The sequence below is a fragment of the Ambystoma mexicanum genome, chromosome 4q, assembly GCF_040938575.1.
Source record: "Ambystoma mexicanum isolate Mex_15411 chromosome 4q, UKY_AmexF1_1, whole genome shotgun sequence".
NCBI lineage: Eukaryota > Metazoa > Chordata > Amphibia > Caudata > Ambystomatidae > Ambystoma > Ambystoma mexicanum.
This window is the reverse complement of record NC_090928.1, coordinates 432,313,088-432,601,445: the sequence shown is the minus strand read 5'-3', so window position 1 is coordinate 432,601,445 and position 288,358 is coordinate 432,313,088.

The window sequence follows — 288,358 nt, the reverse complement described above, 5'->3', positions numbered from 1 at the left end:
CTGGTGCCCTCAAGAGGTTGGTGGTACCCCAGGTTTACAGGCCCTTCCTACTGCAGTTGGCGCATGAGGTGCCCTTGGCTGGTCATCTTGGGACCAAGAAGACTAAGCAGAGGCTCTCTGCCCATTTCTACTGGCCACGAATGGGAGTAGAGGTGGAGTCCCACTGCAGGACCTGCCCAACTTGTCAGTTGTCTGGCAAGACTGGAGGCAGGGTCATTGCCCCACTGCAGCCATTGCCAGTGGTTGGCACGCCATTTGAGAGGGTGGGCATCGACATCGTCGGTCTCCTTGACCCTCCCACTTCAGGTGGACATCGGTTCATCCTGGTCTTGGTAGATCATGCCACCAGGTACCCTGAGGCAATACCCCTTCGGACTGGTACTGCCAAGGTGGTTGCCAGGGCTCTCCTGGGCATTTTCACCCGTGTTGGATTCCCCAAGGAGGTTGTCTCTGACAGAGGATCCAACTTCATGTCTAGTTACATGAAAACCATGTGGAAGGAGTGTGGGGTAACCTACAAGTTCTCCACCTCTTACCACCCCCAGACCAATGGTCTGGTTGAGAGATTTAATAAAACTCTCAAGGGCATGCTAGGGGCTTTGGAGGAACCCCTAAGGAGGAAATGGGATCTCCTCCTGCCATGCCTGCTGTTTGCTTACAGAGAGGTACCTCAAGAGGGTGTTGGTTTCAGCCCCTTTGAATTACTCTTTGGACATCCCGTGAGGGGGCCACTCGCCTTGATCCGAGAAGGCTTGGAAGCCACCCCTCCAGGTCCCGCCAAGCAAGTGGGAGACTATGTGTTAGGCCTCAGACGGAGGATGACACAGATGATGGGTCAGGCAACAGCAAATCTCAAGGCCAGGAATTGAATAAGTACTGGCATGACCTTAAAGCCTCGCAAGTAGATTGGACTCCGGGACAGGAAATCCTTGTGATGGAGCCTACCAAGCCTAGAGCTTTGGCAGACAAGTGGACTGGACCCTTCAGGATCATCTCCATGATGGGCGAAGTCAATTATCTGGTTGACATGGGAGCCTCTGGGGTAGCCCCGCAGATATTCCATGTCAACCGGCTCAAGCCTTTCCACCGGCGAGCAGAAGTCTCATGTCTCTTGCTAGCTTCAGGGCAAGAAGAGGATGAGAGTGAGCCCCTTCCTGATTTGCTGCATAGCAACCCTCAGGATGGCTCAGTGGAGGGAGTACATCTCTCTCCGGATTTGACAACAGAGCAACAGAGGGCCTGCAGGGCTTTGCTCCAACAGTATGCCTCTCTGTTTTCACTGAGGCCAGGCCTTACACCGTGGTGTAGGCATGAAATTGACACTGGTGACAGTGTGCCTGTCAAAAGCAGGTGCTACCGTATTTCAGATACTGTCAAGAACCACATCCAGGCTGAGGTCGCCACGATGTTGGATCTGGGTGTTATTGAACCCTCAACCAGCCCCTGGTCCAGTCCAGTAGTCCTTGTCCCCAAGGCAAGTTCCCAGGCGGGTACCAAGGATTGGAGGTTCTGTGTGGACTACCGAGGAGTCAATGCCGTCACCAAAACTGACGCGCACCCATTGCCCAGGGCTCATGAGCTCGTGGACACCATAGGTGCTGCCAAATTTGTGAGCACCTTTGACCTTACCTCAGGCTATTGGCAAATAGCTCTGACGGACCATGCCAAGGAAAAGACGGCCTTCTCAACACCTGAGGGACTCTACCAGTTTAGGGTCATGCCTTTTGGGTTGAAGAATGCCCCTGCCACCTTCCAGAGATTGGTCAACCATGCGCTCAGTGGGCTGGAAGCCTTTTGTGTGGCTTACTTAGACGACATTGCCGTCTACAGTTCCACCTGGGAAGAGCATTTGACACATCTGGATAAGGTGTTGCAGGCCTTGAAAAGGGCTAACCTCACTATCAAGGCCACCAAGTGCCAGATAGCTCAGGGGAAAGTTACCTATCTTGGTCATGAGGTAGGAGGGGGTCAAATCCAACCTCTCTCCAGTAAAGTACAGGATGTACAGAACTGGGAGACTCCCACTACTCAAACCCAGGTGAGAGCCTTTTTGGGCCTCACTGGGTACTATCGCAATTTCATGGCAGACTATGGAACCATAGCTGCACCCCTGACAGCTCTAACTTCACCCAAACAGCCTAGGAAGGTTAATTGGACCGAAGACTGTCAGAGGGCCTTTGATGGCTTGAAAGAAGGTCTGTGTAGGGCACCAGTGTTGTGTGCGCCTGACTACAGCCGACCCTTTATCGTCCAGACGGATGCCTGCGACACCGGAATTGGAGATGTCTTGTCTCAGTTAGATGACAAAGGGAGAGAACATCCTATCATATTCATCAGTAGACAACTCAAGGGTAGAGAACTTAGGTGGGCTACGGTTGAAAAGGAGTGTTTTAGCATAGTTTGGAGCCTTAGGCGTTTTAGGCCCTACCTTACGGGGGTCTACCTTCAAGGTCCAAACAGATCATAAGCCCCTGAAGTGGCTTATGCAGATGAAGGGTGAGAATCCGAAATTGCTCAGGTGGTCCATTAGCCTGCAAGGGCTAGACTTCACCATAGAGCACAGACCAGGGAAGAGTCACGATAATGCAGATGGCCTTTCCAGAAGGTATGTTGACCGTCTGGATGAGGGTGTCTATCCCGTGGGAGATTAGGCACCCTCCACCTCAGTCTGGGGGGGGCGACTGTGATGCTGGAAATGCATCAGAGGGACAGGGCCTCTGAATCCTTGTCCTTTACTGCTTTTTATCGTGTGTTCTGTCATGTTTTCTGCCCAGGAGTCCATGTGGGACTCCTGGCAGGGCAGCTCTCTCTTTTGGTTTGGTGAACAGACCCATGGGATACCCTTATGGCACCCATGGGTAGGGGTTCAACCCTGTACCCCTAGTGTATGTTTATGGGCTCCTGTGGGTGGCCCACAGAGCAGGGTATGGGCTGGTGGCAGCTCCATGCTGAATTTGACAGGTGCTCTGGGTGTCCTCCATTTTGGGATACCCAGGCCCTGCCATTGGGATCAGTTGATTCCTGCTAGGAAACAAGAAGGCCCCTGTGGCCTCTTGCTTTCTATGGGCTGATACCTTGTTTCCCAAAGTCCTGGGAAGCCCTGACTCTGTCCCTTCCCCCTGACTGGCTGTTGGGTGGAAGTTCCATATATGGTGTTGTTGTGAAGGCCCAGCTAGACTGGCTGGAGCCTTCCCAGTGACTGTATGTTGTGGGTACCTCCTGTGGGTGGGACCTGGGTGAATGGAGTGGGTGACCAATATACACTCCTTGTTGTGGTTGTCTGGTTTCTGGCATGAGAGACAAAGACTGAGACAGCCCTGCCCGAAACTGGCCTGAATGCAGTGTGTAGTGCTGAATGGCTGGGTACTTGTCCCAATCCACATTCCTTGTTGTGAGTGTCTGAAAGGGAGGAGTATGGCCTGAATGCACTGTGTGCCTGATTTGCTGACTGACTGCATGAATGCCCTTCTGTATGATTGGCTGCTGAGTGTGTGCCAGCAGTGTGGATGAGAGACAGAATAGTATATCTGGGGACCTCTCACCACTGTTCAGAAGGTTCAGGGAACGTTCAGATGCGTTCAGAAGCGTTCTGGAGTTGAGTCTCCACTCTAAAGAGTAACTGGAACTGCTGATCCTCGACGTCCAGCTGGAAGAAGAAGACTTGCTGTTGCATTTGCTTCGACCGATCTGAAGGCTGCCGAAATCATCGAAGACTAACCCGAGAGAGGACCTGGTAAGGCGCCCTCTTCCCGTGCTCCGAGGGACCATCGAGCACCGCTCCATCTCCGCCGAAGCGCCCTGGAAGACAGACCCTCGAAAGGCTGCCGACCCGAGACGGGACCGCCGAGGAGATCGAAGTGAAGCACCCGGACATCGATGCCGTCGAAGTCCATTGTCGTCGACCAGGGTTCGCAGGTTTGTGTAACCGCTGGAGGCTCGTCGAAGTTGGGGTGCCCAGCCGTGGGAACCACTTGACGCCTTGCCGCCGACGACCGGAGCCGTCCGCTCCTTTGCCTAAGAACATTCGAATCGAAGGACTCCGTCGTCCGCACCGTCGACCGCTTTATCCTGCCGGAGAAAGTCGAGGACGACCAACGCGCCGAGGAGAAACCTGTCGGTGGGTTTCCCGCCACCAGAAAACCACAAAGACGCGAACGACTCGACGCCCTTGCTGGGCCTCCGTCTCCACAATCTTTGCGGTCCAGAACTATTGTCACCGAGGTGCCCCGCACGCCTCTGCCTTGCAAGACGCCGATGCTCCGACGCCGACGAGCACCGCTCGGACGGAGCTGCCGCCTCATCGACGCCGTTCTACCCTGTTTGTCGACGGACGTTCGACGCCCCGTGTCTCCCGCTTGAAAGGGAAGGCATTCAAGAAGGGCCGTCGATTCCCCGTCGCCGAACGCCGAGTTCCTCGACGCTTCTCGACGCCTCTCGACGATCCGTGACTCCCGCTTGAAAGGGGGTCGCTCAAGAAGGATCTGTCGACGCCGCTTCGAAGAACTCGACTCCACCAGGTACATTGGGGGGGTAAAAACATTATAGGAGGGAATAAGACTTGCAGAACAATATATGGACTGGGCTTGTGCTATATCTTTATTTTACAGGTTGCCCAGGTGGGGGGATCTCCACACAGAACTGTGTCTAGTGATAGGGGCCAGTATTCTGCCTATTGCTCAACCATCTTATTTTCTCCCCTCTCTCTATTGCTGGTTTCCCTCTATTGATCTGTGTGACATTGTTACAGTATTGTTGATGCACTTGAATGAGATCTAATACAAAGGGTGGTACCACTTTAGAATTGTATATATTTGTCATTGTTGATTTTCCTAAGTACAAAGTGAGTTATTGTGATAAGTGTACATAACCTTGAATATTGATTATATAAAGACTGTGTTCTAACCAATACAGTGTGTGGACATTCCTTTGTGGGGGCTTGGGGACTACACTGTACTTAAGAACCAGCCTGCATCACCTCCTGAGAAGCTAGGCCTTGATTGCTCGTCCATTGCTACCGTACTAGAGAATCTTGGCTGGGGTCCTCTGTGCCTCTCTTCTACCATATAGAGAGCAGAAGTACAGGCACCCCCCACCGGTCCTTTACATCACCCCAGAATGTATTACCCAGCACCCCCGCAAAGTCCGAAATGTGGGAAAAAAACGCATTTTCCTCACATTTCGCTCAGCTCACCCATCGAAGCACGCACCCAACAACACATGGCCTATGGTCCCGCGTTCCCACAGGTGTCCCGATGAAAACGGTACCTCACATGTGTGGGTGCACCTACCTGGCCGCCAAGGGGAAAGCCTAAAACACAAGTATGTATGTATGTATGTATTTCTTTTTTGTATAGCGCCGATAGCCCGTGGGCATCAGGGCTCTTAGGCAAACAACGAAAAACAAAACAATACAATAGGAACGTCTGCGCTAAGCCATGAGGTGGTCATAATCCCCCGTATCCCAGTTCATCATCTGAAAAGATGAGTCTTCAACCCTTTCCTAAAAACAGTAAGGTTGGTAACGGTTCTGAGTGTTTCTGGAACACTGTTCCACAAGCTGGGGGCCTGCACCAAAAAGGAACTGCCCAGCCCAGATTTCAATTTAAACTTGGGGACGATCAACAGACATTTACACTTTGAACGAAGATTCCTACTAGGGGTGTGAAGCACTAAGCCCTTTTTCAGATACTCAGGAGCAGAGCCGTACAGGCATTTATGCACCAGGCAGAGAGCTTTGAATTTAATACGCTCCTCCACTCTGAGCCAATGCAAGGCTATTCTCTCTGCAGTAACATGATCTCTTTTCTTCAGATTTTTTACCAGCCTAACCGCGTTGTTCTGAAGCACCTGACAACTAGAAACATCCTTAGAGGAGGCCCCTAATAACAGGGCATTGCCATAGTCAAGCCTTGATAGTATAATGGCCCTGGCTACGGTGGCCATATTACCCTCATTAAGAAACGGCCTAATGGCTTTCATGAGCCTTAAGTAATATGCCGTATTTTTTTGTAGGTAGCTAGTCTGGGCATGAGAATCCACCTGTGAGTTGACCATTATTCCCAGGGTCTTCACTTTCTGGACCACCTGGATAGTGGCATTCTTGATTTTAAACGATTTATACTCAGCCCCCAAGTTCGCTAGCTGATGGCTTGATCCAAACAGCATCAGCTCGGTTTTAGAGTCGTTCAGACACATCCAGTTTGTCTGCATCCAATCGTCGATTATCTTATAAACCCTGGCTATTATTTCACTGTCTGAATCATAGTGGCTGCCACCCAGTTCCAGAATGAGTTGGGTGTCGTCTGCGTAATTAGTAAACGACACCCCCGCATTCACCAGTAGACTGCACAATATGTGCATGTATATGTTAAACAACATGGGGGACAGACTGGCCCCTTGTGGGACTCCGAATAAGATGTCACACGGATCGGAAAAACAACTGCCCCAATGTACTCTTGCTTGGCGATCCGAGAGGAAAGACAACCCCAAGTCTGTTTTCTGACCGGAATTTGAGACGCTTTGCCGACCGGTACAACATACAGATATGGGCCTCGGGTGTCCAAGCCACCGGGGAAAACAGGGAACCCCATGCATTTCTGAAAAGAGGACACATGTGGGAATCCGCAGAGGTATGATATGTCCAAATCGCCCCAGGATTTATTACCCAGACACCCCTGCAAAGTTCGAAATGTGGGGAAAAAAACTCATTTTCCGCACATTTTGCTCGCCTCACCCATCGAAACACACCCCCAACAACACATGGCCTACCGTCCCGCGTTCCCACAGGTGTCCCAATGAAAACGGTACCTCACATGTGTGGGTGCACCTATCTGGCCGCCAAGGGGAAAGCCTAAAACACAAGTAATGTCAAGTCTGTTTTCTGACCGGAATTTGAGATGCACTGCCGACCGGCACAACATCCAGATATGGGCCTCTGGTTTCCAAGCTACTGGGGAAAACAGGGAACCCCATGGAGTTACGAAAAGAGGACTCCCGTGGGAATCAGCAGAGGTATGATATGACCAAATCGCCCCAGAATTTATTACCCAGACACCCCCGCAAAGTCCGAAATGTGGGGAAAAAAACGCATTTTCCGCACATGTCGCTCGGCTCACCCATCGAAACACGCCACCAACAGCACATGGCCTACCGTCCCGCGTTCCCACAGGTGTCCCAATGAAAACGGTACATCACATGTGTGGGTGCACCTACCTGGCCGCCAAGGGGAAAGCCTAAAACACAAGTAACCCCAAGTCTGTTTTCTGACCGGAATTTGAGACGCCCTGCCAACCGGCACAACATACAGATATGGGCCTCAGGTGTCCAAGCTACCGGGGAAAACAGAGACCCCATGCATTTCCGAAAAGAGGACACCTGTGGAAATCCGCAGAGGTATGATATGCCCAAATTGCCCCAGAATGTATTACTCAGACACCCCCGCAAAGTCTGAAATGTGGGAAAACAAAAACATTTTCCGCACATTACGCTCGGCTCACCCATTGAAACACGCCCCCAACACCACACAGCTTACCGTTCCGTGTTCCCAAGGTGTGCCGATGAAAACGGTACCTCACATGAGTGGGTGCACCTACCTGGCCGCCAAGGGGAAAGCCTAAAACACAAGTAACCCCAAGTCTGTTTTCTGACCGGAATTTGAGACGCTCTGCCGACCAGCACAACATACAGATATGGGCCTCAGGTGTCCAAGCCACCGGGGAAAACAGGGAACCCCATGCATTTCTGAAAAGCGGACACCCGTGGGAGTCTGCAGAGGTATGATATCCCCAAATCGCCCCAGATTTTATTACCCAGACACCCCCGCAAAGTCTGAAATGTGGGAAAAAAATGCATTTTCTGCACATTTCGCTCGGCTCACCCATGGAAACACGCACCCAAAAACACATGGCCTACTGTCCCGCGTTCCCACAGGTGTCCCGATGAAAATGGTACCTCACATGTGTGGGTGCACCTACCTGGGCGCCCAGGGGAAAACCTAAAACAGAAGTAACCCCAACTCTGCTTTCTGACCGGAATGTGAGACGCTCTGCCGACCAGCACAACATACAGATATGGGCCTCGGGTGTCCAAGCCACCAGGGAAAACAGGGAACCCCATGCATTCCCGAAAAGAGGACACCCGTGGGAATCCGCAGAGGTATGATATGCCCAAATCGCCCCAGAATTTATTACCCAGACACCCCCATAAAGTCCGAAATGTGGGGGAAAAAAACGCATTTTCCGCACAAATGTCGCTCGGCTCACCCATCGAAACATGCCCCTAACAACACATGGCCTACCGTCCCGCGTTCCTACACGTGTCCCGATGAAAACGGTACCTCACATGTGTGGGTGCACCTATCTGGCCGCCAAGGGGAAAGCCTAAAACACAAGTAATGTCAAGTCTGTTTTCTGACCGGAATTTGAGATGCACTGCCGACCGGCACAACATCCAGATATGGGCCTCTGGTTTCCAAGCTACTGGGGAAAACAGGGAACCCCATGGAGTTACGAAAAGAGGACTCCCGTGGGAATCAGCAGAGGTATGATATGACCAAATCGCCCCAGAATTTATTACCCAGACACCCCCGCAAAGTCCGAAATGTGGGGAAAAAAACTCATTTTCCGCACATTTTGCTCGCCTCACCCATCGAAACACACCCCCAACAACACATGGCCTACCGTCCCGCGTTCCCACAGGTGTCCCAATGAAAACGGTACCTCACATGTGTGGGTGCACCTATCTGGCCGCCAAGGGGAAAGCCTAAAACACAAGTAATGTCAAGTCTGTTTTCTGACCGGAATTTGAGATGCACTGCCGACCGGCACAACATCCAGATATGGGCCTCTGGTTTCCAAGCTACTGGGGAAAACAGGGAACCCCATGGAGTTACGAAAAGAGGACTCCCGTGGGAATCAGCAGAGGTATGATATGACCAAATCGCCCCAGAATTTATTACCCAGACACCCCCGCAAAGTCCGAAATGTGGGGAAAAAAACGCATTTTCCGCACATGTCGCTCGGCTCACCCATCGAAACACGCCACCAACAGCACATGGCCTACCGTCCCGCGTTCCCACAGGTGTCCCAATGAAAACGGTACATCACATGTGTGGGTGCACCTACCTGGCCGCCAAGGGGAAAGCCTAAAACACAAGTAACCCCAAGTCTGTTTTCTGACCGGAATTTGAGACGCCCTGCCAACCGGCACAACATACAGATATGGGCCTCAGGTGTCCAAGCTACCGGGGAAAACAGAGACCCCATGCATTTCCGAAAAGAGGACACCTGTGGAAATCCGCAGAGGTATGATATGCCCAAATTGCCCCAGAATGTATTACTCAGACACCCCCGCAAAGTCTGAAATGTGGGAAAACAAAAACATTTTCCGCACATTACGCTCGGCTCACCCATTGAAACACGCCCCCAACACCACACAGCTTACCGTTCCGTGTTCCCAAGGTGTGCCGATGAAAACGGTACCTCACATGAGTGGGTGCACCTACCTGGCCGCCAAGGGGAAAGCCTAAAACACAAGTAACCCCAAGTCTGTTTTCTGACCGGAATTTGAGACGCTCTGCCGACCAGCACAACATACAGATATGGGCCTCAGGTGTCCAAGCCACCGGGGAAAACAGGGAACCCCATGCATTTCTGAAAAGCGGACACCCGTGGGAGTCTGCAGAGGTATGATATCCCCAAATCGCCCCAGATTTTATTACCCAGACACCCCCGCAAAGTCTGAAATGTGGGAAAAAAATGCATTTTCTGCACATTTCGCTCGGCTCACCCATGGAAACACGCACCCAAAAACACATGGCCTACTGTCCCGCGTTCCCACAGGTGTCCCGATGAAAATGGTACCTCACATGTGTGGGTGCACCTACCTGGGCGCCCAGGGGAAAACCTAAAACAGAAGTAACCCCAACTCTGCTTTCTGACCGGAATGTGAGACGCTCTGCCGACCAGCACAACATACAGATATGGGCCTCGGGTGTCCAAGCCACCAGGGAAAACAGGGAACCCCATGCATTCCCGAAAAGAGGACACCCGTGGGAATCCGCAGAGGTATGATATGCCCAAATCGCCCCAGAATTTATTACCCAGACACCCCCATAAAGTCCGAAATGTGGGGGAAAAAAACGCATTTTCCGCACAAATGTCGCTCGGCTCACCCATCGAAACATGCCCCTAACAACACATGGCCTACCGTCCCGCGTTCCTACACGTGTCCCGATGAAAACGGTACCTCACATGTGTGGGTGTACCTACCTGGTCGCCAACGGGAAAGCCTAAAACACAAGTAACCCCAAGTCTGTTTTCTGACTGGAATTTGAGACGCTCTGCCGACCGGCGCAACATACAGATATGGGCCTCGGGTGTCCAAGCCACTGGGGAAAACAGGGAACCCCATGCATTTCTGAAACGAGGACACCCGTGGGAATCCGCAGAGGAATGATATGCCCAAATCGCCCCATAATTTATTACCCAGACACCCCCGCAAAGTCTGAAATGTGGGAAAAAAAATGCATTTTCTGCACATTTCGCTCGGCTCACCCATGGAAACACGCACCCAACAACACATGGCCTACTGTCCCGCGTTCCCACAGGTGTCCCGATAAAAACGGTACCTCACATGTGTGGGTGCACCTATCTGGCCGCCAAGGGGAAAGCCTAAAACACAAGTAACCCCAAGTCTGTTTTCTGACTGGAACTTGAGATGCACTGCCGACCGGCACAACATCCAGATATGGGCCTCGGTGTCCAAGCTACTGGGGAAAACAGGGAACCCCATGCATTTACAAAATGAGGACACCCGTGGGAATCAGCAGAGGTATGATTTGCCCAAATCGCCCCAGAATTTATTACCCAGACACCCCCACAAAGTCCGAAATGTGGGGAAAAAAAAGCATTTTCCGCACACGTGTCGCTCGGCTCACCCATCGAAACACGCCCCCAACAGCACATGGCCTACCGTCCCGCGTTCCCAAAGGTGTCCCGATGAAAACGGTACCTCACATGTGTGGGTGCACCTACCTGGCCGCCAAGGGGAAAGCCTAAAACACAAGTAACCCCAAGTCTGTTTTCTGACCGGAATTTGAGACGCTCTGCCGACCGGCACAACATACAGATATGGGCCTCGGGTGTCCAAGCCACCGGGGAAAACAGGGAACCCCATGCATTTCCGAAAAGAGGACACCCGTGGAAATCCGCAGAGGTATGATATGCCCAAATTGCCCCAGAATGTATTACTCAGACACCCCCGCAAAGTCTGAAATGTGGGAAAAAAAATGCATTTTACGAACATTATGCTCGGCTCACCCATTGCAACACGCACCAACAACACATGGCCTACCGTCCCGTGTTCCCAAGGTGTGCCGATGAAAACGGTACCTCACATGAGTGGGTGCACCTACCTGGCCGCCAAGGGGAAAGCCTAAAACACAAGTAACCCCAAGTCTGTTTTCTGACCGGAATTTGAGACGCTCTGCCGACCGGCACAACATACAGATATGGGCCTCGGGTGTCCAAGCCACCGGGGAAAACAGGGAACCCCATGCATTTCCGAAAAGCGGACACCCGTGGGAGTCTGCAGAGGTATGATATCCCCAAATCGCCCCAGAATTTATTACCCAGACACCCCCGCAAAGTCTGAAATGTGGGAAAAAAACTCATTTTCTGCACATTTCGCTCGGCTCACCCATCGAAACACGCACCCAACGACACATGGCCTACCGTCCCGCGTTCCCACAGGTGTCCCGATGAAAACGGTACCTCACATGTGTGGGTGCACCTACCTGGCCGCCAAGGGGAAAGCCTAAAACACAAGTAACCCCAAGTCTGTTTTCTGACCGGAATTTGAGACGCTCTGCCGACCGGCACAACATACAGATATGGGCCTCGGGTGTCCAAGCCACCGGGGAATACAGGGAACCCCATGCATTTCCGAAAAGAGGACACACGTTGGAATCCGCAGAGGTATGATATGCCCAAATCACCCCAGAATGTATTACCCAGACACCCCTGCAAAGTCCAAAATGAGGGAAAAAAACACATTTTACTCACATTTGGCTCGGCTCACCCATCGAAGCACGCCCCCAACAACACATGGCCTACCGTCCCGAGTTCCCAAGGTGTCCCCATGAAATCGGTACCTCACATGTGTGGGTGCACCTACCTGGCCGCCAAGGGGAAAGCCTAAAACACAAGTAACCCCAAGTCTGTTTCCTGATCGGAATTTGAGACGCTCTGCCGACCGGCACAACATACAGACATGGGCCTCGGGTGTCTAAGCCACCGGGGAAAACAGGGAACCCCACGCATTTCCGAAAAGAGGACACCCGTGGAATCCGCAGAGGTATGATATCTCCAAATCGCCCCAGAATTTATTACCCAGACACCCCCGCAAAGTCTGAAATGTGGGAAAAAAACGCATTTTCTGCACATGTCGCTTGGCTCACCCATCGAAACACGCCCCCAACAACACATGGCCTACGGTCCCGCGTTCCCACAGGTGTCCCGATGAAACCGGTACCTCACATGTGTGGGTGCACCTACCTGGCCGCCAAGGGGAAAGCCTAAAACACAAGTAACCCCAAGTCTGTTTTCTGACCGGAATTTGAGACGCTCTGCCGACCGGCACAACATACAGATATGGGCCTCGGGTGTCCAAGCCACCGGGGAATACAGGGAACCCCATGCATTTCCGAAAAGAGGACACCCGTTGGAATCCGCAGAGGTATGATATGCCCAAATCACCCCAGAATGTATTACCCAGACACCCCTGCAAAGTCCGAAATGTGGGGAAAAAACACATTTTACTCACATTTGGCTCGGCTCACCCATCGAAGCACGCCCCCAACAACACATGGCCTACCGTCCCGCGTTCCCAAGGTGTCCCGATGAAAACGGTACCTCACATGTGTGGGTGCACCTACCTGGCCGCCAAGGGGAAAGCCTAAAACACAAGTAACCCCAAGTCTGTTTCCTGACCGGAATTTGAGACGCTCTGCCGACCGGCACAACATACAGACATGGGCCTCGGGTGTCCAAGCCACCGGGGAAAACAGGGAACCCCATGCATTTCCGAAAAGAGGACACCCGTGGAATCCGCAGAGGTATGATATCTCCAAATCGCCCCAGAATTTATCACCCAGACACCCCCGCAAAGTCTGAAATGTGGGAAAAAAACGCATTTTCTGCACATGTCGCTTGGCTCACCCATCGAAACACGCCCCCAACAACACATGGCCTACGGTCCCACTTTCCCACAGGTGTCCCGATGAAACCGGTACCTCACATGTGTGGGTGCACCTACCTGGCCGCCAAGGGGAAATCCTAAAACACAAGTAACCCCAAGTCTGTTTTCTGACCGGAATTTGAGACGCTTTGCCCACCGGCACAACATACAGATATGGGCCTCGGGTGTCCAAGCCACCGGGGAAAACAGGGAACCCCATGCATTTCTGAAAAGAGGACATGTGTGGGAATCCGCAGAGGTATGATATGCCCAAAATCGCCCCAGGATTTATTACCCAGACACCCCCGCAAAGTTTGAAATGTGGGGAAAAAAATGCATTTTCCGCACATTTTGCTCGCCTCACCCATCTAAACACACCCCCAACAACACATGGCCTACCGTTCCGCGTTCCCACAGGTGTCCCAATGAAAACGGTACCTCACATGTGTGGGTGCACCTATCTGGCCGCCAAGGGGAAAGCCTAAAACACAAGTAACGCCAAGTCTGTTTTCTGACCGGAATTTGAGATGCTTTGCCGACCAGCACAACATACAGATATGGGCCTCGGATGTCCAAGCCACCGGGGAAAACAGGGAACCCCATGCATTTCCGAAAAGAGGACACGCGTGGGAATCCGCAGAGGTATGATATGCCCAAATTGCCCCAGGATTTATTACCCAAACACCCCCGCAAATTTCGAAATGTGGGGAAAAAAACGCATTTTCCGCACATTTTGCTCGGCTCACCCATCGAAACACCCCCCCAACAACACATGGCCTACCGTCCCACGTTCCCACAGGTGTCCCAATGAAAAGGGTACCTCACATGTGTGGGTGCACCTATCTGCCGCCAAGGGGAAAGCCTAAAACACAAGTAACAGCAAGTCTGTTTTCTGACTGGAATTTGAGATGCACTGCCGACCGGCTCAACATCCAGATATGGGCCTTGGGTGTCCAAGCCACTGGGGAAAACAGGGAACCCCATGCATTTACTAAAAGAGGACTCCCGTGGGAATCAGCAGAGGTATGATATGCCCAATTCGCCCCAGAATTTATTACCCAGACACCCCCGCAAAGTCCGAAATGTGGGGAAAAAAACGCATTTTCCGCACATGTCGCTCGGCTCACCCATCGAAACACGCCCCCAACAGCACATGGCCTACCGTCCCGCGTTCCCACAGGTGTCCCGATGAAAACGGTACATCACATGTGTGGGTGCACCTACCTGGCCGCCAAGGGGAAAGCCTAAAACACAAGTAACCCCAAGTCTGTTTTCTGACCGGAATTTGAGACGCCCTGCCAACCGGCACAACATACAGATATGGGCCTCAGGTGTCCAAGCTACCGGGGAAAACAGAGACCCCATGCATTTCCGAAAAGAGGACACCTGTGGAAATCCGCAGAGGTATGATATGCCCAAATTGCCCCAGAATGTATTACTCAGACACCCCCGCAAAGTCTGAAATGTGGGAAAACAAAAACATTTTCCGCACATTACGCTCGGCTCACCCATTGAAACACGCCCCCAACAGCACATGGCCTACCGTCCCGCGTTCCCACAGGTGTCCCGATGAAAACGGTACATCACATGTGTGGGTGCACCTACCTGGCCGCCAAGGGGAAAGCCTAAAACACAAGTAACCCCAAGTCTGTTTTCTGACCGGAATTTGAGACGCTCTGCCGACCAGCACAACATACAGATATGGGCCTCAGGTGTCCAAGCCACCAGGGAAAACAGGGAACCCCATGCATTTCTGAAAAGCGGACACCCGTGGGACTCTGCAGAGGTATGATATCCCCAAATCGCCCCAGATTTTATTACCCAGACACCCCCGCAAAGTCTGAAATGTGGGAAAAATATGCATTTTCTGCACATTTCGCTCAGCTCACCCATCGAAACACGCACCCAACAACACATAGCCTACTGTCCCGCGTTCCCACAGGTGTCCCGATGAAAACGTTACCTCACATGTGTGGGTGCACCTACCTGGAAGCCCAGGGGAAAACCTAAAACAGAAGTAACCCCAACTCTCCTTTCTGACCGGAATTTGAGACGCTCTGCCGACCAGCACAACATACAGATATGGGCCTCGGGTGTCCAAGCCACCAGGGAAAACAGGGAACCCCATGGATTTCCGAAAAGAGGACACCCGTGGGAATCGGCAGAGGTATGATATGCCCAAATCGCCCCAGAATTTATTACCCAGCACCCCCATAAAGTCTGAAATGTGGGGAAAAAAAACGCATTTTCCGCACAAATGTCGCTCGGCTCACCCATCGAAACACGCCCCTAACAACACATGGCCTACCGTCCGGCGTTCCCACAGGTGTCCCAATGAAAACGGTACCTCACATGTGTGGGTGTACCTACCTGGCCACCAACGGGAAAGCCTAAAACACAAGTAACCCCAAGTCTGTTTTCTGACTGGAATTTGAGACGCTCTGCTGACCGGCGCAACATACAGATATGGGCCTCGGGTGTCCAAGCCACTGGGGAAAACAGGGAACCCCATGCATTTCTGAAACGAGGACACCCGTGGGAATCCGCAGAGGTATGATATGCCCAAATCGCCCCATCATTTATTACACAGACACCCCCGCAAAGTCTGAAATGTGGGAAAAAAATGCATTTTCTGCACATTTCGCTCGGCTCACCCATAGAAACACGCACCCAACAACACATGGCCTACTGTCCCGCGTTCCCACAGGTGTCCCGATGAAAATGGTACCTCACATGTGTGGGTGCACCTACCTGGGCGCCCAGGGGAAAACCTACAACACAAGTTACCCCAAGTCTGTTTTCTGACCGGAATTTGAGACGCTCTGCCGACCGGCACAACATACAGATATGGGCCTCGGGTGTCCAAGCCACCGGGGAAATCAGGGAACCCCATGCGTTTCCGAAAGGAGGACACCCGTGGGAATCCGCAGAGGTATGATATGCCAAATCGCCCAGAATTTATTAGCCAGACACCCCGCAAAGTCTGAAATGTGGGGGAAAAAAATCCATTTTCTGCACATTTCGCTCAGCTCACCCATCGAAACACGCCCCCAACAACACATGGCCTACCGTCCGGCGTTCCCACAGGTGTCCCAATGAAAACGGTACCTCACATGTGTGGGTGCACCTACCTGGCCGCCAAGGGGAAAGCCTAAAACACAAGTAACCCCAAGTCTGTTTTCTGACTGGAACTTGAGATGCACTGCCGACCGGCACAACATCCAGATATGGGCCTCGGTGTCCAAGCTACTGGGGAAAACAGGGAACCCCATGCATTTACAAAATGAGGACACCCGTGGGAATCAGCAGAGGTATGATTTGCCCAAATCGCCCCAGAATTTATTACCCAGACACCCCCGCAAAGTCTGAAATGTGGGAAAAAAACTCATTTTCTGCACATTTCGCTCGGCTCACCCATCGAAACACGCACCCAACGACACATGGCCGACCTTCCCGCGTTCCCACAGGTGTCCCGATGAAAAGGGAACCTCACATGTGTGGGTGAACCTAACTGGCCACCAAGGCGAAAGCCTAAAACACAAGTAACCCCAAGTCTGTTTTCTGTCCGGAATTTGAGACGCTCTGCCGACCGGCACAACATACAGATATGAGCCACGGGTGTCCAAGCCACCGGGGAAAACAGGGAACCCCATGCATTTCCAAAAAGAGGACACCCGTGGGAATCCGCAGAGGTATGATATGCCAAAATCGCTCCAGAATTTATTACGCAGACACCCCCGCAAATGCAGAAAGGTGGGAAAAAAAACAGTTTTCCGCACATGTCGCTCGTCTCACATATCGAAACACGCCCCCAACAACACATGGCCATCGTCCCGCATTCCCACAGGTGTCCCGATGAAAACGGTACCTCACATGTGTGGGTGCACCTACCTGGCCGCCAAGGGGAAAGCCTAAAACACAAGTAACCCCAAGTCTGTTTTCTGACCGGAATTTGAGACGCTCTGCCGACCGGCACAACATACAGATATGGGCCTCGGGTATCCAAGCCACCGGGGAATACAGGGAACCCCATGCATTTCCGAAAAGAGGACACCCGTTGGAATCCGCAGAGGTATGATATGCCCAAATCACCCCAGAATGTATTACCCAGACACCCCTGCAAAGTCCGAAATGTGGGAAAAAAACACATTTTACTCACATTTGGCTCGGCTCACCCATCGAAGCTTGCCCCCAACAACACATGGCCTACCGTCCCGCGTTCCCAAGGTGTCCCGATGAAAACGGTACCTCACATGTGTGGGTGCACCTACCTGGCAGCCAAGGGGAAAGCCTAAAACACAAGTAACCCCAAGTCTGTTTCCTGACCGGAATTTGAGACGCTCTGCCGACCGGCACAACATACAGACATGGGCCTCGGGTGTCCAAGCCACCGGGGAAAACAGGGAACCCCATGCATTTCCGAAAAGAGGACACCCGTGGAATCCGCAGAGGTATGATATCTCCAAATCTCCCCAGAATTTATCACCCAGACACCCCCGCAAAGTCTGAAATGTGGGAAAAAAACGCATTTTCTGCACATGTCGCTTGGCTCACCCATCGAAACACGCCCCCAACAACACATGGCCTACGGTCCCACTTTCCCACAGGTGTCCCGATGAAACCGGTACCTCACATGTGTGGGTGCACCTACCTGGCCGCCAAGGGGAAATCCTAAAACACAAGTAACCCCAAGTCTGTTTTCTGACCGGAATTTGAGACGCTTTGCCCACCGGCACAACATACAGATATGGGCCTCGGGTGTCCAAGCCACCGGGGAAAACAGGGAACCCCATGCATTTCTGAAAAGAGGACATGTGTGGGAATCCGCAGAGGTATGATATGCCCAAAATCGCCCCAGGATTTATTACCCAGACACCCCCGCAAAGTTCGAAATGTGGGGAAAAAAATGCATTTTCCGCACATTTTGCTCGCCTCACCCATCTAAACACACCCCCAACAACACATGGCCTACCGTTCCGCGTTCCCACAGGTGTCCCAATGAAAACGGTACCTCACATGTGTGGGTGCACCTATCTGGCCGCCAAGGGGAAAGCCTAAAACACAAGTAACGCCAAGTCTGTTTTCTGACCGGAATTTGAGATGCTTTGCCGACCAGCACAACATACAGATATGGGCCTCGGATGTCCAAGCCACCGGGGAAAACAGGGAACCCCATGCATTTCCGAAAAGAGGACACGCGTGGGAATCCGCAGAGGTATGATATGCCCAAATTGCCCCAGGATTTATTACCCAAACACCCCCGCAAATTTCGAAATGTGGGGAAAAAAACGCATTTTCCGTACATTTTGCTCGGCTCACCCATCGAAACACCCCCCCAACAACACATGGCCTACCGTCCCGCGTTCCCACAGGTGTCCCAATGAAAAGGGTACCTCACATGTGTGGGTGCACCTATCTGCCGCCAAGGGGAAAGCCTAAAACACAAGTAACAGCAAGTCTGTTTTCTGACTGGAATTTGAGATGCACTGCCGACCGGCTCAACATCCAGATATGGGCCTTGGGTGTCCAAGCCACTGGGGAAAACAGGGAACCCCATGCATTTACTAAAAGAGGACTCCCGTGGGAATCAGCAGAGGTATGATATGCCCAAATCGCCCCAGAATTTATTACCCAGACACCCCCGCAAAGTCCGAAATGTGGGGAAAAAAACGCATTTTCCGCACATGTCGCTCAGCTCACCCATCGAAACACGCCCCCAACAGCACATGGCCTACCGTCCCGCGTTCCCACAGGTGTCCCGATGAAAACGGTACATCACATGTGTGGGTGCACCTACCTGGCCGCCAAGGGGAAAGCCTAAAACACAAGTAACCCCAAGTCTGTTTTCTGACCGGAATTTGAGACGCCCTGCCAACCGGCACAACATACAGATATGGGCCTCAGGTGTCCAAGCTACCGGGGAAAATAGAGACCCCATGCATTTCCGAAAAGAGGACACCTGTGGAAATCCGCAGAGGTATGATATGCCCAAATTGCCCCAGAATGTATTACTCAGACACCCCCGCAAAGTCTGAAATGTGGGAAAACAAAAACATTTTCCGCACATTACGCTCGGCTCACCCATTGAAACACGCCCCCACCTACCGTTCCGTGTTCCCAAGTTGTGCCGATGAAAACTGTACCTCACATGAGTGGGTGCACCTACCTGGCCGCCAAGGGGAAAGCCTAAAACACAAGTAACCCCAAGTCTGTTTTCTGACCGGAATTTGAGACGCTCTGCCGACCAACACAACATACAGATATGGGCCTCAGGTGTCCAAGCCACCGGGGAAAACAGGGAACCCCATGCATTTCTGAAAAGCGGACACCCGTGGGAGTCTGCAGAGGTATGATATCCCCAAATCGCCCCAGATTTTATTACCCAGACACCCCCGCAAATTCTGAAATTTGGGAAAAAATGCATTTTCTGCACATTTCGCTCAGCTCACCCATCGAAACACGCACCCAACAACACATAGCCTACTGTCCCGCGTTCCCACAGGTGTCCCGATGAAAACGTTACCTCACATGTGTGGGTGCACCTACCTGGGGGCCCAGGGGAAAACCTAAAACAGAAGTAACCCCAAGTCTGTTTTCTGACTGGAACTTGAGATGCACTGCCGACCGGCACAACATCCAGATATGGGCCTCGGTGTCCAAGCTACTGGGGAAAACTGGGAACCCCATGCATTTACAAAATAAGGACACCCGTGGGAATCAGCAGAGGTATGATTTGCCCAAATCGCCCCAGAATTTATTACCCAGACACCCCCACAAAGTCCGAAATGTGGGGAAAAAAACGCATTTTCCGCACACGTGTCGTTCGGCTCACCCATCGAATCACGCCCCCAACAGCACATGGCCTACCGTCCCGCGTTCCCAAAGGTGTCCCGATGAAACCGGTACCTCACATGTGTGGGTGCACCTACCTGGCCGCCAAGGGGAAATCCTAAAACACAAGTAACCCCAAGTCTGTTTTCTGACCGGAATTTGAGACGCTTTGCCCACCGGCACAACATACAGATATGGGCCTCGGGTGTCCAAGCCACCGGGGAAAACAGGGAACCCCATGCATTTCTGAAAAGAGGACATGTGTGGGAATCCGCAGAGGTATGATATGCCCAAAATCGCCCCAGGATTTATTACCCAGACACCCCCGCAAAGTTCGAAATGTGGGGAAAAAAATGCATTTTCCGCACATTTTGCTCGCCTCACCCATCTAAACACACCCCCAACAACACATGGCCTACCGTTCCGCGTTCCCACAGGTGTCCCAATGAAAACGGTACCTCACATGTGTGGGTGCACCTATCTGGCCGCCAAGGGGAAAGCCTAAAACACAAGTAACGCCAAGTCTGTTTTCTGACCGGAATTTGAGATGCTTTGCCGACCAGCACAACATACAGATATGGGCCTCGGATGTCCAAGCCACCGGGGAAAACAGGGAACCCCATGCATTTCCGAAAAGAGGACACGCGTGGGAATCCGCAGAGGTATGATATGCCCAAATTGCCCCAGGATTTATTACCCAAACACCCCCGCAAATTTCGAAATGTGGGGAAAAAAACGCATTTTCCGCACATTTTGCTCGGCTCACCCATCGAAACACCCCCCCAACAACACATGGCCTACCGTCCCGCGTTCCCACAGGTGTCCCAATGAAAAGGGTACCTCACATGTGTGGGTGCACCTATCTGCCGCCAAGGGGAAAGCCTAAAACACAAGTAACAGCAAGTCTGTTTTCTGACTGGAATTTGAGATGCACTGCCGACCGGCTCAACATCCAGATATGGGCCTTGGGTGTCCAAGCCACTGGGGAAAACAGGGAACCCCATGCATTTACTAAAAGAGGACTCCCGTGGGAATCAGCAGAGGTATGATATGCCCAAATCGCCCCAGAATTTATTACCCAGACACCCCCGCAAAGTCCGAAATGTGGGGAAAAAAACGCATTTTCCGCACATGTCGCTCAGCTCACCCATCGAAACACGCCCCCAACAGCACATGGCCTACCGTCCCGCGTTCCCACAGGTGTCCCGATGAAAACGGTACATCACATGTGTGGGTGCACCTACCTGGCCGCCAAGGGGAAAGCCTAAAACACAAGTAACCCCAAGTCTGTTTTCTGACCGGAATTTGAGACGCCCTGCCAACCGGCACAACATACAGATATGGGCCTCAGGTGTCCAAGCTACCGGGGAAAATAGAGACCCCATGCATTTCCGAAAAGAGGACACCTGTGGAAATCCGCAGAGGTATGATATGCCCAAATTGCCCCAGAATGTATTACTCAGACACCCCCGCAAAGTCTGAAATGTGGGAAAACAAAAACATTTTCCGCACATTACGCTCGGCTCACCCATTGAAACACGCCCCCACCTACCGTTCCGTGTTCCCAAGTTGTGCCGATGAAAACTGTACCTCACATGAGTGGGTGCACCTACCTGGCCGCCAAGGGGAAAGCCTAAAACACAAGTAACCCCAAGTCTGTTTTCTGACCGGAATTTGAGACGCTCTGCCGGCCAACACAACATACAGATATGGGCCTCAGGTGTCCAAGCCACCGGGGAAAACAGGGAACCCCATGCATTTCTGAAAAGCGGACACCCGTGGGAGTCTGCAGAGGTATGATATCCCCAAATCGCCCCAGATTTTATTACCCAGACACCCCCGCAAATTCTGAAATTTGGGAAAAAATGCATTTTCTGCACATTTCGCTCAGCTCACCCATCGAAACACGCACCCAACAACACATAGCCTACTGTCCCGCGTTCCCACAGGTGTCCCGATGAAAACGTTACCTCACATGTGTGGGTGCACCTACCTGGGGGCCCAGGGGAAAACCTAAAACAGAAGTAACCCCAACTCTGCTTTCTGACCGGAATTTGAGACGCTCTGCCGACCAGCACAACATACAGATATGGGCCTCGGGTGTCCAAGCCACCAGGGAAAACAGGGAACCCCATGCATTTCCGAAAAGAGGACACCCGTAGGAATCCGCAGAGGTATGATATGCCCAAATCGCCCCAGAATTTATTACCCAGACACCCCCATAAAGTCCGAAATGTGGGAAAAACTGCATTTTCTGCACATTTCGCTCAGCTCACCCATCGAAACACGCCCCTAACAACACATGGCCTACCGTCCCGCGTTCCTACAGGTGTCCCGATGAAAACGGTACCTCACATATGTGGGTGTACCTACCTGGCCGCCAACGGTAAAGCCTAAAACACAAGTAACCCCAAGTCTGTTTTCTGACTGGAATTTGAGACGCTCTGCCGACCGGCGCAACATACAGATATGGGCCTCGGGTGTCCAAGCCACTGGGGAAAACAGGGAACCCCATGCATTTCTGAAACGAGGACACCCGTGGGAATCCGCAGAGGTATGATATGCCCAAATCGCCCCATAATTTATTACCCAGACACCCCCGCAAAGTCTGAAATGTGGGAAAAAATGCATTTTCTGCACATTTCGCTCGGCTCACCCATTGAAACACGCACCCAACAACACATGGCCTTCTGTCCCGCGTTCCCACAGGTGTCCCGATGAAAATGGTACCTCACATGTGTGGGTGCACCTATCTGGCCGCCAAGGGGAAAGCCTAAAACACAAGTAACCCCAAGTCTGTTTTCTGACTGGAACTTGAGATGCACTGCCGACCGGCACAACATCCAGATATGGGCCTCGGTGTCCAAGCTACTGGGGAAAACTGGGAACCCCATGCATTTACAAAATAAGGACACCCGTGGGAATCAGCAGAGGTATGATTTGCCCAAATCGCCCCAGAATTTATTACCCAGACACCCCCACAAAGTCCGAAATGTGGGGAAAAAAACGCATTTTCCGCACACGTGTCGTTCGGCTCACCCATCGAATCACGCCCCCAACAGCACATGGCCTACCGTCCCGCGTTCCCAAAGGTGTCCCGATAAAAACGGTACCTCACATGTGTGGGTGCACCTACCTGGCCGCCAAGGGGAAAGCCTAAAACACAAGTAACCCCAAGTCTGTTTTCTGACCGGAATTTGAGACGCTCTGCCGACCGGCACAACATACAGATATGGGCCTCGGGTGTCCAAGCCACCGGGGAAAACAGGGAACCCCATGCATTTCCGAAAAGAGGACACCCGTGGAAATCCGCAGAGGTATGATATGCCCAAATTGCCCCAGAATGTATTACTCAGACACACCCGCAAAGTCTGAAATGTGGGAAAAAAATGCATTTTACGCTCATTATGCTCGGCTCACCCATTGAAACACGCCCCCAACAACACATGGCCTACCGTCCCGTGTTCCCAAGGTGTGCCGATGAAAACGGTACCTCACATGAGTGGGTGCACCTACGTGGCCGCCAAGGGGAAAGCCTAAAACACAAGTAACCCCAAGTCTGTTTTCTGACCGGAATTTGAGACGCTCCGCCGACCGGCACAACATACAGATATGGGCCTCGGGTGTCCAAGCCACCGGGGAAAACAGGGAACCCTATGCATTTCCGAAAAACGGACACCCGTGGGAGTCTGCAGAGGTATGATATCCCCAAATCGCCCCAGAATTTATTACCCAGACACCCCCGCAAAGTATGAAATGTGGGAAAAAAACTCATTTTCTGCACATTTCGCTCGGCTCACCCATCGAAACACGCACCCAACGACACATGGCCTACCGTCCCGCGTTCCCACAGGTGTCCCGATGAAAATGGAACCTCACATGTGTGGGTGAACCTAACTGGCCGCCAAGGCGAAAGCCTAAAACACAAGTAACCCAAAGTCCGTTTTCTAACTGGAATTTGAGACACTCTGCCAACTGGCACAACATACAGATATGAGCCACGGGTGTCCAAGCCACCGGGGAAAACAGGGAACCCCATGCATTTCCGAAAAGAGGACACCCGTGGGAATCCGCAGAGGTATGATCTGCCAAAATCGCTCCAGAATTTATTACCCAGACACCCCGGCAAATTCAGAAAGGTTGGAAAAAAAACGCTTTTTCCGCACATGTCGCTCGTCTCACCCATCGAAACACGCCCCCAACAACACATGGCCATCGTCCCGCGTTCCCACAGGTGTCCCGATAAAAACGGTACCTCACATGTGTGGGTGCACCTACCTGGCCGCCAAGGGGAAAGCCTAAAACACAAGTAACCCCAAGTCTGTTTTCTGACCGGAATTTGAGACGCTCTGCCGACCGGCACAACATACAGATATGGGCCTCGGGTGTCCAAGCCACAGGGGAATACAGGGAACCCCATGCATTTCAGAAAAGAGGGCACCCGTTGGAATCCGCAGAGGTATGATATGCCCAAATCACCCCAGAATGTATTACCCAGACACCCCCGCAAAGTCCGAAATGTGGGAAAAAAACACATTTTACTCACATTTGACTCGGCTCACCCATATAAGCACGCCCCCAACAACACGTGGCCTACCGTCCCACGTTCCCAAGGTGTCCCGATGAAAACGGTACCTTACATGTGTGGGTTCACCTACCTGGCCGCCAAGGGGAAAGCCTAAAACACAAGTAACCCCAAGTCTGTTTCCTGACCGGAATTTGAGACGCTCTGCCGACCGGCACAACATACAGACATGGGCCTCGGGTGTCCAAGCCACCGGGGAAAACAGGGAACCCCATGCATTTCCGAAAAGAGGACACGCGTGGGAATCCGCAGAGGAATGATATGCCCAAATTGCCCCAGGATTTATTACCCAAACACCCCCGCAAAGTTCGAAATGTGGGGAAAAAAACGCATTTTCCGCACATTTTGCTCGGCTCACCCATCGAAACACCCCCCCAACAACACATGGCCTACCGTCCTGCGTTCCCACAGGTGTCCCAATGAAAAGGGTACCTCACATGTGTGGGTGCACCTATCTGCCGCCAAGGGGAAAGCCTAAAACACAAGTAACAGCAAGTCTGTTTTCTGACTGGAATTTGAGATGCACTGCCGACCGGCTCAACATCCAGATATGGGCCTCGGGTGTCCAAGCCACTGGGGAAAACAGGGAACCACATGCATTTACGAAAAGAGGACTCCCGTGGGAATCAGCAGAGGTATGATATGCCCAAATCGCCCCAGAATGTATTACCCAGACACCCCCGCAAAGTCCGAAATGTGGGGAAAAAAACGCATTTTCCGCACATGTCGCTCGGCTCACCCATCGAAACACGCCCCAAACAGCACATGGCCTACCGTCCCGCGTTCCCACAGGTGTCCCGATGAAAACGGTACATCACAAGTGTGGGTGCACCTACCTGGCCGCCAAGGGGAAAGCCTTCAACACAGGTAACCCCAAGTCTGTTTTCTGACTGGAATTTGAGACGCCCTGCCAACCGGCACAACATACAGATATGGGCCTCAGGTGTCCAAGCTACCGGGGAAAACAGAGACCCCATGCATTTCCGAAAAGAGGACACCTGTGGAAATCCGCAGAGGTATGATATGCCCAAATTGCCCCAGAATGTATTACTCAGACACCCCCGCAAAGTCTGAAATGTGGGAAAAAAATCCATTTTCCGCACATTTCGCTCAGCTCACCCATCGAAACACGCCCCCAACACCACACGGCCTACCGTCCCGTGTTCCCAAGGTGTGCCGATGAAAACGGTACCTCACATGAGTGGGTGCACCTACCTGGCCGCCAAGGGGAAAGCCTAAAACACAAGTAACCCCAAGTCTGTTTTCTGACCGGAATTTGAGACGCTCTGCCGACCGGCACAACATACAGATATGGGCCTCAGGTGTCCAAGCCACCGGGGAAAACAGGGAACCCCATGCATTTCTGAAAAGCGGACAACCGTGGGAGTCTGCAGAGGTATGATATCCACAAATCGCCCCAGAATTTATTACCCAGACACCCCCGCAAAGTCTGAAATGTGGGAAAAAAATCCATTTTCCGCACATTTCGCTCAGCTCACCCATCAAAACACGCCTCCAACAGCACATGGCCTACCATCCCGCGTTCCCACAGGTGTCCCGATGAAAACGGTACCTCACATGTGTGGGTGCACCTACCTGGCCGCCAAGGGGAAAGCCTAAAACACAAGTAACCCCAAGTCTGTTTTCTGAATGGAATTTGAGACGCTCTGCGGACCGGCACAACATTCAGATATGGGCCTCGGTGTCCAAGCTACTGGGGAAAACAGGGAACCCCATGCATTTCCGAAAGGAGGACACCCGTGGGAATCCGCAGAGGTATGATATGCCAAATCGCCCAGAATTTATTACCCAGACACCCCGCAAAGTCCAAAATGTGGGGGAAAAAAATCCATTTTCCGCACATTTCGCTCAGCTCACCTATCGAAACACACCTCCAACAGCACATGGCCTACCATCCCGCGTTCCCACAGGTGTCCCGATGAAAACGGTACCTCACATGTGTGGGTGCACCTACCTGGCCGCCAAGGGGAAAGCCTAAAACACAAGTAACCCCAAGTCTGTTTTCTGACTGGAATTTGAGACGCTCTGCCGACCGGCACAACATTCAGATATGGGCCTCGGGTGTCCAAGCTACTGGGGAAAACAGGGAACCCCATGCATTTACGAAAAGAGGACACCCGTGGGAATCAGCAGAGGTATGATTTGTCCAAATCGCCCCAGAATGTATTACCCAGACACCCCCAAAAAGTCTGAAATGTGGGGGAAAAAACGCATTTTCCGCACACGTGTCGCTCGGCTCACCCATCGAAACACGCCCCCAACAGCACATGGCCTACCGTCCCACATTCCCACAGGTGTCCCGATGAAAACGGTACCTCACATGTGTCGGTGCACCTACCTGGCCGCCAAGGGGAAAGCCTAAAATACAAGTAACCCCAAGTCTGTTTTCTGACCGGAATTTGAGACGCTCTGCCGACCGGCACAACATCCAGATATGGGCCTCGGGTGTCCAAGCTACTGGGGAAAACAGGGAACCCCATGCATTTACGAAAAGAGGACACCCCTGGGAATCAGCAGAGGTATGATTTGCCCAAATCGCCCCAGAATTTATTACCCAGACACCCCTACAAAGTCCGAAATGTGGGGAAAAAAATGCATTTTCCGCACACGTGTCGCTGGGCTCACCCATCGAAGCACACCCCCAACAGCACATGGCCTACGGTCCCACGTTCCCACAGGTGTCCCAATGAAAATGGTACCTCACATGTGTGGGTGCACCTACCTGGCCGCCAACGGGAAAGCCTAAAACACAAGTAACCCCAAGTCTGTTTTCTGACTGGAATTTGAGACGCTCTGCCAACCGGCGCAACATACAGATATGGGCCTCGGGTGTCCAAGCCACAGGGGAAAACAGGGAACCCCATGCATTTCTGAAACGAGGACACCCGTGGGAATCCGCAGAGGTATGATATCTCCAAATCGCCCCAGAATTTATCACCCAGACACCCCTGCAAAGTCTGAAATGTGGGAAAAAAACGCATTTTCTGCACATGTCGCTGGGCTCACCCATCGAAACACGCCCCCAACAACACATGGCCTACGGTCCCGCGTTCCCACAGGTGTCCCGATGAAACGGTACCTCATATGTGTGGGTGCACCTACCTGGCCGCCAAGGGGAAAGCCTAAAACACAAGTAACCCCAAGTCTGTTTTCTGACCGGAATTTGAGACGCTTTGCCGACCGGCACAACATACAGATATGGGCCTCGGGTGTCCAAGCCACCGGGGAAAACAGGGAACCCCATGCATTTCTGAAAAGAGGACACGTGTGGGAATCTGCAGAGGTATGATATGTCCAAATCGCCCCAGGATTTATTACCCAGACACCCCCGCAAAGTTCGAAAGATGGGGGAAAAAAACGCATTTTCTGCACATTTTGCTCGCCTCACCCATCGAAACACACCCCCAACAACACATGGCCTACCGTCCCGCGTTCCCACAGGTGTCCCAATGAAAATGGTACCTCACATGTGTGGGTGCACCTATCTGGCCGCCAAGGGGAAAGCCTAAAACACAAGTAACACCAAGTCTGTTTTCTGACTGGAATTTGAGATGCACTGCCGACCGGCACAACATCCAGATATGGGCCTCGGGTTTCCAAGCTACTGGGGAAAACAGGGAACCCCATGGATTTACGAAAAGAGGACTCCCGTGGGAATCAGCAGAGGTATGATCTGCCCAATTCGCCCCAGAATTTATTACCCAGACACCCCCGCAAAGTCCGAAATGTGGGGAAAAAAATGCATTTTCCGCACATGTCGGTCGGCTCACCCATTGAAACACGCCCCCAACAACACATCGCCTACCGTCCCGTGTTCCCAAGGTGTGCCGATGAAAACGGTACCTCACATGAGTGGGTGCACCTACCTGGCCGACAAGGGGAAAGCCTAAAACACAAGTAACCCCAAGTCTGTTTTCTGACCGGAATTTGAGACGCTTTGCCGACCGGCACAACATACAGATATGGGCCTCGGGTGTCCAAGCCACCGGGGAAAACAGGGAACCCCATGCATTTCTGAAAAGCGGACAACCGTGGGAGTCTGCAGAGGTATGACATCCCCAAATCGCCCCAGAATTTATTACCTAGACACCCCCGCAAAGTCTGAAATGTGGGAAAACAAAAACATTTTCTGCACATTACGCTCGGCTCACCCATCGAAGCACGCCCCCAACAACACATGGCCTACCGTGCCGCGTTCCCAAGGTGTCCCGATGAAAATACCTCACATGTGTGGGTGCACCTACCTGGCCGCCAAGGGGAAAGCCTAAAACACAAGTAACCCCAAGTCTGTTTTCTGACCGGAATTTGAGACGCTTTGCTGACCAGAAAACATACAGATATGGGCCTCGGATGTCCAAGCCACCGGGGAAAACAGGGAACCCCATGCATTTCCGACAAGAGGGCACGCGTGGGAATCCGCAGAGGTATGATATGCCCAAATTGCCCCAGGATTTATTACCCAGACACCCCCGCAAAGTCTGAAATGTGGGAAAACAAAAACATTTTCTGCACATTACGCTCGGCTCACCCATCGAAGCACGCCCCCAACAACACATGGCCTACCGTGCCGCGTTCCCAAGGTGTCCCGATGAAAATACCTCACATGTGTGGGTGCACCTACCTGGCCGCCAAGGGGAAAGCCTAAAACACAAGTAACCCCAAGTCTGTTTTCTGACCGGAATTTGAGACGCCCTGCCAACCCGCACAACATACAGATATGGGCCTCAGGTGTCCAAGCCACCGGGGAAAACAGAGACCCCATGCATTTCCGAAAAGAGGACACCTGTGGAAATCCGCAGAGGTATGATATGCCCAAATTGCCCCAGAATGTATTACTCAGACACCCCCGCAAAGTCTGAAATGTGGGAAAACAAAAACATTTTCTGCACATTACGCTCGGCTCACCCATTGAAACACGCCCCCAACACCACACGGCCTACCGTCCCGTGTTCCCAAGGTGTGCCGATGAAAACGGTACCTCACATGAGTGGGTGCACCTACCTGGCCGCCAAGGGGAAAGCCTAAAACACAAGTAACCCCAAGTCTGTTTTCTGACCGGAATTTGAGACGCTCTGCCGACCGGCACAACATACAGATATGGGCCTCAGGTGTCCAAGCCACCGGGGAAAACAGGGAACCCCATGCATTTCTGAAAAGCGGACAACCGTGGGAGTCTGCAGAGGTATGATATCCACAAATCGCCCCAGAATTTATTACCCAGACACCCCCGCAAAGTCTGAAATGTGGGAAAAAAATCCATTTTCCGCACATTTCGCTCAGCTCACCCATCGAAACACGCCTCCAACAGCACATGGCCTACCATCCCGCGTTCCCACAGGTGTCCCGATGAAAATGGTACCTCACATGTGTGGGTGCACCTACCTGGCCGCCAAGGGGAAAGCCTAAAACACAAGTAACCCCAAGTCTGTTTTCTGAATGGAATTTGAGACGCTCTGCGGACCGGCACAACATTCAGATATGGGCCTCGGTGTCCAAGCTACTGGGGAAAACAGGGAACCCCATGCATTTCCGAAAGGAGGACACCCGTGGGAATCCGCAGAGGTATGATATGCCAAATCGCCCAGAATTTATTACCCAGACACCCCGCAAAGTCCAAAATGTGGGGGAAAAAAATCCATTTTCCGCACATTTCGCTCAGCTCACCTATTGAAACACACCTCCAACAGCACATGGCCTACCATCCCGCGTTCCCACAGGTGTCCCGATGAAAACGGTACCTCACATGTGTGGGTGCACCTACCTGGCCGCCAAGGGGAAAGCCTAAAACACAAGTAACCCCAAGTCTGTTTTCTGACTGGAATTTGAGACGCTCTGCCGACCGGCACAACATTCAGATATGGGCCTCGGGTGTCCAAGCTACTGGGGAAAACAGGGAACCCCATGCATTTACGAAAAGAGGACACCCGTGGGAATCAGCAGAGGTATGATTTGCCCAAATCGCCCCAGAATGTATTACCCAGACACCCCCAAAAAGTCTGAAATGTGGGGGAAAAAACGCATTTTCCGCACACGTGTCGCTCGGCTCACCCATCGAAACACGCCCCCAACAGCACATGGCCTACCGTCCCACATTCCCACAGGTGTCCCGATGAAAACGGTACCTCACATGTGTCGGTGCACCTACCTGGCCGCCAAGGGGAAAGCCTAAAATACAAGTAACCCCAAGTCTGTTTTCTGACCGGAATTTGAGACGCTCTGCCGACCGGCACAACATCCAGATATGGGCCTCGGGTGTCCAAGCTACTGGGGAAAACAGGGAACCCCATGCATTTACGAAAAGAGGACACCCCTGGGAATCAGCAGAGGTATGATTTGCCCAAATCGCCCCAGAATTTATTACCCAGACACCCCTACAAAGTCCGAAATGTGGGGAAAAAAATGCATTTTCCGCACACGTGTCGCTGGGATCACCCATCGAAGCACACCCCCAACAGCACATGGCCTACGGTCCCACGTTCCCACAGGTGTCCCAATGAAAATGGTACCTCACATGTGTGGGTGCACCTACCTGGCCGCCAACGGGAAAGCCTAAAACACAAGTAACCCCAAGTCTGTTTTCTGACTGGAATTTGAGACGCTCTGCCAACCGGCGCAACATACAGATATGGGCCTCGGGTGTCCAAGCCACAGGGGAAAACAGGGAACCCCATGCATTTCTGAAACGAGGACACCCGTGGGAATCCGCAGAGGTATGATATCTCCAAATCGCCCCAGAATTTATCACCCAGACACCCCTGCAAAGTCTGAAATGTGGGAAAAAAACGCATTTTCTGCACATGTCGCTTGGCTCACCCATCGAAACACGCCCCCAACAACACATGGCCTACGGTCCCGCGTTCCCACAGGTGTCCCGATGAAACGGTACCTCATATGTGTGGGTGCACATACCTGGCCGCCAAGGGGAAAGCCTAAAACACAAGTAACCCCAAGTCTGTTTTCTGACCGGAATTTGAGACGCTTTGCCGACCGGCACAACATACAGATATGGGCCTCGGGTGTCCAAGCCACCGGGGAAAACAGGGAACCCCATGCATTTCTGAAAAGAGGACACGTGTGGGAATCTGCAGAGGTATGATATGTCCAAATCGCCCCAGGATTTATTACCCAGACACCCCCGCAAAGTTCGAAAGATGGGGGAAAAAAACGCATTTTCTGCACATTTTGCTCGCCTCACCCATCGAAACACACCCCCAACAACACATGGCCTACCGTCCCGCGTTCCCACAGGTGTCCCAATGAAAATGGTACCTCACATGTGTGGGTGCACCTATCTGGCCGCCAAGGGGAAAGCCTAAAACACAAGTAACACCAAGTCTGTTTTCTGACTGGAATTTGAGATGCACTGCCGACCGGCACAACATCCAGATATGGGCCTCGGGTTTCCAAGCTACTGGGGAAAACAGGGAACCCCATGGATTTACGAAAAGAGGACTCCCGTGGGAATCAGCAGAGGTATGATCTGCCCAAATCGCCCCAGAATTTATTACCCAGACACCCCCGCAAAGTCCGAAATGTGGGGAAAAAAATGCATTTTCCGCACATGTCGGTCGGCTCACCCATTGAAACACGCCCCCAACAACACATCGCCTACCGTCCCGTGTTCCCAAGGTGTGCCGATGAAAACGGTACCTCACATGAGTGGGTGCACCTACCTGGCCGACAAGGGGAAAGCCTAAAACACAAGTAACCCCAAGTCTGTTTTCTGACCGGAATTTGAGACGCTCTGCCGACCGGCACAACATACAGATATGGGCCTCGGGTGTCCAAGCCACCGGGGAAAACAGGGAACCCCATGCATTTCTGAAAAGCAGACAACCGTGGGAGTCTGCAGAGGTATGACATCCCCAAATCGCCCCAGAATTTATTACCTAGACACCCCCGCAAAGTCTGAAATGTGGGAAAACAAAAACATTTTCTGCACATTACGCTCGGCTCACCCATCGAAGCACGCCCCCAACAACACATGGCCTACCGTGCCGCGTTCCCAAGGTGTCCCGATGAAAATACATCAAATGTGTGGGTGCACCTACCTGGCCGCCAAGGGGAAAGCCTAAAACACAAGTAACCCCAAGTCTGTTTTCTGACCGGAATTTGAGACGCTTTGCCGACCAGAAAACATACAGATATGGGCCTCGGATGTCCAAGCCACCGGGGAAAACAGGGAACCCCATGCATTTCCGACAAGAGGGCACGCGTGGGAATCCGCAGAGGTATGATATGCCCAAATTGCCCCAGGATTTATTACCCAGACACCCCCGCAAAGTCCGAAATGTGGGGGAAAAAATGCATTTTCCGCACATGTCGCTCGGCTCACCCATCGAAACACGCCCCCAACAGCACATGGCCTACCGTCCCGCGTTCCCACAGGTGTCCCGATGAAAACGGTACCTCACATGTGTGGGTGCACCTATCTGCCGCCAAGGGGAAAGCCTAAAACACAAGTAACCCCAAGTCTGTTTTCTGACTGGAATTTGAGATGCACTGCCGACCGGCTCAACATCCAGATATGGGCCTCGGGTGTCCAAGCCACTGGGGAAAACAGGGAACCCCATGCATTTACGAAAAGAGGACACCCGTGGGAATCAGCAGAGGTATGATATGCCCAAATCGCCCCAGAATTTACTACCCAGACACCCCCGCAAAGTCCGAAATGTGGGGAAAAAAACACATTTTCCGCACATGTCGCTCGGCTCACCCATCGAAACACGCCCCCAACAGCACATGGCCTACCGTCCCGCGTTCCCACAGGTGTCCCGATGAAAACGGTACATCACATGTGTGGGTGCACCTACCTGGCCGCCAAGGGGAAAGCCTAAAACACAAGTAACCCCAAGTCTGTTTTCTGACCGGAATTTGAGACGCCCTGCCAACCGGCACAACATACAGATATGGGCCTCAGGTGTCCAAGCCACCGGGGAAAACAGAGACCCCATGCATTTCCGAAAAGAGGACACCTGTGGAAATCCGCAGAGGTATGATATGCCCAAATTGCCCCAGAATGTATTACTCAGACACCCCCGCAAAGTCTGAAATGTGGGAAAACATTTTCCGCACATTACGCTCGGCTCACCCATTGAAACACGCCCCCAACACCACACGGCCTACCGTCCCGTGTTCCCAAGGTGTGCCGATGAAAACGGTACCTCACATGAGTGGGTGCACCTACCTGGCCGCCAAGGGGAAAGCCTAAAACACAAGTAACCCCAAGTCTGTTTTCTGACCGGAATTTGAGACGCTCTGCCGACCGGCACAACATACAGATATGAGCCTCAGGTGTCCAAGGCACTGGGGAAAACAGGGAACCCCATGCATTTCTGAAAAGCGGACACCCGTGGGAGTCTGCAGAGGTACGATATCCCCAAATCGCCCCAGAATTTATTACCCAGACACCCCCGCAAAGTCCGAAATGTGGGGAAAAAAACGCATTTACCGCACATGTCGCTCGGCTCACCCATCGAAACACGCCCCCAACAGCACATGGCCTACCGTCCTGCGTTCCCACAGGTGTCCCGATGAAAACGGTACATCACATGTGTGGGTGCACCTACCTGGCCGCCAAGGGGAAAGCCTAAAACACAAGTAACCCCAAGTCTGTTTTCTGACCGGAATTTGAGACGCCCTGCCAACCGGCACAACATACAGATATGGGCCTCAGGTGTCCAAGCCACCGGGGAAAACAGAGACCCCATGCATTTCCAAAAAGAGGACAGAGGACACCTGTGGAAATCCGCAGAGGTATGATATGCCCAAATTGCCCCATAATGTATTTTCAGACACCCCAGCAAAGTCTGAAATATGGGAAAACAAAAACATTTTCCGTACATTACGCTCAGCTCACCCATTGAAACACGCCCCCAACACCACACGGCCTACCGCCCCGTGTTCCCAAGGTGTGCCGATGAAAACGGTACCTCACATGAGTGGGTGCACCTACCTGGCCACCAAGGGGAAAGCCTAAAACACAAGTAACCCCAAGTCTGTTTTCTGACCGGAATTTGAGACGCTCTGCCGACCGGCACAACATACAGATATGGGCCTCAGGTGTCCAAGCCACCAGAGAAAACAGGGAACCCCATGCATTTCCGAAAAGAGGACACCCGTGGGAATCCGTAGAGGTATGATATGCCCAAATCGCCCCAGAATTTATTACCCAGACACCCCCATAAAGTCCGAAATGTGGGGGAAAAAAACGCATTTTCCGCACAAATGTCGCTCGGCTCACCCATCGAAACACGCCCCTAACAACACATGGCCTACCGTTCCGCATTCCTACAGGTGTCCCGATGAAAACGGTACCTCACATGTGTGGGTGCACCTACCTGGCCGCCAACGGGAAAGCCTAAAACACAAGTAACCCCAAGTCTGTTTTCTGACTGGAATTTGAGACGTTCTGCCGACCGGCGCAACATACAGATATGGGCCTCGGGTGTCCAAGCCACTGGGGAAAACAGGGAACCCCATGCATTTCTGAAACGAGGACACCCGTGGGAATCCGCAGAGGTATGATATGCCCAAATCGCCCCATAATTTATTACCCAGACACCCCCGCAAAGTCTGAAATGTGGGAATAAAATGCATTTTCTGCACATTTCGCTCGGCTCACCCATCGAAACACGCACCCAACAACACATGGCCTACTGTCCCGCGTTCCCACAGGTGTCCCGATGAAAATGGTACCTCAAATGTGTGGGTGCACCTACCTGGGCGCCCAGGGGAAAACCTAAAACACAAGTAACCCCAAGTCTGTTTTCTGACTGGAATTTGAGACGCTCTGCCGACCGGCACAACATACAGATATGGGCCTCGGGTATCCAAGCCACTGGGGAAATAGGGAAACCCATGCATTTCTGAAAGGAGGACACCCGTGGGAATCTGCAGAGGTATGATATGCCAAATCGCCCAGAATTTATTAGCCAAACACCCCGCAAAGTCCGAAATGTGGGGGGAAAAAATCCATTTTCAGCACATTTCGCTCAGCTCACCCATCGAAACACGCCTCCAACAGCACATGGCCTACCATCCCGCGTTCCCACAGGTGTCCCGATGAAAACGGTACCTCACATGTGTGGGTGCACCTACCTGGCCGCCAAGGGGAAAGCCTAAAACACAAGTAACCCCAAGTCTGTTTTCTGAATGGAATTTGAGACGCTCTGCGGACCGGCACAACATTCAGATATGGGCCTCGGTGTCCAAGCTACTGGGGAAAACAGGGAACCCCATGCATTTCCGAAAGGAGGACACCCGTGGGAATCCGCAGAGGTATGATATGCCAAATCGCCAAGAATTTATTACCCAGAAACCCCGCAAAGTCCGAAATGTGGGGGAAAAAAATCCATTTTCCGCACATTTCGCTCAGCTCACCTATCGAAACACACCTCCAACAGCACATGGCCTACCATCCCGCGTTCCCACAGGTGTCCCAATGAAAACGGTACCTCACATGTGTCGGTGCACCTACCTGGCCGCCAAGGGGAAAGCCTAAAACACAAGTAACCCCAAGTCTGTTTTCTGACTGGAATTTGAGACGCTCTGCCGACCGGCACAACATTCAGATATGGGCCTCGGGTGTCCAAGCTACTGGGGAAAACAGGGAACCCCATGCATTTACGAAAATAGGACACCCGTGGGAATCAGCAGAGGTATGATTTGCCCAAATCTCCCCAGAATGTATTACCCAGACACCCCCAAAAAGTCTGAAATGTGGGGAAAAAAATATCATTTTCCGCACACGTGTCGCTCGGCTCACCCATCGAAACACGCCCCCAACAGCACATGGCCTACCGTCCCACATTCCCACAGGTGTCCCGATGAAAACGGTACCTCACATGTGTCGGTGCACCTACCTGGCCGCCAAGGAGAAATCCTAAAATACAAGTAACCCCAAGTCTGTTTTCTGACCGGAATTTGAGACGCTCTGCCGACCGGCACAACATCCAGATATGGGCCTCGGGTGTCCAAGCTACTGGGGAAAACAGGGAACCCCATGCATTTACGAAAAGAGGACACCCCTGGGAATAACAGAGGTATGATTTGCCCAAATCGCCCCAGAATTTATTACCCAGACCCCCCCACAAAGTCCGAAATGTGGGGAAAAAAACGCATTTTCCGCACACGTGTCGCTGGGCTCACCCATCTAAGCACACCCCCAACAGCACATGGCCTACGGTCACGCGTTCCCACAGGTGTCCCGATGAAAACGGTACCTCACATGTGTGGGTGCACCTACCTGGCCGCCAACGGGAAAGCCTAAAACACAAGTAACCCCAAGTCTGTTTTCTGACTGGAATTTGAGACGCTCTGCCAACCGGCGCAACATACAGATATGGGCCTCGGGTGTCCAAGCCACCAGGGAAAACAGGGAACCCCATGCATTTCTGAAACGAGGACACCCGTGGGAATCCACAGAGGTATGATATCTCCAAATCGCCCCAGAATTTATCACCCAGACACCCCTGCAAAGTCTGAAATGTGGGAAAAAAACACATTTTCTGCACATGTCGCTTGGCTCACCCATCGAAACACGCCCCCAACAACACATGGCCTACGGTCCCGCGTTCCCACAGGTGTCCCGATGAAACAGTACCTCATATGTGTGGGTGCACCTACCTGGCCGCCAAGGGGAAAGCCTAAAACACAAGTAACCCCAAGTCTGTTTTCTGACCGGAATTTGAGACGCTTTGCCGACCGGCACAACATACAGATATGGGCCTCGGGTGTCCAAGCCACCGGGGAAAACAGGGAACCCCATGCATTTCTGAAAAGAGGACACGTGTGGGAATCCGCAGAGGTATGATATGTCCAAATCGCCCCAGGATTTATTACCCAGACACCCATGCAAAGTTCGAAAGATGGGGGAAAAAACGCATTTTCTGCACATTTTGCTCGCCTCACCCATCGAAACACACCCCCAACAACACATGGCCTACTATCCCACGTTCCCACAGGTGTCCCAATGAAAATGGTACCTCACATGTGTGGGTGCACCTATCTGGCCGCCAAGGGGAAAGCCTAAAACACAAGTAACCCCAAGTCTGTTTTCTGACTGGAATTTGAGACGCTCTGCCGACCGGCACAACATTCAGATATGGGCCTCGGGTGTCCAAGCTACTGGGGAAAACAGGGAACCCCATGCATTTACGAAAATAGGACACCCGTGGGAATCAGCAGAGGTATGATTTGCCCAAATCTCCCCAGAATGTATTACCCAGACACCCCCAAAAAGTCTGAAATGTGGGGAAAAAAATATCATTTTCCGCACACGTGTCGCTCGGCTCACCCATCGAAACACGCCCCCAACAGCACATGGCCTACCGTCCCACATTCCCACAGGTGTCCCGATGAAAACGGTACCTCACATGTGTCGGTGCACCTACCTGGCCGCCAAGGAGAAATCCTAAAATACAAGTAACCCCAAGTCTGTTTTCTGACCGGAATTTGAGACGCTCTGCCGACCGGCACAACATCCAGATATGGGCCTCGGGTGTCCAAGCTACTGGGGAAAACAGGGAACCCCATGCATTTACGAAAAGAGGACACCCCTGGGAATAACAGAGGTATGATTTGCCCAAATCGCCCCAGAATTTATTACCCAGACCCCCCCACAAAGTCCGAAATGTGGGGAAAAAAACGCATTTTCCGCACACGTGTCGCTGGGCTCACCCATCTAAGCACACCCCCAACAGCACATGGCCTACGGTCACGCGTTCCCACAGGTGTCCCGATGAAAACGGTACCTCACATGTGTGGGTGCACCTACCTGGCCGCCAACGGGAAAGCCTAAAACACAAGTAACCCCAAGTCTGTTTTCTGACTGGAATTTGAGACGCTCTGCCAACCGGCGCAACATACAGATATGGGCCTCGGGTGTCCAAGCCACCAGGGAAAACAGGGAACCCCATGCATTTCTGAAACGAGGACACCCGTGGGAATCCACAGAGGTATGATATCTCCAAATCGCCCCAGAATTTATCACCCAGACACCCCTGCAAAGTCTGAAATGTGGGAAAAAAACACATTTTCTGCACATGTCGCTTGGCTCACCCATCGAAACACGCCCCCAACAACACATGGCCTACGGTCCCGCGTTCCCACAGGTGTCCCGATGAAACAGTACCTCATATGTGTGGGTGCACCTACCTGGCCGCCAAGGGGAAAGCCTAAAACACAAGTAACCCCAAGTCTGTTTTCTGACCGGAATTTGAGACGCTTTGCCGACCGGCACAACATACAGATATGGGCCTCGGGTGTCCAAGCCACCGGGGAAAACAGGGAACCCCATGCATTTCTGAAAAGAGGACACGTGTGGGAATCCGCAGAGGTATGATATGTCCAAATCGCCCCAGGATTTATTACCCAGACACCCATGCAAAGTTCGAAAGATGGGGGAAAAAACGCATTTTCTGCACATTTTGCTCGCCTCACCCATCGAAACACACCCCCAACAACACATGGCCTACTGTCCCACGTTCCCACAGGTGTCCCAATGAAAATGGTACCTCACATGTGTGGGTGCACCTATCTGGCCGCCAAGGGGAAAGCCTAAAACACAAGTAACACCAAGTCTGTTTTCTGACTGGAATTTGAGATGCACTGCCGACCGGCACAACATCCAGATATGGGCCTCGGGTTTCCAAGCTACTGGGGAAAACAGGGAACCCCATGGATTTACGAAAAGAGGACTCCCGTGGGAATCAGCAGAGGTATGATCTGCCCAAATCGCCCCAGAATTTATTACCCAGACACCCCCGCAAAGTCCGAAATGTGGGGAAAAAAATGCATTTTCCGCACATGTCGCTCGGCTCACCCATTGAAACACGCCCCCAACAACACATCGCCTACCGTCCCGTGTTCCCAAGGTGTGCCGATGAAAACGGTACCTCACATGAGTGGGTGCACCTACCTGGCCGACAAGGGGAAAGCCTAAAACACAAGTAACCCCAAGTCTGTTTTCTGACCGGAATTTGAGACGCTCTACCGACAGGCACAACATAAAGATATGGGCCTCGGGTGTCCAAGCCACCGGGGAAAACAGGGAACCCCATGCATTTCTGAAAAGCAGACAACCGTGGGAGTCTGCAGAGGTATGACATCCCCAAATCGCCCCAGAATTTATTACCCAGACACCCCCGCAAAGTCTGAAATGTGGGAAAACAAAAACATTTTCTGCACATTACGCTCGGCTCACCCATCGAAGCAAGCCCCCAACAACACATGGCCTACCGTGCCGCGTTCCCAAGGTGTCCCGATGAAAATGGTACCTCACATGTGTGGGTGCACCTACATGGCCGCCAAGGGGAAAGCCTAAAACACAAGTAACCCCAAGTCTGTTTTCTGACCGGAATTTGAGACGCTTTGCCGACCAGAAAACATACAGATATGGGCCTCGGATGTCCAAGCCACCGGGGAAAACAGGGAACCCCATGCATTTCCGAAAAGAGGGCACGCGTGGGAATCCGCAGAGGTATGATATGCCCAAATTGCCCCAGGATTTATTACCCAGACACCCCCGCAAAGTTCGAAATGTGGGGAAAAAAACGCATTTTCCGCACATTTTGCTCGGCTCACCCATCGAAACACCCCCCCAACAACACATGGCCTACCGTCCCGCGTTCCCACAGGTGTCCCAATGAAAAGGGTACCTCACATGTGTGGGTGCACCTATCTGCCGCCAAGGGGAAAGCCTAAAACACAAGTAACCCCAAGTCTGTTTTCTGACTGGAATTTGAGATGCACTGCCGACCGGCTCAACATCCAGATATGGGCCTCGGGTGTCCAAGCAACTGGGGAAAACAGGGAACCCCATGCATTTCTGAAAAGCGGACACCCTTGGGAGTCTGCAGAGGTATGATATCCCCAAATCGCCCCAGAATTTATTACCCAGACACCCCCGCAAAGTCCGAAATGTGGGGAAAAAAACGCATTTACCGCACATGTCGCTCGGCTCACCCATCGAAACACGCCCCCAAGAGCACATGGCCTACCGTTCCGCGTTCCCACAGGTGTCCCGATGAAAACGGTACATCACATGTGTGGGTGCACCTACCTGGCCGCCAAGGGGCAAGCCTAAAACACAAGTAACCCCAAGTCTGTTTTCTGACCGGAATTTGAGACGCCCTGCCAACCGGCACAACATACAGATATGGGCCTCAGGTGTCCAAGCCACCGGGGAAAACAGAGACCCCATGCATTTCCGAAAAGAGGACACCTGTGGAAATCCGCAGAGGTATGATATGCCCAAATTGCCCCATAATGTATTACTCAGACACCCCAGCAAAGTCTGAAATATGGGAAAACAAAAACATTTTCCGCACATTACGCTCGGCTCACCCATTGAAACACGCCCCCAACACCACACGGCCTACCGTCCCGTGTTCCCAAGGTGTGCCGATGAAAACGGTACCTCACATGAGTGGGTGCACCTACCTGGCCACCAAGGGGAAAGCATAAAACACAAGTAACCCCAAATCTGTTTTCTGACCGGAATTTGAGACGCTCTGCCGACCGGCACAACATACAGATATGGGCCTCAGGTGTCCAAGCCACCGGGGAAAACAGGGAACCCCATGCATTTCTGAAAAGCGGACACCCGCGGGAGTCTGCAGAGGTATGATATCCCCAAATCGCCCCAGAATTTATTACCCAGACACCCCCGCAAAGTCTGAAATGTGGGAAAAAAATGCATTTTCTGCACATTTCGCTCACTCACCCATCGAAACACGCACCCAACAACACATGGCCTACTGTCCGGGTTTCCCACAGGTGTCCCGATGAAAACGTTACCTCACATGTGTGGGTGCACCTACCTGGGCGCCCAGGGGAAAACCTAAAACAGAAGTAACCCCAACTCTGCTTTCTGACCGGAATTTGAGACGCTCTGCCGACCAGCACAACATACAGATATGGGCCTCGGGTGTCCAAGCCACCAGGGAAAACAGGGAACCCCATGCATTTCCGAAAAGAGGACACCCGTGGGAATCCGTAGAGGTATGATATGCCCAAATCGCCCCAGAATTTATTACCCAGACACCCCCATAAAGTCCGAAATGTGGGGAAAAAAAACGCATATTCCGCACAAATGTCGCTCGGCTCACCCATCGAAACACGCCCCTAACAACACATGGCCTACCGTTCCGCATTCCTACAGGTGTCCCGATGAAAACGGTACCTCACATGTGTGGGTGCACCTACCTGGCCGCCAACGGGAAAGCCTAAAACACAAGTAACCCCAAGTCTGTTTTCTAACTGGAATTTGAGACGCTCTGCCGACCGGCGCAACATACAGATATGGGCCTCGGGTGTCCAAGCCACTGGGGAAAACAGGGAACCCCATGCATTTCTGAAACGAGGACACCCGTGGGAATCCGCAGAGGTATGATATGCCCAAATCGCCCCATAATTTATTACCCAGACACCCCCGCAAAGTCTGAAATGTGGGAAAAAAATGCATTTTCTGCACATTTCGCTCGGCTCACCCATCGAAACACGCACCCAACAACACAGGGCCTACTGTCCCGCGTTCCCACAGGTGTCCCGATGAAAATGGTACCTCAAATGTGTGGGTGCACCTACCTGGGCGCCCAGGGGAAAACCTAAAACACAAGTAACCCCAAGTCTGTTTTCTGACTGGAATTTGAGACGCTCTGCCGACCGGCACAACATACAGATATGGGCCTCGGGTATCCAAGCCACCGGGGAAACAGGGAAACCCATGCATTTCCGAAAGGAGGACACCCGTGGGAATCTGCAGAGGTATGATATGCCAAATCGCCCAGAATTTATTAGCCAAACACCCCGCAAAGTCCGAAATGTGGGGGGAAAAAATCCATTTTCCGCACATTTCGCTCAGCTCACCCATCGAAACACGCCTCCAACAGCACATGGCCTACCATCCCGCGTTCCCACAGGTGTCCCGATGAAAACGGTACCTCACATGTGTGGGTGCACCTACCTGGCCGCCAAGGGGAAAGCCTAAAACACAAGTAACCCCAAGTCTGTTTTCTGAATGGAATTTGAGACGCTCTGCGGACCGGCACAACATTCAGATATGGGCCTCGGTGTCCAAGCTACTGGGGAAAACAGGGAACCCCATGCATTTCCGAAAGGAGGACACCCGTGGGAATCCGCAGAGGTATGATATGCCAAATCGCCCAGAATTTATTACCCAGACACCCCGCAAAGTCCGAAATGTGGGGGAAAAAAATCCATTTTCCGCACATTTCGCTCAGCTCACCTATCGAAACACACCTCCAACAGCACATGGCCTACCGTCCTGCGTTCCCACAGGTGTCCCGATGAAAACGGTACATCATATGTGTGGGTGCACCTACCTGGCCGCCAAGGGGAAAGCCTAAAACACAAGTAACCCCAAGTCTGTTTTCTGACCGGAATTTGAGACGCCCTGCCAACCGGCACAACATACAGATATGGGCCTCAGGTGTCCAAGCCACCGGGGAAAACAGGGAACCCCATGCATTTCTGAAAAGCGGACACCCGTGAGAGTCTTCAGAGGTATGATATCGCCAAATCGCCCCAGAATTTATTACCCAGACACCCCCGCAAAGTCTGAAATGTGGGAAAAAAATGCATTTTCTGCACATTTCGCTCAGCTCACCCATCGAAACACGCACCCAACAACACATGGCCTACTGTCCGGCGTTCCCACAGGTGTCCCGATGAAAACGTTACCTCACATGTGTGGGTGCACCTACCTGGGCGCCCAGGGGAAAACCTAAAACAGAAGTAACCCCAACTCTGCTTTCTGACCGGAATTTGAGACGCTCTGCCGACCAGCACAACATACAGATATGGGCCTCGGGTGTCCAAGCCACCAGAGAAAACAGGGAACCCCATGCATTTCCGAAAAGAGGACACCCGTGGGAATCCGTAGAGGTATGATATGCCCAAATCGCCCCAGAATTTATTACCCAGACACCCCCATAAAGTCCGAAATGTGGGGGAAAAAAACGCATTTTCCGCACAAATGTCGCTCGGCTCACCCATCGAAACACGCCCCTAACAACACATGGCCTACCGTTCCGCATTCCTACAGGTGTCCCGATGAAAACGGTACCTCACATGTGTGGGTGCACCTACCTGGCCGCCAACGGGAAAGCCTAAAACACAAGTAACCCCAAGTCTGTTTTCTGACTGGAATTTGAGACGCTCTGCCGACCGGCGCAACATACAGATATGGGCCTCGGGTGTCCAAGCCACTGGGGAAAACAGGGAACCCCATGCATTTCTGAAACGAGGACACCCGTGGGAATCCGCAGAGGTATGATATGCCCAAATCGCCCCATAATTTATTACCCAGACACCCCCGCAAAGTCTGAAATGTGGGAAAAAAATGCATTTTCTGCACATTTCGCTCGGCTCACCCATCGAAACACGCACCCAACAACACATGGCCTACTGTCCCGCGTTCCCACAGGTGTCCCGATGAAAATGGTACCTCAAATGTGTGGGTGCACCTACCTGGGCGCCCAGGGGAAAACCTAAAACACAAGTAACCCCAAGTCTGTTTTCTGACTGGAATTTGAGACGCTCTGCCGACCGGCACAACATACAGATATGGGCCTCGGGTATCCAAGCCACCGGGGAAATAGGGAAACCCATGCATTTCTGAAAGGAGGACACCCGTGGGAATCTGCAGAGGTATGATATGCCAAATCGCCCAGAATTTATTAGCCAAACACCCCGCAAAGTCCGAAATGTGGGGGGAAAAAATCCATTTTCAGCACATTTCGCTCAGCTCACCCATCGAAACACGCCTCCAACAGCACATGGCCTACCATCCCGCGTTCCCACAGGTGTCCCGATGAAAACGGTACCTCACATGTGTGGGTGCACCTACCTGGCCGCCAAGGGGAAAGCCTAAAACACAAATAACCCCAAGTCTGTTTTCTGAATGGAATTTGAGACGCTCTGCGGACCGGCACAACAATCAGATATGGGCCTCGGTGTCCAAGCTACTGGGGAAAACAGGGAACCCCATGCATTTCCGAAAGGAGGACACCCGTGGGAATCCGCAGAGGTATGATATGCCAAATCGCCAAGAATTTATTACCCAGAAACCCCGCAAAGTCCGAAATGTGGGGGAAAAAAATCCATTTTCCGCACATTTCGCTCAGCTCACCTATCGAAACACACCTCCAACAGCACATGGCCTACCATCCCGCGTTCCCACAGGTGTCCCGATGAAAACGGTACCTCACATGTGTCGGTGCACCTACCTGGCCGCCAAGGGGAAAGCCTAAAACACAAGTAACCCCAAGTCTGTTTTCTGACTGGAATTTGAGACGCTCTGCCGACCGGCACAACATTCAGATATGGGCCTCGGGTGTCCAAGCTACTGGGGAAAACAGGGAACCCCATGCATTTGCGAAAAGAGGACACCCGTGGGAATCAGCAGAGGTATGATTTGCCCAAATCGCCCCAGAATGTATTACCCAGACACCCCCAAAAAGTCTGAAATGTGGGGAAAAAAACGCATTTTCCGCACACGTGTCGCTCGGCTCACCCATCGAAACACGCCCCCAACAGCACATGGCCTACCGTCCCACATTCCCACAGGTGTCCCGATGAAAACGGTACCTCACATGTGTCGGTGCACCTACCTGGCCGCCAAGGAGAAATCCTAAAATACAAGTAACCCCAAGTCTGTTTTCTGACCGGAATTTGAGACGCTCTGCCGACCGGCACAACATCCAGATATGGGCCTCGGGTGTCCAAGCTACTGGGGAAAACAGGGAACCCCATGCATTTACAAAAAGAGGACACCCCTGGGAATAACAGAGGTATGATTTGCCCAAATCGCCCCAGAATTTATTACCCAGACCCCCCCACAAAGTCCGAAATGTGGGGAAAAAAACGCATTTTCCGCACACGTGTCGCTGGGCTCACCCATCTAAGCACACCCCCAACAGCACATGGCCTACGGTCACGCGTTCCCACTGGTGTCCCGATGAAAACGGTACCTCACATGTGTGGGTGCACCTACCTGGCCGCCAACGGGAAAGCCTAAAACACAAGTAACCCCAAGTCTGTTTTCTGACTGGAATTTGAGACGCTCTGCCAACCGGCGCAACATACAGATATGGGCCTCGGGTGTCCAAGCCACCAGGGAAAACAGGGAACCCCATGCATTTCTGAAACGAGGACACCCGTGGGAATCCACAGAGGTATGATATCTCCAAATCGCCCCAGAATTTATCACCCAGACACCCCTGCAAAGTCTGAAATGTGGGAAAAAAACGCATTTTCTGCACATGTCGCTTGGCTCACCCATCGAAACACGCCCCCAACAACACATGGCCTACGGTCCCGCGTTCCCACAGGTGTCCCGATGAAACAGTACCTCATATGTGTGGGTGCACCTACCTGGCCGCCAAGGGGAAAGCCTAAAACACAAGTAACCCCAAGTCTGTTTTCTGACCGGAATTTGAGACGCTTTGCCGACCGGCACAACATACAGATATGGGCCTCGGGTGTCCAAGCCACCGGGGAAAACAGGGAACCCCATGCATTTCTGAAAAGAGGACACGTGTGGGAATCCGCAGAGGTATGATATGTCCAAATCGCCCCAGGATTTATTACCCAGACACCCATGCAAAGTTCGAAAGATGGGGGAAAAAACGCATTTTCTGCACATTTTGCTCGCCTCACCCATCGAAACACACCCCCAACAACACATGGCCTACGGTCCCACGTTCCCACAGGTGTCCCAATGAAAATGGTACCTCACATGTGTGGGTGCACCTATCTGGCCGCCAAGGGGAAAGCCTAAAACACAAGTAACACCAAGTCTGTTTTGTGACTGGAATTTGAGATGCACTGCCGACCGGCACAACATCCAGATATGGGCCTCGGGTTTCCAAGCTACTGGGGAAAACAGGGAACCCCATGGATTTACGAAAAGAGGACTCCCGTGGGAATCAGCAGAGGTGTGATCTGCCCAAATCGCCCCAGAATTTATTACCCAGACACCCCCGCAAAGTCCGAAATGTGGGGAAAAAAATGCATTTTCCGCACATGTCGCTCGGCTCACCCATTGAAACACGCCCCCAACAACACATCGCCTACCGTCCCGTGTTCCCAAGGTGTGCCGATGAAAACGGTACCTCACATGAGTGGGTGCACCTACCTGGCCGACAAGGGGAAAGCCTAAAACACAAGTAACCCCAAGTCTGTTTTCTGACCGGAATTTGAGACGCTCTACCGACAGGCACAACATACAGATATGGGCCTCGGTTGTCCAAGCCACCGGGGAAAACAGGGAACCCCATGCATTTCTGAAAAGCAGACAACCGTGGGAGTCTGCAGAGGTATGACATCCCCAAATCGCCCCAGAATTTATTACCCAGACACCCCCGCAAAGTCTGAAATGTGGGAAAACAAAAACATTTTCTGCACATTACGCTCGGCTCACCCATCGAAGCAAGCCCCCAACAACACATGGCCTACCGTGCCGCGTTCCCAAGGTGTCCCGATGAAAATGGTACCTCACATGTGTGGGTGCACCTACCTGGCCGCCAAGGGGAAAGCCTAAGACACAAGTAACCCCAAGTCTGTTTTCTGACCGGAATTTGAGACGCTTTGCCGACCAGAAAACATACAGATATGGGCCTCGGATGTCCAAGCCACCGGGGAAAACAGGGAACCCCATGCATTTCCGAAAAGAGGGCACGCGTGGGAATCCGCAGAGGTATGATATGCCCAAATTGCCCCAGGATTTATTACCCAGACACCCCCGCAAAGTTCGAAATGTGGGGAAAAAAACGCATTTTCCGCACATTTTGCTCGGCTCACCCATCGAAACACCCCCCCAACAACACATGGCCTACCGTCCCGCGTTCCCACAGGTGTCCCAATGAAAAGGGTACCTCACATGTGGGGGTGCACCTATCTGCCGCCAAGGGGAAAGCCTAAAACACAAGTAACCCCAAGTCTGTTTTCTGACTGGAATTTGAGATGCACTGCCGACCGGCTCAACATCCAGATATGGGCCTCGGGTGTCCAAGCAACTGGGGAAAACAGGGAACCCCATGCATTTCTGAAACGAGGACACCCGTGGGAATCCGCAGAGGAATGATATGCCCAAATCGCCCCATAATTTATTACCCAGACACCCCCGCAAAGTCTGAAATGTGGGAAAAAAAATGCATTTTCTGCACATTTCGCTCGGCTCACCCATGGAAACACGCACCCAACAACACATGGCCTACTGTCCCGCGTTCCCACAGGTGTCCCGATAAAAACGGTACCTCACATGTGTGGGTGCACCTACCTGGCCGCCAAGGGGAAAGCCTAAGACACAAGTAACCCCAAGTCTGTTTTCTGACCGGAATTTGAGACGCTTTGCCGACCAGAAAACATACAGATATGGGCCTCGGATGTCCAAGCCACCGGGGAAAACAGGGAACCCCATGCATTTCCGAAAAGAGGGCACGCGTGGGAATCCGCAGAGGTATGATATGCCCAAATTGCCCCAGGATTTATTACCCAGACACCCCCGCAAAGTTCGAAATGTGGGGAAAAAAACGCATTTTCCGCACATTTTGCTCGGCTCACCCATCGAAACACCCCCCCAACAACACATGGCCTACCGTCCCGCGTTCCCACAGGTGTCCCAATGAAAAGGGTACCTCACATGTGGGGGTGCACCTATCTGCCGCCAAGGGGAAAGCCTAAAACACAAGTAACCCCAAGTCTGTTTTCTGACTGGAATTTGAGATGCACTGCCGACCGGCTCAACATCCAGATATGGGCCTCGGGTGTCCAAGCAACTGGGGAAAACAGGGAACCCCATGCATTTCTGAAAAGCGGACACCCTTGGGAGTCTGCAGAGGTATGATATCCCCAAATCGCCCCAGAATTTATTACCCAGACACCCCCGCAAAGTCCGAAATGTGGGGAAAAAAACGCATTTACCGCACATGTCGCTCGGCTCACCCATCGAAACACGCCCCCAACAGCACATGGCCTACCGTTCCGCGTTCCCACAGGTGTCCCGATGAAAACGGTACATCACATGTGTGGGTGCACCTACCTGGCCGCCAAGGGGCAAGCCTAAAACACAAGTAACCCCAAGTCTGTTTTCTGACCGGAATTTGAGACGCCCTGCCAACCGGCACAACATACAGATATGGGCCTCAGGTGTCCAAGCCACCGGGGAAAACAGAGACCCCATGCATTTCCGAAAAGAGGACACCTGTGGAAATCCGCAGAGGTATGATATGCCCAAATTGCCCCATAATGTATTACTCAGACACCCCAGCAAAGTCTGAAATATGGGAAAACAAAAACATTTTCCGCACATTACGCTCGGCTCACCCATTGAAACACGCCCCCAACACCACACGGCCTACCGTCCCGTGTTCCCAAGGTGTGCCGATGAAAACGGTACCTCACATGAGTGGGTGCACCTACCTGGCCACCAAGGGGAAAGCATAAAACACAAGTAACCCCAAGTCTGTTTTCTGACCGGAATTTGAGACGCTCTGCCGACCGGCACAACATACAGATATGGGCCTCAGGTGTCCAAGCCACCGGGGAAAACAGGGAACCCCATGCATTTCTGAAAAGCGGACACCCGTGGGAGTCTGCAGAGGTATGATATCCCCAAATCGCCCCAGAATTTATTACCCAGACACCCCCGCAAAGTCTGAAATGTGGGAAAAAAATGCATTTTCTGCACATTTCGCTCACTCACCCATCGAAACACGGACCCAACAACACATGGCCTACTGTCCGGGTTTCCCACAGGTGTCCCGATGAAAACGTTACTTCACATGTGTGGGTGCACCTACCTGGGCGCCCAGGGGAAAACCTGAAACAGAAGTAACCCCAACTCTGCTTTCTGACCGGAATTTGAGACGCTCTGCCGACCAGCACAACATACAGATATGGGCCTCGGGTGTCCAAGCCACCAGGGAAAACAGGGAACCCCATGCATTTCCGAAAAGAGGACACCCGTGGGAATCCGTAGAGGTATGATATGCCCAAATCGCCCCAGAATTTATTACCCAGACACCCCCATAAAGTCCGAAATGTGGGGAAAAAAAACGCATATTCCGCACAAATGTCGCTCGGCTCACCCATCGAAACACGCCCCTAACAACACATGGCCTACCGTTCCGCATTCCTACAGGTGTCCCGATGAAAACGGTACCTCACATGTGTGGGTGCACCTACCTGGCCGCCAACGGGAAAGCCTAAAACACAAGTAACCCCAAGTCTGTTTTCTGACTGGAATTTGAGACGCTCTGCCGACCGGCGCAACATACAGATATGGGCCTCGGGTGTCCAGGCCACTGGGGAAAACAGGGAACCCCATGCATTTCTGAAACGAGGACACCCGTGGGAATCCGCAGAGGTATGATATGCCCAAATCGCCCCATAATTTATTACCCAGACACCCCCGCAAAATCTGAAATGTGGGAAAAAAATGCATTTTCTGCACATTTCGCTCGGCTCACCCATCGAAACACGCACCCAACAACACATGGCCTACTGTCCCGCGTTCCCACAGGTGTCCCGATGAAAATGGTACCTCAAATGTGTGGGTGCACCTACCTGGGCGCCCAGGGGAAAACCTAAAACACAAGTAACCCCAAGTCTGTTTTCTGACTGGAATTTGAGACGCTCTGCCGACCGGCACAACATACAGATATGGGCCTCGGGTATCCAAGCCACCGGGGAAATAGGGAAACCCATGCATTTCCGAAAGGAGGACACCCGTGGGAATCTGCAGAGGTATGATATGCCAAATCGCCCAGAATTTATTAGCCAAACACCCCGCAAAGTCCGAAATGTGGGGGGAAAAAATCCATTTTCCGCACATTTCGCTCAGCTCACCCATCGAAACACGCCTCCAACAGCACATGGCCTACCATCCCGCGTTCCCACAGGTGTCCCGATGAAAACGGTACCTCACATGTGTGGGTGCACCTACCTGGCCGCCAAGGGGAAAGCCTAAAACACAAGTAACCCCAAGTCTGTTTTCTGAATGGAATTTGAGACGCTCTGCGGACCGGCACAACATTCAGATATGGGCCTCGGTGTCCAAGCTACTGGGGAAAACAGGGAACCCCATGCATTTCCGAAAGGAGGACACCCGTGGGAATCCGCAGAGGTATGATATGCCAAATCGCCCAGAATTTATTACCCAGACACCCCGCAAAGTCCGAAATGTGGGGGAAAAAAATCCATTTTCCGCACATTTCGCTCAGCTCACCTATCGAAACACACCTCCAACAGCACATGGCCTACCATCCCGCGTTCCCACAGGTGTCCCGATGAAAACGGTACCTCACATGTGTGGGTGCACCTACCTGGCCGCCAAGGGGAAAGCCTAAAACACAAGTAACCCCAAGTCTGTTTTCTGACTGGAATTTGAGACGCTCTGCCGACCGGCACAACATTCAGATATGGGCCTCGGGTGTCCAAGCTACTGGGGAAAACAGGGAACCCCATGCATTTACGAAAAGAGGACACCCCTGGGAATCAGCAGAGGTATGATTTGCCCAAATCGCCCCAGAATTTATTACCCAGACCCCCCCACAAAGTCCGAAATGTGGGGAAAAAAACGCATTTTCCGCACACGTGTCGCTGGGCTCACCCATCGAAGCACACCCCCAACAGCACATGGCCTACGGTCCCGCGTTCCCACAGGTGTCCCGATGAAAACGGTACCTCACATGTGTGGGTGCACCTACCTGGCCGCCAACGGGAAAGCCTAAAACACAAGTAACCCCAAGTCTGTTTTCTGACTGGAATTTGAGACGCTCTGCCAACCGGCGCAACATACAGATATGGGCCTCGGGTGTCCAAGCCACCGGGGAAAACAGGGAACCCCATGCATTTCTGAAAAGAGGACACGTGTGGGAATCCGCAGAGGTATGATATGTCCAAATCGCCCCAGGATTTATTACCCAGACACCCCCGCAAAGTTCGAAAGATGGGGGAAAAAACGCATTTTCTGCACATTTTGCTCGCCTCACCCATCGAAACACACCCCCAACAACACATGGCCTACCGTCCCGCGTTCCCACAGGTGTCCCAATGAAAATGGTACCTCACATGTGTGGGTGCACCTATCTGGCCGCCAAGGGGAAAGCCTAAAACACAAGTAACACCAAGTCTGTTTTCTGACTGGAATTTGAGATGCACTGCCGACCGGCACAACATCCTGATATGGGCCTCGGGTTTCCAAGCTACTGGGGAAAACAGGGAACCCCATGGATTTACGAAAAGAGGACTCCCGTGGGAATCAGCAGAGGTATGATCTGCCCAAATCGCCCCAGAATTTATTTCCCAGACACCCCCGCAAAGTCCGAAATGTGGGGAAAAAAATGCATTTTCCGCACATGTCGCTCGGCTCACCCATTGAAACACACCCCCAACAACACATCGCCTACCGTCCCGTGTTCCCAAGATGTGCCGATGAAAATGGTACCTCACATGAGTGGGTGCACCTACCTGGCCGACAAGGGGAAAGCCTAAAACACAAGTAACCCCAAGTCTGTTTTCTGACCGGAATTTGAGACGCTCTGCCGACAGGCACAACATACAGATATGGGCCTCGGGTGTCCAAGCCACTGGGGAAAACAGGGAACCCCATGCATTTCTGAAAAGCGGACAACCGTGGGAGTCTGCAGAGGTATGACATCCCCAAATCGCCCCAGAATTTATTACCCAGACACCCCCGCAAAATCTGAAATGTGGGAAAACAAAAACATTTTCTGCACATTACGCTCGGCTCAACCATCGAAGCACGCCCCCAACAACACATGGCCTACCGTGCCGCGTTCCCAAGGTGTCCCGATGAAAATGGTACCTCACATGTGTGGGTGCACCTACCTGGCCGCCAAGGGGAAAGCCTAAAACACAAGTAACCCCAAGTCTGTTTTCTGACCGGAATTTGAGACGCTTTGCCGACCAGAAAACATACAGATATGGGCCTCGGATGTCCAAGCCACCGGGGAAAACAGGGAACCCCATGCATTTCCGAAAAGAGGGCACGCGTGGGAATCCGCAGAGGTATGATATGCCCAAATTGCCCCAGGATTTATTACCCAGACACCCCCGCAAAGTTCGAAATGTGGGGAAAAAAACGCATTTTCCGCACATTTTGCTCGGCTCACCCATCGAAACACCCCCCCAACAACACATGGCCTACCGTCCCGCGTTCCCACAGGTGTCCCAATGAAAATGGTACCTCACATGTGTGGGTGCACCTATCTGGCCGCCAAGGGGAAAGCCTAAAACACAAGTAACCCCAAGTCTGTTTTCTGACTGGAATTTGAGACGCTCTGCCGACCGGCACAACATTCAGATATGGGCCTCGGGTGTCCAAGCTACTGGGGAAAACAGGGAACCCCATGCATTTACGAAAATAGGACACCCGTGGGAATCAGCAGAGGTATGATTTGCCCAAATCTCCCCAGAATGTATTACCCAGACACCCCCAAAAAGTCTGAAATGTGGGGAAAAAAATATCATTTTCCGCACACGTGTCGCTCGGCTCACCCATCGAAACACGCCCCCAACAGCACATGGCCTACCGTCCCACATTCCCACAGGTGTCCCGATGAAAACGGTACCTCACATGTGTCGGTGCACCTACCTGGCCGCCAAGGAGAAATCCTAAAATACAAGTAACCCCAAGTCTGTTTTCTGACCGGAATTTGAGACGCTCTGCCGACCGGCACAACATCCAGATATGGGCCTCGGGTGTCCAAGCTACTGGGGAAAACAGGGAACCCCATGCATTTACGAAAAGAGGACACCCCTGGGAATAACAGAGGTATGATTTGCCCAAATCGCCCCAGAATTTATTACCCAGACCCCCCCACAAAGTCCGAAATGTGGGGAAAAAAACGCATTTTCCGCACACGTGTCGCTGGGCTCACCCATCTAAGCACACCCCCAACAGCACATGGCCTACGGTCACGCGTTCCCACAGGTGTCCCGATGAAAACGGTACCTCACATGTGTGGGTGCACCTACCTGGCCGCCAACGGGAAAGCCTAAAACACAAGTAACCCCAAGTCTGTTTTCTGACTGGAATTTGAGACGCTCTGCCAACCGGCGCAACATACAGATATGGGCCTCGGGTGTCCAAGCCACCAGGGAAAACAGGGAACCCCATGCATTTCTGAAACGAGGACACCCGTGGGAATCCACAGAGGTATGATATCTCCAAATCGCCCCAGAATTTATCACCCAGACACCCCTGCAAAGTCTGAAATGTGGGAAAAAAACACATTTTCTGCACATGTCGCTTGGCTCACCCATCGAAACACGCCCCCAACAACACATGGCCTACGGTCCCGCGTTCCCACAGGTGTCCCGATGAAACAGTACCTCATATGTGTGGGTGCACCTACCTGGCCGCCAAGGGGAAAGCCTAAAACACAAGTAACCCCAAGTCTGTTTTCTGACCGGAATTTGAGACGCTTTGCCGACCGGCACAACATACAGATATGGGCCTCGGGTGTCCAAGCCACCGGGGAAAACAGGGAACCCCATGCATTTCTGAAAAGAGGACACGTGTGGGAATCCGCAGAGGTATGATATGTCCAAATCGCCCCAGGATTTATTACCCAGACACCCATGCAAAGTTCGAAAGATGGGGGAAAAAACGCATTTTCTGCACATTTTGCTCGCCTCACCCATCGAAACACACCCCCAACAACACATGGCCTACTGTCCCACGTTCCCACAGGTGTCCCAATGAAAATGGTACCTCACATGTGTGGGTGCACCTATCTGGCCGCCAAGGGGAAAGCCTAAAACACAAGTAACACCAAGTCTGTTTTCTGACTGGAATTTGAGATGCACTGCCGACCGGCACAACATCCAGATATGGGCCTCGGGTTTCCAAGCTACTGGGGAAAACAGGGAACCCCATGGATTTACGAAAAGAGGACTCCCGTGGGAATCAGCAGAGGTATGATCTGCCCAAATCGCCCCAGAATTTATTACCCAGACACCCCCGCAAAGTCCGAAATGTGGGGAAAAAAATGCATTTTCCGCACATGTCGCTCGGCTCACCCATTGAAACACGCCCCCAACAACACATCGCCTACCGTCCCGTGTTCCCAAGGTGTGCCGATGAAAACGGTACCTCACATGAGTGGGTGCACCTACCTGGCCGACAAGGGGAAAGCCTAAAACACAAGTAACCCCAAGTCTGTTTTCTGACCGGAATTTGAGACGCTCTACCGACAGGCACAACATAAAGATATGGGCCTCGGGTGTCCAAGCCACCGGGGAAAACAGGGAACCCCATGCATTTCTGAAAAGCAGACAACCGTGGGAGTCTGCAGAGGTATGACATCCCCAAATCGCCCCAGAATTTATTACCCAGACACCCCCGCAAAGTCTGAAATGTGGGAAAACAAAAACATTTTCTGCACATTACGCTCGGCTCACCCATCGAAGCAAGCCCCCAACAACACATGGCCTACCGTGCCGCGTTCCCAAGGTGTCCCGATGAAAATGGTACCTCACATGTGTGGGTGCACCTACATGGCCGCCAAGGGGAAAGCCTAAAACACAAGTAACCCCAAGTCTGTTTTCTGACCGGAATTTGAGACGCTTTGCCGACCAGAAAACATACAGATATGGGCCTCGGATGTCCAAGCCACCGGGGAAAACAGGGAACCCCATGCATTTCCGAAAAGAGGGCACGCGTGGGAATCCGCAGAGGTATGATATGCCCAAATTGCCCCAGGATTTATTACCCAGACACCCCCGCAAAGTTCGAAATGTGGGGAAAAAAACGCATTTTCCGCACATTTTGCTCGGCTCACCCATCGAAACACCCCCCCAACAACACATGGCCTACCGTCCCGCGTTCCCACAGGTGTCCCAATGAAAAGGGTACCTCACATGTGGGGGTGCACCTATCTGCCGCCAAGGGGAAAGCCTAAAACACAAGTAACCCCAAGTCTGTTTTCTGACTGGAATTTGAGATGCACTGCCGACCGGCTCAACATCCAGATATGGGCCTCGGGTGTCCAAGCAACTGGGGAAAACAGGGAACCCCATGCATTTCTGAAAAGCGGACACCCTTGGGAGTCTGCAGAGGTATGATATCCCCAAATCGCCCCAGAATTTATTACCCAGACACCCCCGCAAAGTCCGAAATGTGGGGAAAAAAACGCATTTACCGCACATGTCGCTCGGCTCACCCATCGAAACACGCCCCCAACAGCACATGGCCTACCGTCCCGCGTTCCCACAGGTGTCCCGATGAAAACGGTACATCACATGTGTGGGTGCACCTACCTGGCCGCCAAGGGGCAAGCCTAAAACACAAGTAACCCCAAGTCTGTTTTCTGACCGGAATTTGAGACGCCCTGCCAACCGGCACAACATACAGATATGGGCCTCAGGTGTCCAAGCCACCGGGGAAAACAGAGACCCCATGCATTTCCGAAAAGAGGACACCTGTGGAAATCCGCAGAGGTATGATATGCCCAAATTGCCCCATAATGTATTACTCAGACACCCCAGCAAAGTCTGAAATATGGGAAAACAAAAACATTTTCCGCACATTACGCTCGGCTCACCCATTGAAACACGCCCCCAACACCACACGGCCTACCGTCCCGTGTTCCCAAGGTGTGCCGATGAAAACGGTACCTCACATGAGTGGGTGCACCTACCTGGCCACCAAGGGGAAAGCATAAAACACAAGTAACCCCAAATCTGTTTTCTGACCGGAATTTGAGACGCTCTGCCGACCGGCACAACATACAGATATGGGCCTCAGGTGTCCAAGCCACCGGGGAAAACAGGGAACCCCATGCATTTCTGAAAAGCGGACACCCGCGGGAGTCTGCAGAGGTATGATATCCCCAAATCGCCCCAGAATTTATTACCCAGACACCCCCGCAAAGTCTGAAATGTGGGAAAAAAATGCATTTTCTGCACATTTCGCTCACTCACCCATCGAAACACGCACCCAACAACACATGGCCTACTGTCCGGGTTTCCCACAGGTGTCCCGATGAAAACGTTACCTCACATGTGTGGGTGCACCTACCTGGGCGCCCAGGGGAAAACCTAAAACAGAAGTAACCCCAACTCTGCTTTCTGACCGGAATTTGAGACGCTCTGCCGACCAGCACAACATACAGATATGGGCCTCGGGTGTCCAAGCCACCAGGGAAAACAGGGAACCCCATGCATTTCCGAAAAGAGGACACCCGTGGGAATCCGTAGAGGTATGATATGCCCAAATCGCCCCAGAATTTATTACCCAGACACCCCCATAAAGTCCGAAATGTGGGGAAAAAAAACGCATATTCCGCACAAATGTCGCTCGGCTCACCCATCGAAACACGCCCCTAACAACACATGGCCTACCGTTCCGCATTCCTACAGGTGTCCCGATGAAAACGGTACCTCACATGTGTGGGTGCACCTACCTGGCCGCCAACGGGAAAGCCTAAAACACAAGTAACCCCAAGTCTGTTTTCTAACTGGAATTTGAGACGCTCTGCCGACCGGCGCAACATACAGATATGGGCCTCGGGTGTCCAAGCCACTGGGGAAAACAGGGAACCCCATGCATTTCTGAAACGAGGACACCCGTGGGAATCCGCAGAGGTATGATATGCCCAAATCGCCCCATAATTTATTACCCAGACACCCCCGCAAAGTCTGAAATGTGGGAAAAAAATGCATTTTCTGCACATTTTGCTCGGCTCACCCATCGAAACACGCACCCAACAACACATGGCCTACTGTCCCGCGTTCCCACAGGTGTCCCGATGAAAATGGTACCTCAAATGTGTGGGTGCACCTACCTGGGCGCCCAGGGGAAAACCTAAAACACAAGTAACCCCAAGTCTGTTTTCTGACTGGAATTTGAGACGCTCTGCCGACCGGCACAACATACAGATATGGGCCTCGGGTATCCAAGCCACCGGGGAAACAGGGAAACCCATGCATTTCCGAAAGGAGGACACCCGTGGGAATCTGCAGAGGTATGATATGCCAAATCGCCCAGAATTTATTAGCCAAACACCCCGCAAAGTCCGAAATGTGGGGGGAAAAAATCCATTTTCCGCACATTTCGCTCAGCTCACCCATCGAAACACGCCTCCAACAGCACATGGCCTACCATCCCGCGTTCCCACAGGTGTCCCGATGAAAACGGTACCTCACATGTGTGGGTGCACCTACCTGGCCGCCAAGGGGAAAGCCTAAAACACAAGTAACCCCAAGTCTGTTTTCTGAATGGAATTTGAGACGCTCTGCGGACCGGCACAACATTCAGATATGGGCCTCGGTGTCCAAGCTACTGGGGAAAACAGGGAACCCCATGCATTTCCGAAAGGAGGACACCCGTGGGAATCCGCAGAGGTATGATATGCCAAATCGCCCAGAATTTATTACCCAGACACCCCGCAAAGTCCGAAATGTGGGGGAAAAAAATCCATTTTCCGCACATTTCGCTCAGCTCACCTATCGAAACACACCTCCAACAGCACATGGCCTACCGTCCTGCGTTCCCACAGGTGTCCCGATGAAAACGGTACATCATATGTGTGGGTGCACCTACCTGGCCGCCAAGGGGAAAGCCTAAAACACAAGTAACCCCAAGTCTGTTTTCTGACCGGAATTTGAGACGCCCTGCCAACCGGCACAACATACAGATATGGGCCTCAGGTGTCCAAGCCACCGGGGAAAACAGGGAACCCCATGCATTTCTGAAAAGCGGACACCCGTGAGAGTCTTCAGAGGTATGATATCGCCAAATCGCCCCAGAATTTATTACCCAGACACCCCCGCAAAGTCTGAAATGTGGGAAAAAAATGCATTTTCTGCACATTTCGCTCAGCTCACCCATCGAAACACGCACCCAACAACACATGGCCTACTGTCCGGCGTTCCCACAGGTGTCCCGATGAAAACGTTACCTCACATGTGTGGGTGCACCTACCTGGGCGCCCAGGGGAAAACCTAAAACAGAAGTAACCCCAACTCTGCTTTCTGACCGGAATTTGAGACGCTCTGCCGACCAGCACAACATACAGATATGGGCCTCGGGTGTCCAAGCCACCAGAGAAAACAGGGAACCCCATGCATTTCCGAAAAGAGGACACCCGTGGGAATCCGTAGAGGTATGATATGCCCAAATCGCCCCAGAATTTATTACCCAGACACCCCCATAAAGTCCGAAATGTGGGGGAAAAAAACGCATTTTCCGCACAAATGTCGCTCGGCTCACCCATCGAAACACGCCCCTAACAACACATGGCCTACCGTTCCGCATTCCTACAGGTGTCCCGATGAAAACGGTACCTCACATGTGTGGGTGCACCTACCTGGCCGCCAACGGGAAAGCCTAAAACACAAGTAACCCCAAGTCTGTTTTCTGACTGGAATTTGAGACGCTCTGCCGACCGGCGCAACATACAGATATGGGCCTCGGGTATCCAAGCCACTGGGGAAAACAGGGAACCCCATGCATTTCTGAAACGAGGACACCCGTGGGAATCCGCAGAGGTATGATATGCCCAAATCGCCCCATAATTTATTACCCAGACACCCCCGCAAAGTCTGAAATGTGGGAAAAAAATGCATTTTCTGCACATTTCGCTCGGCTCACCCATCGAAACACGCACCCAACAACACATGGCCTACTGTCCCGCGTTCCCACAGGTGTCCCGATGAAAATGGTACCTCAAATGTGTGGGTGCACCTACCTGGGCGCCCAGGGGAAAACCTAAAACACAAGTAACCCCAAGTCTGTTTTCTGACTGGAATTTGAGACGCTCTGCCGACCGGCACAACATACAGATATGGGCCTCGGGTATCCAAGCCACCGGGGAAATAGGGAAACCCATGCATTTCTGAAAGGAGGACACCCGTGGGAATCTGCAGAGGTATGATATGCCAAATCGCCCAGAATTTATTAGCCAAACACCCCGCAAAGTCCGAAATGTGGGGGGAAAAAATCCATTTTCAGCACATTTCGCTCAGCTCACCCATCGAAACACGCCTCCAACAGCACATGGCCTACCATCCCGCGTTCCCACAGGTGTCCCGATGAAAACGGTACCTCACATGTGTGGGTGCACCTACCTGGCCGCCAAGGGGAAAGCCTAAAACACAAATAACCCCAAGTCTGTTTTCTGAATGGAATTTGAGACGCTCTGCGGACCGGCACAACAATCAGATATGGGCCTCGGTGTCCAAGCTACTGGGGAAAACAGGGAACCCCATGCATTTCCGAAAGGAGGACACCCGTGGGAATCCGCAGAGGTATGATATGCCAAATCGCCAAGAATTTATTACCCAGAAACCCCGCAAAGTCCGAAATGTGGGGGAAAAAAATCCATTTTCCGCACATTTCGCTCAGCTCACCTATCGAAACACACCTCCAACAGCACATGACCTACCATCCCGCGTTCCCACAGGTGTCCCGATGAAAACGGTACCTCACATGTGTCGGTGCACCTACCTGGCCGCCAAGGGGAAAGCCTAAAACACAAGTAACCCCAAGTCTGTTTTCTGACTGGAATTTGAGACGCTCTGCCGACCGGCACAACATTCAGATATGGGCCTCGGGTGTCCAAGCTACTGGGGAAAACAGGGAACCCCATGCATTTGCGAAAAGAGGACACCCGTGGGAATCAGCAGAGGTATGATTTGCCCAAATCGCCCCAGAATGTATTACCCAGACACCCCCAAAAAGTCTGAAATGTGGGGAAAAAAACGCATTTTCCGCACACGTGTCGCTCGGCTCACCCATCGAAACACGCCCCCAACAGCACATGGCCTACCGTCCCACATTCCCACAGGTGTCCCGATGAAAACGGTACCTCACATGTGTCGGTGCACCTACCTGGCCGCCAAGGAGAAATCCTAAAATACAAGTAACCCCAAGTCTGTTTTCTGACCGGAATTTGAGACGCTCTGCCGACCGGCACAACATCCAGATATGGGCCTCGGGTGTCCAAGCTACTGGGGAAAACAGGGAACCCCATGCATTTACGAAAAGAGGACACCCCTGGGAATAACAGAGGTATGATTTGCCCAAATCGCCCCAGAATTTATTACCCAGACCCCCCCACAAAGTCCGAAATGTGGGGAAAAAAACGCATTTTCCGCACACGTGTCGCTGGGCTCACCCATCTAAGCACACCCCCAACAGCACATGGCCTACGGTCACGCGTTCCCACTGGTGTCCCGATGAAAACGGTACCTCACATGTGTGGGTGCACCTACCTGGCCGCCAACGGGAAAGCCTAAAACACAAGTAACCCCAAGTCTGTTTTCTGACTGGAATTTGAGACGCTCTGCCAACCGGCGCAACATACAGATATGGGCCTCGGGTGTCCAAGCCACCAGGGAAAACAGGGAACCCCATGCATTTCTGAAACGAGGACACCCGTGGGAATCCACAGAGGTATGATATCTCCAAATCGCCCCAGAATTTATCACCCAGACACCCCTGCAAAGTCTGAAATGTGGGAAAAAAACGCATTTTCTGCACATGTCGCTTGGCTCACCCATCGAAACACGCCCCCAACAACACATGGCCTACGGTCCCGCGTTCCCACAGGTGTCCCGATGAAACAGTACCTCATATGTGTGGGTGCACCTACCTGGCCGCCAAGGGGAAAGCCTAAAACACAAGTAACCCCAAGTCTGTTTTCTGACCGGAATTTGAGACGCTTTGCCGACCGGCACAACATACAGATATGGGCCTCGGGTGTCCAAGCCACCGGGGAAAACAGGGAACCCCATGCATTTCTGAAAAGAGGACACGTGTGGGAATCCGCAGAGGTATGATATGTCCAAATCGCCCCAGGATTTATTACCCAGACACCCATGCAAAGTTCGAAAGATGGGGGAAAAAACGCATTTTCTGCACATTTTGCTCGCCTCACCCATCGAAACACACCCCCAACAACACATGGCCTACGGTCCCACGTTCCCACAGGTGTCCCAATGAAAATGGTACCTCACATGTGTGGGTGCACCTATCTGGCCGCCAAGGGGAAAGCCTAAAACACAAGTAACACCAAGTCTGTTTTGTGACTGGAATTTGAGATGCACTGCCGACCGGCACAACATCCAGATATGGGCCTCGGGTTTCCAAGCTACTGGGGAAAACAGGGAACCCCATGGATTTACGAAAAGAGGACTCCCGTGGGAATCAGCAGAGGTATGATCTGCCCAAATCGCCCCAGAATTTATTACCCAGACACCCCCGCAAAGTCCGAAATGTGGGGAAAAAAATGCATTTTCCGCACATGTCGCTCGGCTCACCCATTGAAACACGCCCCCAACAACACATCGCCTACCGTCCCGTGTTCCCAAGGTGTGCCGATGAAAACGGTACCTCACATGAGTGGGTGCACCTACCTGGCCGACAAGGGGAAAGCCTAAAACACAAGTAACCCCAAGTCTGTTTTCTGACCGGAATTTGAGACGCTCTACCGACAGGCACAACATACAGATATGGGCCTCGGTTGTCCAAGCCACCGGGGAAAACAGGGAACCCCATGCATTTCTGAAAAGCAGACAACCGTGGGAGTCTGCAGAGGTATGACATCCCCAAATCGCCCCAGAATTTATTACCCAGACACCCCTGCAAAGTCTGAAATGTGGGAAAACAAAAACATTTTCTGCACATTACGCTCGGCTCACCCATCAAAGCAAGCCCCCAACAACACATGGCCTACCGTGCCGCGTTCCCAAGGTGTCCCGATGAAAATGGTACCTCACATGTGTGGGTGCACCTACCTGGCCGCCAAGGGGAAAGCCTAAGACACAAGTAACCCCAAGTCTGTTTTCTGACCGGAATTTGAGACACTTTGCCGACCAGAAAACATACAGATATGGGCCTCGGATGTCCAAGCCACCGGGGAAAACAGGGAACCCCATGCATTTCCGAAAAGAGGGCACGCGTGGGAATCCGCAGAGGTATGATATGCCCAAATTGCCCCAGGATTTATTACCCAGACACCCCCGCAAAGTTCGAAATGTGGGGAAAAAAACGCATTTTCCGCACATTTTGCTCGGCTCACCCATCGAAACACCCCCCCAACAACACATGGCCTACCGTCCCGCGTTCCCACAGGTGTCCCAATGAAAAGGGTACCTCACATGTGGGGGTGCACCTATCTGCCGCCAAGGGGAAAGCCTAAAACACAAGTAACCCCAAGTCTGTTTTCTGACTGGAATTTGAGATGCACTGCCGACCGGCTCAACATCCAGATATGGGCCTCGGGTGTCCAAGCAACTGGGGAAAACAGGGAACCCCATGCATTTCTGAAAAGCGGACACCCTTGGGAGTCTGCAGAGGTATGATATCCCCAAATCGCCCCAGAATTTATTACCCAGACACCCCCGCAAAGTCCGAAATGTGGGGAAAAAAACGCATTTACCGCACATGTCGCTCGGCTCACCCATCGAAACACGCCCCCAACAGCACATGGCCTACCGTTCCGCGTTCCCACAGGTGTCCCGATGAAAACGGTACATCACATGTGTGGGTGCACCTACCTGGCCGCCAAGGGGCAAGCCTAAAACACAAGTAACCCCAAGTCTGTTTTCTGACCGGAATTTGAGACGCCCTGCCAACCGGCACAACATACAGATATGGGCCTCAGGTGTCCAAGCCACCGGGGAAAACAGAGACCCCATGCATTTCCGAAAAGAGGACACCTGTGGAAATCCGCAGAGGTATGATATGCCCAAATTGCCCCATAATGTATTACTCAGACACCCCAGCAAAGTCTGAAATATGGGAAAACAAAAACATTTTCCGCACATTACGCTCGGCTCACCCATTGAAACACGCCCCCAACACCACACGGCCTACCGTCCCGTGTTCCCAAGGTGTGCCGATGAAAACGGTACCTCACATGAGTGGGTGCACCTACCTGGCCACCAAGGGGAAAGCATAAAACACAAGTAACCCCAAGTCTGTTTTCTGACCGGAATTTGAGACGCTCTGCCGACCGGCACAACATACAGATATGGGCCTCAGGTGTCCAAGCCACCGGGGAAAACAGGGAACCCCATGCATTTCTGAAAAGCGGACACCCGTGGGAGTCTGCAGAGGTATGATATCCCCAAATCGCCCCAGAATTTATTACCCAGACACCCCCGCAAAGTCTGAAATGTGGGAAAAAAATGCATTTTCTGCACATTTCGCTCACTCACCCATCGAAACACGCACCCAACAACACATGGCCTACTGTCCGGGTTTCCCACAGGTGTCCCGATGAAAACGTTACCTCACATGTGTGGGTGCACCTACCTGGGCGCCCAGGGGAAAACCTGAAACAGAAGTAACCCCAACTCTGCTTTCTGACCGGAATTTGAGACGCTCTGCCGACCAGCACAACATACAGATATGGGCCTCGGGTGTCCAAGCCACCAGGGAAAACAGGGAACCCCATGCATTTCCGAAAAGAGGACACCCGTGGGAATCCGTAGAGGTATGATATGCCCAAATCGCCCCAGAATTTATTACCCAGACACCCCCATAAAGTCCGAAATGTGGGGAAAAAAAACGCATATTCCGCACAAATGTCGCTCGGCTCACCCATCGAAACACGCCCCTAACAACACATGGCCTACCGTTCCGCATTCCTACAGGTGTCCCGATGAAAACGGTACCTCACATGTGTGGGTGCACCTACCTGGCCGCCAACGGGAAAGCCTAAAACACAAGTAACCCCAAGTCTGTTTTCTGACTGGAATTTGAGACGCTCTGCCGACCGGCGCAACATACAGATATGGGCCTCGGGTGTCCAAGCCACTGGGGAAAACAGGGAACCCCATGCATTTCTGAAACGAGGACACCCGTGGGAATCCGCAGAGGTATGATATGCCCAAATCGCCCCATAATTTATTACCCAGACACCCCCGCAAAGTCTGAAATGTGGGAAAAAAATGCATTTTCTGCACATTTCGCTCGGCTCACCCATCGAAACACGCACCCAACAACACATGGCCTACTGTCCCGCGTTCCCACAGGTGTCCCGATGAAAATGGTACCTCAAATGTGTGGGTGCACCTACCTGGGCGCCCAGGGGAAAACCTAAAACACAAGTAACCCCAAGTCTGTTTTCTGACTGGAATTTGAGACGCTCTGCCGACCGGCACAACATACAGATATGGGCCTCGGGTATCCAAGCCACCGGGGAAATAGGGAAACCCATGCATTTCCGAAAGGAGGACACCCGTGGGAATCTGCAGAGGTATGATATGCCAAATCGCCCAGAATTTATTAGCCAAACACCCCGCAAAGTCCGAAATGTGGGGGGAAAAAATCCATTTTCCGCACATTTCGCTCAGCTCACCCATCGAAACACGCCTCCAACAGCACATGGCCTACCATCCCGCGTTCCCACAGGTGTCCCGATGAAAACGGTACCTCACATGTGTGGGTGCACCTACCTGGCCGCCAAGGGGAAAGCCTAAAACACAAGTAACCCCAAGTCTGTTTTCTGAATGGAATTTGAGACGCTCTGCGGACCGGCACAACATTCAGATATGGGCCTCGGTGTCCAAGCTACTGGGGAAAACAGGGAACCCCATGCATTTCCGAAAGGAGGACACCCGTGGGAATCCGCAGAGGTATGATATGCCAAATCGCCCAGAATTTATTACCCAGACACCCCGCAAAGTCCGAAATGTGGGGGAAAAAAATCCATTTTCCGCACATTTCGCTCAGCTTACCTATCGAAACACACCTCCAACAGCACATGGCCTACCATCCCGCGTTCCCACAGGTGTCCCGATGAAAACGGTACCTCACATGTGTGGGTGCACCTACCTGGCCGCCAAGGGGAAAGCCTAAAACACAAGTAACCCCAAGTCTGTTTTCTGACTGGAATTTGAGACGCTCTGCCGACCGGCACAACATTCAGATATGGGCCTCGGGTGTCCAAGCTACTGGGGAAAACAGGGAACCCCATGCATTTACGAAAAGAGGACACCCCTGGGAATCAGCAGAGGTATGATTTGCCCAAATCGCCCCAGAATTTATTACCCAGACCCCCCCACAAAGTCCGAAATGTGGGGAAAAAAACGCATTTTCCGCACACGTGTCGCTGGGCTCACCCATCGAAGCACACCCCCAACAGCACATGGCCTACGGTCCCGCGTTCCCACAGGTGTCCCGATGAAAACGGTACCTCACATGTGTGGGTGCACCTACCTGGCCGCCAACGGGAAAGCCTAAAACACAAGTAACCCCAAGTCTGTTTTCTGACTGGAATTTGAGACGCTCTGCCAACCGGCGCAACATACAGATATGGGCCTCGGGTGTCCAAGCCACCGGGGAAAACAGGGAACCCCATGCATTTCTGAAAAGAGGACACGTGTGGGAATCCGCAGAGGTATGATATGTCCAAATCGCCCCAGGATTTATTACCCAGACACCCCCGCAAAGTTCGAAAGATGGGGGAAAAAACGCATTTTCTGCACATTTTGCTCGCCTCACCCATCGAAACACACCCCCAACAACACATGGCCTACCGTCCCGCGTTCCCACAGGTGTCCCAATGAAAATGGTACCTCACATGTGTGGGTGCACCTATCTGGCCGCCAAGGGGAAAGCCTAAAACACAAGTAACACCAAGTCTGTTTTCTGACTGGAATTTGAGATGCACTGCCGACCGGCACAACATCCAGATATGGGCCTCGGGTTTCCAAGCTACTGGGGAAAACAGGGAACCCCATGGATTTACGAAAAGAGGACTCCCGTGGGAATCAGCAGAGGTATGATCTGCCCAAATCGCCCCAGAATTTATTTCCCAGACACCAGCGCAAAGTCCGAAATGTGGGGAAAAAAATGCATTTTCCGCACATGTCGCTCGGCTCACCCATTGAAACACACCCCCAACAACACATCGCCTACCGTCCCGTGTTCCCAAGATGTGCCGATGAAAATGGTACCTCACATGAGTGGGTGCACCTACCTGGCCGACAAGGGGAAAGCCTAAAACACAAGTAACCCCAAGTCTGTTTTCTGACCGGAATTTGAGACGCTCTGCCGACAGGCACAACATACAGATATGGGCCTCGGGTGTCCAAGCCACTGGGGAAAACAGGGAACCCCATGCATTTCTGAAAAGCGGACAACCGTGGGAGTCTGCAGAGGTATGACATCCCCAAATCGCCCCAGAATTTATTACCCAGACACCCCCGCAAAATCTGAAATGTGGGAAAACAAAAACATTTTCTGCACATTACGCTCGGCTCAACCATCGAAGCACGCCCCCAACAACACATGGCCTACCGTGCCGCGTTCCCAAGGTGTCCCGATGAAAATGGTACCTCACATGTGTGGGTGCACCTACCTGGCCGCCAAGGGGAAAGCCTAAAACACAAGTAACCCCAAGTCTGTTTTCTGACCGGAATTTGAGACGCTTTGCCGACCAGAAAACATACAGATATGGGCCTCGGATGTCCAAGCCACCGGGGAAAACAGGGAACCCCATGCATTTCCGAAAAGAGGGCACGCGTGGGAATCCGCAGAGGTATGATATGCCCAAATTGCCCCAGGATTTATTACCCAGACACCCCCGCAAAGTTCGAAATGTGGGGAAAAAAACGCATTTTCCGCACATTTTGCTCGGCTCACCCATCGAAACACCCCCCCAACAACACATGGCCTACCGTCCCGCGTTCCCACAGGTGTCCCAATGAAAAGGGTACCTCACATGTGTGGGTGCACCTATCTGCCGCCAAGGGGAAAGCCTAAAACACAAGTAACCCCAAGTCTGTTTTCTGACTGGAATTTGAGATGCACTGCCCACCGGCTCAACATCCAGATATGGGCCTCGGGTGTCCAAGCAACTGGGGAAAACAGGGAACCCCATGCATTTCTGAAAAGCGGACACCCTTGGGAGTCTGCAGAGGTATGATATCCCCAAATCGCCCCAGAATTTATTACCCAGACACCCCCGCAAAGTCCGAAATGTGGGGAAAAAAACGCATTTACCGCACATGTCGCTCGGCTCACCCATCGAAACACGCCCCCAACAGCACATGGCCTACCGTCCCGCGTTCCCACAGGTGTCCCGATGAAAACGGTACATCACATGTGTGGGTGCACCTACCTGGCCGCCAAGGGGCAAGCCTAAAACACAAGTAACCCCAAGTCTGTTTTCTGACCGGAATTTGAGACGCCCTGCCAACCGGCACAACATACAGATATGGGCCTCAGGTGTCCAAGCCACCGGGGAAAACAGAGACCCCATGCATTTCCGAAAAGAGGACACCTGTGGAAATCCGCAGAGGTATGATATGCCCAAATTGCCCCATAATGTATTACTCAGACACCCCAGCAAAGTCTGAAATATGGGAAAACAAAAACATTTTCCGCACATTACGCTCGGCTCACCCATTGAAACACGCCCCCAACACCACACGGCCTACCGTCCCGTGTTCCCAAGGTGTGCCGATGAAAACGGTACCTCACATGAGTGGGTGCACCTACCTGGCCACCAAGGGGAAAGCATAAAACACAAGTAACCCCAAGTCTGTTTTCTGACCGGAATTTGAGACGCTCTGCCGACCGGCACAACATACAGATATGGGCCTCAGGTGTCCAAGCCACCGGGGAAAACAGGGAACCCCATGCATTTCTGAAAAGCGGACACCCGTGGGAGTCTGCAGAGGTATGATATCCCCAAATCGCCCCAGAATTTATTACCCAGACACCCCCGCAAAGTCTGAAATGTGGGAAAAAAATGCATTTTCTGCACATTTCGCTCACTCACCCATCGAAACACACACCCAACAACACATGGCCTACTGTCCGGGTTTCCCACAGGTGTCCCGATGAAAACGTTACCTCACATGTGTGGGTGCACCTACCTGGGCGCCCAGGGGAAAACCTAAAACAGAAGTAACCCCAACTCTGCTTTCTGACCGGAATTTGAGACGCTCTGCCGACCAGCACAACATACAGATATGGGCCTCGGGTGTCCAAGCCACCAGGGAAAACAGGGAACCCCATGCATTTCTGAAAAGAGGACACCCGTGGGAATCCGTAGAGGTATGATATGCCCATATCGCCCCAGAATTTATTACCCAGACACCCCCATAAAGTCCGAAATGTGGGGAAAAAAAACGCATATTCCGCACAAATGTCGCTCGGCTCACCCATCGAAACACGCCCCTAACAACACATGGCCTACCGTTCCGCATTCCTACAGGTGTCCCGATGAAAACGGTACCTCACATGCGTGGTTGCACCTACCTGGCCGCCAACGGGAAAGCCTAAAACACAAGTAACCCCAAGTCTGTTTTCTGACTGGAATTTGAGACGCTCTGCCGAACGGCGCAACATACAGATATGGGCCTCGGGTGTCCAAGCCACTGGGGAAAACAGGGAACCCCATGCATTTCTGAAACGAGGACACCCGTGGGAATCCGCAGAGGTATGATATGCCCAAATCGCCCCATAATTTATTACCCAGACACCCCTGCAAAGTCTGAAATGTGGGAAAAAAATGCATTTTCTGCACATTTCGCTCGGCTCACCCATCGAAACACGCACCCAACAACACATGGCCTACTGTCCTGCGTTCCCACAGGTGTCCCGATGAAAATGGTACCTCAAATGTGTGGGTGCACCTACCTGGGCGCCCAGGGGAAAACCTAAAACACAAGTAACCCCAAGTCTGTTTTCTGACTGGAATTTGAGACGCTCTGCCGACCGGCACAACATACAGATATGGGCCTCGGGTATCCAAGCCACCGGGGAAATAGGGAAACCCATGCATTTCCGAAAGGAGGACACCCGTGGGAATCTGCAGAGGTATGATATGCCAAATCGCCCAGAATTTATTAGCCAAACACCCCGCAAAGTCCGAAATGTGGGGGGAAAAAATCCATTTTCCGCACATTTCGCTCAGCTCACCCATCGAAACACGCCTCCAACAGCACATGGCCTACCATCCCGCGTTCCCACAGGTGTCCCGATGAAAACGGTACCTCACATGTGTGGGTGCACCTACCTGGCCGCCAAGGGGAAAGCCTAAAACACAAGTAACCCCAAGTCTGTTTTCTGAATGGAATTTGAGACGCTCTGCGGACCGGCACAACATTCAGATATGGGCCTCGGTGTCCAAGCTACTGGGGAAAACAGGGAACCCCATGCATTTCTGAAAGGAGGACACCCGTGGGAATCCGCAGAGGTATGATATGCCAAATCGCCCAGAATTTATTACCCAGACACCCCGCAAAGTTCGAAAGATGGGGGAAAAAACGCATTTTCTGCACATTTTGCTCGCCTCACCCATCGAAACACACCCCCAACAACACATGGCCTACCGTCCCGCGTTCCCACAGGTGTCCCAATGAAAATGGTACCTCACATGTGTGGGTGCACCTATCTGGCCGCCAAGGGGAAAGCCTAAAACACAAGTAACACCAAGTCTGTTTTCTGACTGGAATTTGAGATGCACTGCCGACCGGCACAACATCCAGATATGGGCCTCGGGTTTCCAAGCTACTGGGGAAAACAGGGAACCTAATGGATTTACGAAAAGAGGACTCCCGTGGGAATCAGCAGAGGTATGATCTGCCCAAATCGCCCCAGAATTTATTTCCCAGACACCCCCGCAAAGTCCGAAATGTGGGGAAAAAAATGCATTTTCCGCACATGTCGCTCGGCTCACCCATTGAAACACACCCCCAACAACACATCGCCTACCGTCCCGTGTTCCCAAGATGTGCCGATGAAAATGGTACCTCACATGAGTGGGTGCACCTACCTGGCCGACAAGGGGAAAGCCTAAAACACAAGTAACCCCAAGTCTGTTTTCTGACCGGAATTTGAGACGCTCTGCCGACAGGCACAACATACAGATATGGGCCTCGGGTGTCCAAGCCACTGGGGAAAACAGGGAACCCCATGCATTTCTGAAAAACGGACAACCGTGGGAGTCTGCAGAGGTATGACATCCCCAAATCGCCCCAGAATTTATTACCCAGACACCCCCGCAAAATCTGAAATGTGGGAAAACAAAAACATTTTCTGCACATTACGCTCGGCTCAACCATCGAAGCACGCCCCCAACAACACATGGTCTACCGTGCCGCGTTCCCAAGGTGTCCCGATGAAAATGGTACCTCACATGTGTGGGTGCACCTACCTGGCCGCCAAGGGGAAAGCCTAAAACACAAGTAACCCCAAGTCTGTTTTCTGACCGGAATTTGAGACGCTTTGCCGACCAGAAAACATACAGATATGGGCCTCGGATGTCCAAGCCACCGGGGAAAACAGGGAACCCCATGCATTTCCGAAAAGAGGGCACGCGTGGGAATCCGCAGAGGTATGATATGCCCAAATTGCCCCAGGATTTATTACCGAGACACCCCCGCAAAGTTCGAAATGTGGGGAAAAAAACGCATTTTCCGCACATTTTGCTCGGCTCACCCATCGAAACACCCCCCCAACAACACATGGCCTACCGTCCCGCGTTCCCACAGGTGTCCCAATGAAAAGGGTACCTCACATGTGTGGGTGCACCTATCTGCCGCCAAGGGGAAAGCCTAAAACACAAGTAACCCCAAGTCTGTTTTCTGACTGGAATTTGAGATGCACTGCCCACCGGCTCAACATCCAGATATGGGCCTCGGGTGTCCAAGCAACTGGGGAAAACAGGGAACCCCATGCATTTCTGAAAAGCGGACACCCTTGGGAGTCTGCAGAGGTATGATATCCCCAAATCGCCCCAGAATTTATTACCCAGACACCCCCGCAAAGTCCGAAATGTGGGGAAAAAAACGCATTTACCGCACATGTCGCTCGGCTCACCCATCGAAACACGCCCCCAACAGCACATGGCCTACCGTCCCGCGTTCCCACAGGTGTCCCGATGAAAACGGTACATCACATGTGTGGGTGCACCTACCTGGCCGCCAAGGGGCAAGCCTAAAACACAAGTAACCCCAAGTCTGTTTTCTGACCGGAATTTGAGACGCCCTGCCAACCGGCACAACATACAGATATGGGCCTCAGGTGTCCAAGCCACCGGGGAAAACAGAGACCCCATGCATTTCCGAAAAGAGGACACCTGTGGAAATCCGCAGAGGTATGATATGCCCAAATTGCCCCATAATGTATTACTCAGACACCCCAGCAAAGTCTGAAATATGGGAAAACAAAAACATTTTCCGCACATTACGCTCGGCTCACCCATTGAAACACGCCCCCAACACCACACGGCCTACCGTCCCGTTTTCCCAAGGTGTGCCGATGAAAACGGTACCTCACATGAGTGGGTGCACCTACCTGGCCACCAAGGGGAAAGCATAAAACACAAGTAACCCCAAGTCTGTTTTCTGACCGGAATTTGAGACGCTCTGCCGACCGGCACAACATACAGATATGGGCCTCAGGTGTCCAAGCCACCGGGGAAAACAGGGAACCCCATGCATTTCTGAAAAGCGGACACCCGTGGGAGTCTGCAGAGGTATGATATCCCCAAATCGCCCCAGAATTTATTACCCAGACACCCCCGCAAAGTCTGAAATGTGGGAAAAAAATGCATTTTCTGCACATTTCGCTCACTCACCCATCGAAACACGCACCCAACAACACATGGCCTACTGTCCGGGTTTCCCACAGGTGTCCCGATGAAAACGTTACCTCACATGTGTGGGTGCACCTACCTGGGCGCCCAGGGGAAAACCTAAAACAGAAGTAACCCCAACTCTGCTTTCTGACCGGAATTTGAGACGCTCTGCCGACCAGCACAACATACAGATATGGGCCTCGGGTGTCCAAGCCACCAGGGAAAACAGGGAACCCCATGCATTTCCGAAAAGAGGACACCCGTGGGAATCCGTAGAGGTATGATATGCCCATATCGCCCCAGAATTTATTACCCAGACACCCCCATAAAGTCCGAAATGTGGGGAAAAAAAACGCATATTCCGCACAAATGTCGCTCGGCTCACCCATCGAAACACGCCCCTAACAACACATGGCCTACCGTTCCGCATTCCTACAGGTGTCCCGATGAAAACGGTACCTCACATGTGTGGTTGCACCTACCTGGCCGCCAACGGGAAAGCCTAAAACACAAGTAACCCCAAGTTTGTTTTCTGACTGGAATTTGAGACGCTCTGCCGACCGGCGCAACATACAGATATGGGCCTCGGGTGTCCAAGCCACTGGGGAAAACAGGGAACCCCATGCATTTCTGAAACGAGGACACCCGTGGGAATCCGCAGAGGTATGATATGCCCAAATCGCCCCATAATTTATTACCCAGACACCCCCGCAAAGTCTGAAATGTGGGAAAAAAATGCATTTTCTGCACATTTCGCTCGGCTCACCCATCGAAACACGCACCCAACAACACATGGCCTACTGTCCCGCGTTCCCACAGGTGTCCCGATGAAAATGGTACCTCAAATGTGTGGGTGCACCTACCTGGGCGCCCAGGGGAAAACCTAAAACACAAGTAACCCCAAGTCTGTTTTCTGACTGGAATTTGAGACGCTCTGCCGACCGGCACAACATACAGATATGGGCCTCGGGTATCCAAGCCACCGGGGAAATAGGGAAACCCATGCATTTCCGAAAGGAGGACACCCGTGGGAATCTGCAGAGGTATGATATGCCAAATCGCCCAGAATTTATTAGCCAAACACCCCGCAAAGTCCGAAATGTGGGGGGAAAAAATCCATTTTCCGCACATTTCGCTCAGCTCACCCATCGAAACACGCCTCCAACAGCACATGGCCTACCATCCCGCGCTCCCACAGGTGTCCCGATGAAAACGGTACCTCACATGTGTGGGTGCACCTACCTGGCCGCCAAGGGGAAAGCCTAAAACACAAGTAACCCCAAGTCTGTTTTCTGAATGGAATTTGAGACGCTCTGCGGACCGGCACAACATTCAGATATGGGCCTCGGTGTCCAAGCTACTGGGGAAAACAGGGAACCCCATGCATTTCTGAAAGGAGGACACCCGTGGGAATCCGCAGAGGTATGATATGCCAAATCGCCCAGAATTTATTACCCAGACACCCCGCAAAGTCCGAAATGTGGGGGAAAAAAATCCATTTTCCGCACATTTCGCTCAGCTCACCTATCGAAACACACCTCCAACAGCACATGGCCTACCATCCCGCGTTCCCACAGGTGTCCCGATGAAAACGGTACCTCACATGTGTGGGTGCACCTACCTGGCCGCCAAGGGGAAAGCCTAAAACACAAGTAACCCCAAGTCTGTTTTCTGACTGGAATTTGAGACGCTCTGCCGACCGGCACAACATTCAGATATGGGCCTCGGGTGTCCAAGCTACTGGGGAAAACAGGGAACCCCATGCATTTACGAAAAGAGGACACCCGTGGGAATCAGCAGAGGTATGATTTGCCCAAATCGCCCCAGAATGTATTACCCAGACACCCCCACAAAGTCTGAAATGTGGGGAAAAAAACGCATTTTCCGCACACGTGTCGCTCGGCTCACCCATCGAAACACGCCCCCAACAGCACATGGCCTACCGTCCCACATTCCCACAGGTGTCCCGATGAAAACGGTACCTCACATGTGTCGGTGCACCTACCTGGCCGCCAAGGGGAAAGCCTAAAATACAAGTAACCCCAAGTCTGTTTTCTGACCGGAATTTGAGACGCTCTGCCGACCGGCACAACATCCAGATATGGGCCTCGGGTGTCCAAGCTACTGGGGAAAACAGGGAACCCCATGCATTTACGAAAAGAGGACACCCCTGGGAATCAGCAGAGGTATGATTTGCCCAAATCGCCCCAGAATTTATTACCCAGACCCCCCCACAAAGTCCGAAATGTGGGGAAAAAAACGCATTTTCCGCACACGTGTCGCTGGGCTCACCCATCGAAGCACACCCCCAACAGCACATGGCCTACGGTCCCGCGTTCCCACAGGTGTCCCGATGAAAACGGTACCTCACATGTGTGGGTGCACCTACCTGGCCGCCAACGGGAAAGCCTAAAACACAAGTAACCCCAAGTCTGTTTTCTGACTGGAATTTGAGACGCTCTGCCAACCGGCGCAACATACAGATATGGGCCTCGGGTGTCCAAGCCACCGGGGAAAACAGGGAACCCCATGCATTTCTGAAAAGAGGACACGTGTGGGAATCAGCAGAGGTATGATATGTCCAAATCGCCCCAGGATTTATTACCCAGACACCCCCGCAAAGTTCGAAAGATGGGGGAAAAAACGCATTTTCTGCAGATTTTGCTCGCCTCACCCATCGAAACACACCCCCAACAACACATGGCCTACCGTCCCGCGTTCCCACAGGTGTCCCAATGAAAATGGTACCTCACATGTGTGGGTGCACCTATCTGGCCGCCAAGGGGAAAGCCTAAAACACAAGTAACACCAAGTCTGTTTTCTGACTGGAATTTGAGATGCACTGCCGACCGGCACAACATCCAGATATGGGCCTCGGGTTTCCAAGCTACTGGGGAAAACAGGGAACCCCATGGATTTACGAAAAGAGGACTCCCGTGGGAATCAGCAGAGGTATGATCTGCCCAAATCGCCCCAGAATTTATTACCCAGACACCCCCGCAAAATCCAAAATGTGGGGAAAAAAATGCATTTTCCGCACATGTCGCTCGGCTCACCCATTGAAACACACCCCCAACAACACATCGCCTACCGTCCCGTGTTCCCAAGATGTGCCGATGAAAACGGTACCTCACATGAGTGGGTGCACCTACCTGGCCGACAAGGGGAAAGCCTAAAACACAAGTAACCCCAAGTCTGTTTTCTGACCGGAATTTGAGACGCTCTGCCGACAGGCACAACATACAGATATGGGCCTCGGGTGTCCAAGCCACTGGGGAAAAGAGGGAACCCCATGCATTTCTGAAAAGCGGACAACCGTGGGAGTCTGCAGAGGTATGACATCCCCAAATCGCCCCAGAATTTATTACCCAGACACCCCCGCAAAGTCTGAAATGTGGGAAAACAAAAACATTTTCTGCACATTATGCTCGGCTCACCCATCGAAGCACGCCCCCAACAACACATGGCCTACCGTGCCGTGTTCCCAAGGTGTCCCGATGAAAACGGTACCTCACATGTGTGGGTGCACCTACCTGGCCGCCAACGGGAAAGCCTAAAACACAAGTAACCCCAAGTCTGTTTTCTGACCGGAATTTGAGACGCTCTGCCGACAGGCACAACATACAGATATGGGCCTCGGGTGTCCAAGCCACTGGGGAAAACAGGGAACCCCATGCATTTCTGAAAAGCGGACAACCGTGGGAGTCTGCAGAGGTATGACATCCCCAAATCGCCCCAGAATTTATTACCCAGACACCCCCGCAAAGTCTGAAATGTGGGAAAACAAAAACATTTTCTGCACATTACGCTCGGCTCACCCATCGAAGCACGCCCCCAACAACACATGGCCTACCGTGCCGTGTTCCCAAGGTGTCCCGATGAAAACGGTACCTCACATGTGTGGGTGCACCTACCTGGCCGCCAACGGGAAAGCCTAAAACACAAGTAACCCCAAGTCTGTTTTCTGACTGGAATTTGAGACGCTCTGCCAACCGGCGCAACATACAGATATGGGCCTCGGGTGTCCAAGCCACCGGGGAAAACAGGGAACCCCATGCATTTCTGAAAAGAGGACACGTGTGGGAATCCGCAGAGGTATGATATGTCCAAATCGCCCCAGGATTTATTACCCAGACACCCCCGCAAAGTTCGAAAGATGGGGGAAAAAACGCATTTTCTGCACATTTTGCTCGCCTCACCCATCGAAACACACCCCCAACAACACATGGCCTACCGTCCCGCGTTCCCACAGGTGTCCCAATGAAAATGGTACCTCACATGTGTGGGTGCACCTATCTGGCCGCCAAGGGGAAAGCCTAAAACACAAGTAACACCAAGTCTGTTTTCTGACTTGAATTTGAGATGCACTGCCGACCGGCACAACATCCAGATATGGGCCTCGGGTTTCCAAGCTACTGGGGAAAACAGGGAACCCCATGGATTTACGAAAAGAGGATCCCGTGGGAATCAGCAGAGGTATGATCTGCCCAAATCGCCCCAGAATTTATTACCCAGACACCCCCGCAAAGTCCGAAATGTGGGGAAAAAAATGCATTTTCCGCACATGTCGCTCGGCTCACCCATTGAAACACACCCCCAACAACACATCGCCTACCGTCCCGTGTTCCCAAGATGTGCCGATGAAAACGGTACCTCACATGAGTGGGTGCACCTACCTGGCCGACAAGGGGAAAGCCTAAAACACAAGTAACCCCAAGTCTGTTTTCTGACCGGAATTTGAGACGCTCTGCCGACAGGCACAACATACAGATATGGGCCTCGGGTGTCCAAGCCACTGGGGAAAACAGGGAACCCCATGCATTTCTGAAAAGCGGACAACCGTGGGAGTCTGCAGAGGTATGACATCCCCAAATCGCCCCAGAATTTATTACCCAGACACCCCCGCAAAGTCTGAAATGTAGGAAAACAAAAACATTTTCTGCACATTACGCTCGGCTCACCCATCGAAGCACGCCCCCAACAACACATGGCCTACCGTGCCGCGTTCCCAAGGTGTCCCGATGAAAATGGTACCTCACATGTGTGGGTGCACCTACCTGGCCGCCAAGGGGAAAGCCTAAAACACAAGTAACCCCAAGTCTGTTTTCTGACCGGAATTTGAGACGCTTTGCCGACCAGAAAACATACAGATATGGGCCTCGGATGTCCAAGCCACCGGGGAAAACAGGGAACCCCATGCATTTCCGAAAAGAGGGCACGCGTGGGAATCCGCAGAGGTATGATATGCCCAAATTGCCCCAGGATTTATTACCCAGACACCCCCGCAAAGTTCGAAATGTGGGGAAAAAAACGCATTTTCCGCACATTTTGCTCGGCTCACCCATCGAAACACCCCCCCAACAACACATGGCCTACCGTCCCGCGTTCCCACAGGTGTCCCAATGAAAAGGGTACCTCACATGTGTGGGTGCACCTATCTGCCGCCGAGGGGAAAGCCTAAAACACAAGTAACCCCAAGTCTGTTTTCTGACTGGAATTTGAGATGCACTGCCGACCGGCTCAACATCCAGATATGGGCCTCGGGTGTCCAAGCAACTGGGGAAAACAGGGAACCCCATGCATTTCTGAAAAGCGGACACCCTTGGGAGTCTGCAGAGGTATGATATCCCCAAATCGCCCCAGAATTTATTACCCAGACACCCCCGCAAAATCCAAAATGTGGGAGAAAAAACGCATTTTCTGCACATGTCGCTTGGCTCACCCATCGAAACACGCCCCCAACAACACATGGCCTACCGTCCCGCGTTCCCACAGGTGTCCCGATGAAAACAGTACCTCACATGTGTGGGTGCACCTACCTGGCCGCCATGGGGAAAGCCTAAAACACAAGTAACCCCAAGTCTGTTTTCTGACCGGAATTTGAGACGCTTTGCCGACCGGCACAACATACAGATATGGGCCTCGGGTGTCCAAGCCACCGGGCGAAAACAGGGAACCCCATGCATTTCTGAAAAGCGGACACCCTTGGGAGTCTGCAGAGGTATGATATCCCCAAATCGCCCCAGAATTTATTACCCAGACACTCCGCAAAGTCCGAAATGTGGGGGTACAAAATGCATTTTCCGCACATTTCGCTCGGCTCACCCATCGAAACACACCACCAACAGCACATGGCCTACCATCCCGCGTTCCCACAAGTGTCCTGATGAAAACGGAACCTCACATGTGTGGGTGCACCTACCTGGCCGCCAAGGGGAAAGCCTAAAACACAAGTAACCCCAAGTCTGTTTTCTGACTGGAATTTGAGACGCTCTGCCGACCGGCGCAACATACAGATATGGGCCTCGGGTGTCCAAGCCACTGGGGAAAACAGGGAACCCCATGCCTTTCTGAAAAGAGGACACCCGTGGGGATCCGCAGAGGTATGATATGCCCAAATCGCCCCAGAATGTATTACCCAGACACCCCCGCAAAGTCCGAAAGGTGGAGAAAAAAAACGCGTTTTCCGCACATGTCACTCGTCTCACCCATCGAAACACGCCCTTAACAACACATGGCCATCGTCCCACGTTCCCACAGGTGTCCCGATGAAAATGGTACCTCACATGTGTGGGTGCACCTACCTGGCCGCCAAGATGAAAGCCTAAAACACAAGTAACCCCAAGCCTGATTTCTGACTGGAATTTGAGACGCTCTGCCGAGCGGCACAACATACAGATATGGGCCTCGGGTGTCCAAGCCACCAGGGAAAATAGGGAACCCCATGCATTTCCGAAAAGGGGACACCTGTGGCAATCCGCAGAGGTATGATATGCCCAAATCGCCCCAGAATGTATTACCCAGACAACCCATGCAAAGTCTGAAATGTGGGAAAAAAATGCATTTTACGCACATTACGCTCGCCTCACCCATTGAAACACGCCCCCAACAACACATGGCCTACCGTCCCTTGTTCCCAAGGTGTGCCGATGAAAACGGTACCTCACATGACTGGGTGCAGCTACCTGGCCGCCAAGGGGAAAGCCTAAAACACAAGTAACCCCAAGTCTGTTTTCTGACCGGAATTTGAGACGCTCTGCCGACCGGCACAACATACAGATATGGGCCTCGGGTGTCCAAGCCACCGGGGAAAACAGGGAACCCCATGCATTTCCGAAAAGCAGACACCCGTGGGAGTCTGCAGAGGTATGATATCCCCAAATCGCCCCAGAATTTATTACCCAGACACCCCCGCAAAGTCTGAAATGTGGGAAAAAAACGCATTTTCTGCACATTTCGCTCGGCTCACCCATCGAAACACACACCCAACGACACATGGCCTACCGTCCCCCGTTCCCACAGGTGTCCCAATGAAAACGGCACCTCACATGTGTGGGTGCACCTATCTGCCGCCAAGGGGAAAGCCTAAAACACAAGTAACCCCAAGTCTGTTTTCTGACTGGAATTTGAGATGCTCTGCCAACCGGCACAACATCCAGATATGGGCCTCGGGTGTCCAAGCCAATGGGGAAAACAGGGAACCCCATGCATTTACGAACAGAGGACACCCGTGGGAATCAGCAGAGATATGATATGCCCAAATCGCCCCAGAATTTATTACCCAGACACCCCTGCAAAGTCCGAAATGTGGGGGAAAAAACGCATTTTCCGCACATGTCGCTCGGCTCACCCATCAAAACACGCCCCCAACAGCACATGGCCTACTGTCCCGCGTTCCCACAGGTGTCCCGATGAAAACGGTACATCACATGTGTGGGTGCACCTACCTGGCCGCCAAGGGGAAAGCCTAAAACACAAGTAATCCCAAGTCTGTTTTCTGACCGGAATTTGAGATGCTCTGCCAACCGGCACAACATACAGATATGGGCCTCGGGTGTCCAAGCCACCGGGGAAAACAGAGACCCCATGCATTTCCGAAAAGAGGACACCTGTGGAAATCCGCAGAGGTCTGATATGCCCAAATTGCCCCAGAATGTATTACTCAGACACCCCTGCAAAGTCTGAAATGTGGGAAAACAAAAACATTTTCCACACATTACGCTCGGCTCACCCATTTAAACACGCCCCCAACAACACACGGCCTACCGTCCCGTGTTCCCAAGGTGTGCCGATGAAAACGGTACCTCACATGAGTGGGTGCACCTACCTGGCCGCCAAGGGGAAAGCCTAAAACACAAGTAACCCCAAGTCTGTTTTCTGACCGGAATTTGAGACGCTCTGCCGACCGGCACAACATACAGATATGGGCCTCAGGTGTCCAAGCCACCGGGGAAAACAGGGAACCCCATGCATTTCTGAAAAGCGGACACCCGTGGGAGTCTGCAGAGGTATGATATCCCCAAATCGCCCCAGAATTTATTACCCAGACACCCTCGCAAAGTCTGAAATGTGGGAAAAAATGCATTTTCTGCACATTTTGCTCAGCTCACCCATCGAAACACGCACCCAACAACACATGGCCTACTGTCCCGCGTTCCCACAGGTGTCCCGATGAAAACGGTACCTCACATGTGTGGGTGCACCTACCTGGGCGCCCAGGGGAAAACCTAAAACAGAAGTAATCCCAACTCTGTTTTCTGACCGGAATTTGAGACGCTCTGCCGACCAGCACAACATACAGATATGGGCCTCGGGTGTCCAAGCCACCAGGGAAATCAGGGAACCCCATGCATTTCCGAAAATAGGACACCCGTGGGAATCCGCAGAGGTATGATATGCCCAAATCGCCCCAGAATTTATTACCCAGACACCCCAGCAAAGTCTGAAATGTGGGAAAAAAATGCATTTTCTGCACATTTCGCTCGGCTCACCCATCAAAACACGCACCCAACAACACATGGCCTACTGTCCCGCGTTCCCACAGGTGTCCCGATGAAAATGGTACCTCACATGTGTGGGTGCACCTACCTGGGCGCCCAGGGGAAAACCTAAAACACAAGTAACCCCAAATCTGTTTTCTGACCGGAATTTGAGACGCTCTGCCGACCGGCACAACATACAGATATGGGCCTCGGGTGTCCAAGCTACTTTGGAAAACAGGGAACCCCATGCATTTCCAAAAGGAGGACACCCGTGGGAATCCGCAGAGGTATGATATGTCAAATCGCCCAGAATTTATTACCCAGACACCCCGCAAAGTCCGAAATGTGGGGGAAAAAAATCCATTTTCCGCACATTTCGCTCAGCTCACCCATCGAAACATGCCTTGAACAGCACATGGCCTACCATCCCGCGTTCCCACAGGTGTCCCGATGAAAACCGTACCTCACATGTGTGGGTGCACCTACCTGGCCGGCAAGGGGAAAGCCTAAAACACAAGTAACCCCAAGTCTGTTTTCTGACTGGAATTTGAGACGCTCTGCCGACCGGCACAACATTCAGATATGGGCCTCGGGTGTCCAAGCTACTGGGGAAAACAGGGAACCCCATGCATTTACGAAAAGAGGACACCCGTGGGAATCAGCAGAGGTATGATTTGCCCAAATCGCCCCAGAATTTATTACCCAGACACCCCCAAAAAGTCTGAAATGTGGGGAAAAAAAGGCATTTTCCGCACACGTGTCGCTCGGCTCACCCATCGAAACACGGCCCCAACAGCACATGGCCTACCGTCCCGCATTCCAACAGGTGTCCCGATGAAAACGGTACCTCACATGTGTGGGTGCACCTACCTGGCCGCCAACGGGAAAGCCTAAAACAAAAGTAACCCCAAGTCTGTTTTCTGACCGGAATTTGAGACGCTCTGACGACCGGCACAACATACAGATATGGGCCTCGGGTGTCCAAACCACCGGGGAATACAGGGAACCCCATGCATTTCCGAAAAGAGGACACCCGTGGGAATACGCAGAGGTATGATATGCCAAATCGCCCAGAATTTATTACCCAGACACCCCGCAAAGTCCGAAATGTTGGGAAAAAAAACGCATTTTCCGCACAAATGTTGCTCGGCTCACCCATCGAAACACGCCCCTAACAACACATGGCCTACCATCCCGCGTTCCCACAGGTGTCCCGATGAAAACGGTACCTCACATGTGTGGGTGCACCTACCTGGCCGCCAAGAGGAAAGCCTAAAACACAAGTAACCCCAAGTCTGTTTTCTGACTGGAATTTGAGACGCTCTGCCGACCGGCACAACATCCAGATATGGGCCTCGGGTGTCCAAGCTACTGGGGAAAACAGGGAACCCCATGCATTTACGAAAAGAGGACACCCGTGGGAATCAGCAGAGGTATGATATGCCAAATCGCCCAGAATTTATTACCCAGACACCCCGCAAAGTCCGAAATGTGGGGGAAAAAATCCATTTTCCGCACATTTCGCTCAGCTCACCCATCGAAACATGCCTCCAACAGCACATGGCCTACCATCCCGCGTTCCCACAGGTGTCCCGATGAAAACGGTACCTCACATGTGTGGGTGCACCTACCTGGCCGCCAAGGGGAAAGCCTAAAACACAAGTAACCCCAAGTCTGTTTTCTGACTGGAATTTGAGACGCTCTGCCGACCGGCACAACATTCAGATATGGGCCTCGGGTGTCCAAGCTACTGGGGAAAACAGGGAACCCCATGCATTTACGAAAAGAGGACACCCGTGGGAATCAGCAGAGGTATGATTTGCCCAAATAGCCCCAGAATTTATTACCCAGACACCCCCAAAAAGTCTGAAATGTGGGGAAAAAAAGGCATTTTCCGCACACGTGTCGCTGGGCTCACCCATCGAAACACGCCCCCAACAGCACATGGCCTACCGTCCCGCGTTCCCACAGGTGTCCCGATGAAAACGGTACCTCACATGTGTGGGTGCACCTACCTGGCCGCCAACGGGAAAGCCTAAAACACAAGTAACCCCAAGTCTGTTTTCTGACCGGAATTTGAGACGCTCTGACGACCGGCACAACATACAGATATGGGCCTCGGGTGTCCAAGCCACCGGGGAATACAGGGAACCCCATGCATTTCCGAAAAGAGGACACCCGTGGGAATCCGCAGAGGTATGATATGCCCAAATCACCCCAGAATGTATTACCCAGACACCCCCGCAAAGTCCGAAATGTGGGAAAAAAACGCATTTTCCTCACATTTCGCTCGGCTCACCCATCGAAGCACGCCCCCAACAAAACATGGCCTACCGTCCCACGTTCCCAAGGTGTCCCGATGAAAACGGTACCTCACATGTGTGGATGCACCTACCTGGCCGCCAAGGGGAAAGCCTAAAACACAAGTAACGCCAAGTCTGTTTTCTGACTGGAATTTGAGATGCACTGCCGACCGGCACAACTTCCAGATATGGACCTCGGGTTTCCAAGCTACTGGCATAAACAGGGAACCCCATGGATTTACGAAAAGAGGACTCCCGTGGGAATCAGCAGAGGTATGATATGCCCAAATCGCCCCAGAATTTATTACCCAGACACCCCCGCAAAGTCCGAAATGTGGGGAAAAAAACGCATTTTCCGCACATGTCACTCGGCTCACCCATCGAAACACGCCCCCAACAGCACATGGCCTACCGTCCCGCGTTCCCACAGGTGTCCCGATGAAAACGGTACCTCACATGTGTGGGTGCACCTACCTGGCCGCCAAGGGAAAAGCTTAAAACACAAGTAACCCCAAGTCTGTTTCCTGACCGGAATTTGAGACGCTCTGCCAACCGGCACAACATACAGATATGGGCCTCGGGTGTCCAAGCCACCGGGGCAAACAGGGACCCCATGCATTTCTGAAAAGAGGACACCTGTGGAAATCCGCAGAGGTATGATATGCCCAAATTGCCCCAGAATGTATTACTCAGACACCCCCGCAAAGTCTGAAATGTGGGAAAACAAAAACATTTTCCGCACATTACGCTCAGCTCACTCATTGAAACACGCCCCCAACAACACATGGCCTACCGTCCCATGTTCCCAAGGTGTGCCGATGAAAACGGTACCTCACATGAGTGGGTGCACCTACCTGGCCGCCAAGGGGAAAGCCTAAAACACAAGTAACCCCAAGTCTGTTTTCTGACCGGAATTTGAGACGCTCTGCCGACCAGCACAACATACAGATATGGGCCTCAGGTGTCCAAGCCACCGGGGAAAACAGGGAACCCCATGCATTTCTGAAAAGTGGACAACCGTGGGAGTTTGCAGAGGTATGATATCCCCAAATCGCCCCAGAATTTATTACCCAGACACCCCCGCAAAGTCTGAAATGTTGGAAAACAAAAACATTTTCTGCACATTACGCTCGGCTCACCCATCGAAGCACGCCCCCAACAACACATGGCCTACCGTCCCGCGTTCCCAAGGTGTCCCGATGAAAACGGTACCTCACATATGTGGGTGCACCTACCTGGCCGCCAAGGGGAAAGCCTAAAACAAAAGTAACCCCAAGTCTGTTTTCTGACCGGAATTTGAGACGCTTTGCCAACCAGCACAACATACAGATATGGGCCTCAGATGTCCAAGCCACCGGGGAAAACAGGGAACCCCATGCATTTCCGAAAAGAGGACACGCGTGGGAATCCGCAGAGGTATGATATGCCCAAATTGCCCAAGGATTTATTACCCAGACACCCCCGCAAAGTTCAAAATGTGGGTTAAAAAACGCATTTTCCGCACATTTTGCTCGGCTCACCCATAGAAACACCCCCCCAACAACACATGGCCTACCGTCCCGCGTTCCCACAGGTGTCCCAATGAAAACGGTACCTCACATGTGTGGGTGCACCTATCTGCCGCCAAGGGGAAAGCCTAAAACACAAGTAACCCCAAGTCTGTTTTCTGACTGGAATTTGAGATGCACTGCCGACCGGCTCAACATCCAGATATGGGCCTCGGGTGTCCATGCCACTGGGGAAAACAGGGAACCCCATGCATTTACGAAAAGAGGACACCCGTGGGAATCAGCAGAGGTACGATATGCCCAAATCGCCCCAGAATTTTATTACCCAGACACCCCCGCAAAGTCCGAAATGTGGGGGAAAAAACACATTTTCCGCACATGTCGCTCGGCTCACCCATCGAAACACGCCCCCAACAGCACATGGCCTACCGTCCCGCGTTCCCACAGGTGTCCCGATGAAAACGGTACATCACATGTGTGGGTGCACCTACCTGGCCGCCAAGGGGAAAGCCTAAAACACAAGTAACCCCAAGTCTGTTTTCTGACCGGAATTTGAGATGCTCTGCCAACCGGCACAACATACAGATATGGGCCTCGGGTGTCCAAGCCACCGGGGAAAACAGAGACCCCATGCATTTCCGAAAAGAGGACACCTGTGGAAATCCGCATAGGTATGATATGCCCAAATTGCCCCAGAATGTATTACTCAGACACCCCCGCAAAGTCTGAAATGTGGGAAAACAAAAACATTTTCCACACATTACGCTCGGCTCACCCATTGAAACATGCCCCCAACAACACACGGCCTACCGTCCCGTGTTCCCAAGGTGTGCCGATGAAAACGGTACCTCACATGAGTGGGTGCACCTACCTGGCCGCCAAGGGGAAAGCCTAAAACACAAGTAACCCCAAGTCTGTTTTCTGACCGGAATTTGAGACGCTCTGCCGACCGGCACAACATACAGATATGGGCCTCAGGTGTCCAAGGCACCGGGGAAAACAGGGAACCCCATGCATTTCTGAAAAGCAGACACCCGTGGGAGTCTGCAGAGGTATGATATCCCCAAATCGCCCCAGAATTTATTACCCAGACACCCCCGCAAAGTCTGAAATGTGGGAAAAAAATGCATTTTCTGCACATTTCGCTCAGCTCACCCATCGAAACACGCACCCAACAACATATGGCCTACTGTCCCGCGTTCCCACAGGTTTCCCGATGAAAACGGTACCTCACATGTGTGGGTGCACCTACCTGGGCGCCCAGGGGAAAACCTAAAACAGAAGTAACCCCAACTCTGTTTTCTGACCGGTATTTGAGACGCTCTGCCGACCAGCACAACATACAGATATGGGCCTCGGGTGTCCAAGCCACAAGGGAAAACAGGGAACCCCATGCATTTCTGAAAATAGGACACCTGTGGGAATCCGCAGAGGTATGATATGCCCAAATCGCCCCAGAATTTATTACTCAGACACCCCCACAAAGTCCAAAATGTGGGGAAAAGAAACGCATTTTCCGCACAAATGTCGCTCAGCTCACCCATCGAAACACGCCCCTAACAACACATGGCCTACCGTCCTGCGTTCCCACAGGTGTCCCGATGAAAACGGTACCTCACATGTGTGGGTGCACCTACCTGGCCGCCAACGGGAAAGCCTAAAACACAAGTAACCCCAAGTCTGTTTTCTGACCGGAATTTGAGACGCTCTGCCAACCGGCACAACATACAGATATGGGCCTCGGGTGTCCAAGCCACTGGGGAAAACAGGGAACCCCATGCATTTCCGAAAGGAGGACACCCGTGAGAATCCGCAGAGGTATGATATGCCAAATCGCCCCAGAATTTTATTACCCAGACACCCCCGCAAAGTCCGAAATGTGGGGGAAAAAACATATTTTCCGCACATGTCGCTCGGCTCACCCATCGAAACACGCCCCAAATAGCACATGGCCTACCGTCCCGCGTTCCCACAGGTGTCCCGATGAAAACGGTACATCACATGTGTGGGTGCACCTACCTGGCCGCCAAGGGGAAAGCCTAAAACACAAGTAACCCCAAGTCTGTTTTCTGACCGGAATTTGAGATGCTCTGCCAACCGGCACAACATACAGATATGGGCCTCGGGTGTCCAAGCCACCGGGGAAAACAGAGACCCCATGCATTTCCGAAAAGAGGACACCTGTGGAAATCCGCATAGGTATGATATGCCCAAATTGCCCCAGAATGTATTACTCAGACACCCCCGCAAAGTCTGAAATGTGGGAAAACAAAAACATTTTCCACACATTACGCTCGGCTCACCCATTGAAACATGCCCCCAACAACACACGGCCTACCGTCCCGTGTTCCCAAGGTGTGCCGATGAAAACGGTACCTCACATGAGTGGGTGCACCTACCTGGCCGCCAAGGGGAAAGCCTAAAACACAAGTAACCCCAAGTCTGTTTTCTGACCGGAATTTGAGACGCTCTGCCGACCGGCACAACATACAGATATGGGCCTCAGGTGTCCAAGGCACCGGGGAAAACAGGGAACCCCATGCATTTCTGAAAAGCAGACACCCGTGGGAGTCTGCAGAGGTATGATATCCCCAAATCGCCCCAGAATTTATTACCCAGACACCCCCGCAAAGTCTGAAATGTGGGAAAAAAATGCATTTTCTGCACATTTCGCTCAGCTCACCCATCGAAACACGCACCCAACAACATATGGCCTACTGTCCCGCGTTCCCACAGGTTTCCCGATGAAAACGGTACCTCACATGTGTGGGTGCACCTACCTGGGCGCCCAGGGGTAAACCTAAAACAGAAGTAACCCCAACTCTGTTTTCTGACCGGTATTTGAGACGCTCTGCCGACCAGCACAACATACAGATATGGGCCTCGGGTGTCCAAGCCACAAGGGAAAACAGGGAACCCCATGCATTTCTGAAAATAGGACACCTGTGGGAATCCGCAGAGGTATGATATGCCCAAATCGCCCCAGAATTTATTACTCAGACACCCCCACAAAGTCCAAAATGTGGGGAAAAAAACGCATTTTCCGCACAAATGTCGCTCAGCTCACCCATCGAAACACGCCCCTAACAACACATGGCCTACCGTCCTGCGTTCCCACAGGTGTCCCGATGAAAACGGTACCTCACATGTGTGGGTGCACCTACCTGGCCGCCAACGGGAAAGCCTAAAACACAAGTAACCCCAAGTCTGTTTTCTGACCGGAATTTGAGACGCTCTGCCAACCGGCACAACATACAGATATGGGCCTCGGGTGTCCAAGCCACTGGGGAAAACAGGGAACCCCATGCATTTCCGAAAGGAGGACACCCGTGGGAATCCGCAGAGGTATGATATCCCCAAATCGCCCCAGAATTTATTACCCAGACACCCCCGCAAAGTCTGAAATGTGGGAAAAAAATGCATTTTCTGCACATTTCGCTCAGCTCACCCATCGAAACACGCACCCAACAACACACGGCCTACCGTCCCGTGTTCCCAAGGTGTGCCGATGAAAACGGTACCTCACATGAGTGGGTGCACCTACCTGGCCGCCAAGGGGAAAGCCTAAAACACAAGTAACCCCAAGTCTGTTTTCTGACCGGAATTTGAGACGCTCTGCCGACCGGCACAACATACAGATATGGGCCTCAGGTGTCCAAGGCACCGGGGAAAACAGGGAACCCCATGCATTTCTGAAAAGCAGACACCCGTGGGAGTCTGCAGAGGTATGATATCCCCAAATCGCCCCAGAATTTATTACCCAGACACCCCCGCAAAGTCTGAAATGTGGGAAAAAAATGCATTTTCTGCACATTTCGCTCAGCTCACCCATCGAAACACGCACCCAACAACATATGGCCTACTGTCCCGCGTTCCCACAGGTTTCCCGATGAAAACGGTACCTCACATGTGTGGGTGCACCTACCTGGGCGCCCAGGGGAAAACCTAAAACAGAAGTAACCCCAACTCTGTTTTCTGACCGGTATTTGAGACGCTCTGCCGACCAGCACAACATACAGATATGGGCCTCGGGTGTCCAAGCCACAAGGGAAAACAGGGAACCCCATGCATTTCTGAAAATAGGACACCTGTGGGAATCCGCAGAGGTATGATATGCCCAAATCGCCCCAGAATTTATTACTCAGACACCCCCACAAAGTCCAAAATGTGGGGAAAAGAAACGCATTTTCCGCACAAATGTCGCTCAGCTCACCCATCGAAACACGCCCCTAACAACACATGGCCTACCGTCCTGCGTTCCCACAGGTGTCCCGATGAAAACGGTACCTCACATGTGTGGGTGCACCTACCTGGCCGCCAACGGGAAAGCCTAAAACACAAGTAACCCCAAGTCTGTTTTCTGACCGGAATTTGAGACGCTCTGCCAACCGGCACAACATACAGATATGGGCCTCGGGTGTCCAAGCCACTGGGGAAAACAGGGAACCCCATGCATTTCCGAAAGGAGGACACCCGTGAGAATCCGCAGAGGTATGATATGCCAAATCGCCCCAGAATTTTATTACCCAGACACCCCCGCAAAGTCCGAAATGTGGGGGAAAAAACACATTTTCCGCACATGTCGCTCGGCTCACCCATCGAAACACGCCCCAAATAGCACATGGCCTACCGTCCCGCGTTCCCACAGGTGTCCCGATGAAAACGGTACATCACATGTGTGGGTGCACCTACCTGGCCGCCAAGGGGAAAGCCTAAAACACAAGTAACCCCAAGTCTGTTTTCTGACCGGAATTTGAGATGCTCTGCCAACCGGCACAACATACAGATATGGGCCTCGGGTGTCCAAGCCACCGGGGAAAACAGAGACCCCATGCATTTCCGAAAAGAGGACACCTGTGGAAATCCGCATAGGTATGATATGCCCAAATTGCCCCAGAATGTATTACTCAGACACCCCCGCAAAGTCTGAAATGTGGGAAAACAAAAACATTTTCCACACATTACGCTCGGCTCACCCATTGAAACATGCCCCCAACAACACACGGCCTACCGTCCCGTGTTCCCAAGGTGTGCCGATGAAAACGGTACCTCACATGAGTGGGTGCACCTACCTGGCCGCCAAGGGGAAAGCCTAAAACACAAGTAACCCCAAGTCTGTTTTCTGACCGGAATTTGAGACGCTCTGCCGACCGGCACAACATACAGATATGGGCCTCAGGTGTCCAAGGCACCGGGGAAAACAGGGAACCCCATGCATTTCTGAAAAGCAGACACCCGTGGGAGTCTGCAGAGGTATGATATCCCCAAATCGCCCCAGAATTTATTACCCAGACACCCCCGCAAAGTCTGAAATGTGGGAAAAAAATGCATTTTCTGCACATTTCGCTCAGCTCACCCATCGAAACACGCACCCAACAACATATGGCCTACTGTCCCGCGTTCCCACAGGTTTCCCGATGAAAACGGTACCTCACATGTGTGGGTGCACCTACCTGGGCGCCCAGGGGTAAACCTAAAACAGAAGTAACCCCAACTCTGTTTTCTGACCGGTATTTGAGACGCTCTGCCGACCAGCACAACATACAGATATGGGCCTCGGGTGTCCAAGCCACAAGGGAAAACAGGGAACCCCATGCATTTCTGAAAATAGGACACCTGTGGGAATCCGCAGAGGTATGATATGCCCAAATCGCCCCAGAATTTATTACTCAGACACCCCCACAAAGTCCAAAATGTGGGGAAAAAAACGCATTTTCCGCACAAATGTCGCTCAGCTCACCCATCGAAACACGCCCCTAACAACACATGGCCTACCGTCCTGCGTTCCCACAGGTGTCCCGATGAAAACGGTACCTCACATGTGTGGGTGCACCTACCTGGCCGCCAACGGGAAAGCCTAAAACACAAGTAACCCCAAGTCTGTTTTCTGACCGGAATTTGAGACGCTCTGCCAACCGGCACAACATACAGATATGGGCCTCGGGTGTCCAAGCCACTGGGGAAAACAGGGAACCCCATGCATTTCCGAAAGGAGGACACCCGTGGGAATCCGCAGAGGTATGATATGCCAAATCGCCCAGAATTTGTTACCCAGACACCCCGCAAAGTCCGAAATGTGGGGGAAAAAAATCCATTTTCCGCACATTTCGCTCAGCTCACCCATCGAAACACGCCTCCAACAGCACATGGCCTACCATCCCGCGTTCCCACAGGTGTCCTGATGAAAACGGTACCTCACATGTGTGGGTGCACCTACCTGGGCGCCAAGGGGAAAGCCTAAAACACAAGTAACCCCAAGTCTGTTTTCTGACTGGAATTTGAGAAGCTCTGCCGACCGGCACAACATTCAGATATGGGCCTCGGGTGTCCAAGCTACTGGGGAAAACAGGGAACCACATGCATTTCCGAAAGGAGGACACCCGTGGGAATCCGCAGAGGTATGATATGCCAAATCGCCCAGAATTTATTACCCAGACACCCCGCAAAGTCTGAAATGTGGGGGAAAAAAATTCATTTTCTGCACATTTCGCTCGGCTCACCCATCGAAACACACCACCAACAGCACATGGCCTACCATCCCGCATTCCCACAGGTGTCCTGATGAAAACGGTACCTCACATGTGTGGGTGCACCTACCTGGCTGCCAAGGGGAAAGCCTAAAACACAAGTAACCCCAAGTCTGTTTTCTGACTGGAATTTGAGAGGCTCTGCCGACCGGCGCAACATACAGATATGGGCCTCGGGTGTCCAAGCCACTGGGGAAAACAGGGAACCCCATGCATTTCCGAAAAGAGGACACCCGTGGGAATCCGCAGAGGTATGATATGCCCAAATCGCCCCAGAAATTATTACCCAGACACCCCCGCAAAGTCCGAAATGTGGGGAAAAAAACACATTTTCCGCACATGTCGCTCGGCTCACCCATCGAAACACGCCCCCAACAGCACATGGCCTACCGTCTCGCGTTCCCACAGGTGTCCCGATGAAAACGGTACATCACATGTGTGGGTGCACCTACCTGGCCGCCAAGGGGAAAGCCTAAAACACAAGTAACCCCAAGTCTGTTTTCTGACCGGAATTTGAGACGCTCTGCCAACCGGCACAACATACAGATATGGGCCTCGGGTGTCCAAGCCACCGTGGAAAACAGAGACCCCATGCATTTCCGAAAAGAGGACACCTGTGGAAATCCGCAGAGGTATGATATGCCCAAATTGCCCCAGAATGTATTACTCAGACACCCCCGCAAAGTCTGAAATGTGGGAAAACAAAAACATTTTCCGCACATTACGCTCGTCTCACCCATTGAAACACGCACCCAACGACACATGGCCTACCGTCCCGTGTTCCCAAGGTGTGCCGATGAAAACGGTACCTCACATGAGTGGGTGCACCTACCTGGCCGCCAAGGGGAAAGCCTAAAACACAAGTAACCCCAAGTCTGTTTCCTGAACGGAATTTGAGACGCTCTGCCGACCGGCACAACATACAGATATGGGCCTCGGGTGTCCAAGCCACCGTGGAAATCAGGGAACCCCATGCATTTCCGAAAAGAGGACATGCGTGGGAATCCGCAGAGGTATGATATGCCCAAATCGCCCCAGGATGTATTACCCAGACACCCCCGCAAAGTTCGAAATGTGGGGGAAAAAAAAGCATTTTCGGCACATTTTGCTCGGCTCACCCATCGAAACACACCGCCAACAACACATGGCCTACCGTCCGGCGTTCCCACAGGTGTCCCAATGAAAACGGTACCTCACATGTGTGGGTGCACCTATCTGGCCGCCAAGGGGAAAGCCTAAAACAGAAGTAACCCCAAGTCTGTTTTCTGACTGGAATTTGAGATGCACTGCTGACCGGCACAACATCCAGATATGGGCCTCGGTGTCCAAGCTACTGGGGAAAACAGGGAACCCCATGCATTTACAAAAAGAGGACACCCGTGGGAATCAGCAGAGGTATGATTTGCCCAAATCGCCCCAGAATTTATTTCCGAAATGTGCGGAAAAAAACGCATTTTCCGCACACATGTCGCTCGGCTAACCCATCGAAACACGCCCCCAACAGCACATGGCCTACCGTCCCGCATTCCCAAAGGTGTCCCAATGAAAACGGTACCTCACATGTGTGGGTGCACATACCTGGCCGCCAAGGGGAAAGCCTAAAACTCAAGTAACCCCAAGTCTGTTTTCTGACCGGAATTTGAGACGCTCTGCCAACCGGCACAACATACAGATATGGGCTTCGGGTGTCCAAGCCACCAGGGAAAACAGGGAACCCCATGCATTTCTGAAAAGAGGACACCCGTGGAAATCCGCAGAGGTATGATATGCCCAAATGGCCCCAGAATGTATTACTCAGACACCCCCGCAAAGTCTGAAATGTGGGAAAAAAAATGCATTTTACGCACATTATGCTCGGCTCACCCATTGAAACACGCCCCCAACAACACATGGCCTACCGTCCCGCGTTCCCACAGGTGCCCCGATGAAAAGGGAACCTCACATGTGTGGGTGAACCTACCTGGCCGCCAAGGCGAAAGCCTAAAACACAAGTAACCCCAAGTCTGTTTTCTGACTGGAATTTGAGACACTCTGCCGACTGGCACAACATACAGATATGAGCCACGGGTGTCCAAGCCACCGGGGAAAACAGGGAACCCCATGCATTTCCGAAAAGAGGACACCCGTGGGAATCCGCAGAGGTATTATATGCCAAAATCGCTCCAGAATTTATTACCCAGACACCCCCGCAAATTCAGAAAGGTGGGAAAAAAAACGCGTTTTCCGCACATGTCGCTCGTCTCACCCATCGAAACACGCCCCCAACAACACATGGCCATCGTCCCGCGTTCCCACAGGTGTCCCGATGAAAACGGTACCTCACATGTGTGGGTGCACCTACCTGGCTGCCAAGGGGAAAGCCTAAAACACAAGTAACCCCAAGTCTGTTTTCTGACCGGAATTTGAGACTCTCTGCCGACCGGCACAACATACAGATATGGGTCTCGGGTGTCCAAGCCACCGGGGAATACAGGGAACCCCATGCATTTCCAAAAAGAGGACACCCGTGGGAATCCGCAGAGGTATGATATGCCCAAATCACCCCAAAATGTATTACCCAGAAACCCCCGCAAAGTCCGAAATGTGGGAAAAAAACGCATTTTCCTCACATTTCGCTCGGCTCACCCATCGAAGTACGCCCCCAACAACACATGGCCTACCGTCCCGCGTTCCCACATGTGTCCCGATGAAAATGGTACCTCACATGTGTGGGTGCACCTACCTGGCCGCCAAGGTGAAAGCCTAAAACACAAGTAACCCCAAGTCTGTTTTCTGACCGGAATTTGAGACGCTCTGCCGACCTGCACAACATACAGATATGGGCCTCGGGTGTCCAAGCCACCAGGGAAAACAGGGAACCCCATGCATTTCCGAAAAGAGGACACCTGTGGCAATCCGCAGAGGTATGATATGCCCAAATCGCCCCAGAATGTATTACCCAGACACCCCCGCAAAGTCTGAAATGTGGGAATAAAATGCATTTTACGCACATTACGCTCGGCTCACCCATTGAAACACGCCCCCAACAACACATGGCCTACCGTCCCGCATTCCCACAGGTGTCTCGATGAAAACGGTACCTCAGATGTGCGGGTGCACCTACCTGGCCACCAAGGGGAAAGCCTAAAACACAAGTAACCCCAGGTCTGTTTTCTGAGCGGAATATGAGACGTTCTGCCGACCGGCACAAAATACAGATATGGGCCTCGGGGGTCCAAGCCACCAGGGAAAACAGGGAACCCCATGCATTTCCGAAAAGAGGACACCCGTCGGAATCCGCAGAGGTATGATATGCTCAAATCGCCCCAGAATGTATTAACCAGACACCCCCGCAAAGTCTGAAATGTGGGAAAAAAATGCATTTTCCTCAGGTTTCGCTCGGCTCACCCATCGAAGCACGCCCCCAACAACACATGGCCTACCGTCCCGCGTTCCCACAGGTGTCCCGATGAAAACGGTACCTCACATGTGTGGGTGCACCTACCTGGCCGCCAAGGGGAAAGCCTAAAACACAAGTAACCCCAAGTCTGTTTCCTGACCGGAATTTGAGACGCTCTGCCGACCGGCACAACATACAGATATGGGCCTCGGGTGTCCAAGCCACCGGGGATTCCAGGGAACCCCATGCATTTCCGAAAAGAGGACATGCGTGGGAATCCGCAGAGGTATGATATGCCGAATCGCCCCAGGATGTATTACCCAGACACCCCCGCAAAGTTCAAAATGTGGGGGGAAAAAAAGCATTTTCCGCACATTTTGCTCGGCTCACCCATCGAAACACACCCCCAACAACACATGGCCTACCGTCCGGCGTTCCCACAGGTGTCCCAATGAAAACGGTACCTCACATGTGTGGGTGCACCTATCTGGCCGCCAAGGGGAAAGCCTAAAACACAAGTAACCCCAAGTCTGTTTTCTGACTGGAATTTGAGATGCACTGCCGACCGGCACAACATCCAGATATGGGCCTCGGTGTCCAAGCTACTGGGGAAAACAGGGAACCCCATGCATTTACAAAAAGAGGACACCCGTGGGAATCAGTAGAGGTATGATTTGCCCAAATCGCCCCAGAATTTATTACCCAGACACCCCCACAAAGTCCGAAATGTGGGGAAAAAAAACGCATTTTCCGCACATTTTGCTCGGCTCACCCATCCAAACACACCCCCAACAGCACATGGCCTACCGTCCCGTGTTCCCAAAGGTGTCCCGATGAAAACGGTACCTCACATGTGTGGGTGCACATACCTGGCCGCCAAGGGGAAAGCCTAAAACACAAGTAACCCCAAGTCTGTTTTCTGACTGGAATTTGAGACGCTCTGCCAACCGGCACAACATACAGATATGGGCTTCGGGTGTCCAAGCCACCGGGGAAAACAGGGAACCCCATGCATTTCCGAAAAGAGGACACCTGTGGAAATCCGCAGAGGTATGATATGCCCAAATTGCCCCAGAATGTATTACTCAGACACCCCCGCAAAGTCTGAAATGTGGGAAAACAAAAACATTTTCCGCACATTACGCTCGTCTCACCCATTGAAACACGCACCCAACGACACATGGCCTACCGTCCCGTGTTCCCAAGGTGTGCCGATGAAAACGGTACCTCACATGAGTGGGTGCACCTACCTGGCCGCCAAGGGGAAAGCCTAAAACACAAGTAACCCCAAGTCTGTTTCCTGAACGGAATTTGAGACGCTCTGCCGACCGGCACAACATACAGATATGGGCCTCGGGTGTCCAAGCCACCGTGGAAATCAGGGAACCCCATGCATTTCCGAAAAGAGGACATGCGTGGGAATCCGCAGAGGTATGATATGCCCAAATCGCCCCAGGATGTATTACCCAGACACCCCCGCAAAGTTCGAAATGTGGGGGAAAAAAAAGCATTTTCGGCACATTTTGCTCGGCTCACCCATCGAAACACACTGCCAACAACACATGGCCTACCGTCCGGCGTTCCCACAGGTGTCCCAATGAAAACGGTACCTCACATGTGTGGGTGCACCTATCTGGCCGCCAAGGGGAAAGCCTAAAACAGAAGTAACCCCAAGTCTGTTTTCTGACTGGAATTTGAGATGCACTGCTGACCGGCACAACATCCAGATATGGGCCTCGGTGTCCAAGCTACTGGGGAAAACAGGGAACCCCATGCATTTACAAAAAGAGGACACCCGTGGGAATCAGCAGAGGTATGATTTGCCCAAATCGCCCCAGAATTTATTTCCGAAATGTGCGGAAAAAAACGCATTTTCCGCACACATGTCGCTCGGCTAACCCATCGAAACACGCCCCCAACAGCACATGGCCTACCGTCCCGCATTCCCAAAGGTGTCCCAATGAAAACGGTACCTCACATGTGTGGGTGCACATACCTGGCCGCCAAGGGGAAAGCCTAAAACTCAAGTAACCCCAAGTCTGTTTTCTGACCGGAATTTGAGACGCTCTGCCAACCGGCACAACATACAGATATGGGCTTCGGGTGTCCAAGCCACCGGGGAAAACAGGGAACCCCATGCATTTCTGAAAAGAGGACACCCGTGGAAATCCGCAGAGGTATGATATGCCCAAATGGCCCCAGAATGTATTACTCAGACACCCCCGCAAAGTCTGAAATGTGGGAAAAAAAATGCATTTTACGCACATTATGCTCGGCTCACCCATTGAAACACGCCCCCAACAACACATGGCCTACCGTCCCGCATTCCCACAGGTGCCCCGATGAAAAGGGAACCTCACATGTGTGGGTGAACCTACCTGGCCGCCAAGGCGAAAGCCTAAAACACAAGTAACCCCAAGTCTGTTTTCTGACTGGAATTTGAGACACTCTGCCGACTGGCACAACATACAGATATGAGCCACGGGTGTCCAAGCCACCGGGGAAAACAGGGAACCCCATGCATTTCCGAAAAGAGGACACCCGTGGGAATCCGCAGAGGTATTATATGCCAAAATCGCTCCAGAATTTATTACCCAGACACCCCCGCAAATTCAGAAAGGTGGGAAAAAAAACGCGTTTTCCGCACATGTCGCTCGTCTCACCCATCGAAACACGCCCCCAACAACACATGGCCATCGTCCCGCGTTCCCACAGGTGTCCCGATGAAAATGGTACCTCACATGTGTGGGTGCACCTACCTGGCTGCCAAGGGGAAAGCCTAAAACACAAGTAACCCCAAGTCTGTTTTCTGACCGGAATTTGAGACTCTCTGCCGACCGGCACAACATACAGATATGGGTCTCGGGTGTCCAAGCCACCGGGGAATACAGGGAACCCCATGCATTTCCAAAAAGAGGACACCCGTGGGAATCTGCAGAGGTATGATATGCCCAAATCACCCCAAAATGTATTACCCAGAAACCCCCGCAAAGTCCGAAATGTGGGAAAAAAACGCATTTTACGCACATTACGCTCGGCTCACCAATTGAAACACGCCCCCAACAACACATGGCCTACCGTCCCGCATTCCCACAGGTGTCTCGATGAAAACGGTACCTCAGATGTGCGGGTGCACCTACCTGGCCACCAAGGGGAAAGCCTAAAACACAAGTAACCCCAGGTCTGTTTTCTGAGCGGAATATGAGACGTTCTGCCGACCGGCACAAAATACAGATATGGGCCTCGGGGGTCCAAGCCACCAGGGAAAACAGGGAACCCCATGCATTTCCGAAAAGAGGACACCCGTCGGAATCCGCAGAGGTATGATATGCTCAAATCGCCCCAGAATGTATTAACCAGACACCCCCGCAAAGTCTGAAATGTGGGAAAAAAATGCATTTTCCTCACGTTTCGCTCAGCTCACCCATCGAAGCACGCCCCCAACAACACATGGCCTACCGTCCCGCGTTCCCACAGGTGTCCCGATGAAAACGGTACCTCACATGTGTGGGTGCACCTACCTGGCCGCCAAGGGGAAAGCCTAAAACACAAGTAACCCCAAGTCTGTTTCCTGACCGGAATTTGAGACGCTCTGCCGACCGGCACAACATACAGATATGGGCCTCGGGTGTCCAAGCCACCGGGGATTCCAGGGAACCCCATGCATTTCCGAAAAGAGGACATGCGTGGGAATCCGCAGAGGTATGATATGCCGAATCTCCCCAGGATGTATTACCCAGACACCCCCGCAAAGTTCAAAATGTGGGGGGAAAAAAAGCATTTTCCGCACATTTTGCTCGGCTCACCCATCGAAACACACCCCCAACAACACATGGCCTACCGTCCGGCGTTCCCACAGGTGTCCCAATGAAAACGGTACCTCACATGTGTGGGTGCACCTATCTGGCCGCCAAGGGGAAAGCCTAAAACACAAGTAACCCCAAGTCTGTTTTCTGACTGGAATTTGAGATGCACTGCCGACCGGCACAACATCCAGATATGGGCCTCGGTGTCCAAGCTACTGGGGAAAACAGGGAACCCCATGCATTTACAAAAAGAGGACACCCGTGGGAATCAGTAGAGGTATGATTTGCCCAAATCGCCCCAGAATTTATTACCCAGACACCCCCACAAAGTCCGAAATGTGGGGAAAAAAAACGCATTTTCCGCACATTTTGCTCGGCTCACCCATCCAAACACACCCCCAACAGCACATGGCCTACCGTCCCGCGTTCCCAAAGGTGTCCCGATGAAAACGGTACCTCACATGTGTGGGTGCACATACCTGGCCGCCAAGGGGAAAGCCTAAAACACAAGTAACCCCAAGTCTGTTTTCTGACTGGAATTTGAGACGCTCTGCCAATCGGCACAACATACAGATATGGGCTTCGGGTGTCCAAGCCACCGGGGAAAACAGGGGACCCCATGCATTTCTGAAAAGAGGACACCCGTGGAAATCCGCAGAGGCATGATATGCCCAAATTGCCCCTGAATGTATTACTCAGACACCCCCGCAAAGTCTGAAATGTGGGAAAAAAATGCATTTTACGCACATTATGCTCGGCTCACCCATTGAAACACGCCCCCAACAACACATGGCCTACCGTCCCGCGTTCCCACAGGTGTCCCGATGAAAAGGGAACCTCACATGTGTGGGTGAACCTACCTGGCCGCCAAGGCGAAAGCCTAAAACACAAGTAACCCCAAGTCTGTTTTCTGACTGGAATTTGAGACACTCTGCCGACCGGCACAACATACAGATATTAGCCACGGGTGTCCAAGCCACCGGGGAAAACAGGGAACCCCATTCATTTCCGAAAAGAGGGCACCCGTGGGAATCCGCAGAGGTATGATATGCCAAAATCGCTCCAGAATTTATTACACAGACACCCCCGCAAATTCAGAAAGGTGGGAAAAAAACACGTTTTCCGCACATGTCGCTCGTCTCACCCATCGAAACACGCCCCCAACAACACATGGCCATCGTCCCCCGTTCCCACAGGTGTCCCGATGAAAACGGTACCTCACATGTGTGGGTGCACCTACCTGGCCGCCAAGGGGAAAGCCTAAAACACAAGTAACCCCAAGTCTGTTTTCTGACCGGAATTTCAGACGCTCTGCCGACCGGCACAACATACAGATATGGGGCTCGGGTGTCCAAGCCACCAGGGAATACAGGGAACCCCATGAATTTCCGAAAAGAGGACACCCGTGGGAATCCGCAGAGGTATGATATGCCCAAATCACCCCAGAATGTATTACCCAGACACCCCCGCAAAGTCTGAAATGTGGGAAAAAAACGCATTTTCTGCACATGTCGCTTGGCTCACCCATCGAAGCACGCCCCCAACAACACATGGCCTACGGTCCCGCATTCTAACAGGTGTCCCGATGAAACCGGTACCTCACATGTGTGGGTGCGCCTACCTGGCCGCCAAGGGGAAAGCCTAAAACACAAGTAACCCCAACTCTGTTTTCTGACCGGAATTTGAGACGCTTTGCCGAACGGCACAACATACAGATATGGGCCTCGGGTGTCCAAGCCACAGGGGAAAACAGGGAACCCCATGCATTTCTGAAAAGAGGACACGTGTGGGAATCCGCAGAGGTATGATATGCCCAAATCGCCCCAGGATTTATTACCCAGACACCCCTGCAAAGTTCGAAATGTGGGGAAAAAAACGCATTTTCCGCACATTTTGCTCGCCTCACCCATCGAAACACACCCCCAACAACACATGGCCTACCGTCCCGCGTTCCCACAGGTGTCCCAATGAAAACGGTACCTCACATGTGTGGGTGCACCTATCTGGCCGCCAAGGGGAAAGCCTAAAACACAAGTAACACCAAGTCTGTTTTCTGACTGGAATTTGAGATGCACTGCCGACTGGCACAACATACAGATATTAGCCACGGGTGTCCAAGCCACCGGGGAAAACAGGGAACCCCATTCATTTCCGAAAAGAGGACACCCATGGGAATCCGCAGAGGTATGATATGCCAAAATCGCTCCAGAATTTATTACCCAGACACCGCCGCAAATTCAGAAAGGTGGGAAAAAAACACTTTTTCCGCACATGTCGCTCGTCTCACCCATCGAAACACGCCCCCAACAACACATGGCCATCGTCCCGCGTTCCCACAGGTGTCCCGATGAAAACGGTACCTCACATGTGTGGGTGCACCTACCTGGCCGCCAAGGGGAAAGCCTAAAACACAAGTAACCCCAAGTCTGTTTTCTGACCGGAATTTCAGACGCTCTGCCGACCGGCACAACATACAGATATGGGGCTCGGGTGTCCAAGCCACCAGGGAAAACAGGGAACCCCATGCATTTCTGAAAAGAGGACACGTGTGGGAATCCGCAGAGGTAAGATATGCCCAAATCGCCCCAGGATTTATTACCCAGACACCCCCGCAAAGTCTGAAATGTGGGAAAAAAACGCATTTTCTGCTCATGTCGCTTGGCTCACCCATCGAAGCACGCCCCCAACAACACATGGCCTACGGTCCCGCATTCCCACAGGTGTCCCGATGAAACCGGTACCTCACATGTGTGGGTGCACCTACCTGGCCGCCAAGGGGAAAGCCTAAAACACAAGTAACCCCAACTCTGTTTTCTGACCGGAATTTGAGACGCTTTGCCGAACGGCACAACATACAGATATGGGCCTCGGGTGTCCAAGCCACCGGGGAAAACAGGGAACCCCATGCATTTCTGAAAAGAGGACACGTGTGGGAATCCGCAGAGGTAAGATATGCCCAAATCGCCCCAGGATTTATTACCCAGACACCCCCGCAAAGTTCGAAATGTGGGGAAAAAAACGCATTTTCCGCACATTTTGCTCGCCTCACCCATCGAAACACACCCCCAACAACACATGGCCTACCATCCCGCGTTCCCACAGGTGTCCCAATGAAAACGGTACCTCACATGTGTGGGTGCACCTATCTGGCCGCCAAGGGGAAAGCCTAAAACACAAGTAACACCAAGTCTTTTTTCTGACTGGAATTTGAGATGCACTGCCGACCGGCACAACATCCAGATATGGGCCTCGGGTTTCCAAGCTACTGGGGAAAACAGGGAACCCCATGGATTTACGAAAAGAGGACTCCCGTGGGAATCAGCAGAGGTATGATATGCCCAAATCGCCCCAGCATTTATTACCCAGACACCCCCGCAAAGTCCGAAATGTGGGGAAAAAAACGCATTTTCCGCACATGTCGCTCGGCTCACCCATCGAAACACGCCCCCAACAGCACATGGCCTACCGTCCCGCGTTCCCACAGGTGTCCCGATGAAAACCGTACCTCACATGTGTGGGTGCACCTACCTGGCCGCCAAGGGAAAAGCCTAAAACACAAGTAACCCCAAGTCTGTTTTCTGACCGGAATTTGAGACGCTCTGCCGACCGGCACAACATACAGATATGGGCCTAGGGTGTCCCAGCCACCGGGGATTCCAGGGAACCCCATGCATTTCCGAAAAGAGGACATGCGTGGGAATCCGCAGAGGTATGATATGCCCGAATCGCCCCAGGATGTATTACCCAGACACCCCCGCAAAGTTCGAAATGTGGGGGAAAAAAAAGCATTTTCCACACATTTTGCTCGCCTCACCCATCGAAACACACCCCCAACAACACATGGCCTACCATCCCGCGTTCCCACAGGTGTCCCAATGAAAACGGTACCTCACATGTGTGGGTGCACCTATCTGGCCGCCAAGGGGAAAGCCTAAAACACAAGTAACCCCAAGTCTGTTTTCTCACCGGAATTTGAGACGCTCTGCCGACCGGCACAACATACAGATATGGGCCTCGGGTGTCCAAGCCACCGGGGAAAACAGGGACCCCACGCATTTCTGAAAAGAGGACACCTGTGGAAATCCACAGAGGTATGATATGCCCAAATTGCCCCAGAATGTATTACTCAGACACCCCCGCAAATTCAGAAAGGTGGGAAAAAAAGCGTTTTCCGCACATGTCGCTCGTCTCACCCATCGAAACACGCCCCCAACAACACATGGCCATCGTCCCACGTTCCCACAGGTGTCCCGATGAAAACGGTACCTCACATGTGTGGGTGCACCTACCTGGCCGCCAAGGGGAAAGCCTAAAACACAAGTAACCCCAAGTCTGTTTTCTGACCGGAATTTGAGACGCTCTGCCGACCGGCACAACATACAGATATGGGCCTCGGGTGTCCAAGCCAACGGGGAATACAGGGAACCCCATGCATTTCCGAAAAGAGGACACCCGTGGGAATCTGCAGAGGTATGATATGCCCAAATCACCCCAGAATGTATTACCCAGACACCCCCGCAAAGTCTGAAATGTTGGAAAAAAACGCATTTTCTGCACATGTCGCTTGGCTCACCCATCGAAACACGCCCCCAACAACACATGGCCTACGGTCCCGCGTTCCCACAGGTGTCCCGATGAAACCGGTACCTCACATGTGTGGGTGCACCTACCTGGCCGCCAAGGGGAAAGCCTAAAACACAAGTAACCCCAACTCTGTTTTCTGACCGGAATTTGAGACGCTTTGCCGACCGGCACAACATACAGATATGGGCCTCGGGTGTCCAAGCCACCGGGGAAAACAGGGAACCCCATGCATTTCTGAAAAGAGGACACGTGTGGGAATACGCAGAGGTATGATATGCCCAAATCGCCCCAGGATTTATTAACCAGACACCCCCGCAAAGTTGGAAATGTGGGGAAAAAAACGCATTTTCCGCACATTTTGCTCGCCTCACCCATCGAAACACACCCCCAACAACACATGGCCTACCGTCCCGCGTTCCCACAGGTGTCCCAATGAAAACAGTACCTCACATGTGTGGGTGCACCTATCTGGCCGCCAAGGGGAAAGCCTAAAACACAAGTAACGCCAAGACTGTTTTCTGACTGGAATTTGAGATCCACTGCCGACCGGCACAACATCCAGATATGGGCCTCGGGTTTCCAAGCTACTGGGGAAAACAGGGAACCCCATGGATTTACGAAAAGAGTACTCCCGTGGGAATCAGCAGAGGTATGATATGCCCAAATCACCCCAGAATTTATTACTCAGACACCCCTGCAAAGTCCGTAATAGGGGGAAAAAAACGCATTTTCCGCACATGTCGCTCGGCTCACCCATCGAAACACGCCCCCAACAGCACATGGCCTACCGTCCCGCGTTCCCACAGGTGTCCCGATGAAAACCGTACCTCACATGTGTGGGTGCACCTACCTGGCCGCCAAGGGAAAAGCCTAAAACACAAGTAACCCCAAGTCTGTTTTCTGACCGGAATTTGAGACGCTCTGCCGACCGGCACAACATACAGATATGGGCCTAGGGTGTCCAAGCCACCGGGGATTCCAGGGAACCCCATGCATTTCCGAAAAGAGGACATGCGTGGGAATCCGCAGAGGTATGATATGCCCGAATCGCCCCAGGATGTATTACCCAGACACCCCCGCAAAGTTCGAAATGTGGGGGAAAAAAAAGCATTTTCCGCACATTTTGCTCGCCTCACCCATCGAAACACACCCCCAACAACACATGGCCTACCATCCCGCGTTCCCACAGGTGTCCCAATGAAAACGGTACCTCACATGTGTGGGTGCACCTATCTGGCCGCCAAGGGGAAAGCCTAAAACACAAGTAACCCCAAGTCTGTTTTCTCACCGGAATTTGAGACGCTCTGCCGACCGGCACAACATACAGATATGGGCCTCGGGTGTCCAAGCCACCGGGGAAAACAGGGACCCCACGCATTTCTGAAAAGAGGACACCTGTGGAAATCCGCAGAGGTATGATATGCCCAAATTGCCCCAGAATGTATTACTCAGACACCCCCGCAAATTCAGAAAGGTGGGAAAAAAAGCGTTTTCCGCACATGTCGCTCGTCTCACCCATCGAAACACGCCCCCAACAACACATGGCCATCGTCCCACGTTCCCACAGGTGTCCCGATGAAAACGGTACCTCACATGTGTGGGTGCACCTACCTGGCCGCCAAGGGGAAAGCCTAAAACACAAGTAACCCCAAGTCTGTTTTCTGACCGGAATTTGAGACGCTCTGCCGACCGGCACAACATACAGATATGGGCCTCGGGTGTCCAAGCCACCGGGGAATACAGGGAACCCCATGCATTTCCGAAAAGAGGACACCCGTGGGAATCTGCAGAGGTATGATATGCCCAAATCACCCCAGAATGTATTACCCAGACACCCCCGCAAAGTCTGAAATGTTGGAAAAAAACGCATTTTCTGCACATGTCGCTTGGCTCACCCATCGAAACACGCCCCCAACAACACATGGCCTACGGTCCCGCGTTCCCACAGGTGTCCCGATGAAACCGGTACCTCACATGTGTGGGTGCACCTACCTGGCCGCCAAGGGGAAAGCCTAAAACACAAGTAACCCCAACTCTGTTTTCTGACCGGAATTTGAGACGCTTTGCCGACCGGCACAACATACAGATATGGGCCTCGGGTGTCCAAGCCACCGGGGAAAACAGGGAACCCCATGCATTTCTGAAAAGAGGACACGTGTGGGAATACGCAGAGGTATGATATGCCCAAATCGCCCCAGGATTTATTAACCAGACACCCCCGCAAAGTTGGAAATGTGGGGAAAAAAACGCATTTTCCGCACATTTTGCTCGCCTCACCCATCGAAACACACCCCCAACAACACATGGCCTACCGTCCCGCGTTCCCACAGGTGTCCCAATGAAAACAGTACCTCACATGTGTGGGTGCACCTATCTGGCCGCCAAGGGGAAAGCCTAAAACACAAGTAACGCCAAGACTGTTTTCTGACTGGAATTTGAGATCCACTGCCGACCGGCACAACATCCAGATATGGGCCTCGGGTTTCCAAGCTACTGGGGAAAACAGGGAACCCCATGGATTTACGAAAAGAGGACTCCCGTGGGAATCAGCAGAGGTATGATATGCCCAAATCACCCCAGAATTTATTACTCAGACACCCCTGCAAAGTCCGAAATAGGGGGAAAAAAACGCATTTTCCGCACATGTCGCTCGGCTCACCCATCGAAACACGCCCCCAACAGCACATGGCCTACCGTCCCGCGTTCCCACAGGTGTCCCGATGAAAACCGTACCTCACATGTGTGGGTGCACCTACCTGGCCGCCAAGGGAAAAGCCTAAAACACAAGTAACCCCAAGTCTGTTTTCTGACCGGAATTTGAGACGCTCTGACGACCGGCACAACATACAAATATGGGCCTCGGGTGTCCAAGCCACCGGGGAAAACAGGGACCCCATGCATTTCCGAAAAGAGGACACCCGTGGGAATCTGCAGAGGTATGATATGCCCAAATCACCCCAGAATGTATTACCCAGACACCCCCGCAAAGTCTGAAATGTTGGAAAAAAACGCATTTTCTGCACATGTCGCTTGGCTCACCCATCGAAACACGCCCACAACAACACATGGCCTACGGTCCCGCGTTCCCACAGGTGTCCCGATGAAACTGGTACCTCACATGTGTGGGTGCACCTACCTGGCCGCCAAGGGGAAAGCCTAAAACACAAGTAACCCCAACTCTGTTTTCTGACCGGAATTTGAGACGCTTTGCCGACCGGCACAACATACAGATATGGGCCTCGGGTGTCCAAGCCACCGGGGAAAACAGGGAACCCCATGCATTTCTGAAAAGAGGACACGTGTGGGAATACGCAGAGGTATGATATGCCCAAATCGCCCCAGGATTTATCACCCAGACACCCCCGCAAAGTTGGAAATGTGGGGAAAAAAACGCATTTTCCGCACATTTTGCTCGCCTCACCCATCGAAACACACCCCCAATAACACATGGCCTACCGTCCCGCGTTCCCACAGGTGCCCCAATGAAAACAGTACCTCACATGTGTGGGTGCACCTATCTGGCCGCCAAGGGTAAAGCCTAAAACACAAGTAACGCCAAGACTGTTTTCTGACTGGAATTTGAGATCCACTGCCGACCGGCACAACATCCAGATATGGGCCTCGGGTTTCCAAGCTACTGGGGAAAACAGGGAACCCCATGGATTTACGAAAAGAGGACTCCCGTGGGAATCAGCAGAGGTATGATATGCCCAAATCACCCCAGAATTTATTACTCAGACACGCAATTCAAAGTCCGAAATAGGGGGAAAAAAACGCATTTTCCGCACATGTCGCTCGGCTCACCCATCGAAACACGCCCCCAACAGCACATGGCCTACCGTTCCGCGTTCCCACAGGTGTCCCAATGAAAACAGTACCTCACATGTGTGGGTGCACCTATCTGGCCGCCAAGGGGAAAGCCTAAAACACAAGTAACGCCAAGACTGTTTTCTGACTGGAATTTGAGATCCACTGCCGACCGGCACAACATCCAGATATGTGCCTCGGGTTTCCAAGCTACTGGGGAAAACAGGGAACCCCATGGATTTACGAAAAGAGGACTCCCGTGGGAATCAGCAGAGGTATGATATGCCCAAATCACCCCAGAATTTATTACTCAGACACCCCTGCAAAGTCCGAAATAGTGGGAAAAAAACGCATTTTCCGCACATGTCGCTCGGCTCACCCATCGAAACACGCCCCCAACAGCACATGGCCTACCGTCCCGCGTTCCCACAGGTGTCCCGATGAAAACCGTACCTCACATGTGTGGGTGCACCTACCTGGCCGCCAAGGGAAAAGCCTAAAACACAAGTAACCCCAAGTCTGTTTTCTGACCGGAATTTGAGACGCTCTGACGACCGGCACAACATACAAATATGGGCCTCGGGTGTCCAAGCCACCGGGGAAAACAGGGACCCCATGCATTTCCGAAAAGAGGACACCCGTGGGAATCTGCAGAGGTATGATATGCCCAAATCACCCCAGAATGTATTACCCAGACACCCCCGCAAAGTCTGAAATGTTGGAAAAAAACGCATTTTCTGCACATGTCGCTTGGCTCACCCATCGAAACACGCCCACAACAACACATGGCCTACGGTCCCGCGTTCCCACAGGTGTCCCGATGAAACTGGTACCTCACATGTGTGGGTGCACCTACCTGGCCGCCAAGGGGAAAGCCTAAAACACAAGTAACCACAACTCTGTTTTCTGACCGGAATTTGAGACGCTTTGCCGACCGGCACAACATACAGATATGGGCCTCGGGTGTCCAAGCCACCGGGGAAAACAGGGAACCCCATGCATTTCTGAAAAGAGGACACGTGTGGGAATACGCAGAGGTATGATATGCCCAAATCGCCCCAGGATTTATCACCCAGACACCCCCGCAAAGTTGGAAATGTGGGGAAAAAAACGCATTTTCCGCACATTTTGCTCGCCTCACCCATCGAAACACACCCCCAACAACACATGGCCTACCGTCCCGCGTTCCCACAGGTGCCCCAATGAAAACAGTACCTCACATGTGTGGGTGCACCTATCTGGCCGCCAAGGGTAAAGCCTAAAACACAAGTAACGCCAAGACTGTTTTCTGACTGGAATTTGAGATCCACTGCCGACCGGCACAACATCCAGATATGGGCCTCGGGTTTCCAAGCTACTGGGGAAAACAGGGAACCCCATGGATTTACGAAAAGAGGACTCCCGTGGGAATCAGCAGAGGTATGATATGCCCAAATCACCCCAGAATTTATTACTCAGACACCCAATTCAAAGTCCGAAATAGGGGGAAAAAAACGCATTTTCCGCACATGTCGCTCGGCTCACCCATCGAAACACGCCCCCAACAGCACATGGCCTACCGTCCCGCGTTCCCACAGGTGTCCCGATGAAAACGGTACCTCACATGTGTGGGTGCACCTACCTGGCCGCCAAGGGAAAAGCCTAAAACACAAGTAACCCCAAGTCTGTTTTCTGACCGGAATTTGAGACGCTCTGACGACCGGCACAACATACAAATATGGGCCTCGGGTGTCCAAGCCACCGGGGAAAACAGGGACCCCATGCATTTCTGAAAAGAGGACACCTGTGGAAATCCGCAGAGGTATGATATGCCCAAATTGCCCCAGAATGTATTACCCAGACACCCCCGCAAAGTCCGAAATGTGGGGAAAAAAACGCATTTTCCGCACATGTCGCTCGGCTCACCCATCGAAACACGCCCCCAACAGCACATGGCCTACCGTCCCGCGTTCCCACAGGTGTCCCGATGAAAACGGTACCTCACATGTGTGGGTGCACCTACCTGGCCGCCAAGGGAAAAGCCAAAAACACAAGTAACCCCAAGTCTGTTTTCTGACCGGAATTTGAGACGCTCTGCCGACCGGCACAACATACAGATATGGGCCTCGGGTGTCCAAGCCACCGGGGAAAACAGGGACCCCATGCATTTCTGAAAAGAGGACACCTGTGGAAATCCGCAGAGGTATGATATGCCCAAATTGCCCCAGAATGTATTACTCAGACACCCCCGCAAAGTCTGAAATGTGGGAAAACAAAAACATTTTCCGCACATTACGCTCGGCTCACCCATTGAAACACGCCCCCAACAACACATGGCCTACCGTCCCGTGTTCCCAAGGTGTGCCGATGAAACCGTTACCTCACATGTGTGGGTGCACCTACCTGGCCACCAAGGGGAAAGCCTAAAACACAAGTAACCCCAACTCTGTTTTCTGACTGGAATTTGAGACGCTTTGCCGACCGGCACAACATCCAGATATGGGCCTCGGGTTTCCAAGCTACTGGGGAAAACAGGGAACCCCATGGATTTACGAAAAGAGGACTCCCGTGGGAATCAGCAGAGGTATGATATGCCCAAATCGCCCCAGGATTTATTACCCAGACATCCCTGCAAATTTCGAAATGTGGGGAAAAAAACGCATTTTCCGCACATTACGCTCGCCTCACCCATCGAAACACACCCCCAATAACACATGGCCTACCGTCCCGGGTTCCCACAGGTGTCCCAATGAAAACGGTACCTCACATGTGTGGGTGCACCTAGCTGGCCGCCAAGGGAAAAGCCTAAAACACAAGTAACGCCAAGTCTGTTTTCTGACTTGAATTTGAGATGCACTGCCGACCGGCACAACATCCAGATATGGGCCTCGGGTTTCCAAGCTACTGGGGAAAACAGGGAACCCCATGGATTTACGAAAAGAGGACTCCCGTGGGAATCAGCAGAGGTATGATATGCCCAAATCGCCCCAGAATTTATTACCCAGACAACCCCGCAAAGTCCGAAATGTGGGGAAAAAAACGCATTTTCCGCATATGTCGCTCGGCTCACCCATCGAAACACGCCCCTAACAGCAAATGGCCTACCGTCCCGCGTTCCCACAGGTGTCCCGATGAAAACGGTACCTCACATGTGTGGGTGCACCTACCTGGCCGCCAAGGGAAAAGCCTAAAACACAAGTAACCCCAAGTCTGTTTTCTGACCGGAATTTGAGACGCTCTGCCGACCGGCACAACATACAAATATGGGCCTCGGGTGTCCATGCCACCGGGGAAAACAGGGACCCCATGCATTTCTGAAAAGAGGACACCTGTGGAAATCCGCAGAGGTATGATATCCCCAAATCGCCCCAGAATTTATTACCCAGACACCCCCGCAAAGTCTGAAATGTGGGAAAACAAAAACATTTTCCGCACATTACGCTCGGCTCCCCCATCGAAGCACGCCCCCAACAACACATGGCCTACCGTCCCACGTTCCCAAGGTGTCCCGATGAAAATGGTACCTCACATGTGTGGGTGCACCTACCTGGCCGCCAAGGGTAAAGCCTAAAACACAAGTAACCCCAAGTCTGTTTTCTGACCGGAATTTGAGACGCTTTGCCGACCAGCACAACATACAGATATGGGCCTCGGATGTCCAAGCCAGCGGGGAAAACAGGGAATCCCATGCATTTCCGAAAAGAGGACACGCGTGGGAATCCGCAGAGGTATGATATGCCCAAATTGCCCCAGGATTTATTACCCAGACACCCCCGCAAAGTTCGAAATGTGGAAAAAAAATCATTTTCCGCACATTTTGCTCGGCTCACCCATCGAAACACCCCCCCAACAACACATGGCCTACTGTCCCGCGTTCCCACAGGTGTCCCAATGAAAACGGTACCTCACATGTGTGGGTGCACCTATCTGCCGCCAAGGGGAAAGCCTAAAACACAAGTAACCCCAAGTCTGTTTTCTGATTGGAATTTGAGACGCTTTGCCGACCGGCACAACATACAGATATGGGCCTCGGATGTCCAAGCCACCGGGGAAAACAGGGACCCCATGCATTTCCGAAAAGAGGACACCTGTGGAAATCTGCAGAGGTATGATATGCCCAAATTGCCCCAGAATGTATTACTCAGACACCCCCGCAAAGTCTGAAATGTGGGAAAACAAAAACATTTTCCGCACATTACGCTCGGCTCACCCATTGAAACACGCCCCCAACAACACATGGCCTACTGTCCCGCGTTCCCACAGGTGTCCCAATGAAAACGGTACCTCACATGTGTGGGTGCACCTATCTGCCGCCAAGGGGATAGCCTAAAACACAAGTAACCCCAAGTCTGTTTTCTGACTGGAATTTGAGACGCTCTGCCGACCGGCACAACATCCAGATATGGGCCTCGGGTGTCCAAGCTACTGGGGAAAACAGGGAACCCCATGCATTTATGAAAAGAGGACACCCGTGGGAATCAGCAGAGGTATGATTTGCCCAAACCGCCCCAGAATTTATTACCCAGACACCCCCACAAAGTCCGAAATGTGGGGATAAAAACGCCTTTTCCGCACACGTGTCGCTCGGCTCACCCATCGAAACACGCCCCCAACAGCACATGGCCTACCTTCCCGCGTTCCCATAGGTGTGTGGATGAAAACGGTACCTCACATGTGTGGGTGCACCTACCTGGCTGCCAAGGGGAAAGCCTAAAACACAAGTAACCCCAAGTCTGTTTTCTGACCGGAATTTGAGACGCTCTGCCAACCGGCACAACATACAGATATGGGCTTCGTGTGTCCAAGCCACCGGGGAAAACAGGGAACCCCATGCATTTCCGAAAAGCGGACACCCGTGGGAATCCGCAGAGGTATGATATGCCCAAATCGCCCAAGGATTTATTACCCAGACACCCTCGCAAATTTCGAAATGTGGGGAAAAAAATGCATTTTCCACACATTTTGCTCGGCTCACCCATCAAAACACGCCCCCAATACACATGGCCTACCGTCCCGCGTTCCCACAGGTGTCCCGATGAAAAGGGTACCTCACATGTGTGGGTGAACCTACCTGGCCGCCAAGGGGAAAGCCTAAAACACAAGTAACCCCAACTCTGTTTTCTGACCGGAATTTGAGATGCTTTGCCGACCGGCACAACATACAGATATAGGCCTCGGGTGTCCAAGCCACTGGGGAAAACAGGGAACCCCATACATTTCTGAAAAGAGGACACGTGCGGAAATCTGCAGAGGTATGATATGCCCAAATTGCCCCAGAATGTATTACTCAGACACCCCCGCAAAGTCTGAAATGTGGGGAAAAAAACGCGTTTTCCGCACATGTCGCTCGTCTCACCCATCGAAACACGCACCCAACGACACATGGCCTACCGTCCCGCGTTCCCACAGGTGTCCCGATGAAAAGGGTACCTCACATGTGTGGGTGAACCTACCTGGCCGCCAAGGGGAAAGCCTAAAACACAAGTCACGCTAAGTCTGTTTTCTGACTGGAATTTGAGACACTCTGCCGACTGGAACAACATACAGATATGAGCCACGGGTGGCCAAGCCACCAGGGAAAACAGGGAATCCCATGCATTTCCAAAAAGAGGACACCTGTGGGAATCCGCAGAGGTATGATATGCCCAAATCGCCCCAGAATTTATTACCCAGACACCCCTGCAAAGTCTGAAATGTGGGGAAAAAAAACGCGTTTTCCGCACATGTCGCTCGTCTCACCCATCGAAACACGCCCCCAACAACACATGGCCTACTGTCCCGTGTTCCCACAGGTGTCCCGATGAAAACGGTACCTCACATGTGCGGGTGCACCTACCTGGCCGCCAAGGGGAAAGCCTAAAACACAAGTAACCCCAAGTCTGTTTTCTGAGCGGAATATGAGACACTCTGCCGACCGGCACAACATCCAGATATGGGCCTCGGGTGTCCAAGCTACTGGGGAAAACAGGGAACCCCATGCATTTATGAAAAGAGGACACCCGTGGGAATCAGCAGAGGTATGATTTGCCCAAACCGCCCCAGAATTTATTACCCAGACACCCCCACAAAGTCCGAAATGTGGGGATAAAAACGCCTTTTCCGCACACGTGTCGCTCGGCTCACCCATCGAAACACGCCCCCAACAGCACATGGCCTATCTTCCCGCGTTCCCATAGGTGTGTGGATGAAAACGGTACCTCACATGTGTGGGTGCACCTACCTGGCTGCCAAGGGGAAAGCCTAAAACACAAGTAACCCCAAGTCTGTTTTCTGACCGGAATTTGAGACGCTCTGCCAACCGGCACAACATACAGATATGGGCTTCGTGTGTCCAAGCCACCGGGGAAAACAGGGAACCCCATGCATTTCCGAAAAGCGGACACCCGTGGGAATCCGCAGAGGTATGATATGCCCAAATTGCCCAAGGATTTATTACCCAGACACCCTCGCAAATTTCGAAATGTGGGGAAAAAAATGCATTTTCCACACATTTTGCTCGGCTCACCCATCAAAACACGCCCCCAATACACATGGCCTACCGTCCCGCGTTCCCACAGGTGTCCCGACGAAAAGGGTACCTCACATGTGTGGGTGAACCTACCTGGCCGCCAAGGGGAAAGCCTAAAACACAAGTAACCCCAACTCTGTTTTCTGACCGGAATTTGAGATGCTTTGCCGACCGGCACAACATACAGATATAGGCCTCGGGTGTCCAAGCCACTGGGGAAAACAGGGAACCCCATACATTTCTGAAAAGAGGACACGTGCGGAAATCTGCAGAGGTATGATATGCCCAAATTGCCCCAGAATGTATTACTCAGACACCCCCGCAAAGTCTGAAATGTGGGGAAAAAAACGCGTTTTCCGCACATGTCGCTCGTCTCACCCATCGAAACACGCACCCAACGACACATGGCCTACCGTCCCGCGTTCCCACAGGTGTCCCGATGAAAAGGGTACCTCACATGTGTGGGTGAACCTACCTGGCCGCCAAGGGGAAAGCCTAAAACACAAGTCACGCCAAGTCTGTTTTCTGACTGGAATTTGAGACACTCTGCCGACTGGAACAACATACAGATATGAGCCACGGGTGGCCAAGCCACCAGGGAAAACAGGGAATCCCATGCATTTCCAAAAAGAGGACACCTGTGGGAATCCGCAGAGGTATGATATGCCCAAATCGCCCCAGAATTTATTACCCAGACACCCCTGCAAAGTCTGAAATGTGGGGAAAAAAAACGCGTTTTCCGCACATGTCGCTCGTCTCACCCATCGAAACACGCCCCCAACAACACATGGCCTACTGTCCCGTGTTCCCACAGGTGTCCCGATGAAAACGGTACCTCACATGTGCGGGTGCACCTACCTGGCCGCCAAGGGGAAAGCCTAAAACACAAGTAACCCCAAGTCTGTTTTCTGAGCGGAATATGAGACACTCTGCCGACCGGCACAACATACAGATATGGGACTCGGGTGTCCAAGCCACTGGGGAAAACAGGGAACCCCATGCATTTCCGAAAAGAGGACACCCGTGGGAATCCACAGAGGTATGATATGCCCAAATCACCCCAGAATGTATTACCCAGACACCCCCGCAAAGTCCAAAATGTGGGAAAAAAATGCATTTTCCTCACATTTCTCTCGGCTCCCCCATCGAAGCACGCCCCCAACAACACATGGCCTACCGTCCCGCGTTCCCAAGGTGTCCCGATGAAAACGGTACCTCACATGTGTGGGTGCACCTAACTGGCCGCCAAGGGGAAAGCCTAAAATACAAGTAACCCCAAGTCTGTTTCCTGACCGGAATTTGAGACGCTCTGCCGACCGGCACAACATACAGATATGGGCCTCGGGTGTCCAAGCCACCGGGGAAAACAGGGAACCCAATGCATTTCCGAAAAGAGGACACCCGTGGGAATCCGCAGAGGTATGATATCTCCAAATCGCCCCAGAATTTATCACCCAGACACCCCCGAAATGTCTGAAATGTGGGAAAAAAACGCATTTTCTGCACATGTCTCTTGGCTCACCCATCGAAACACGCCCCCAACAACACATGGCCTATGGTCCCGCATTCCCCCAGGTGTCCCGATTAAACCAGTACCTCACATGTGTGGGTGCACCTACCTGGCCGCCAAGGGGAAAGCCTAAAACACAAGTAACCCCAAGTCTGTTTTCTGACCGCAATTTGAGACGCTTTGCCGACCAGCACAACATACAGATATGGGCCTCGGGTGTCCAAGCCACCGGGGAAAACAGGGAACCCCATGCATTTCTGAAAAGAGGACACACGTGGGAATCCGCAGAGTTATGATATGCCCAAATCGCCCCAGGATTTATTACCCAGACACCCACACAAAGTTTGAAATGTGGGGAAAAAAACGCATTTTCCGCACATTTTGCTTGCCTCACCTATCAAAACACACCCCCAACAACACATGGCCTACCGTCCCGCGTTCCCACTGCTGTCCCAATGAAAACGGTACCTCACATGAGTGGGTGCACCTATCTGGCTGCCAAGCGGAAAGCCTAAAACACAAGTAACCCCAAGTCTGTTTTCTGACTGGAATTTGAGATGCACTGCCGACCGGAACAACATCCAGATATGGGCCTCGGGTTTCCAAGCTAGTGGGGAAAACAGGGAACCCCATGCATTTACGAAAAGAGGACACCTGTGGAAATCCGCAGTGGTATGATATGCCCAAATTGCCCCAGAATGTATTACTCAGACACCCCCGCAAAGTCTGAATTGTGGGAAAACAAAAACATTTTCCGCACATTACGCTCGGCTCACCCATTGAAACACGCCCCCAACAACACATGGCCTACCGTCCCGTGTTCCCAAGGTGTGCCGATGAAAACGGTACCTCACATGAGTGGGTGCACCTACCTGGCCGCCAAGGGGAAAGCCTAAAACACAAGTAACCCCAAGTCTGTTTTCTGACCGGAATTTGAGACGCTCTGCCGACCGGCACAACATACAGATATGGGCCTCGGGTGTCCAAGCCACTGGGGAAAACAGGGAACCCCATGCATTTCTGAAAAGCGGACACCCGTGGGAGTCTGCAGAGGTATGATATCCCCAAATCGCCCCAGAATATTTTACCCAGACACCCCCGCAAAGTCTGAAATGTGGGAAAACAAAAACATTTTCCGCACATTACGCTCGGCTCACCCATCGAAACACGCCCCCAACAACACATGGCCTACCGTCTCGCGTTCCCAAAGTGTCCCGATGAAAACGGTACCTCACATGTGTGGGTGCACCTACCTGGCCGCCAAGGGGAAAGCCTAAAACACAAGTAACCCCAAGTCTGTTTCCTGACCGGAATTTGAGACGCTCTGCCGACCGGCACAACATACAGATATGGGCCTCGGGTGTCCAAGCCACCGGGGAAAACAGTTAACCCCATGCATTTCCGAAAAGAGGACACCCGTGGGAATCTGCAGAGGTCTGATATCCCCAAATCGCCCTAGAATTTATCACCCAGACTCCCCGCAAAGTCTGAAATGTGGGAAAAAAATGCATTTTCTGTACATGTCGCTTGGCTCACCCATCGAAACACGCCCCACAACAACACATGGCCTACCGTCCCGCGTTCCCATAGGTGTCCCGATGAAAATGGTACCTCACATGTGTGGGTGCACCTATCTGGCCGCCAAGGGGAAAGCCTAAAACACAAGTAACCCCAAGTCTGTTATCTGACCGGAATTTGAGACGCTCTGCCGACTGGCACAACATACAGATATGGGCCTTGGGTGTCCAAGCCACCGGGGAAAACAGAGAAGCCCATGTCTTTACTAAAATAGGACACCCGTGGGAATCTGCAGAGGTATGATATGCCCAAATCGCCCCAGAATTTATTACCCAGACACCCTTGCAAATTCTGAAATGTGGGAAAAAACGCATTTTCTGCACATTTCGCTCGGCTCACCCATCGAAACACGCCCCCAACAACACATGGCCTACTGTTCCGCATTCCCACAGGTGTCCCGATGAAAACAGTACCTCACATGTGTGGGTGCACCTACCTGGCCGCCAAGGGGAAAGCCTAAAACACAAGTAACCCCAAGTCTGTTTTCTGACTGGAATTTGAGAGGCTCTGCCGACCGGCACAACATACAGATATGGGCCTCGGGTGTCCAAGCTACTGGGGAAAACAGGGAACCCCATGCATTTACAAAAAGAGGACACCCGTGGGAATCCGCAGAGGTATGATATGCCCAAATCGCCCCACAATGTATTACCCAGACACCCCGCAAAGTACGAAATGTGGGGAAAAAAAAGCATTTTCCGCACATTTCGCTCGGCTCACCCATCGAAACACGGCCCCAACAGCACATGACCTACTGTCCCGCATTCCCACAGGTGTCCTGATGAAAACGGTACCTCAAATGTGTGGGTGCACCTACCTGGCCGCCAAGGGGATAGCCTAAAACACAAGTATCCCCAAGTCTGTTTTCTGACTGGAATTTGAGACGCTCTGCCGACTGGCACAATATACAGATATGAGCCACGGGTGTCCAAGCCACCGGGGAAAACAGGGAACCTTATGCATTTCTGAAAGGTGGACACCCGTGGGAATCCGCAGAGGTATGATATGCCCAAATCACCCCAGAATTTATTACGCAGACACCCCCGCAAAGTCCGAAATATGGGAGAAAAAAGCATTTTCTGCACATGTCGCTTGGCTCACCCATCGAAACACGCCCCCAACAACACATGGCCTACTGGCCCGCGTTCCCACAGGTGTCCCGATATAAACGGTACCTCACATGTGTGGGTGCACCTACCTGGCCGCCAAGGGGAAAGCCTAAAACACAAGTAACCCCAAGTCTGTTTTCTCACCGGAATTTGAGACGCTCTGCTGACCGGCACAACATACAGATATGGGCCTCGGGTGTCCAAGCCACCGGGGAAAACAGGGAACCCCATGCATTTCCGAAAAAGGACACCCTTGGGAATCCGCAGAGGTATGATATGCCCAAATCACCCCAGGATTTATTACCCAGACACCGCCGCAAATTCTGAAATGTGGGGATAAAAACGCATTTTCCGCACATTTCGCTAAGCTCACCCATTGAAAACACGCTCCCAACAGCACATGGCCTACCGTCCCGCATTCCCAGAGGTGTCCCGATGAAAACGGTACCTCACATGTGCGGGTGCACCTACCTGGCCGCCAAGGGGAAAGCCTAAAACACAAGTAACCCCAAGTCTGTTTTCTGACTGGAATTTGAGACGCTCTGCCGACCGGCACAACATCCAGATATGGGCCTCGGGTGTCCAAGCTACTGGGGAAAACAGGGAACCCCATGCATTTATGAAAAGAGGACACCCGTGGGAATCAGCAGAGGTATGATTTGCCCAAATCGCCCCAGAATTTATTACCCATACACCCCCACAAAGTCCGAAATGTGGGGATAAAAACGCCTTTTCCGCACACGTGTCGCTCGGCTCACCCATCGAAACACGCCCCCAACAGCACATGGCCTACCTTCCCGCGTTCCCATAGGTGTCCCGATGAAAACGGTACCTCACATGTGTGGGTGCACCTACCTGGCTGCCAAGGGGAAAGCCTAAAACACAAGTAACCCCAAGTCTGTTTTCTGACCGGAATTTGAGACGCTCTGCCAACCGGCACAACATACAGATATGGGCTTCGTGTGTCCAAGCCACCGGGGAAAACAGGGAACCCCATGCAATTCCGAAAAGCGGACACCCGGGGGAGTCTGCAGAGGTATTATATCCCCAAATCGCCCCAGAATTTATTACCCAGACACCCCCGCAAAGACTGAAATGTGGGAAAAAAACGCATTTTCTGCACATTTTGCTCGACTCACCCATCGAAACACGCACCCAACGACACATGGCCTACCGTCCCGCGTTCCCACAGGTGTCCCGATGAAAAGGGTACCTCACATGTGTGAGTGAACCTACCTGGCCGCCAAGGGGAAAGCCTAAAACACAAGTAACCCCAACTCTGTTTTCTGACCGGAATTTGAGATGCTTTGCCGACCGGCACAACATACAGATATGGGCCTCGGGTGTCCAAGCCACCGGGGAAAACAGGGAACCCCATGCATTTCTGAAAAGAGGACACGTGCGGAAATCTGCAGAGGTATGATATGCCCAAATTGCCCCAGAATGTATTACTCAGACACCCCCGCAAAGTCTGAAATGTGGGGAAAAAAAACGCGTTTTCCGCACATGTCGCTCATCTCACCCATCGAAACACGCACCCAACGACGCATGGCCTACCGTCCCGCGTTCCCACAGGTGTCCCGATGAAAAGGGTACCTCACATGTGTGGGTGAACCTACCTGGCCGCCAAGGGGAAAGCCTAAAACACAAGTAACGCCAAGTCTGTTTTCTGACTGGAATTTGAGACGCTTTGCCGACTGGAACAACAAACAGATATGAGCCACGGGTGTCCAAGCCACCGGGGAAAACAGGGAACCCCATGCATTTCTGAAAAGAGGACACCTGTGGGAATCCGCAGAGGTATGATATGCCCAAATCGCCCCAGGATTTATTAACCAGACACCCCCACAAAGTTGGAAATGTGGGGGAAAAAACGCGTTTTCCGCACATTTTGCTCGCCTCACCCATCGAAACACGCCCCCAACAACACATGGCCTACCGTCCCGCGTTCCCACAGGTGTCCCAATGAAAACAGTACCTCACATGTGTGGGTGCACCTATCTGGCCGCCAAGGGGAAAGCCTAAAATACAAGTAACCCCAAGTCTGTTTCCTGACCGGAATTTGAGACGCTCTGCCGACCGGCACAACATACAGATATGGGCCTCGGGTGTCCAAGCCACCGGGGAAAACAGGGAACCCCATGCATTTCCGAAAAGAGGACACCCGTGGGAATCCGCAGAGGTATGATATCTCCAAATCGCCCCAGAATTTATCACCCAGACACCCCCGAAAAGTCTGAAATGTGGGAAAAAAACGCATTTTCTGCACATGTCTCTTGGCTCACCCATCGAAACACGCCCCCAACAACACATGGCCTATGGTCCCGCATTCCCCCAGGTGTCCCGATTCAACCAGTACCTCACATGTGTGGGTGCACCTACCTGGCCGCCAAGGGGAAAGCCTAAAACACAAGTAACCCCAAGTCTGTTTTCTGACCGCAATTTGAGACGCTTTGCCGACCAGCACAACATACAGATATGGGCCTCGGGTGTCCAAGCCACCGGGGAAAACAGGGAACCCCATGCATTTCTGAAAAGAGGACACACGTGGGAATCCGCAGAGTTATGATATGCCCAAATCGCCCCAGGATTTATTACCCAGACACCCACACAAAGTTTGAAATGTGGGGAAAAAAACGCATTTTCCACACATTTTGCTTGCCTCACCCATCAAAACACACCCCCAACAACACATGGCCTACCGTCCCGCGTTCCCACTGCTGTCCCAATGAAAACGGTACCTCACATGAGTGGGTGCACCTATCTGGCTGCCAAGGGGAAAGCCTAAAACACAAGTAACCCCAAGTCTGTTTTCTGACTGGAATTTGAGATGCACTGCCGACCGGCACAACATCCAGATATGGGCCTCGGGTTTCCAAGCTAGTGGGGAAAACAGGGAACCCCATGCATTTATGAAAAGAGGACACCTGTGGAAATCCGCAGTGGTATGATATGCCCAAATTGCCCCAGAATGTATTACTCAGACACCCCCGCAAAGTCTGAAATGTGGGAAAACAAAAACATTTTCCGCACATTACGCTCGGCTCACCCATTGAAACACGCCCCCAACAACACATGGCCTACCGTCCCGTGTTCCCAAGGTGTGCCGATGAAAACGGTACCTCACATGAGTGGGTGCACCTACCTGGCCGCCAAGGGGAAAGCCTAAAACACAAGTAACCCCAAGTCTGTTTTCTGACCGGAATTTGAGACGCTCTGCCGACCGGCACAACATACAGATATGGGCGTCGGGTGTCCAAGCCACTGGGGAAAACAGGGAACCCCATGCATTTCTGAAAAGCGGACAACCGTGGGAGTCTGCAGAGGTATGATATCCCCAAATCGCCCCAGAATATTTTACCCAGACACCCCCGCAAAGTCTGAAATGTGGGAAAACAAAAACATTTTCCGCACATTACGCTCGCCTCACCCATCGAAACACGCCCCCAACAACACATGGCCTACCGCCTCGCGTTCCCAAAGTGTCCCGATGAAAACGGTACCTCACATGTGTGGGTGCACCTACCTGGCCGCCAAGGGGAAAGCCTAAAACACAAGTAACCCCAAGTCTGTTTCCTGACCGGAATTTGAGACGCTCTGCCGACCGGCACAACATACAGATATGGGCCTCGGGTGTCCAAGCCACCGGGGAAAACAGTTAACCCCATGCATTTCCGAAAAGAGGACACCAGTGGGAATCCGCAGAGGTATGATACCCCCAAATCGCCCTAGAATTTATCACCCAGACTCCCCGCAAAGTCTGAAATGTGGGAAAAAAAATGCATTTTCTGTACATGTCGCTTGGCTCACCCATCGAAACACGCCCCACAACAACACATGGCCTACCGTCCCGCGTTCCCACAGGTGTCCCGATGAAAATGGTACCTCACATGTGTGGGTGCACCTATCTGGCCGCCAAGGGGAAAGCCTAAAACACAAGTAACCCCAAGTCTGTTTTCTCACCGGAATTTGAGACGCTCTGCCGACCGGCACAACATACAGATATGGGCCTCGGGTGTCCAAGCCACCGGGGAAAACAGGGAACCCCATGCATTTCCGAAAGAGGACACCCTCGGGAATCCGCAGAGGTATGATATGCCCAAATCACCCCAGGATTTATTACCCTGACACCACCGCAAATTCTGAAATGTGGGGATAAAAACGCATTTTCCGCACATTTCGCTAAGCTCACCCATTGAAAACACGCTCCCAACAGCACATGGCCTACCGTCCCGCATTCCCACAGGTGTCCCGATGAAAACGGTACCTCACATGTGCGGGTGCACCTACCTGGCCGCCAAGGGGAAAGCCTAAAACACAAGTAACCCCAAGTCTGTTTTCTGACTGGAATTTGAGACGCTCTGCCGACCGGCACAACATCCAGATATGGGCCTCGGGTGTCCAAGCTACTGGGGAAAACAGGGAACCCCATGCATTTATGAAAAGAGGACACCCGTGGGAATCAGCAGAGGTATGATTTGCCCAAATCGCCCCAGAATTTATTACCCGTACACCCCCACAAAGTCCGAAATGTGGGGATAAAAACGCCTTTTCCGCACACGTGTCGCTCGGCTCACCCATCGAAACACGCCCCCAACAGCACATGGCCTACCTTCCCGCGTTCCCATAGGTGTCCCGATGAAAACGGTACCTCACATGTGTGGGTGCACCTACCTGGCTGCCAAGAGGAAAGCCTAAAACACAAGTAACCCCAAGTCTGTTTTCTGACCGGAATTTGAGACGCTCTGCCAACCGGCACAACATACAGATATGGGCTTCGTGTGTCCAAGCCACCGGGGAAAACAGGGAACCCCATGCATTTCCGAAAAGCGGATACCCGTGGGAGTCTGCAGAGGTATTATATCCCCAAATCGCCCCAGAATTTATTACCCAGACACCCCCGCAAAGACTGAAATGTGGGAAAAAAACGCATTTTCTGCACATTTTGCTCGACTCACCCATCGAAACACGCACCCAACGACACATGGCCTACCGTCCCACGTTCCCACAGGTGTCCCGATGAAAAGGGTACCTCACATGTGTGGGTGAACATACCTGGCCGCCAAGGGGAAAGCCTAAAACACAAGTAACCCCAACTCTGTTTTCTGACCGGAATTTGAGATGCTTTGCCGACCGGCACAACATACAGATATGGGCCTCGGGTGTCCAAGCCACCGGGGAAAACAGGGAACCCCATGCATTTCTGAAAAGAGGACACGTGCGGAAATCTGCAGAGGTATGATATGCCCAAATTGCCCCAGAATGTATTACTCAGACACCCCCGCAAAGTCTGAAATGTGGGGAAAAAAACGCGTTTTCCGCACATGTCGCTCGTCTCACCCATCGAAACACGCACCCAACGACACATGGCCTACCGTCCCGCGTTCCCACAGGTGTCCCGATGAAAAGGGTACCTCACATGTGTGGGTGAACCTACCTGGCCGCCAAGGGGAAAGCCTAAAACACAAGTAACGCCAAGTCTGTTTTCTGACTGGAATTTGAGACACTATGCCGACTGGAACAACATACAGATATGAGCCACGGGTGGCCAAGCCACCGGGGAAAACAGGGAACCCCATGCATTTCCGAAAAGAGGACAACTGTGGGAATCCGCAGAGGTATGATATGCCCAAATCGCCCCAGAATTTATTACCCAGACACCCCTGCAAAGTCTGAAATGTGGGGAAAAAAAACGCGTTTTCCGCACATGTCGCTCGTCTCACCCATCGAAACACGCCCCCAACAACACATGGCCTACCGTCCCGTGTTCCCACAGGTGTCCCGATGAAAACGGTACCTCACATGTGCGGGTGCACCTACCTGGTCGCCAAGGGGAAAGCCTAAAACACAAGTAACCCCAAGTCTGTTTTCTGACCGGAATTTGAGACGCTGTGCCGACCGGCACAACATACAGATATGGGCCTTGGGTGTCCAAGCCACCGGGGAAAACAGGGAACCCCATGCATTTCTGAAAAGAGGACACGTGCGGAAATCTGCAGAGGTATGATATGCCCAAATTGCCCCAGAATGTATTACTCAGACACCCCCGCAAAGTCCGAAATGTGGGAAAAAAACACATTTTCCTCATATTTCTCTCGGCTCACCCATCGAAGCACGCCCCCAACAACACATGGCCTACCGTCCCGCGTTCCCAAGGTGTCCCGATGAAAACGGTACCTCACATGTGTGGGTGCACCTAACTGGCCGCCAAGGGGAAAGCCTAAAATACACGTAACCCCAAGTCTGTTTCCTGACAGGAATTTGAGACGCTCTGCCGACCGGCACAACATACAGATATGGGCCTCGGGTGTCCAAGCCACCGGGGAAAACAGGGAACCCCATGCATTTCCGAAAAGAGGACACCCGTGGGAATCCGCAGAGGTATGATATCTCCAAATCGCCCCAGAATTTATCACCCAGACACCCCCGAAAAGTCTGAAATGTGAGAAAAAAACGCATTTTCTGCACATGTCTCTTGGCTCACCCATCGAAACACGCCCCCAACAACACATGGCCTATGGTCCCGCATTCCCGCAGGTGTCCCGATGAAACCAGTACCTCACATGTGTGGGTGCACCTACCTGGCCGCCAAGGGGAAAGCCTAAAACACAAGTAACCCCAAGTCTGTTTTCTGACCGGAATTTGAGACGCTTTGCCGACCAGCACAACCTACAGATATGGGCCTCGGGTGTCCAAGCCACCGGGGAAAACAGGGAACCCCAGCCATTTCTGAAAAGAGGACACACGTGGGAATCCGCAGAGTTATGATATGCCCAAATCGCCCCAGGATTTATTACCCAGACACCCCCACAAAGTTTGAAATGTGGGGAAAAAACGCATTTTCCGCACATTTTGCTTGCCTCACCCATCAAAACACACCCCCAACAACACATGGCCTACCGTCCCGCGTTCCCACTGCTGTCCCAATGAAAACGGTACCTCACATGAGTGGGTGCACCTATCTGGCTGCCAAGGGGAAAGCCTAAAACACAAGTAACCCCAAGTCTGTTTTCTGACTGGAATTTGAGATGCACTGCCGACCGGCACAACATCCAGATATGGGCCTCGGGTTTCCAAGCTAGTGGGGAAAACAGGGAACCCCATGCATTTACGAAAAGAGGACACCTGTGGAAATCCGCAGTGGTATGATATGCCCAAATTGCCCCAGAATGTATTACTCAGACACCCCCGCAAAGTCTGAAATGTGGGAAAACAAAAACATTTTCCGCACATTACGCTCGGCTCACCCATTGAAACACGCCCCCAACAACACATGGCCTACCGTCCCGTGTTCCCAAGGTGTGCCGATGAAAACGGTACCTCACATGAGTGGGTGCACCTACCTGGCCGCCAAGGGGAAAGCCTAAAACACAAGTAAACCCAAGTCTGTTTTCTGACCGGAATTTGAGACGCTCTGCCGACCGGCACAACATACAGATATGGGCCTCGGGTGTCCAAGCCACCGGGGAAAACAGGGAACCCCATGCATTTCTGAAAAGCGGACACCCGTGGGAGTCTGCAGAGGTATGATATCCCCAAATCGCCCAAGAATATTTTACCCAGACACCCCCGCAAAGTCTGAAATGTGGGGAAAAAAAAACATTTTCCGCACATTACGCTCGGCTCACCCATCGAAACACGCCCCCAACAACACATGGCCTACCGTCTCGCGTTCCCAAAGTGTCCCGATGAAAACGGTACCTCACATGTGTGGGTGCACCTACCTGGCCGCCAAGGGGAAAGCCTAAAACACAAGTAACCCCAAGTCTGTTTCCTGACCGGAATTTGAGACGCTCTGCCGACCGGCACAACATACAGATATGGGCCTCGGGTGTCCAAGCCACCAGGGAAAACAGTTAACCCCATGCATTTCCGAAAAGAGGACACCCGTGGGAATCCGCAGAGGTATGATATCCCCAAATCGCCCCAGAATTTATCACCCAGACACCCCGCAAAGTCTGAAATGTGGGAAAAAAATGCATTTTCTGTACATGTCGCTTGGCTCACCCATCGAAACACGCCCCCCAACAACACATGGCCTACCGTCCCGCGTTCCCACAGGTGTCCCGATGAAAATGGTACCTCACATGTGTGGGTGCACCTATCTGGCCGCCAAGGGGAAAGCCTAAAACACAAGTAACCCCAAGTCTGTTATCTGACCGGAATTTGAGACGCTCTGCAGACTGGCACAACATACAGATATGGGCCTTGGGTGTCCAAGCCACCGGGGAAAACAGAGAAGCCCATGCCTTTACGAAAATAGGACACCCGTGGGAATCTGCAGAGGTATGATATGCCCAAATCGCCCCAGAATTTATTACCCAGACACCCTTGCAAATTCTGAAATGTGGGAAAAAACGCATTTTCTGCACATTTCGCTCGGCTCACCCATCGAAACACGCCCCCAACAACACATGGCCTACTGTTCCGCATTCCCACAGGTGTCCCGATGAAAAGGGTACCTCACATGTGTGGGTGCACCTACCTGGCCGCCAAGGGGAAAGCCTAAAACACAAGTAACCCCAAGTCTGTTTTCTGACTGGAATTTGAGACGCTCTGCCGACCGGCGCAACATACAGATATGGTCCTCGGGTGTCCAAGCTACTTGGGAAAACAGGGAACCTTATGTATTTCTGAAAGGTGGACACCCGTGGGAATCCGCAGAGGTATGATATGCCCAAATCGCCCAAGAATGTATTACCCAGACACTCCCACAAAGTCTGAAACGTGGGGAAAAAAACGTGTTTTCCGCACATGTCGCTCGACTCACCCATCGAAACATGCCCCCAACAACACATGGCCTACCGTCCCGCGTTCCCACAAGTGTTCCGATGAAAACGGTACCTCACATGTGTGGGTGCACCTACCTGGCCGCCAAGGGGAAAGCCTAAAACACAAGTAACCCCAAGTCTGTTTTCTGACTGGAATTTGAGATGCACTGCCGACCGGCACAACATCCAGATATGGGCCTCGGGTTTCCAAGCTAGTGGGGAAAACAGGGAACCCCATGCATTTACGAAAAGAGGACACCTGTGGAAATCCGCAGTGGTATGATATGCCCAAATTGCCCCAGAATGTATTACTCAGACACCCCCGCAAAGTCTGAAATGTGGGAAAACAAAAACATTTTCCGCACATTACGCTCGGCTCACCCATTGAAACACGCCCCCAATAACACATGGCCTACCGTCCAGTGTTCCCAAGGTGTGCCGATGAAAACGGTACCTCACATGAGTGGGTGCACCTACCTGGCCACCAAGGGGAAAGCCTAAAACACAAGTAACCCCAAGTCTGTTTTCTGACCGGAATTTGAGACGCTCTGCCGAGCGGCAGAACATACAGATATGGGCCTCGGGTGTCCAAGCCACCGGGGAAAACAGGGAACCCCATGCATTTCTGAAAAGCGGACACCCATGGGAGTCTGCAGAGGTATGATATCCCCAAATCGCCCCAGAATATTTTACCCAGACACCCCCGCAAAGTCTGAAATGTGGGAAAACAAAAACATTTTCCGCACATTACGCTCGGCTCACCCATCGAAACACGCCCCCAACAACACATGGCCTACCGTCTCGCGTTCTCAAAGTGTCCCGATGAAAACGGTACCTCACATGTGTGGGTGCACCTACCTGGCCGCCAAGGGGAAAGCCTAAAACACAAGTAACCCCAAGTCTGTTTCCTGACCGGAATTTGAGACGCTCTGCCGACCGGCACAACATACAGATATGGGCCTCGGGTGTCCAAGCCACCGGGGAAAACAGTTAACCCCATGCATTTCCGAAAAGAGGACACCCGTGGGAATCCGCAGAGGTATGATATCCCCAAATCGCCCCAGAATTTATCACCCAGACACCCCGCAAAGTCTGAAATGTGGGAAAAAAATGCATTTTCTGTACATGTCGCTTGGCTCACCCATCGAAACACGCCCCCCAACAACACATGGCCTACCGTCCCGCATTCCCACAGGTGTCCCGATGAAAATGGTACCTCACATGTGTGGGTGCACCTATCTGGCCGCCAAGGGGAAAGCCTAAAACACAAGTAACCCCAAGTCTGTTATCTGACCGGAATTTGAGACGCTCTGCCGACTGGCACAACATACAGATATGGGCCTTGGGTGTCCAAGCCACCGGGGAAAACAGAGAAGCCCATGCCTTTACGAAAATAGGACACCCGTGGGAATCTGCAGAGGTATGATATGCCCAAATCTCCAGAGAATTTATTACCCAGACACCCTTGCAAATTCTGAAATGTGGGAAAAAACGCATTTTCTGCACATTTCGCTCGGCTCACCCATCGAAACACGCCCCAACAACACATGGCCTACTTTTCCGCATTCCCACAGGTGTCCCGATGAAAACGGTACCTCACATGTGTGGGTGCACCTACCTGGCCGCCAAGGGGAACGCCTAAAACACAAGTAACCCCAAGTCTGTTTTCTGACTGGAATTTGAGACGCTCTGCCGACCGGCACAACATACAGATATGGGCTTCGGGTGTCCAAGCTACTGGGGAAAACAGGGAACCCCATGCATTTACAAAAAGAGGACACCCGTGGGAATCCGCAGAGGTATGATATGCCCAAATCGCCCCAGGATTTATTACCCAGACACCGCCGCAAATTCTGAAATGTGGGGATAAAAATGCATTTTCCGCACATTTCGCTAAGCTCACCCATTGAAAACACGCTCCCAACAGCACATGGCCTACCGTCCCGCATTCCCACAGGTGTCCCGATGAAAACGGTACCTCACATGTGCGGGTGCACCTACCTGGCCGCCAAGGGGAAAGCCTAAAACACAAGTAACCCCAAGTCTGTTTTCTGACTGGAATTTGAGACGCTCTGCCGACCGGCACAACATCCAGATATGGGCCTCGGGTGTCCAAGCTACTGGGGAAAACAGGGAACCCCATGCATTTATCAAAAGAGGACACCCGTGGGAATCAGCAGAGGTATGATTTGCCCAAATCGCCCCAGAATTTATTACCCAGACACCCCCACAAAGTCCGAAATGTGGGGATAAAAACGCCTTTTCCGCACACGTGTCGCTTGGCTCACCCATCGAAACACGCCCCCAACAGCACATGGCCTACCTTCCCGCGTTCCCATAGGTGTCCCGATGAAAACGGTACCTCACATGTGTGGATGCACCTACCTGGCTGCCAAGGGGAAAGCCTAAAACACAAGTAACCCCAAGTCTGTTTTCTGACCGGAATTTGAGACGCTCTGCCAACCGGCACAACATACAGATATGGGCTTCGTGTGTCCAAGCCACCGGGGAAAACAGGGAACCCCATGCATTTCCGAAAAGCGGACACCCGTGGGAGTCTGCAGAAGTATTATATCCCCAAATCGCCCCAGAATTTATTACCCAGACACCCCCGCAAAGACTGAAATGTGGGAAAAAAATGCATTTTCTGCACATTTTGCTCGACTCACCCATCGAAACACGCACCCAACGACACATGGCCTACCGTCCCGCGTTCCCACAGGTGTCCCGATGAAAAGGGTACCTCACATGTGTGGGTGAACCTACCTGGCCGCCAAGGGGAAACCCTAAAACACAAGTAACCCCAAGTCTGTTTTCTGACCGGAATTTGGGACGCTCTGCCGACTGGCGCAACATACAGATATGGTCCTCGGGTGTCCAAGCTACTTGGGAAAACAGGGACCCCCATGCATTTACGAAAAGAGGACACCCGTGGGAATCCGCAGAGGTATGATATGCCCAAATCGCCCAAGAATGTATTACCCAGACACTCCCACAAAGTCTGAAACGTGGGGAAAAAAACGTGTTTTCCGCACATGTCGCTCGACTCACCCATCGAAACATGCCCCCAACAACACATGGCCTACCGTCCCGCGTTCCCACAAGTGTTCCGATGAAAACGGTACCTCACATGTGTGGGTGCACCTACCTGGCCGCCAAGGGGAAAGCCTAAAACACAAGTAACCCCAAGTCTGTTTTCTGACTGGAATTTGAGATGCACTGCCGACCGGCACAACATCCAGATATGGGCCTCGGGTTTCCAAGCTAGTGGGGAAAACAGGGAACCCCATGCATTTACGAAAAGAGGACACCTGTGGAAATCCGCAGTGGTATGATATGCCCAAATTGCCCCAGAATGTATTACTCAGACACCCCCGCAAAGTCTGAAATGTGGGAAAACAAAAACATTTTCCGCACATTACGCTCGGCTCACCCATTGAAACACGCCCCCAATAACACATGGCCTACCGTCCAGTGTTCCCAAGGTGTGCCGATGAAAACGGTACCTCACATGAGTGGGTGCACCTACCTGGCCACCAAGGGGAAAGCCTAAAACACAAGTAACCCCAAGTCTGTTTTCTGACCGGAATTTGAGACGCTCTGCCGAGCGGCAGAACATACAGATATGGGCCTCGGGTGTTCAAGCCACCGGGGAAAACAGGGAACCCCATGCATTTCTGAAAAGCGGACACCCATGGGAGTCTGCAGAGGTATGATATCCCCAAATCGCCCCAGAATATTTTACCCAGACACCCCCGCAAAGTCTGAAATGTGGGAAAACAAAAACATTTTCTGCACATTACGCTCGGCTCACCCATCGAAACACGCCCCCAACAACACATGGCCTACCGTCTCGCGTTCTCAAAGTGTCCCGATGAAAACGGTACCTCACATGTGTGGGTGCACCTACCTGGCCGCCAAGGGGAAAGCCTAAAACACAAGTAACCCCAAGTCTGTTTCCTGACCGGAATTTGAGACGCTCTGCCGACCGGCACAACATACAGATATGGGCCTCGGGTGTCCAAGCCACCGGGGAAAACAGTTAACCCCATGCATTTCCGAAAAGAGGACACCCGTGGGAATCCGCAGAGGTATGATATCCCCAAATCGCCCCAGAATTTATCACCCAGACACCCCGCAAAGTCTGAAATGTGGGAAAAAAATGCATTTTCTGTACATGTCGCTTGGCTCACCCATCGAAACACGCCCCCCAACAACACATGGCCTACCGTCCCGCGTTCCCACAGGTGTCCCGATGAAAATGGTACCTCACATGTGTGGGTGCACCTATCTGGCCGCCAAGGGGAAAGCCTAAAACACAAGTAACCCCAAGTCTGTTATCTGACCGGAATTTGAGACGCTCTGCCGACTGGCACAACATACAGATATGGGCCTTGGGTGTCCAAGCCACCGGGGAAAACAGAGAAGCCCATGCCTTTACGAAAATAGGACACCCGTGGGAATCTGCAGAGGTATGATATGCCCAAATCTCCAGAGAATTTATTACCCAGACACCCTTGCAAATTCTGAAATGTGGGAAAAAACGTATTTTCTGCACATTTCGCTCGGCTCACCCATCGAAACACGCCCCAACAACACATGGCCTACTTTTCCGCATTCCCACAGGTGTCCCGATGAAAACGGTACCTCACATGTGTGGGTGCACCTACCTGGCCGCCAAGGGGAAAGCCTAAAACACAAGTAACCCCAAGTCTGTTTTCTGACTGGAATTTGAGACGCTCTGCCGACCGGCACAACATACAGATATGGGCTTCGGGTGTCCAAGCTACGGGGGAAAACAGGGAACCCCATGCATTTACAAAAAGAGGACACCCGTGGGAATCCGCAGAGGTATGATATGCCCAAATCGCCCCAGAATGTATTACCCAGACACCCCGCAAAGTCCGAAATGTGGGAAAAAAAAGCATTTTCCGCACATTTCGCTCGGCTCACCCATCGAAACACGGCCCCAACAGCACATTACCTACTGACCCGCATTCCCACAGGTGTCCCGATGAAAACGGTACCTCAAATGTGTGGGTGCACCTACCTGGCCGCCAAGGGGATAGCCTAAAACACAAGTATCCCCAAGTCTGTTTTCTGACTGGAATTTGAGACGCTCTGCCGACTGGCACAATATACAGATATGAGCCACGGGTGTCCAAGCCACCGGGGAAAACAGGGAACCTTATGCATTTCTGAAAGGTGGACACCGGTGGGAATCCGCAGAGGTATGATATGCCCAAATCACCCCAGAATTTATTACGCAGACACCCCCGCAAAGTCTGAAATATGGGAGAAAAACGAATTTTCTGCACACGTCGCTTGGCTCACCCATCGAAACACGCCCCCAACAACACATGGCCTACCGGCCCGCGTTCCCACAGGTGTCCCGATATAAACGGTACCTCACATGTGTGGGTGCACCTACCTGGCCGCCAAGGGGAAAGCCTAAAACACAAGTAACCCCAAGTCTGTTTTCTCACCGGAATTTGAGACGCTCTGCCGACCGGCACAACATACAGATATGGGCCTCGGGTGTCCAAGCCACCGGGGAAAACAGGGAACCCCATGCATTTCTGAAAGAGGACACCCTTGGGAATCCGCAGAGGTATGATATGCCCAAATCACCCCAGGATTTATTACCCAGACACCGCCGCAAATTCTGAAATGTGGGGATAAAAACGCATTTTCCGCACATTTCGCTAAGCTCACCCATTACAAAACACGCTCCCAACAGCACATGGCCTACCGTCCCGCATTCCCACAGGTGTCGCGATGAAAACGGTACCTTACATGTGCGGGTGCACCTACCTGGCCGCCAAGGGGAAAGCCTAAAACACAAGTAACCCCAAGTCTGTTTTCTGACTGGAATTTGAGACGCTCTGCCGACCGGCACAACATCCAGATATGGGCCTCGGGTGTCCAAGCTACTCGGGAAAACAGGGAACCCCATGCATTTCTGAAAAGCGGACACCCGTGGGAGTCTGCAGAGGTATTATATCCCCAAATCGCCCCAGAATTTATTACCCAGACACCCCCGCAAAGACTGAAATGTGGGAAAAAAACGCATTTTCTGCACATTTTGCTCGACTCACCCATCGAAACACGCACCCAACGACACATGGCCTACCGTCCCGCATTCCCACAGGTGTCCCGATGAAAAGGGTACCTCACATGTGTGGGTGAACCTACCTGGCCGCCAAGGGGAAAGCCTAAAACACAAGTAACCCCAACTCTGTTTTCTGACCGGAATTTGAGATGCTTTGCCGACCGGCACAACATACAGATATGGGCCTCGGGTGTCCAAGCTACTGGGGAAAACAGGGAACCCCATGTATTTACAAAAAGAGGACACCCTTGGGAATCCGCAGAGGTATGATATGCCCAAATCGCCCCAGAATGTATTACCCAGACACCCCGCAAAGTCCGAAATGTGGGAAAAAAAAGCATTTTCCGCACATTTTGCTCGGCTCACCCATCGAAACACGGCCCCAACAGCACATGACCTACTGTCCCGCATTCCCACAGGTGTCCCGATGAAAACGGTACCTCAAATGTGTGGGTGCACCTACCTGGCCGCCAAGGGGATAGCCTAAAACACAAGTATCCCCAAGTCTGTTTTCTGAATGGAATTTGAGACGCTCTGCCGACTGGCACAATATACAGATATGAGCCACGGGTGTCCAAGCCACCGGGGAAAACAGGGAACCTTATGCATTTCTGAAAGGTGGACACCCGTGGGAATCCCCAGAGGTATGATATGCCCAAATCACCCCAGAATTTATTACGCAGACACCCCCGCAAAGTCCGAAATATGGGAGAAAAACGCATTTTCTGCACACGTCGCTTGGCTCACCCATCGAAACACACCCCCAACAACACATGGCCTACCGGCCCGCGTTCCCACAGGTGTCCCGATATAAACGGTACCTCACATGTGTGGGTGCACCTACCTGGCCGCCAAGGGGAAAGCCTAAAACACAAGTAACCCCAAGTCTGTTTTCTCACTGGAATTTGAGACGCTCTGCCGACCGGCACAACATACAGATATGGGCCTCGGGTGTCCAAGCCACCGGGGAAAACAGGGAACCCCATGCATTTCCGAAAGAGGACACCCTTGGGAATCCGCAGAGGTATGATATGCCCAAATCACCCCAGGATTTATTACCCAGACACCGCCGCAAATTCTGAAATGTGGGGATAAAAACGCATTTTCCGCACATTTCGCTAAGCTCACCCATTGAAAACACGCTCCCAACAGCACATGGCCTACCGTCCCGCATTCCCACAGGTGTCCCGATGAAAACGGTGCCTCACATGTGTGGGTGCACCTACCTGGCCGCCAAGGGGAAAGCCTAAAACACAAGTAACCCCAAGTCTGTTTTCTGACTGGAATTTGAGACGCTCTGCCGACCGGCACAACATCCAGATATGGGCCTCGGGTGTCCAAGCTACTGGGGAAAACAGGGAACCCCATGCATTTATCAAAAGAGGACACCCGTGGGAATCAGCAGAGGTATGATTTGCCCAAATCGCCCCAGAATTTATTACCCAGACACCCCCACAAAGTCCGAAATGTGGGGATAAAAACGCCTTTTCCGCACACGTGTCGCTTGGCTCACCCATCGAAACACGCCCCCAACAGCACATGGCCTGCCTTCCCGCGTTCCCATAGGTGTCCCGATGAAAACGGTACCTCACATGTGTGGATGCACCTACCTGGCTGCCAAGGGGAAAGCCTAAAACACAAGTAACCCCAAGTCTGTTTTCTGACCGGAATTTGAGACGCTCTGCCAACCGGCACAACATACAGATATGGGCTTCGTGTGTCCAAGCCACTGGGGAAAACAGGGAACCCCATGCATTTCTGAAAAGCGGACACCCGTGGGAGTCTGCAGAAGTATTATATCCCCAAATCGCCCCAGAATTTATTACCCAGACACCCCCGCAAAGACTGAAATGTGGGAAAAAAACGCATTTTCTACACATTTTGCTCGACTCACCCATCGAAACACGCACCCAACGACACATGGCCTACCGTCCCGCATTCCCACAGGTGTCCCGATGAAAAGGGTACCTCACATGTGTGGGTGAACCTACCTGGCCGCCAAGGGGAAAGCCTAAAACACAAGTAACCCCAACTCTGTTTTCTGACCGGAATTTGAGATGCTTTGCCGACCGGCACAACATACAGATATGGGCCTCGGGTGTCCAAGCCACCATGGAAAACAGGGAACCCCATGCATTTCTGAAAAGAGGACATGTGCGGAATCTGCAGAGGTATGATATGCCCAAATTGCCCCAGAATGTATTACTCAGACACCCCCGCAAAGTCTGAAATGTGGGAAAAAAAAACGCATTTTCCGCACATGTCGCTCGTCTCACCCATCGAAACACGCACCCAACGACACATGGCCTACCGTCTCGCGTTCCCACAGGTGTCCCGATGAAAAGGGTACCTCACATGTGTGGGTGAACTTACCTGGCCGCCAAGGGGAAAGCCTAAAACACAAGTAACGCCAAGTCTGTTTTCTGACTGGAATTTGAGACACTCTGCCGACTGGAACAACATACAGATATGAGCCACGGGTGGCCAAGCCACCGGGGAAAACAGGGAACCCCATGCATTTCCGAAAAGAGGACACCTGTGGGAATCCGCAGAGGTATGATATGCCCAAATTGCCCCAGAATTTATTACCCAGACACCCCTGCAAAGTCTGAAATGTGGGGAAAAAAACGCGTTTTCCGCACATGTCGCTCGTCTCACCCATCGAAACACGCCCCCAACAACACATGGCCTACCGTCCCGTGTTCCCACAGGTGTCCCGATGAAAACGGTACCTCACATATGCGGGTGCACCTACCTGGCCGCCAAGGGGAAAGCCTAAAACACAAGTAACCCCAAGTCTGTTTTCTGACCGGAATTTGAGACGCTCTGCCGACCGGCACAACATACAGATATGGGCCTTGGGTGTCCAAGCCACCGGGGAAAACAGGGAACCCCATGCATTTCCGAAAGGAGGACACCAGTGGGAATCCGCAGAGGTTTGATATGCCAAATCGTCCCAGAATGTATTACCCAGACACCCCCGCAAAGTCCGAAATGTGGGAAAAAAACGCATTTTCCTCACATTTCTCTCGGCTCACCCATCGAAGCACGCCCCCAACAACACATGGCCTACCGTCCCGCGTTCCCAAGGTGTCCCGATGAAAACGGTACCTCACATGTGTGGGTGCACCTAACTGGCCGCCAAGGGGAAAGCCTAAAATACAAGTAACCCCAAGTCTGTTTCCTGACCGGAATTTGAGACGCTCAGCCGACCGGCACAACATACAGATATGGGCCTCGGGTGTCCAAGCCACCGGGGAAAACAGGGAACCCCATGCATTTCCGAAAAGAGGACACCCGTGGGAATCCGCAGAGGTATGATATCTCCAAATCGCCCCAGAATTTATCACCCAGACACCCCCGAAAGGTCTGAAATGTGGGAAAAAAACGCATTTTCTGCACATGTCTCTTGGCTCACCCATCGAAACACGCCCCCAACAACACATGGCCTATGGTCCCGCATTCCCGCAGGTGTCCCGATGAAACCAGTACCTCACATGTGTGGGTGCACCTACCTGGCCGCCAAGGGGAAAGCCTAAAACACAAGTAACCCCAAGTCTGTTTTCTGACCGGAATTTGAGACGCTTTGCCGACCAGCACAACATATAGATATGGGCCTCGGGTGTCCAAGCCACCGGGGAAAACAGGGAACCCCACGCATTTCTGAAAAGAGGACACATGTGGGAATCCGCAGAGTTATGATATGCCCAAATCGCCCCAGGATTTATAACCCAGACACCCCCACAAAGTTTGAAATGTGGGGAAAAAAACGCATTTTCCGCACATTTTGCTTGCCTCACCCATCAAAACACACCCCCAACAACACATGGCCTACCGTCCCGCGTTCCCACTGCTGTCCCAATGAAAACGGTACCTCACATGAGTGGGTGCACCTATCTGGCTGCCAAGGGGAAAGCCTAAAACACAAGTAACCCCAAGTCAGTTTTCTGACTGGAATTTGAGATGCACTGCCGACCGGCACAACATCCAGATATGGGCCTCGGGTTTCCAAGCTAGTGGGGAAAACAGGGAACCCCATGCATTTACGAAAAGAGGACACCTGTGGAAATCCGCGGTGGTTTGATATGCCCAAATTGCCCCAGAATGTATTACTCAGACACCCCCGCAAAGTCTGAAATGTGGGAAAACAAAAACATTTTCCGCACATTACGCTCGGCTCACCCATTGAAACACGCCCCCAACAACACATGGCCAACCGTCCCGTGTTTCCAAGGTGTGCCGATGAAAACGGTACCTCACATGAGTGGGTGCACCTACCTGGCCGCCAAGGGGAAAGTCTAAAACACAAGTAACGCAAAGTCTCTTTTCTGACCGGAATTTGAGATGCTCTGCCGACCGGCACAACATACAGATATGGGCCTCGGGTGTCCAAGCCACCGGGGAAAACAGGGAACCCCATGCATTTCTGAAAAGCGGACACCCGTGGGAGTCTGCAGAGGTATGATATCCCCAAATCGCCCCAGAATATTTTACCCAGACACCGCCGCAAAGTCTGAAATGTGGGAAAACAAAAACATTTTCCGCACATTACGCTCGGCTCACCCATCGAAACACGCCCCCAACAACACATGGCCTACCGTCTCGCATTCCCAAAGTGTCCCGATGAAAACGGTACGTCACATGTGTGGGTGCACCTACCTGGCCACCAAGGGGAAAGCCTAAAACACAAGTAACCCCAAGTCTGTTTCCTGACCGGAATTTGAGACGCTCTGCCGACCGGCACAACATACAGATATGGGCCTCGGGTGTCCAAGCCACCGGGGAAAACAGTTAACCCCATGCATTTCCGAAAAGAGGACACCGTGGGAATCCGCAGAGGTATGATATCCCCAAATCGCCCCAGAATTTATCACCCAGACACCCCGCAAAGTCTGAAATGTGGGAAAAAAATGCATTTTCTGTACATGTCGCTTGGCTCACCCATCGAAACACGCCCCCCAACAACACATGGCCTACCGTCCCGCGTTCCCACAGGTGTCCCGATGAAAATGGTACCTCACATGTGTGGGAGCACCTATCTGGCCGCCCTGGGGAAAGCCTAAAACACAAGTAACCCCAAGTCTGTTATCTGACCGGAATTTGAGACGCTCTGCCGACTGGCACAACATACAGATATGGGCCTTGGGTGTCCAAGCCACCGGGGAAAACAGAGAAGCCCATGCCTTTACGAAAATAGGACACCCGTGGGAATCTGCAGAGGTATGATATGCCCAAATCGCCCCAGAATTTATTACCCAGACACCCTTGCAAATTCTGAAATGTGGGAAAAAACGTATTTTCTGCACATTTCGCTCGGCTCACCCATCGAAACATGCCCCCAACAACACATGGCCTACTGTTCCGCATTCCCACAGGTGTCCCGATGAAAACGGTACCTCACATGTGTGGGTGCACCTACCTGGCCGCCAAGGGGAAAGCCTAAAACACAAGTAACCCCAAGTCTGTTTTCTGACTGGAATTTGAGACGCTCTGCCGACCGGCACAACATACAGATATGGGCCTCGGGTGTCCAAGTTACTGGGGAAAACAGGGAACCCCATGCATTTACAAAAAGAGGACACCCGTGGGAATCCGCAGAGGTATGATATGCCCAAATCGCCCCAGAATGTATTACCCAGACACCCCGCAAAGTCCGAAATGTGGGGAAAAAAAAGCATTTTCCGCACATTTCGCTCGGCTCACCCATCGAAACACGGCCCCAACAGCACATGACCTACTGTCCCGCATTCCCACAGGTGTCCCGATGAAAACGGTACCTCAAATGTGTGGGTGCACCTACCTGGCCGCCAAGGGGATAGCCTAAAACACAAGTATCCCCAAGTCTATTTTCTGACTGGAATTTGAGATGCTCTGCCGACTGGCACAATATATACAGATATGAGCCACGGGTGTCCAAGCCATGGGGGGAAAACAGGGAACCATATGCATTTCTGAAAGGTGGACACTCGTGGGAATCCGCAGAGGTATGATATGCCCAAATCACCCCAGAATTTATTACGCAGACACCCCCGCAAAGTCCAAAATATGGGAGAAAAACGCATTTTCTGCACATGTCGCTTGGCTCACCCATCGAAACACGCCCCCAACAACACATGGCCTACCGGCCCGCGTTCCCACAGGTGTCCCGATATAAACGGTACCTCACATGTGTGGGTGCACCTACCTGGCCGCCAAGGGGAAAGCCTAAAACACAAGTAACCCCAAGTCTGTTTTCTCACCGGAATTTGAGACGCTCTGCCGACCGGCACAACATACAGATAAGTTCCTCGGGTGTCCAAGCCACCGGGGAAAACAGGGAACCCCATGCATTTCCGAAAGAGGACACCCTTGGGAATCCGCAGAGGTATGATATGCCCAAATCACCCCAGGATTTATTACCCAGACACCGCCGCAAATTCTGAAATGTGGGGATAAAAACGCATTTTCCGCACATTTCGCTAAGCTCACCCATTGAAAACACGCTCCCAACAGCACATGGCCTACCGTCCCGCATTCCCACAGGTGTCCCGATGAAAACGGTACCTCACATGTGCGGGTGCACCTACCTGGCCGCCAAGGGGAAAGCCTAAAACACAAGTAACCCCAAGTCTGTTTTCTGACTGGAATTTGAGACGCTCTGCAGACCGGCACAACATCCAGATATGGGTCTCGGGTGTCCAAGCTACTGGGGAAAACAGGGAACCCCATGCATTTATGAAAAGAGGACACCCGTGGGAATCAGCAGAGGTATGATTTGCCCAAATCGCCCCAGAATTTATTACCCAGACACCCCCACAAAGTCCGAAATGTGGGGATAAAAACGCCTTTTCCGCACACGTGTCGCTCGGCTCACCCATCGAAACACGCCCCCAACAGCACATGGCCTACCTTCCCGCGTTCCCATAGGTGTCCCGATGAAAACGGTACCTCACATGTATGGGTGCACCTACCTGGCTGCCAAGGGGAAAGCCTAAAACACAAGTAACCCCAAGTCTGTTTTCTGACCGGAATTTGAGACGCTCTGCCAACCGGCACAACATACAGATATGGGCTTCGTGTGTCCAAGCCACCGGGAAAAACAGGGAACCCCATGCATTTCCGAAAAGCGGACACGCGTGGGAGTCTGCAGAGGTATTATATCCCCAAATCGCCCCAGAATGTATTACCCAGACACCCCCGCAAAGACTGAAATGTGGGAAAAAAACGCATTTTCTGCACATTTTGCTCGACTCACCCATCGAAACACGCACCCAATGACACATGGCCTACCGTCCCGCGTTCCCACAGGTGTCCCGATGAAAAGGGTACCTCACATGTGTGGGTGAACCTACCTGGCCGCCAAGGGGAAAGCCTAAAACACAAGTAACCCCAACTCTGTTTTCTGACCGGAATTTGAGATGCTTTGCCGACCGGCACAAAATACAGATATGGGCCTCGGGTGTCCAAGCCACCGGGGAAAACAGGGAACCCCATGCATTTCTGAAAAGAGGACACGTGCGGAAATCTGCAAAGGTATGATATGCCCAAATTGCCCCAGAATGTATTACTCAGACACCCCCGCAAAGTCTGAAATGTGGGGGAAAAAAAACGCGTTTTCCGCACATGTCGCTCGTCTCACCCATCGAAACACGCACCCAACGACACATGGCCTACCGTCCCGCGTTCCCACAGGTGTCCCGATGAAAAGGGTACCTCACATGTGTGGGTGAACCTACCTGGCCGCCAAGGGGAAAGCCTAAAACACAAGTAACGCCAAGTCTGTTTTCTGACTGGAATTTGAGACACTCTGCCGACTGGAACAACATACAGATATGAGTCACGGGTGGCCAAGCCACCGGGGAAAACAGGGAACCCCATGCATTTCCAAAAAGAGGACACCTGTGGGAATCCACAGAGGTATGATATGCCCAAATCGCCCCAGAATTTATTACCCAGACACCCCCGCAAAGTCTGAAATGTGGGAAAACAAAAACATTTTCCGCATATTACGCTCGGCTCACCCATCGAAAACACGCCCCCAACAACACATGGCCTACCGTCTCGCGTTCCCAAAGTGTCCCGATGAAAACGGTACCTCACATGTGTGAGTGCACCTACCTGGCCGCCAAGGGGAAAGCCTAAAACACAAGTAACCCCAAGTCTGTTTCCTGACCGGAATTTGAGACGCTCTGCCGACCGGCACAACATACAGATATGGGCTTCGGGTGTCCAAGCCACCGGGGAAAACAGTTAACCCCATGCATTTCCGAAAAGAGGACACCCGTGGGAATCCGCAGAGGTATGATATCCCCAAATCGCCCCAGAATTTATCACCCAGACACCCCGCAAAGTCTGAAATGTGGGTAAAAAATGCATTTTCTGTACATGTCGCTTGGCTCACCCATCGAAACATGCCCCCCAACAACACATGGCCTACCGTCCCGCGTTCCCACAGGTGTCCCGATGAAAATGGTACCTCACATGTGTGAGTGCACCTACCTGGCCGCCAAGGGGAAAGCCTAAAACACAAGTAACCCCAAGTCTGTTTTCTGACTGGAATTTGAGACGCTCTGCCGACCGGCACAACATACAGATATGGGCCTCGGGTGTCCAAGCTACTGGGGAAAACAGGGAACCCCATGCATTTACAAAAAGAGGACACCCGTGGGAATCCGCAGAGGTATGATATGCCCAAATCGCCCCAGAATGTATTACCCAGACACCCCGCAAAGTCCGAAATGTGGGGAAAAAAAAGCATTTTCCGCACATTTCGCTCGGCTCACCCATCGAAACACGGCCCCAACAGCACATGACCTACTGTCCCGCATTCCCACAGGTGTCCCGATGAAAACGGTACCTCAAATGTGTGGGTGCACCTACCTGGCCGCCAAGGGGATAGCCTAAAACACAAGTATCCCCAAGTCTGTTTTCTGACTGGAATTTGAGATGCTCTGCCGACTGGCACAATATACAGATGTGAGCCACGGGTGTCCAAGCCACCGGGGAAAACAGGGAACCTTATGCATTTCTGAAAGGTGGACACCCGTGGGAATCCGCAGAGGTATGATATGCCCAAATCACCCCAGAATTTATTACGGAGACACCCCCGCAAAGTCCGAAATATGGGAGAAAAATGCATTTTCTGCACATGTCGCTTGGCTCACCCATCGAAACACGCCCCCAACAACACATGGCCTACAGGCCCGCGTTCCCACAGGTGTCCCGATATAAACGGTACCTCACATGTGTGTGTGCACCTACCTGGCCGCCAAGGGGAAAGCCTAAAACACAAGTAACCCCAAGTCTGTTTTCTCACCGGAATTTGAGACGCTCTGCCGACCGGCACAACATACAGATATGGGCCTCGGGTGTCCAAGCCACCGGGGAAAACAGGGAACCCCATGCATTTCCGAAAGAGGACACCCTTGGGAATCCGCAGAGGTATGATATGCCCAAATCACCCCAGGATTTATTACCCAGACACCGCCGCAAATTCTGAAATGTGGGGATAAAAACGCATTTTCCGCACATTTCGCTAAGCTCACCCATTGAAAACACGCTCCCAACAGCACATGGCCTACCGTCCCGCATTCCCACAGGTGTCCCGATGAAAACGGTACCTCACATGTGCGGGTGCACCTACCTGGCCGCCAAGGGGAAAGCCTAAAACACAAGTAACCCCAAGTCTGTTTTCTGACTGGAATTTGAGACGCTCTGCCGACCGGCACAACATCCAGATATGGGCCTCGGGTGTCCAAGCTACTGGGGAAAACAGGGAACCCCATGCATTTATGAAAAGAGGACACCCGTGGGAATCAGCAGAGGTATGATTTGCCCAAATCGCCCCAGAATTTATTACCCAGACACCCCCACAAAGTCCGAAATGTGGGGATAAAAACGCCTTTTCTGCACACGTGTCGCTCGGCTCACCCATCGAAACACGCCCCAACAGCACATGGCCTACCTTCCCGCGTTCCCATAGGTGTCCCGATGAAAACGATACCTCACATGTGTGGGTGCACCTACCTGGCTGCCAAGGGGAAAGCCTAAAACACAAGTAACCCCAAGTCTGTTTTCTGACCGGAATTTGAGACGCTCTGCCAACCGGCACAACATACAGATATGGGCTTCGTGTGTCCAAGCCACCGGGGAAAACAGGGAACCCCATGCATTTCCGAAAAGCGGACACCCGTGGGAGTCTGCAGAGGTATTATATCCCCAAATCGCCCCAGAATTTATTACCCAGACACCCCCGCAAAGACTGAAATGTGGGAAAAAAACGCATTTTCTGCACATTTTGCTCGACTCACCCATCGAAACACGCACCCAACGACACATGGCCTACCGTCCCGCGTTCCCACAGGTGTCCCGATGAAAACGATACCTCACATGTGTGGGTGAACCTACCTGGCCGCCAAGGGGAAAGCCTAAAACACAAGTAACCCCAACTCTGTTTTCTGACCGGAATTTGAGATGCTTTGCCGACCGGCACAACATACAGATATGGGCCTCGGGTGTCCAAGCCACCGGGGAAAACAGGGAACCCCATGCATTTCCGAAAAGCGGACACCCGTGGGAGTCTGCAGAGGTATTATATCCCCAAATCGCCCCAGAATTTATTACCCAGACACCCCCGCAAAGACTGAAATGTGGGGATAAAAACGCCTTTTCTGCACACGTGTCGCTCGGCTCACCCATCGAAACACGCCCCAACAGCACATGGCCTACCTTCCCGCGTTCCCATAGGTGTCCCGATGAAAACGATACCTCACATGTGTGGGTGAACCTACCTGGCCGCCAAGGGGAAAGCCTAAAACACAAGTAACCCCAACTCTGTTTTCTGACCGGAATTTGAGATGCTTTGCCGACCGGCACAACATACAGATATGGGCCTCGGGTGTCCAAGCCACCGGGGAAAACAGGGAACCCCATGCATTTCTGAAAAGAGGACACGTGCGGAAATCTGCAGAGGTATGATATGCCCAAATTGCCCCAGAATGTATTACTCAGACACCCCGCAAAGTCTGAAATGTGGGGGAAAAAAACGCGTTTTCCGCACATGTCGCTCGTCTCATCCATCGAAACACGCACCCAACGACACATGGCCTACCGTCCCGCGTTCCCACAGGTGTCCCGATGAAAAGGGTACCTCACATGTGTGGGTGAACCTACCTGGCCGCCAAGGGGAAAGCCTAAAACACAAGTAACCCCAACTCTGTTTTCTGACCGGAATTTGAGATGCTTTGCCGACCGGCACAACATACAGATATGGGCCTCGGGTGTCCAAGCCACCGGGGAAAACAGGGAACCCCATGCATTTCTGAAAAGAGGACACGTGCGGAAATCTGCAGAGGTATGATATGCCCAAATTTCCCCAGAATGTATTACTCAGACACCCCGCAAAGTCTGAAATGTGGGGAAAAAAAACGCGTTTTCCGCACATGTCGCTCGTCTCATCCATCAAAACACGCACCCAACGACACATGGCCTACCGTCCCGCGTTCCCACAGGTGTCCCGATGAAAAGGGTACCTCACATGTGTGGGTGAACCTACCTGGCCGCCAAGGGGAAAGCCTAAAACACAAGTAACGCCAATTCTGTTTTCTGACTGGAATTTGAGACACTCTGCCGACTGGAACAACATACAGATATGAGCCACGGGTGGCCAAGCCACCGGGGAAAACAGGGAACCCCATGCATTTCCGAAAAGAGGACACCTGTGGGAATCCGCAGAGGTATGATATGCCCAAATCGCCCCAGAATTTATTACCCAGACACCCCTGCAAAGTCTGAAATGTGGGGAAAAAAAACGCATTTTCCGCACATGTCGCTCGTCTCACCCATCGAAACACGCCCCCAACAACACAGGCCCTACCGTCCCATGTTCCCACAGGTGTCCCGATGAAAACGGTACCTCACATGTGCGGGTGCACCTACCTGGCCGCCAAGGGGAAAGCCTAAAACACAAGTAACCCCAAGTCTGTTTTCTGACCGGAATTTGAGACGCTCTGCCGACCGGCACAACATACAGATATGGGCCTTGGGTGTCCAAGCCACCGGGGAAAACAGGGAACCCCATGCATTTCCGAAAATAGGACACCGGTGGGAATCCGCAGAGGTATGATATGCCAAATCGCCCCAGAATGTATTACCCAGACACCCCCGCTAAGTCCGAAATGTGGGAAAAAAACGCATTTTCCTCACATTTCTCTCGGCTCACCCATCGAAGCATGCCCCCAACAACACATGGCCTACCGTCCCGCGTTCCCAAGGTGTCCCGATGAAAACGGTACCTCACATGTGTGGGTGCACCTAACTGGCCGCCAAGGGGAAAGCCTAAAATACAAGTAACCCCAAGTCTGTTTCCTGACCGGAATTTGAGACGCTCTGCCGACCGGCACAACATACAGATATGGGCCTCGGGTGTCCAAGCCACCGGGGAAAACAGGGAACCCCATGCATTTCCGAAAAGAGGACACCTGTGGGAATCCGCAGAGGTATGATATCTCCAAATCGCCCCAGAATTTATCACCCAGACACCCCCGAAAAGTCTGAAATGTGGGAAAAAAACGCATTTTCTGCACATGTCTCTTGGCTCACCCATCGAAACACGCCCCCAACAACACATGGCCTATGGTGCCACATTCCCGCAGGTGTCCCGATGAAACCAGTACCTCACATGTGTGGGTGCACCTACCTGGCCGCCAAGGGGAAAGCCTAAAACACAAGTAACCCCAACTCTGTTTTCTGACCGGAATTTGAGACGCTTTGCCGACCAGCACAACATACAGATATGGGCCTCGGGTGTCCAAGCCACCGGGGAAAACAGGGAACCCCAGGCATTTCTGAAAAGAGGACACACGTGGGAATCCGCAGAGTTATGATATGCCCAAATAGCCCCAGGATTTATTACCCAGACACCCCCACAAAGTTTGAAATGTGGGGAAAAAAATGCATTTTCCGCACATTTTGCTTACCTCACCCATCAAAACACACCCCCAACAACACACGGCCTACCGTCCCGCGTTCCCACTGCTGTCCCAATGAAAACGGTACCTCACATGAGTGGGTGCACCTATCTGGCTGCCAAGGGGAAAGCCTAAAACACAAGTAACCCCAAGTCTGTTTTCTGACTGGAATTTGAGATGCACTGCCGACCGGCACAACATCCAGATATGGGCCTCGGGTTTCCAAGCTAGTGGGGAAAACAGGGAACCCCATGCATTTACGAAAAGAGGATACCTGTGGCAATCCGCAGAGGTATGATATGGCCAAATTGCCCCAGAATGTATTACTCAGACACCCCCGCAAAGTCTGAAATGTGGGAAAACAAAAACATTTTCCGCACATTACGCTCGGCTCACCCATTGAAACACACCCCCAACAACACACGGCCTACCGTCCCGCGTTCCCACTGCTGTCCCAATGAAAACGGTACCTCACATGAGTGGGTGCACCTACCTGGCCGCCAAGGGGAAAGCCTAAAACACAAGTAACCCCAAGTCTGTTTTCTGACCTAAATTTGAGACGCTCTGCCGACCGGCACAACATACAGATATGGGCCTCGGGTGTCCAAGCCACCGGGGAATACAGGCAACCCCATGCATTTCTGAAAAGAGGACACCCGTGGGAATCCGCAGAGGTATGATATGCCCAAATCGCCCCAGAATTTATAACCCAGACACCCCTGCAAAGTCTGAAATGTGGGGAAAAAAAACGCATTTTCCGCACATGTCGCTCGTCTCACCCATCGAAACACGCCCCCAACAACACATGGCCTACCGTCCCGTGTTCCCACAGGTGTCCCGATGAAAATGGTACCTCACATGTACGGGTGCACCTACCTGGCCGCCAAGGGGAAAGCCTAAAACACAAGTAACCCCAAGTCTGTTTTCTGACCGGAATTTGAGACGCTCTGCCGACCGGCACAACATACAGATATGGGCCTTGGGTGTCCAAGCCACCGGGGAAAACAGGGAACCCCATGCATTTCCGAAAGGAGGACACCGGTGGGAATCCGCAGAGGTATGATATGCCAAATCGCCCCAGAATGTATTACCCAGACACCCCCGCAAAGTCCGAAATGTGGGAAAAAAACGCATTTTCCTCACATTTCTCTCGGCTCACCCATCGAAGCACGCCCCCAACAACACATGGCCTACCGTCCCGCGTTCCCAAGGTGTCCCGATGAAAACGGTACCTCACATGTGTGGGTGCACCTAACTGGCCGCCAAGGGGAAAGCCTAAAATACAAGTAACCCCAAGTCTGTTTCCTGACCGGAATTTGAGACGCTCTGCCGACCGGCACAACATACAGATATGGGCCTCGGGTGTCCAAGCCACCGGGGAAAACAGGGAACCCCATGCATTTCCGAAAAGAGGACACCTGTGGGAATCCGCAGAGGTATGATATCTCCAAATCGCCCCAGAATTTATCACCCAGACACCCCGAAAAGTCTGAAATGTGGGAAAAAAACGCATTTTCTGCACATGTCTCTTGGCTCACCCATCGAAACACGCCCCCAACAACACATGGCCTATGGTCCCGCATTCCCGCAGGTGTCCCGATGAAACCAGTACCTCACATGTGTGGGTGCACCTACCTGGCCGCCAAGGGGAAAGCCTAAAACACAAGTAACCACAACTCTGTTTTCTGACAGGAATTTGAGACGCTTTGCCGACCAGCACAACATACAGATATGGGCCTCGGGTGTCCAAGCCACCCGGGAAAACAGGGAACCCCAGGCATTTCTGAAAAGAGGACACACGTGGGAATCCGCAGAGTTATGATATGCCCAAATAGCCCCAGGATTTATTACCCAGACACCCCCACAAAGTTTGAAATGTGGGGAAAAAAACGCATTTTCCGCACATTTTGCTTACCTCACCCATCAAAACACACCCCCAACAACACACGGCCTACCGTCCCGCGTTCCCACTGCTGTCCCAATGAAAACGGTACCTCACATGAGTGGTTGCACCTATCTGGCTGCCAAGGGGAAAGCCTAAAACACAAGTAACCCCAAGTCTGTTTTCTGACTGGAATTTGAGATGCACTGCCGACCGGCACAACATCCAGATATGGGCCTCGGGTTTCCAAGCTAGTGGGGAAAACAGGGAACCCCATGCATTTACGAAAAGAGGACACCTGTGGAAATCCGCAGAGGTATGATATGCCCAAATTGCCCCAGAATGTATTACTCAGACACCCCCGCAAAGTCTGAAATGTGGGAAAACAAAAACATTTTCCGCACATTACGCTCGGCTCACCCATTGAAACACACCCCCAACAACACACGGCCTACCGTTCCGCGTTCCCACTGCTGTCCCAATGAAAACGGTACCTCACATGAGTGGGTGCACCTACCTGGCCGCCAAGGGGAAAGCCTAAAACACAAGTAACCCCAAGTCTGTTTTCTGACCTAAATTTGAGACGCTCTGCCGACCGGCACAACATACAGATATGGGTCTCGGGTGTCCAAGCCACCGGGGAATACAGGGAACCCCATGCATTTCTGAAAAGAGGACACCCGTGGGAATCCGCAGAGGTATGATATGCCCAAATCACCCCAGAATGTATTACCCAGACACCCTCGCAAAGTCTGAAATGTGGGAAAAAAACGCATTTTCTGCACATGTCGCTTGGCTCACCCATCGAAACACGCCCCCAACAACACATGGCCTACGGTCCCGCATTCCCACAGGTGTCCCGATGAAACCGGTACCTCACATGTGTGGGTGCACCTACCTGGCCGCCAAGGGGAAAGCCTAAAACACAAGTAACCCCAACTCTGTTTTCTGACCGGAATTTGAGACGCTTTGCCGAACGGCACAACATACAGATATGGGCCTCGGGTGTCCAAGCCACCGGGGAAAACAGGGACCCCCATGCATTTCTGAAAAGAGGACACGTGTGGGAATCCGCAGAGGTATGATATGCCCAAATCGCCCCAGGATTTATTACCCAGACACCCCCGCAAAGTTCGAAATGTGGGGAAAAAAACGCATTTTCCGCACATTTTGCTCGCCTCACCCATCGAAACACACCCCCAACAACACATGGCCTACCGTCCCGCATTCCCACAGGTGTCCCAATGAAAACGGTACCTCACATGTGTGGGTGCACCTATCTGGCCGCCAAGGGGAAAGCCTAAAACACAAGTAACCCCAAGTCTGTTTTCTGACTGGAATTTGAGATGCACTGCCGACCTGCACAACATCCAGATATGGGCCTCGGTGTCCAAGCTACTGGGGAAAACAGGGAACCCCATGCATTTACAAAAAGAGGACACCCGTGGGAATCAGCAGAGGTATGATTTGCCCAAATCGCCCCAGAATTTATTACCCAGACACCCCCACAAAGTCTGAAATGTGGGGAAAAAAACGCATTTTCCGCACACGTGTCGCTCGGCTCACCCATCGAAACACACCCCCAACAGCACATGGCCTACCGTCCCGCGTTCCCAAAGGTGTCCCGATGAAAATAGTACCTCACATGTGTGGGTGCACATACCTGGCCGCCAAGGGGAAAGCCTAAAACACAAGTAACCCCAAGTCTGTTTTCTGACCGGAATTTGAGACACTCTGCCAAACGGCACAACATACAGATATGGGCTTCGGGTGTCCAAGCCACCGAGGAAAACAGGGAACCCCATGCATTTACAAAAAGAGGACACCCATGGGAATCAGCAGAGGTATGATTTGCCCAAATCGCCCCAGAATGTATTACCCAGACACCCCCACAAAGTCCGAAATGTGGGGAAAAAAAACGCATTTTCCGCACACGTGTCGCTCGGCTCACCCATTGAAACACGCCCCCAACAACACATGGCCTACTGTCCCGCGTTCCCACAGGTGTCCCGATGAAAAGGGAACCTCACATGTGTGGGTGAACCTACCTGGCCGCCAAGGCAAAAGCCTAAAACACAAGTAACCCCAAGTCTGTTTTCTGACTGGAATTTGAGACACTCTGCCGACTGGCAAAACATACAGGTATGAGCCACGGGTGTCCAAGCCACCAGGGAAAACAGGGAACCCCATGCATTTCCAAAAAGAGGACACCCGTGGGAATTACCAGAGGTATGATATGCCAAAATCGCTCCAGAATTAATTACCCAGACACCCTCGCAAATTCAGAAAGGTGGGAAAAAAATGCGTTTTCCGCACATGTCGCTCGTCTCACCCATCGAAACACGCCCCCAACAACACATGGCCATCGTCCCGCGTTCCCACAGGTGTCCCGATGAAAACAGTACCTCACATGTGTGGGTGCACCTACCTGGCCGCCAAGGGGAAAGCCTAAAACACAAGTAACCCCAAGTCTGTTTTCTGACCGGAATTTGAGACGCTCTGCCGACCGGCACAACATACAGATATGGGCCTCGGGTGTCCAAGCCACCGGGGAATACAGGGAACCCCATGCATTTCCGAAAAGAGGACACCCGTGGGAATCCGCAGAGGTATGATATGCCCAAATCACCCCAGAATGTATTACCCAGACACCCCCGCAAAGTCTGAAATGTGGGAAAAAAACGCATTTTCTGCACATGTCGCTTGGCTCACCCATCGAAACACGCCCCCAACAACACATGGCCTACGGTCCCGCATTCCCACAGGTGTCCCGATGAAACCGGTACCTCACATGTGTGGGTGCACCTACCTGGCCGCCAAGGGGAAAGCCTAAAACACAAGTAACCCCAACTCTGTTTTCTGACCGGAATTTGAGACGCTTTGCCGAACGGCACAACATACAGATATGGGCCTCGGGTGTCCAAGCCACCGGGGAAAACAGGGAACCCCATGCATTTCCGAAAAGAGGACACCTGTGGGAATCCGCAGAGGTATGATATGCCCAAATCGCCCCAGAATTTATTACCCAGACACCCCTGCAAAGTCTGAAATGTGGGGAAAAAAACGCATTTTCCGCACATGTCGCTCGTCTCACCCATCGAAACACGCCCCCAACAACACATGGCCTACCGTCCCGTGTTCCCACAGGTGTCCCGATGAAAACGGTACCTCACATGTGCGGGTGCACCTACCTGGCCGCCAAGGGGAAAGCCTAAAACACAAGTAACCCCAAGTCTGTTTTCTGACCGGAATTTGAGACGCTCTGCCGACCGGCACAACATACAGATATGGGCCTCGGGTGTCCAAGCCACCGGGGAAAACAGGGAACCCCATGCATTTCCGAAAAGAGGACACCTGTGGGAATCCGCAGAGGTATGATATCTCCAAATCGCCCCAGAATTTATCACCCAGACACCCCCGAAAAGTCTGAAATGTGGGAAAAAAACGCATTTTCTGCACATGTCTCTTGGCTCACCCATCGAAACACGCCCCCAACAACACATGGCCTATGGTCCCGCATTCCCGCAGGTGTCCCAATGAAACCAGTACCTCACATGTGTGGGTGCACCTACCTGGCCGCCAAGGGGAAAGCCTAAAACACAAGTAACCCCAACTCTGTTTTCTGACCGGAATTTGAGACGCTTTGCCGACCAGCACAATATACAGATATGGGCCTCGGGTGTCCAAGCCACCGGGGAAAACAGGGAACCCCAGGCATTTCTGAAAAGAGGACACACGTGGGAATCCGCAGAGTTATGATATGCCCAAATAGCCCCAGGATTTATTACCCAGACACCCCCACAAAGTTTGAAATGTGGGGAAAAAAACGCATTTTCCGCACATTTTGCTTACCTCACCCATCAAAACACACCCCCAACAACACACGGCCTACCGTCCCGCGTTCCCACTGCTGTCACAATGAAAACGGTATCTCACATGAGTGGGTGCACCTATCTGGCTGCCAAGGGGAAAGCCTAAAACACAAGTAACCCCAAGTCTGTTTTCTGACTGGAATTTGAGATGCACTGCCGACCGGCACAACATCCAGATATGGGCCTCGGGTTTCCAAGCTAGTGGGGAAAACAGGGAACCCCATGCATTTACGAAAAGAGGACACCTGTGGAAATCCGCAGAGGTATGATATGCCCTTTTGCCCCAGAATGTATTACTCAGACACCCCCGCAAAGTCTGAAATGTGGGAAAACAAAAACATTTTCCGCACATTACGCTCGGCTCACCCATTGAAACACACCCCCAACAACACACGGCCTACCGTCCCGCGTTCCCACTGCTGTCCGAATGAAAACGGTACCTCACATGAGTGGGTGCACCTACCTGGCCGCCAAGGGGAAAGCCTAAAACACAAGTAACCCCAAGTCTGTTTTCTGACCTAAATTTGAGACGCTCTGCCGACCGGCACAACATACAGATATGGGCCTCGGGTGTCCAAGCCACCGGGGAAAACAGGGAACCCCATGCATTTCTGAAAAGAGGACACGTGTGGGAATCCGCAGAGGTATGATATGACCAAATCGCCCCAGGATTTATTACCCAGACACCCCCGCAAAGTTCGAAATGTGGGGAAAAAAACACATTTTCCGCACATTTTGCTCGCCTCACCCATCCAAACACACCCCCAACAACACATGGCCTACCGTCCCGCATTCCCACAGGTGTCCCAATGAAAACGGTACCTCACATGTGTGGGTGCACCTATCTGGCCGCCAAGGGGAAAGCCTAAAACACAAGTAACCCCAAGTCTGTTTTCTGACTGGAATTTGAGATGCACTGCCGACCTGCACAACATCCAGATATGGGCCTCGGTGTCCAAGCTACTGGGGAAAACAGGGAACCCCATGCATTTACAAAAAGAGGACACCCGTGGGAATCAGCAGAGGTATGATTTGCCCAAATCGCCCCAGAATTTATTACCCAGACACCCCCACAAAGTCTGAAATGTGGGGAAAAAAACGCATTTTCCGCACACGTGTCGCTCGGCTCACCCATCGAAACACACCCCCAACAGCACATGGCCTACCGTCCCGCGTTCCCAAAGGTGTCCCGATGAAAATGGTACCTCACATGTGTGGGTGCACATACCTGGCCGCCAAGGGGAAAGCCTAAAACACAAGTAACCCCAAGTCTGTTTTCTGACCGGAATTTGAGACACTCTGCCAAACTGCACAACATACAGATATGGGCTTCGGGTGTCCAAGCCACCGAGGAAAACAGGGAACCCCATGCATTTACAAAAAGAGGACACCCGTGGGAATCAGCAGAGGTATGATTTGCCCAAATCGCCCCAGAATTTATTACCCAGACACCCCCACAAAGTCCGAAATGTGGGGAAAAAAAACGCATTTTCCGCACACGTGTCGCTCGGCTCACCCATTGAAACACGCCCCCAACAACACATGGCCTACCGTCCTGCGTTCCCACAGGTGTCCCGATGAAAAGGGAACCTCACATGTGTGGGTGAACCTACCTGGCCGCCAAGGCGAAAGCCTAAAACACAAGTAACCCCAAGTCTGTTTTCTGACTGGAATTTGAGACACTCTGCCGACTGGCAAAACATACAGGTATGAGCCACGGGTGTCCAAGCCAACAGGGAAAACAGGGAACCCCATGCATTTCCGAAAAGAGGACACCCGTGGGAATTCCCAGAGGTATGATATGCCAAAATCGCTCCAGAATTAATTACCCAGACACCCCCGCAAATTCAGAAAGGTGGGAAAAAAATGCGTTTTCCGCACATGTCGCTCGTCTCACCCATCGAAACACGCCCCCAACAACACATGGCCATCGTCCCGCGTTCCCACAGGTGTCCTGATGAAAACGGTACCTCACATGTGTGGGTGCACCTACCTGGCCGCCAAGGGGAAAGCCTAAAACACAAGTAACCCCAAGTCTGTTTTCTGACCGGAATTTGAGACGCTCTGCCGACCGGCACAACATACAGATATGGGCCTCGGGTGTCCAAGCCACCGGGGAATACAGGGAACCCCATGCATTTCCGAAAAGAGGACACCCGTGGGAATCCGCAGAGGTATGATATGCCCAAATCACCCCAGAATGTATTACCCAGACACCCCCGCAAAGTCTGAAATGTGGGAAAAAAACTCATTTTCTGCACATGTCGCTTGGCTCACTGTTAGGCAGAAACCTGTGCAGTTCCCTTGGGGACCACTGCAAAAGATTTAAGACTACAGGTATAGCAGTAAACCCACTTGGTAGCAGTCCGCACCACCCAGATTTACCTGGTAGCTGTGGCTGAGCAGTCAGACTTCCCTCAAGAAGAGTTAGGCAGTATGCAAAGTATACACAATATGTACCCAGGCACAATAGCACAAGCAAACACTGACCAGAGCTTGGTTTCAAAGGTATATAGTTATTTATTTATCAAACACACCTAAGTTGAAATCACTCTAGCAAGATATAGTAAAAACACTTCAAACACAGTTATAATGAAAGCAGTTTCAACCCTTACTCCTATCTAGACAACTCTAGGTTAACACCACATAATTAAAACAGAGGTGAGCGCTTAACGTTAGATGACACTCTAGTAGGTTCAAGAAAGGGATAAAAAGAAACAGAAATGGGTTAAACACACCACTCTAAGGTCCAGAACACTTGCAATAGGCTCAAAGAAGCACAAAGTCACAGGTGAGCAAAAGTCACTAGGCAGGGCCCACTCTTAGAGTAGCCGGAGCGAAAATGTGCCCAAGATCACACTGTTATTAGGGATTCAAAGTCTTGCAAAGAGTTAGAACGAGTTTAGAGTGGCTTAGAAAGTTTAGCCAGGGTGTTCCAGGCACTCCCAGGTTCGAAAGCCGGGGGCTAAATCTACCCCGTACAGTCGGTGGCAAGGGAAGCCAGGCGGAACACGGTACCTTAAGCGGAAAGGATCCTCCAGCGGTGGCAGTTGTTCCAGGCAGTGGCGGCAAGGCTCGACGTCGGTCAGGGGAGAAGAAGTTCTCGCTGAAGAGCAGAAGAAGAGGGTCGTTGCACTGCCCGGGAAGAAACCAGCCGCAGAGTCCTCCGGTTAAAGGGTTGTACCGACTTTCGTGGTTGGGGTAAAAAGTGGTGGGGTTCCGGTTGCCGGGGTGCTTGGCACTGGCAGGGCGGCCACGAGATACCTCGAGAAGCGGAAAGAAGGTGAAAACTGGTTGTCCCCACCAGTCAAGGGAAGGAGCCACTCCGTTAAGAGTTCTCCTCGGTCGTCGGGAAAAGTGGTGAGACGGTTCAGCAGGGCTCCACCGGGTGGTGTCGTCGAAGCAGGTCGGCTCAGCTCTTCCCTCGTCGGATTCTTGGTCCTGTGGCGACTTCTCTAGTTCCAGTCCCCAAAGCCCTGCTTTTATGCAGCAAACCCCCATTCACCCAGCCTAGCTGTCACTCAAACATGCTAAGTGGTGAGCCGGCCGGCTCACCACTTGGGCCAATCAGGACGGAGTGCGACTTGAGTTACCAAGGTAACTCAGTCCAGGGTGCCTAAATCCCCCTCCACCCCTCCTAAGTACCCCAGACAGAGTGGCACCACTTTGGAGGGCTTCTGTGGAGAAGCCCGCCAAAAGTGGAACAAAGGGCTCCACTTTGGGTCAGAGTTACAGAGGCGAACGCCCACGCCATTTTAGAATCAAGTTTTGGCAAAAAGTCCCAACCGGAGTTATAATAATAAATATATAAACCGGCGGTATGTTTAAGGCTACCGTAAATAAATAATTAAATGTGTTAGCCTAAAACAATGGGAAATCCCATAGGGAAATATTCGCGGTCGAATATAAAAAGTAGTTTCCACTGCCACCAGCCAAAACTCGATCAGGGGGGACGGAGACGTGCCCCCTCGACTAACAGACCCTGGGGCAATCGAATTGCCCCAGCCAGTACGTCCACAATATGATGGTTTGTACTGGTTCTGTTCAGGATTCAAGACTAGCAAAGTCTTTGGTGACTTTACATGCCCTGGGAGACAGTAGTCAGTCCCAGGGTATGGAGTCTATGTTGGGGAGTCCCTAGGACACCCCTGGGTCACGGCACAGAGGGTGCTGTGTAACCCACATCACAAAAATACAGGAGGCCCTATGGAGTAAAAGACCCCATAGCCCATTCAACACAAGGTTTAACCAAGAAAACACACTTCAACATGTCCAAGAGTGAGGGTAAAAGAGTCTCACTCTTGGCAGGAGAAAAAAAGAAACCCCAGAAATCCAGCAAAGCTGCTGGGGGACTCACTAGGTAGGGAAATTCAGCCTAAACAGAGAATTCTCCCTAACACTCGCCCCCCCCAGACTAAGGGACAGGAGGATTTAATCCACTCCTGGATGAACCTCATACCTCTAGTCGATGATATACATCCTAGAGAGTCCATCAGCATTTTGATGGTGACACCCTGACCTGTGCTCAATGGTGAAATCAAACCCTTGCAGGCAGATTGACCATCTCAATAGTTTTGGATTTTCCCCTTTCATTTGCATTAACCATCTCAAGGGTTGGTGGTCAGTCTGAATAACAAAAGTAGAACCATACAAGTATGGCCTAAACTTCTTCAGTGCCCACACAATAGCAAAGCATTCTCTTTCGATTGTTGCCCACCTTGTCTCAGGATCCTTCAGTTTTCTACTGATGAAGCAAATGGGGTGCTCCCTACCCTTCTCATCCAGTTGGCTTAGAACTGCACCTATACCTACATTGGAAGCATCAGTTTGTACAATGAAAGTTTGGTGGTAGTCAGGAGCTCTCAATACTGGAGCTTGGCAAAGAGCTCTCTTCAGTTTTTCAAAGGCCTGATTGCACTCCTCATTCCATTTTACCTTTTTAGGGAATTTAGGAGAGGAGATTACATTCAGTGGAGAAGCTATGGTCCCATAGTTCTCAATGAAATTCCTGTAATACCCAGTGAGGCCTAGGAAGGCTCTCACTTGGGTTTGAGTAGTTGGTGTTGTCCAACTTTGCACAGCTTCAATCTTGCTGAGCAAAGGCCTTATTTCTCCACCTCCTACCTCATGCCCAAGGTAGACCACTTTACTTTGACCAATCTGGCACTTACTGGTTTTGATTGTCAAATGGGCCTGTTCCAGAGCCTGCAACACATGTCCTAGGTGGTTCACATGTTCTTCCCAGGAGTGGCTGAAGACTGCAATGTCATCCAAGTATGCCATGCAGAAATCTTCCATCCCAGCCAGAACTTGGTTCACCATCCTTTGGAATGTGGCAGGTGCATTTTTTAATCCAAAAGGCATGACCTTAAACTGGTACAAGCCAACTGGGGTTGAAAATGCAGTCTTCTCCTTGGCATGGTCTGTCAGGGCTATTTGCCAATAGCCTGACGTAAGGTCAAATGTGCTGAGGTACTTGGCTGCACCAAGTTTATCCACCAACTCATCTGTCCTGGGCAAAGGGTGGGCATCAGTCTTGGTGACTGCATTTAGAGCTCTATAGTCCACACAGAATCTCAAGTCTTTGGATCCTGCCTTTGGTACTAACACAACTGGGCTAGACCATGGACTAGTAGAGGGTTCTATTACCCCGAGATCAAGCATCTTCTTGACCTCTCCTTTGATGTGGGTTCTGATATGTTCTGACATTCTGTACCCTCTGCTTTTGACTGGCAGACAGTCACCAGTGAGTATCTCATGCTGGCCCCAAGGGGTCAAGCCTGGTGACAGTGAGAACAGGGAGGCAAACTGATTTAACATAGATTTGCACTCCTCTTGTTGCTCAGGTGTCAGGTCTGAAGAGAGATTAACTCCTTCGACTTTTTCATCTAAAGGCACCCCTCTGAGGAGATCAGGGAGAGATTCACTCTCTTCCTCCTCTGCAGCTGAAGCTAGGAGCAAGGCTCCTACGTCAGGTCTGGAGATGTATGCTTTTAGTCTGTTGGTGTGGAAGACTCTAGGAGCTTCCCTGGGTCTGCCCAGATCCACCAGATAGTTGACCTCTCCAAGCTTTCCCACAATCTTGAAGGGTCCCATCCACTTGTCTTGCAAGGCCCTCTGCCTTGTTGGGAGCATAACTAGAACTAGCTGGTCTTGAGTAAACTCAACCATGTTAGCCTTCTGGTCATGCCAATGTTTGACCAGAGCTTGACCAGCTTTCAAGTTGTCACTTGCTTCTGCCATCATGTGTGACATTCTCCTCCGGAGACCTATCACATAGTCAGTCACTCTGACTGGCTTGAGGGGAGGAGCACCTTCCAACCCCTCCTTAATCAGGGCCAATGGACCTCTGACCGGATGGCCATAGAGAAGCTCAAAGGGAGAATAACCTACTCCCTCCTGAGGGACTTCTCTATAAGCAAAGAGCAGGCATGGCAGTAGGAGGTCCCATTTTTTCTTAAGGGGTTCCTCTAAAGCACCTATCATGCTCTTCATGGTTCTGTTAAACCTTTCAACCAACCCGTTTGTCTGAGGGTGGTATGCTGTTGAGAACTTGTAAGTAACTCCACAGGTTTTCCACATGGCTTTCATGTAGTGGGACATAAAGTTTGATCCCCTGTCAGAGATTACTTCCTTAGGAAACCCAACCCTGGTGAAGATACCAAGGAGGGCCTTAGCCACAGCCGGAGCTGTAACAGTCCTCATAGGAATTGCCTCAGGGTACCTAGTAGCATGGTCTACTACAACAAGTATAAACCTGTTGCCTGAGGAGGTTGGAGGATCAAGGGGACCAACAATGTCAATCCCTACCCTCTCAAATGGGACTCCCACAACTGGGAGAGGCACTAAAGGTGCCACATTCTTGGAACCAACCTTACCAGAAGTCTGGCAGGTATGGCAGCTCTTACAATATCTATCTACTTCAGCCCCCATCTTTGGCCAATAAAAGTAGAGTGAGAGCCTTTCCTTGGTCTTCTTGAAACTCAAGTGACCAGCCAAAGGTATCTCATGGGCTAGTTGTAAGAACTGTTGTCTGTTCTCTTGTGGGACGACAAGGCGTTTGTAGTCTCCAGGTTCAGACTCAGTGGGTTCACTGTAGAAGAGGCCATCTTCCCAGTGCAACCTATACTTCCGAGGCTCTTGCCCATCAGCTTGAGAAGCTGCCTGGTGGCGGAGACCTTCCAGAGTTGGACATTCTCTTTGCCCCTTACGGAAAGCAGCCCTGCTAGGCCCACCTTCTGCCAGTAAAGACTGCAGCTCAGGATGGTCCTCAGGGTCCAAATCTCCAATAAGGTTTGGGCCTCCCTCTAGCTCTTCCTCAGAGTCTAGCTCAACCACACAGGGTTGTACCTCCCTCTCAGCCTCAGCTGGAGGTGGAGTTACAGGTGTAACTTTGGACAACCTAGGGGAAGTCCTTGTTGGAAGCACTGGAGTGCTTGCTGCTGGCTTTTTCCTAGGGGTCTTGGGTTGCCCCTTTGCTCCTGATCTGGTTGTTACTGCAGTAAGTTGTTCCAGTGGGAGAGGAGTGATTTCTGTCATCATCTCCTGAGATAACCCTCTCAGGGTTTTCTCTCTTGCAGGTTTTGTGAGTTCCTGTAACCTTTTGCTAGGGGGTCTGGGGGTATGAGATACAACTCCAAGAGCTTTGAGGTCATTACCCAACAGAACCCTACCTGGCACTTCACATTGTACACTGACAGGTATTTTTACAGCCATATCATTACATTGGATGAGAACTGGTAACTGGGGACACATCTGCACAGGCCCACCAGCTAACTTGGTGAGGCATTTGGGTGCCTTAGCAACATCCTCTGCCTTGAAAAATGATTCATCCACCACAGTTATGCTGGCCCCAGTGTCCCTAATGGCAGGAGTCTCCTGGCCATTCACTTGGACACTGTCCTTATAATACTCTTTAGTATTATCTGGGATAGAGTTATATACATCTAAATTCTGTTGTTCCCACAACCCCAGAGAGACTAAAGAAACACTAGCTGAGACTCCAGTGGGTTCATCAGCCAGTAATAGAAAGTTTCCACTTGCCATATGTACTTCCTCTTCTGGAGCGAAGGCTAAGGAGGCAAGTTGGACCCCTGAAGGTTTACCCTTACATCTGGGATCTCCTTTCACATGGTCAGTAGCCTTACAAACAAAGCATGAGCCAAAGGCTCGCTGGAATGGAGGCTTGTTCTGACCTCCTTCTGGTCTGGGACCAGAAGGTACACTAGCCTGATTCGGTTTCCCTTGTGGCTTACCCTTATAGTTTAGTTTGGGGCCCTCTTTGGAATTTGTAGTATTTGAATTCTCTTTGGAGTCCTTTTTAGGCTGTCTCTCCCCATCCTTTTTCTGAGTTACCCCAGAATCCTTGTGAGTGGCCCTGTTGGCAACCCACAAGTCAGCAGCCTTAGCTAGTTTCCGGGAATCTAATTCCTTGGAATCAGCCAAGTGCTGTCTGAGCTCAGGAGAGCAGGCATCATAAATAGTCTCCAACATAAACAAATTCTTCATACCTTCATAAGTGTTCACCTTGTAACCCTTAATCCATCCCTCTAAGTTTTTCAACCCTTCACTCACCCAGGTAGCCCAAGGGGTACCATCATGCTTTTTGAGGCTCCTAAACCTCTTAAGATACTGGGAAGGGGTCTTCCCAAACCTAGCTATCAAAGCTAGTTTCACACATTCATAGTCCTTCTTATCCTCCTCCCCCATCTCCATTACCACATCAGTTGCAACAGGGGGAAGCCTAGAGAACAACCAGGTGAGTAAGTCATTTCCTGTGATGTTCTGGAGCCCATGATTATATTCAAACAGAGACAACCAATCCAACACATCCAACTTAGGCTCATACATACCAACCAATTCTTTAGGCATCCGGGGTCTTTTAGGACTGGAACTTCTAGAGGAGCCGGAGAGAGAAGCATTCTCAACAGATAATTTCTTCATTTCTAGCTCATACTTGAGCTCCATTTCCCTTAGCCTTAGTTCTTTGTCAGTTTGAGCATTCAGTTTCTTATACTCCAATTCTAGTTTCATCTTCTCCAGTTCAAAGTACTGAGGACTAAATGTGGGACCTGGTAAAGGCCCAGTAGGTACAGCAGGTAGAGCAGGTAGAGGCCTAGGGGGGACAGTCACAACAGCCTCACCCTCCTCTTCTGACTCTTCCTCAGAATCATCAACATTTTGCTCCATGTTAATTTCAATACTGTCATCTACAGTTGCTGGAGTGGTAGGTTCCTCTGAACCCTCACCCAGACTTTGGTTAGCTAACAATCTTTCAATCAGCTCCATTTTCTTGCCCTTAGTCAGGAGGTCTTTATGTTTACAGAGCACTCTTAAACAATCAGCAGTTTTGGCTGCAAGGGACTCTTGACTATAGCTTTCTATAACTGACATGTTAGAGGTTTACTTTTATAGTGCTAAGCTTTGTGGTTAGTTGCACTAAGGTATCTAAAGCACACTAAAATGTATACTTAATACAAATCCCACCGCTGTACACCAGTGTTAGGCAGAAACCTGTGCAGTTCCCTTGGGGACCACTGCAAAAGATTTAAGACTACAGGTATAGCAGTAAACCCACTTGGTAGCAGTCCGCACCACCCAGATTTACCTGGTAGCTGTGGCTGAGCAGTCAGACTTCCCTCAAGAAGAGTTAGGCAGTATGCAAAGTATACACAATATGTACCCAGGCACAATAGCACAAGCAAACACTGACCAGAGCTTGGTTTCAAAGGTATATAGTTATTTATTTATCAAACACACCTAAGTTGAAATCACTCTAGCAAGATATAGTAAAAACACTTCAAACACAGTTATAATGAAAGCAGTTTCAACCCTTACTCCTATCTAGACAACTCTAGGTTAACACCACATAATTAAAACAGAGGTGAGCGCTTAACGTTAGATGACACTCTAGTAGGTTCAAGAAAGGGATAAAAAGAAACAGAAATGGGTTAAACACACCACTCTAAGGTCCAGAACACTTGCAATAGGCTCAAAGAAGCACAAAGTCACAGGTGAGCAAAAGTCACTAGGCAGGGCCCACTCTTAGAGTAGCCGGAGCGAAAATGTGCCCAAGATCACACTGTTATTAGGGATTCAAAGTCTTGCAAAGAGTTAGAACGAGTTTAGAGTGGCTTAGAAAGTTTAGCCAGGGTGTTCCAGGCACTCCCAGGTTCGAAAGCCGGGGGCTAAATCTACCCGGTACAGTCGGTGGCAAGGGAAGCCAGGCGGAACACGGTACCTTAAGCGGAAAGGATCCTCCAGCGGTGGCAGTTGTTCCAGACAGTGGCGGCAAGGCTCGACGTCGGTCAGGGGAGAAGAAGTTCTCGCTGAAGAGCAGAAGAAGAGGGTCGTTGCACTGCCCGGGAAGAAACCAGCCGCGGAGTCCTCCGGTTAAAGGGTTGTACCGACTTTCGTGGTTGGGGTAAAAAGTGGTGGGGTTCCGGTTGCCGGGGTGCTTGGCACTGGCAGGGCGGCCACGAGATACCTCGAGAAGCGGAAAGAAGGTGAAAACTGGTTGTCCCCACCAGTCAAGGGAAGGAGCCACTCCGTTAAGAGTTCTCCTCGGTCGTCGGGAAAAGTGGTGAGACGGTTCAGCAGGGCTCCACCGGGTGGTGTCGTCGAAGCAGGTCGGCTCAGCTCTTCCCTCGTCGGATTCTTGGTCCTGTGGCGACTTCTCTAGTTCCAGTCCCCAAAGCCCTGCTTTTATGCAGCAAACCCCCATTCACCCAGCCTAGCTGTCACTCAAACATGCTAAGTGGTGAGCCGGCCGACTCACCACTTGGGCCAATCAGGACGGAGTGCGACTTGAGTTACCAAGGTAACTCAGTCCAGGGTGCCTAAATCCCCCTCCACCCCTCCTAAGTACCCCAGACAGAGTGGCACCACTTTGGAGGGCTTCTGTGGAGAAGCCCGCCAAAAGTGGAACAAAGGGCTCCACTTTGGGTCAGAGTTACAGAGGCGAACGCCCACGCCATTTTAGAATCAAGTTTTGGCAAAAAGTCCCAACCGGAGTTATAATAATAAATATATAAACCGGCGGTATGTTTAAGGCTACCGTAAATAAATAATTAAATGTGTTAGCCTAAAACAATGGGAAATCCCATAGGGAAATATTCGCGGTCGAATATAAAAAGTAGTTTCCACTGCCACCAGCCAAAACTCGATCAGGGGGGACGGAGACGTGCCCCCTCGACTAACAGACCCTGGGGCAATCGAATTGCCCCAGCCAGTACGTCCACAATATGATGGTTTGTACTGGTTCTGTTCAGGATTCAAGACTAGCAAAGTCTTTGGTGACTTTACATGCCCTGGGAGACAGTAGTCAGTCCCAGGGTATGGAGTCTATGTTGGGGAGTCCCTAGGACACCCCTGGGTCACGGCACAGAGGGTGCTGTGTAACCCACATCACAAAAATACATGAGGCCCTATGGAGTAAAAGACCCCATAGCCCATTCAACACAAGGTTTAACCAAGAAAACACACTTCAACATGTCCAAGAGTGAGGGTAAAAGAGTCTCACTCTTGGCAGGAGAAAAAAAGAAACCCCAGAAATCCAGCAAAGCTGCTGGGGGACTCACTAGGTAGGGAAATTCAGCCTAAACAGAGAATTCTCCCTAACACTCACCCATCGAAACACGCCCCCAACAACACATGGCCTACGGTCCCGCATTCCCACAGGTCTCCCGATGAAACCGGTACATCACATGTGTGGGTGCACCTACCTGGCCGCCAAGGGGAAAGCCTAAAACACAAGTAACCCCAACTCTGTTTTCTGACCGGAATTTGAGACGCTTTGCCGAACGGCACAACATACAGATATGGGCCTCGGGTGTCCAAGCCACCGGGGAAAACAGGGAAGCCCATGCATTTCTGAAAAGAGGACACGTGTGGGAATCCGCAGAGGTATGATATGCCCAAATCGCCCCAGGATTTATTACCCAGACACCCCCGCAAAGTTCGAAATGTGGGGAAAAAAACGCATTTTCCGCACATTTTGCTCACCTCACCCATCGAAACACACCCCCAACAACACATGGCCTACCGTCCCGCGTTCCCACAGGTGTCCCAATGAAAACGGTACCTCACATGTGTGGGTGCACCTACCTGGCCGCCAAGGAGAAAGCCTAAAACACAAGTAACCCCAAGTCTGTTTTCTGACCGGAATTTGAGACGCTCTGCCGACCGGCACAACATACAGATATGGGCCTCGGGTGTCCAAGCCACCGGGGAATACAGGGAACCCAATGCATTTCCAAAAAGAGGACACCCGTGGGAATCCGCAGAGATATGATATGTCCAAATCGCCCCAGAATGTATTACCGAGACATCCCCGCAATGTCTGAAATGTGGGAAAAAAATGCATTTTACGCACATCCCCCATCGAAACACGCCCCCAACAGCACATGGCCTACCGTCCCGCGTTCCCACAGGTGTCCCGATGAAAACGGTACCTCACATGTTTGGGTGCACCTACCTGGCCGCCAAGGGAAAAGCCTAAAACACAAGTAACCCCAAGTCTGTATTCTGACCGGAATTTGAGACGCTCTGCCGACCGGCACAACATACAGATATGGGCCTCGGGTGTCCAAGCCACCGGGGAAAACAGGGACCCCATGCATTTCTGCAAAGAGGACACCTGTGGAAATCCGCAGAGGTATGATATGCCCGAACTGCCCCAGAATGTATTACTCAGACACCCCCGCAAATTCAGAAAGGTGGGAAAAAAACGCGTTTTCCGCACATGTCGCTCGTCTCACCCATCGAAACACGCCCCCAACAACACATGGCCATCGTCCCGCGTTCCCACAGGTGTCCCGATGAAAACGGTACCTCACATGTGTGGGTGCACCTACCTGGCCGCCAAGGGGAAAGCCTAAAACACAAGTAACCCCAAGTCTGTTTTCTGACCGGAATTTGAGACGCTCTGCCGACCGGCACAACATACAGATATGGGCCTCGGGTGTCCAAGCCACCGGGGAATACAGGGAACCCCATGCATTTCCGAAAAGAGGACACCCCTGGGAATCTGCAGAGGTATGATTTGCCCAAATCGCCCCAGAATTTATTACCCAGACACCCCCACAAAGTCTGAAATGTGGGGAAAAAAACGCATTTTCCGCACACGTGTCGCTCGGCTCACCCATCGAAACACACCCCCAACAGCACATGGCCTACCGTCCAGCGTTCCCAAAGGTGTCCCGATGAAAAGGGAACCTCACATGTGTGGGTGAACCTACCTGGCCGCCAAGGCGAAAGCCTAAAACACAAGTAACCCCAAGTCTGTTTTCTGACTGGAATTTGAGACACTCTGCCGACTGGCAAAACATACAGGTATGAGCCACGGGTGTCCAAGCCACCGGGGAAAACAGGGAACCCCATGCATTTCCGAAAAGAGGGCAACCGTGGGAATTCCCAGAGGTGTGATATGCCAAAATCGCTCCAGAATTAATTACCCAGACACCCCCGCAAATTCAGAAAGGTGTGAAAAAAATGCGTTTTCCGCACATGTCGCTCGTCTCACCCATCGAAACACGCCCCCAACAACACATCGCCATCGTCCCGCGTTCCCACAGGTGGCCCGATGAAAACGGTACCTCACATGTGTGGGTGCACCTACCTGGCCGCCAAGGGGAAAGCCTAAAACACAAGTAACCCCAAGTCTGTTTTCTGACCTAAATTTGAGACGCTCTGCCGACCGGCACAACATACAGATATGGGCCTCGGGTGTCCAAGCCACCGGGGAATACAGGGAACCCCATGCATTTCCGAAAAGAGGACACCCGTGGGAATCCGCAGAGGTATGATATGCCCAAATCGCCCCAGGATTTATTACCCAGACACCCCCGCAAAGTTCGAAATGTGGGGAAAAAAACGCATTTTCCGCACATTTTGCTCGCCTCACCCATCGAAACACACCCCCAACAACACATGGCCTACCGTCCCGCGTTCCCACAGGTGTCCCAATGAAAACGGTACCTCACATGTGTGGGTGCACCTATCTGGCCGCCAAGGGGAAAGCCTAAAACACAAGTAACCCCAAGTCTGTTTTCTGACTGGAATTTGAGATGCACTGCCGACCTGCACAACATCCAGATATGGGCCTCAGTGTCCAAGCTACTGGGGAAAACAGGGAACCCCATGCATTTACAAAAAGAGGACACCCGTGGGAATCAGCAGAGGTATGATTTGCCCAAATCGCCCCAGAATTTATTACCCAGACACCCCCACAAAGTCTGAAATGTGGAGAAAAAAACGCATTTTCCGCACACGTGTCGCTCGGCTCACCCATCGAAACACACCCCCAACAGCACATGGCCTACCGTCCCGCGTTCCCAAAGGTGTCCCGATGAAAAGGGAACCTCACATGTGTGGGTGAACCTACCTGGCCGCCAAGGCGAAAGCCTAAAACACAAGTAACCCCAAGTCTGTTTTCTGACTGGAATTTGAAACACTCTGCCGACTGGCAAAACATACAGGTATGAGCCACGGGTGTCCAAGCCACCGGGGAAAACAGGGAACCCCATGCATTTCCGAAAAGAGGACACCCTTGGGAATTCCCAGAGGTATGATATGCCAAAATCGCTCCAGAATTAATTACCCAGACACCCCCGCAAATTCAGAAAGGTGGGAAAAAAACGCGTTTTCCGCACATGTCGCTCGTCTCACCCATCGAAACACGCCCCCAACAACACATGGCCATCGTCCCGCGTTCCCACAGGTGTCCCGATGAAAACGGTACCTCACATGTGTGGGTGCACCTACCTGGCCGCCAAGGGGAAAGCCTAAAACACAAGTAACCCCAAGTCTGTTTTCTGACCGGAATTTGAGACGCTCTGCCGACCGGCACAACATACAGATATGGGCCTCGGGTGTCCAAGCCACCGGGGAATACAGCGAACCCCATGCATTTCCGAAAAGAGGACACCCGTGGGAATCCGCAGAGGTATGATATGACCAAATCACCCCAGAATGTATTACCCAGACACCCCCGCAAAGTCTGAAATGTGGGAAAAAAACGCATTTTCTGCACATGTCGCTTGGCTCACCCATCGAAACACGCCCCCAACAACACATGGCCTACGGTCCCGCATTCCCACAGGTGTCCCGATGAAACCGGTACCTCACATGTGTGGGTGCACCTACCTGGCCGCCAAGGGGAAAGCCTAAAACACAAGTAACCCCAACTCTGTTTTCTGACCGGAATTTGAGACGCTTTGCCGAACGGCACAACATACAGATATGGGCCTCGGGTGTCCAAGCCACCGGGGAAAACAGGGAACCCCATGCATTTCTGAAAAGAGGACACGTGTGGGAATCCGCAGAGGTATGATATGCCCAAATCGCCCCAGGATTTATTACCCAGACACCCCCGCAAAGTTCGAAATGTGGGGAAAAAAGCGCATTTTCCGCACATTTTGCTCACCTCACCCATCGAAACACACCCCCAACAACACATGGCCTACCGTCCCGCGTTCCCACAGGTGTCCCAATGAAAACGGTACCTCACATGTGTGGGTGCACCTTTCTGGCCGCCAAGGGGAAAGCCTAAAACACAAGTAACCCCTAGTCTATTTTCTGACTGGAATTTGAGATGCACTGCCGACCGGCACAACATCCAGATATGGGCCTCGGGTTTCCAAGCTACTGGGGAAAACAGGGAACCCCATGGATTTACAAAAAGAGGACTCCCGTGGGAATCAGCAGAGGTATGATATGCCCAAATCGCCCCAGAATTTATTACCCAGACACCCCCGCAAAGTCCGAAATGTGGGGAAAAAAACGCATTTTACGCACATGTCGCTTGGCTCACCCATCGAAACACGCCCCCAACAGCACATGGCCTACCGTCCCGTGTTCCCACAGGTGTCCCGATGAAAACGGTACCTCACATGTTTGGGTGCACCTACCTGGCCGCCAAGGGAAAAGCCTAAAACACAAGTAACCCCAAGTCTGTTTTCTGACCGGAATTTGAGACGCTCTGCCGACCGGCACAACATACAGATATGGGCCTCGGGTGTCCAAGCCACCGGGGAAAACAGGGACCCCATGCATTTCTGAAAAGAGGACACCTGTGGAAATCCGCAGAGGTATGATATGCCCGAACTGCCCCAGAATGTATTACTCAGACACCCCGCAAATTCAGAAAGGTGGGAAAAAAAACGCGTTTTCCGCACATGTCGCTCGTCTCACCCATCGAAACACGCCCCCAACAACACATGGCCATCGTCCCGCGTTCCCACAGGTGTCCCGATGAAAACGGTACCTCACATGTGTGGGTGCACCTACCTGGCCGCCAAGGGGAAAGCCTAAAACACAAGTAACCCCAAGTCTGTTTTCTGACCTAAATTTGAGACGCTCTGCCGACCGGCACAACATACAGATATGGGCCTCGGGTGTCCAAGCCACCGGGGAATACAGGGAACCCCATGCATTTCTGAAAAGAGGACACCCGTGGGAATCCGCAGAGGTATGATATGCCCAAATCACCCCAGAATGTATTACCCAGACACCCCCGCAAAGTCTGAAATGTGGGAAAAAAACGCATTTTCTGCACATGTCGCTTGGCTCACCCATCGAAACACGCCCCCAACAACACATGGACTACGGTCCCGCATTCCCACAGGTGTCCCGATGAAACCGGTACCTCACATGTGTGGGTGCACCAACCTGGCCGCCAAGGGGAAAGCCTAAAACACAAGTAACCCCAACTCTGTTTTCTGACCGGAATTTGAGACGCTTTGCCGAACGGCACAACATACAGATATGGGCCTTAGGTGTCCAAGCCACCGTGGAAAACAGGGAACCCCATGCATTTCTGAAAAGAGGACACGTGTGGGAATCCGCAGAGGTATGATATGCCCAAATCGCCCCAGGATTTATTACCCAGACACCCCCGCAAAGTTCGAAATGTGGGGAAAAAAACGCATTTTCCGCACATTTTGCTCGCCTCACCCATCGAAACACACCCCCAACAACACATGGCCTACCGTCCCGCGTTCCCACAGGTGTCCCAATGAAAACGGTACCTCACATGTGTGGGTGCACCTATCTGGCCGCCAAGGGGAAAGCCTAAAACACAAGTAACCCCAAGTCTGTTTTCTGACTGGAATTTGAGATGCACTGCCGACCTGCACAACATCCAGATATGGGCCTCGGTGTCCAAGCTACTGGGGAAAACAGGGAACCCCATGCATTTACAAAAAGAGGACACCCGTGGGAATCAGCAGAGGTATGATTTGCCCAAATCGCCCCAGAATTTATTACCCAGACACCCCCACAAAGTCTGAAATGTGGGGAAAAAAACGCATTTTCCGCACACGTGTCGCTCGGCTCACCCATCGAAACACACCCCCAACAGCACATGGCCTACCGTCCCGCGTTCCCAAAGGTGTCCCGATGAAAATGGTACCTCACATGTGTGGGTGCACATACCTGGCCGCCAAGGGGAAAGCCTAAAACACAAGTAACCCCAAGTCTGTTTTCTGACCGGAATTTGAGACACTCTGTCAAACGGCACAACATACAGATATGGGCTTCGGGTGTCCAAGCCACCGGGGAAAACAGGGAACCCCATGCATTTACAAAAAGAGGACACCCGTGGGAATCAGCAGAGGTATGATTTGCCCAAATCGCCCCAGAATTTATTACCCAGACACCCCCACAAAGTCCGAAATGTGGGGAAAAAAAACGCATTTTCCGCACACGTGTCGCTCGGCTCACCCATTGAAACACGCCCCCAACAACACATGGCCTACCGTCCCGCGTTCCCACAGGTGTCCCGATGAAAAGGGAACCTCACATGTGTGGGTGAACCTACCTGGCCACCAAGGCGAAAGCCTAAAACACAAGTAACCCCAAGTCTGTTTTCTGACTGGAATTTGAAACACTCTGCCGACTGGCAAAACATACAAGTATGAGCCACGGGTTTCCAAGCCACCGGGGAAAACAGGGAACCCCATGCATTTCCGAAAAGAGGACACCCGTGGGAATTCCCAGAGGTATGATATGCCAAAATCGCTCCAGAATTAATTACCCAGACACCCCCGCAAATTCAGAAAGGTGGGAAAAAAACGCGTTTTCCGCACATGTCGCTCATCTCACCCATCGAAACACGCCCCCAACAACACATGGCCATCGTCCCGCGTTCCCACAGGTGTCCCGATGAAAACGGTACCTCACATGTGTGGGTGCACCTACCTGGCCGCCAAGGGGAAAGCCTAAAACACAAGTAACCCCAAGTCTGTTTTCTGACCGGAATTTGAGACGCTCTGCCGACCGGCACAACATACAGATATGGGCCTCGGGTGTCCAAGCCACCGGGGAATACAGGGAACCCCATGCATTTCCGAAAAGAGGACACCCGTGGGAATCCGCAGAGGTATGATATGCCCAAATCACCCCAGAATGTATTACCCAGACACCCCCGCAAAGTCTGAAATGTGGGAAAAAAATGCATTTTCTGCACATGTCGCTTGGCTCACCCATCGAAACACGCCCCCAACAACACATGGCCTACGGTCCCGCATTCCCACAGGTGTCCCGATGAAACCGGTACCTCACATGTGTGGGTGCACCTACCTGGCCGCCAAGGGGAAAGCCTAAAACACAAGTAACCCCAACTCTGTTTTCTGACCGGAATTTGAGACGCTTTGCCGAACGGCACAACATACAGATATGGGCCTCGGGTGTCCAAGCCACCGGGGAAAACAGGGAACCCCATGCATTTCTGAAAAGAGGACACGTGTGGGAATCCGCAGAGGTATGATATGCCCAAATCGCCCCAGGATTTATTACCCAGACACCCCCGCAAAGTTCGAAATGTGGGGAAAAAAACGCATTTTCCCCACATTTTGCTCACCTCACCCATCGAAACACACCCCCAACAACACATGGCCTACCGTCCCGCGTTCCCACAGGTGTCCCAATGAAAACGGTACCTCACATGTGTGGGTGCACCTTTCTGGCCGCCAAGGGGAAAGCCTAAAACACAAGTAACCCCAAGTCTATTTTCTGACTGGAATTTGAGATGCACTGCCGACCGGCACAACATCCAGATATGGGCCTTGGGTTTCCAAGCTACTGGGGAAAACAGGGAACCCCATGGATTTACAAAAAGAGGACTCCCGTGGGAATCAGCAGAGGTATGATACGCCCAAATCGCCCCAGAATTTATTACCCAGACACCCCCGCAAAGTCCGAAATGTGGGGAAAAAAACGCATTTTACGCACATGTCGCTCGGCTCACCCATCGAAACACGCCCCCAACAGCACATGGCCTACCGTCCCGCGTTCCCACAGGTGTCCCGATGAAAACGGTACCTCACATGTTTGGGTGCACCTACCTGGCCGCCAAGGGAAAAGCCTAAAACACAAGTAACCCCAAGTCTGTTTTCTGACCGGAATTTGAGACGCTCTGCCGACCGGCACAACATACAGATATGGGCCTCGGGTGTCCAAGCCACCGGGGAAAACAGGGACCCCATGCATTTCTGAAAAGAGGACACCTGTGGAAATCCGCAGAGGTATGATATGCCCGAACTGCCCCAGAATGTATTACTCAGACACCCCGCAAATTCAGAAAGGTGGGAAAAAAAACGCGTTTTCCGCACATGTCGCTCGTCTCACCCATCGAAACACGCCCCCAACAACACATGGCCATCGTCCCGTGTTCCCACAGGTGTCCCGATGAAAACGGTACCTCACATGTGTGGGTGCACCTACCTGGCCGCCAAGGGGAAAGCCTAAAACACAAGTAACCCCAAGTCTGTTTTCTGACCGGAATTTGAGACGCTCTGCCGACCGGCACAACATACAGATATGGGCCTCGGGTGTCCAAGCCACCGGGGAATACAGGGAACCCCATGCATTTCCGAAAAGAGGACACCCGTGGGAATTCCCAGAGGTATGATATGCCAAAATCGCTCCAGAATTAATTACCCAGACACCCCCGCAAATTCAGAAAGGTGGGAAAAAAACGCGTTTTCCGCACATGTCGCTCGTCTCACCCATCGAAACACACCCCCAACAACACATGGCCATCGTCCCGCGTTCCCACAGGTGTCCCGATGAAAACGGTACCTCACATGTGTGGGTGCACCTACCTGGCCGCCAAGGGGAAAGCCTAAAACACAAGTAACCCCAAGTCTGTTTTCTGACCGGAATTTGAGACGCTCTGCCGACCGGCACAACATACAGATATGGGCCTCGGGTGTCCAAGCCACCGGGGAATACAGGGAACCCCATGCATTTCCGAAAAGAGGACACCCGTGGGAATCCGCAGAGGTATGATATGCCCAAATCACCCCAGAATGTATTACCCAGACACCCCCGCAAAGTCTGAAATGTGGGAAAAAAACGCATTTTCTGCACATGTCGCTTGGCTCACCCATCGAAACACGCCCCCAACAACACATGGCCTACGGTCCCGCATTCCCACAGGTGTCCCGATGAAACCGGTACCTCACATGTGTGGGTGCACCTACCTGGCCGCCAAGGGGAAAGCCTAAAACACAAGTAACCCCAACTCTGTTTTCTGACCGGAATTTGAGACGCTTTGCCGAACGGCACAACATACAGATATGGGCCTCGGGTGTCCAAGCCACCGGGGAAAACAGGGAACCCCATGCATTTCTGAAAAGAGGACACGTGTGGGAATCCGCAGAGGTATGATATGCCCAAATCGCCCCAGGATTTATTACCCAGACACCCCCGCAAAGTTCGAAATGTGGGGAAAAAAACGCATTTTCCCCACATTTTGCTCACCTCACCCATCGAAACACACCCCCAACAACACATGGCCTACCGTCCCGCGTTCCCACAGGTGTCCCAATGAAAACGGTACCTCACATGTGTGGGTGCACCTTTCTGGCCGCCAAGGGGAAAGCCTAAAACACAAGTAACCCCAAGTCTATTTTCTGACTGGAATTTGAGATGCACTGCCGACCGGCACAACATCCAGATATGGGCCTTGGGTTTCCAAGCTACTGGGGAAAACAGGGAACCCCATGGATTTACAAAAAGAGGACTCCCGTGGGAATCAGCAGAGGTATGATATGCCCAAATTGCCCCAGAATTTATTACCCAGACACCCCCGCAAAGTCCGAAATGTGGGGAAAAAAACGCATTTTACGCACATGTCGCTCGGCTCACCCATCGAAACACGCCCCCAACAGCACATGGCCTACCGTCCCGCGTTCCCACAGGTGTCCCGATGAAAACGGTACCTCACATGTTTGGGTGCACCTACCTGGCCGCCAAGGGAAAAGCCTAAAACACAAGTAACCCCAAGTCTGTTTTCTGACCGGAATTTGAGACGCTCTGCCGACCGGCACAACATACAGATATGGGCCTCGGGTGTCCAAGCCACCGGGGAAAACAGGGACCCCATGCATTTCTGAAAAGAGGACACCTGTGGAAATCCGCAGAGGTATGATATGCCCGAACTGCCCCAGAATGTATTACTCAGACACCCCGCAAATTCAGAAAGGTGGGAAAAAAAACGCGTTTTCCGCACATGTCGCTCGTCTCACCCATCGAAACACGCCCCCAACAACACATGGCCATCGTCCCGTGTTCCCACAGGTGTCCCGATGAAAACGGTACCTCACATGTGTGGGTGCACCTACCTGGCCGCCAAGGGGAAAGCCTAAAACACAAGTAACCCCAAGTCTGTTTTCTGACCGGAATTTGAGACGCTCTGCCGACCGGCACAACATACAGATATGGGCCTCGGGTGTCCAAGCCACCGGGGAATACAGGGAACCCCATGCATTTCCGAAAAGAGGACACCCCTGGGAATCTGCAGAGGTATGATATGCCCAAATCACCCCAGAATGTATTACCCAGACACCCCAGCAAAGTTCGAAATGTGGGGAAAAAAACGCATTTTCCGCACATTTTGCTCGCCTCACCCATCGAAACACACCCCCAACAACACATGGCCTACCGTCCCGCGTTCCCACAGGTGTCCCAATGAAAACGGTACCTCACATGTGTGGGTGCACCTATCTGGCCGCCAAGGGGAAAGCCTAAAACACAAGTAACGCCAAGTCTGTTTTCTGACTGGAATTTGAGATGCACTGCCGACCGGCATAACATACAGATATGGGCCTCGGGTGTCCAAGCCACCGGGGAAAACAGGGAACCCCATGCATTTCTGAAAAGAGGACACGTGTGGGAATCGGCAGAGGTATGATATGCCCAAATCGCCCCAGGATTTATTACCCAGACACCCCCGCAAAGTTCGAAATGTGGGGAAAAAAACACATTTTCCGCACATTTTGCTCGCCTCACCCATCGAAACACACCCCAAACAACACATGGCCTACCATCCCACGTTCCCACAGGTGTCCCAATGAAAACGGTACCTCACATGAGTGGTTGCACCTACCTGGCCGCCAAGGGGAAAGCCTAAAATACAAGTAACCCCAAGTCTGTTTTCTGACCGGAATTTGAGACGCTCTGCCGACCGGCACAACATACAGATATGGGACTCGGGTGTCCAAGATACCGAGGAAAACAGGGAACCCCATTCATTAATGAAAAGAGGACACGCGTGGGAATCCGCATAGGTATGATATGCCCAAATCGCCCCAGAATGTATTACCCAGACACCCCCGCAAAGTCCGAAATCTGGGGAAAGAAACACATTTTTCGCACACGTGTCGCTCGGCTCACCCATCGAAACACGCCCCCAACAGCACATGGCCTACCGTCCCGCGTTCCCACAGGTGTCCTGATGAAAACGGTACCTCACATGTGTGGGTGCACCTACCTGGCCGCCAAGGGGAATGCCTAAAATACAAGTAACCCCAAGTCTGTTTTCTGACCGATATTTGAGACGCTCTGCCGACCGGCACAACATACAGATATGGGCCTCAGGTGTCCAAGCCACCGGGGAAAACAGGGAACCCCATGCATTTCTGAAAAGCGGACACCCATGGGAGTCTGCAGAGGTATGATATCCCCAAATCGCCCCAGAATTTATTACCCAGACACCCCCACAAAGTCCGAAATGTGGGGAAAATAACGCATTTTCCGCACATGTCGCTCGGCTCACCCATCGAAACACGCCCCCAACAGCACATGGCCTACGGTCCCGCGTTCCCACAGGTGTCCCGATGAAAACGGTACCTCACATATGTGGGTGCACCTACCTGGCCTCCAAGGGGAAAGCCTAAAACACAAGTAACACCAAGTCTGTTTTCTGAGCGGAATTTGAGACGCTCTGCCGACCAGCACAACATACAGATATGGGCCTCGGGTGTCCAAGCCACCAGGGAAAACAGGGAACCCCAGGCAATTCCGAAAAGAGGACACCCGTGGGAATCCGCAGAGGTATGATATGCCCAAATAGCCCCAGAATTTATTACCCAGACACCCCCACAAAGTCTGAAATGTGAGAAAAAAACGCATTTTCTGCACATGTCGCTTGGCTCACCCATCGAAACACGCCCCCAACAACACATGGCCTACGGTCCCGCGTTCCCACAGGTGTCCCGATGAAACCGGTACCTCACATGTGTGGGTGCACCTACCTGGCCGCCAAGGGGAAAGCCTAAAACACAAGTAACCCCAACTCTGTTTTCTGACCGGAATTTGAGACGCTTTGCCGACCGGCACAACATACAGATATGGGCCTCGGGTGTCCAAGCCACCAGGGAAAACAGGGAGCCCCATGCATTTCTGAAAAGCAGACACCCGTGGGAGTCTGCAGAGGTATGATATCCCTAAATCGCCCCAGAATTTATTACCCAGACACCCCCGCAAAGTCTGAAATGTGGGAAAAAAACGCATTTTCTGCACATGTCGCTTGGCTCACCCATCGAAACACGCCCCCAACAACACATGGCCTACGGTCCCGCGTTCCCACAGGTGTCCCGATGAAACCGGTACCTCACATGTGTGGGTGCACCTACCTGGCCGCCAAGGGGAAATCCTAAAACACAAGTAACACCAAGTCTGTTTTCTGAGCGGAATTTGAGACGCTCTGCCGACCAGCACAACATACAGATATGGGCCTCGGGTGTCCAAGCCACCAGGGAAAACAGGGAACCCCATGCAATTCCGAAAAGAGGACACCCGTGGGAATCCGCAGAGGTATGATATGCCCAAATTGCCCCAGAATTTATTACCCAGACACCCCCACAAAGTCTGAAATGTGGGGAAAAAAAACGCATTTTCCGCAAAAATGTCGCTCGGCTCACCCATTGAAACACGCCCCGAACAACACATGGCCTACCGTCCCGTGTTCCCAAGGTGTGCCGATGAAAACGGTACCTCACATGAGTGGGTGCACCTACCTGGCCGCCAAGGGGAAAGCCTAAAACACAAGTAACACCAAGTCTGTTTTCTGACCGGAATTTGAGACGCTCTGCCGACCGGCACAACATACAGATATGGGCCTCGGGTGTCCAAGCCACCGGGGAAAACAGGGAGCCCCATGCATTTCTGAAAAGCAGACACCCGTGGGAGTCTGCAGAGGTATGATATCCCTAAATCGCCCCAGAATTTATTACCCAGACACCCCCGCAAAGTCTGAAATGTGGGAAAAAAACGCATTTTCTGCACATGTCGCTTGGCTCACCCATCGAAACACGCCCCCAACAACACATGGCCTACGGTCCCGCGTTCCCACAGGTGTCCCGATGAAACCGGTACCTCACATGTGTGGGTGCACCTACCTGGCCGCCAAGGGGAAAGCCTAAAACACAAGTAACCCCAACTCTGTTTTCTGACCGGAATTTGAGATGCTTTGCCGACCGGCACAACATACAGATATGGGCCTCGGGTGTCCAAGCCACCGGGGAAAACAGGGAACCCCATGCATTTCTGAAAAGAGGACACGTGTGGGAACCGGCAGAGGTATGATATGCCCAAATCGCCCCAGGATTTATTACCCAGACACCCCGCAAAGTTCGAAATGTGGGGAAAAAAACGCATTTTCCGCACATTTTGCTCGCCTCACCCATCGAAACACACCCCCAACAACACATGGCCTACCGTCCCGCGTTCCCACAGGTGTCCCAATGAAAACGGTACCTCACATGTGTGGGTGCACCTATCTGGCCGCCAAGGGGAAAGCCTAAAACACAAGTAACGCCAAGTCTGTTTTCTGACTAGAATTTGAGATGCACTGCCGACCGGCACAACATCCAGATATGGGCCTCGGGTTTCCAAGCTACTGGGAAAACAGGGAACCCCATGGATTTACGAAAAGAGGACTCCCGTGGGAATCAGCAGAGGTATGATATGCCCAAATCGCCCCAGAATTTATTACCCAGACACCCCCGCAAAGTCCGAAATGTGGGGAAAAAAACGCATTTTCCGCACATGTCGCTCAGCTCACCCATCGAAACACGCCCCCAGCAGCACATGGCCTACCGTCCCCCGTTCCCACAGGTGTCCCGATGAAAACGGTACCTCACATGTGTGGGTGCACCTACCTGGCCGCCAAGGGAAAAGCCTAAAACACAAGTAACCCCAAGTCTGTTTTCTGACCGGAATTTGAGAGGCTCTGCCGACCGGCACAACATACAGATATGGGCCTCGGGTGTCCAAGCCACCGGGGAAAACAGGGACCCCATGCATTTCTGAAAAAAGGACACCTGTGGAAATCTGCAGAGGTATGATATGCCCAAATTGCCCCAGAATGTATTACTCAGACACCCCCGCAAAGTCTGAAATGTGGGAAAATAAAAACATTTTCCGCACATTACGCTCGGCTCACCCATTGAAACACGCCCCCAACAACACATGGCCTACCGTCCCGTGTTCCCAAGGTGTGCCGATGAAACCGGTACCTCACATGTGTGGGTGCACCTACCTGGCCGCCAAGGGGAAAGCCTAAAACACAAGTAACCCCAAGTCTGTTTTCTGACTGGAATTTGAGATGCACTGCCGACCTGCACAACATCCAGATATGGGCCTCGGTGTCCAAGCTACTGGGGAAAACAGGGAACCCCATGCATTTACAAAAAGAGGACACCCGTGGGAATCAGCAGAGGTATGATTTGCCCAAATCGCCCCAGAATTTATTACCCAGACACCCCCACAAAGTCTGAAATGTGGGGAAAAAAACGCATTTTCCGCACACGTGTCGCTCGGCTCACCCATCGAAACACACCCCCAACAGCACATGGCCTACCGTCCCGCGTTCCCAAAGGTGTCCCGATGAAAATGGTACCTCAAATGTGTGGGTGCACATACCTGGCCGCCAAGGGGAAAGCCTAAAACACAAGTAACCCCAAGTCTGTTTTCTGACCGGAATTTGAGACACTCTGCCAAACGGCACACATACAGATATGGGCTTCGGGTGTCCAAACCACCGAGGAAAACAGGGAACCCCATGCATTTACAAAAAGAGGACACCCGTGGGAATCAGCAGAGGTATGATTTGCCCAAATCGCCCCAGAATTTATTACCCAGACACCCCCACAAAGTCCGAAATGTGGGGAAAAAAAATGCATTTTCCGCACACGTGTCGCTCGGCTCACCCATTGAAACACGCCCCCAACAACACATGGCCTACCGTCCCGCGTTCCCACAGGTGTCCCGATGAAAAGGGAACCTCACATGTGTGGGTGAACCTACCTGGCTGCCAAGGCGAAAGCCTAAAACACAAGTAACCCCAAGTCTGTTTTCTGACTGGAATTTGAGACACTCTGCCGACTGGCAAAACATACAGGTATGAGCCACGGGTGTCCAAGCCACCGGGGAAAACAGGGAACCCCATGCATTTCCGAAAAGAGGACACCCGTGGGAATTCCCAGAGGTATGATATGCCAAAATCGCTCCAGAATTAATTACCCAGACACCCCCGCAAATTCAGAAAGGTGGGAAAAAAATGCGTTTTCCGCACATGTCGCTCGTCTCACCCATCGAAACACGCTGCCAACAACACATGGCCATCGTCCCGCGTTCCCACATGTGTCCCGATGAAAACGGTACCTCACATGTGTGGGTGCACCTACCTGGCCGCCAAGGGGAAAGCCTAAAACACAAGTAACCCCAAGTCTGTTTTCTGACCGGAATTTGAGACGCTCTGCCGACCGGCACAACATACAGATATGGGCCTCGGGTGTCCTAGCCACCGGGGAATACAGGGAACCCCATGCATTTCCGAAAAGAGGACACCCGTTGGAATCCGCAGAGGTATGATATGCCCAAATCACCCCAGAATGTATTACCCAGACACCCCCGCAAAGTCTGAAATGTGGGAAAAAAACGCATTTTCTGCACATGTCGCTTGGCTCACCCATCGAAACACGCCCCCAACAACACATGGCCTACGGTCCCGCATTCCCACAGGTGTCCCGATGAAACCGGTACCTCACATGTGTGGGTGCACCTACCTGGCCGCCAAGGGGAAAGCCTAAAACACAAGTAACCCCAACTCTGTTTTCTGACCGGAATTTGAGACGCTTTGCCGAACGGCACAACATACAGATATGGGCCTCGGGTGTCCAAGCCACTGGGGAAAACAGGGAACCCCATGCATTTCTGAAAAGAGGACACGTGTGGGAATCCGCAGAGGTATGATATGCCCAAATCGCCCCAGGATTTATTACCCAGACACCCCCGCAAGTTCGAAATGTGGGGAAAAAAACGCATTTTCCGCACATTTTGCTCACCTCACCCATTGAAACACACCCCCAACAACACATGGCCTACCGTCCCGCGTTCCCACAGGTGTCCCAATGAAAACGGTACCTCACATGTGTGGGTGCACCTACCTGGCCGCCAAGGGGAAAGCCTAAAACACAAGTAACCCCAAGTCTGTTTTCTGACCGGAATTTGAGACGCTCTGCCGACCGGCACAACATACAGATATGGGCCTCGGGTGTCCAAGCCACCGGGGAATACAGGGAACCCAATGCATTTCCAAAAAGAGGACACCCGTGGGAATCCGCAGAGGTATGATATGTCCAAATCGCCCCAGAATGTATTACCGAGACACCCCCGCAATGTCTGAAATGTGGGAAAAAAAATGCATTTTACGCACATCCCCCATCGAAACACGCCCCCAACAGCACATGGCCTACCGTCCCGCGTTCCCACAGGTGTCCCGATGAAAACGGTACCTCACATGTTTGGGTGCACCTACCTGGCCGCCAAGGGAAAAGCCTAAAACACAAGTAACCCCAAGTCTGTTTTCTGACCGGAATTTGAGACGCTCTGCCGACCGGCACAACATACAGATATGGGCCTCGGGTGTCCAAGCCACCGGGGAAAACAGGGACCCCATGCATTTCTGAAAAGAGGACACCTGTGGAAATCCGCAGAGGTATGATATGCCCGAACTGCCCCAGAATGTATTACTCAGACACCCCCGCAAATTCAGAAAGGTGGGAAAAAAAACGCGTTTTCCGCACATGTCGCTCGTCTCACCCATCGAAACACGCCCCCAACAACACATGGCCATCGTCCCGCGTTCCCACAGGTGTCCCGATGAAAACGGTACCTCACATGTGTGGGTGCACCTACCTGGCCGCCAAGGGGAAAGCCTAAAACACAAGTAACCCCAAGTCTGTTTTCTGACCGGAATTTGAGACGCTCTGCCGACCGGCACAACATACAGATATGGGCCTCGGGTGTCCAAGCCACCGGGGAATACAGGGAACCCCATGCATTTCCGAAAAGAGGACACCCCTGGGAATTTGCAGAGGTATGATTTGCCCAAATCGCCCCAGAATTTATTACCCAGACACCCCCACAAAGTCTGAAATGTGGGGAAAAAAACGCATTTTCCACACACGTGTCGCTCGGCTCACCCATCGAAACACACCCCCAACAGCACATGGCCTACCGTCCCGCGTTCCCAAAGGTGTCCCGATGAAAACGGTACCTCACATGTGTTGGTGCACATACCTGGCCGCCAAGGGGAAAGCCTAAAACACAAGTAACCCCAAGTCTGTTTTCTGACCGGAATTTGAGACACTCTGCCAACCGGCAGAACATACAGATATGGGCTTTGGGTGTCCAAGCCACCGGGGAAAACAGGGAACCCCATGCATTTACAAAAAGAGGACACCCGTGGGAATCAGCAGAGGTATGATTTGCCCAAATCGCCCCAGAATTTATTACCCAGACACCCCCACAAAGTCCGAAATGTGGGGAAAAAAACGCATTTTCCGCACACGTGTCGCTCGGCTCACCCATTGAAACACGCCCCCAACAACACATGGCCTACCGTCCCGCGTTCCCACAGGTGTCCCGATGAAAAGGGAACCTCACATGTGTGGGTGAACCTACCTGGCCGCCAAGGCGAAAGCCTAAAACACAAGTAACCCCAAGTCTGTTTTCTGACTGGAATTTGAGACACTCTGCCGACTGGCAAAACATACAGGTATGAGCCACGGGTGTCCAAGCCACCGGGGAAAACAGGGAACCCCATGCATTTCCGAAAAGAGGACACCCGTGGGAATTCCCAGAGGTGTGATATGCCAAAATCGCTCCAGAATTAATTACCCAGACACCCCCGCAAATTCAGAAAGGTGGGAAAAAACGCGTTTTCCGCACATGTCGCTCGTCTCACCCATCGAAACACGCCCCCAACAACACATCGCCATCGTCCCGCGTTCCCACAGGTGGCCCGATGAAAACGGTACCTCACATATGTGGGTGCACCTACCTGGCCGCCAAGGGGAAAGCCTAAAACACAAGTAACCCCAAGTCTGTTTTCTGACCTAAATTTGAGACGCTCTGCCGACCGGCACAACATACAGATATGGGCCTCGGGTGTCCAAGCCACCGGGGAATACAGGGAACCCCATGCATTTCTGAAAAGAGGACACCCGTGGGAATCCGCAGAGGTATGATATGCCCAAATCACCCCAGAATGTATTACCCAGACACCCCTGCAAAGTCTGAAATGTGGGAAAAAAACGCATTTTCTGCACATGTCGCTTGGCTCACCCATCGAAACACGCCCCCAACAACACATGGCCTACGGTCCCGCATTCCCACAGGTGTCCCGATGAAACCGGTACCTCACATGTGTGGGTGCACCTACCTGGCCGCCAAGGGGAAAGCCTAAAACACAAGTAACCCCAACTCTGTTTTCTGACCGGAATTTGAGACGCTTTGCCGAACGGCACAACATACAGATATGGGCCTTGGGTGTCCAAGCCACCGTGGAAAACAGAGAACCCCATGCATTTCTGAAAAGAGGACACGTGTGGGAATCCGCAGAGGTATGATATGCCCAAATCGCCCCAGGATTTATTACCCAGACACCTCCGCAAAATTCGAAATGTGGGGAATAAAATGCATTTTCCGCACATTACGCTCGGCTCACCCATTGAAACACGCCCCCAACAACACATGGCCTACCGTCCCGTGTTCCCAAGGTGTGCCGATGAAACTGGTACCTCACATGTGTGGGTGCACCTACCTGGCCGCCAAGGGGAAAGCCTAAAACACAAGTAACCCCAAGTCTGTTTTCTGACTGGAATTTGAGATGCACTGCCGACCTGCACAACATCCAGATATGGGCCTCGGTGTCCAAGCTACTGGGGAAAACAGGGAACCCCATGCATTTACAAAAAGAGGACACCCGTGGGAATCAGCAGAGGTATGATTTGCCCAAATCGCCCCAGAATTTATTACCCAGACACCCCCACAAAGTCTGAAATGTGGGGAAAAAAACGCATTTTCCGCACACGTGTCGCTCGGCTCACCCATCGAAACACACCCCCAACAGCACATGGCCTACCGTCCCGTGTTCCCAAAGGTGTCCCGATGAAAATGGTACCTCACATGTGTGGGTGCACATACCTGGCCGCCAAGGGGAAAGCCTAAAACACAAGTAACCCCAAGTCTGTTTTCTGACCGGAATTTGAGACACTCTGCCAACCGGCACAACATACAGATATGGGCTTCGGGTGTCCAAGCCACCGAGGAAAACAGGGAACCCCATGCATTTACAAAAAGAGGACACCCGTGGGAATCAGCAGAGGTATGATTTGCCCAAATCGCCCCAGAATTTATTACCCAGACACCCCCACAAAGTCCGAAATGTGGGGAAAAAAAACGCATTTTCCGCACACGTGTCGCTCGTCTCACCCATCGAAACACGCCCCCAACAACACATCGCCATCGTCCCGCGTTACCACAGGTGGCCCGATGAAAACGGTACCTCACATGTGTGGGTGCACCTACCTGGCCGCCAAGGGGAAAGCCTAAAACACAAGTAACCCCAACTCTGTTTTCTGACCGGAATTTGAGACGCTTTGCCGAACGGCACAACATACAGATATGGGCCTTGGGTGTCCAAGCCACCGTGGAAAACAGAGAACCCCATGCATTTCTGAAAAGAGGACACGTGTGGGAATCCGCAGAGGTATGATATGCCCAAATCGCCCCAGGATTTATTACCCAGACACCCCCGCAAAGTTCGAAATGTGGGGAAAAAAACGCATTTTCCGCACATTTTGCTCGCCTCACCCATCGAAACACACCCCCAACAACACATGGCCTACCGTCCCGCGTTCCCACAGGTGTCCCAATGAAAACGGTACCTCACATGTGTGGGTGCACCTATCTGGCCGCCAAGGGGAAAGCCTAAAACACAAGTAACCCCAAGTCTGTTTTCTGACTGGAATTTGAGATGCACTGCCGACCTGCACAACATCCAGATATGGGCCTCGATGTCCAAGCTACTGGGGAAAACAGGGAACCCCATGCATTTACAAAAGGAGGACACCCGTGGGAATCAGCAGAGGTATGATTTGCCCAAATCGCCCCAGAATTTATTACCCAGACACCCCCACAAAGTCTGAAATGTGGGGAAAAAAACGCATTTTCCGCACACGTGTCGCTCGGCTCACCCATCGAAACACACCCCCAACAGCACATGGCCTACCGTCCCGTGTTCCCAAAGGTGTCCCGATGAAAATGGTACCCCACATGTGTGGGTGCACATACCTGGCCGCCAAGGGGAAAGCCTAAAACACAAGTAACCCCAAGTCTGTTTTCTGACCGGAATTTGAGACACTCTGCCAAACGGCACAACATACTGATATGGGCTTTGGGTGTCCAAGCCACCGGGGAAAACAGGGAACCCCATGCATTCACAAAAAGAGGACACCCGTGGGAATCAGCAGAGGTATGATTTGCCCAAATCGCCCCAGAATTTATTACCCAGACACCCCCACAAAGTCCGAAATGTGGGGAAAAAAAACGCATTTTCCGCACACGTGTCGCTCGGCTCACCCATTGAAACACGCCCCCAACAACACATGGCCTACCGTCCCGCGTTCCCACAGGTGTCCCGATGAAAAGGGAACCTCACATGTGTGGGTGAACCTACCTGGCCGCCAAGGCGAAAGCCTAAAACACAAGTAACCCCAAGTCTGTTTTCTGACTGGAATTTGAAACACTCTGCCGACTGGCAAAACATACAGGTATGAGCCACGGGTGTCCAAGCCACCGGGGAAAACAGGGAACCCCATGCATTTCCGAAAAGAGGACACCCGTGGGAATTCCCAGAGGTATGATATGCCAAAATCGCTCCAGAATTAATTACCCAGACACCCCCGCAAATTCAGAAAGGTGGGAAAAAAATGCGTTTTCCGCACATGTCGCTCGTCTCACCCATCGAAACACGCCCCCAACAACACATGGCCATCGTCCCGCATTCCCACAGGTGTCCCGATGAAAACGGTACCTCACATGTGTGGGTGCACCTACCTGGCCGCCAAGGGGAAAGCCTAAAACACAAGTAACCCCAAGTCTGTTTTCTGACCGGAATTTGAGACGCTCTGCCGACCGGCACAACATACAGATATGGGCCTCGGGTGTCCAAGCCACCGGGGAATACAGGGAACCCCATGCATTTCCGAAAAGAGGACACCCGTGGGAATCCGCAGAGGTATGATATGCCCAAATCACCCCAGAATGTATTACCCAGACACCCCCGCAAAGTCTGAAATGTGGGAAAAAAACGCATTTTCTGCACATGTCGCTTGGCTCACCCATCGAAACACGCCCCCAACAACACATGGCCTACGGTCCCGCATTCCCACAGGTGTCCCGATGAAACCGGTACCTCACATGTGTGGGTGCACCTACCTGGCCGCCAAGGGGAAAGCCTAAAACACAAGTAACCCCAACTCTGTTTTCTGACCGGAATTTGAGACGCTTTGCCGAACGGCACAACATACAGATATGGGCCTCGGGTGTCCAAGCCACCGGGGAAAACAGGGAACCCCATGCATTTCTGAAAAGAGGACACGTGTGGGAATCCGCAGAGGTATGATATGCCCAAATCGCCCCAGGATTTATTACCCAGACACCCCCGCAAAGTTCGAAATGTGGGGAAAAAAACGCATTTTCCGCACATTTTGCTCACCTCACCCATCGAAACACACCCCCAACAACACATGGCCTACCGTCCCGCGTTCCCACAGGTGTCCCAATGAAAACGGTACCTCACATGTGTGGGTGCACCTTTCCGGCCGCCAAGGGGAAAGCCTAAAACACAAGTAACCCCAAGTCTGTTTTCTGACTGGAATTTGAGATGCACTGCCGACCTGCACAACATCCAGATATGGGCCTCGGGTTTCCAAGCTACTGGGGAAAACAGGGAACCCCATGGATTTACAAAAAGAGGACTCCCGTGGGAATCAGCAGAGGTATGATATGCCCAAATCGCCCCAGAATTTATTACCCAGACACCCCCGCAAAGTCCGAAATGTGGGGAAAAAAACGCATTTTACGCACATGTCGCTCGGCTCACCCATCGAAACACGCCCCCAACAGCACATGGCCTACCGTCCCGCGTTCCCACAGGTGTCCCGATGAAAACGGTACCTCACATGTTTGGGTGCACCTACCTGGCCGCCAAGGGAAAAGTCTAAAACACAAGTAACCCCAAGTCTGTTTTCTGACCGGAATTTGAGACGCTCTGCCGACCGGCACAACATACAGATATGGGCCTCGGGTGTCCAAGCCACCGGGGAAAACAGGGACCCCATGCATTTCTGAAAAGAGGACACCTGTGGAAATCCGCAGAGGTATGATATGCCCGAACTGCCCCAGAATGTATTACTCAGACACCCCCGCAAATTCAGAAAGGTGGGAAAAAAAACGCGTTTTCCGCACATGTCGCTCGTCTCACCCATCGAAACACGCCCCCAACAACACATGGCCATCGTCCCGCGTTCCCACAGGTGTCCCGATGAAAACGGTACCTCACATGTGTGGGTGCACCTACCTGGCCGCCAAGGGGAAAGCCTAAAACACAAGTAACCCCAAGTCTGTTTTCTGACCGGAATTTGAGACGCTCTGCCGACCGGCACAACATACAGATATGGGCCTCGGGTGTCCAAGCCACCGGGGAATACAGGGAACCCCATGCATTTCCGAAAAGAGGACACCCCTGGGAATCTGCAGAGGTATGATATGCCCAAATCACCCCAGAATGTATTACCCAGACACCAACGCAAAGTTCGAAATGTGGGGAAAAAAATGCATTTTCCGCACATTTTGCTCGCCTCACCCATCGAAACACACCCCCAACAACACATGGCCTACCGTCCCGCGTTCCCACAGGTGTCCCAATGAAAATAGTACCTCACATGTGTGGGTGCACCTATCTGGCCGCCAAGGGGAAAGCCTAAAACACAAGTAACGCCAAGTCTGTTTTCTGACTGGAATTTGAGATGCACTGCCGACCGGCACAACATACAGATATGGGCCTCGGGTGTCCAAGCCACCGGGGAAAACAGGGAACCCCATGCATTTCTGAAAAGAGGACACGTGTGGGAATCGGCAGAGGTATGATATGCCCAAATCGCCCCAGGATTTATTACCCAGACACCCCCGCAAAGTTCGAAATGTGGGGAAAAAAACGCATTTTCCGCACATTTTGCTCGCCTCACCCATCGAAACACACCCCAAACAACACATGGCCTACCATCCCGCGTTCCCACAGGTGTCCCAATGAAAACGGTACCTCACATGAGTGGTTGCACCTACCTGGCCGCCAAGGGGAAAGCCTAAAACACAAGTAACCCCAAGTCTGTTTTCTGACCGGAATTTTAGACGCTCTGCCGACCGGCACAACATACAGATATGGGACTCGGGTGTCCAAGGCACCGGGGAAAACAGGGAACCCCATTCATTAATGAAAAGAGGACACGCGTGGGAATCCGCAGAGGTATGATATACCCAAATCGCCCCAGAATTTATTACCCAGACACCCCCGCAAAGTCCGAAATCTGGGGAAAGAAACACATTTTTCGCACACGTGTCGCTCGGCTCACCCATCGAAACACGCCCCCAACAGCACATGGCCTACCGTCCCGCATTCCCACAGGTGTCCCGATGAAAACGGTACCTCACATGTGTGGGTGCACCTACCTGGCCGCCAAGGGGAATGCCTAAAATACAAGTAACCCCAAGTCTGTTTTCTGACCGATATTTGAGACGCTTTGCCGACCGGCACAACATACAGATATGGGCCTCAGGTGTCCAAGCCACCGGGGAAAACAGGGAACCCCATGCATTTCTGAAAAGCGGACACCCATGGGTGTCTGCAGAGGTATGATATCCCCAAATCGCCCCAGAATTTATTACCCAGACACCCCCACAAAGTCCGAAATGTGGGGAAATTAACGCATTTTCCGCACATGTCGCTCGGCTCACCCATCGAAACACGCCCCCAACAGCACATGGCCTACGGTCCCGCGTTCCCACAGGTGTCCCGATGAAAACGGTACCTCACATGTGTGGGTGCACCTACCTGGCCTCCAAGGGGAAAGCCTAAAACACAAGTAACACCAAGTCTGTTTTCTGAGCGGAATTTGAGACGCTCTGCCGACCAGCACAACATACAGATATGGGCCTCGGGTGTCCAAGCCACCAGGGAAAACAGGGAACCCCATGCAATTCCGAAAAGAGGACACCCGTGGGAATCCGCAGAGGTATGATATGCCCAAATCGCCCCAGAATTTATTACCCAGACACCCCCACAAAGTCTGAAATGTGGGGAAAAAAAACGCATTTTCCGCAAAAATGTCGCTCGGCTCACCCATTGAAAGATGCCCCCAACAACACATGGCCTACCGTCCCGTGTTCCCAAGGTGTGCCGATGAAAACGGTACCTCACATGAGTGGGTGCACCTACCTGGCCACCAAGGGGAAAGCCTAAAACACAAGTAACCCCAAGTCTGTTTTCTGACCGGAATTTGAGACGCTCTGCCGACCGGCACAACATACAGATATGGGCCTCGGGTGTCCAAGCCACCAGGGAAAACAGGGAGCCCCATGCATTTCTGAAAAGCAGACACCCGTGGGAGTCTGCAGAGGTATGATATCCCTAAATCGCCCCAGAATTTATTACCCAGACACCCCCGCAAAGTCTGAAATGTGGGAAAAAAACGCATTTTCTGCACATGTCGCTTGGCTCACCCATCGAAACACGCCCCCAACAACACATGGCCTACGGTCCCGCGTTCCCACAGGTGTCCCGATGAAACCGGTACCTCACATGTGTGGGTGCACCTACCTGGCCGCCAAGGGGAAAGCCTAAAACACAAGTAACCCCAACTCTGTTTTCTGACCGGAATTTGAGACGCTTTGCCGACCGGCACAACATACAGATATGGGCCTCGGGTGTCCAAGCCACCGGGGAAAACAGGGAACCCAATGCATTTCTGAAAAGAGGACACGTGTGGGAATCGGCAGAGGTATGATATGCCCAAATCGCCCCAGGATTTATTACTCAGACACCCCCGCAAAGTTCGAAATGTGGGGAAAAAAACGCATTTTCCGCACATTTTGCTCGCCTCACCCATCGAAACACACCCCCAACAACACATGGCCTACCGTCCCGCGTTCCCACAGGTGTCCCAATGAAAACGGTACCTCACATGTGTGGGTGCACCTATCTGGCCACCAAGGGGAAAGCCTAAAACACAAGTAACGCCAAGTCTGTTTTCTGACTAGAATTTGAGATGCACTGCCGACCGGCACAACATCCAGATATGGGCCTCGGGTTTCCAAGCTACTGGGAAAACAGGGAACCCCATGGATTTACGAAAAGAGGACTCCCGTGGGAATCAGCAGAGGTATGATATGCCCAAATCGCCCCAGAATTTATTACCCAGACACCCCCGCAAAGTCCGAAATGTGGGGAAAAAAACGCATTTTCCGCACATGTCGCTCGGCTCACCCATCGAAACACGCCCCCAGCAGCACATGGCCTAACGTCCCGCGTTCCCACAGGTGTCCCGATGAAAACGGTACCTCACATGTGTGGGTGCACCTACCTGGCCGCCAAGGGAAAAGCCTAAAACACAAGTAACCCCAAGTCTGTTTTCTGACCGGAATTTGAGACGCTCTGCCGACCGGCACAACATACAGATATGGGCCTCGGGTGTCCAAGCCACCGGGGAAAACAGGGACCCCATGCATTTCTGAAAAAAGGACACCTGTGGAAATCTGCAGAGGTATGATATGCCCAAATTGCCCCAGAATGTATTACTCAGACACCCCCGCAAAGTCTGAAATGTGGGAAAATAAAAACATTTTCCGCACATTACGCTCGGCTCACCCATTGAAACACGCCCCCAACAACACATGGCCTACCGTCCCGTGTTCCCAAGGTGTGCCGATGAAACCGGTACCTCACATGTGTGGGTGCACCTACCTGGCCGCCAAGGGGAAAGCCTAAAACACAAGTAACCCCAACTCTGTTTTCTGACCGGAATTTGAGACGCTTTGCCGACCGGCACAACATACAGATATGGGCCTCGGGTGTCCAAGCCACCGGGGAAAACAGGGAACCCCATGCATTTCTGAAAAGAGGACACGTGTGGGAATCCACAGAGGTATGATATGCCCAAATCGCCCCAGGATTTATTACCCAGGCACCCCCGCAAAGTTCGAAATGTGGGGAAAAAAACGCATTTTCCGCACATTTTGCTCACCTCACCCATCGAAACACACCCCCAACAACACATGGCCTACCGTCCCGCGTTCCCACAGGTGTCCCAATGAAAACGGTACCTCACATGTGTGGGTGCACCTTTCCGGCCGCCAAGGGGAAAGCCTAAAACACAAGTAACCCCAAGTCTGTTTTCTGACTGGAATTTGAGATGCACTGCCGACCTGCACAACATCCAGATATGGGCCTCGGGTTTCCAAGCTACTGGGGAAAACAGGGAACCCCATGGATTTACAAAAAGAGGACTCCCGTGGGAATCAGCAGAGGTATGATATGCCCAAATCGCCCCAGAATTTATTACCCAGACACCCCCGCAAAGTCCGAAATGTGGGGAAAAAAACGCATTTTACGCACATGTCGCTCGGCTCACCCATCGAAACACGCCCCCAACAGCACATGGCCTACCGTCCCGCGTTCCCACAGGTGTCCCGATGAAAACGGTACCTCACATGTTTGGGTGCACCTACCTGGCCGCCAAGGGAAAAGTCTAAAACACAAGTAACCCCAAGTCTGTTTTCTGACCGGAATTTGAGACGCTCTGCCGACCGGCACAACATACAGATATGGGCCTCGGGTGTCCAAGCCACCGGGGAAAACAGGGACCCCATGCATTTCTGAAAAGAGGACACCTGTGGAAATCCGCAGAGGTATGATATGCCCGAACTGCCCCAGAATGTATTACTCAGACACCCCCGCAAATTCAGAAAGGTGGGAAAAAAAACGCGTTTTCCGCACATGTCGCTCGTCTCACCCATCGAAACACGCCCCCAACAACACATGGCCATCGTCCCGCGTTCCCACAGGTGTCCCGATGAAAACGGTACCTCACATGTGTGGGTGCACCTACCTGGCCGCCAAGGGGAAAGCCTAAAACACAAGTAACCCCAAGTCTGTTTTCTGACCGGAATTTGAGACGCTCTGCCGACCGGCACAACATACAGATATGGGCCTCGGGTGTCCAAGCCACCGGGGAATACAGGGAACCCCATGCATTTCCGAAAAGAGGACACCCCTGGGAATCTGCAGAGGTATGATATGCCCAAATCACCCCAGAATGTATTACCCAGACACCAACGCAAAGTTCGAAATGTGGGGAAAAAAATGCATTTTCCGCACATTTTGCTCGCCTCACCCATCGAAACACACCCCCAACAACACATGGCCTACCGTCCCGCGTTCCCACAGGTGTCCCAATGAAAATAGTACCTCACATGTGTGGGTGCACCTATCTGGCCGCCAAGGGGAAAGCCTAAAACACAAGTAACGCCAAGTCTGTTTTCTGACTGGAATTTGAGATGCACTGCCGACCGGCACAACATACAGATATGGGCCTCGGGTGTCCAAGCCACCGGGGAAAACAGGGAACCCCATGCATTTCTGAAAAGAGGACACGTGTGGGAATCGGCAGAGGTATGATATGCCCAAATCGCCCCAGGATTTATTACCCAGACACCCCCGCAAAGTTCGAAATGTGGGGAAAAAAACGCATTTTCCGCACATTTTGCTCGCCTCACCCATCGAAACACACCCCAAACAACACATGGCCTACCATCCCGCGTTCCCACAGGTGTCCCAATGAAAACGGTACCTCACATGAGTGGTTGCACCTACCTGGCCGCCAAGGGGAAAGCCTAAAACACAAGTAACCCCAAGTCTGTTTTCTGACCGGAATTTTAGACGCTCTGCCGACCGGCACAACATACAGATATGGGACTCGGGTGTCCAAGGCACCGGGGAAAACAGGGAACCCCATTCATTAATGAAAAGAGGACACGCGTGGGAATCCGCAGAGGTATGATATACCCAAATCGCCCCAGAATTTATTACCCAGACACCCCCGCAAAGTCCGAAATCTGGGGAAAGAAACACATTTTTCGCACACGTGTCGCTCGGCTCACCCATCGAAACACGCCCCCAACAGCACATGGCCTACCGTCCCGCATTCCCACAGGTGTCCCGATGAAAACGGTACCTCACATGTGTGGGTGCACCTACCTGGCCGCCAAGGGGAATGCCTAAAATACAAGTAACCCCAAGTCTGTTTTCTGACCGATATTTGAGACGCTTTGCCGACCGGCACAACATACAGATATGGGCCTCAGGTGTCCAAGCCACCGGGGAAAACAGGGAACCCCATGCATTTCTGAAAAGCGGACACCCATGGGTGTCTGCAGAGGTATGATATCCCCAAATCGCCCCAGAATTTATTACCCAGACACCCCCACAAAGTCCGAAATGTGGGGAAATTAACGCATTTTCCGCACATGTCGCTCGGCTCACCCATCGAAACACGCCCCCAACAGCACATGGCCTACGGTCCCGCGTTCCCACAGGTGTCCCGATGAAAACGGTACCTCACATGTGTGGGTGCACCTACCTGGCCTCCAAGGGGAAAGCCTAAAACACAAGTAACACCAAGTCTGTTTTCTGAGCGGAATTTGAGACGCTCTGCCGACCAGCACAACATACAGATATGGGCCTCGGGTGTCCAAGCCACCAGGGAAAACAGGGAACCCCATGCAATTCCGAAAAGAGGACACCCGTGGGAATCCGCAGAGGTATGATATGCCCAAATCGCCCCAGAATTTATTACCCAGACACCCCCACAAAGTCTGAAATGTGGGGAAAAAAAACGCATTTTCCGCAAAAATGTCGCTCGGCTCACCCATTGAAAGATGCCCCCAACAACACATGGCCTACCGTCCCGTGTTCCCAAGGTGTGCCGATGAAAACGGTACCTCACATGAGTGGGTGCACCTACCTGGCCACCAAGGGGAAAGCCTAAAACACAAGTAACCCCAAGTCTGTTTTCTGACCGGAATTTGAGACGCTCTGCCGACCGGCACAACATACAGATATGGGCCTCGGGTGTCCAAGCCACCAGGGAAAACAGGGAGCCCCATGCATTTCTGAAAAGCAGACACCCGTGGGAGTCTGCAGAGGTATGATATCCCTAAATCGCCCCAGAATTTATTACCCAGACACCCCCGCAAAGTCTGAAATGTGGGAAAAAAACGCATTTTCTGCACATGTCGCTTGGCTCACCCATCGAAACACGCCCCCAACAACACATGGCCTACGGTCCCGCGTTCCCACAGGTGTCCCGATGAAACCGGTACCTCACATGTGTGGGTGCACCTACCTGGCCGCCAAGGGGAAAGCCTAAAACACAAGTAACCCCAACTCTGTTTTCTGACCGGAATTTGAGACGCTTTGCCGACCGGCACAACATACAGATATGGGCCTCGGGTGTCCAAGCCACCGGGGAAAACAGGGAACCCAATGCATTTCTGAAAAGAGGACACGTGTGGGAATCGGCAGAGGTATGATATGCCCAAATCGCCCCAGGATTTATTACTCAGACACCCCCGCAAAGTTCGAAATGTGGGGAAAAAAACGCATTTTCCGCACATTTTGCTCGCCTCACCCATCGAAACACACCCCCAACAACACATGGCCTACCGTCCCGCGTTCCCACAGGTGTCCCAATGAAAACGGTACCTCACATGTGTGGGTGCACCTATCTGGCCACCAAGGGGAAAGCCTAAAACACAAGTAACGCCAAGTCTGTTTTCTGACTAGAATTTGAGATGCACTGCCGACCGGCACAACATCCAGATATGGGCCTCGGGTTTCCAAGCTACTGGGAAAACAGGGAACCCCATGGATTTACGAAAAGAGGACTCCCGTGGGAATCAGCAGAGGTATGATATGCCCAAATCGCCCCAGAATTTATTACCCAGACACCCCCGCAAAGTCCGAAATGTGGGGAAAAAAACGCATTTTCCGCACATGTCGCTCGGCTCACCCATCGAAACACGCCCCCAGCAGCACATGGCCTAACGTCCCGCGTTCCCACAGGTGTCCCGATGAAAACGGTACCTCACATGTGTGGGTGCACCTACCTGGCCGCCAAGGGAAAAGCCTAAAACACAAGTAACCCCAAGTCTGTTTTCTGACCGGAATTTGAGACGCTCTGCCGACCGGCACAACATACAGATATGGGCCTCGGGTGTCCAAGCCACCGGGGAAAACAGGGACCCCATGCATTTCTGAAAAAAGGACACCTGTGGAAATCTGCAGAGGTATGATATGCCCAAATTGCCCCAGAATGTATTACTCAGACACCCCCGCAAAGTCTGAAATGTGGGAAAATAAAAACATTTTCCGCACATTACGCTCGGCTCACCCATTGAAACACGCCCCCAACAACACATGGCCTACCGTCCCGTGTTCCCAAGGTGTGCCGATGAAACCGGTACCTCACATGTGTGGGTGCACCTACCTGGCCGCCAAGGGGAAAGCCTAAAACACAAGTAACCCCAACTCTGTTTTCTGACCGGAATTTGAGACGCTTTGCCGACCGGCACAACATACAGATATGGGCTTCGGGTGTCCAAGCCACCGGGGAAAACAGGGAACCCCATGCATTTCTGAAAAGAGGACACGTGTGGGAATCCACAGAGGTATGATATGCCCAAATCGCCCCAGGATTTATTACCCAGGCACCCCCGCAAAGTTCGAAATGTGGGGAAAAAACGCATTTTCCGCACATTTTGCTCGCCTCACCCATCGAAACACACCCCCAACAACACATGGCCAACCGTCCCGCGTTCCCACAGGTGTCCCAATGAAAACGCTACCTCACATGTGTGGGTGCACCTATCTGGCCGCCAAGGGGAAAGCCTAAAACACAAGTAACGCCAAGTCTGTTTTCTGACTGGAATTTGAGATGCACTGCCGACCGGCACAACATCCAGATATGGGCCTCGGGTTTCCAAGCTACTGGGGAAAACAGGGAACCCCATGGATTTACGAAAAGAGGACTCTTGTGGGAATCAGCAGAGGTATGATATGCCCAAATCGCCCCAGAATTTATTACCCAGACACCCCCGCACAGTCCGAAATGTGGGGAAAAAAACACATTTTCCGCACATTTTGCTCGCCTCACCCATCGAAACACACCCCAAACAACACATGGCCTACCATCCCGCGTTCCTACAGGTGTCCCAATGAAAACGGTACCTCACATGAGTGGTTGCACCTACCTGGCCGCCAAGGGGAAAGCCTAAAACACAAGTAACCCCAAGTCTGTTTTCTGACCGGAATTTGAGACGCTCTGCCGACCGGCACAACATACAGATATGGGACTCGGGTGTCCAGGCCACCGGGGAAAACAGGGAACCCCATTCATTAATGAAAAGAGGACACGCGTGGGAATCCGCAGAGGTATGATATGCCCAAATCGCCCCAGAATTTATTACCCAGACACCCCCGCAAAGTCTGAAATCTGGGGAAAGAAACACATTTTTCGCACACGTGTCGCTCGGCTCACCCATCGAAACACGCCCCCAACAGCACATGGCCTACCGTCCCGCGTTCCCACAGGTGTCCCGATGAAAACGGTACCTCACATGTGTGGGTGCACCTACCTGGCCACCAAGGGGAATGCCTAAAATACAAGTAACCCCAAGTCTGTTTTCTGACCGATATTTGAGACGCTCTGCCGACCGGCACAACATACAGATATGGGCCTCAGGTGTCCAAGCCACCGGGGAAAACAGGGAACCCCATGCATTTCTGAAAAGCGGACACCCATGGGAGTCTGCAGAGGTATGATATCCCCAAATCGCCCCAGAATTTATTACCCAGACACCCCCACAAAGTCCGAAATGTGGGGAAATTAACGCATTTTCCGCACATGTCGCTCGGCTCACCCATCGAAACACGCCCCCAACAGCACATGGCATATGGTCCCGCGTTCCCACAGGTGTCCCGATGAAAACGGTACCTCACATGTGTGGGTGCACCTACCTGGCCTCCAAGGGGAAAGCCTAAAACACAAGTAACACCAAGTCTGTTTTCTGAGCAGAATTTGAGACGCTCTGCCGACCAGCACAACATACAGATATGGGCCTCGGGTGTCCAAGCCACCAGGGAAAACAGGGAACCCCATGCAATTCCGAAAAGAGGACACCCGTGGGAATCCGCAGAGGTATGATATGCCCAAATCGCCCCAGAATTTATTACCCAGACACCCCCACAAAGTCTGAAATGTGGGGAAAAAAAACGCATTTTCCGCAAAAATGTCGCTCGGCTCACCCATTGAAACATGCCCCCAACAACACATGGCCTACCGTCCCGTGTTCCCAAGGTGTGCCGATGAAAACGGTACCTCACATGAGTGGGTGCACCTACCTGGCCGCCAAGGGGAAAGCCTAAAACACAAGTAACCCCAAGTCTGTTTTCTGACCGGAATTTGAGACGCTCTGCCGACCGGCACAACATACAGATATGGGCCTCGGGTGTCCAAGCCACCGGGGAAAACAGGGAGCCCCATGCATTTCTGAAAAGCAGACACCCGTGGGAGTCTGCAGAGGTATGATATCCCTAAATCGCCCCAGAATTTATTACCCAGACACCCCCGCAAAGTCTGAAATGTGGGAAAAAAACGCATTTTCTGCACATGTCGCTTGGTTCACCCATCGAAACACGCCCCCAACAACACATGGTCTACGGTCCCGCATTCCCACAGGTGTCCCGATGAAACCGGTACCTCACATGTGTGGGTGCACCTACCTGGCCGCCAAGGGGAAAGCCTAAAACACAAGTAACCCCAACTCTGTTTTCTGACCGGAATTTGAGACGCTTTGCCGACCGGCACAACATACAGATATGGGCCTCGGGTGTCCAAGCCACCGGGGAAAACAGGGAACCCCATGCATTTCTGAAAAGAGGACACGTGTGGGAATCAGCAGAGGTATGATATGCCCAAATCGCCCCAGGATTTATTACCCAGACACCCCCGCAAAGTTCGAAATGTGGGGAAAAAAACGCATTTTCCGCACATTTTGCTCGCCTCACCCATCGAAACACACCCCCAACAACACATGGCCTACCGTCCCGCGTTCCCACAGGTGTCCCAATGAAAACGGTACCTCACATGTGTGGGTGCACCTATCTGGCCGCCAAGGGGAAAGCCTAAAACACAAGTAACGCCAAGTCTGTTTTCTGACTAGAATTTGAGATGCACTGCCGACCGGCACAACATCCAGATATGGGCCTCGGGTTTCCAAGCTACTGGGAAAACAGGGAACCCCATGGATTTACGAAAAGAGGACTCCCGTGGGAATCAGCAGAGGTATGATATGCCCAAATCGCCCCAGAATTTATTACCCAGACACCCCCGCAAAGTCCGAAATGTGGGGAAAAAAACGCATTTTCCGCACATGTCGCTCGGCTCACCCATCGAAACACGCCCCCAGCAGCACATGGCCTACCGTCCCGCGTTCCCACAGGTGTCCCGATGAAAACGGTACCTCACATGTGTGGGTGCACCTACCTGGCCGCCAAGGGAAAAGCCTAAAACACAAGTAACCCCAAGTCTGTTTTCTGACCGGAATTTGAGACGCTCTGCCGACCGGCACAACATACAGATATGGGCCTCGGGTGTCCAAGCCACCGGGGAAAACAGGGACCCCATGCATTTCTGAAAAAAGGACACCTGTGGAAATCTGCAGAGGTATGATATGCCCAAATTGCCCCAGAATGTATTACTCAGACACCCCCGCAAAGTCTGAAATGTGGGAAAATAAAAACATTTTCCGCACATTACGCTCGGCTCACCCATTGAAACACGCCCCCAACAACACATGGCCTACCGTCCCGTGTTCCCAAGGTGTGCCGATGAAACCGGTACCTCACATGTGTGGGTGCACCTACCTGGCCGCCAAGGGGAAAGCCTAAAACACAAGTAACCCCAACTCTGTTTTCTGACCGGAATTTGAGACGCTTTGCCGACCGGCACAACATACAGATATGGGCCTCGGGTGTCCAAGCCACCGGGGAAAACAGGGAACCCCATGCATTTCTGAAAAGAGGACACGTGTGGGAATCCACAGAGGTATGATATGCCCAAATCGCCCCAGGATTTATTACCCAGGCACCCCCGCAAAGTTCAAAATGTGGGGAAAAAACGCATTTTCCGCACATTTTGCTCGCCTCACCCATCGAAACACACCCCCAACAACACATGGCCAACCGTCCCGCGTTCCCACAGGTGTCCCAATGAAAACGGTACCTCACATGTGTGGGTGCACCTATCTGGCCGCCAAGGGGAAAGCCTAAAACACAAGTAATGCCAAGTCTGTTTTCTGACTGGAATTTGAGATGCACTGCCGACCGGCACAACATCCAGATATGGGCCTCGGGTTTCCAAGCTACTGGGGAAAACAGGGAACCCCATGGATTTACGAAAAGAGGACTCTTGTGGGAATCAGCAGAGGTATGATATGCCCAAATCGCCCCAGAATTTATTACCCAGACACCCCCGCACAGTCCGAAATGTGGGGAAAAAAACGCATTTTCCGCACATGTCGCTCGGCTCACCCATTGAAACACGCCCCCAACAGCACATGGCCTACCGTCCCGCGTTCCCACAGGTGTCCCGATGAAAACGGTACCTCACATGTGTGGGTGCACCTACCTGGCCGCCAAGGGAAAAGCCTAAAACACAAGTAACCCCAAGTCTGTTTTCTGACCGGAATTTGAGACGCTCTGCCGACTGGCACAACATACAGATATGGGCCTCAGGTGTCCAAGCCACCGGGGAAAACAGGGACCCCATGCATTTCTGAAAAGAGGACACCTGTGGAAATCTGCAGAGGTATGATATGCCCAAATTGCCCCAGAATGTATTACTCAGACACCCCCGCAAAGTCTGAAATGTGGGAAAACAAAAACATTTTCCGCACATTACGCTCAGCTCAACCATTGAAACACGCCCCCAACAACACATGGCCTACCGTCCCATCTTCCCAAGGTGTGCCGATGAAAACTGTACCTCACATGAGTGGGTGCACCTACCTGGCCGCCAAGGGGAAAGCCTAAAACACAAGTAACCCCAAGTCTGTTTTCTGACCGGAATTTGAGACGCTCTGCCGACCGGCACAACATACAGATATGGGCCTCGGGTATCCAAGCCACCGGGGAAAACAGGGAACCCCATGCATTTCTGAAAAGCGGACAACCGTGGGAGTCTGCAGAGGTATGATATCCCCAAATCGCCCCAGAATTTATTACCCAGACACCCCCGCAAAGTCTGAAATGTGGGAAAACAAAACATTTTCCGCACATTACGCTCGGCTCCCCCATCGAAGCACGCCCCCAACAACACATGGCCTACCGTCCCGCGTTCCCAAGGTGTCCCAATGAAAACGGTACCTCACATGTGTGGGTGCACCTACCTGGCCGCCAAGGGGAAAGCCTAAAACACAAGTAACCCCAAGTCTGTTTTCTGACCGGAATTTGAGACGCTTTGCCGACCAGCACAACATACAGATATGGGCCTCGGATGTCCAAGCCACCGAGGAAAACAGGGAACCCCATGCATTTCCGAAAAGAGGACACACATGGGAATCCGCAGAGGTATGATATGCCCAAATTGCCCCAGGATTTATTACCCAGACACCCCCGCAAAGTCTGAAATGTGGGAAAACAAAAACGAATTTTCCGCACATTTTGGTCGGCTCACCCATCAAAACACCCCCCCAACAACACATGGCCTACTGTCCCGCGTTCCCACAGGTGTCCCAATGAAAACGGTACCTCACATGTGTGGGTGCACCTATCTGCCGCCAAGGGGAAAGCCTAAAACACAAGTAACCCCAAGACTGTTTTCTGACTGGAATTTGAGACGCTTTGCCGACCGGCACAACATACAGATATGGGCCTCGGATGCCCAAGCCACCGGGGAAAACAGGGACCCCATGCATTTCCGAAAAGAGGACACCTGTGGAAATCCGCAGAGGTATGATATGCCCAAATTGCCCCAGAATGTATTACTCAGACACGCCCGCAAAGTCTGAAATGTGGGAAAACAAAAACATTTTCCGCACATTACGCTCGGCTCACCCATTGAAACACGCCCCCAACAACACATGGCCTACCGTCCCGTGTTCCCAAGGTGTGCCGATGAAAACGGTACCTCACATGAGTGGGTGCACCTACCTGGCCGCCAAGGGGAAAGCCTAAAACACAAGTAACCCCAAGTCTGTTTTCTGACCGGAATTTGAGACGCTCTGTGGACCGGCACAACATACAGATATGGGCCTCTGGTGTCCAAGCCACTGGGGAAAACAGGGAACCCCATGCATTTCCGAAAGGAGGACACCCGTGGGAATCCGCAGAGGTATGATATGCCAAATCGCCCTGAATTTATTACCCAGACACCCCGCAAAGTCCGAAATGTGGGGTAAAAAAATGCATTTTCCGCACATTTCGCTCAGCTCACCCATCGAAACACGCCTCCAACAGCACATGGCCTACCATCCCGCGTTCCCACAGGTGTCCCGATGAAAACAGTACCTCACATGTGTGGGTGCACCTACCTGACCGCCAAGGGGAAAGCCTAAAACACAGGTAACCCCAAGTCTGTTTTCTGACTGGAATTTGAGACGCTCTGCCGACCGGCACAACATCCAGATATGGGCCTCGGGTGTCCAAGCTACTGGGGAAAACAGGGAACCCCATGCATTTATGAAAAGAGGACACCCGTGGGAATCAGCAGAGGTATGATTTGCCCAAATCGCCCCAGAATTTATTACCCAGACACCCCCACAAAGTCCGAAATGTGGGGAAAAAAACGCCTTTTCCGCACACGTGTCGCTCGGCTCACCCATCGAAACACGCCCCCAACAGCACATGGCCTACCTTCCCGCCTTCCCATAGGTGTCCCGATGAAAACGGTACCTCACATATGTGGGTGCACCTACCTGGCTGCCAAGGGGAAAGCCTAAAACACAAGTAACCCCAAGTCTGTTTTCTGACCGGAATTTGAGACGCTCTGCCGACCGGCACAACATACAGATATGGGCCTCGGGTGTCCAAGCCACCGGGGAAAACAGGGAGCCCCATGCATTTCTGAAAAGCAGACACCCGTGGGAGGCTGCAGAGTTATGATATCCCTAAATTGCCCCAGAATGTATTACCCAGACACCCCGCAAAGTCCGAAATGTGGGGGAAAAAAATGCATTTTGCGCACATTTCGCTCAGCTCACCCATCGAAACACGCCTCCAACAGCACATGGCCTACCATCCCGCGTTCCCACAGGTGTCCCGATGAAAACGGTACCTCACATGTGTGGGTTCACCTACCTGGCCGCCAAGGGGAAAGCCTAAAACACAAGTAACCCCAAGTCTGTTTTCTGACCAGAATTTGAGACGCTCTGCCGACCAGCACAACATACAGATATGGGCCTCGGGTGTCCAAGCCACCGTGGAAAACAGGGAACCCCATGCATTTCCGAAAAGAGGACACCTGTGGAAATCTGCAGAGATATGATATGCCCAAATCGCCTCAGAATGTATTACACAGACATCCCCGCAAAGTCTGAAATGTGGGAAAAAAAATGCATTTTCCGCATATTACGCTCGGCTCACCCATTGAAACACGCCCCAAACAACACATGGCCTACCGTCCCGCGTTCCCACAGGTGTCCCGATGAAAACGGTACCTCACATGTGCCGGTGCACCTACCTGGCCGCCAAGGGGAAAGCCTAAAACACAAGTAACCCCAAGTCTGTTTTCTGACCGGAATTTGAGACGCTCTGCCGACCGGCACAACATACAGATATGGGCCTTGGGTGGCCAAGCCACTGGGGAAAACAGGGAACCCCATGCATTTCTGAAAGGAGGATACCTGTGGGAATCCGCAGAGGTATGATATGCCAAATCGCCCAGAATGTATTACCTAGACACCCCACAAAGTCCGAAATGTGGAGGAAAAAAATGCATTTTCCGTACATTTCGCTCGGCTCACCCATCGAAACACGCCCCCAACAGCACATGGCCTACCATCCCACGTTCCCACAGGTGTCCCGATGAAAACGGTACCTCACATGTGTGGGTGCACCTACCTGGCCGCCAAGGGGAAAGCCTAAAACACAAGTAACCCCAAGTCTGTTTTCTGACCGGAATTTGGGACGCTCTGCTGACCGGCGCAACATACAGATATGGTCCTCGGGTGTCCAAGCTACTTGGGAAAACAGGGACCCCCATGCATTTACGAAAAGAGGACACCCGTGGGAATCCGCAGAGGTATGATATGCCCAAATCGCCCCAGAATTTATTACCCAGACACTCCCACAAAGTCCGAAACGTGGGGAAAAAAACGTGTTTTACACACATGTCGCTCGACTCACCCATCGAAACACGCCCCCAACAACACATGGCCTACCGTCCCGCGTTCCCACATGTGTTCCGATGAAAATGGTACCTCACATTTGTGGGTGCACCTACCTGGCCATCAAGGGGAAAGCCTAAAACACAAGTAACCCCAAGTCTGTTTTCTGACCGGAATTTGAGACGCTCTGCCGACCGGCACAACATACAGATATGGGCCTCAGGTGTCCAAGCCACCGGGGAAAACAGGGAACCCCATGCATTTCTGAAAAGCGGACACCCAGGGGAGTCTGCAGAGGTATGATATCCCCAAATCGCCCCAGAATTTATCACCCAGACACCCCGCAAAGTCTGAAATGTGGGAAAAAAATGCATTTTCTGTACATGTCGCTTGGCTCACCCATCGAAACACGCCCCCCAACAACACATGGCCTACCGTCCCGCGTTCCCACAGGTGTCCCGATGAAAATGGTACCTCACATGTGTGGGTGCACCTATCTGGCCGCCAAGGGGAAAGCCTAAAACACAAGTAACCCCAAGTCTGTTATCTGACCGGAATTTGAGACGCTCTGCCGACTGGCACAACATACAGATATGGGCCTTGGGTGTCCAAGCCACCGGGGAAAACAGAGAAGCCCATGCCTTTACGAAAATAGGACACCCGTGGGAATCTGCAGAGGTATGATATGCCCAAATCTGCAGAGAATTTATTACCCAGACACCCTTGCAAATTCTGAAATGTGGGAAAAAACGCATTTTCTGCACATTTCGCTCGGCTCACCCATCGAAACATGCCCCAACAACACATGGCCTACTGTTCCGCATTCCCACAGGTGTCCCGATGAAAACGGTACCTCACATGTGTGGGTGCACCTACCTGGCCGCCAAGGGGAAAGCCTAAAACACAAGTAACCCCAAGTCTGTTTTCTGACCAGAATTTAAGACGCTCTGCCGACCGGTGCAACATACAGATATGGGCCTCGGGTGTCCAAGCTACTTGGGAAAACAGGGAACCCCATGCATTTACGAAAAGAGGACACCTGTGGGAATCCGCAGAGGTATGATATGCCCAAATCGCCCCAGAATCTATTACCCAGACACCCCCGCAAAGTCCGAAATGTGGGAAAAAAATGCGTTTTCCGCACATGTCGCTCGAAACACGCCCCCAACAACACATGGCCTACCGTCCCGCGTTCCCACATGTGTTCCGATGAAAACAGTACCTCACATGTGTGGGTGCACCTACCTGGCCGCCAAGGGGAAAGCCTAAAACACAAGTAACCCCAAGTCTGTTTTCTGACCGGAATTTGAGACGCTTTGCCGACCGGCACAACATACAGATATGGGCATCGGATATCCAAGCCACCGGGGAAAACAGGGAACCCCATGCATTTACGAAAAGAGGACACCTGTGGGAATCCGCAGAGGTATGATATGCCCAAATCGCCCAAGAATGTATTACCCAGACACCCCCGCAAAGTCTGAAATGTGGGGGAAAAAAATGCATTTTCTGCACATTTCGCTCGGCTCACCCATCGAAACACGCCCCCCAACAACACATGGCCTATCGTCCCACATTCCCATAGGTGTCCCGATGAAAACGGTACCTCACATATGTGGGTGCACCTACCTGGCTGCCAAGGGGAAAGCCTAAAACACAAGTAACCCCAAGTCTGTTTTCTGACCGGAATTTGAGACGCTCTGCCAACCGGCACAACATACAGATATGGGCTTCGTGTGTCCAAGCCACCGGGGAAAACAGGGAACCCCATGCATTTCCGAAAAGCGGACACCCGTGGGAGTCTGCAGAGGTATTATATCCCCAAATCGCCCCAGAATTTATTACCCAGACACCCTCGCAAAGACTGAAATGTGGGAAAAAAACGCATTTTCTGCACATTTTGCTCGACTCACCTATCGAAACACGCACCCAACGACACATGGCCTACCGTCCCGCATTCCCACAGGTGTCCCGATGAAAAGGGTACCTCACATGTGTGGGTGAACCTACCTGGCCACCAAGGGGAAAGCCTAAAACACAAGTAACGCCAAGTCTGTTTTCTGACTGGAATTTGAGACACTCTGCCGACTGGAACAACATACAGATATGAGCCACGGGTGGCCAAGCCACCGGGGAAAACAGGGAACCCCATGCATTTCCGAAAAGAGGACACCTGTGGGAATCCGCAGAGGTATGACATGCCCAAATCGCCCCAGAATTTATTACCCAGACACCCGTGCAAAGTCTGAAATGTGGGGAAAAAAAACGCGTTTTCCGCACATGTCGCTCGTCTCACCCATCGAAACACGCCCCGAACAACACATGGCCTACCGTCCCGTGTTCCCACAGGTGTCCCGATGAAAACGGTACCTCACATGTGCGGGTGCACCTACCTGGCCGCCAAGGGGAAAGCCTAAAACACAAGTAACCCCAAGTCTGTTTTCTGAGCGGAATATGAGACACTCTGCCGACCGGCACAACATACAGATATGGGCCTCGGGTGTCCAAGCCACTGGGGAAAACAGGGAACCCCATGCATTTCCAAAAAGAGGACACCCGTGGGAATCCGCAGAGGTATGATATGCCCAAATCACCCCAGAATGTATTACCCAGACACCCCCGCAAAGTCCGAAATGTGGGAAAAAACCGCATTTTCCTCACATTTCTCTCGGCTCACCCATCGAAGCACGCCCCCAACAACACATGGCCTACCGTCCCGCGTTCCCAAGGTGTCCCGATGAAAACCGTACCTCACATGTGTGGGTGCACCTAACTGGCCGCCAAGGGGAAAGCCTAAAATACAAGTAACCCCAAGTCTGTTTCCTGACCGGAATTTGAGACGCTCTGCCGACCGGCACAACATACAGATATGGGCCTCGGGTGTCCAAGCCACCGGGGAAAACAGGGAACCCCATGCATTTCCGAAAAGAGGACACCCGTGGGAATCCGCAGAGGTATGATATCTCCAAATCGCCCCAGAATTTATTACCCAGACACCCCCGCAAAGTCTGAAATGTGGGAAAACAAAAACATTTTCTGCACATGTCTATTGGCTCACCCATCGAAACACGCCCCCAACAACACATGGCCTATGGTCCCGCGTTCCCGCAGGTGTCCCGATGAAACCGGTACCTCACATGTGTGGGTGCACCTACCTGGCCGCCAAGGGGAAAGCCTAAAATACAAGTAACCCCAAGTCTGTTTCCTGACCGGAATTTGAGACGCTCTGCCGACTGGCACAACATACAGATATGGGCCTCGGGTGTCCAAGCCACCGGGGAAAACAGGGAACCCCATGCATTTCCGAAAAGAGGACACCCCTGGGAATCCGCAGAGGTATGATATCTCCAAATCGCCCCAGAATTTATCACCCAGACACCCCCGAAAAGTCTGAAATGTGGGAAAAAAACGCATTTTTTGCACATGTCTATTGGCTCACCCATCGAAACACGCCCCCAACAACACATGGCCTACCGTCCCGTGTTCCCAAGGTGTGCCGATGAAAACGGTACCTCACATGAGTGGGTGCACCTACCTGGCCACCAAGGGGAAAGCCTAAAACACAAGTAACCCCAAGTCTGTTTTCTGACCGGAATTTGAGACGCTCTGCCGACCGGCACAACATACAGATATGGGCCTCGGGTGTCCAGGCCACCGGGGAAAACAGGGAACCCCATGCATTTCCGAAAGGAGGACACCCGTGGGAATCCGCAGAGGTATGATATGCCAAATCGCCCTGAATTTATTACCCAGACACCCCGCAAAGTCCGAAATGTGGGGTAAAAAAATGCATTTTCCGCACATTTCGCTCAGCTCACCCATCGAAACACGCCTCCAACAGCACATGGCCTACCATCCCGCGTTCCCACAGGTGTCCCGATGAAAACAGTACCTCACATGTGTGGGTGCACCTACCTGACCGCCAAGTGGAAAGCCTAAAACACAAGTAACCCCAAGTCTGTTTTCTGACTGGAATTTGAGACGCTCTGCCGACCGGCACAACATCCAGATATGGGCCTTGGGTGTCCAAGCTACTGGGGAAAACAGGGAACCCCATGCATTTATGAAAAGAGGACACCCGTGGGAATCAGCAGAGGTATGATTTGCCCAAATCGCCCCAGAATTTATTACCCAGACACCCCCACAAAGTCCGAAATGGGGGGAAAAAAACGCATTTTCCGCACACGTGTCGCTCGGCTCACCCATCGAAACACGCCCCCAACAGCACATGGCCTACCTTCCCGCGTTCCCATAGGTGTCACGATGAAAACGGTACCTCACATATGTGGGTGCACCTACCTGGCTGCCAAGGGGAAAGCCTAAAACACAAGTAACCCCAAGTCTGTTTTCTGACCGGAATTTGAGACGCTCTGCCAACCGGCACAACATACAGATATGGGCTTCGTGTGTCCAAGCCACCGGGGAAAACAGGGAACCCCATGCATTTCCGAAAAGCGGACACCCGTGGGAGTCTGCAGAGGTATTATATCCCCAAATCTCCCCAGAATTTATTACCCAGACACCCCCGCAAAGACTGAAATGTGGGAAAAAAACGCATTTTCTGCACATTTTGCTCGACTCACCCATCGAAACACGCACCCAACGACACATGGCCTTCCGTCCCGCGTTCCCACAGGTGTCCCGATGAAAAGGGTACCTCACATGTGTGGGTGAACCTACCTGGCCGCCAAGGGGAAAGCCTAAAACACAAGTAACGTCAAGTCTGTTTTCTGACTGGAATTTGAGACACTCTGCCGACTGGAACAACATACAGATATGAGCCACGGGTGGCCAAGCCTCCGGGGAAAACAGGGAACCCCATGCATTTCCGAAAAGAGGACACCTGTGGGAATCCGCAGAGGTATGATATGCCCAAATCGCCCCAGAATTTATTACCCAGACACCCGTGCAAATTCTGAAATGTGGGGAAAAAAACGCGTTTTCCGCACATGTCGCTCGTCTCACCCATCGAAACACGCCCCCAACAACACATGGCCTACCGTCCCGTGTTCCCACAGGTGTCCCGATGAAAACGGTACCTCACATGTGCGGGTGCACCTACCTGGCCGCCAAGGGGAAAGCCTAAAACACAAGTAACCCCAAGTCTGTTTTCTGAGCGGAATATGAGACACTCTGCCGACCGGCACAACATACAGATATGGTCCTCGGGTGTCCAAGCCACTGGGGAAAACAGGGAACCCCATGCATTTCCGAAAAGAGGACACCCGTGGGAATCCGCAGAGGTATGATATGCCCAAATCACCCCAGAATGTATTACCCAGACACCCCCGCAAAGTCCGAAATGTGGGAAAAAAACGCATTTTCCTCACATTTCTCTCGGCTCACCCATCGAAGCACGCCCCCACCAACACATGGCCTACCGTCCCGCGTTCCCAAGGTGTCCCGATGAAAACCGTACCTCACATGTGTGGGTGCACCTAACTGGCCGCCAAGGGGAAAGCCTAAAATACAAGTAACCCCAAGTCTGTTTCCTGACCGGAATTTGAGACGCTCTGCCGACTGGCACAACATACAGATATGGGCCTCGGGTGTCCAAGCCACCGGGGAAAACAGGGAACCCCATGCATTTCCGAAAAGAGGACACCCGTGGGAATCCGCAGAGGTATGATATCTCCAAATCGCCCCAGAATTTATTACCCAGACACCCCCGAAAAGTCTGAAATGTGGGAAAAAAACACATTTTCTGCACATGTCTATTGGCTCACCCATCGAAACACGCCCCCAACAACACATGGCCTATGGTCCCGCGTTCCCGCAGTTGTCCCGATGAAACCGGTACCTCACATGTGTGGGTGAACCTACCTGGCCGCCAAGGGGAAAGCCTAAAACACAAGTAACCCCAAGTCTGTTTTCTGACCGGAATTTGAGACGCTTTGCCGACCAGCATAACATACAGATATGGGCCTCGGGTGTCCAAGCCACCGGGGAAAACAGGGAACCCCATGCATTTCTGAAAAGAGGACACACGTGGGAATCCGCAGAGTTATGATATGCCCAAATCGCCCCAGGATTTATTACCCAGACACCCCCGCAAAGTTCGAAATGTGGGGAAAAAAACGCATTTTCCGCACATTTTGTTGCCTCACCCATCGAAACACACCCCCGACAACACATGGCCTACCGTCCCGCGATCCCACAGGTGTCCCAATGCAAACGGTACCTCACATGAGTGGGTGCACCTATCTGGCTGCCAAGGGGAAAGCCTAAAACACAAGTAACCCCAAGTCTGTTTTCTGACTGGAATTTGAGATGCACTGCCGACCGGCACAACATCCAGATATGGGCCTCGGATTTCCAAGCTAGTGGGGAAAACAGGGAACCCCATGCATTTACGAAAAGAGGACACCTGTGGAAATTCGCAGTGGTAAGATATGCCCAAATTGTCCCAGAATGTATTACGCAGACACCCCCGCAAAGTCTGAAATGTGGGAAAAAAACGCATTTTCTGCACATGTCGCTTGGCTCACCCATCGAAACACGCCCCCCAATAACACATGGCCTACCGTCCTGCGTTCCCACAGGTGTCCCGATGAAAATGGTACCTCACATGTGTGGGTGCACCTATCTGGCCGCCAAGGGGAAAGCCTAAAACACAAGTAACCCCAAGTCTGTTTTATGACCGGAATTTGAGACGCTCTGCCGACCGGCGCAACATACAGATATGGGCCTCGGGTGTCCAAGCCACCGGGTAAAACAGGGAACCCCATGCATTTCCGAAAAGAGGACACCCGTGGGAATCTGCAGAGGTATGATATGCCCAAATCTCCCCAGAATTTATTACCCAGACACCCCCGCAAAGTCCGAAATGTGGGAAAAAAAACGCATTTTCCGCACATTTCGCTCGGCTCACCCATCGAAAAACGCTCTCAACAGCACATGGCCTACCATCCCGCGTTCCCACAGGTGTCCCGATGAAAACAGTACCTCACATGTGTGGGTGCACCTACCTGACCGCCAAGTGGAAAGCCTAAAACACAAGTAACCCCAAGTCTGTTTTCTGACTGGAATTTGAGACGCTCTGCCGACCGGCACAACATCCAGATATGGGCCTCGGGTGTCCAAGCTACTGGGGAAAACAGGGAACCCCATGCATTTATGAAAAGAGGACACCCGTGGGAATCAGCAGAGGTATGATTTGCCCAAATCGCCCCAGAATTTATTACCCAGACACCCCCACAAAGTCCGAAATGTGGGGAAAAAAACGCATTTTCCGCACACGTGTCGCTCGGCTCACCCATCGAAACACGCCCCCAACAGCACATGGCCTACCTTCCCGCGTTCCCATAGGTGTCCCGATGAAAACGGTACCTCACATATGTGGGTGCACCTACCTGGCTGCCAAGGGGAAAGCCTAAAACACAAGTAACCCCAAGTCTGTTTTCTGACCGGAATTTGAGACGCTCTGCCAACCGGCACAACATACAGATATGGGCTTCGTGTGTCCAAGCCACCGGGGAAAACAGGGAACCCCATGCATTTCCGAAAAGCGGACACCCGTGGGAGTCTGCAGAGGTATTATATCCCCAAATCTCCCCAGAATTTATTACCCAGACACCCCAGCAAAGACTGAAATGTGGGAAAAAAACGCATTTTCTGCACATTTTGCTCGACTCACCCATCGAAACATGGCACCCAACGACACATGGCCTTCCGTCCCGCGTTCCCACAGGTGTCCCGATGAAAAGGGTACCTCACATGTGTGGGTGAACCTACCTGGCCGCCAAGGGGAAAGCCTAAAACACAAGTAACGCCAAGTCTGTTTTCTGACTGGAATTTGAGACACTCTGCCGACTGGAACAACATACAGATATGAGCCACGGGTGGCCAAGCCACCCGGGAAAACAGGGAACCCCATGCATTTCCGAAAAGAGGACACCTGTGGGAATCCGCAGAGGTATGATATGCCCAAATCGCCCCAGAATTTATTACCCAGACACCCGTGCAAAGTCTGAAATGTGGGGAAAAAAACGCGTTTTCCGCACATGTCGCTCGTCTCACCCATCGAAACACGCCCCCAACAACACATGGCCTACCGTCCCGGGTTCCCACAGGTGTCCCGATGAAAACGGTACCTCACATGTGCGGGTGCACCTACCTGGCCGCCAAGGGGAAAGCCTAAAACACAAGTAACCCCAAGTCTGTTTTCTGAGCGGAATATGAGACACTCTGCCGACCGGCACAACATACAGATATGGTCCTCGGGTGTCCAAGCCACTGGGGAAAACAGGGAACCCCATGCATTTCCGAAAAGAGGACACCCGTGGGAATCCGCAGAGGTATGATATGCCCAAATCACCCCAGAATGTATTACCCAGACACCCCCGCAAAGTCCGAAATGTGGGAAAAAAACGCATTTTCCTCACATTTCTCTCGGCTCACCCATCGAAGCACGCCCCCACCAACACATGGCCTACCGTCCCGCGTTCCCAAGGTGTCCCGATGAAAACCGTACCTCACATGTGTGGGTGCACCTAACTGGCCGCCAAGGGGAAAGCCTAAAATACAAGTAACCCCAAGTCTGTTTCCTGACCGGAATTTGAGACGCTCTGCCGACTGGCACAACATACAGATATGGGCCTCGGGTGTCCAAGCCACCGGGGAAAACAGGGAACCCCATGCATTTCCGAAAAGAGGACACCCGTGGGAATCCGCAGAGGTATGATATCTCCAAATCGCCCCAGAATTTTCTACCCAGACACCCCCGAAAAGTCTGAAATGTGGGAAAAAAACACATTTTCTGCACATGTCTATTGGCTCACCCATCGAAACACGCCCCCAACAACACATGGCCTATGGTCCCGCGTTCCCGCAGTTGTCCCGATGAAACCGGTACCTCACATGTGTGGGTGAACCTACCTGGCCGCCAAGGGGAAAGCCTAAAACACAAGTAACCCCAAGTCTGTTTTCTGACCGGAATTTGAGACGCTTTGCCGACCAGCATAACATACAGATATGGGCCTCGGGTGTCCAAGCCACCGGGGAAAACAGGGAACCCCATGCATTTCTGAAAAGAGGACACACGTGGGAATCCGCAGAGTTATGATATGCCCAAATCGCCCCAGGATTTATTACCCAGACACCCCCGCAAAGTTCGAAATGTGGGGAAAAAAACGCATTTTCCGCACATTTTGCTTGCCTCACCCATCGAAACACACCCCCGACAACACATGGCCTACCGTCCCGCAATCCCACAGGTGTCCCAATGCAAACGGTACCTCACATGAGTGGGTGCACCTATCTGGCTGCCAAGGGGAAAGCCTAAAACACAAGTAACCCCAAGTCTGTTTTCTGACTGGAATTTGAGATGCACTGCCGACCGGCACAACATCCAGATATGGGCCTCGGATTTCCAAGCTAGTGGGGAAAACAGGGAACCCCATGCATTTACGAAAAGAGGACACCTGTGGAAATTCGCAGTGGTAAGATATGCCCAAATTGTCCCAGAATGTATTACTCAGACACCCCCGCAAAGTCTGAAATGTGGGAAAAAAACGCATTTTCTGCACATGTCGCTTGGCTCACCCATCGAAACACGCCCCCCAATAACACATGGCCTACCGTCCTGCGTTCCCACAGGTGTCCCGATGAAAATGGTACCTCACATGTGTGGGTGCACCTATCTTGCCGCCAAGGGGAAAGCCTAAAACACAAGTAACCCCAAGTCTGTTATCTGACCGGAATTTGAGACGCTCTGCTGACTGGCACAACATACAGATATGGGCCTTGGGTGTCCAAGCCACCGGGGAAAACAGAGAAGCCCATGCCTTTACGAAAATAGGACAACCGTGGGAATCTGCAGAGGTATGATATGCCCAAATCGCCCCAGAATTTATTACCCAGACACCCTGGCAAATTCTGAAATGTGGGAAAACAAAAACATTTTCCGCACATTACGCTCGGCTCACCCATCGAAACACGCCCCCAACAACACATGGCCTACCGTCTCGCGTTCCCAAGGTGTCCCGATGAAAACGGTACCTCACATGTGTGGGTGCACCTACCTGGCCGCCAAGGGGAAAGCCTAAAACACAAGTAACCCCAAGTCTGTTTCCTGACCGGAATTTGAGACGCTCTGCCGACCGGCACAACATACAGATATGGGCCTCGGGTGTCCAAGCCACCGGGGAAAACAGTTAACCCCATGCATTTCCGAAAAGAGGACACCCGTGGGAATCCGCAGAGGTATGATATCCCCAAATCGCCCCAGAATTTATCACCCAGACACCCCGCAAAGTCTGAAATGTGGGAAAAAAACACATTTTCTGCACATGTCGCTTGGCTCAACCATCGAAACACGCCCCCCAACAACACATGGCCTATCGTCCCGCGTTCCCACAGGTGTCCCGATGAAAATGGTACCTCACATGTGTGGGTGCACCTATCTGGCCGCCAAGGGGAAAGCCTAAAACACAAGTAACCCCAAGTCTGTTATCTGACCGGAATTTTAGACGCTCTGCCGACTGGCACAACATACAGATATGGGCCTTGGGTGTCCAAGCCACCGGGGAAAACAGAGAAGCCCATGCCTTTACGAAAATAGGACACCCGTGGGAATCTACAGAGGTATGATATGCCCAAATCGCCCCAGAATTTATTACCCAGACACCCTGGCAAATTCTGAAATGTGGGGAAAAACGCATTTTCTGCACATTTCGCTCGGCTCACCCATCGAAACACGCCCCCAACAACACATGGCCTACTGTTCCGCATTCCCACAGGTGTCCCGATGAAAACGGTACCTCACATGTGTGGGTGCACCTACCTGGCCGCCAAGAGGAAAGCCTAAAACACAAGTAACCCCAAGTCTGTTTTCTGACTGGAATTTGAGACGCTCTGCCGACCGGCACAACATACATATATGGGCCTCGGGTGTCCAAGCTACTGGGGAAAACAGGGAACCCCATGCATTTACAAAAAGAGGACACCCGTGGGAATCCGCAGAGGTATGATATGCCCAAATCGCCCCAGAATGTCTTACTCAGACACCCCGGCAAAGTCTGAAATGTGGGGAAAAAAATGCATTTTCCGCACATTACGCTCGGCTCACCCATTGAAACACGCCCCAACAACACATGGCCTACCGTCCCCTGTTCCCAAGGTGTGCCAATGAAAATGGTACCTCACATGTGTGGGTGCACCTACCTGGGCGCTAAGGGGAAAGCCTAAAACACAAGTGACCCCAAGTATGTTTTCTGACCGGAATTTGAGACGCTCTGCCGACCGGCACAACATACAGATATGGGCCTTGGGTGTCCAAGCCACTGGGGAAAACAGGGAACCCCATGCATTTCCGAAAGGAGGACACCTGTGGGAATCCGCAGAGGTATGATATGCCAAATCGCCCAGAATGTATCACCTAGACACCCCACAAAGTCCGAAATGTGGAGGAAAAAAATGCATTTTCCGTACATTTCGCTCGGCTCACCCATCGAAACACGCCCCCAACAGCACATGGCCTACCATCCCACGTTCCCACAGGTGTCCCGATGAAAACGGTACCTCACATGTGTGGGTGCACCTACCTGGCCGCCAAGGGGAAAGCCTAAAACACAAGTAACCCCAAGTCTGTTTTCTGACCGGAATTTGGGACGCTCTGCTGACCGGCGCAACATACAGATATGGTCCTCGGGTGTCCAAGCTAATTGGGAAAACAGGGACCCCCATGCATTTACGAAAAGAGGACACCCGTGGGAATCCGCAGAGGTATGATATGCCCAAATCGCCCCAGAATTTATTACCCAGACACTCCCACAAAGTCCGAAACGTGGGGAAAAAAACGTGTTTTACACACATGTCGCTCGACTCACCCATCGAAACACGCCCCCAACAACACATGGCCTACCGTCCCGCGTTCCCACATGTGTTCCGATGAAAACGGTACCTCACATTTGTGGGTGCACCTACCTGGCCGCCAAGGGGAAAGCCTAAAACACAAGTAACCCCAAGTCTGTTTTCTGAGCGGAATTTGAGACGCTCTGCCGACCAGCACAACATACAGATATGGGCCTAGGGTGTCCAAGCCACCAGGGAAAACAGGGAACCCCATGCATTTCCGAAAAGAGGACACCCATGGGAATCCGCAGAGGTATGATATGCCCAAATCGCCCCAGAATTTATTACCCAGACACCCCCACAAAGTCCGAAATGTGGGGAAAAAAAACGCATTTTCCGCACAAATGTCGCTCGGCTCACCCATTGAAACACGCCCCCAACAACACATGGCCTACCGTCCCGTGTTCCCAAGGTGTGCCGATGAAAACGGTACCTCACATGAGTGGGTGCACCTACCTGGCCGCCAAGGGGAAAGCCTAAAACACAAGTAACCCCAAGTCTGTTTTCTGACCGGAATTTGAGACGCTCTGCCGACCGGCACAACATACAGATATGGGCCTCGGGTGTCCAAGCCACCGGGGAAAACAGGGAGCCCCATGCATTTCTGAAAAGCAGACACCCGTGGGAGGCTGCAGAGTTATGATATCCCTAAATTGCCCCAGAATGTATTACCCAGACACCCCCGCAAAGTCTGAAATGTGGGAAAAAATGCATTTTCTGCACATTTTGGTCGGCTCACCCATCAAAACACCCCCCCAACAACACATGGCCTACTGTCCCGCGTTCCCACAGGTGTCCCAATGAAAACGGTACCTCACATGTGTGGGTGCACCTATCTGCCGCCAAGGGGAAAGCCTAAAACACAAGTAACCCCAAGACTGTTTTCTGACTGGAATTTGAGACGCTTTGCCGACCGGCACAACATACAGATATGGGCCTCGGATGCCCAAGCCACCGGGGAAAACAGGGACCCCATGCATTTCCGAAAAGAGGACACCTGTGGAAATCCGCAGAGGTATGATATGCCCAAAGTGCCCCAGAATGTATTACTCAGACACGCCCGCAAAGTCTGAAATGTGGGAAAACAAAAACATTTTCCGCACATTACGCTCGGCTCACCCATTGAAACACGCCCCCAACAACACATGGCCTACCGTCCCGTGTTCCCACAGGTGTCCCGATGAAAACGGTACCTCACATGTGCGGGTGCACCTACCTGGCCGCCAAGGGGAAAGCCTAAAACACAAGTAACCCCAAGTCTGTTTTCTGAGCGGAATATGAGACACTCTGCCGACCGGCACAACATACAGATATGGGCCTCGGGTGTCCAAGCCACTGGGGAAAACAGGGAACCCCATGCATTTCCAAAAAGAGGACACCCGTGGGAATCCGCAGAGGTATGATATGCCCAAATCACCCCAGAATGTATTACCCAGACACCCCCGCAAAGTCCGAAATGTGGGAAAAAACCGCATTTTCCTCACATTTCTCTCGGCTCACCCATCGAAGCACGCCCCCAACAACACATGGCCTACCGTCCCGCGTTCCCAAGGTGTCCCGATGAAAACCGTACCTCACATGTGTGGGTGCACCTAACTGGCCGCCAAGGGGAAAGCCTAAAATACAAGTAACCCCAAGTCTGTTTCCTGACCGGAATTTGAGACGCTCTGCCGACCGGCACAACATACAGATATGGGCCTCGGGTGTCCAAGCCACCGGGGAAAACAGGGAACCCCATGCATTTCCGAAAAGAGGACACCCGTGGGAATCCGCAGAGGTATGATTTGCCCAAATCGCCCCAGAATTTATTACCCAGACACCCCCACAAAGTCCGAAATGTGGGGAAAAAAACGCCTTTTCCGCACACGTGTCGCTCGGCTCACCCATCGAAACACGCCCCCAACAGCACATGGCCTACCTTCCCGCATTCCCATAGGTGTCCCGATGAAAACGGTACCTCACATATGTGGGTGCACCTACCTGGCTGCCAAGGGGAAAGCCTAAAACACAAGTAACCCCAAGTCTGTTTTCTGACCGGAATTTGAGACGCTCTGCCAACCGGCACAACATACAGATATGGGCTTCGTGTGTCCAAGCCACCGGGGAAAACAGGGAACCCCATGCATTTCCGAAAAGCGGACACCCGTGGGAGTCTGCAGAGGTATTATATCCCCAAATCGCCCCAGAATTTATTACCCAGTCACCCTCGCAAAGACTGAAATGTGGGAAAAAAACGCATTTTCTGCACATTTTGCTCGACTCACCTATCGAAACACGCACCCAACGACACATGGCCTACCGTCCCGCATTCCCACAGGTGTCCCGATGAAAAGGGTACCTCACATGTGTGGGTGAACCTACCTGGCCACCAAGGGGAAAGCCTAAAACACAAGTAACGCCAAGTCTGTTTTCTGACTGGAATTTGAGACACTCTGCCGACTGGAACAACATACAGATATGAGCCACGGGTGGCCAAGCCACCGGGGAAAACAGGGAACCCCATGCATTTCCGAAAAGAGGACACCTGTGGGAATCCGCAGAGGTATGACATGCCCAAATCGCCCCAGAATTTATTACCCAGACACCCGTGCAAAGTCTGAAATGTGGGGAAAAAAAACGCGTTTTCCGCACATGTCGCTCGTCTCACCCATCGAAACACGCCCCGAACAACACATGGCCTACCGTCCCGTGTTCCCACAGGTGTCCCGATGAAAACGGTACCTCACATGTGCGGGTGCACCTACCTGGCCGCCAAGGGGAAAGCCTAAAACACAAGTAACCCCAAGTCTGTTTTCTGAGCGGAATATGAGACACTCTGCCGACCGGCACAACATACAGATATGGGCCTCGGGTGTCCAAGCCACTGGGGAAAACAGGGAACCCCATGCATTTCCAAAAAGAGGACACCCGTGGGAATCCGCAGAGGTATGATATGCCCAAATCACCCCAGAATGTATTACCCAGACACCCCCGCAAAGTCCGAAATGTGGGAAAAAACCGCATTTTCCTCACATTTCTCTCGGCTCACCCATCGAAGCACGCCCCCAACAACACATGGCCTACCGTCCCGCGTTCCCAAGGTGTCCCGATGAAAACCGTACCTCACATGTGTGGGTGCACCTAACTGGCCGCCAAGGGGAAAGCCTAAAATACAAGTAACCCCAAGTCTGTTTCCTGACCGGAATTTGAGACGCTCTGCCGACCGGCACAACATACAGATATGGGCCTCGGGTGTCCAAGCCACCGGGGAAAACAGGGAACCCCATGCATTTCCGAAAAGAGGACACCCGTGGGAATCCGCAGAGGTATGATATCTCCAAATCGCCCCACAATTTATTACCCAGACACCCCCGCAAAGTCTGAAATGTGGGAAAACAAAAACATTTTCTGCACATGTCTATTGGCTCACCCATCGAAACACGCCCCCAACAACACATGGCCTATGGTCCCGCGTTCCCGCAGGTGTCCCGATGAAACCGGTACCTCACATGTGTGGGTGCACCTACCTGGCCGCCAAGGGGAAAGCCTAAAATACAAGTAACCCCAAGTCTGTTTCCTGACCGGAATTTGAGACGCTCTGCCGACTGGCACAACATACAGATATGGGCCTCGGGTGTCCAAGCCACCGGGGAAAACAGGGAACCCCATGCATTTCCGAAAAGAGGACACCCCTGGGAATCCGCAGAGGTATGATATCTCCAAATCGCCCCAGAATTTATCACCCAGACACCCCCGAAAAGTCTGAAATGTGGGAAAAAAACGCATTTTTTGCACATGTCTATTGGCTCACCCATCGAAACACGCCCCCAACAACACATGGCCTACCGTCCCGTGTTCCCAAGGTGTGCCGATGAAAACGGTACCTCACATGAGTGGGTGCACCTACCTGGCCACCAAGGGGAAAGCCTAAAACACAAGTAACCCCAAGTCTGTTTTCTGACCGGAATTTGAGACGCTCTGCCGACCGGCACAACATACAGATATGGGCCTCGGGTGTCCAGGCCACCGGGGAAAACAGGGAACCCCATGCATTTCCGAAAGGAGGACACCCGTGGGAATCCGCAGAGGTATGATATGCCAAATCGCCCTGAATTTATTACCCAGACACCCCGCAAAGTCCGAAATGTGGGGTAAAAAAATGCATTTTCCGCACATTTCGCTCAGCTCACCCATCGAAACACGCCTCCAACAGCACATGGCCTACCATCCCGCGTTCCCACAGGTGTCCCGATGAAAACAGTACCTCACATGTGTGGGTGCACCTACCTGACCGCCAAGTGGAAAGCCTAAAACACAAGTAACCCCAAGTCTGTTTTCTGACTGGAATTTGAGACGCTCTGCCGACCGGCACAACATCCAGATATGGGCCTCGGGTGTCCAAGCTACTGGGGAAAACAGGGAACCCCATGCATTTATGAAAAGAGGACACCCGTGGGAATCAGCAGAGGTATGATTTGCCCAAATCGCCCCAGAATTTATTACCCAGACACCCCCACAAAGTCCGAAATGGGGGGAAAAAAACGCATTTTCCGCACACGTGTCGCTCGGCTCACCCATCGAAACACGCCCCCAACAGCACATGGCCTACCTTCCCGCGTTCCCATAGGTGTCACGATGAAAACGGTACCTCACATATGTGGGTGCACCTACCTGGCTGCCAAGGGGAAAGCCTAAAACACAAGTAACCCCAAGTCTGTTTTCTGACCGGAATTTGAGACGCTCTGCCAACCGGCACAACATACAGATATGGGCTTCGTGTGTCCAAGCCACCGGGGAAAACAGGGAACCCCATGCATTTCCGAAAAGCGGACACCCGTGGGAGTCTGCAGAGGTATTATATCCCCAAATCTCCCCAGAATTTATTACCCAGACACCCCCGCAAAGACTGAAATGTGGGAAAAAAACGCATTTTCTGCACATTTTGCTCGACTCACCCATCGAAACACGCACCCAACGACACATGGCCTTCCGTCCCGCGTTCCCACAGGTGTCCCGATGAAAAGGGTACCTCACATGTGTGGGTGAACCTACCTGGCCGCCAAGGGGAAAGCCTAAAACACAAGTAACGCCAAGTCTGTTTTCTGACTGGAATTTGAGACACTCTGCCGACTGGAACAACATACAGATATGAGCCACGGGTGGCCAAGCCTCCGGGGAAAACAGGGAACCCCATGCATTTCCGAAAAGAGGACACCTGTGGGAATCCGCAGAGGTATGATATGCCCAAATCGCCCCAGAATTTATTACCCAGACACCCGTGCAAAGTCTGAAATGTGGGGAAAAAAACGCGTTTTCCGCACATGTCGCTCGTCTCACCCATCGAAACACGCCCCCAACAACACATGGCCTACCGTCCCGTGTTCCCACAGGTGTCCCGATGAAAACGGTACCTCACATGTGCGGGTGCACCTACCTGGCCGCCAAGGGGAAAGCCTAAAACACAAGTAACCCCAAGTCTGTTTTCTGAGCGGAATATGAGACACTCTGCCGACCGGCACAACATACAGATATGGTCCTCGGGTGTCCAAGCCACTGGGGAAAACAGGGAACCCCATGCATTTCCGAAAAGAGGACACCCGTGGGAATCCGCAGAGGTATGATATGCCCAAATCACCCCAGAATGTATTACCCAGACACCCCCGCAAAGTCCGAAATGTGGGAAAAAAACGCATTTTCCTCACATTTCTCTCGGCTCACCCATCGAAGCACGCCCCCACCAACACATGGCCTACCGTCCCGCGTTCCCAAGGTGTCCCGATGAAAACCGTACCTCACATGTGTGGGTGCACCTAACTGGCCGCCAAGGGGAAAGCCTAAAATACAAGTAACCCCAAGTCTGTTTCCTGACCGGAATTTGAGACGCTCTGCCGACTGGCACAACATACAGATATGGGCCTCGGGTGTCCAAGCCACCGGGGAAAACAGGGAACCCCATGCATTTCCGAAAAGAGGACACCCGTGGGAATCCGCAGAGGTATGATATCTCCAAATCGCCCCAGAATTTATTACCCAGACACCCCCGAAAAGTCTGAAATGTGGGAAAAAAACACATTTTCTGCACATGTCTATTGGCTCACCCATCGAAACACGCCCCCAACAACACATGGCCTATGGTCCCGCGTTCCCGCAGTTGTCCCGATGAAACCGGTACCTCACATGTGTGGGTGAACCTACCTGGCCGCCAAGGGGAAAGCCTAAAACACAAGTAACCCCAAGTCTGTTTTCTGACCGGAATTTGAGACGCTTTGCCGACCAGCATAACATACAGATATGGGCCTCGGGTGTCCAAGCCACCGGGGAAAACAGGGAACCCCATGCATTTCTGAAAAGAGGACACACGTGGGAATCCGCAGAGTTATGATATGCCCAAATCGCCCCAGGATTTATTACCCAGACACCCCCGCAAAGTTCGAAATGTGGGGAAAAAAACGCATTTTCCGCACATTTTGCTTGCCTCACCCATCGAAACACACCCCCGACAACACATGGCCTACCGTCCCGCGATCCCACAAGTGTCCCAATGCAAACGGTACCTCACATGAGTGGGTGCACCTATCTGGCTGCCAAGGGGAAAGCCTAAAACACAAGTAACCCCAAGTCTGTTTTCTGACTGGAATTTGAGATGCACTGCCGACCGGCACAACATCCAGATATGGGCCTCGGATTTCCAAGCTAGTGGGGAAAACAGGGAACCCCATGCATTTACGAAAAGAGGACACCTGTGGAAATTCGCAGTGGTAAGATATGCCCAAATTGTCCCAGAATGTATTACGCAGACACCCCCGCAAAGTCTGAAATGTGGGAAAAAAACGCATTTTCTGCACATGTCGCTTGGCTCACCCATCGAAACACGCCCCCCAATAACACATGGCCTACCGTCCTGCGTTCCCACAGGTGTCCCGATGAAAATGGTACCTCACATGTGTGGGTGCACCTATCTGGCCGCCAAGGGGAAAGCCTAAAACACAAGTAACCCCAAGTCTGTTTTATGACCGGAATTTGAGACGCTCTGCCGACCGGCGCAACATACAGATATGGGCCTCGGGTGTCCAAGCCACCGGGTAAAACAGGGAACCCCATGCATTTCCGAAAAGAGGACACCCGTGGGAATCTGCAGAGGTATGATATGCCCAAATCTCCCCAGAATTTATTACCCAGACACCCCCGCAAAGTCCGAAATGTGGGAAAAAAAAACGCATTTTCCGCACATTTCGCTCGGCTCACCCATCGAAAAACGCTCTCAACAGCACATGGCCTACCATCCCGCGTTCCCACAGGTGTCCCGATGAAAACAGTACCTCACATGTGTGGGTGCACCTACCTGACCGCCAAGTGGAAAGCCTAAAACACAAGTAACCCCAAGTCTGTTTTCTGACTGGAATTTGAGACGCTCTGCCGACCGGCACAACATCCAGATATGGGCCTCGGGTGTCCAAGCTACTGGGGAAAACAGGGAACCCCATGCATTTATGAAAAGAGGACACCCGTGGGAATCAGCAGAGGTATGATTTGCCCAAATCGCCCCAGAATTTATTACCCAGACACCCCCACAAAGTCCGAAATGTGGGGAAAAAAACGCATTTTCCGCACACGTGTCGCTCGGCTCACCCATCGAAACACGCCCCCAACAGCACATGGCCTACCTTCCCGCGTTCCCATAGGTGTCCCGATGAAAACGGTACCTCACATATGTGGGTGCACCTACCTGGCTGCCAAGGGGAAAGCCTAAAACACAAGTAACCCCAAGTCTGTTTTCTGACCGGAATTTGAGACGCTCTGCCAACCGGCACAACATACAGATATGGGCTTCGTGTGTCCAAGCCACCGGGGAAAACAGGGAACCCCATGCATTTCCGAAAAGCGGACACCCGTGGGAGTCTGCAGAGGTATTATATCCCCAAATCTCCCCAGAATTTATTACCCAGACACCCCAGCAAAGACTGAAATGTGGGAAAAAAACGCATTTTCTGCACATTTTGCTCGACTCACCCATCGAAACACGCACCCAACGACACATGGCCTTCCGTCCCGCGTTCCCACAGGTGTCCCGATGAAAAGGGTACCTCACATGTGTGGGTGAACCTACCTGGCCGCCAAGGGGAAAGCCTAAAACACAAGTAACCCCAAGTCTGTTTTCTGACTGGAATTTGAGACACTCTGCCGACTGGAACAACATACAGATATGAGCCACGGGTGGCCAAGCCACCGGGGAAAACAGGGAACCCCATGCATTTCCGAAAAGAGGACACCTGTGGGAATCCGCAGAGGTATGATATGCCCAAATCGCCCCAGAATTTATTACCCAGACACCCGTGCAAAGTCTGAAATGTGGGGAAAAAAACGCGTTTTCCGCACATGTCGCTCGTCTCACCCATCGAAACACGCCCCCAACAACACATGGCCTACCGTCCCGTGTTCCCACAGGTGTCCCGATGAAAACGGTACCTCACATGTGCGGGTGCACCTACCTGGCCGCCAAGGGGAAAGCCTAAAACACAAGTAACCCCAAGTCTGTTTTCTGAGCGGAATATGAGACACTCTGCCGACCGGCACAACATACAGATATGGTCCTCGGGTGTCCAAGCCACTGGGGAAAACAGGGAACCCCATGCATTTCCGAAAAGAGGACACCCGTGGGAATCCGCAGAGGTATGATATGCCCAAATCACCCCAGAATGTATTACCCAGACACCCCCGCAAAGTCCGAAATGTGGGAAAAAAACGCATTTTCCTCACATTTCTCTCGGCTCACCCATCGAAGCACGCCCCCACCAACACATGGCCTACCGTCCCGCGTTCCCAAGGTGTCCCGATGAAAACCGTACCTCACATGTGTGGGTGCACCTAACTGGCCGCCAAGGGGAAAGCCTAAAATACAAGTAACCCCAAGTCTGTTTCCTGACCGGAATTTGAGACGCTCTGCCGACTGGCACAACATACAGATATGGGCCTCGGGTGTCCAAGCCACCGGGGAAAACAGGGAACCCCATGCATTTCCGAAAAGAGGACACTCGTGGGAATCCGCAGAGGTATGATATCTCCAAATCGCCCCAGAATTTTCTACCCAGACACCCCCGAAAAGTCTGAAATGTGGGAAAAAAACACATTTTCTGCACGTCTATTGGCTCACCCATCGAAACACGCCCCCAACAACACATGGCCTATGGTCCCGCGTTCCCGCAGTTGTCCCGATGAAACCGGTACCTCACATGTGTGGGTGAACCTACCTGGCCGCCAAGGGGAAAGCCTAAAGCACAAGTAACCCCAAGTCTGTTTTCTGACCGGAATTTGAGACGCTTTGCCGACCAGCATAACATACAGATATGGGCCTCGGGTGTCCAAGCCACCGGGGAAAACAGGGAACCCCATGCATTTCTGAAAAGAGGACACACGTGGGAATCCGCAGAGTTATGATATGCCCAAATCGCCCCAGGATTTATTACCCAGACACCCCCGCAAAGTTCGAAATGTGGGGAAAAAAACGCATTTTCCGCACATTTTGCTTGCCTCACCCATCGAAACACACCCCCGACAACACATGGCCTACCGTCCCGCAATCCCACAGGTGTCCCAATGCAAACGGTACCTCACATGAGTGGGTGCACCTATCTGGCTGCCAAGGGGAAAGCCTAAAACACAAGTAACCCCAAGTCTGTTTTCTGACTGGAATTTGAGATGCACTGCCGACCGGCACAACATCCAGATATGGGCCTCGGATTTCCAAGCTAGTGGGGAAAACAGGGAACCCCATGCATTTACGAAAAGAGGGCACCTGTGGAAATTCGCAGTGGTAAGATATGCCCAAATTGTCCCAGAATGTATTACTCAGACACCCCCGCAAAGTCTGAAATGTGGGAAAAAAACGCATTTTCTGCACATGTCGCTTGGCTCACCCATCGAAACACGCCCCCCAATAACACATGGCCTACCGTCCTGCGTTCCCACAGGTGTCCCGATGAAAATGGTACCTCACATGTGTGGGTGCACCTATCTGGCCGCCAAGGGGAAAGCCTAAAACACAAGTAACCCCAAGTCTGTTATCTGACCGGAATTTGAGACGCTCTGCCGACTGGCACAACATACAGATATGGGCCTTGGGTGTCCAAGCCACCGGGGAAAACAGAGAAGCCCATGCCTTTACGAAAATAGGACACCCGTGGGAATCTGCAGAGGTATGATATGCCCAAATCGCCCCAGAATTTATTACCCAGACACCCTGGCAAATTCTGAAATGTGGGAAAACAAAAACATTTTCCGCACATTACGCTCGGCTCACCCATAGAAACACTCCCCCAACAACACATGGCCTACCGTCTCGCGTTCCCAAGGTGTCCCGATGAAAACGGTACCTCACATGTGTGGGTGCACCTACCTGGCCGCCAAGGGGAAAGCCTAAAACACAAGTAACCCCAAGTCTGTTTCCTGACCGGAATTTGAGACGCTCTGCCGACCGGCACAACATACAGATATGGGCCTCGGGTGTCCAAGCCACCGGGGAAAACAGTTAACCCCATGCATTTCCGAAAAGAGGACACCCGTGGGAATCCGCAGAGGTATGATATCCCCAAATCGCCCCAGAATTTATCACCCAGACACCCCGCAAAGTCTGAAATGTGGGAAAAAAACACATTTTCTGCACATGTCGCTTGGCTCAACCATCGAAACACGCCCCCCAACAACACATGGCCTACCGTCCCGCGTTCCCACAGGTGTCCCGATGAAAATGGTACCTCACATGTGTGGGTGCACCTATCTGGCCGCCAAGGGGAAAGCCTAAAACACAAGTAACCCCAAGTCTGTTATCTGACCGGAATTTTAGACGCTCTGCCGACTGGCACAACATACAGATATGGGCCTTGGGTGTCCAAGCCACCGGGGAAAACAGAGAAGCCCATGCCTTTACGAAAATAGGACACCCGTGGGAATCTACAGAGGTATGATATGCCCAAATCGCCCCAGAATTTATTACCCAGACACCCTGGCAAATTCTGAAATGTGGGGAAAAACGCATTTTCTGCACATTTCGCTCGGCTCACCCATCGAAACACGCCCCCAACAACACATGGCCTACTGTTCCGCATTCCCACAGGTGTCCCGATGAAAACGGTACCTCACATGTGTGGGTGCACCTACCTGGCCGCCAAGAGGAAAGCCTAAAACACAAGTAACCCCAAGTCTGTTTTCTGACTGGAATTTGAGACGCTCTGCCGACCGGCACAACATACATATATGGGCCTCGGGTGTCCAAGCTACTGGGGAAAACAGGGAACCCCATGCATTTACAAAAAGAGGACACCCGTGGGAATCCGCAGAGGTATGATATGCCCAAATCGCCCCAGAATGTCTTACTCAGACACCCCGGCAAAGTCTGAAATGTGGGGAAAAAAATGCATTTTCCGCACATTACGCTCGGCTCACCCATTGAAACACGCCCCAACAACACATGGCCTACCGTCCCCTGTTCCCAAGGTGTGCCAATGAAAATGGTACCTCACATGTGTGGGTGCACCTACCTGGGCGCTAAGGGGAAAGCCTAAAACACAAGTGACCCCAAGTATGTTTTCTGACCGGAATTTGAGACGCTCTGCCGACCGGCACAACATACAGATATGGGCCTTGGGTGTCCAAGCCACTGGGGAAAACAGGGAACCCCATGCATTTCCGAAAGGAGGACACCTGTGGGAATCCGCAGAGGTATGATATGCCAAATCGCCCAGAATGTATTACCTAGACACCCCACAAAGTCCGAAATGTGGAGGAAAAAAATGCATTTTCCGTACATTTCGCTCGGCTCACCCATCGAAACACGCCCCCAACAGCACATGGCCTACCATCCCACGTTCCCACAGGTGTCCCGATGAAAACGGTACCTCACATGTGTGGGTGCACCTACCTGGCCGCCAAGGGGAAAGCCTAAAACACAAGTAACCCCAAGTCTGTTTTCTGACCGGAATTTGGGACGCTCTGCTGACCGGCGCAACATACAGATATGGTCCTCGGGTGTCCAAGCTAATTGGGAAAACAGGGACCCCCATGCATTTACGAAAAGAGGACACCCGTGGGAATCCGCAGAGGTATGATATGCCCAAATCGCCCCAGAATTTATTACCCAGACACTCCCACAAAGTCCGAAACGTGGGGAAAAAAACGTGTTTTACACACATGTCGCTCGACTCACCCATCGAAACACGCCCCCAACAACACATGGCCTACCGTCCCGCGTTCCCACATGTGTTCCGATGAAAACGGTACCTCACATTTGTGGGTGCACCTACCTGGCCGCCAAGGGGAAAGCCTAAAACACAAGTAACCCCAAGTCTGTTTTCTGAGCGGAATTTGAGACGCTCTGCCGACCAGCACAACATACAGATATGGGCCTAGGGTGTCCAAGCCACCAGGGAAAACAGGGAACCCCATGCATTTCCGAAAAGAGGACACCCATGGGAATCCGCAGAGGTATGATATGCCCAAATCGCCCCAGAATTTATTACCCAGACACCCCCACAAAGTCCGAAATGTGGGGAAAAAAAACGCATTTTCCGCACAAATGTCGCTCGGCTCACCCATTGAAACACGCCCCCAACAACACATGGCCTACCGTCCCGTGTTCCCAAGGTGTGCCGATGAAAACGGTACCTCACATGAGTGGGTGCACCTACCTGGCCGCCAAGGGGAAAGCCTAAAACACAAGTAACCCCAAGTCTGTTTTCTGACCGGAATTTGAGACGCTCTGCCGACCGGCACAACATACAGATATGGGCCTCGGGTGTCCAAGCCACCGGGGAAAACAGGGAGCCCCATGCATTTATGAAAAGCAGACACCCGTGGGAGGCTGCAGAGTTATGATATCCCTAAATTGCCCCAGAATGTATTACCCAGACACCCCCGCAAAGTCTGAAATGTGGGAAAAAATGCATTTTCTGCACATTTTGCTCGGCTCACCCATCGAAACACGTACCCTACAACACATGGCCTACTGTCCCGCATTCCCACAGGTGTCCCGATGAAAATGGAACCTCACGTGTGTGGGTGCACCTACCTGGGCGCCCAGGGGAAAACCTAAAACACAAGTAACCCCAAGTCTGTTTTCTGACCGGAATTTGAGACGCTCTGCCGACCGGCACAACATACAGATATGGGCCTCGGGTGTCCAAGCCACCGGGGAAAACAGGGAGCCCCATGCATTTCTGAAAAGCAGACACCCGTGGGAGGCTGCAGAGTTATGATATCCCTAAATTGCCCCAGAATGTATTACCCAGACACCCCGCAAAGTCCGAAATGTGGGGGAAAAAAATGCATTTTGCGCACATTTCGCTCAGCTCACCCATCGAAACACGCCTCCAACAGCACATGGCCTACCATCCCGCGTTCCCACAGGTGTCCCGATGAAAACGGTACCTCACATGTGTGGGTTCACCTACCTGGCCGCCAAGGGGAAAGCCTAAAACACAAGTAACCCCAAGTCTGTTTTCTGACCAGAATTTGAGACGCTCTGCCGACCAGCACAACATACAGATATGGGCCTCGGGTGTCCAAGCCACCGGGGAAAACAGGGAACCCCATGCATTTCCGAAAAGAGGACACCTGTGGAAATCTGCAGAGATATGATATGCCCAAATCGCCTCAGAATGTATTACACAGACATCCCCGCAAAGTCTGAAATGTGGGAAAAAAAATGCATTTTCCGCATATTACGCTCGGCTCACCCATTGAAACACGCCCCAAACAACACATGGCCTACCGTCCCGCGTTCCCACAGGTGTCCCGATGAAAACGGTACCTCACATGTGCCGGTGCACCTACCTGGCCGCCAAGGGGAAAGCCTAAAACACAAGTAACCCCAAGTCTGTTTTCTGACCGGAATTTGAGACGCTCTGCCGACCGGCACAACATACAGATATGGGCCTTGGGTGGCCAAGCCACTGGGGAAAACAGGGAACCCCATGCATTTCTGAAAGGAGGATACCTGTGGGAATCCGCAGAGGTATGATATGCCAAATCGCCCAGAATGTATTACCTAGACACCCCACAAAGTCCGAAATGTGGAGGAAAAAAATGCATTTTCCGTACATTTCGCTCGGCTCACCCATCGAAACACGCCCCCAACAGCACATGGCCTACCATCCCACGTTCCCACAGGTGTCCCGATGAAAACGGTACCTCACATGTGTGGGTGCACCTACCTGGCCGCCAAGGGGAAAGCCTAAAACACAAGTAACCCCAAGTCTGTTTTCTGACCGGAATTTGGGACGCTCTGCTGACCGGCGCAACATACAGATATGGTCCTCGGGTGTCCAAGCTACTTGGGAAAACAGGGACCCCCATGCATTTACGAAAAGAGGACACCCGTGGGAATCCGCAGAGGTATGATATGCCCAAATCGCCCCAGAATTTATTACCCAGACACTCCCACAAAGTTTTGCAACGTGTGGAAAAAAACGTGTTTTACACACATGTCGCTCGACTCACCCATCGAAACACGCCCCCAACAACACATGGCCTACCGTCCCGCGTTCCCACATGTGTTCCGATGAAAATGGTACCTCACATTTGTGGGTGCACCTACCTGGCCGTCAAGGGGAAAGCCTAAAACACAAGTAACCCCAAGTCTGTTTTCTGACCGGAATTTGAGACGCTCTGCCGACCGGCAAAACATACAGATATGGGCCTCAGGTGTCCAAGCCACCGGGGAAAACAGGGAACCCCATGCATTTCTGAAAAGCGGACACCCAGGGGAGTCTGCAGAGGTATGATATCCCCAAATCGCCCCAGAATTTATCACCCAGACACCCCGCAAAGTCTGAAATGTGGGAAAAAAATGCATTTTCTGTACATGTCGCTTGGCTCACCCATCGAAACACGCCCCCCAACAACACATGGCCTACCGTCCGGCGTTCCCACAGGTGTCCCGATGAAAATGGTACCTCACATGTGTGGGTGCACCTATCTGGCCGCCAAGGGGAAAGCCTAAAACACAAGTAACCCCAAGTCTGTTATCTGACCGGAATTTGAGACGCTCTGCCGACTGGCACAACATACAGATATGGGCCTTGGGTGTCCAAGCCACCGGGGAAAACAGAGAAGCCCATGCCTTTACGAAAATAGGACACCCGTGGGAATCTGCAGAGGTATGATATGCCCAAATCTGCAGAGAATTTATTACCCAGACACCCTTGCAAATTCTGAAATGTGGGAAAAAACGCATTTTCTGCACATTTCGCTCGGCTCACCCATCGAAACATGCCCCAACAACACATGGCCTACTGTTCCGCATTCCCACAGGTGTCCCGATGAAAACGGTACCTCACATGTGTGGGTGCACCTACCTGGCCGCCAAGGGGAAAGCCTAAAACACAAGTAACCCCAAGTCTGTTTTCTGACCAGAATTTAAGACGCTCTGCCGACCGGTGCAACATACAGATATGGGCCTCGGGTGTCCAAGCTACTTGGGAAAACAGGGAACCCCATGCATTTACGAAAAGAGGACACCTGTGGGAATCCGCAGAGGTATGATATGCCCAAATCGCCCCAGAATCTATTACCCAGACACCCCCGCAAAGTCCGAAATGTGGGAAAAAAATGCGTTTTCCGCACATGTCGCTCGAAACACGCCCCCAACAACACATGGCCTACCGTCCCGCGTTCCCACATGTGTTCCGATGAAAACAGTACCTCACATGTGTGGGTGCACCTACCTGGCCGCCAAGGGGAAAGCCTAAAACACAAGTAACCCCAAGTCTGTTTTCTGACCGGAATTTGAGACGCTTTGCCGACCGGCACAACATACAGATATGGGCATCGGATATCCAAGCCACCGGGGAAAACAGGGAACCCCATGCATTTACGAAAAGAGGACACCTGTGGGAATCCGCAGAGGTATGATATGCCCAAATCGCCCAAGAATGTATTACCCAGACACCCCCGCAAAGTCTGAAATGTGGGGGAAAAAAATGCATTTTCTGCACATTTCGCTCGGCTCACCCATCGAAACACGCCCCCCAACAACACATGGCCTATCGTCCCACATTCCCAGAGGTGTCCTGATGAAACCGGTACCTCATATGTGTGGGTGCACCTACCTGGCCGCCAAGGGGAAAGCCTAAAACACAAGTAACCAGAAGTCTGTTTTCTGACCGGAATATGAGACGCTTTGTCGACCGGCACAACATACAGATATGGGCCTCGGATGTCCAAGCCACCGGGGAAAACAGGGAACCCCATGCATTTACGAAAAGAGGACACCTGTGGGAATCCGCAGAGGTATGATATGCCCAAATCGCCCAAGAATGTATTACCCAGACACCCCCGCAAAGTCTGAAATGTGGGGGAAAAAAATGCATTTTCTGCACATTTCGCTCGGCTCACCCATCGAAACACGCCCCCAACAGCACTTGGCCTACCGTCCCACGTTCCCACAGGTGACCCGATGAAAATGGTACCTCACATTTGTGGGTGCACCTACCTGGCCGCCAAGGGGAAGCCTAAAACACAAGTAACCCCAAGTCTGTTTTCTGACCGGAATTTGAGACGCTCTGCCGACCGGCACAACATACAGATATGGGCCTCAGGTGTCCAAGCCACCGGGGAAAACAGGGAACCCCATGCATTTCTGAAAAGCAGACACCCGTGGGAGTCTGCAGAGGTATGATATCCCCAAATCGCCCCAGAATTTATTACCCAGACACCCCGCAAAGTCTGAAATGAGGGAAAAAAATCAATTTCTGCACATTTCGCTCGGCTCACCCATCGAAACACGCACTCAACAACACATGGCCTACTGTCCCGCGTTCCCACTGGTGTCCCGATGAAAACGGTACCTCACATGTGTGGGTGCACCTACCTGGGCGCCCAGGGGAAAACCTAAAACAGAAGTAACCCCAACTCTGTTTTCTGACCGGAATTTGAGACGCTCTGCCGACCGGCACAACATACAGATATGGGCCTCGGGTGTCCTAGCCACCGGGGAAAACAGGAAACCCCATGCATTTCCGAAAAGAGGACACCCGTGGGAATCTGCAGAGGTATGATATGCCCAAATCGCCCCAGAATTTATTACCCAGACACCCCCACAAAGTCCGAAATGTGGGGAAAAAAATGCATTTTCTGCACATGTCGCTTGGCTCACCCATCGAAACACGCCCCCAACAACACATGGCCTACAGTCCCGCGTTCCCACAGGTGTCCCGATGAAACAGGTACCTCACATGTGTGGGTGCACCTACCTGGCCGCCAAGGTTAAAGCCTAAAACACAAGTAACCCCAAGTCTGTTTTCTGACTGGAATTTGAGACGCTCTGCCAACCGGCACAACATATAGATATGGGCCTCGGGTGTCCAAGCCACCGGGGAAAACAGGGACCCCATGCATTTCTGAAAAGAGGACATGCGTGGGAATCCGCAGAGGTATGATATGCCCAAATCGCCCCAGAATGTATTACTCAGACACACCCGCAAAGTCTGAAATGTGGGAAAACAAAAACATTTTCCGCACATTACGCTCGGCTCACCCATCGAAACACACCCCCAACAACACATGGCCTACCATCCCACGTTCCCACAGGTGTCCCAATGAAAACGTTACCTCACATGTGTGGGTGCACCTACCTGGCCGCCAAGGGGAAAGCCTAAAACACAAGTAACCCCAAGTCTGTTTTCTGACCAGAATTTGAGACGCTCTGCCAACCAGCACAACATACAGATATGGGCCTCGGGTGTCCAAGCCACCAAGGAAAACAGGGACCCCATGCATTTCCGAAAAGAGGACACCTGTGGAAATCCGCAGAGGTATGATATGCCCAAATTGCTCCAGAATGTATCACTCAGACACACCCGCAAAGTCTGAAATGTGGGAAAACAAAAACATTTTCCGCACATTACGCTCGGCTCACCCATTGAAACACGCCCCCAACAACACATGGCCTACCGTCCCGTGTTCCCAAGGTGTGCCGATGAAAACGGTACCTCACATGAGTGGGTGCACCTACCTGGCCGCCAAGGGGAAAGCCTAAAACACAAGTAACCCCAAGTCTGTTTTCTGACCGGAATTTGAGACGCTTTGCCGACCGGCACAACATACAGATATGGGCCTCGGATATCCAAGCCACCGGGGAAAACAGGGAAACCCATGCATTTCCGAAAAGAGGACACGCGTGGGAATCCGCAGAGGTATGATATGCCCAAATCTCTCCAGGATATATTACCCAGACACCCCCGCAAAGTTCAAAATGTGGGGAAAAAAACACATTTTCCGCACATTTTGCTCGGCTCACCCTTCGAAACACCCCCCAACAACACATGGCCTACCGTCCCGCGTTCCCACAGGTGTCCCAATGACAACGGTACCTCACATGTGTGGGTGCACCTATCTGGCCGCCAAGGGGAAAGCCTAAAACACAAGTAACCCCAAGTCTGTTTTCTGACTGGAATTTGAGATGCACTGCCGACCGGCACAACATCCAGATATGGGCCTCGGGTGTCCAAGCCACTGGGGAAAACAGGGAACCCCATGCATTAACGAAAAGAGGACACCCGTGGGAATCAGCAGAGGTATGATATGCCCAAATCGCCCCAGAATTTATTACCAAGACACTCCCGCAAAGTCCGAAATCTTGGGAAAAAAACGCATTTTCCGCACATGTCGCTCGGCTCACCCATCGAAACACGCCCCAACAGCACATGGCCTACCGTCCCGCGTTCCCACTGGTGTCCCGATGAAAACGGTACCTCACATGTGTGGGTGCACCTACCTGGCCGCCAAGGGGAAAGCCTAAAACACAAGTAACCCCAAGTCTGTTTTCTGACCAGAATTTGAGACGCTCTGCCGACCGGCACAACATACAGATATGGGCCTTAGGGGTCCAAGCCACCGGGGAAAACACGGAACCCCATGCATTTCTGAAAAGCGGACACCCGTGGGAGTCTGCAGAGGTATGATATCCCCAAATCGCCCCAGAATTTATTACCCAGACACCCCCGCAAAGTCCGAAATGTGCGAAAAAAATGCATTTTCTGCACATTTCGCTCGGCTCACCCATCGAAACACGCCCCCCAACAACACATGGCCAATCGTCCCACATTCCCACAGGTGTCCTGATGAAACCGGTACCTCACATGTGTGGGTGCACCTACCTGGCTGCCAAGGGGAAAGCCTAAAACACAAGTAACCAGAAGTCTGTTTTCTGACCGGAATATGAGACGCTTTGCCGACCGGCACAACATACAGATATGGGCCTCGGATGTCCAAGCCACCGGGGAAAACAGGGAACCCCATGCATTTCCGAAAAGAGGACACGCGTGGGAATCCGCAGAGGTATGATATGCCCAAATCGCCCCAGGATTTATTACCCAGACACCCCGCAAAGTTCAAAATGTGGGGAAAAAAACACATTTTCCGCACATGTCGCTCGGCTCACCCATCCAAACACGCCCCCAACAGCACTTGGCCTACCGTCCCACGTTCCCACAGGTGACCCGATGAAAATGGTACCTCACATTTGTGGGTGCACCTACCTGGCCGCCAAGGGGAAGCCTAAAACACAAGTAACCACAAGTCTGTTTTCTGACCGGAATTTGAGACGCTCTGCCGACCGGCACAACATACAGATATGGGCCTCGGGTGTCCAAGCCACCGGGGAAAACAGGGAACCCCATGCATTTCTGAAAAGCGGACACCCGTGGGAGTCTGCAGAGGTATGATATCCCCAAATCGCCCCAGAATTTATTACCCAGACACCCCCGCAAAGTCTGAAATGTGGGAAAAAAATGCATTTTCTGCACATATCGCTCGGCTCACCCATCAAAACACGCACCCAACAACACAAGGCCTACTGTCCCACGTTCCCACAGGTGTCCCGATGAAAACGGTACCTCACATGTGTGGGTGCACCTACCTGGGTGCCCAGGGGAAAACCTAAAACAGAAGTAACCCCAACTCTGTTTTCTGACCGGAATTTGAGACACTCTGCCGACCAGCACAACATACAGATATGGGCCTCGGGTGTCCAAGCCACCAGGGAAAACAGGGAACCCCATGCATTTCCGAAAAGAGGACACCCGTGGGAATCCGCAGAGGTATGATATGCCCAAATCGCCCCAGAATTTATTACCCAGACACCCCCACAAAGTCCGAAATGTGGGGAAAAAAACGCGTTTTCCGCACATGTCGCTCGGCTCACCCATCGAAACACGCCCCCAACAGCACATGGCCTACCGTCCCGCGTTCCCACAGGTGTCCCAATGAAAACGGTACCTCACATGTGTGGGTGCACCTACCTGGGCGCCCAGGGGAAAACCTAAAACACAAGTAACCCCAAGTCTGTTTTCTGACCAGAATTTGAGACGCTCTACCGACCGTCTCAACATACAGATATGGGCCTCGGGTGTCCAAGCCACCGGGGAAAACAGGGAACCCCATGCATTTCCGAAAAGATGACACCCGTGGGAATCCTCAGAGGTATGATATGCCCAAATTGCCCCTGAATGTATTACTCAGACACCCCCGCAAACGCTGAAATGTGGGAAAACAAAAACATTTTACGCACATTACGCTCGGCTCACCAATTGAAACACGCCCCCAACAACACATGGCCTACTGTCTCACGTTCCCACAGGTCTCCCGATGAAAATGGTATCTCACATGTGTGGGTGCACCTACCTGGGCGCCCAGGGGAAAACCTAAAACACAAGTAACCCCAAGTCTGTTTTCTGACCGGAATTTGAGACGCTCTACCGACCGGCACAACATACAGATATGGGCCTCGGTGTCCAAGCCACCGGGGAAAACAGGGAACCCCATGCATTTCCGAAAGGATGTCACCCGTGGGAATCCGCAGAGGTATGATATGCCAAATCGCCCTGAATTTATTACCCAGACACCCCGCAAAGTCCGAAAGGTGGGGGAAAAAATGCATTTTCCGCACATTTCGCTCAGCTCACCCATCGAAACACGCCTCCAACAGCACATGGCCTACCATCCCACGTTCTCACAGGTGTCCCGATGAAAACGGTAGCTCACATGTGTCGGTGCACCTACCTGGCCGCCAAGGGGAAAGCCTAAAACACAAGTAACCCCAAGTCTGTTTTCTGACCAGAATTTAAGACGCTCTGCCGACCGGTGCAACATACAGATATGGGCCTCGGGTGTCCAAGCTACTTGGGAAAACAAGGAACCCCATGCATTTCCGAAAAGAGGACACCCGTGGGAATCCGCAGAGGTATGATATGCCCAAATCGCCCAAGAATGTATTACCCAGACACCCCTGTAAAGTCTGAAATGTGGGGAAAAAAACGCATTTTCCGCACATTTTGCTCGGCTCACCCATCGAAACATGCCCCCAACAAAACATGGCTTACTGTCTCATGTTCCCACAGGTGTCCCGATGAAAACAGTACCTCACATGTGTGGGTGCACCTACCTGCCCGCCAAGGCGAAAGCCTAAAACACAAGTGACCCCAAGTCTGTTTTCTGACCGGAATTTGAGACGCTCTACCGACCGGCACAACATACAGATACTGGCCTCGGGTGTCCAAGCCACCGGGGAAAACAGGGAACCCCATGCATTTCCGAAAAGATGACACCCGTTGGAATCCTCAGAGGTATGATATGCCCAAATTGCCCCAGAATGTATTACTCAGACACCCCCGCAAACGATGAAATGTGGGAAAACAAAAACATTTTCCGCACATTACGCTCGGCTCACCAATTGAAACACGCCCCCAACAACACATGGCCTACTGTCTCACGTTCCCACAGGTCTCCCGATGAAAATGGTATCTCACATGTGTGGGTGCACCTACCTGGGCGCCCAGGGGAAAACCTAAAACACAAGTAACCCCAAGTCTGTTTTCTGACCGGAATTTGAGACGCTCTACCGACCGGCACAACATACAGATATGGGCCTCGGTGTCCAAGCCACCGGGGAAAACAGGGAACACCATGCATTTCCGAAAGGATGTCACCCGTGGGAATCCGCAGATGTATGATATGCCAAATCGCCCTGAATTTATTACCCAGACACCCCGCAAAGTCCGAAATGTGGGGGAAAAAAATGCATTTTCCGCACATTTCGCTCAGCTCACCCATCGAAACACGCCTCCAACAGCACATGGCCTACCATCCCACGTTCCCACAGGTGTCCCAATGAAAACGGTAGCTCACATGTGTGGGTGCACCTACCTGGCCGGCAAGGGGAAAGCCTAAAACACAAGTAACCCCAAGTCTGTTTTCTGACCAGAATTTAAGACGCTCTGCCGACCAGTGCAACATACAGATATGGGCCTCGGGTGTCCAAGCTACTTGGGAAAAGAGGACACCTGTGGGAATCCGCAGAGGTATGATATGCCCAAATCGCCCAAGAATGTATTACCCAGACACCCCCGCAAAGTCCGAAATGTGGGAAAAAAAATGCGTTTTCCGCACATGTCGCTCGAAACACGCCCCCAACAACACATGGCCTACCGTCCCGCGTTCCCACATGTGTTCCGATGAAAACAGTACCTCACATGTGTGGGTGCACCTACCTGGCCGCCAAGGGGAAAGCCTAAAACACAAGTAACCCCAAGTCTGTTTTCTGACCGGAATTTGAGACGCTCTGCCGACCGGCACAACATACAGATATGGGCCTCGGGTGTCCAAGCCACCGGGGAAAACAGGGAACCCCAGGCATTTCTGAAAAGAGGACACCCGTGGGAATCCGCAGAGGTATGATATGCCCAAATCGCCCAAGAATGTATTACCCAGACACCCCCGCAAAGTCTGAAATGTGGGGGAAAAAAAAGCATTTACCGCACATTTTGCTCGGCTCACCCATCGAAACACGCCCCCAACAACACATGGCCTACTGTCTCACGTTCCCACAGGTGTCCCGATGAAAACGGTACCTCACATGTGTGGGTGCACCTACCTGCCCGCCAAGGCGAAAGCCTAAAACACAAGTGACCCCAAGTCTGATTTCTGACTGGAATTTGAGACGCTCTGCCGACCAGCGCAACATACAGAAATGGGCCTCGGGTGTCCAAGCCACTGGGAAAACAGGGAACCCTATGCCTTTCTGAAAAGAGGACACCCGTGGGAATCTGCAGAGGTATGATATTCCTTAAATCGCCCCAGAAATTATTACCCAGTCACCCCCGCGAAGTCCGAAAGGTGGGAAAAAAACGTGTTTTCCGCACATGTTGCTCGTCTCACCCATCGAAACACGCCCCCAACAACACATGGCCATCGTCTCGCGTTCCCACAGGTGTCCCGATGAAAACGGTACCTCACATGTGTGGGTGCACCTACCTGGCCGCCAAGGGGAAAGCCTTAACTACAAGTAACCCCAAGTCTGCTTTCTGACCGGAATTCGAGACGCTCTGCCGACCGGCACAACATATAGATATGGGCCTCGGGTGTCCAAGCCACCGGGGAAAACAGGGAACCCCATGCATTTCTGAAAAGAGGACACCTGTGGAAATCCGCAGAGGTATGATATGCCCAAATCGCCCCAGAATTTATTACCCAGACACCCCCGCAAAGTCTGAAATGTGGTGAAAAAAATGTATTTTCCGCACATTACGCTCAGCTCACCCATTGAAACACGCCCCCAACAACACATGGCCTACCGTCCCGCGTTCCCACATGTGTTCCGATGAAAACAGTACCTCACATGTGTGGGTGCACCTACCTGGCCGCCAAGGGGAAAGCCTAAAACACAAGTAACCCCAAGTCTGTTTTCTGAGCGGAATATGAGACGCTCTGCCGACCGGCACAAGATACAGAGATGGGCCTCGGGTGTCCAAGCCACCGGGGAAAATAGGGAACCCCATGCATTTTCGAAAAGAGGATACCCGTGGGAATCCGCAAAGGTATGATATGCCCAAATCGCCCCAGAATTTATTACCCAGACACCCCAGCAAAGTCCAAAATGTGGGGGAAAAAACGTGTTTTCCGCACATGTCGCTCGGCTCACCCATCGAAACAAGCCCCCAACAACACATGGCCTACTGTCCCGCTTTCCCATAGGTGTCCCAATGAAAATGGTACCTCACATGTGTGGGTGCACCTACCTGGGCACCAAGGGGAAAGCCTAAAACACAAGTAACCCCAAGTCTGTTTTCTGACCTGAATTTGAGACGCTCTGCCGACCGGCACAACATGCAAATATGGGCCTCGGGTGTCCAAGCCACCGGGGAAAACAGGGAACCCCATGCATTTCTGAAAAGAGGACACCTGTGGAAATCCGCAGAGGTATGATATGCCCAAATCGCCCCAGAATTTATTACCCAGACACCCCTGCAAAGTCTGAAATGTGGTGAAAAAAATGTATTTTCCGCACATTACGCTCAGCTCACCCATTGAAACACGCCCCCAACAACACATGGCCTACCGTCCCGCGTTCCCACATGTGTTCCGATGCAAACAGTACCTCACCTGTGTGGGTGCACCTACCTGGCCGCCAAGGGGAAAGCCTAAAACACAAGTAACCCCAAGTCTGTTTTCTGACCGGAATTTGAGACGCTCTGCCGACCGGCACAACATACAGATATGGGCCTAGGGTGTCCAAGCCACCGGGGAAAACAGGGAACCCCATGCATTTCCGAACGGAGGACACCCGTGGGAATCTGCAGAGATATGATATGCCAAATCGCCCTGAATTTATTACCCAGACACCCCGCAAAGTCCGAAATGTGGGGGAAAAAAATGCATTTTCCGCACATTTCGCTCGGCTCACCCATCGAAACACGCCCCCAACAGCACATGGCCTTCCATCCCGCATTCCCACAGGTGTCCCGATGAAAATGGTACCTCACATGTGTGGGTGCACCTACCTGGCCACCAAGGGGAAAGCCTAAAACACAAGTAACCCCAAGTCAGTTTTCTGACCGGAATTTGAGACGCTCTGCCAACCGGCACAACATACAGATATGGGCCTCGGGTGTCCAAGCCACCGGGGAAAATAGGGAACCCCATGCCTTTCCGAAAAGAGGACACCCGTGGGAATCTGCAGAGGTATGATATGCCCAAATCGCCCAAGAATGTATTACCCAGACACCCCCGCAAAGTCTGAAATGTGGGGAAAAGAAACGCATTTTCCGCACATTTTGCTCGGCTCACCCATCGAAACACGCCCCCAACAACACATGGCCTACTGTCTCGCGTTCCCACAGGTGTCCCGATGAAAACGGTACCTCACATGTGTGGGTGCACCTACCTGCCCGCCAAGGCGAAAGCCTAAAACACAAGTGACCCCAAGTCTGTTTTCTGACTGGAATTTGAGACGCTCTGCCAACCGGCACAACATACAGATATGGGCCTCGGGTGTCCAAGCCACCGGGGAAAACAGGGAACCCAATGCATTTCCGAAAAGAGGACACCCGTGGGAATCCGCAGAGGTATGATATGCCCAAATCGCCCCAGAATTTATGACCCAGACACGCCAGCAAAGTCTGAAATGTGGGAAAAAAAATGCCTTTTCATCACATTTCGCTCGGCTCACCCATCGAAACACGCCCCCAACAAAACATGGCCTACCGTCCCGCGTTCCCACAGGTGTCCCGATGAAAACGGTACCTCACATGTGCGGGTGTACCTACCTGGCCACCAATAGGAAAGCCTAAAACACAAGTAACCCCAAGTCTGTTTTCTGACAGGAATTTGAGACGCTCTGCCGACCGGCGCAACATACAGATATGGGCCTCGGGTGTCCAAGCCACTGGGAAAACAGGGAACCCCATGCCTTTCTGAAAAGAGGACACCCGTGGGAATCTGCAGAGGTATGATATTCCTTAAATCGCCCCAGAAATTATTACCCAGACACCCCCGCGAAGTCCGAAAGGTGGGGAAAAAAACGTGTTTTCCGCACATGTCGCTTGTCTCACCCATCGAAACACGCCCCCAACAACACATGGCCATCGTCCCGCAGTTCCCACAGGTGTCCTGATGAAAACGGTACCTCACATGTGTGGGTGCACCTACCTGGCCGCCAAGGGGAAAGCCTAAACCACAAGTAACCCCAAGTCTGCTTTCTGACCGGAATTTGAGACGCTCTGCTGACCGGCACAACATACAGATATGGGCCTCGGGTGTCCAAGCCACCGGGGAAAACAGGGAACCCCATGCATTTCCGAAAAGAGGACACCTGTGCAAATCTGCAGAGGTATGATATGCCCAAATCGCCCCAGAATGTATTACCCAAACACCCCGTAAATTCCGAAATGTGGGGAAAGAAATACATTTTCCGCACATTTCGCTCAGCTCACCCATCGAAACACGCCCCCAGCAGACATGGCCTACCGTCCTGCATTTCCACAGGTGTCCCAATGAAAAGGGTACCTCACATGTGTGGGTGCACCTACCTGGCCGCCAAGGGGAAAGCCTAAAACACAAGTAACCCCAAGTCTGTTTTCTGACCGGAATTTGAGACGCTCTGACGACCGGCACAACATACAGATATGGGCCTCGGGTGTCCAAGCCACCAGGGAAAACAGGGAACCCCATGCATTTCCAAAAAGAAGACACCCGTGGGAATCCGCAGAGGTATGATATCCCCAAATCGCCACAGAATTTATTACCCAGACACCCCTGCAAAGTCCGAAATGTAGGGAAAATTCGCATTTTCCGCACATTTCGCTCAGCTCACCCATCGAAACATGCTCCCAACAGCAAATGGCCTACCGTCCTGCGTTCTCACAGGTGTTCTGATGAAAAATGTACCTCACATTTGTGGGTGCACCTACCTTGCCGCCAAGGGGAAAGCCTAAAACACAAGTAACCCCAAGTCTGTTTTCTGACCGGAATTTGAGATGCTCTGCCGACCGTCACAACATACAGATATGGGCCTCGGGTGTCCAAGCCACCGGGTAAAACAGGGAACCCCATGCATTTCCTAAAAGAGGATACCGTTGGGAATCCGCAGAGGTATGATATGCACAAATCGCCCCAGAATTTATTACCCAGACACCCCCACAAAGTCCGAAATGTGGGAAAAAAAACACGTTTTCCGCACATGTCGCTCGGCTCACCTATCGAAACACGCCCCCAACAACACATGGCCTACCGTCCCGCGTTCCCACAGGTGACCCGATGAAAACGGTACCTCACATGTGTGGGTGCACCTACCTGGCCGCCAAGGGGAAAGCCTAAAACACAAGTAACCCCAAGTCTGTTTTCTGACCGGAATTTGAGACGCTCTGCCGACCGGCACAACATACAGATATGGGCCTCGGGTGTCCAAGCCACCAGGGAAAACAGGGAACCCCATGCATTTCCGAAAAGAGGACACCTGTGGGAATCCGCAGAGGTATGATATGCCCAAATAGCCCCAGAATGTATTACCCAGACACCCCCGCAAAGTCTGAAATGTGGAGAAAGAAACGCATTTTCCGCACATTTTACTCGGCTCACCCATCGAAACACGCTCCCAACAGCACATGGCCTACTGTCCCACGTTTCCACAGGTGTCCCGATGAAAACGGTACCTCACATGTGTGGGTGCACCTACCTGGCCGCCAAGGGGAAAGCCTAAAACACAAGTAACCCCAAGTATGTTTTCTGACTGGAATTTGAGACGCTCTGCCGACCGGCACAACATACAGATATGGGCCTCGGGTGTCCAAGCTACTGGGGAAAACAGGGAAGCCCATGCATTTACAAAAAGAGGACACCCGTGGGAATCCGCAGAGGTATGATATGCCCAAATCGCCCTAGAATTTATTACCCAGACACCCCACAAAGTCCGAAATGTGGGGAAAAAAAGCATTTTCCGCACATTTCGCTCGGCTCCTCCATCGAAACACGGCCCCAACAGCACATGGCCTACTGTCCCGCATTCCCACAGATGTCCCGATGAAAACGGTGTTAGGGAGAATTCTCTGTTTAGGCTGAATTTCCTAACCTAGTGAGTCCCCCAGCAGCTTTGCTGGATTTTTTGGGTTTATTTTTTTCTCCTGCCAAGAGTGAGACTCTTTTACCCTCACTCTTGGACATGATTTGAGTGTGTTTCTTTGAATCTAGATGTGTTTAATGGGCTATGGGGTCTTTTACTCCATAGGGTTTCATGTGTTTTTGTGATGTGTGTTACATAGCACCCTCCGTGCAGTAACACAGGGGTGTCATAGTGACCCCCCAGTATAGACTCCATACCCTGGGTCTGACTACTGTCTCCCAGGGCATGTAAAGTCACCATTGACTTTACTAGTCTTAAAATTCTGAACAGAACCAGTACAAACCATCATATTGTGGACATACTGGCTGGGGCAATTTGATTGCCCCAGGGTCTGTTAGTCGATGGGGCACGTCTCCGTCCCCCCTGATCGAGTTTTGGCTGGTGGCAGTGGATACTACTTTTTATATTCAACCGCAAATATTTTCCTATGGGATTTCCCATTGTTTTAGGCTACTATCTGTATTTAATTATTTAAGGTAGCCTCGAACATACCGCTGGTTTATTTAATTAATATTAATTCTCCGGTTGGTATTTTTCGCCAAAACTTGATTCTAAAATGGCGTTTGTGTTCTCTTCTGTGACTCCAAACCCAAGTCGAGCCCTTTGTTCCACTTTTTGGCGGGCTTCTCCAGAGAAGCCCTCCAAAGTGGTGCCACTATGTCTGAGGTACTTAGGAGGGGTGGAGGGGAATTTAGGCACCCTGGACTGTGTTGCCTAGGCAACTCAAGTCGCACTCCGTCCTGATTGGCCCAAGTGGTGAGCCGGCCGGCTCACCACTTAGCATGTTTGAGTGACAGCTAGGCTGAGTGAATGGGGGTTTGCTGCATAAAAGCAGGGCTTTGGGGACTGGAACTTTAGAAGTCGCCACAGGACCTAAGAATCTGACGCGGGAGAAGCTCAGCCGACCTACCACGACACCACGACCGGTGGAGCCCTGCTGGACCGTCTCACCACTTTTCCCAACGACAGAGGAGATCTCCCGCCGGAGAGTCTTCTTCCTTTGACTGGTGGGGAAAACCAGTTTCACTGTCTTTTCGCTTTCCCGACGTACCTCGTGCCCGCCTTGCCCGTGCTAAGCACCCCGGCAACCGGGATACCACGTTTTACCACGACCGTGAGATAAAGGTACCCCCTTTTACCGGAAAACTCCGCAGCTGGTTTCTGCCCTGGTAGTGCAACGACCTGCATCTTTCCTCCACGTCGAGATCTTCTCTTCCCCTGGACGACGCCGCAACTTGCAACCACTACCAGGAACAACTGCCACCGCTGGAGGATCCTTCCCACTTAAGGTACCGTGTCCCGCCTGGCTTCCCTTGCAACCGACTGTACGGGGTAGATTTAGCCCCCGGCTTTCGAACCTGGGTTAGCCTGGGACACCCTGGCTAAACTTTTCTAAAGCCTCTTTAAACTCTTCTCTGAACCCTCTACAAGACTTTCTAAGCCTAGTGTAACTGTGTGATCTTGGGCGTATTTGTGCTCTGCTCTCTCTAAGAGTGGGCCCAGCCTTTGGACTTTGGCTCACCAGTGACTTTTTGCTCTCTGCCTTGCTAATAGTGTTCCTGAATCATAGAGTGGTGTAATCCTGCATATTCTGTCTTTTTCCCTCCCTTTTTCACAACCTTAGTATAGTGCAATCTAGTTAAGTGCTCACCTCTGTATGAAAATAAGTGGTGTCTTACTGTGATTTTCTAATAAGGGAAAAAGGGGTGTATATATCATAATAGTAAATGTGTTTAGAATATTTTACAATAAGAGTGCTGGAGTGTTTCAACTGTGTGTTTTTAAATAAATAATTATATACTTTGATACCAAAGCTCTGGTCAGTGTTTGCTTGTATTATTATATCTGAGTGCCTATTGAGTATACTTTGCATACTGCCTAACTCTTCTTGAGGGAAGTCTGACTGCTCAGCCACAGCTACCAGGTAAATCTGGGTGGTGCGGACTGCTACCAAGTGGGTTTACTGCCAACACCTGTAGTCTTAAATATTTTGCAGTGGTCCCTAAGGGAACTGCACAGGTTTCTGCCTAACACTGGTGTACAGCGGTGGGATTGGTATTGAGTATACACTTTAGAGTGCTTGAGGATACCTTAGTACAACTAACCACAAAGCTTAGCACTGAAAAAGTAATCTTTCTAACATGTCAACTATGGAAACTTATAGTCAAGAGTCCCTTGCTACAAAAACTGCTGATTGTTTAAGAGTATTGTGTAAGCATAAGAACCTCCTGACTAAAGTCAAGAAAATGGAGTTAATAGAAAGGTTGTTAGCTAACCAAAGTCTGGATGAGGGGCCTGAGGAACCTACCATGCCAGAAAATGTAGATAACAGTATAGAAATTGATATTGATACAAATGTTGATAATCTTGAGGAAGAGTCGGAAGAGGAGGGTGAGGCTGCTATGATTGTCCCCCCTAGGCCTCTGCCTGCCCTACCTGCTGTACCTACTGGGCCTTTACCAAGTCCCACACTAAGTCCTCAATATCTCGAATTAGAGAAAATGAAACTTGAACTAGAGTTCAAGAAACTGAATACTCTGGCTGAACAGAGACATCAGGAAATGAATCAAGAACTAAGGATAAGGGAAATGGAGCTCAAGCATGAGCTAGAAATGAAGAAATTGTCTGTCGAAAATGCTTCTCTCTCTGGCTCGTCTAGAAGTTCCAGTCCTAAAAGACCCCGGATGCCTAAGGAATTGGTTGGTATGTTTGAGCCTAAGTTGGATGTGTTGGATTGGTTGTCTCTGTTTGAATATAATCATGGGCTCCAGAACATCACAGGAAATTACTTACTCACCTGGTTGTTCTCTAGGCTTCCCCCTGTTGCAACTGATGTGGTAATGGAGTTGGGGGAGGAGGATAGGAAAGAGTATGAATGTGTGAAACTAGCTTTGATAGCTAGGTTCGGGAAGACCCCTTCCCAGTATCTTAAGAGGTTTAGAACCCTCGAAAAGCATGATGGTACCCCTTGGGCTACCTGGGTGAGTGAAGGGTTGAAAAACCTAGAGGGATGGATTAAGGGTTACAAGGTGAACACTTATGAAGGTATGAAGAATCTTGTTATGTTGGAGTCAATTTATGATGCCTGCTCTCCTGAGCTCAGACAGCACTTGGCTGATTCAAAGGAATTAGATTTCCGAAAGCTAGCTAAGGCTGCTGACTTTTGGGTTGCCAACAGGGCCACTCACAAGGAGTCTGGGGTAACTCAGAAAAAGGATGAGTGGAAACAGCCTAAAAAAGACTCCAAAGAGAATTCTAATACTGCAAATTCCAAAGAGGGCCCCAAACAAAACCAGAACGGTAATCCACCAGGGACACCACAGCAGAATAGTGTCTCCTCTGGTGCTAAACCAGAGGGAGGTCAGAACAGGCCGCCATTCCAGAAGGCATTTGGTAAATGCTTTGTTTGTGGCTCTACTGACCATGTGAAAGGAGATCCCAGATGCAAGGGTAAACCTTCAGGGATCCAACTTGCCTCCTTAGCCTTCGCTACAGAAGAGGAAGTCCCAATGGCATGTGGAAACTTTCTACTGCTGGCTGATGAACCTATTGGAGTCTCAGCCAGTGTTTCTTTGGTCTCTCTGGGGTTGTGGGAACAACAGAATTTAGATGTGTATAGTTCTATCCCAGACAATATTAAAGAGTATTATAAGGACAGTGTCCAGGTAAATGGTCAGGAGACTCCTGCCATTAGAGACACTGGGGCCAGCATGACTGTGGTGGATGAATCTTTTTTTCAAGGCAGAGGATGTTGCTAAGGCACCCAAATGCCTCACCAAGTTAGCTGGAGGGCCTGTGCAGATGTGTCCCCAGTTACCAGTTCTCATTCAGTGTAATGACATGGCTGTAAAAATACCTGTCAGTGTACAATGTGAAGTGCCAGGTAGGGTTCTGCTGGGTAATGACCTGAAAGCTCTTGGAGTTGTGTCACATACCCCCAGACCACCTAGTAAGAGGTTACAGGAGCTCACAAAACCTGCAAGGGAGAAAACCCTGAGAGGGTTATCTCAGGAGATGATGACATAGATCACTCCTTTGCCACTGGAGCAACTCACTGCAATAACTACCCGATCAGGAGCAAAGGGGCAACCCAAGACTCCTAGGAAAAAGTCAGCAGCAAACACTCCAGTGCTTCCAACAGTTACACCTGTAACTCCCCATCCAGCTGAGGCTGAGAGGGAGGTACAACCCTGTATGGTTGAACTAGACTCTGAAGAAGAGCTAGTGGGAGGCCAAGAACTTATTGGAGATCTAGACCCTGAGGACCATCCTGAGCTGCAGTCTTTACTGGCAGAAGGTGGGCCCAGCAGGGCAGATTTCCATAAGGGACAAAGAGAATGTCCAACTCTGGAGGGTCTCCGCCAACAGGCAGCTGCTCAGGCTGATGGGCAGGAGCCTGGGATGTATAGGTTGCACTGGGAAGATGGCCTCTTCTACAGTGAACCAACTGAGTCTGAACCTGGAGACTACAAACGCCTTGTAGTACCTCAAGAAAACAGACAACAGTTCTTGCACTTAGCCCACGAGATTCCTTTGGCTGGTCACTTGAGTTTCAAGAAGACCAAGGAAAGGCTCTCACTCTACTTCTACTGGCCAAAAATGGGGGCCGAAGTAGATAAGTTCTGCAAGAGCTGCCATACCTGCCAAACTTCTGGTAAGGTTGGCGCCAAGAATGTGGCACCATTAGTGCCTCTCCCAGTTGTGGGAGTCCCATTTGAGAGGGTAGGGATTGACATTGTTGGTCCCCTTGATCCCCCTACATCCTCAGGCAACAGGTTTATCCTTGTTGTAGTAGACCATGCTACTAGATATCCTGAGGCAATACCTATGAGGACTGTTACAGCTCCGGCTGTGGCTAAGGCCCTCCTTGGTATTTTTACCAGGGTTGGGTTTCCTAAGGAAGTAATCTCTGACAGGGGATCAAACTTTATGTCCCACTACATGAAAGCCATGTGGAAAACCTGTGGAGTTACTTACAAGTTCTCAACCGCCTACCACCCCCAAACCAATGGGCTGGTAGAAAGATTTAACAGAACCATGAATAGCATGATAGGTGCTTTAGAGGAACCCCTGAAAAGAAAGTGGGACCTTCTACTGCCATGCCTTCTCTTTGCTTATAGAGAAGTCCCTCAGGAGGGAGTAGGTTATTCTCCCTTTGTACTTCTCTATGGCCATCCGTGTGATGCTGGAAATGCATCAGAGGGACAGGGCCTCTGAATCCTTGTCCTTTACTGTTTTTTATTGTGTTTTCTGCCCAGGAGTCCATGTGGGACTCCTGGCAGTGCAGTTCTCTCTTTTGGTTTGGTGAACAGACCCATGGGATACCCTTATGGCACCCATGGGTAGGGGTACAACCCTGTGCCCCTAGTGTATGTTTTTGGGCACCTGTGGGTGGCCCACAGAGCAGGGTATGGGCTGGTGGCAGCTCCATGCTGAATTTGACAGGTGCTCTGGGTGTCCTCCATTTTGGGATACCCAGGCCCTGCCATTGGGATCAGTTGATTCCTGATAGGAAACAAGATGGCCCCTGTGGCCTCTTGCTTTCTATTGCCTGTTACCTTGTTTTCCCAAAGTCCTGGGAAGCCCTGACTCTATCCCTTCCCCCTGACTGGCTGTGGGGTGAAAGTTCCATATATGGTGTTGTTGTGAAGGCCCAGCTAGACTGATGGAATCTTCCCAGTGACTGTATGTTGTGGGTACCTCCTGTGGGTGGGACCTGGGTGAATGGAGTGTGTGACCAATATACACTCCTTGTTGTGGTTGTTTGGTTTCTGGCATGAGAGACAAAGACTGAGACAGCCCTGCCCGAAACTGGCCTGAATGCAGTGTGTAGTGTTGAATGGCTGGGTACTTGTCCCAATCCACATTCCATGTTGTCAGTGTCTGAAAGGGAGGAGTGTGGCCTGAATGCACTGTGTACCTGATTGGCTGACTGACTGCATGAATGCCCTTCTGTATGATTGGCTGCTGAGTGTGTGCCAGCAGTGTGGATGAGAGACAGAATAGTATATCTGGGGACCTCTCACCACTGGTAATTGTTCAGAAGCGTTCAGGAGCTGAGTCTCCACTCTAAGAGTAACTGGAACTGCTGATCCTCGACGCCCAGCTGGAAGAAGAAGACTTGCTGTTGCACTTGCTTCGACCGATCTGAAAGCTGCCGAATCCGTCGAGGACTGACCCGAGAGAGGACCTGGTAAGGCGCCCTCTTCCCGTGCTCCGAGGGATCATCGAGCACCGCTACATCTTCGCCGAAGCGCCCTGGAAGTCAGACCCTCGAAAGGCTGCCGACCCGAGACGGGACCGCCGAGGAGATCGAAGTGAAGCACTCGGACATCGCCGCCGTCGAAGTCCATTGCCGTCGACCAGGGTTCGCAGGTCTGTGTAACCGCTGGAGGCCCGTCGAAGTTGTGTTGCCCAGCCGTGGGAACCACTTGACGCTGTGCCGCCCACGACCGGAGCCGTCCGCTCCTTGCCTAAGAACATTTGAATCGAAGGACTCCCTCGTCCGCACCGTCGACCGCTTTATCCTGCTGGAAAAAGTCGAGGACGACCAACGCGCCAACGAGAAACCTGCCGGTGGGTTTCCCGCCACCCGAAGACCACAAAGACTCAAACGACTCGACGCCCTTGCTGGGCCCCCGTCTTCACAATCTTTGCAGTCCAGAACAATTGTCATCGAGGTGCCCCGCACGCCTCTGCCTTGCAGGACGCCAACGCTCCGTCGTCGACGAGCACCGCTTGGATCGAAGCTGCCGCCTCATCGACGCCGTTCTACCCTGTTTGTTGTCGGACGCTCAACGCCCCGTGTCTCCCGCTTGAAAGGGAAGGCATTCAAGAAGGGCCGTCAATTCCCCGACGCCGAACGCCGAGTTCCTCGACGGACGTTCGACGCCCCATGGCTCCCGCTTGAAAGGGAAGGCATTCAAGAAGGGCTGTCGATTCCCCGCCGCCGAAAGCCGAGTTCCTCGACGCTTCTCGACGCCTCTCCACGATCTGTGACTCCCGCTTGAAAGGGGGTCGCTCAAGAAGGATCTGTCGACGCCTCTTTGAAGAACTCGACTCCACCAGGTACATTGGGGGGGTAAAAACATTATAGGAGGGAATAAGACTTGCAGAACAATATATGGACTGGGCTTGTGCTATATCTTTATTTTACAGGTTGCCCAGGTGGGGGGATCTCCACACAGAACTGTGTCTAGTGGTAGGGGCCAGTATTCTGCCTATTGCTCAACCATCTTATTTTCTCTCCTCTCTCTATTGCTGGTTTCACTCTATTGATCTGTGTGACATCGTTACAGTATTGTTGATGCACTTTAATGAGATCTAATACAAAGGGTGGTACCACTTTAGAATTGTATATATTTGCCATTGTTGATTTTCCTAAGTACAAAGTGAGTTATTATGATAAGTGTACATAACCTTGAATATTGATTATATAAAGACTGTGTTCTAACCAATACAGTGTGTGGACATTCCTGTGTGGGGGCTTGGGGACTACACTGTACTTAAGAACCAGCCTGCATCACCTCCTGAGAAGCTAGGCCTTGATTGCTCGACCATAGCTACCGAATAGAGAATCTAGGCTGGGGTCCTCTGTGCCTCCCTCTACCATATAGAGAGCAGAAGTACAGACCACCCCATACCAGTCTTTACAATCCGGTCAGAGGTCCATTGGCCCTGATTAAGGAGGGGTTGGAAGGCGCTCCCCCCCTCAAGCCAGTCAGAGTGACTGACTAGGTGATAGGTCTCCGAAGGAGAATGTCACACATGATGGCAGAAGCTAGTGATAACCTGAAAGCTGGACAAGCTTTGGTCAAGCATTGGCATGATCAAAAGGCTAACATGGTTGAGTTCACTCAAGACCAGCTAGTTCACGTTATGCTCCCCACAAGGCAGAGGGCCTTGCAGGACAAATGGATGGGACCCTTCAAAGTTGTGGGAAAACTTGGAGAGGTCAACTATCTGGTGGATCTGTGCAGACCCAGGGAAGCTCCTAGAGTCTTCCACACCAACCGACTGAAGGCGTACATCTCCAGACCTGAAGTAGGAGCCTTGCTTCTAGGTTCAGCAGCAGAGGAAGAAGAGAGTGAGTCTCTCCCTGATCTCCTCAGAGGTGTACCCTTGGATGAAAAAATTGAAGGAGTCAATCTCTCTTCAGATCTGACACCTGAGCAACAAGAGGAGTGCAAATCTATGTTAAATCAGTTTGCCGCCCTGTTCTCACTCTCACCAGGCTTGACCCCTTGGGGACAGCACGAGATACGCACTGGTGACTGTCTGCAGAGGATACCGAATGTCAGAAAATGTGAGAACCCATATCAAGGGAGACGTCAAGAAGATGCTTGATCTCGGGGTAATAGAACCCTCTACTAGTCCATGGTCTAGCCCAGTTGTGTTAGTACCAAAGGCAGGATCTAAAGAACTTAGATTCTGTGTGGACTATAGAGCTCTTACTGCAGTCACCAAGACTGATGCCCACCCTTTGCCAAGAACAGATGAGTTGGTGGATAGACTTGGTTCAGCCAAGTTCCTCAGCACATTTGACTTGACGTCAGGCTATTGGCAAATAGCCCTGACAGACCATGCCAAGGAGAAAACTGAATTTTCTACCCCAGCTGGCTTATACCAGTTTAAGGTAATGCCTTTTGGATTGAAAAATGCACCTGCTACATTCCAAAGGATGGTAAACCAAGTTCTAGCTGGGATGGAGGACTTCTGCATGGCATACTTGGATGACATTGTAGTATTCAGCCACTCCTGGGAGGATCATGTGAACCACCTAGGACATGTTTTGCAGGCTCTTGGACAGGCCAATTTGACTATCAAAGCAAGTAAATGCCAGATAGGTCAAAGTAAGGTGGTCTACCTTGGACATGAGGTAGGCGGTGGAGAAATAAAGCCTTTGCTCAGCAAGATTGAAGCTGTGCAAAATTGGACAACACCTACTACTCAAACCCAAGTGAGAGCCTTCCTATGCCTCACTGGGTACTATCGGAATTTCATTGAGAACTATGGGACCATAGCTTCTCCACTGAATGTAATCTCCTCTCCAAAATTCCCTAAGAAGGTCAAATGGAATGAGGAGTGCAAGCAGGCCTTTGAAAAACTGAAGAAAGCTCTTTGCCAAGCTCCAGTATTGAGAGCTCCTGACTACCACCAAACTTTCATTGTACAAACTGATGCTTCCAATGTAGGTATAGGTGCAGTCCTCAGCCAACTGGATGAGAAGGTTAGGGTGCACCCCATTTGCTTCATCAGCCGTAAGCTGAAGGATCCTGAGACAAGGTGGGCAACAATAGAAAGAGAATGCTTTGCTATTGTGTGGGCACTGAAGAAGTTTAGGACATACTTGTATGGTTCTACTTTTGTCATTCAGACTAACCACCAACCCTTGAGATGGTTAATGCAAATGAAGGGAGAAAATCCAAAACTATTGAGATGGTCAATCTGCCTGCAAGGGTTTGATTTCACCATTGAGCACAGGTCAGGGTGTCACCATCAAAATGCTGATGGACTCTCTAGGAAGTATGTCATCGACTAGAGGTATGAGGTTCATCCAGGAGTGGATTAAATCCTCCTGTCCCTTAGTCTGGGGGGGCGAGTGTTAGGGAGAATTCTCTGTTTAGGCTGAATTTCCTAATCTAGTGAGTCCCCCAGCAGCTTTGCTGGATTTGTTGGGTTTATTTTTTTCTCCTGCTAAGAGTGAGACTCTTTTACCCTCACTCTTGGACATGATTTGAGTGTGTTTCTTTGAATCTAGATGTGTTTAATGGGCTATGGGGTCTTTTACTCCATAGGGTTTCATGTGTTTTTGTGATGTGTGTTACATAGCACCCTCCGTGCAGTAACACAGGGGCGTCATAGTGACCCCCCAGTATAGACTACATACCCTGGGACTGACTACTGTCTCCCAGGGCATGTAAAGTCACCATTGACTTTACTAGTCTTAAAATTCTGAACAGAACCAGTACAAACCATCATATTGTGGACATACTGGCTGGGGCAATTCGATTGCCCCAAGGTCTGTTAGTCGAGGGGGCACGTCTCCGTCCCCCCTGATCGAGTTTTGGCTGGTGGCAGTGGATACTACTTTTTATATTCAACCGCGAATATTTTCCTATGGGATTTCCCATTGTTTTAGGCTACTATCTTTATTTAATTATTTAAGGTAGCCTCGAACATACCGCCGGTTTATTTAATTAATATTAATTCTCCGGTTGGTATTTTTTGCCAAAACTTGATTCTAAAATGCCGTTTGTGTTCTTTTCTGTGACTCCAAACCCAAGTCGACCCCTTTGTTCCACTTTTTGGCGGGCTTCGCCACAGAAGCCCTCCAAAGTGGTGCCACTATGTCTGGGGTACTTAGGAGGGGTGGAGGGGAATTTAGGCACCCTGGACTGAGTTGCCTAGGCAACTCAAGTCGCACTCCGTCCTGATTGGCCCAAGTGGTGAGCCGGCCGGCTCACCACTTAGCATGTTTGAGTGACAGCTAGGCTGAGTGAATGGGGGTTTGCTGCATAAAAGCAGGGCTTTGGGGACTGGAACTTTAGAAGTCGCCACAGGACCTAAGAATCCGACGAGGGAGAAGCTGAGCCGACCTACCACGACACCACGACCGGTGGAGCCCTGCTGGACCGTCTCACCACTTTTCCCAACGACAGAGGAGATCTCCCGCCGGAGAGTCTTCTTCCTTTGACTGGTGGGGATAACCAGTTTTACCGTCTTTTTGCTTTCCCGATATACCTCGTGGCCGCCTTGCCCGTGCTAAGCACCGCGGCAACCGGGATACCACGTTTTACCACAACCGCGAGATAAAGGTATCCCCTTTTACCGGAAAACTCTGCGGCTAGTTTCTGCCCTGGTAGTGCAACGACCTGCATATTTCCTCCATGTCGAGATCTTCTCTTCCCCTGGACGACGCTGAAACTTACAACCACTACCAGGAACAACTGCCACCGCTGGAGGATCCTTCCCACTTAAGGTACCGTGTCCCGCCTGGCTTCCCTTGCAACCGACTGTACGGGGTAGATTTAGCCCCCGGCTTTCGAACCTGGGTTAGCCTGGGACACCCTGGCTAAACTTTTCTAAAGCCTCTCTAAACTCTTCTCTGAACCCTCTACAAGACTTTCTAAGCCTAGTGTAACTGTGTGATCTTGTGCGCATTTGTGCTCTGCTCTCTCTAAGAGTAGGCCCAGCCTTTGGACTTTGGCTCACCATTGACTTTTTGCTCTCTGCCTTGCTAATAGTGTTCCTGAATCGTAGAGTGGTGTAATCCTGCATATTCTGTCTTTTTCCCTCCCTTTTTCACAACCTTAGTATAGTGCAATTTAGTTAAGCGCTCACCTCTGTATGAAAATAAGTGGTGTCTTACTGTGATTTTCTAATAAGGGAAAAAGGGGTGTATATATCAGAACAGTAACTGTGTTTAGAATATTTTACAATAAGAGTGCTGGAGTGTTTCAACTGTGTGTTTTAAATAAATAATTATATACTTTGATACCAAAGCTCTGGTAAGTGTTTGCTTGTATTATTATATCTGAGTGCCTATTGAGTATACTTTGAATACTGCCTAACTCTTCTTGAGGGAAGTCTGACTGCCCAGCCACAGCTACCAGGTAAATCTGGGTGGTGCGGACTGCTACCAAGTGGGTTTACTGCCAACACCTGTAGTCTTAAATCTTTTGCAGTGCTCCCTAAGGGAACTGCACAGGTTTCTGCCTAACAAACAGTACCTCAAATGTGTGGGTCCACCTACCTGGCCGCCAAGGGGATAGCCTAAAACACAAGTAACCCCAAGTCTGTTTTCTGACTGGAATTTGAGACGCTCTGCCGACTGGCACAACATACAGATATGAGCCACGGGTGTCCAAGCCACCGGGGAAAACAGGGAACCCCAGGCATTTCGGAAAAGAGGACACCTGTGGGAATCCGCAGAGGTATGATATGCCCAAATCACCCCAGAATTTATTACCCAGACACCCCCACAAAGTCCGAAATGTTGGGAAAAAAACGCATTTTCCGCACAAATGTCGCTCAGCTCACACATCGAAACACGCCCCCAACAACACATGGCCTACCGTCCCGTGTTCCCACAGGTGTCCCGATGAAAACGGTACTTCACATGTGTGGGTGCACCTACCTGGCCGCCAACGGAAAAGCCTAAAACACAAGTAACCCCAAGTCTGTTTTCTGACTGGAATTTGAGACGCTCTGCCGACCGGCGCAACATACAGATATGGGCCTCGGGTGTCCAAGCCACTGGGGAAAAGAGGGAACTCCATGCATTTCCGAAAACAGGACACCCGTGGGAATCCGCAGAGGTATGATATGCCCAAATCGCCCCAGAAATTATTACCCAGACACCCCCGCAAAGTCTGAAATGTGGGGAAAAAAATGCATTTTCCGCACATTTCGCTCAGCTCACCCATCGAAACACGCCCCCAACAAAACATGGCCTACCGTCCCACATTCCCACAGGTGTCCCAATGAAAATGGTACCTCACATGTGTGGATGCACCTACCTGGGTGCCAAGGGGAAAGCCTAAAACACAAGTAACCCCAAGTCTGTTTTCTGACTGGAATTTGAGACGCTCTGCCGACTTGCACAACATACAGAAATGGGCCTCGGGTGTCCAAGCCACCGGGGAAAACAGGGAACCCCATGCATTTCTGAAAGGAGGACACCCGTGGGAATCCTCAGAGGTATGATATGCCCAATCGCCCAGAATGTATTACCTAGAGACCCCGCAAAGTCCGAAATGTGGGGGAAAAAATGCATTTTCCGCACATTTCACTTGGCTCACCCATCGAAACACGCCCCCACCAGCACATGGCCTACCATCCCGCGTTCCCACAGGTGTCCCGATGAAAACAGAACCTCACATGTGTGGGTGCACCTACCTGGCCGCCAAGGGGAAAGCCTAAAACACAAGTAACCCCAAGTCTGTTTTCTGACCGGAATTTGGGACGCTCTGCCGACCGGCGCAACATACAGATATGGTCCTCGGGTGTCCAAGCTACTTGGGAAAACAGGGACCCCCATGCATTTACGAAAAGAGGACACCCGTGGCAATCCTCAGAGGTATGATATGCCCAAATCGCCCCAGAATTTATTACCCAGACACCCCTGCAAAGTCCGAAATGTGGGAAAGAAAACGTGTGTTCCGCACATGTCGCTCGACTCACCCATCGAAACACGCCCCCAACAACACATGGCCTACCGTCCCGCGTTCCCACATGTGTTCCGATGAAAATGGTACCTCACATGTGTGGGTGCACCTACCTGGCCGCCAAGGGGAAAGCCTAAAACACAAGTAACCCCAAGTCTGTTTTCTGACCGGAATTTGGGACACTCTGCCGACCGGCGCAACATACAGATATGGTCCTCGGGTGTCCAAGCTACTTGGGAAAACAGGGAACCCCATGCATTTCCGAAAAGAGGATACCCGTGGGAATCCGCAGAGGTATGATATGCCCAAATCTCCCAAGAATGTATTACCCAGACACCCCTGCAAAGTCTGAAATGTGGGGGAAAAAAATGCATTTTCCGCACATTTTGCTCGGCTCACCCATCGAAACACGCCCCCAACAACACATGGCCTACTGTGTCGCGTTCCCACAGGTGTCCCGATGAAAACAGTACCTCACATGTGTGGGTGCACCTACCTGCCCGCCAAGGGGAAAGCCTAAAACACAAGTAACCCCAAGTCTGTTTTCTGACTGGAATTTGAGACGCTCTGCCGACTGGCACAACATACAGATATGAGCCACGGGTGTCCAAGCCACCGGGGAAAACAGGGAACCCCATGCATTTCCAAAAAGAGGACACCTGTGGGAATCCACAGAGGTATGATATGCTCAAATCGCCCCAGAATTTATTACCCAGACACCCCCGCAAAGTCCGAAATTTGGGGAAAAAAAACGCATTTTCAGCACATTTCGCTCGGCTCACCCATCGAAACACGCCCCCAACAGCACATAGCCTACCGTCCCGCGTTCCCACAGGTGTCCCGATGAAAAGGGTACCTCACATGTGTGGGTGCACCTACCTGGCCGCCAAGGGGAAAGCCTAAAACACAAGTAACCCCAAGTCTGTTTTCTGACCGGAATTTGAGACGCTCTGCCGACTGGCACAACATACAGATATGAGCCACGGGTGTCCAAGCCACCGGGGAAAACAGGGAACCCCATGCTTTTCTGAAAAGAGGCTACCCGTGGGAATCCACAGAGGTATGATATGCCCAAATCGCCCCAGAATTTATAACCCAGACACCCCCGCAAAGTCTGAAATGTGGGAAAAAAATGCATTTTCCGCACATTTCGCTCGGCTCACCCATCGAAACACGCCCCCAACAAAACATGGCCTACCGTCCCGCATTCCCACAGGTGTCCCAATGAAAACGGTACCTCACATGTGTGGGTGCACCTACCTGGGCGCCAAGGGGAAAGCCTAAATACACAAGTAGCCCAAAGTCTGTTTTCTGACCGGAATTTGAGACGCTCTGACGACCGGCACAACATACAGATATGGGCCAGGGTGTCCAAGCCACCGGGGAAAACAGGGAACCCCATGCATTTCCGAAAAGAGGACACCCGTGGGAATCCGCAGAGGTATGATATGCCCAAATTGCCCCAGAATTTATTACCCAGACACCCCCGCAAAGTCTGAAATGTGGGAAAAAAATGCATTTTCTGCACATATCGCTCGGCTCACCCATCAAAACACGCACCCAACAACACAAGGCCTACTGTCCCGCGTTCCCACAGGTGTCCCGATGAAAACAGTACCTCACATGTGTGGGTGCACCTACCTGGGTGCCCAGGGGAAAACCTAAAACAGAAGTAACCCCAACTCTGTTTTCTGACCGGAATTTGAGACACTCTACCGACCAGCACAACATACAGATATGGGCCTCGGGTGTCCAAGCCACCAGGGAAAACAGGGAACCCCATGCATTTCCGAAAAGAGGACACCCGTGGGAATCCGCAGAGGTATGATATGCCCAAATCGCCCCAGAATTTATTACTCAGACACCCCCACAAAGTCCGAAATGTGGGGAAAAAAACGTGTTTTCCGCACATGTCGCTCGGCTCACCCATCGAAACACGCCCCCAACAGCACATGGCCTACCGTCCCGCGTTCCCACAGGTGTCCCAATGAAAACGGTACCTCACATGTGTGGGTGCACCTACCTGGGCGCCCAGGGGAAAACCTAAAACACAAGTAACCCCAAGTCTGTTTTCTGACCAGAATTTGAGACGCTCTACCGACCGGCACAACATACAGATATGGGCCTCGGGTGTCCAAGCCACCGGGGAAAACAGGGAACCCCATGCATTTCCGAAAAGATGACACCCGTGGGAATCCTCAGAGGTATGATATGCCCAAATTGCCCCAGAATGTATTACTCAGACACCCCCGCAAACGCTGAAATGTGGGAAAACAAAAACATTTTCCGCACATTACGCTCGGCTCACCAATTGAAACACGCCACCAACAACACATGGCCTACTGTCTCACGTTCCCACAGGTCTCCCGATGAAAATGGTATCTCACATGTGTGGGTGCACCTACCTGGGCGCCCAGGGGAAAACCTAAAACACAAGTAACCCCAAGTCTGTTTTCTGACCGGAATTTGAGACGCTCTACCGACCGGCACAACATACAGATATGGGCCTCGGTGTCCAAGCCACCGGGGAAAACAGGGAACCCCATGCATTTCCGAAAGGATGTCACCCGTGGGAATCCGCAGAGGTATGATATGCCAAATCGCCCTGAATTTATTACCCAGACACCCCGCAAAGTCCGAAAGGTGGGGGAAAAAATGCATTTTCCGCACATTTCGCTCAGCTCACCCATCGAAACACGCCTCCAACAGCACATGGCCTACCATCCCACGTTCTCACAGGTGTCCCGATGAAAACGGTAGCTCACATGTGTCGGTGCACCTACCTGGCTGCCAAGGGGAAAGCCTAAAACACAAGTAACCCCAAGTCTGTTTTCTGACCAGAATTTAAGACGCTCTGCCGACCGGTGCAACATACAGATATGGGCCTCGGGTGTCCAAGCTACTTGGGAAAACAGGGAACCCCATGCATTTCCAAAAAGAGGACACCCGTGGGAATCCGCAGAGGTATGATATGCCCAAATCGCCCAAGAATGTATTACCCAGACACCCCCGCAAAGTCTGAAATGTGGGGAAAAAAAACGCATTTTCCGCACATTTTGCTCGGCTCACCCATCGAAACACGCCCCACAACAAAACATGGCCTACTGTCTCACGTTCCCACAGGTGTCCCGATGAAAACGGTACCTCACATGTGTGGGTGCACCTACCTGCCCGCCAAGGCGAAAGCCTAAAACACAAGTGACCCCAAGTCTGTTTTCTGACCAGAATTTGAGACGCTCTACCGACCGGCACAACATACAGATATGGGCCTCGGGTGTCCAAGCCACCGGGGAAAACAGGGAACCCCATGCATTTCCGAAAAGATGACACCCGTGGGAATCCTCAGAGGTATGATATGCCCAAATTGCCCCAGAATGTATTACTCAGACACCCCCGCAAACGCTGAAATGTGGGAAAACAAAAACATTTTCCGCACATTACGCTCGGCTCACCAATTGAAACACGCCCCCAACAACACATGGCCTACTGTCTCACGTTCCCACAGGTCTCCCGATGAAAATGGTATCTCACATGTGTGGGTGCACCTACCTGGGCGCCCAGGGGAAAACCTAAAACACAAGTAACCCCAAGTCTGTTTTCTGACCGGAATTTGAGACGCTCTACCGACCGGCACAGCATACAGATATGGGCCTCGGTGTCCAAGCCACCGGGGAAAACAGGGAACCCCATGCATTTCCGAAAAGGATGTCACCCGTGGGAATCCGCAGAGGTATGATATGCCAAATCGCCCTGAATTTATTACCCAGACACCCCGCAAAGTCCGAAAGGTGGGGGAAAAAATACATTTTCCGCACATTTCGCTCAGCTCACCCATCGAAACACGCCTCCAACAGCACATGGCCTACCATCCCACGTTCTCACAGGTGTCCCGATGAAAACGGTAGCTCACATGTGTCGGTGCACCTACCTGGCCGCCAAGGGGAAAGCCTAAAACACAAGTAACCCCAAGTCTGTTTTCTGACCAGAATTTAAGACGCTCTGCCGACCGGTGCAACATACAGATATGGGCCTCGGGTGTCCAAGCTACTTGGGAAAACAGGGAACCCCATGCATTTCCGAAAAGAGGACACCCGTGGGAATCCGCAGAGGTATGATATGCCCAAATCGCCCAAGAATGTATTACCCAGACACCCCCGCAAAGTCTGAAATGTGGGGAAAGAAAACGCATTTTCCGCACATTTTGCTCGGCTCACCCATCGAAACACGCCCCACAACAAAACATGGCCTACTGTCTCACGTTCCCACAGGTGTCCCGATGAAAACGGTACCTCACATGTGTGGGTGCACCTACCTGCCCGCCAAGGCGAAAGCCTAAAACACAAGTGACCCCAAGTCTGTTTTCTGACCGGAATTTGAGACGCTCTACCGACCGGCACAACATACAGATACGGGCCTCGGGTGTCCAAGCCACCGGGGAAAACAGGGAACCCCATGCATTTCCGAAAAGATGACAGCCGTTGGAATCCTCAGAGGTATGATATGCCCAAATTGCCCCAGAATGTATTACTCAGACACCCCCGCAAACGATGAAATGTGGGAAAACAAAAACATTTTCCGCACATTACGCTCGGCTCACCAATTGAAACACGCCCCCAACAACACATAGCCTACTGTCCCGCTTTCCCATAGGTGTCCCAATGAAAATGGTACCTCACATGTGTGGGTGCACCTACCTGGGCACCAAGGGGAAAGCCTAAAACACAAGTAACCCCAAGTCTGTTTTCTGACCTGAATTTGAGACTCTCTGCCGACCGGCACAACATGCAAATATGGGCCTCGGGTGTCCAAGCCACCGGGGAAAACAGGGAACCCCATGCATTTCTGAAAAGAGGACACCTGTGGAAATCCGCAGAGATATGATATGCCCAAATCGCCCCAGAATTTATTACCCAGACACCCCCGCAAAGTCTGAAATGTGGTGAAAAAAATGTATTTTCCGCACATTACGCTCAGCTCACCCATTGAAACACGCCCCCAACAACACATGGCCTACCGTCCCGCGTTCCCACATGTGTTCCGATGAAAACAGTACCTCACATGTGTGGGTGCACCTACCTGGCCGCCAAGGGGAAAGCCTAAAACACAAGTAACCCCAAGTCTGTTTTCTGAGCGGAATATGAGACGCTCTGCCAACCGGCACAAGATACAGATATGGGCCTCGGGTGTCCAAGCCACCGGGGAAAATAGGGAACCCCATGCATTTTCGAAAAGAGGATACCCGTGGGAATCCGCAAAGGTATGATATGCCCAAATCGCCCCAGAATTTATTACCCAGACACCCCAGCAAAGTCCAAAATGTGGGGGAAAAAACGTGTTTTCCGCACATGTCGCTCGGCTCACCCATCGAAACAAGCCCCCAACAACACATGGCCTACTGTCCCGCTTTCCCATAGGTGTCCCAATGAAAATGGTACCTCACATGTGTGGGTGCACCTACCTGGGCACCAAGGGGAAAGCCTAAAACACAAGTAACCCCAAGTCTGTTTTCTGACCTGAATTTGAGACGCACTGCCGACCGGCACAACATGCAAATATGGGCCTCGGGTGTCCAAGCCACCGGGGAAAACAGGGAACCCCATGCATTTCTGAAAAGAGGACACCTGTGGAAATCCGCAGAGGTATGATATGCCCAAATCGCCCCAGAATGTATTACCCAGACACCCCCGCAAAGTCTGAAATGTGGTGAAAAAAATGTATTTTCCGCACATTACGCTCAGCTCACCCATTGAAACACGCCCCCAACAACACATGGCCTACCGTCCCGCGTTCCCACATGTGTTCCGATGAAAACAGTACCTCACCTGTGTGGGTGCACCTACCTGGCCGCCAAGGGGAAAGCCTAAAACACAAGTAACCCCAAGTCTGTTTTCTGACCGGAATTTGAGACGCTCTGCCGACCGGCACAACATACAGATATGGGCCTAGGGTGTCCAAGCCACCGGGGAAAACAGGGAACCCCATGCATTTCCGAAAGGAGGACACCCGTGGGAATCTGCAGAGATATGATATGCCAAATCGCCCTGAATTTATTACCCAGACACCCCGCAAAGTCCGAAATGTGGGGGAAAAAAATGCATTTTCCGCACATTTCGCTCGGCTCACCCATCGAAACACGCCCCCAACAGCACATGGCCTTCCATCCCGCGTTCCCACAGGTGTCCCGATGAAAATGGTACCTCACATGTGTGGGTGCACCTACCTGGCCACCAAGGGGAAAGCCTAAAACACAAGTAACCCCAAGTCAGTTTTCTGACCGGAATTTGAGACGCTCTGCCAACCGGCACAACATACAGATATGGGCCTCGGGTGTCCAAGCCACCGGGGAAAACAGGGAACCCCATGCATTTCCGAAAAGAGGACAAACGTGGGAATCTGCAGAGGTATGATATGCCCAAATCGCCCAAGAATGTATTACCCAGACACCCCCGCAAAGTCTGAAATGTGGGGAAAAGAAACGCATTTTCCGCACATTTTGCTCGGCTCACCCATCGAAACATGCCCCCAACAACACATGGCCTACTGTCTCGCGTTCCCACAGGTGTCCCGATGAAAACGGTACCTCACATGTGTGGGTGCACCTACCTGGCCGCCAAGGCGAAAGCCTAAAACACAAGTGACCCCAAGTCTGTTTTCTGACTGGAATTTGAGACGCTCTGCCAACCGGCACAACATACAGATATGGGCCTCGGGTGTCCAAGCCACCGGGGAAAACAGGGAACCCCATGCATTTCCGAAAAGAGGACACCCGTGGGAATCCGCAGAGGTATGATATGCCCAAATCGCCCCAGAATTTATGACCCAGACACCCCAGCAAAGTCTGAAATGTGGGAAAAAAAATGCCTTTTCATCACATTTCGCTCGGCTCACCCATCGAAACACGCCCCCAACAAAACATGGCCTAGCGTCCCGCGTTCCCACAGATGTCCCGATGAAAACGGTACCTCACATGTGCGGGTGCACCTACCTGGCCACCAATAGGAAAGCCTAAAACACAAGTAACCCCAAGTCTGTTTTCTGACAGGAATTTGAGACGCTCTGCCGACCGGCGCAACATACAGATATGGGCCTCGGGTGTCCAAGCCACTGGGAAAACAGGGAACCCCCATGCCTTTCTGAAAAGAGGACACCCGTGGGAATCTGCAGAGGTATGATATTCCTTAAATCGCCCCAGAAATTATTACCCAGACACCCCCGCGAAGTCCGAAAGGTGGGGAAAAAACGTGTTTTCCGCACATGTCGCTCGTCTCACCCATCGAAACACGCCCCCAACAACACATGGCCATCGTCCCGCAGTTCCCACAGGTGTCCTGATGAAAACGGTACCTCACATGTGTGGGTGCACCTACCTGGCCGCCAAGGGGAAAGCCTAAACCACAAGTAACCCCAAGTCTGCTTTCTGACCGGAATTTGAGACGCTCTGCCGACCGGCACAACATACAGATATGGGCCTCGGGTGTCCAAGCCACCGGGGAAAACAGGGAACCCCATTCATTTCCGAAAAGAGGACACCTGTGCAAATCTGCAGAGGTATGATATGCCCAAATCGCCCCAGAATGTATTACCCAAATACCCCGCAAATTCCGAAATGTGGGGAAAGAAATGCATTTTCCGCACATTTCGCTCAGCTCACCCATCGAAACACGCCCCCAGCAGACATGGCCTACCGTCCTGCATTCCCACAGGTGTCCCAATGAAAAGGGTACCTCACATGTGTGGGTGCACCTACCTGGCCGCCAAGGGGAAAGCCTAAAACACAAGTAACCCCAAGTCTGTTTTCTGACCGGAATTTGAGACGCTCTGACGACCGGCACGACATACAGATATGGGCCTCGGGTGTCCAAGCCACCAGGGAAAACAGGGAACCCCATGCATTTCCAAAAAGAAGACACCCGTGGGAATCCGCAGAGGTATGATATCCCCAAATCGCCACAGAATTTATTACCCAGACACCCCTGCAAAGTCCGAAATGTAGGGAAAAATCGCATTTTCCGCACATTTCGCTCAGCTCACCCATCGAAACATGCTCCCAACAGCAAATGGCCTACCGTCCTGCGTTCTCACAGGTGTTCTGATGAAAACTGTACCTCACATTTGTGGGTGCACCTACCTTGCCGCCAAGGGGAAAGCCTAAAACACAAGTAACCCCAAGTCTTTTTTCTGACCGGAATTTGAGATGCTCTGCCGACCGTCACAACATACAGATATGGGCCTCGGGTGTCCAAGCCACCGGGGAAAACAGGGAACCCCATGCATTTCCGAAAAGAGGATACCGTTGGGAATCCGCAGAGGTATGATATGCCCAAATCGCCACAGAATTTATTACCCAGACACCCCCGCAAAGTCCGAAATGTGGGGGAAAAAAACGCATTTTCCACACATTTTGCTCGGCTCACCCATCGAAAACACACTCCCAACAACACACAGCCTACCGTCCCTCGTTCCCACAGGTGTCCCGATGAAAACGGTACCTCACATGTGTGGATGCACCTACCTGGCCGCCAATAGGAAAGCCTAAAACACAAGTAACCCCAAGTCTGTTTTCTGACTGGAATTTGAGACGCTCTGCCGACCGGCACAACATCCAGATATGGGCCTCGGGTGTCCAAACTACTTGGGAAAACAGGGAACCCCATGCATTTCCAAAAAGAGGATACCGTTGGGAATCCGCAGAGGTATGATATGCACAAATCGCCCCAGAATTTATTACCCAGACACCCCCACAAAGTCCGAAATGTGGGGAAAAAAACGCGTTTTCCGCACATGTCGCTCGGCTCACCTATCGAAACACGCCCCCAACAACACATGGCCTACCGTCCCGCGTTCCCACAGGTGACCCGATGAAAATGGTACCTCACATGTGTGGGTGCACCTACCTGGCCGCCAAGGGGAAAGCCTAAAACACAAGTAACCCCAAGTCTGTTTTCTGACCGGAATTTGAGACGCTCTGCCGACCGGCACAACATACAGATATGGGCCTCGGGTGTCCAAGCCACCAGGGAAAACAGGGAACCCCATGCATTTCCGAAAAGAGGACACCTGTGGGAATCCGCAGAGGTATGATATGCCCAAATAGCCCCAGAATGTATTACCCAGACACCCCCGCAAAGTCTGAAATGTGGGGAAAGAAACGCATTTTCCGCACATTTTACTCGGCTCACCCATCGAAACACGCTCCCAACAGCACATGGCCTACTGTCCCACGTTTCCACAGGTGTCCCGATGAAAACGGTACCTCACATGTGTGGGTGCACCTACCTGGCCGCCAAGGGGAAAGCCTAAAACACAAGTAACCCCAAGTATGTTTTCTGACTGGAATTTGAGACGCTCTGCCGACCGGCACAACATACAGATATGGGCCTCGGGTGTCCAAGCTACTGGGGAAAACAGGGAACCCCATGCATTTACAAAAAGAGGACACCCGTGGGAATCCGCAGAGGTATGATATGCCCAAATCGCCCCAGAATGTATTACCCAGACACCCCGCAAAGTCCGAAATGTGGGGAAAAAAAGCATTTTCCGCACATTTCGCTCGACTCCCCCATCGAAACACGGCCCCAACAGCACATGGCCTACTGTCCCGCATTCCCACAGATGTCCCGATGAAAACGGTGTTAGGGAGAATTCTCTGTTTAGGCTGAATTTCCTAACCTAGTGAGTCCCCCAGCAGCTTTGCTGGATTTTTTGGGTTTATTTTTTTCTCCTGCCAAGAGTGAGACTCTTTTACCCTCACTCTTGGACATGATTTGAGTGTTTCTTTGAATCTAGATGTGTTTAATGGGCTATGGGGTCTTTTACTCCCTAGGGTTTCATGTGTTTTTGTGATGTGTGTTACATAGCACCCTCCGTGCAGTAACACAGGGGTGTCATAGTGACCCCCCAGTATAGACTCCATACCCTGGGACTGACTTCTGTCTCCCAGGGCATGTAAAGTCACCATTGACTTTACTAGTCTTAAAATTCTGAACAGAACCAGTACAAACCATCATATTGTGGACATACTGGCTGGGGCAATTTGATTGCCCCAGGGTCTGTTAGTCGATGGGGCACGTCTCTGTCCCCCCTGATCGAGTTTTGGCTGGTGGCAGTGGATACTACTTTTTATATTCAACCGCAAATATTTTCCTATGGGATTTCCCATTGTTTTAGGCTACTATCTGTATTTAATTATTTAAGGTAGCCTCGAACATACCGCTGGTTTATTTAATTAATATTAATTCTCCGGTTGGTATTGTTCGCCAAAACTTGATTCTAAAATGGCGTTTGTGTTCTCTTCTGTGACTCCAAACCCAAGTCGAGCCCTTTGTTCCACTTTTTGGCGGGCTTCTCCACAGAAGCCCTCCAAAGTGGTGCCACTATGTCTGAGGTACTTAGGAGGGGTCGAGGGGAATTTAGGCACCCTGGACTGTGTTGCCTAGGCAACTCAAGTCGCACTCCGTCCTGATTGGCCCAAGTGGTGAGCCGGCCGGCTCACCACTTAGCATGTTTGAGTGACAGCTAGGCTGAGTGAATGGGGGTTTGCTGCATAAAAGCAGGGCTTTGGGGACTGGAACTTTAGAAGTCGCCACAGGACCTAAGAATCTGACGCGGGAGAAGCTCAGCCGACCTACCACGACACCACGACCGGTGGAGCCCTGCTGGACCGTCTCACCACTTTTCCCAACGACAGAGGAGATCTCCCGCCGGAGAGTCTTCTTCCTTTGACTGGTGGGGAAAACCAGTTTCACCGTCTTTTCGCTTTCCCGACGTACCTCATGGCCGCCTTGCCCGTGCAAAGCACCCCGGCAACCGGGATACCACGTTTTACCACGACCGTGAGATAAAGGTACCCCCTTTTACCGGAAAACTCCGCAGCTGGTTTCTGCCCTGGTAGTGCAATGACCTGCATCTTTCCTCCACGTCGAGATCTTCTCTTCCCCTGGACGACGCCGCAACTTGCAACCACTACCAGGAACAACTGCCACCGCTGGAGGATCCTTCCCACTTAAGGTACCGTGTCCCGCCTGGCTTCCCTTGCAACCGACTGTACGGGGTAGATTTAGCCCCCGGCTTTCGAACCTGGGTTAGCCTGGGACACCCTGGCTAAACTTTTCTAAAGCCTCTTTAAACTCTTCTCTGAACCCTCTACAAGACTTTCTAAGCCTAGTGTAACTGTGTGATCTTGGGCGTATTTGTGCTCTGCTCTCTCTAAGAGTGGGCCCAGCCTTTGGACTTTGGCTCACCAGTGACTTTTTGCTCTCTGCCTTGCTAATAGTGTTCCTGAATCGTAGAGTGGTGTAATCCTGCATATTCTGTCTTTTTCCCTCCCTTTTTCACAACCTTAGTATAGTGCAATCTAGTTAAGTGCTCACCTCTGTATGAAAATAAGTGGTGTCTTACTGTGATTTTCTAATAAGGGAAAAAGGGGTGTATATATCATAATAGTAAATGTGTTTAGAATATTTTACAATAAGAGTGCTGGAGTGTTTCAACTGTGTGTTTTTAAATAAATAATTATATACTTTGATACCAAAGCTCTGGTCAGTGTTTGCTTGTATTATTATATCTGAGTGCCTATTGAGTATACTTTGCATACTGCCTAACTCTTCTTGAGGGAAGTCTGACTGCTCAGCCACAGCTACCAGGTAAATCTGGGTGGTGCGGACTGCTACCAAGTGGGTTTACTGCCAACACCTGTAGTCTTAAATCTTTTGCAGTGGTCCCTAAGGGAACTGCACAGGTTTCTGCCTAACACTGGTGTACAGCGGTGGGATTGGTATTGAGTATACACTTTAGAGTGCTTGAGGATACCTTAGTACAACTAACCACAAAGCTTAGCACTGAAAAAGTAATCTTTCTAACATGTCAACTATGGAAACTTATAGTCAAGAGTCCCTTGCTACAAAAACTGCTGATTGTTTAAGAGTATTGTGTAAGCATAAGAACCTCCTGACTAAAGTCAAGAAAATGGAGTTAATAGAAAGGTTGTTAGCTAACCAAAGTCTGGATGAGGGGCCTGAGGAACCTACCATGCCAGAAAATGTAGATAACAGTATAGAAATTGATATTGATACAAATGTTGATAATCTTGAGGAAGAGTCGGAAGAGGAGGGTGAGGCTGCTATGATTGTCCCCCCTAGGCCTCTGTCTGCCCTACCTGCTGTACCTACTGGGCCTTTACCAAGTCCCACACTAAGTCCTCAATATCTCGAATTAGAGAAAATGAAACTTGAACTAGAGTTCAAGAAACTGAATACTCTGGCTGAACAGAGACATCAGGAAATGAATCAAGAACTAAGGATAAGGGAAATGGAGCTCAAGCATGAGCTAGAAATGAAGAAATTGTCTGTCGAAAATGCTTCTCTCTCTGGCTCGTCTAGAAGTTCCAGTCCTAAAAGACCCCGGATGCCTAAGGAATTGGTTGGTATGTTTGAGCCTAAGTTGGATGTGTTGGATTGGTTGTCTCTGTTTGAATATAATCATGGGCTCCAGAACATCACAGGAAATTACTTACTCACCTGGTTGTTCTCTAGGCTTCCCCCTGTTGCAACTGATGTGGTAATGGAGTTGGGGGAGGAGGATAGGAAAGAGTATGAATGTGTGAAACTAGCTTTGATAGCCAGGTTCGGGAAGACCCCTTCCCAGTATCTTAAGAGGTTTAGAACCCTCAAAAAGCATGATGGTACCCCTTGGGCTACCTGGGTGAGTGAAGGGTTGAAAAACCTAGAGGGATGGATTAAGGGTTACAAGGTGAACACTTATGAAGGTATGAAGAATCTTGTTATGTTGGAGTCAATTTATGATGCCTGCTCTCCTGAGCTCAGACAGCACTTGGCTGATTCAAAGGAATTAGATTTCCGAAAGCTAGCTAAGGCTGCTGACTTTTGGGTTGCCAACAGGGCCACTCACAAGGAGTCTGGGGTAACTCAGAAAAAGGATGAGTGGAAACAGCCTAAAAAAGACTCCAAAGAGAATTCTAATACTGCAAATTCCAAAGAGGGCCCCAAACAAAACCAGAACGGTAATCCACCAGGGACACCACAGCAGAATAGTGTCTCCTCTGGTGCTAAACCAGAGGGAGGTCAGAACAAGCCGCCATTCCAGAAGGCATTTGGTAAATGCTTTGTTTGTGGCTCTACTGACCATGTGAAAGGAGATCCCAGATGCAAGGGTAAACCTTCAGGGATCCAACTTGCCTCCTTAGCCTTCGCTCCAGAAGAGGAAGTCCCAATGGCAAGTGGAAACTTTCTACTGCTGGCTGATGAACCTATTGGAGTCTCAGCCAGTGTTTCTTTGGTCTCTCTGGGGTTGTGGGAACAACAGAATTTAGATGTGTATAGTTCTATCCCAGACAATACTAAAGAGTATTATAAGGACAGTGTCCAGGTAAATGGTCAGGAGACTCCTGCCATTAGAGACACTGGGGCCAGCATAACTGTGGTGGATGAATCTTTTTTCAAGGCAGAGGATGTTGCTAAGGCACCCAAATGCCTCACCAAGTTAGCTGGAGGGCCTGTGCAGATGTGTCCCCAGTTACCAGTTCTCATTCAGTGTAATGACATGGCTGTAAAAATACCTGTCAGTGTACAATGTGAAGTGCCAGGTAGGGTTCTGCTGGGTAATGACCTGAAAGCTCTTGGAGTTGTGTCACATACCCCCAGACCACCTAGTAAGAGGTTACAGGAGCTCACAAAACCTGCAAGGGAGAAAACCCTGAGAGGGTTATCTCAGGAGATGATGACATAGATCACTCCTTTGCCACTGGAGCAACGCACTGCAATAACTACCCGATCAGGAGCAAAGGGGCAACCCAAGACTCATAGGAAAAAGTCAGCAGCAAACACTCCAGTGCTTCCAACAGTTACACCTGTAACTCCCCATCCAGCTGAGGCTGAGAGGGAGGTACAACCCTGTATGGTTGAACTAGACTCTGAAGAAGAGCTAGTGGGAGGCCAAGAACTTATTGGAGATCTAGACCCTGAGGACCATCCTGAGCTGCAGTCTTTACTGGCAGAAGGTGGGCCCAGCAGGGCAGATTTCCATAAGGGACAAAGAGAATGTCCAACTCTGGAGGGTCTCCGCCAACAGGCAGCTGCTCAGGCTGATGGGCAGGAGCCTGGGATGTATAGGTTGCACTGGGAAGATGGCCTCTTCTACAGTGAACCAACTGAGTCTGAACCTGGAGACTACAAACGCCTTGTAGTACCTCAAGAAAACAGACAACAGTTCTTGCACTTAGCCCACGAGATTCCTTTGGCTGGTCACTTGAGTTTCAAGAAGACCAAGGAAAGGCTCTCACTCTACTTCTACTGGCCAAAAATGGGGGCCGAAGTAGATAAGTTCTGCAAGAGCTGCCATACCTGCCAAACTTCTGGTAAGGTTGGCGCCAAGAATGTGGCACCATTAGTGCCTCTCCCAGTTGTGGGAGTCCCATTTGAGAGGGTAGGGATTGACATTGTTGGTCCCCTTGATCCCCCTACATCCTCAGGCAACAGGTTTATCCTTGTTGTAGTAGACCATGCTACTAGATATCCTGAGGCAATACCTATGAGGACTGTTACAGCTCCGGCTGTGGCTAAGGCCCTCCTTGGTATTTTTACCAGGGTTGGGTTTCCTAAGGAAGTAATCTCTTACAGGGGATCAAACTTTATGTCCCACTACATGAAAGCCATGTGGAAAACCTGTGGAGTTACTTACAAGTTCTCAACCGCCTACCATCCCCAAACCAATGGACTGGTAGAAAGATTTAACAGAACCATGAAGAGCATGATAGGTGCTTTAGAGGAACCCCTGAAAAGAAAGTGGGACCTTCTACTGCCATGCCTTCTCTTTGCTTATAGAGAAGTCCCTCAGGAGGGAGTAGGTTATTCTCCCTTTGTACTTCTCTATGGCCATCCGTGTGATGCTGGAAATGCATCAGAGGGACAGGGCCTCTGAATCCTTGTCCTTTACTGTTTTTTATTGTGTTTTCTGCCCAGGAGTCCATGTGGGACTCCTGGCAGTGCAGTTCTCTCTTTTGGTTTGGTGAACAGACCCATGGGATACCCTTATGGCACCCATGGGTAGGGGTACAACCCTGTGCCCCTAGTGTATGTTTTTGGGCACCTATGGGTGGCCCACAGAGCAGGGTATGGGCTGGTGGCAGCTCCATGCTGAATTTGACAGGTGCTCTGGGTGTCCTCCATTTTGGGATACCCAGGCCCTGCCATTGGGATCAGTTGATTCCTGATAGGAAACAAGATGGCCCCTGTGGCCTCTTGCTTTCTATTGCCTGTTACCTTGTTTTCCCAAAGTCCTGGGAAGCCCTGACTCTATCCCTTCCCCCTGACTGGCTGTGGGGTGAAAGTTCCATATATGGTGTTGTTGTGAAGGCCCAGCTAGACTGATGGAATCTTCCCAGTGACTGTATGTTGTGGGTACCTCCTGTGGGTGGGACCTGGGTGAATGGAGTGTGTGACCAATATACACTCCTTGTTGTGGTTGTTTGGTTTCTGGCATGAGAGACAAAGACTGAGACAGCCCTGCCCGAAACTGGCCTGAATGCAGTGTGTAGTGTTGAATGGCTGGGTACTTGTCCCAATCCACATTCCATGTTGTCAGTGTCTGAAAGGGAGGAGTGTGGCCTGAATGCACTGTGTACCTGATTGGCTGACTGACTGCATGAATGCCCTTCTGTATGATTGGCTGCTGAGTGTGTGCCAGCAGTGTGGATGAGAGACAGAATAGTATATCTGGGGACCTCTCACCACTGGTAATTGTTCAGAAGCGTTCAGGAGCTGAGTCTCCACTCTAAGAGTAACTGGAACTGCTGATCCTCGACGCCCAGCTGGAAGAAGAAGACTTGCTGTTGCACTTGCTTCGACCGATCTGAAAGCTGCCGAATTCGTCGAGGACTGACCCGAGAGAGGACCTGGTAAGGCGCCCTCTTCCCGTGCTCCGAGGGATCATCGAGCACCGCTACATCTTCGCCGAAGCGCCCTGGAAGTCAGACCCTCGAAAGGCTGCCGACCCGAGACGGGACCGCCGAGGAGATCGAAGTGAAGCACTCGGACATCGCCGCCGTCGAAGTCCATTGCCGTCGACCAGGGTTCGCAGGTCTGTGTAACCGCTGGAGGCCCGTCGAAGTTGTGTTGCCCAGCCGTGGGAACCACTTGACGCTGTGCCGCCGACAACCGGAGCCGTCCGCTCCTTGCCTAAGAACATTTGAATCGAAGGACTCCCTCGTCCGCACCGTCGACCGCTTTATCCTGCTGCAGAAAGTCGAGGACCACCAACGCGCCGACGAGAAACCTGCCGGTGGGTTTCCCGCCACCCGAAGACCACAAAGACTCGAACGACTCGACGCCCTTGCTGGGCCCCCGTCTTCACAATCTTTTCAGTCCAGAACAATTGTCATCGAGGTGCCCCACACGCCTCTGCCTTCCAGGACGCCAATGCTCCGTCGTCGACGAGCACCGCTTGGATCGAAGCTGCCGCCTCATCGACGCCGTTCTACCCTGTTTGTTGTCGGACGCTCAACGCCCCGTGTCTCCCGCTTGAAAGGGAAGGCATTCAAGAAGGGCCGTCGATTCCCCGACGCCGAACGCCGAGTTCCTCGACGGACGTTCGACGCCCCGTGGCTCCCGCTTGAAAGGGAAGGCATTCAAGAAGGGCTGTCGATTCCCCGCCGCCGAAAGCCGAGTTCCTCGACGCTTCTCGACGCCTCTCCACGATCTGTGACTCCCGCTTGAAAGGGGGTCGCTCAAGAAGGATCTGTCGACGCCTCTTCGAAGAACTCGACTCCACCAGGTACATTGGGGGGGTAAAAACATTATAGGAGGGAATAAGACTTGCAGAACAATATATGGACTGGGCTTGTGCTATATCTTTATTTTACAGGTTGCCCAGGTGGGGGGATCTCCACACAGAACTGTGTCTAGTGGTAGGGGCCAGTATTCTGCCTATTGCTCAACCATCTTATTTTCTCTCCTCTCTCTATTGCTGGTTTCACTCTATTGATCTGTGTGACATTGTTACAGTATTGTTGATGCACTTTAATGAGATCTAATACAAAGGGTGGTACCACTTTAGAATTGTATATATTTGCCATTGTTGATTTTCCTAAGTACAAAGTGAGTTATTATGATAAGTGTACATAACCTTGAATATTGATTATATAAAGACTGTGTTCTAACCAATACAGTGTGTGGACATTCCTGTGTGGGGGCTTGGGGACTACACTGTATTTAAGAACCAGCCTGCATCACCTCCTGAGAAGCTAGGCCTTGATTGCTCGACCATAGCTACCGAATAGAGAATCTAGGCTGGGGTCCTCTGTGCCTCCCCTCTACCATATAGAGAGCAGAAGTACAGACCACCCCCTACCAGTCTTTACAATCCGGTCAGAGGTCCATTGGCCCTGATTAAGGAGGGGTTGGAAGGCGCTCCCCCCCTCAAGCCAGTCAGAGTGACTGACTAGGTGATAGGTCTCCGAAGGAGAATGTTACACATGATGGCAGAAGCTAGTGATAACCTGAAAGCTGGACAAGCTTTGGTCAAGCATTGGCATGATCAAAAGGCTAACATGGTTGAGTTCACTCAAGACCAGCTAGTTCTCGTTATGCTCCCCACAAGGCAGAGGGCCTTGCAGGACAAATGGATGGGACCCTTCAAAGTTGTGGGAAAACTTGGAGAGGTCAACTATCTGGTGGATCTGGGCAGACCCAGGGAAGCTCCTAGAGTCTTCCACACCAACCGACTGAAGGCGTACATCTCCAGACCTGAAGTAGGAGCCTTGCTTCTAGGTTCAGCAGCAGAGGAAGAAGAGAGTGAGTCTCTCCCTGATCTCCTCAGAGGTGTACCCTTGGATGAAAAAATTGAAGGAGTCAATCTCTCTTCAGATCTGACACCTGAGCAACAAGAGGAGTGCAAATCTATGTTAAATCAGTTTGCCGCCCTGTTCTCACTCTCACCAGGCTTGACCCCTTGGGGACAGCACGAGATACGCACTGGTGACTGTCTGCCAGTCAAAAGCAGAGGATACCGAATGTCAGAAAATGTGAGAACCCATATCAAGGGAGAGGTCAAGAAGATGCTTGATCTCGGGGTAATAGAACCCTCTACTAGTCCATGGTCTAGCCCAGTTGTGTTAGTACCAAAGGCAGGATCTAAAGAACTTAGATTCTGTGTGGACTATAGAGCTCTTACTGCAGTCACCAAGACTGATGCCCACCCTTTACAAAGAACAGATGAGTTGGTGGATAGACTTGGTTCAGCCAAGTTCCTCAGCACATTTGACTTGACGTCAGGCTATTGGCAAATAGCCCTGACAGACCATGCCAAGGAGAAAACTGCATTTTCTACCCCAGCTGGCTTATACCAGTTTAAGGTAATGCCTTTTGGATTGAAAAATGCACCTGCTACATTCCAAAGGATGGTAAACCAAGTTCTAGCTGGGATGGAGGACTTCTGCATGGCATACTTGGATGACATTGTAGTATTCAGCCACTCCTGGGAGGATCATGTGAACCACCTAGGACATGTTTTGCAGGCTCTTGGACAGGCCAATTTGACTATCAAAGCAAGTAAATGCCAGATAGGTCAAAGTAAGGTGGTCTACCTTGGACATGAGGTAGGCGGTGGAGAAATAAAGCCTTTGCTCAGCAAGATTGAAGCTGTGCAAAATTGGACAACACCTACTACTCAAACCCAATTGAGAGCTTTCCTATGCCTCACTGGGTACTATCGGAATTTCATTGAGAACTATGGGACCATAGCTTCTCCACTGAATGTAATCTCCTCTCCAAAATTCCCTAAGAAGGTCAAATGGAATGAGGAGTGCAAGCAGGCCTTTGAAAAACTGAAGAAAGCTCTTTGCCAAGCTCCAGTATTGAGAGCTCCTGACTACCACCAAACTTTCATTGTACAAACTGATGCTTCCAATGTAGGTATAGGTGCAGTCCTCAGCCAACTGGATGAGAAGGTTAGGGAGCACCCCATTTGCTTCATCAGCCGTAAGCTGAAGGATCCTGAGACAAGGTGGGCAACAATAGAAAGAGAATGCTTTGCTATTGTGTGGGCACTGAAGAAGTTTAGGACATACTTGTATGGTTCTACTTTTGTCATTCAGACTGACCACCAACCCTTGAGATGGTTAATGCAAATGAAGGGAGAAAATCCAAAACTATTGAGATGGTCAATCTGCCTGCAAGGGTTTGATTTCACCATTGAGCACAGGTCAGGGTGTCACCATCAAAATGCTGATGGACTCTCCAGGATGTATGTCATCGACTAGAGGTATGAGGTTCATCCAGGAGTGGATTAAATCCTCCTGTCCCTTAGTCTGGGGGGGCGAGTGTTAGGGAGAATTCTCTGTTTAGGCTGAATTTCCTAAGCTAGTGAGTCCCCCAGCAGCTTTGCTGGATTTGTTGGGTTTATTTTTTTCTCCTGCTAAGAGTGAGACTCTTTTACCCTCACTCTTGGACATGATTTGAGTGTGTTTCTTTGAATCTAGATGTGTTTAATGGGCTATGGGGTCTTTTACTCCATAGGGTTTCATGTGTTTTTGTGATGTGTGTTACATAGCACCCTCCGTGCAGTAACACAGGGGCGTCATAGTGACCCCCCAGTATAGACTCCATACCCTGGGACTGACTACTGTCTCATAGGGCATGTAAAGTCACCATTGACTTTACTAGTCTTAAAATTCTGAACAGAACCAGTACAAACCATCATATTGTGGACATACTGGCTGGGGCAATTTGATTGCCCCAAGGTCTGTTAGTCGAGGGGGCACGTCTCCGTCCCCCCTGATCGAGTTTTGGCTGGTGGCAGTGGATACTACTTTTTATATTCAACCGCGAATATTTTCCTATGGGATTTCCCATTGTTTTAGGCTACTATCTTTATTTAATTATTTAAGGTAGCCTCGAACATACCGCCGGTTTATTTAATTAATATTAATTCTCCGGTTGGTATTTTTTGCCAAAACTTGATTCTAAAATGGCGTTTGTGTTCTCTTCTGTGACTCCAAACCCAAGTCGAGCCCTTTGTTCCACTTTTTGGCGGGCTTCGCCACAGAAGCCCTCCAAAGTGGTGCCACTATGTCTGGGGTACTTAGGAGGGTGGAGGGGAATTTAGGCACCCTGGACTGAGTTGCCTAGGCAACTCAAGTCGCACTCCGTCCTGATTGGCCGGCTCACCACTTAGCATGTTTGAGTGACAGCTAGGCTGAGTGAATGGGGGTTTGCTGCATAAAAGCAGGGCTTTGGGGACTGGAACTTTAGAAGTCGCCACAGGACCTAAGAATCCGACGAGGGAGAAGCTGAGCTGACCTACCACGACACCACGACCGGTGGAGCCCTGCTGGACCGTCTCACCACTTTTCCCAACGACAGAGGAGATCTCCCGCCGGAGAGTCTTCTTCCTTTGACTGGTGGGGATAACCAGTTTTACCGTCTTTTTGCTTTCCCGATATACCTCGTGGCCGCCTTGCCCGTGCTAAGCACCCCGGCAACCGGGATACCACGTTTTACCACGACCGCGAGATAAAGGTACCCCCTTTTACCGGAAAACTCTGCGGCTAGTTTCTGCCCTGGTAGTGCAACGACCTGCATCTTTCCTCCACGTCGAGATCTTCTCTTCCCCTGGACGACGCTGCAACTTACAACCACTACCAGGAACAACTGCCACCGCTGGAGGATCCTTCCCACTTAAGGTACCGTGTCCCGCCTGGCTTCCCTTGCAACCGACTGTACGGGGTAGATTTAGCCCCCGGCTTTCGAACCTGGGTTAGCCTGGGACACCCTGGCTAAACTTTTCTAAAGCCTCTCTAAACTCTTCTCTGAACCCTCTACAAGACTTTCTAAGCCTAGTGTAACTGTGTGATCTTGGGCGCATTTGTGCTCTGCTCTCTCTAAGAGTAGGCCCAGCCTTTGGACTTTGGCTCACCATTGACTTTTTGCTCTCTGCCTTGCTAATAGTGTTCCTGAATCGTAGAGTGGTGTAATCCTGCATATTCTGTCTTTTTCCCTCCCTTTTTCACAACCTTAGTATAGTGCAATTTAGTTAAGCGCTCACCTCTGTATGAAAATAAGTGGTGTCTTACTGTGATTTTCTAATAAGGGAAAAAGGGGTGTATATATCATAACAGTAACTGTGTTTAGAATATTTTACAATAAGAGTGCTGGAGTGTTTCAACTGTGTGTTTTAAATAAATAATTATATACTTTGATACCAAAGCTCTGGTCAGTGTTTGCTTGTATTATTATATCTGAGTGCCTATTTGAATACTGCCTAACTCTTCTTGAGGGAAGTCTGACTGCCCAGCCACAGCTACCAGGTAAATCTGGGTGGTGCGGACTGCTACCAAGTGGGTTTACTGCCAACACCTGTAGTCTTAAATCTTTTGCAGTGCTCCCTAAGGGAACTGCACAGGTTTCTGCCTAACAAACAGTACCTCAAATGTGTGGGTCCACCTACCTGGCCGCCAAGGGGATAGCCTAAAACACAAGTAACCCCAAGTCTGTTTTCTGACTGGAATTTGAGACGCTCTGCCGACTGGCACAACATACAGATATGAGCCACGGGTGTCCAAGCCACCGGGGAAAACAGGGAACCCCAGGCATTTCGGAAAAGAGGACACCTGTGGGAATCCACAGAGGTATGATATGCCCAAATCACCCCAGAATTTATTACCCAGAAACCCCCACAAAGTCCGAAATGTGGGGAAAAAAAACGCATTTTCCGCACAAATGTCGCTCAGCTCACACATCGAAACACGCCCCCAACAACACATGGCCTACCGTCCCGTGTTCCCACAGGTGTCCCGATGAAAACGGTACTTCACATGTGTGGGTGCACCTACCTGGCCGCCAACGGAAAAGCCTAAAACACAAGTAACCCCAAGTCTGTTTTCTGACTGGAATTTGAGACGCTCTGCCGACCGGCGCAACATACAGATATGGGCCTCGGGTGTCCAAGCCACTGCGGAAAAGAGGGAACTCCATGCATTTCCGAAAACAGGACACCCGTGGGAATCCGCAGAGGTATGATATGCCCAAATCGCCCCAGAAATTATTACCCAGACACCCCCGCAAAGTCTGAAATGTGGGGAAAAAAATGCATTTTCCGCACATTTTGCTCAGCTCACCCATCGAAACACGCTCCCAACAAAACATGGCCTACCGTCCCACATTCCCACAGGTGTCCCAATGAAAATGGTACCTCACATGTGTGGATGCACGTACCTGGGTGCCAAGGGGAAAGCCTAAAACACAAGTAACCCCAAGTCTGTTTTCTGACTGGAATTTGAGACGCTCTGCCGACTTGCACAACATACAGAAATGGGCCTCGGGTGTCCAAGCCACCGGGGAAAACAGGGAACCCCATGCATTTCTGAAAGGAGGACACCCGTGGGAATCCTCAGAGGTATGATATGCCAAATCGCCCAGAATTTATTACCTAGAGACCCCGCAAAGTCCGAAATGTGGGGGAAAAAATGCATTTTCCGCACATTTCACTCGGCTCACCCATCGAAACACGCCCCCACCAGCACATGGCCTACCATCCCGCGTTCCCACAGGTGTCCCGATGAAAACAGTACCTCACATGTGTGGGTGCACCTACCTGGCCGCCAAGGGGAAAGCCTAAAACACAAGTAACCCCAAGTCTGTTTTCTGACCGGAATTTGGGACGCTCTGCCGACCGGCGCAACATACAGATATGGTCCTCGGGTGTCCAAGCTACTTGGGAAAACAGGGACCCCCATGCATTTACGAAAAGAGGACACCCGTGGCAATCCTCAGAGGTATGATATGCCCAAATCGCCCCAGAATTTATTACCCAGACACCCCTGCAAAGTCCGAAATGTGGGGAAAAAAACGTGTGTTCCGCACATGTCGCTCGACTCACCCATCGAAACACGCCCCCAACAACACATGGCCTACCGTCCCGCGTTCCCACATGTGTTCCGATGAAAATGGTACCTCACAAGTGTGGGTGCACCTACCTGGCCGCCAAGGGGAAAGCCTAAAATACAAGTAACCCCAAGTCTGTTTTCTGACCGGAATTTGAGACGCTCTGCCGACCGGCACAACATACAGATATGGGCCTCGGGTGTCCAAGCCACCGGGGAAAACAGGGAACCCCATGCATTTCCGAAAAGAGGACACCCGTGGGAATCCGCAGAGGTATGATATGCCCAAATCTCCCAAGAATGTATTACCCAGACACCCCTGCAAAGTCTGAAATGTGGGGGAAAAAATGCATTTTCCGCACATTTTGCTCGGCTCACCCATCGAAACACGCCCCCAACAACACATGGCCTACTGTGTCGCGTTCCCACAGGTGTCCCGATGAAAACAGTACCTCACATGTGTGGGTGCACCTACCTGCCCGCCAAGGGGAAAGCCTAAAACACAAGTAACCCCAAGTCTGTTTTCTGACTGGAATTTGAGACGCTCTGCCGACTGGCACAACATACAGATATGAGCCACGGGTGTCCAAGCCACCGGGGAAAACAGGGAACCCCATGCATTTCCAAAAAGAGGACACCTGTGGGAATCCACAGAGGTATGATATGCCCAAATCGCCCCAGAATTTATTACCCAGACACCCCCGCAAAGTCCGAAATTTGGGGAAAAAAACGCATTTTCAGCACATTTCGCTCGGCTCACCCATCGAAACACGCCCCGAACAGCACATAGCCTACCGTCCCGCGTTCCCACAGGTGTCCCGATGAAAAGGGTACCTCACATGTGTGGGTGCACCTACCTGGCCGCCAAGGGGAAAGCCTAAAACACAAGTAACCCCAAGTCTGTTTTCTGACTGGAATTTGAGACGCTCTGCCGACTGGCACAACATACAGATATGAGCCACGGGTGTCCAAGCCACCGGGGAAAACAGGGAACCCCATGCTTTTCTGAAAAGAGGCTACCCGTGGGAATCCACAGAGGTATGATATGCCCAAATCGCCCCTGAATTTATAACCCAGACACCCCCGCAAAGTCTGAAATGTGGGAAAAAAATGCATTTTCCGCACATTTCGCTCGGCTCACCCATCGAAACACGCCCCCAACAAAACATGGCCTACCGTCCCACATTCCCACAGGTGTCCCAATGAAAACGGTACCTCACATGTGTGGGTGCACCTACCTGGGCGCCAAGGGGAAAGCCTAAATACACAAGTAGCCCAAAGTCTGTTTTCTGACCGGAATTTGAGACGCTCTGACGACCGGCACAACGTACAGATATGGGCCAGGGTGTCCAAGCCACCGGGGAAAACAGGGAACCCCATGCATTTCCGAAAAGAGGACACCCGTGGGAATCCGCAGAGGTATGATATGCCCAAATTGCCACAGAATTTATTACCCAGACACCCCTGCAAAGTCCGAAATGTGGGGAAAAAAACACATTTTCCGCACATTCCGCTTGGCTCACCCATCGAAACACGCTCCCAACAGCACATGGCTTACCGTCCCGCGTTCTCACAGGTGTTCTGGTGAAAACGGTCATTCACATTTGTGGGTGCACCTACTTGGCCGTGAAGGGGAAAGCCTAAAACACAAGTAACCACAAGTCTGTTTTCTGACCGGAATTTGAGACGCTCTGCCGACCGGCACAATATACATATATGGGCCTCGGGTGTCCAAGCCATCGGGGAAAACAGGGAACCCCATGCATTTCCGAAAAGAGGATACCGTTGGGAATCCGCAGAGGTATGATATGCCCAAATCGCCCCAGAATTTATTACCCAGACACCCCCGCAAAGTCCGAAATGTGGGAGAAAAAACGCATTTTCTGCACATGTCGCTTGGCTCACCCATCGAAACAGGCAACAACAACAAATGGCCTACCGTCCCGCATTCCCACACGTGTCCCAATGAAAACGGTACCTCACATGTGTGGGTGCACCTACCTGGCCGCCAAGGGGAAAGCCTAAAACACAAGTAACCCCAAGTCTGTTTTCTGACCGGAATTTGAGACGCTTTGCCGACCGGCACAACATACAGATATGGGCCTCGGGTGTCCAAGCCACCAGGGAAAACAGGGAACCCCATGCATTTCCGAAAGAGGACACCCTTGGGAATCCACAAAGGTATGATCTGCCCAAATCGACCCAGGATTTATTAGCCCAACACCCCCGCAAAGTTCGAAATGTGGGGAAAAAAAACGCATTTTCCGCACATTTTGCTCGGCTCACCCATCGAAATACGCCCCAACAACACATGGCCTACCGTCCCGCGTTCCCACAGGTGTCCCGATGAAAACGGTACCTCACATGTGTGGGTGCACATACCTGGCCGCCAAGGGGAAAGCCTAAAACACAACTAACCCCAAGTCTGTTTTCTGACCAGAATTTGAGACGCTTTGCCGACCGGCACAACAAACAGATATGGGCCTCGGGTGTCCAAGCCACCGGGGAAAACAGGGAACCCCATGCATTTCTGAAAGAGGACACCCTTGGGAATCCGCAGAGGTATGATATGCCCAAATCGCCCCAGGATTTATTACCCAGACACCCCCGCAAAGTCCGAAATGTGGAACAAAAAAAACGCATTTTGCGCACATTTTGCTCGGCTCACCCATCGAAACACGCCCCCAACAGCACATGGCCTACCGTCCCGTGTTCCCACAGGTGTCCCGATGAAAACGGTACTTCACATGTGTGGGTGCACCTACCTGGCCGCCAACGGGAAAGCCTAAAACACAAGTAACCGCAAGTCTTTTTTCTGACCGGAATTTGAGACGCTCTGCCAACCGGCACAACATACAGATATGGGCCTCGGGTTTCCAAGCCACCGTGGAAAACAGGGAACCTCATGCATTTCCGAATAGAGGACACCCGTGGGAATCCGCAGAGGTATGATATGCCCAATACGACCCAGAATTTATTACCCAAACACCCTGCAAAGTCCGAAATGTGGGGAAAGAAATCCATTTTCCGCACATTTCGCTCGGCTCACCCATCGAAACACGCCCCCAACAGCACATGGCCTACCGTCCCGCATTCCCACAGGTGTCCCGATGAAAACGGTACCTCACATGTGTGGGTGCACCTACCTGGCCGCCAAGGGGAAAGCCTAAAACACAAGTAACCCCAAGTCTGTTTTCTGACAGGAATTTGAGACGCTCTGACGACCGGCACAACATTCAGATAAGGGCTTGGGTGTCCAAGCTACTTGGGAAAACAGGGAACCCCATGCATTTCCGAAAAGAGGACACCCGTGGGAATCCGCAGAGGTATGATATGCCCAAATCGCCACAGAAGTTATTACTCAGACACCCCTGCAAAGTCCGAAATGTAGGGAAAAAAACGCATTTTCCCCACATTTCGCTCGGCTCACCCATCGAAACACGCTCCCAAAAGCACATGGCCTACCGTCCCGCGTTCTCACAGGTGTTCTGATGAAAACGGTACCTCACATTTGTGGGTGCACCTACCTGGCCGCCAAGGGGAAAGCCTAAAACACAAGTAACCCCAAGTCTGTTTTCTGACCGGAATTTGAGACGCTCTGCCGACCGGCACAACATACAGATATGGGCCTCGGGTGTCCAACCACCGGGGAAAACAGGGAACCCCATGCATTTCCAAAAAGAGGACACCCTTGGGAATCCACAAAGGTATGATCTGCCCAAATCGACCCAGGATTTATTAGCCCAACACCCCCGCAAAGTTCGAAATGTGGGGAAAAAAACGCATTTTCCGCACATTTTGCTCGGTTCACCCATCGAAATACGCCCCAACAACACATGGCCTACCGTCCCGCGTTCCCACAGGTGTCCCGATGAAAACGGTACCTCACATGTGTGGGTGCACATACCTGGCCGCCAAGGGGAAAGCCTAAAACACAACTAACCCCAAGTCTGTTTTCTGACCAGAATTTGAGACGCTTTGCCGACCGGCACAACAAACAGATATGGGCCTCGGGTGTCCAAGCCACCGGGGAAAACAGGGAACCCCATGCATTTCTGAAAGAGGACACCCTTGGGAATCCGCAGAGGTATGATATGCCCAAATCGCCCCAGGATTTATTACCCAGACACCCCCGCAAAGTCCGAAATGTGGAACAAAAAAAACGCATTTTGCGCACATTTTGCTCGGCTCACCCATCGAAACACGCCCCCAACAGCACATGGCCTACCGTCCCGTGTTCCCACAGGTGTCCCGATGAAAACGGTACTTCACATGTGTGGGTGCACCTACCTGGCCGCCAACGGGAAAGCCTAAAACACAAGTAACCGCAAGTCTTTTTTCTGACCGGAATTTGAGACGCTCTGCCAACCGGCACAACATACAGATATGGGCCTCGGGTTTCCAAGCCACCGTGGAAAACAGGGAACCTCATGCATTTCCGAATAGAGGACACCCGTGGGAATCCGCAGAGGTATGATATGCCCAATACGACCCAGAATTTATTACCCAAACACCCTGCAAAGTCCGAAATGTGGGGAAAGAAATCCATTTTCCGCACATTTCGCTCGGCTCACCCATCGAAACACGCCCCCAACAGCACATGGCCTACCGTCCCGCATTCCCACAGGTGTCCCGATGAAAACGGTACCTCACATGTGTGGGTGCACCTACCTGGCCGCCAAGGGGAAAGCCTAAAACACAAGTAACCCCAAGTCTGTTTTCTGACAGGAATTTGAGACGCTCTGACGACCGGCACAACATTCAGATAAGGGCTTGGGTGTCCAAGCTACTTGGGAAAACAGGGAACCCCATGCATTTCCGAAAAGAGGACACCCGTGGGAATCCGCAGAGGTATGATATGCCCAAATCGCCACAGAAGTTATTACTCAGACACCCCTGCAAAGTCCGAAATGTAGGGAAAAAAACGCATTTTCCCCACATTTCGCTCGGCTCACCCATCGAAACACGCTCCCAAAAGCACATGGCCTACCGTCCCGCGTTCTCACAGGTGTTCTGATGAAAACGGTACCTCACATTTGTGGGTGCACCTACCTGGCCGCCAAGGGGAAAGCCTAAAACACAAGTAACCCCAAGTCTGTTTTCTGACCGGAATTTGAGACGCTCTGCCGACCGGCACAACATACAGATATGGGCCTCGGGTGTCCAACCACCGGGGAAAACAGGGAACCCCATGCATTTCCAAAAAGAGGACACCTTTGAAAATCCGCAGAGGTATCATATGCCCAAATCTCCCCAGAATGTATTACCCAGACAACCCCGCAAAGTCCGAAATGTGGGAAAAAAACACATTTTCCGCACATTACGCTCGGCTCACCCATTGAAACACACCCCCAACAACACATGGCCTACCGTCCCGCGTTCCCACAGGTGTCCCGATGAAAACGTACCTCACATGTGCGGGTGCACCTACCTGGCCGCCAATAGGAAAGCCTAAAACACAAGTAACCCCAAGTCTGTTTTCTGACCGGAATTTGAGACGCTCTGCCTACCGGCACAACATACAGATATGGGCCTCGGGTGTCCAAGCCACTGGGGAAAACAGGGAACCCCATGCATTTCCGAAAAGAGGACACCCGTGGGAATCCGCAGAGGTATGATATGCCAGAATCGCCCCAGAATGTATTACCCAGACACCCATGCATATTCCGAAATGTGGGGGAAATAAACACATTTTCTGCACATTTTGCTCGGCTCACCCATCGAAACACGCTCCCAACAACACACAGCCAACCGTCCCGCGTTCCCACAGGTGTCCCGATGAAAACGGTACCTCACATGTGTGGGTGCACCTATCTGGCCGCCAAGGGGAAAGCCTAAAACACAAGTAACCCCAAGTCTGTTTTCTGACTGGAATTTGAGACGCTCTGCCGACCGGCCCAACATCCAGATATGGGCCTCGGGTGTCCAAGCTACTTGGGATAACAGGGAACCCCATGCATTTACGAAAAGAGGACACCTGTGGGAATCCGTAGAGGTATGATATACCCAAATCGCCCCAGAATTTATTACCCAGACACCCCCGCAAAGTTCGAAATGTGGGAAAAAAACGCGTTTTCGGCACATGTCGCTCGGCTCACCGATCGAAACACGCCCCCAACAACACATGGCCTACTGTCCCGCGTTCCCAAGGTGTGCCAATGAAAATGGTACCTCACATGTGTGGGTGCACCTACCTGGCCGCCAAGGGGAAAGCCTAAAACACAAGTAACCCCAAGTCTGTTTTCTGACCGGAATTTGAGACGCTCTGCCGACCGGCACAACATACAGATATGGGTCTCGGGTGTCCAAGCCACCGGGGAAAACAGGGAACCCCATGCATTTCCGAAAAGCGGACACCCGTGGGAGTCTGCAGAGGTATGATATCCCCAAATCGCCCCAGAATGTATTACCCAGACACCCCCGCAAATTCTGAAATGTGGGAAAAAAACGCATTTTCTGCACATTTCACTCGGCTCACCCATCGAAAAACGCACCCAACAACACATGGCCTACTATCCCGCGTTCCCACAGGTGTCCCGATGAAAATGGTACCTCACATGTGTGGGTGCACCTACCTGGGCGCCAAGGGGAAAGCCTAAAACACAAGTAACCACAAGTCTGTTTTCTGACCGGAATTTGAGACGCTCTGCCGACCGGCACAACATACAGATATGGGCCTCGGGTGTCCAAGCCACTGGGGAAAACAGGGAACCCCATGCATTTCCGAAAAGAGGATACCCGTGGGAATCCGCAGAGGTATGATATGCCAGAATCGCCCCAGAATGTATTACCCAGACACAACCGCAAATTCCGAAATGTGGGGGGAAAATGCATTTTCCGCACTTTTCGCTCGGCTCACCCATCGAAACACGCCCCCACCAGCACATGGCCTACCATCCCGCGTTCCCACAGGTGTCCCGATGAAAACGGTACCTCACATGTGTGGGTGCACCTACCTGGCTGCCAAGGGGAAAGCCTAAAACACAAGTAACCCCAAGTCTGTTCTCTGACCGGAATTTGGGACGCTCTGCCGACCGGCGCAACATACAGATATGGTCCATGGGTGTCCAAGCTACTTGGGAAAACAGGGACCCCCATGCATTTACGAAAAGAGGACACCCGTGGGAATCCACAGATGTATGATATGCCCAAATCGCCCCAGAATTTATTAACCAGACACCCCCACAAATTCTGAAATGTGGGAAAAAAAGCATTTTCTGCACATTTCACTCGGCTCACCCATCGAAACACGCCCCCAACAGCACATGGCCTACCATCCCGCGTTCCCACAGGTATCCCGATGAAAACGGTACCTCACATGTGTGGGTGCACCTCCCTGGCCGCCAATAGGAAAGCCTAAAACACAAGTAACCCCAAGTCTGTTTTCTGACCGGAATTTGAGACGCTCTGCCGACCGGCACAACATACAGATATGGGCCTCGGGTGTCCAAGCCACTGGGGAAAACAGGGAACCCCATGCATTTCCGAAAAGAGGACACCCGTGGGAATCCGCAGAGGTATGATATGCCAGAATTGCCCCAGAATGTATTACCCAGACACCCATGCATAGTCCGAAATGTGGGGGAAATAAACACATTTTCTGCACATTTTGCTCGGCTCACCCATCGAAACACGCTCCCAACAACACACAGCCTACCGTCCCGCGTTCCCACAGGTGTCCCGATGAAAACGGTACCTCACATGTGTGGGTGCACCTATCTGGCCGCCAAGGGGAAAGCCTAAAACACAAGTAACCCCAAGTCTGTTTTCTGACTGGAATTTGAGACGCTCTGCCGACCGGCCCAACATCCAGATATGGGCCTCGGGTGTCCAAGCTACTTGGGAAAACAGGGAACCCCATGCATTTACGAAAAAAGTGGACACCCGTGCGAATCCGTAGAGGTATGATATGCCCAAATCGCCCCAGAATTTATTACCCAGACACCCCCGCAAAGTTCGAAATGTGGGAAAAAAACGCGTTTTCCGCACATGTCGCTCGGCTCACCCATCGAAACACGCCCCCAACAACACATGGCCTACCGTCCCGCGTTCCCAAGGTGTGCCAATGAAAATGGTACCTCACATGTGTGGGTGCACCTACCTGGGCGCCAAGGGGAAAGCCTAAAACACAAGTAACCCCAAGTCTGTTTTCTGACCGGAATTTGAGACGCTCTGCCTACCGGCACAACATACAGGTATGGGCCTCGGGTGTCCAAGCCACTGGGGAAAACAGGGAACCCCATGCATTTCCGAAAAGAGGACACCCGTGGGAATCCGCAGAGGTATGGTATGCCAGAATCGCCCCAGAATGTATTACCCAGACACCCATGCATAGTCCGAAATGTGGGGGAAATAAACACATTTTCTGCACATTTTGCTCGGCTCACCCATCGAAACACGCTCCCAACAACACACAGCCGACCGTCCCGCGTTCCCACAGGTGTCCCGATGAAAACGGTACCTCACATGTGTGGGTGCACCTATCTGGCCGCCAAGGGGAAAGCCTAAAACACAAGTAACCCCAAGTCTGTTTTCTGACTGGAATTTGAGACGCTCTGCCGACCGGCCCAACATCCAGATATGGGCCTCGGGTGTCCAAGCTACTTGGGATAACAGGGAACCCCATGCATTTACGAAAAGAGGACACCTGTGGGAATCCGTAGAGGTATGATATACCCAAATCGCCCCAGAATTTATTACCCAGACACCCCCGCAAAGTTCGAAATGTGGGAAAAAAACGCGTTTTCCGCACATGTCGCTCGGCTCACCCATCGAAACACGCCCCCAACAACACATGGCCTACCGTCCCGCATTCCCAAGGTGTGCCAATGAAAATGGTACCTCACATGTGTGGGTGCACCTACCTGGCCGCCAAGGGGAAAGCCTAAAACACAAGTAACCCCAAGTCTGTTTTCTGACCGGAATTTGAGACGCTCTGCCGACCGGAACAACATACAGATATGGGTCTCGGGTGTACAAGCCACCGGGGAAAACAGGGAACCCCATGCATTTCCGAAAAGCGGACACCCGTGGGAGTCTGCAGAGGTATGATATCCCCAAATCGCCCCAGAATGTATTACCCAGACACCCCCGCAAATTCTGAAATGTGGGAAAAAAACGCATTTTCTGCACATTTCACTCGGCTCACCCATCGAAAAACGCACCCAACAACACATGGCCTACTATCCCGCGTTCCCACAGGTGTCCCGATGAAAATGGTACCTCACATGTGTGGGTGCACCTACCTGGGCGCCAAGGGGAAAGCCTAAAACACAAGTAACCACAAGTCTGTTTTCTGACCGGAATTTGAGACGCTCTGCCGACCGGCACAACATACAGATATGGGCCTCGGGTGTCCAAGCCACTGGGGAAAACAGGGAACCCCATGCATTTCCGAAAAGAGGACAACCGTGGGAATCCGCAGAGGTATGATATGCCAGAATCGCCCCAGAATGTATTACCCAGACACCCCCGCAAAGTCCGAAATGTGGGGGGAAAATGCATTTTCCGCACTTTTCGCTCGGCTCACCCATCGAAACACGCCCCCACCAGCACATGGCCTACCATCCCGCGTTCCCACAGGTGTCCCGATGAAAATGGTACCTCACATGTGTGGGTGCACCTACCTGGGCGCCAAGGGGAAAGCCTAAAACACAAGTAACCCCAAGTCTGTTTTCTGACCGGAATTTGAGACGCTCTGCCGACCGGCACAACATACAGATATGGGCCTCGGGTGTCCAAGCCACTGGGGAAAACAGGGAACCCCATGCATTTCCGAAAAGAGGACACCCGTGGGAATCCGCAGAGGTATGATATGCCAGAATCGCCCCAGAATGTATTACCCAGACACCACCGCAAATTCCGAAATGTGGGGGGAAAATGCATTTTCCGCACTTTTCGCTCGGCTCACCCATCGAAACACGCCCCCACCAGCACATGGCCTACCATCCCGCGTTCCCACAGGTGTCCCGATGAAAATGGTACCTCACATGTGTGGGTGCACCTACCTGGCTGCCAAGGGGAAAGCCTAAAACACAAGTAACCCCAAGTCTGTTCTCTGACATGAATTTGGGACGCTCTGCCGACCGGCGCAACATACAGATATGGTCCACGGGTGTCCAAGCTACTTGGGAAAACAGGGACCCCCATGCATTTACGAAAAGAGGACACCCGTGGGAATCCACAGATGTATGATATGCCCAAATCGCCCCAGAATTTATTAACCAGACACCCCCACAAATTCTGAAATGTGGGAAAAAAAGCATTTTCTGCACATTTCACTCGGTTCACCCATCGAAACACGCCCCCAACAGCACATGGCCTACCATCCCGTGTTCCCACAGGTGTCACGATGAAAACGGTACCTCACATGTGCGGGTGCACCTACCTGGCCGCCAATAGGAAAGCCTAAAATACAAGTAACCCCAAGTCTGTTTTCTGACCGGAATTTGAGACGCTCTGCCGACCGGCACAACATACAGATATGGGCCTCGGGTGTCCAAGCCACTGGGGAAAACAGGGAACCCCATGCATTTCCGAAAAGAGGACACCCGTGGGAATCCGCAGAGGTATGATATGCCAGAATTGCCCCAGAATGTATTACCCAGACACCCATGCATAGTCCGAAATGTGGGGGAAATAAACACATTTTCTGCACATTTTGCTCGGCTCACCCATCGAAACACGCTCCCAACAACACACAGCCTACCGTCCCGCGTTCCCACAGGTGTCCCAATGAAAACGGTGCCTCACATGTGTGGGTGCACCTATCTGGCCGCCAAGGGGAAAGCCTAAAACACAAGTAACCCCAAGTCTGTTTTCTGACTGGAATTTGAGACGCTCTGCCGACAAGCCCAACATCCAGATATGGGCCTCGGGTGTCCAAGCCACCGGGGAAAACAGGGAACCGCATGCATTTCCGAAAAGCGGACACCCGTGGGAGTCTGCAGAGGTATGATATCCCCAAATCGCCCCAGAATTTATTAGCCAGACACAACCGCAAATTCTGAAATGTGGGAAAAAAACGCATTTTCTGCACATTTCACTCGGCTCACCCATCGAAAAACACACCCAACAACACATGGCCTACTATCCCGCGTTCCCACAGGTGTCCCGATGAAAATGGTACCTCACATGTGTGGGTGTACCTACCTGGGCGCCAAGGGGAAAGCCT